Below are 288,358 nucleotides of genomic sequence, written 5' to 3'. Positions count from 1 at the left end.
ACAAAGGCTCCAACCCCGCTGTCTCGGTGGCCTCCCCACACCTCCAGCCAGTTTGTGGGTGTCCTTCCTGCATCGTGCAGCCAAAACCAGACACAGACCATCTGTTGAAACCATGACCATGTCCTCATTCTGTTTAGCTCCTCCCATGCACTTTAAACAAAATGTTTAACACGCAAAAGCATGTTATGTTGTTCCTTTTTCTCTGTTATCTTTGTTTCATGTGTATATAGAATCATAGAATCATTTAGGTTGGAAAGGACCTTTAAGATCATCAAGTCCAACCGTTAACCTAACACTGCCAAGTCCACCAGTAAACCAAGTCCCTAAGCACCACATCTACACATCTCTTAAATACCTCCAGGGATGTTTGTTAGTGTTTCCTCAAATCTTGTCCTTCTATAAGCACCAAAGAATTCATGTGGAACAATCAGTTAGGCAGAAGTCTTGCAGGACTTAATGGGAATTTCACAAACTTTAGTTCTGTAGTTTCATAAATCTGGAAACTTTAGGCAGATTCAGAGGTCTCTGAAGATTAATATGCATTTTTTTCTCTTTTGATTCTGTCTGCCATTTCCTAGATATTTCCCTCCTTCATCTTTTTGTTTAATTCACCTGGAGATTGTTCCTTTGAACATTTCCTTCCAAGCACTTGTTCTCTCTGTGTTTGCCTTGGAAGCAATTTACCTGTACTGTAAGTCTCATGCTTCACGCAAGGTCTTGAGGGTGATCAGGTGTGGTCTTGAGGGCAAAGGATGAATTGAAAAAAGAAAGGAAGATCATGAATGAGCCAGGGACTGAAGGATTTAGTCCTGTGGATATTAAAGTTATCTTCCTAAATGCTGGTCATTGCTGGAGAGGCTATAAAGATAATCTCTATTCATGAGGCAGGCTATGAAGAGCAGAATTTCATAAGTTGGAATACTTTGTGAGAAAACATTGAGAATAGAAGGATAGTTCTGTTTTCTATAAAATATGAAAGGACTTTCAACTTCTCCAGCAAAATGTCAACATAAATGAAATTGCTTTAATTTATCTGAGAGCACAATATTACTCTGTGGATACAATCCATAGGCTTCTCAGAGAAGCACTTGACCTAGCACAAAGGGAGTTTTCTATCCTGGAAAGAATATAAAAATGGAAAATGTGGTGTTTCCTGTCCAGCAGAGGAGATGGTGAAGTGAAATGAGATTCCTCAAAGAGTGAATGTGGGACTGAAATTTTTTTCCTTACCACAGAACAAAGGAATGGCCCAATCCTGCGAAAGATTGACTGTGAGGCATTCAGCATTCCTTATCAAGCCACAAAATAATCAGCAAAAAAATAATAGTAGTGGGGTCAAATGACTAAATGGTCAGATGACAAGGTTAAAACGGTGCTCATGAGAGCTATGGGCTCAGCAGATCACATGCATGGTGCAGACTTGTTGCCAAATCTTTACTTGCTGAACAAGGAAGGCAGATGGAACAAAACAAGTAAATAATTAAAAACTAACATCACAAACACATCTGATTTTGCTTTTCCTGTACTTCAGCATTCTGTTGCAACTACAGGTCTGCCAGCACTTGAAGAAGTGTGTGTCCACACAGCATCTGCAGTGCTTTATTTATAATGTTCATTAGATATTTACCCCAGGTAGATACCCCAAAAGAATGTACAATAAATGTTTCTGTTTGTGTCAAATTTTAGTAATCTTTCATGGCCTGTCCTCATTAAAATACACACACACATACATGCACATACAAACGTGCATGCATGCGTGTGCGAGATGGCAATTCCGTTTCCCAGTGGATGAATACCAGCTTCGTTTAAACAAATCTGGGCTGACAGATCATCTTCACCAATTGCAGAATCTTTCTAATATCATTTTCTGGTCTTAATGGCACAATATCCTCAATTTTAGTACCTGAAAAAATAAAAGAACACTGATCACAGCATAACGTGCTAACCGGTTTGCAAGTGCTATCTACACTTCAATGGATTTCCAAACACCTCTCTGTGTTTGGGGTTACAGACAATAGATATGACACAGCTCTTTTAAAAATATTTTTTCCTTATGACTAGGAAGTTTATATTTCTTGGGATTAGGAAATAAGGTAACCCCTCTCTCTTTTTGGTACTTATTTCCTACAGACAATGTCAAGTGTTACTAGTACAGAAGTGTTTCTATTACACAGCATACATGTGCCAGCTGAGCATAGTCTCCTAGTGCATGGCACTGTATTTGAGTAACAGTTCCTGCATTGCAAAGACCATAAGTAGTCAAAGGGTTGTGGACCACAGAAACTCTACAGAAACAGTATGCTGTATGTTTATCTATTTTTTCTGACTTATCTGTGAGAAAGCAAAAGGTTCAGCTCTCTGTGCCTGCATTAGCTCTCTGCTACCATGCCTATGCAATGAGGGAACAGCTTAGTAGTAAAAACAATTTTAAAAAATCAGTTTTTATGAGGTGTCATGAGGGCCTTTCCTCTGGAGCACTCATGCTTGTGCAAAAGGACTGTGAGACTTGCAACTCCTTCCGTTTGTTTATGTGATAAATGATGTGCATATTTATATATAAACATATTTCAGCAAAACAATGATGTAGGTTTGTGCTAGTGATTATTCTTTTCCATTTTCCAGTTGGTTTGGCTTATCATTCAATTTGACTCCACTTCCAAGTCCTTTGGCTATATCTTACTCTTCAACTAAGCAATTTTAACTTAGAAGACTTTTTACTTCAGTCAGTATTTGGAAGAAAAATTTTGCATTTGTCTTCATGGGGAAATCAGTATGTTCTTTTCCTGAAGTCAGCTAATCTACTGTAAATCCTAGAAAAAATAAGACAGTCCAAACCAACAGGTCAGAATAAAAGCCATGAAGATCTGTCAGACAGCTGATTAAGGGTGAGTACTATATATTGCCTTTCTTGCTAGTATCTAACTTCCAGTTAGAAAACTCAAATTAAGAACGTGCCTTTTTAAAAACAAAGGCAGTTGTCTGAACACAGGCTCGGAAGCAAAGAACATTTCCTTGCCATATAATGCAATGTAGGGCAGTAATTCCTCAGCTTTCACTGAACCGGGAAACAGAGTAACTTCTTCAGTACGGCATTGTGCCTGGCTAACATGGCTATTCTGCTTCTGAAACCAAAGGTAGCATTCCCACATGACCTTGAAGTTGTTATTACACATCTATTGTCTACAATTGTACTCTGAAAAAGGGGTTCATCTGCTTACAGCTTGCCTGTGTCAAAATTCCTCAGTCTGATTTGCAAGGATACTGTCGTGGTTTAGCCCCAGCCGGCAACTAAGCCCCACGCAGCCGCTCGCTCACTCCCCGCCTTGGTGGGATGGGGGAGAGAATTGGAAGAGCAAAAGTAAGAAAACTCGAGGGTTGAGATAAAGACAGTTTAATAGGGAAAGCAAAAGCCGTGCACGCAAGTGAAGCAAAGCAAGGAATTCATTCACTGCTTCCCATGGGCAGGCAGGTGTTCAGCCATCTCCAGGAAAGCAGGGCTCCATCATGCGTAACAGTTACTTGGGAAGACAAACGCCATCACTCCGAATGTCCCCCCTTCCTTCTTCTTCCCCAGCTTTATATACTGCGCATGACATCATATGGTATGGAATAGCCCTTTGGCCAGTTTGGATCAACTCTCCTGGCTGTGCCCCCTCCCAGCTTCTTCTGCACCTGGCAGAGCACGGGAAGCTGAAAAGTCCTTGACTAGTGCAGCAACAACTACAACATCTCTGTATTATCAACACTGTTTCCAGCACAAATCCAAAACATAGCCCCATACTAGCTACTATAAAGAAAATTAACTCTATCTCAGCCCAAACCAGGACAGATACCAAGTAGGAAAATCTTAACTTTTCCAAAGCTCTGTCTGAAGCTCCAGCTGGGAGTAGGGTTTAAGCACCTCCAAGTGTAATCATATTTGATCCTAAATCAGCAAAAACTCGGTAAAATTGTCCCCTCTGAGTGGTGATACAGATATTTGCTCTTACTTCTTTTGTTGTCCATGACAGTTCTGTGCTAAGAACAAATGAAATCTGTGCTTTAGAGGCGTATCGTGCAGATAATAAATCAGCAGAATGAGGGTTTCCTCTGCCTAAACATGGCAGAAAAATGGTGATTTTTATCACTGTGAATATTTTTATTTAAAAAATTAATTTCCATTTTGTGAATTTTGTGCTCTGTAGGTTACCACTTTCTAGTTACACCTTCTCACAATATAAGCAGATTGGTTTGATTTGCTGCAAGAAGATCCTCCATAGATCTTATCAGCATTTCTTACTGATAACAAATACACAGATATTTTCCTAAAAGTTTTATTTTTAACATAAGCAATAGGTCTAATGTAAGTCTGATTTGCAATTATAAGACAAAAGAGTCTTAGAGTCCCTCAAGTGGTGACTCATGAGAATTGCAGCAAAATATGAAACGTCGCTTGCAATTCAGAAAGGAGTACAAGTTTTTGCAAGAAACAAAATATTTTGAATGTAAGGACTGACCAGAAAACCAGGTGGTTTAAAATCATGGCTGTTGGCTATGGAATGTATTTTCTATTTATTTTAAATAGTGTCATAGTTGGACTTTTACAGTGTAAAATTATCCATTCCTCCTTCAGAGGCTGTATTCTGATCCCAGAAGTAAGGGTCTGGTTTTATTTATTAGTGGTAGCATATTATGCTTCAAAATTTTAAATGGAAGTACCTAAGTTTATCTGTACAACTAAGTTGTGTTTCAGAATAAATTGAAAAGGGGGTGCATGTTCATCTTCCTTTAAAAGTAACAACTAACTTGTGTGCATTTTCACACAAGGTTCACACTTATCACAAGTTAATTTTATAAGACTTTGTGGCGTTTCTCCCAGTGAATCATCTACTAACAGCAGAATTTTTTAAAATTGAACTGTGCCCAAAAGTTGTCCTTTTGCATTTTTACTGTTGCCTGATATCTCTTAAGGATAGTGCACTGTATTATTTTCCTACATAAAGGCTAGCAGGTGGGTCTTGGTGGGAAACTGGTCCAAGGGATGGTGCATTTTTGTTTTGCTGTGCTTTCAGTTTGTTGGTTTTGGCGTAGTACCATCATTTGCCATTACCTTCTTTATAGCTGAAAGCTGATGCCCTGCATGTGTGCTTCTGAGCAACTCCGGCTATGCACAAGTGAACAAAAGGCTGCCTGATGATGCTGAAACCATGCCTTTCTGTCACATGCCTTTTTACACCAGAGAGGGTTTCAGTTGAAGTTCTGGATATTTAAGGACTTGTGCAATTACCGTCTGGTAGATTTCTTCACCACAGCTGCTATTCATCCCCTCAAGTCTGTTCTTTCCCTCCTCCTTATTTTAGCATTAATCTTTCCCATAACCCCTCAAATAATTAGTACACAAAAATTAGACTGTGAAGAAATCAAAGTTGCTCTTCAAAGAGAGAATCAGAAACAAAGATTTATTCTGTATCCCTACAAATGCTTTTCCGTCATTTGTACATCACACATTGTGAAGCCTCCATGCATTAATTCAGTAACAGAATACAGTTGGATCAGAATTGATGCAACCATGTTGTTCATATTGCTCTCGTTCACTAAAAATTTTGTTTCTGGTCCCAGAAGAAAAAATTCCAGAAGTGACTAATATAGTTTGTCACCTGGGAAAAAATCACTCGCAATGTCAGCTATCTCCATGGTTCATTTTAAAATCTTAGGCATGCTAGGCACAGTATACCTTAGTGTTGTAATCTATCTATACAAGACAGAGATCAAAACTAAAAATGAGCTCTTCTGGCTGAAGCTGCTCAAAATTCCCCAAGTTCTTTGTGGAGGAGAGATTCAGGAAAAAAAGCTCCCCCTCCTCTCACTGCGTGCTGCATCCCTTGCCCCTGTCCTGGCTAAAGAATTGGCTCTTCCTTCCACACATGCGAAAGGCCACATTTCTCTCTGGGATGTGTGTCTGTGTGCTACTTGCACTGAATACAAACTGAGAACAGGACCTGGCTTTGTGGTCTGGCTCATACAGCATCTAATTGCAGCCAGGCCCCTGCTGTGGCCTCAGTGAGACTTAGCTGACAGCTCATGATCCACCTTAAATACATACATTGGAAATGATAAAAAGTAAGCCTAACCAAAACAAAACAATTAAGCCAAAACAAAACCAGATCTGTGTGTGCACGAGGAGAAATGCAAAGGGAGTTTTTCAAGTGGGCTTTACTGATCTGTGCAGTACTACAATGCATTCTTAAAGCCACTTTCATAATGGCTGCATTTACACAATGACATGAACCTTTCTGCTTTGCAACACTTTTTAATAGGAAAGTTCTGCTTTGCAGAGCTTTTGGGACTTAATGTGATTTTTAAACTGCTTTTTCTGCTTTGCGGTAGTTAATAACATGGATTCGAACATCACAAATGAAGGTTTTCAGCTATTAGCAAAAGAGTGTATTTTATGTAATATTTAAGAAAAATAAAGTGGATTTTAAGCAATTCTGTCCATGTCAACAAGCTTTCATAGGAAGTTCTCTATAATCAGAAAGACAGGAGGTCTCTTAAATTTGCAAAATTGAAAAGTCTTCTACAAAAAATATTTAATGTATGATCAGGATATTCAGTTCACATGGTTCTGTACAGTCTGCTGGCTGGAAGGAAAATCATGTCCAGCCCTTCACAGGATCGGAGTGGCTGATATTCCTGTTGGAACTGCACTGCATCTTTTTACCTCTGTAATCGTATTTGCCAGGTGTTTATTGTGGTGGTACTGAGGCGGCAGTCCTGCCTTTTGGACCATATGTGCCTTTGCAGTGGGAAAGCACTTGGACCGTAATGATAGCCCATGTTACAGTTTTACTGAGCCATGAGTAGGAATGCATTTATGCGATAGAGAGCAATTATTTCGGAGAGACAATCACTGTCTGCTGAAGGTCTTAGTAATGCATGGCTTAAAAAGATAATGCATCCTTATTGTCTAACCATATCTTCCTTACAATGTAAGCAGAAGCTGTTGATAGTATTATAACAAAACTTTGTGTTTTATCTCAGCCACACAATGAAATTTAAACACAGCTTCTTTGCAGCAATAACCTTACGTGGTCATAAAGATTTAAAAACTGATGGGTTGAATTTATTGTCTTCACAACTCTCTACGTAAAATGACTGCCTCAGAAAATGTACTTTCAGGTTCACTTTGCATTGCCTTTTTTTTGGGGGGGGTTGTGCTCTTTTTGTTCCAGAAACAAAAAATGTGGAAGGGTGTCCACCTCAGTTTTTGCTACTGATACTGCAGGAGAGGACTCTAGCATATTTTTCTCAGCAGCATGTTGAGAGTAGGGAGAGTGGAACAGCTTCAGAACAAAAGGAAGCCTCTGCTCTTAACTTTGAATTTTAAGGACAGTGTTATTTATTGCCAAAAATTTTGTCATAAACACCTTCTTATAAAGAAATATTTTGTCAGAGAATAAGACTTGAATAATTCAGGGCAAGGAAATGTCTTAGAGTTCTTAATAAATGTTAGAGGAGTTGACATTAGTGCCGATAATTTAGAATTTTAATCAGTGGGTCTGAGTTGTTGCACTGCGTATTTTGTTTGTTTCTTTCAGTTTCAAAAGGGGTTTTACAGATGAGCATAGAGCTATGAAGTATGGATGGGGGAGATTTAATCAGTGCACACGGGAATGTACTATACCACCAGCTTGCAATTATTAGACCATTTCCACTTTCTTAAGAAGATCTTACTCTCAATTATTTGCTAGCAAATAAATGAGTAAACTAATAATAATGCTGGGGTCTTAGTCTTGCTTCCGTAATAGATGGCTCAGAAGAGATCCTTTGTAATTCAGTCTCAATACCATATGTCTCTGTTGACATTAAAGTGCTTAGTTCCAAATGAGTTGGCTTCATTCAAGCATCTTAATTCAAGAGTGGATGATTAGATCTTAAGCTAAAAACCTATTAGGATGTAAGCACTTATGTTGCTGAAAGGTATTAAAGGAACAGCATAGTGTGGTTGCAGATAAATCCTCTATAACTAGTACTGATTGGTTAAACCTTGTTTGATCTTCAAACAACATTAAAAACTAGCTTAAATGTTCAAAGTTGAATGTCGCATAAGTAAAGCTCCAGGATACATTCTGTGAAAATAAATTTTGATGGCTTTTTGAGAGACGGGGAAGCTCAGATATGAGAACCTGACACTCTGTGAAAAGAAATAACATAAGATGCTTTAAAGAGCACACAGACATTTTATCTTTTACAACTGAAAAGTGTGTTTTTTACTTTAGTCAGTAAAGCATGGCAGGAATAATAAGCAACTCCAAAGAACTTTATTCAGTCACTCCTTGGCATGGTATCTAGCATTTTTAATAATCCTGCAAGCTGTGTATTTTATTTTATTTTTCATCTGCAGAGCAGTGCAAATCATGTAGTGAGCAAAAAAACCCCAATCCTTGTGTTAAGTGAAAAGAATTATTGTCTGATTCCTTACTGAATAAAACTCAAATACTGAAAGTTAAAAGTACTATCTGGGGGGACTGGTTTATGGCACAATTTAATTCTGTCTGTGACCCAGGCCACTGTAAATTTATTTTCAGAATGATGTCTTTTGCCTCCAGCCCTATAACAGAAATAGGAGAAGAAAATTAATATATAAGTGACCTTGGAATCTCACTTAAATACTATTTTATAAAATATTTAATACAAATAACAAAAATAATAACTGAATTTCAGAACCAGTCCTGTGATTTGCGGGATATAATTTGGTGAGGTTTTTGAATGCCTGGCTTTGGCCATGTTTCCAAAAAGGGTTGCAGGATGACATTTTCAAGAAGCAACTACTCCATAATGGTCTGAATAACTATGTGAGTGTTCACACTTTGCTAGTGGTCACATTCCCTGCAGTAATGCAGTATATGTTTAAAAAACTGAAGTGTGTGTTACTGCCATCTAAAATGAAATTAAACTCCTTCATGATGGATTACCTTTGCATATATATAACAATCTTTTAGGGAGTACAACTTAGGGTGAAATATTAAAAAAAAAAGTATGAAAAATCTGATTTAAAGTGCAATGACTTGCTTTGGGTTTGTCTTGATGGTGCTCACTTGCTGATGGTTCTGTGGCAGTTTACGTGATGCTGACTTGTTTCATTCCTTGCTACAAAAATGGCATGCAGAACTGTGGAGAAGATGGTGAACTCACCACTATTATACACACTGCTGTAATGGAGAAGGGGAAATAGGAGATATCTTTGCAGACTATAGTAAAAAGAAAGGAATTTAGGACATACCTACATGTGACAAAGGCATCAACTTAAAAAATACTTTTAGAGATCAACTTTGTTGGAGAGGCACAGTCTTCCTGGTGAATTAATAGTGTGCTTTCTTCTTCCCTTCTCTGAAGTTCCCATTTATTAAGCAGAAGTCAGTAAGGGACTCTGCTGTAGTTGAAAACAACACAACTTTCATATTTAAGTAAGGCAAAAAGTCAAAGACCTCTGTGCTGCTACAGGGCTTGGGAACCTGTTCTCTAGTCTTTTAACCCCATTTCTTTTAGGAAGTTGAGTTGCTGCAGGTGAGAGTAACCAGAAACAGCTGTCTCTGTCCCTGTCCTTGGCAATGCCATGGTACACAGACCACAACACTGCTGTCGACTTGCGGTTCTGGAGATAGAGTCCTGGACCTGTGTGCTGCTGGATCACCCAGCAATGAAATGCTGCGTAGGATCCAGCCTGGAAGCCAAACATGTTTTTCTCAAGTTAGCCACAGCATGCAGTGCAGAGTTGAGGCCTCAGCTTGTTTGCTTTGGCTGTAGGAGGAGACAAATACCTGATCCACCATATCAAAGTCAGGCATCTATGTTTTCGGGCTAATTTGAACAGCACACAGACATTTTGCAGCCTATGGCCATGGTGTTTATCCAACCATAAGGATTACACAGCTGTGTATCATGGACATATGACCTGAGACTCAGACAAGTTGATCATAGTCAGACCAAGAAAGATTTCACCCATCTACCCTAGCAATTTGCATCATTATTGATCTTTTCAACAAAAAAATAAGCTCTTTTTATCCTGTTTTCAGCACCCTTTTTTTAATGTATTTGCTAGGGTCTGGTACAGGACCTAGGCTAACATCGTGCTCCTCCGCTGTCTCACAACAAACCCTTGCACACATCCTACATCCATGTGTCCCATTTGGATACATAAGCATGAGTAAATGAACTTTATCAAAATCCACTGCAATGATGAAGTGAGGCAAATTGATACAACAATGTGAACATGCTTCCTTACAGACCACCTCATTTTGAGTAACCCTCTGAATATGTACTGGTTTAGAGGATGAAATAAGTACATGAAATAATTAGGCTAATGAGGAAAGAGAGAGTAATGGGGGAAGGGAAGACTAGAGAGTGAGTAGTAATGCATGAATTCACATTCCCTGAGACCTGGAAAAGGCAGAGGAATCAGGATGAGTATTCAGTGCTCCTTGACAGCAACAGGAGCTGATTTTCATCAACAAAATTGAACCTTAGGAATTAGCTTGTTTCATAACTTCAGAAGATGCATATTTTCTGTAGGTTTAAGACAAATGCCCCTATGGCAGTGTGCAGGAATGATAAAGAATTTGCAGTCTAAAGGATACATATTATCTAACCAAAGGGGAAGATCTGAAAAGTGGGGACATCCTCTCCCTGTTCTCACTGAAAAAAGCATCCCACTACATTCCAGTTTCGCGAGTGGGAATTCTGCTTGACTTAGGCTTTCATTTCTAACTAGTTATTTACTTATCTGAATTTGCCCTTGGTGACTCTTTGGTCTTCCCGCCTTAGCCAGCCTTCAGTTTTGGTGCTTCCTCTCTTTTGCTGTAACATTATCACTTTCGCTCTCACAGTGGCTTGTAGCAGAACCAGCAGCTACTATTTTCTGATGATGTGACTGGAGCTGCAGGCTGCCTTGGTGCTGCTCCCAGCTCTGCCTTGCCTTGCAGGCAGCACACACGCACACACAGTCAGTGCTACTTTCAGTCCAGGGTAGCTGGATTTCGTGGCACTACAAGCTAAAATCCAACTGAGGCTCTAAATTTAGGCTGGAAATCCCCCCATACCGATTGCAGGATAATTTACTGCAGTGCTATCCTGTGGCCCACTGTATCCTACCCCCCCTCACAAAAGGCACAAACAGATTTCCTCATGGCTCACTGTGAAAGAAATATAAAGCAGTTCTGCTTATAATAACAAAAAGATTTATGAGATGGATATACCCTCAAGTCTCAGGGGTTCCATGTGCTGATCCTCAGCACTGATGATGCTCTGAAAGTCCGGCAAGCTAAGATTTACAACTGCTTACAGCTGAAGCTGCGTAACCCTGTGGCTCCGTCTCTTCCACTTGTGGAAACATGGGGCAAATTGCTCCACCAGAAAAGTGTATGGAGGATAACTCACCCTCCTTTGATGGGGAGGGGGGAGATAAGAGCTATAATGATCAGCACATCTCAAAGCTTGTGAAGCTTGTCCCTGGAATAGCTCCTGGGATTTAAGAGCCAAAGGCATGACCTCCCAGACTGACAGGAGGGTATGAACTGTGTCAGTTCTGCTCTCGCAGGAGTACATCAAGGCTCATGTTTTATCTCCTTAATGCTTTTTTCAGTGCTTCTACAAAGCACTCACAATAAACATACACTGATCAAATATCTGCTTTATTAATGAATGTGTAGGTGAAAACTGCTATCAAGTCATGTTTGGTCTGACAACAGTTAATATGTTAAAAAGTTATCACACCCTGGCTCAGTTTTGTTAGTTTGACTGTCTTGCTCATTATTATCTCCTTGTAAGGAGTTTCAGTTATCCTTCAGTGTTTACAGGTCACTGAGCTGAAAGTGAGATGTGGTTTATCTCTTTGCAAAAGGGTGTTTTCTGCAGACTTGCCTACCGTGCAACAGTAAGAGCACAGAAAATGCTGCCATATAGAAAGCTGAAGCGAGCACCAAGAACAAGTTAAAATGCAGCATAGCGGCAAGGACTGGCAAATCCTGGCTTTTGAAAAGGTATTTCCTCTTTTTCTTCATTGGAAGAGAGAGCATGGTGCTGAACAACCCATGAAACTGCCTAACAGCCAACCTCCCAGTCATGTGGTTTGCAACTGTTTGGACACACACGGTGGTCTCCTCGCTTTAGGTGAAAGTGTATTGTTGTGTTACAGTAAAAAAAAATTATGAGGAACATTACGTATACAAAATCCTTCCCTTGGATACACCTCAGCTAATTCACTAACAGCAGAATGTTAAATGGGAAGTCATGCTTACATGCTGTTTATAGTTAAGAAGAACATGTGTTTGACAGTAACAGAACATCCTGAGACCTCTCCTATTCTTAGTCTATTTTTGGAGGCACAGGGAAATTTTTTGCTCCTCCCAGGACATTAGCTCTGCACCCTTGAGGAGAGCTTACAGATTCAGGAACTAAATTAGAGAGAGAACAGTTCTAGTTCATGCTCCACTTCAGGTAAGCCACAATGTTCATTTTGATTATCCAATTTGATTTTCATATTTTATTTGAATAGTATGCAAAAATTTTAAAGAGCAAGAATCATTTCAGGAAAAAAATCCCACCCATAAGCATCTTCAGCTGTAGGAATATAATCTGCATGAATACTCAGTGAGATGGAGAATTTTGCAGAAGGATAAAAATTGCAAAATAAAGGAACAACAGATGACACATTCATTTGTACCACAAACCAGCAGAATGAAATGCCATTTTTTGTTTGAGCTGCGTACCAGAAGCATCAGATAAAAGGGTAGGAAATTGCATTTACTATATAGACTTTGGAAGTTTGCTCTTTGAGAGTAGAGATGCATCTACTTTGAATGCTCACCTGAGTGCTCTGCTGGCTGAAACTTGTGCAAAGTGGAGTGAATGCCAGCTGACTACAATTTTCTCTTCATTAACACAGGAGTTGTGTTGCAAGACCTATTACACAACTGTGATTGGATATAGGTAATGCTGATGGTATGGGATTTTGTTACTTTGAAGATTTTAGCTGTGTCATTTTCTCCCTTTGTGCTATAAATCTCTGTATTTAAATATACATGGTTGCAGATGTGGCCATGCTAGCTTTGAGATTTTGCTGTTCCTCTAAGCAGATAGAGAGTTCTGGCAGAAGAATGCCTGAAGTGTTTCATTCACTCTAGGTCTCTGGCTACCAGAAAGAAACTTGAAAGCTTCAAGAAGGGAAAAGAACAACAGAAAATAAGAACAAAAGCCTTAGTACTGGGAGAAATTTGTTCATGAAGAAAAGTTACATGTTGTTGGCTAAGGGAAAATGCTAGACATTTGCATAGTCATTTGTGACTCATTATGGGAGTGCACAGAGCAAAAGAAAAGCATCATAGCATGGATGCATTTGAATTCAAAGAAAAATAGCAATCCCAAGGTGACTTTTCTGGACTAGGAATCTTTGTGTAGGAGATTACACAGAAAATAAGAGTGGCTGCCATACTAATAGAAATAATATTAACAGAAGAAGAGCAAAAACTACTTGCTGTTGGCAGAGCTGTCTAATGAATTGCTTAAGAGCCTTTCCAGGCCAGGCTTTACTTCTAATGGGCATTAACTGTGTTTTCCATCTATACACAGATTAAAGTGAAGTTCAGTGCAGAATCTGTCTGAGAAAGGTACCATAGCCAAATGGCAAACACATACCCAACAGAGAAAACCCTGATTTCCCTATAATCCTGTTATAGTGAAAGTTTAAGCTGCCTCAGTGTACTCTGTCTGTGTGCCAAAGGCTCAGTAAAATGACAGCCCTTTAAGCAGAAAGAGGAGTAGGTTCACCCTTTCATGGAGCTATGCATGACATTCCCTCACCCTCCCTGTACACCCTTCGATGGCTTTAATGTTCACTCTTTATTGGGAGGTGAAAGCTGGAGTCCTGCGAGAGCTGCCTCTGCAAGGCAGGAGGTGGGAGATTTGCAGAGTGACTCACTCTTGCGATACAAAGGGCTCTGCAAGGCTCATGCAGACAACCAGGAGGGGAATGTTCCTTGCAGATCAGAGAAGGGGAGCACCCCCTGCCTTTGGGAAGTCAGGTGGCTGTCAGTCCATACAGCTGGTATGCCCACATGGAGTGGTGATGACGCTGAACCAAAGGCAGTCAGCAATCATTTCAGCAGAGACTGTTCGAATGCCCTGCATGTATGTAGCAATAAAAAAGCTATGCCTTGCAATTGTAAAATACTGCCTAATCAGAACTGTCTATATACATCACACCAGGGCTTTAGACTGTGCAAATGATGGCACCAGTCCAAAGGAGCAGAGGAGGCCTCCAGATGCTGGCCTGAATGGTTTGCAATACTTAAACTTAACTTCATCTCTCCCTTTCTTTCCTGTCATTAAAAATACAGTCAGAGAGGATGGGAACTGTAAATATTGGGTAAGTCAACTCTGCAATGAAAACTAACAAGCGGATATACTATGGCATTCACCTTCCCCTACAAGGGTGTTGGGTGTTGCTGTCTAGACAATGTCAGAACTCCAGTTGTGCGTTATTTCTTCAAAGCAGCTTCTCTGATCTGGGTGATGATTGTGCCTCCTACGAATGCTAACTTTCATTGAATGTCCTTATTATTGCTGCATCAAAAACTCTTTAATCCTTTATATTTGTAATAGCAAAGAGCCTGAAGCCAGATTTTGTCAGCCTGTAATAAATTCTGTTTTATTTTTACTGAGAGAAACCATCCATGTGCATGTGTGTGGGGACTGGCTTTCTTGCCTGAAGACATCCATGAGCAAAACACCAAACACAGAAAATGCCAGTAGAATTCTGTTTCTAGTAGTAAAAAACAGTACTAAAAGAGACTTTTTCACTTGTACGTCCCAAAATGTTTGGCTATGACAAATGCGTACTGTACAAATGGCAATAACCATTTAAAAATGCTTATTCAAGATTGTGCTGCAAACTGGTGACAATTTAAACTAAATAGTTTAAAGAGAGCATAAAGCCAATTTTGGGCTTTGACCTAGCACCCAAGTCTCTCTGTCATGTGGTCAGAACAGACATTTGAACTGCATGGTTACTCTGACAGTCATGGAGAGTAAGATTGTCAAAATTAAATAGAGGTATTGTGTCTCTGATCTTCAAGATTAGAAGAAACACATCCTTTCTGGTAGGGGCAGGCGAGAAACAGACTGAGAAACCCACATATGTAATAGAAGTAGGCAGAGGAGAGACCTGATCAGGGTCTCCTATTTCCTGTGTGGATGTCTTGGGCTACTTGGCTATGGGTGTGGGGAGGGCACGCCTGTCTCAGGCTTTTCTATCAAGTGTTACCCTTGCACAGCTAATTCACTACAGAGACAAAAAGCATAAACTCCATGGCCTGATGCTGGGAGCACTCAGCTAAAACACAGGTGAGTAGCCTGGAGGCTAGTCCCATTAAATGCTTGCTTATGCTAACAGTAAATGGAGGAGTTCAGACTAGAGAAACTAGGAGAGATTCACCTTACATTAATTAATAATCTGCTAAGTAAAGAATCCCGTTGGCAAATGAGAGAGAGAGAAAGAGAGAGAGAGAGAGAGATGCTATTTGTATCTGCTTCAAGTCCTCCTTCTTCCAGACCTGCCCATGAACTTGTTGGCTATTTGAGGGAGGAGGGAGTGTCTTCTGATTATTTCTTTTCTTTTGATCAGAGACTCAGTCCTCAACAAGAGAAATGTTCTGTCCAAAACTGACATCTTAACAGAAAAAGTCATTGTTTTGAAAGATTATTATTTTTAGAAAAAAAAAACACAAACAACAAAAAAATTAATTAAAAAAAAAGGAACCTGCAAACATCTAGAATGTCTTCTCAGTTATGTGGGTGAAAATTTCATAGCTGTTTTCTGAGCCCAAGTAGAGGTAGCAAGGCTGGGCTCAGGGGCCGAGAACCACATGACTGTGCAAATACTGCACGAGGCATGCTCATGTGCACTAGCCTTCTTCTGGGGAAAAAAGAGAAACAGCAATAACATTTTACTAACAGAAATTATAAAAATATAAATAAATGCAAACAATGGCAAGATGCATAGAGACGGGGTGGAAAGTAGTACCAGTGTAGTACAACTAATGAAATGATCATTTGTTATCCTGTGGTTACTGCTTGTTAGGTCATCTCAAAGATTTGTGGACTGATTTTAAGCTCCAAAGGTTTATGGATGTGATTTATGACATTTATTTATTATAACCTGCATTTTATTCTCATGTGTATGTAGGTCTGAAATAAAAACAGTATATCAAGTGACTCCGACTTAGCAAAAAATGCATTAGATAACATTTTAAGCTCTGTACAATAAGATGGAACTAGAAGTGCTTTTTTGTTTCTCTGAGACCCAGATTTAAAACAATCACATAAAAAATTTTGAGGGGAATCTAGCAAACCTATTCTACTGCTGCAAAGAATAAGGCACCCCTATGACTTCTATGGGAGGTGACACTGTAGAGTAGAATAATACAGGTTACAGAGCTTGCAAGGACCCTGTCTCATCACAGCTGCAAATATTTTACTGATGATTTGTAAGACAAACCATATTTAAAATCTCCTTCATTTCCTGAGTATCATGCTATAAGGAACCTCAAGGAGTCCTGTAGTAATTTTAACTTAATCTCCTTACTTTGAAGGGGCCGTGGACAGAAACCTGTATCTAGATTTACTAGACTTCTGTCTTTAGGGGAAATCTGGATGTTCTGAGGAACTCAGACAAAACTGAAGTTGCTGTTGTTACTTCATGAGAGGTAACCAGTAATAACAAGGTCCAAAATAAAATAAAAAAGAAAAGGGTATTTAAGGTCCTAAGTGTGGAAATAAAGTAAATGTTCTAAGATCTCTACTTCCGCAGGTCTACAATAACAAGAAACTTCAGAGAAGTTGCTACTTAATCAGTTTTGTCCCAGGTCTGTTCCACCTGCCCATGTGTGCATGATGCTGAGCAATGCCATCTTCCAGATGCACTCATGCTCACATGCAGGTGACTAGGTGATGGTACTGTCCTGTTCACTGTTAAGAGCTTTTGAGCTGACTTCAGCCCTTATGCACCACCCTCCTTTCTGAACCACAGTTTTCCATGTTTTTCAATGAATGTATATATTAAAAAAAAAAGGAAATTTGAAGTAATGAAGAACACTTGATACACTGTCCTCATAGTGGCTGTTAAATACTGGTGTCCAGTTTCTTTGTCCTCTTTAATCAAGGTCTTTGGAGTACTGGGGAGTATCATAGGACTTACCACATCAAAACATTTGCCCAGAAGTGGCGATCACTGTCCAACACTTCAGAGATTTCTTTAGAGTTCAAAGGGCTTGGAGGCTGGTGAGGGGAAGAGAAAAAGGCTTTCCCATACTGTGAATTCTTACAGCTGACAACATACATGTGATGGCTTCACAGGTAACATTCAGACTGCAAGGCACAAGCTGTGCTACAGGGGATTGCTTTTTCCAGTCCTTTTTCCTTGCCAGAAGATTCAGCAGCTTATTCTGCTGACACCTGCTTGAGAGAACTGAAAGAGAGGGATGAGAACTGAAAGACAGGGATGGAGGGGGAAGACAGGGAGAGTCCTAGTACCTCCTTATTTTTTTATCATTGCTTATTTATGCAGTTAGGCTTAATTTCCGCTAAGTGTAATGGCTTTATGAGGCAGCAGCAAACCTGAGTTGAGGGATTAGTTTTATGTCAGATGTGTATCACTCCTGGTCCTGGCTTTCTTTCTTTTAAGCTTGTGACAGCAACGTGGTCCCTTAGCACAGGGCTAGGCTGTGCCTGGCAGGATTGGAGATCAGGGAAGCAGCAGCCTTCGTGCTGTCTGGAAGGGTACGCTGAGCCTTGAGCAAAATGCTACTCTGCTCACACCAAGCCATCGAGCGAGGCTGTAGGGTGAGGTACAGCAGTCCGAACCACCATTAGAGCACCCTTTTGCTTGACGTGCCCCCAGCAACCATCAGAAGGAGAGAGAGAGAGATACCTTCTCCCCTCCTGTAGCTCCAGTGGCAGGGAGGACCCCTCCTTGTGCTTGCAGGAGGAACCTCTGCATTTCCCTACGGCAGAGGCAGTGCGATTGCTGTGGTTTAACCCCAGCTGGCAACCCAGCCCCACACAGCTGCTCTCTCACTCTCCCCTGGTGGGATGGGGGAGAGAATTGGAAGAGTAAAAGTAAGAAAACTCATGGGTTAAGATAAAGACAGTTTAATAAAGCAAAAGCCGCGCATGAAAGCAAAGCAAAACAAGGAATTCATTCACTGCTTCCCGTGGGCAGGCAGGTGTTCAGCCATCTCCAGGAAAGCAGGGCTCCATCATGCGTAATGGTTACTTGGGAAGACAAATGCCATCACTCCAAACTTCCCCCCCTTCCTTCTTCCTCCCCCAGCTTTATATACTGAGCATGACGCCATATGGTATGGAATAGCCCCTTGGCCAGTTTGGATCAACTCTCCTGGCTGTGCCCCCTCCCAGCTTCTTCTGCACCTGGCAGAGCACGGGAAGCTGAAAAGTCCTTGACTAGTGCAGCAACAACTACAACATCTCTGTATTATCAACACTGTTTTCAGCACAAATCCAAAACATAGCCCCATACTAGCTACTATAAAGAAAATTAACTCTATCCCAGCCCAAACCAGCACAGCAATTCAGCACTGAGGCAGACCAGAGTCTCTTTAGTAAGTGCGCCCTTTAAAGTCCCAGCCTGATGTTTCTTTCACACAGTCTACTTATGGATTAGTCCCCACCATGCAGACCTTCATCCAGAGTAAATCCACATCTCAGCATGTCGAAGACATGCTTAAGACATTTTAATGGTCTGGTGTATGACAGCCTCGTCAGTCTCTTTGTATGTCTTCCTCCTTCTTCAGAGACTCAGTGTGACACTGTACCACTGCAGTGGTTGCTGTGACGTCCAAGGCTATCAGCCAGGCAAGGTTTGCAAAGCAGTTAAGTTTTTTAATTAAATAATGAATATAACTGTGGGGAGGGTGAGCATGAGGAAAACAGGCTGCATTTTCTGAGCAGGCCTTGAGTGTCCCAGAGCTTGCTGCATTATTCTCTTTCCCCATGATAATCTTTCTTTACATTGCACAGCTTGATTTCTGTTGGAGCTCTTATTTGAGAGAACTAATGATTTTTTGCTGTTGTGCCCATTTGAATATTGTTTACAGTCTTTTGTGTCTGAACACCTGACAAAGGGCAGGTGCTTCTCAGCAGCTCCTTCAGTATAACAGTAATTGATGGTCTTAGTTGATACAAGCTAAGTGCTCACTCCCCTCGGACTTCATCTGTAGCATTTGACCATCTCCTTCCACAGTAGATAATGCAAATTCTGGAAAAGTGAGAGTTTTTTTATGTTCTGTGCTTATTGCAGAGGTAAGGAAGAGGATGTCCATCAATACAAGCACTTACATTAGAATGAATCATACCTTGTTCAACTCAGCGAATGCAGTTTTCAATTAAGTAGATTTTGTTATTTTGCCTAAATCTGTCTCTACAGCACACTGCCAGAGTTTTCTGCCGTCATGACGTTGCCTTCCCCACCACTGATAAAATAGGAAAAAATGTTCTCTCTGAAAAGATTTGGGGGACAGAAGAAGGGTTATTATAAGTCTCCTGAGCCTGTTTTTAGGCAATCCTGATAAGCATGGATTATAAGAGAAAGGAAAAGTAAGTCTGGAAGCGATTTTGAGGAGACAGTAACATGTAATTGTAAGAATGTTTAGAACCAGCTGCTGCTAAAACTCAATGTAAACTGTAGGTGGCACCATTTGTGTAAAATTTTGTCGAGCACTGGGCGGGGGTGGGGGGGAAGCTGTGGCTTTTAATTCAGAGTGTTCCGACAGCTTGCCGTGATCGTATAGTGGTTAGTACTCTGCGTTGTGGCCGCAGCAACCTCGGTTCAAATCCGAGTCACGGCAGGGAAAGGTGTCTCTTTTGAAGAGATGTAACTGCAGACTGCATACCAAAAATAATCTGTTAGTGAGGTCTAAGGCTGAGATGAGAAAGCAATTAGAAGGTCTGTGACTTTTACAAGAGCGTTTTGCTAAAAGACTATGTGCCACGAGTATTAGTTCAGTAATCCTGTTGCCAAGTGTGATTTTTTTTTATTTAAATGTTTATGGATGTTGTGATAAACACAGTGGCATAGTGAGCATGTAATTTTTTACTCATTACAGCTACTTAAGTTCTGGACTGAGCCACGAAGGCTGTTTGTTTTGATCTTTGCTAGTTTTACACACTAATAAAGCAATAAGCCTGAATTGCCTGGCAATATGACAGTGGTAGATGTGGAAATCCTGCCCACCTAGGCATCAACTGCTGCTGACAGAAATTCTTTGCTGGTGACAGGCAAGAGGAACCATCACTTGTCAGTGATTTCAGTGATCCCCTTTGTTTTTGTGTGTAACTTCACTGTCCTGCCTCACTGAGTAAGATGTGCTCAGACTCTCAGAATGAAGACTTCTAAAATGACCATGTGGATTTCATAAATTAGTTATGGTAACTAATGGCAGTTTGTGTAATAAATGATAAATTAACAACAAAATTACATAGCTGGTAACACATATATTAATACAAGGTCATTATTACAGAGTTTATCAGATTATTTGGATGCCACTGAATAGAGTTTCTGGTAGTTGGTTCTTTAATTTGGTAAGGAGTTAATTCAAGAGCAAGTGCTGTTTTTCTCTCACTGTTGCATCTGATGGGACATCAGACCTCTGCATAGCGGATTACATCTTCACCAGGCTCGGATGGATTCAAGTTCCATGCAACAGGCCCAGCTCTTGCAGAGTGTGAATGACAGGTACCTTTCTCTGTGCAAAGCAGCAGGAACTTTCCTTGCCCTCCTACCCAGTGAGGAAGTGAAACAAAACTTTCTTCACACCGCTATGAGGAAAAATCAAAGCCCTGTACACCTGCAAACCTAGGAGGGCACCTCACCTCTGGAGGCTGTAGGCTTAGGTGCCCCAGTGTCGGTGTAGTAGGCTAGTGACCCCTGGCATCTTACCACCTCCCTCAGGTTCACAAAAGCTCTTTCTGCTGTGTTTTTTAAAATATCTTTGGGTATTCCTCTGACTGGCCTCAGACTTCCTGTCTAGGTATCACTAAGCCTTTTAGGAGCATATCAGAGCAATTAGCTCTTGACTTCTTGGTCTAGTTGATAATACAGCTGTGACTGATTTCCCAAAAGAAAGCAATTTAGAAACATGCACTAGCATAAAAGAGACCAGGATGATCTTTTATACTCTGTCCCTGCTGTAGTCTCTCAGAAACGTCATCTGTTGTGTTAGATTTATAAACTCCAGAAATACCAAATTAAGTCATCACAGGTGTATATATTCTTTAAAGCATCCTAGTGAATGAAGTCCTAGAACAGAAATCCAAAAATTGCAATGCCAGAAATTCTGCGCTACTCGTGCATCATCCTGAGGCTTCCGAAAGACGCAAGGCCAATCCCTGCTTGACCTCACCCTCCCTGGAACTGACTTCTCTATATCCAGTGTTCATCTGTAGCTAAAGTGTAGAAGCACTGTAGCACTTTATTGCTAGTTACAGTAATATTGACGATTTTGAAGAGTTTTGATAGGACACTGGACAAATTTAAAATGTCCTTTTTTTTAATGTTATGATGAGTTAGCCAGAAACAGTGGTCTATTCGCTTTAGTTTATTTAGGATACCGATATCTGTAGTGCTAGCTCAGTGCTAGCACTATAAACTGGGAGCGAGAATGGTGTAGGCAGGTAATCAGACCTTTCTTACCAATTCCCCCTGCAGTTATTTGTTCTCTTCACAAGAGAATCAAAATTAAAACCCAACTTCATTTTGGAATATAAACATACAAGTGTAGGTGGCTCCCAGCATTCCATTTCCTGAGAAAATATTTGTCAATTTTCCCATCTCGTTAGGGAAAAAGAAAACAAAAACTGTAGTACAAAACAGTTTCCAAGGATAACAGGATTGCAGACTAGGAAACACAGATATATAATCCTGGAACTGATTTTGAAGCTTGAATTGTACAAAAAATTGCCTGTACATTTCTGAAATATGTGGGTCTTCATTTCTAGCAGACATGTCCAGTTAACACTTTTCCAGTTGGAAAGCATGATCTAATAACAATATGTTCAAAGTATTAACAAGGATCCAGGTTTACATATTTCTGAAGCTCTGATTTTTTTTTGTCTAAAAATGCTTTGAAGGTCAGAGAGAAGAGCTCACTTTAGCAGCCTTCTCTGCCTTTACAGAGCAAGCTGATCTGGTGGGAAATGAAGAATAGTATTTTAAAAGTGAGACAGGAAAAGAGAGTGCATGCCTTTCTCTGCAGCTCTTCTGTGTCCTTTTGTGCCTGCCATTGTTCTCATGTATGGCACATTCTGCACAGAACATAAAACCTTTAAGACATAGAGGTGTCTATCTCTATATCCTCAACATGCCTAATTCGCATTTTGGCTCTGAACTAATAGGATGTACCCACAACAGTGCTTGGGAAGAGATTTATTTCTTGCTATTGTATTTTAATGTTAGCTTTTGATTAGGGTTAAAACTGCTAGAGTTTTTAAGCTATGGAGAAAGACACCTAGTTGTTAAGAAGGCAACACTGGACAGAAAGACATTAAAAAGTTTTGAAATATTAATGGAACCTGACATAGATTTCTTTGCTACTTCCTTCATTTCTCAGGAGTGCAGCAGAGATGGTTGTATCCTGTCTGATGTTCATATCAGGTGTTAAGCAGGATAGAAAGCAGTGGCTGTTTTGAATCTGCAGTCATCAAATCAAATTAATTCTGTTTTTCATTCTCTTTACAGGAGTGCAGCTCATATTAAAACTTTTATAGGTCCCCTCTGAAATCCTTTCAAAGGGTTCTGGTCAAGAAGACTCTTTGAAAGGAGATCTTCTGTGGTAAAGAGAACTCCTGAAAGCTTAAGTAGCTGGTTGTGCTTTAGCAAAGAATGCCAGGAATTCATTTCACAGGTGGGATGATTTTACCTCTGGAAATTCAGCTCTGAGTTTACGGGTATTATTGCAGGATGGGTAGTAATTGGGGAAAATTTGGCAGACGGGGAGATTCCTGAGCCTGATGTGTAAACATAACTGCATAAACCATGTCTGATGCTGCAGTTCTGTAGCTTTTCTCATAATCTGTCTTTGGTGTTTCTTAAAAGAAAGCACATCCTGCTTTCTAAATAAGACTGTGTGGCTTCTTATTTTTTAAGCTCCAGCAGTCACTCACAGCACTGGAGAGAGCTGCACTGGAACACATGTGAAGACTGTGGTCAATTTTTGAAGCTTTCGACTAGTACCACTTTGGGTTAAGCTTTGGCTCGGGTTTGAATCCTACAACTTTCTGCACTACATTTCAAACTACTGAGTAGGGCCTGGTTTCACTTCTTCATCAACAGTTCAGCACAAATCCCAAAACTACCAAACATCCAAAACTATCTAAATAATGTTTTCTGTTGCCTTTTTAAAAATTTATTTATCTCTGGTTTTATATCTCTTGAATTCTAAATTCCCAATTTTTCATTCTAAAAACTTTATAGATGTGTCCTCTTGATTTGGAATGTCACAGAAGCAAAATCAGCTCTTTGAGTTAGATTCCAACACATTTGATAAATATCTCTTTCACAAAGCTTTGTGAAAGTCATTCATGTGCTTAATGTTTTACAACTTTTTCCTGCACTCCTTTACGAAGAAATGTGGTATATGTTTTCTGTGCACCAAATAAAACTCAGAAGTCACTTTGTGATATTCCTTTTAAAGGAATATCTTCTTTGTCACAAAGAAGCCTCCATCCAAAGGGATCCCAAAACACAATGTCTTAAAAATGTTTGAGAAGAGGACATAATTTTCATATTGCTAAGTAGCAAAAATTTTCTCTTATAACATGGCCTGTAATGTTAACATCATCAGTGCCTCTGTGCTGCTAAACCAGCACCTACGTGCCTCTTGCACCCGAGAGTTGCGCATGTAGCCAACAACATAGTCACCGCACTATTTCTGTTAATTTCTTATGGATCCATGCATGCCCAGTTCAGATCTTGTGCTTCCAGACTCCTGGAAGCACATAAACTTATTAAATTAGGTTTTTTTCATTCGCTGATATGAGCAGCAAACCTCCTATTTTACTCTCCAGAATTGTATCACTAATTTGTTTGGTGGTGGCAGGTCTATCTAAACTCTTCAGGAAAATCTGGCATAGTAGGATGTGTTTATTCTGGGACCTGCACTGTTGCTATTATTCACCATGCAGCTGAAGGCGAGAGGGTGTAGTGACCTTTGTACTGGCACAGAGAAGAAAACTTCTTTATGATATAACCATGAAGGCATTTGTATTAAAACCACATGGGGTAAATTAATGTTTTAATGTTACACTTGAGAAGGAAAAGTCCGAACCAGTTAGCTAAAGCAACAGTAAGAAAGCTTGCATATTATGGAAAATTCTCTTCAGAAACAAAATTTGATTTTTTTTGGTGTAAGAACTGACCTTCACTGAAAAATAATTGGAAAAGAACTGTAGAAGGCCTAATATAAGAAACATGAAGTCTTCCAGAGAGACAAAAGTGTAAATTCCAGGAAGAGATTTAAGGTTGATCCACCAGCTATTGAACTGCTTTGTTTCACCATATTGTCCTTCCTGTTTCTTGTTTGCTGAGAGATGAGTTTAATGGAATTAAATATTCCCTGCTGATCTTCATAGTTACACAAGTCCCACTTTAAAAGCAATTCCTTTTCATCTTAATAGTTTCAAGATAGTCTTGCTTCCTTACTGAGCCCTGGACAGACACCTGGAGAAAGTTTGCCAAGAGTTGGGAAGCCTGTGTCTGGATGCCTGAATAGGGTTTGACCTCAGAAGGACATACATGGTCTTCAGCAAGGAAAACATTTGAGATTCCGGCCTCAACTGTTAGAAATATACAGCCATTTCCCATAAATGAATATTTGTTGCCTTCTCCTTTTTCATCCCCTTCTTTTTCTTTTGACTTGTGGTTGGGCTGTGAGCTTAGGTATGAAGAAATAATTTGGTCAAAACGAGTAGTTTTTACTTCAGTCAGCAAGATGTGTAACTATCTAATGATGAAATTAGAATTGGTCATATGATCTGAAGTTCGTGTATACATTTTTGAGCATCTTCTATTAATAACAAATTAGAAGTACAACTGTGTTGCTGCATGGTTCAATCAATATATAAAGTGCCTACCTGTAGGCACTTGGGAGTGTTTCTTGAAAATTTCTTTCCCTGTGCCTTTCAGCTAACTTCTTTACCTCACTATCCCCATGCTAGAAAATCACTGGTCCCTCACACCCCTGCCCCAGTAAACAGCAACACCCACCAGGCAGTGTAGGTGGGACGAGGGAACGGTGTTTAGATAAACAGAGAATCATGTCAGACCATTTTTGCACCTCTTTGCAGAATCTTCTCAGTCACATCACCCTCTCCCCACAAAAACGGCACTGCATTTCCAGCAGTGTCTTGAATAAAATTTCAGATCTAGAGATTATGTCTCCCATTTCCTGGTATTGATTACTGGCCTCATAAGTGCATTATTCTTGGAAAAACGATACTAAAAAGCCTCACAATAAAGAAATTAATTGCACATAATTTCATGCCTCTTTTGCTCCTCTTTCCTGAAAAATTCTTTTGGAGTTTTCTTTTCTAGTGAGGCATCCCTGGGGACAGATCATAGAAAGAAATCTCATCTTCAGTGGGAGAGAGAAAGGAGATGTGTTAAAAAACATACAGAGTGAAGTCAGTGAAAATGGTGTCCCAGACAACCTTAGTACAATATCTGTGGAACTGCTTGAAATCACGCAAAAGGAGACAAAAAACCTATGGTGCAAAGAATGTCAAACACCTTATCATGTAGCAGTGAGGTACATGAACTTTTTTGTGCAGCGACTGCTTCCTCTCATCTGTTTTTTCTGTGCTTCAGGCACTGAGCCCTGTTCAGCAGTTACTGTGGAGTGAGGGCTGGGGCGGGTGGGTGGCACGTCCCCCGTGGTGCGTCTCCAGCAGCAAGCCTCCAAAAGCGAGGGCTAAAAGGGTTCCCTCTCCCCTGTGCCGTGACTCGGATTTGAACCGAGGTTGCTGCGGCCACAACGCAGAGTACTAACCACTATACGATCACGGCAAGCTACAAAGGATGTGTCCAGTGTCTCATCTTTTCTGTCCCCTCTAGGAGAGCCGTGCAAGCATTGCCACCTAGCGCAGACCGGCTATAACATTCCACCTGCTGGCCTCCTCCCCGGGGTGACCACTGCTATTGCAGCACACTGGGCATCCCCCAACCCAAAACAGTGCTGCCGACAGAGAATTGCATGCAGAAGACAGACACAAATGTTATGGTGACAGAAAAATATTCCTGCGCCTTTTGGCAATTGCAGTCTGGTTTGGAAATCTTTCGTTGCCTTCTGTTTGGCCAACGTCTATCTTCAAACATACAATAATTTTGGACTGCAAATTTTCTTTCTGTTTTCAATGCTGTGCCTAGTGATGGAGGAAAATCCAGTGAAAGGACATTCGAAGTTACATAATTATTTTAAAAGCTGTTGAAAAGGAAGCATAAAAACACATGTTCCCCTCCTGCTGTAAGTCAGACTTGAACCAAGGTTGCCAGCACATAGTACTGGACTGTCACAGCACACTGGACTGTCACAGCAAGCTGGCACATTGTGACAGGATTTGAACAGATATGGCAGAAAAATAAGATCTCTAGGAAAATATCAAAAGTTGACAGCACTGAGGCATCAAAGAAGGATTTCTGTTGAGGCTTGAGAGTTAATGTTTCAAAACACAAGTGTTCATAGTAGAGTTATTCATATAATTGACTTTACTAAAGATCTCATATCCACCACTGAGTCTCACTTTTTAATTCTGTGTCTGACAGTGATAACAAGAAAAGATTGATAACAGCAAGTATCTTCAGAATTTTGTTAATTAGTTAAAAAAGTGGAAGGAGTTGGTGGGTACACCAGATGGTTGTGCTGCCATTCAAAGGGACCTCATCAGGCTGGAGAAATGGGCTGACAGGAACTCCATGAAGCTCAACAAGTGGAAATGCCAAACCCTGCACCTGGGGAGGAAGAACCCCATGCGCCAGCACACGCGGGGGGCTGACCAACAGGAAAGCAGCTTGTTAGGGAACGCCCTGGGAGTTCTGGTGGACACCAAGTTGACCATGAGCCAGCAACATGCCCTTGGGCAAAGAAGGCCAACAGCCTCCTTGGCTGTATCAGGCAGAGCATTGCCAGCAGGTCAAGGGAGGTGATCCTTTCTCTGTACTCAGCACTGGTGAGACACATCTGGGTGCTGTGTCCAGTCCTGGGCTCCCCAGTACAAGAGAGACATGGACATACTGGAGAGAGTCCACTGAAGGGCTACTAAGAAGATGAAGGGCTTGGAGCTTGGAGAGGGTGAGAGAGCTGGAACTTTTTAGGTTCAAGAAGAGCAGGCTTAGAGAGGATCTTATCAATGTGCATAAATACCTGATGGGAGGGTAAAGGAGATGGAGCCAGGCTCTCTTCTGTTGTATGCAGTGACAGGACAGAAGGTAATGGGTACAAACTGAAATAAAGGAAATGCCTTTCAAATCTAAGAAAAACTTATTTACTGTGAGGGTGGTTGAACACCAGACCAGGTTGCCTGGAGAGGTTGTGGAGTGTCCATCCTTGGAGATATTAAAACCTGATTGCAGATGGTCCTGGGTGACCAGCTGTGGCTGAGCCTGCCCGAGCTGTAGTGGGACTAGAGACTTCCAGAGGGGCTGACCAGCCTCAGTGATTCTGATTCTCAGGAAAGCAAAAAAAACCAAAAAAAACAATCCAGACCTGTCAACAAAAATAAAATGTCAGTGCTTGCAAATATATTTTTTTAAACATTTCTATAATGTATAGCTGTGCTTAACAGCACAGGCACTTGAGCAGAGGGAGTCCATGAGTGCCAAGAAATGGGATACTGAACACTTGATAACCTTCCCTGTAAACATCCGCAAAGCCTGTATGAGCCAGAGAAGTAAGGAATAGCTAGAGGTTGAGCATCTTAGTTGGTACAAAAACATTTAGGACAACTTTAAGTGTCTTCTCCTGTGTTTTCAGAATTGACAAAGGCCTTGTAACATGGATCTTGCCCAGTGCATGCACGTGTTATATTTTTGCTGGGAGTTAGATGTGCCAAGTCATGGGTATGAATGGTTAAATGTATAGATTAGCAAGACTGCCTGGACTTTTCTAGCTTCTCTTTTTGCCAAGGTGAATGAATATAGATTACATTGTTTCAGCCAAACTCCCTGTGATTATGAAAAAAGGAGTTAGCTAATTTTTCTTCTACTAAGCACAAAGAAATAAAAAGGTGTCAGTTTACCAGTCTATTCAGACTATGCTCTTTTTTCTTTCCTTTTTTCTTAATAACTCCACCCAATGTGGTTGGTTGTATGTGCTGGCATAATAATAGGACTATCCACAGTTGTGCTGCAAATTAATTCCATTTCTAGTTTATCTTGTCCCAGTATTTGCAGTGCCTTGGATTTGATCCAAAGGTCTAAATTATTTTAATACTGCACAAGGCCACATTTCTGCACCTAAACCCATATGTACAGCTTTTTTTTGCATTGATTTGTAAGATTCTATGTGCTAAATGACTTTTACATCTGTAATACGTATGGTCTCATGTTGATTGAATGCCTATCTGCTTCATATTTAAGGCCTACTAGCAGCCCAGTAATCTATTTCCCTGTCACTTCCATCCTCTGTACTTCTCTTTTGTTGAAACCAAACCAGATTATTGTCAGAGAACCCAATGCAAAGCTACTGATTGCATGATACCGTGTGTCATTCAAGCAAGAGTGATTTTTAAAACATTTTAAACTCAAAAGCATGTTTGCAACATTAGTGAGTATGCCTCTGCCTTTGATTCAGCTTGTGCATTTGTAACTGCTAAACCTGACTAGTTGGTGTTGGCACCAAGGGAAAAACTTGTTGCATTAGACTGTGTCAGCATGTCTGAATACAAAACATGAGCCTCTGGAGATTCTTTGATTTGATAGCATGTTAGTTATGTTTCTTTAATTGACTGTGGTTGCTAAAATTTAGCTAAGAGCTTGATTAATTTGGAAATTGGGAATCTTGGCATAGTGGTACTGAATACAAGTAGGTCTCCCTGAAATAATCCTGGCACGCTGTGTTTCCAGTATTTCCCCCATTTAAAAGTGATCCAAAAGGCAGTGGTGGGGCCTAACTTGGTAGCAGAAGCAGAAGAAATTTATCTATGCTCACAGATGGTAAGGTTGCCTTACATTAGACTAGACAATGGCAACATCAAGGAAAAGAGGGTTCCAGAATAAGACAAAACCCAGAGGCAAGTGGATTTGAACTAAAAACACGTCATCTTTTTTGTGTTCAAGGTGTTTGCTGTTTGGGGATAGCAAGACCTCTCAGGTGTATAAGCGTCCTAACTCACAGTCGTAGAGCAGACCTCTGCCCCAAGACATCTAAGAGGCCATTTGGAGTATAATTTTTGGTATTGCAGGAGATGTTAGTGCTAAAGTTCAGACTATGCTATTGCTTCCAGTAAAATCCTGTCACCCTGTCCTCTGTCTTCCCCTTGTGTTACTGCCTTTCTTTCCTTGTGTATCATGACTTAAATTTTTACTGGATTGACTTTCTGTTCCTGTGTAATTATATCAATATAAAGAAACCCATGGATACATGTGATGGGTTATTTCTCTCTTGAATGATGACATTAACTTCTAGCAAAACAGCCATAGAGTAAGAGGCTTTTTCCTGGGCTGTGTTAAGGATGCAGAAGAGCTAACTCAGCTGCTAAGCCCTGTGCACTTTTTTGAAAAAAGGAAGGGAACCTCCCTAGGGTGTATGCATTTCAAAGCAAACTCTTTGATAAACTAAGTTCCATTGCCATCATCCTGATGACATGGTACCATTAAATGAGCCTGAAAAGTCCTTGTGGTACAACTAAACACTTGCAACACAGTGTTATCTTTGCAACTGTGTAAAACATAGAAACTGAGGCTCTTACTATACTTATTTTTTTAGTTGTATGAGTTATTATGTGTGGACAGATTATATGAAGCTTCATTGCAGTCTGCAGAATGCTTAGGATATGTATGCAATGTAATATTAGACAGTAAAAATATTTGGTTTTGAAGTATATTAGTGTTTTTTTCAATAGAATTTAAAAAAAAAATCCTTTATCAAAACCTGAGGTTGATGATGGACATCTCACTATTTAAAAGCACTTTTAAAATTAATTTCTCATCTTATGTTAGTGCTGGCTTAATGTAAGAGCTAGTGAATGTTTTTTACTGATATATGAATTTTCATAGTGTCTAAACAATACACTGGATAATAAACCTGCCTTTAAGTAAATCTGGTCTAGGCACTTCACTTTGGTCTAGGCAGCATTGTCCCCTTTAGCGTCAATCAGCAACCATGAATCCCCCTCTTTCTATTGTGTGCATCCCAAGCTCCTGTGCTTCTTCAGTTCAAGATGTCATTAGTTTCCTGAAATCTTCATCGCAATGACTAGTTGTGCCACTTCCTCTAATACGTGAATAGTCATTAGCAGCATAGCATAATCCTTCTAGCAATATATTGCTACTCTCCTATGCCTGGCAAACACCAGAGGCACGTGGATCAGAAGCGGAACCTTTCTGCCAGGGAGTCTGCTTTGCTGCCCTGGTGGATATTTATGAGAAAGCCACAGGATATCCATGTTTGCCTACCATCGTCAGCTCATAGCACCTATGGCTGGAGTAACTGTTCACAAATATTGTTGCTACAGCTCAGCATTTATCTTCAGCTATCAGGCTGTGCTCATTGCTGTGGCAGGAAAAATGCTACCAATGCCACACACAGCAGGACAGAAATGTTTTTATAAGGGAACTCACAGAGATTCCTTTTTGTCTGTTTGAAGGCTCCTCCTTTTCCAGCTGCTGCCTGTAGGCCCTGACTTCCAGTGTGAAATCGTGCCACAACACAATTAACAAGAGACTAATAAAAGATGGTCCATAAACAATTCAGTTATGTGGACTGGTGTGCAAATCGATCAAATCTTTGTATAATTTTGCTAAAACTTGAAATGGTGCTTCACCTTCTGTAAAGGTGCTTTCAGGTTTCTTCTCTGAGCCCTTTTAGGGATATTGCCACTGCTGTTACCAATCTTTTTTTCAGAGAAAGGTGACCTTGGTACCATCAGAACTGCTTTTACTCAGAACATTCCTTGCTTAAGTCCATGTACATCATCTATACAGGACTACTCTTTCTCTTGTTTGGCTATCAAAAACTCTTTTCTCCTCTTCTGTCTTCAATGTTTCCTTCAGATTTTAAAATGCTTTATTGCTGGAAACACCCTCACAAGCATAGTCAATGGTATATTATAAATATATCACAAGATTGTTCTGTATAATGCTGACAACACAAACTTAAGCATTAGGCTAGTAAAATAATATTACTGTCAACAGCAGTGTACCAGTGGGCCCATGAGAGCTCAAATACATTTCCCTGTTGATATTGTCCCATTGGCAACTGGCAGGTGTTGACTACACACATGCTAGTGCTTGCCCTGCTTCTGTGAGATTTTTCGGATTGCAATGAGAAGATACTGTAATTTTTGTTTTCTTTTTTATGTACCATCTTATACCTCTGGGGATAGCTTTTGTCAGTTCAGTTGTGACCCTTACATTGGCTGCACTAAGCTCCCTAAGCACCAGCTCAACAACCTACACTATAAAGCCCACATAAATGCATTTTCTATTCTTGGTAACAACAAGTAGATTTTAAAACTTATTCTAATTTCAGTTAATTAATGTTAAAATAAGGGCCTTCAGATGATTGTAATCAGATTTTGTTGTGCTAATTACCTCTTGAATATGCTATTTGGGGTTAGGAAAGTGCTGCTCAGGTGATGACAAAATGAGAGCCACTGTTAGTAGAGCTCCTTTAAACTCTGGAGGTGGCAGAACTTTCTAGTGCTCTCGGTTCTAAAGTTAGGAAGACATTACACTCCATGATGAGGTCTTTTATTGTATCTACTGGATGCAAAACAAGCAAATAAACAAAAAACCCCACCCAAGCCCCACACGTATATTGTTTAAAAATTCCCCGATTATCTTATTTAATATGCCACATGCAGCTAAAATTGGTTAGGCTCCCATATTCATGTTGTTTTGTTACACTGCAAAATTGCAGAGTATAAAAATTATCTGGCTTAGATTTGCATGGTAATTAAGATTTACCTGGCAGGAGTTCATAAGGAACAGGCACAATAATGTAAAACCTCTGGCTTCCTCGAGAAATCTAATTTGTGACCCCTCACTCTGTGTTCAGCTGGTCTGAAAGATTTTTTTTTATGCTGAATAAATATTTTTAGAGAATACTTACTCTTAAAAAGCTCAAACAATTGGTTGGTTGATATCTGTGAAATAACAAAATGTTAAGCGACTACCATGTTAAAAATCAGTCCAGAAGCTGGATAATATCATAACCTAAACCTCAGAACTGAAATAAGGACATTGATCAACACCATCTGATCCCAGAGATTGACTCACACTATTAAAATCTATTCAGTGGCTATTAAATGATTGTTTAAACAGAGAATTTTTATTTAATAGTGATTTCACCAGTTATGCCTACATTTTGAATATTTGAAGGATTCGGATTATTCACTGATATGATCTGATTTGTTTCACTGAGAATCTGCCCCTAATAGGTACTTTTTTGGCAAAAAGTATTTACACTGGGACCAAAAGAAAAGTGATAAGGTTTTCTCTGTAAGCAAGGATGCTGTTTACTGAATCTTTCCTCACCATGTTCCTCAATATCTTTCCCTTTTTGATGTACATCAGAATCATATTAAACATGTGACGGGGGAGAGCTTTTATAAGGTTTGGGGCTGTAAAGTGATTGCAGTTTCATGTGCTGTTCTGTTTGTAATTGAACTAGGTTTACTGCTGCCACCTCTCATATGTTAATCACTGCTACATTCACCAGAGGTTATAGCCAGTTCACACGTACCAGCATAACCAGCCATGTGTTCACCCTCTAAGGGGTCTCTCAGGATGATAAATTTTCCCTAAACATCTTTCATGGTAGGAAAGACTGATTATCAGTGAGATACAAAAACTTCTGAGTTTGGAGGATGGTGACAGGGAACAGTAATATTAACCTAGGTCAGTTGTGCTAGAACATCATGGTTGATACCTCACCTGTCTGTAATATGAAAGGGATTGGGAAAATTGGCTGTAGGCTTGCATCAGCTGACCACAGGAGGCATGCCATTCAATCTGCATATAATTAGGTTTTCCACCTATAAAATGTCTCTCAAAGGCACTGTGAGAATTTCATTTGTTAATGTTGGCAAATCTTGGTTTCTCAGAAGAGATAGTACATGATACAGTCTATGATATCTAGATATTAATTAAATTATATAAATGATACATCAGTGTCATTTCAAAATCAGATATATTCCTAAGAATAATTTAAAAACTCCTTTTATGATGCATTAGTAGCAATTACAGCTATAGGATCCTGATATTTATGCATTCAAGTAATTACCAAACAAATTATTACATGAGCTGTCTTAAATTAATATAACCTGAAAAGGTTAAAGTAACCCTGAGGCAATTAATCTCTTCTTCTGCAATGACCAGTACCATGCAACATTTATCAAACATGACCTTATCTTCCCTCATTTTGCAGTTCACTATCGGTGTCCTCAGTCTACAGTGCATTCATTGCTATGGTATTTTGTGAGGAGAGCAAAGCACTGAAAGCCCAGAAATCTGACTTCTGTTCCCTGTTCTCTCCCAGTCCTCAGCAAGACATCTAACTATAACTCCTTATTTTTCATATCTGTAAAATCCAGAAAACAAAGTAAAATAATCATGGCTGGTAGAAAAATGCTTTGCAAATCATGGATGAAACACATGAAAGAAGGTCACCCAGAACAGGTAATTTTAACACCAGTATAATGCTGTCCTAAATGTGGCTCCAACTCAAATGCCTAACAGCAGTCTCAACAATGATAATTGGTTGGAAGTATCTAAAGCCTTCACAAGCATTAACCAATACAGTTTCATAGTTTTTCTGAGACGTTATTGCCCTATACAAATAATAAGTTGAAGCAGAAAGACGTAACTGCCATTCCTGTCATGACATAAATTTTTACAATTACTCAAATGACAGAATTCATCCTGATTTTAGACTTCACTTTGACTAAAAGTGTAGCACAATGACATTATTATTACTGTCAAACACAGAACATGGGGCTTTTTTTTAATTACTAGATTACACAAACGTGCTTGCACTTAGTTACGCTCCATGAAAACCATTCCAAATTATTTATCTGTTAAGAATTAATAACTTGTATCATGTAATTTTGACTTACATCTGGTTAGGCAATGTTTTTTTCCCCAAAATCTTAAACAACTTAATATTTAACTGAGCTTTTTGGCTGGGTAAAACAAGCTCCCTCTGCTGGATCTGCAGAAAAGAGTACGGATCTGCCTAGCTTTTGCACTAGGCATTAGAAAGCTATCTCTTCTTGTGAAAAGAAACTTGACTAGTAAAGAAAACTATGTTATGCCTCTTTCAACCCTGAGGAGCTTAATTCACTGCCTGCTATACCTCACATCTATCTTTCCCATGACAGGAGAAAAATTGCTCAGCACTCTCTTTCAAAAGCATGAGACCAGTTTAAAGATAATGAAATTTTATGTGAAACCATTAAGACACCAAGAGGGGCTGTGCAGAAGGGGAGAACAAACAGATAACTACTTTTTGGGGTGCTCTTTTCTTAATGAAAACTGAGATTATATCATCATAATTTTATAAGCATATTATTAATTATAATTATATGGTTATAATTATAATTATTATATAATCCTCAGTCTCCAACAGTTGCTTAAGGAAAAACACCAAACGTCATGAAAATCAGAATTAAATAATGACATACAACACTACAATTCATAAAATCTGCAACAAAGTCCTCATTTTTCAAAGTTTGGTATGAAAAAAAAATCAACTATGACAAAATGTGCTCTTCCTAAATCCTGTTTGGCCTTTTGATCATTGCCCTCCTTGGACTCAGCATATGCTAGCGGCTGTGTATGAACCAAGGAGCTTCTAAGATGCGTGACATGTTTCTGTTCCAAGCTGCAAAGTTTCATACATGTTTGTAACATTCTGTCCTTACCAGGAACTGTGACCAATTAAGCCTAGAAAGCTCTCTTGGACAGATCAGCTTGTCTCCAAAACAGAGAGAAAGCATGTTCCATATTAAATTGTATTATTTTGCACATCTAATTTAAGACCTTCTGGGAACTGGTTTTCATAAATCCCACTGCATCTCACTCCTCTTTCCCTGCCTCTTGTAGCAGTCTAATACCTGATTGTTACATACCTAGACCTTTTGGGGTTTTATTCATGTGACTTAAATTTTGACCTGTAATATGCATATGCTGAAGAAGGAACAAAACTGAAAGTGAAGAAGGAACAAAACTGTTTTTCCACATAACTGTGGGAACTCTTCGCTTTGTTACATGGTTATGGGAGGACTGTATGCTTCAGCATGGATACAGTTTAGATCTGCACGTTACTTTCCACTTCTTTGTATCTAAACGTACACTGCTAACTACCATAGAAAATGGCTATTCTTAAACAGGACGGGATTAATAGACTATGCTGCAATTTCCTATGGGAAAAAGCTGCTCAGAATCATGGAATCACATAATCACAGAATGGTTGAGGTTGGAAGGGACCTCTGGAGGTCATCTGGTCCAACCCCCCCTTCTCAAGCAGGGCCACTTAAACCAGGTTGCCCAGGACTGTGTCCAGACAGCTTTTTAATATCTCCAAGGATGGAGACTCCACCACCTCTCTGGGCAACCTGTGCCAGTGCTCGGTCACCCTCACAGTGAAAAGGTGTTTTCTGATGTTCAGAGGGAACCTCCTATGTTTCTGTTTGTGCTCATTGCCTCTTGTCCCATCACTGGGCACGGCTGGAAAGAGCCTGGCTGCATCTTCTTTACATCCTCCTTTCAGGTATTTATATACATTGATTAAGATCCCCACTGAGCCTTCTCCTGCATGGACAAGACTGGACTGGCCACTGCTTCCTTCTTCGTGCTCTATCTCTGCTCTGGTTAAGGGGAAACTATCCCTCGATGCGTTTGCTCATGCAAAGAAAGAGCACAGCTCATCTACAAACAGGACATGCCTTTTAATAGGTCAGAGCAGCAACACTGTAGACATGCTGAAGCCAGCTATTTCCACTGTGGTTTATTGGGAAATGTTTTCACTGACAGCATTAGATGGGGGAAGTCCTAGTAAAGACATTGCTATGTCTGCTGTTGGAGTCTTTTTGTGGTGTCCACCAGGCAACCTATCACCAGAAGTAGGTAAATCAGAGCTAGCTTTTTTAACTCTAAAGCAATTCTTACTGCCACCACTGAAAAGGCAAGAGTTAATGCAGGAGACCTCCCAGAACAGCTTGGAGTTAGCACCACTGCAGTAAAGGATGGTGAAGTGATAATCTGTTGGAAGTAGGCACTTCTTCTCCTGTGTAGTGAGATGCTTCCTTTATCAGATCTAGCATTAGCATGCTATGACCAGCCTTTCTTTCAACAGATTCAGAATTCTAACCCAAAAAGCAGACTCAAACAAAGGAATAACATTTTAGGGAAGTAAAGAAAGTAACGAATTTCAGCATATGCTTGGATTCAGTTCTTTAAGAGTCTGGAAGATAGAAAAGTTTGCTTTTTATTTACAATCAAAAGATTCATAATCAAAAAAATTTGCAAGCAAAAGATTGCTTTAAACACTTCTAGCCCCAGACTGATCCCTGCACAATGTCACAAGTATCCAACAACAGATTTCATACTGATCACCACTACCTTACAAGCCTGGCAGTCCAGAAAGTTTTCCACCTACTATATGGTTCATTTATACCATCCATATCTCACCAATCTGGCTATAAGAATACTGCAGGAGATTGCTCTGAAGGCCTCACTAAGCTGAGGTAAACAGTATCCACTGCTCTCCTCTTGTCTGTATGGGATGTTATAGAAGGCAATCCAGTTGGTCAGGTATGATTTGTCCTTGCTAAATCCATGCTCCCAATCACTTTATTCTCCTGCAGTCATCTGGACATGGCTTCCACGAGGATTCGCTTCATAATCTTACCATGGACTGAGGTGAGGCTGACCTGCCTGACATTCCCTAGATTCATCTTCTTGCCCTTTTTGAAAAAGGCTGCGCATCTTTTACCTTTTTCAAGTCATCAGGAACCTTTCTGAAACACGATGACACTTTGAGGATAGTACAGAGTATCTCACAAGGACATTGGCCAGCTCCTACAACATCCTGAGATGCATTCTGTCTGGTCCCATGGGCTTGTGTGTGTCCAACCTGCTTAAGTACTCCTTAACTCAATCCTCCTCTACCCTGGGTAATGCTTCATTCTGTAAGGCCTTGACAGTAGGCTTAGGGACCTAGGAGACCTGAAGACAAACATGACCAGTAAAAATCAAGGCAAAGAAGTCACTGAGTGTCTTAGCCTTTTCCATAGAAGACCTTATTGCTGCTCTTCACATCTCTTGATATTTTCAACTTGCTAAGTTTGGGCTTTCCTAACTTCATCCTTTTTTGCATCTCAAAAAGTTCTTAGAGCTTTGGCCTGTATCGCATAACTCTTAAAGAGACCTGTACATTATTTCTGGTACTACTTTTGGCTGACCCATTCTTCCTTTCATGCTGGTAACACACAAGGTGTAACAAACTGTTCAGTACACAGTTTCAGAGTCCCGGGCGACTGCTCAATGTCTCTCAATCCATCCTACATTACACCTCACATTAACTGCACTTGTCTGCTGAATCAGAACTTACATAATGAAAATTCATATTCCTGTACCTCGAAGAAACATAATTTGACAGAATTCAAAGAAACTCTGAAACAATAAACATGACTAATACTCCCTCAATTTTATCTTCTGTGGTACGCAGGTGAGCAAGAGCCATTCTACAATGCTGCTCCATCAGCAGCAACACCCACTCTTTTACAGTCCTACTGAAAAATTATTTCTAATTCACTGTTCCATCTGTAGGTGGCACTGCATGATACTATGCATGGTTTTTGCTTTTTCTATATTCAGATTTCTTCTTTTCTAGATAGTATGGATAGCCTCTAGCCTTTTCACAACTCATGCTTGTGACAGGCAGCTGAGGATGTTTGCCTGAGAATGTAATAAAACAACACATGAGCAGAGGATTTTTCAAAGTTATGCAAAGTTCTGTTTGAAACATACTAGCCCTTGTTAGGTGAATATATTTTGCTATCTTTTTCCATCAAAATCTTATGCAGAAAATTCAATGGGTCCCTTTCAGCAAGCAAATATGGGACACGGAGAAATAGATGTAGTATGCCAGCTAAGGCACACACAGCAGGAATCCAGAAGTCCCATAATTGCTTGAAATCCATCTCCTGCTCCAGTGTCGTACACAGAAACATGCACATTGTCTTCATTTTTGGAGCTTCACTTTGGATAGTGTCCTCTTTGAGATTTTTAATCCCTTTTAAATTCTGTTTCTGCTGTACATAAAGTAAAAGACTGAAAGTAGTTTTTCTACTGTCAGCTCAGAACAGAAGTGGTCTGTAACCAGTAGGTCTTCATGTCCTTACCCAGATGTTCGTGCTTGATCTTGATGTAAAGCTACCCCTTATGTATTTGTCAGTAAAGGGGAGGGGGTGTTTTTAACTTTTAATACGGGAGAAGTAAAATGTTTAGAAATCTGCTGTGCACGTTACTATCACTTTTCTATGTGCTCAGTCAAAAAAAACCATAGATGAGGAACATTTAGAGCAAGCTTTTCAATGAAGCCTATTTTCTCTCAACATACTGAATACCATAAATGCTGGATCTGGAAACTATTACAACATTTTTAGAAGCTGAAAAGTAATCATAATGAGATCTTGCAAACAATGAACTCTATTCTCCCTCTGACATACAGAAGGATTTACAGACATATTATTGTCTGTGCATTCAAAGAAAAATCCCTTGTGCATCAGCACAATAGGACACAAGTATCCACTGAGTTCTTCCACAATTACAGTGCTAGTTTCACCCATTTGTGTTTTTTTATTATTATTCTAACAGTAGATGGCAACATTTAGTTGAAACTTGGCAAACCTTTGTGAGCTTTACAGAGTCATTTCAGTTCTGATTTTACTCATGAGACTTAGAGACACAGAAAAATAACATATAGCAGCATATAATTAGAAACTGTAAATTAACTAAATTGTTTAATTATCTATATACATTAATATAGCAATTACCTTATTTTCTTCCAAATTCCAGCTTGCCCAGGATAATTTTTGACTGAAAGCAAGCTGTGCTCTGACAGTTTTTCTGGCGATTTGGAAAAATGTCAATGTCCTAAGGGTTAAGCTTTCCTTATACAAAATCGTAACTGGAGAAAAGCAGCAGGTTAATTTCTTAAAGGGTTATCAATAAAGCTTTTCCTGAACTGCACAGCTTGGATTCAGATCTGAACTGCTAGCATCTTGGGATGTTTGGATCAAGTTTTCCAGTGTAGGCATTTACAATTGTCCAACTTTTACCATATCTGTTTCCCCTGATAGGTGCTCAGTGAATATTCCCATTTAATGCTGAAGTTAATGAAAATTCTGCTGTTGACTTGATGGAAACAGGAACATCCCCTGTAACAGTAAAGGATAGAACTGCTCTCGGTTACTAAGATCACAGTAAAACTGAAATCTTTTAACACTTCAGAGCTTGTCTTGTAACAGATGTCCGCATGTCTCAGGTCCAGGCTCAGGCATAAGGTGAAGCAGTATGTCTCCACTCACCAAAGATGGGCAAGTATCCACATCCTGGGCTGTATTCTAGTCTTTGGATACAAACTGAAGGTACTTGTGTAATGTCTGGCCTTGGCAGAGGAGGCAAGGGTTTAGGAAAGGAAATGCCATCTGCTTGGAGCTCTCTAGATACACTAGTCAAAGTAAGGCTATGTATGTGTTTAATTAGAATAGGCAGCACTGCCTGAACTAAAGACTTGCCTCACAGATCTGTTCAAGCAAAATATTTTCTTCAAGTTTTAGTTCTTTTAAATATTAAATACAGAGCTTTGTGTAACATACATCTCTGTGTGTGTGATTCCTTCTCCGGATCAGCCTTGAAATCTTGGGCTTCAGCTTCCCAACAACAACAGCAAGAAAGACCATATAGTCCAGGAACATTCACCAAATTCTTCTGTTTAAATTACAGTGAAAGTAAAAAGCAGATCAGCAGGTATCTTAATGGGCATGGCTTTGCGAACCCCTCTGACCAAGGCACAATATTCTCCATGGATAGTGCATCAATCACTCAGAGAGACTAGGGCATTATTTCTGGCTTTTAGAAGCACAGCCTGGGCCTTGTGCTGTTGCGCAGACGAGTACAGAAGGCATGTCATTTGAGAGGGAGAGTGGGAGCTGAGTGAAGAGAGGGGGCCCTTGTATGGGGAAGAGAGAAGAAAAGAGAAAGGAAGAAGGCCCAGATGCTGGAAAGCAAGATGCCTTTTAGGCTGCCAAGGGTTTAACAAAAGCAATCATGAGGTTATCCAAGAGGGAGTGAGCTTCTTATCATAAATACACAGATGATTTCATGTGCATGCTCTGGATCTCACCACACTTCTATGTGTATCCTATTAACTGGTGTTTGGTCTCTGACTTTTTCTTGTAGAAGGATCTCTCCTGCAGAACTTCACCGGAGGCTGCACATTCCACAGGGCATTTATGTGGATGTGGAAGAGTTCAGCAAATGTCCTTTATATCTATAGCTACTGCACTTTTTTCTGATAATGGAATGAAAGATAGATAGAGTATTAAGAGATGGAGTACTCTGGCATTGTAAAATCTAGTAAATGTAGGGCAGCCTCTGTATTCTTCAAACACACTGAGATTAATTTATCTCTAAAGAGGTGTTTAATCAGAGGAACACAGAAGCATCTAGAGATAGAGGTAGACAGATTAGGATTAAGTAACTGAGGCTGCCCTCAGTGCTTCGAGTGGGACTGCAGAATTCCTCTGAATTCATCTCCCTGCAAGGCAATCCAGTGCAGCTGCTTGAAAAACCTCTGACTGTGGAGTGAGCGAGAATAGGAAGCTGCTAAAACTTCAGCTGGCTGCTAGGACCGGTTTTGAATCAAGAGCAGGAGAATGTCCCAGCTCAAAAGACATAGAAGTTTAAAAGCTGAAAAAACAAGACAAATCAGGAGATTCAGCGTCACTCATCTTATGAAACAAGTTGCATTACACTTACAAAATGCTATGCCAATGTAGATTTCTATTTACAAAATAAAGAAGTCCATAGGTGACTGAATGATCCTGGAAGGAATTAGTCAGGAAGGACAAGCACACATTTTCAGTAATGTCTCCTAAAACAACAATGCAGTAAAAGGCAGTAATTGCCTACTAGCAGTGTGTGCCATCTGATGAAGCTGGAGGACACAAACATAGCCAGCCCAAGAGGTTAAATGGGGTGGGGGGGTTGGAGCATATCTTTTCATATGCTGCAGCTTCAAAATAACATGGGTAAAAGAGGGCCTCTGATTTGGTGCTGTCTTTTCTGGAATGCATAGTGCAACTGGATCTAAATTTTGGGAGAGTGCCCAGTTTCAGATGTCTAAAGCCTCTGTTGAAAGCAGTGGAGACTATATACTGCCAAAGTTTTATGTACGCAACTGCAGATTGATTGCCTAATGGCAGTGGTGGGCTTTGATCATGAGTGTCTGGAGAGAGAAGCCTCAGTAGGCGCCCTTTTCCTCTTTTTTCCCCTTACTCTTCTAACTCCTAATTCTACTGTTTTTCTATGTTTTCCCCCTGTATTTACCACAAGCCTTTCACTGATACCTGAGATATAAAAGTTCCTCTCCACACATATTGCTTTTCTCTAACAGCTTGCTAGTTAAGGACTGTGCAAGAGGAGTTAACTAAAGAAGGTGCAAGGGTATGGCAAGTGCTCTAACACTTTGTCTATTTTGGGCTTTATGGGTGAGAGAAACAGATGAAGACAATTTCCTCTCATTCTCTGTTTCTTATTAGTAAATTGTGAAGAATTTTTAGGTACAGAACATCCAAGCAGGATCATAATCTGTATGCAGGGGAAAATTCTTTCCTTACAGTTTGGTCAATGTGTGAGTCAGAGTCACATAAAAGATGTAATAAACTGCTGCTTCTTGCAATTAGAGGTTTTGTTCTGATGGCAAATTAAAATTTAAGTCCAGTAGAATTAGGTGAGAAATCTTGCAGATTCCCAGCTAACGATATATTGTGATTTCACTTGGCAGCTAATAGGACTCAGAAAATTGCTTTTATTGGCCCCTGCTTTCCATTTTACTTACACTTCTGGAATTGTGCGAAATGACAGCAAACTGCCATGAATATATCCTTAGTCTATATTCATTGCTCACTTCCTTCCCTTAATGAAAAGAAGGGCAACGCATCAATTTTTATACCTTTTTACTGAAAAATAAGAGTAGCACTCTTAATGCTTACATACCTAACAGATGAGATGAAACGACAAAGAAATGCCTGACAGTACAGGCTCTGGTTTTTAGTGAAAAATCTTGCACAAAGAATTAAAACATTTTTTTAAATCATGCTTGCCCTAAAATCAGCCTGTTCATTTTTCTTTATAACTGCAGTTAGGAGGAATCATCTCAGAAGCTTCCAACTCTGCTATAAAGACAGATGTTTGAACGATCCCCTCCTGCTCAGTATCAGCTGTTCAGCAGAGCTCGCCTCAGAAATAAAGGACCAGCTACCTCCTAATTCTGGCTGCCTTTTCAGGAATGATACGGGGATTTTTTTAATAACAAAGGTACCTTCTTTGTTCTGGGGGTCAGCTAGAAAGCCTTTGGCAAGCGCAGATTCAGCTCACCATCAATAGAACTTGCCGTGGCTCCTTGCTTTTAAACTTTACTTACAGGCCAATTATACAACCAGTATAATTTTTATGAAGGTGTGGTGGAGCTCATCACCCTGAGTCCTCCATGAATTCTGCATCTCTCCCTTTCAGGCATGAGGGATTCACTTATTTGATGAGCAGCAGCAGATCAGGCCACTTGAGAAAGAATGTAGGTAGCCTCACAGTCTGTTCTGCTGTGGGTACAGAGTGAGGTAGTGAACCTGATTCAGTGTTCCAAGATAAACAGTCTTGAAGACATCGCCACATCGTTTTACTCATAAGTCAGTGTCCTTGGGTGTGGATGTGAAGAGGATCTAAAGAAATGAAATAGAGAACCCCCAAACCAGGCAAGGATATAGTGTCAGTATGCTCTTCAGGGTTGTCATGTGATTTTCTCTAAATGGGCTTCACAAGTAGTCCCCTGAACATAAAAACAAGCTACATTGCAGTTTTCTTTTCCTTTGGTCCCTAGGTTACTGTTGTAGGATAGGTTCTTTTCCTTCAGAATCTAAAAGCTTTCTGAGAAGTGAACCACAAAGCGAAAAACAAAAATTAAACTTGACTTTGCATATTGGGGCCTTGACTGGGGAAGGGGGCAGGAGAACGTTCCCCATAAATGAACTCCCAGTTTAAGAAAATCATAAAAGCCCCATAAAAGATTAAGTATAGAAAATAATGGCAGTCAAAAAATATGGTAACAAAACGCAGTAAATCATTCTTGGAGGGAACTCGTTTCATTTTCATGAATTAGGATGACCTCTGCATACTTCACCAAAGTTCTTATTTTACCACTCCTGAGCTCATAAAAGAGGGTATATTTCATCCCAGGGGTAATGTTAAGATACTGTGAGTTAAGCCCAGAAATATGTGCTGAACATCCCCCCATTACCAGACTGGGTGGAGCCTTGTGCATAGGACTAAGACTTGAGTAACCCTTTCAAAACCTTCCTCCTCTCATGGCCCTCCCTGCTGCTACACTCTGGTCTGAGGAATTTGTCCTGGTGAAGAAGTGACAGCCTACGTAGGGACTGGGCTTGCTGGCGTCTCTGGCAGAGATCTTAATTCACACTTGATATTGCCTGTTAGGTTATCAACAGTCATCAGTGGACTAGAGGCACCACTACTCATGCGTGGGTCACGAAGGGAAGGAAATTAACATAAAAACTGTAAGGCATACTCTGGCCGTAAGTAGCACTAGGAGGACTACTGTAACATGGGGTGGCCTCTAGCTCTGATAAATTACACCAAAATCTAATTTGGCTTCTCTAACAGCAGGCATCCTAAGAGCCACCTTTGCCCCACCCGTCATTTCTAAACACGCCATATGTGCTTCAGTTCCCAGAGGTGCGGGACAAATTCCCACACAGCTACTCTGTCTGGAAACGTTAGGGATGGACATATTCAAATGGCAAGGAAAAAAATGTCACCTCCCTCTCCTCTCCCCATCACCGTTAAAGCTGTGCTTGGACTCTACCGTGACTCTCCTCAACCTTCCTTTCAAGACAGAACAAATCTAGGTGCTTCATCCTTCCTTATTAGGTCTCATTTTCTCTTATTCTTGAAGATGTCTGTTAATTTTGTTCATATATACGTCAAACAAATACTTTGTTTAGACTTCAGTCTACATTTCTGCTATTCTGTAGTAAGTAGAGAACTGTATTTCATTTCACAACTATGGTGGGAGCTGATGCTGTCCATTTTGGTGGGTTGCACAGCTCTGCCAACCTCATCTGCCTAAAGCAAAGTGGAGATCAGGAGCTGCACCTCTGCCCCTCACGGAGGTAATGGCATCCCGGTGTTAGCTTCTCTGTTTCACAAAATGGCATGACACTGGCAACCTGGCTGCCTTTGAAGATTTGGTTGCATAGCTGAGGTAGATTGTAACAGCGGTCAATTGATGTTAGATTTGAGCTGGTTAAGAAGTTGCAGGGGGGAGGAGTAAAAAATCCTCCTCAAGGATATCTCTTCATGATGAGATGGCATTCAGGAGCACACCCCGCGAAGCTTAGACTGCAAGAAACTGACAGCTCTGTGGAAAAGCTGTGCATAAGCATCTCTGCAGGCGTCAAGCTCACTGGTAAACCTGCCAGGACGATTCCACAGAATGTTATTTTTCAGTTTGCTTGATGAAGAAGAAGCATGCAGTGATACCAGTAAACAGTTTTAAGCACACACCACGCCTCCGTAAATAAAGAACTAAGGTGAATTCTGGAGCTTTAATACAGACTTGTGTCCATAACCATTATTGTCAGGAGACCTGAAGTGGAACAAGATTTTAATTATTTCAAGCAGGGTCGGTAAACTTAGTAATTTTTACCTTTGCGTCCCTTCTGTAATGTGAGGCTAATGGTCCCTTCACCTCCAAGGGGTTTGTGTGCAAGCAGACGAAACCACGTGCGCAATGCCCTTGTGCTCTGTGATGAGGCGATGGATGCGCCCCGCGGAAGCACCTGGGCAGAGGATGGGTCTCTCGGGTCGGGGTCAGGCGAGCCGGTGTTTGAGGGACGGCAGAGGGAGATGCTGAGGGTGGGAGCGGGGCCAGCTGGTTGTCACCATTGACTCACGCGTGGAGCAGGCTGGAGGTGCAGACGGGTGCCCCGGGCCTCCCCCAGCGACGGAGAGGGCCTCCTCCCCCCAGAGGAAGGCTAGGGTGGGCACAGGAGGGTGACGTGGGGCTGCAGGGGCAGAACCGAGACATGCCCCCACGGTCCACACCCGGCCCCAGAGCCGCCCCCAGGCTCCCTTGGGGAGGTGCTGTGGCCTTGGGGGCGACGGGGGGAACCTGGGCCCCACACCCAGGCGGCTGCGCCCAGGGCGGCCAGAGAGGCGGGCAGGCAGGCAGGGCGGGCCCCACAGGCAGGAGGCCGAGCCCCGCAGCTGGGACGGCAGCCCCGCAGCTGGGGGGCCGACCCCGACCGCCCGGACCCCAGCCCCACACTGCGGGCGGGCGGTACCGCGGCCGCGGAGGCGCGCGGGCGGCGCTAGGGGGCGCGCGGGGGCCGCGCTGCGCTGCGCGGCCGCGCACGGGCCGCGCACGGGGCTCCGCCGTCTCCGCGCCGCCCGCGGCGGGCCCGGCGGTAACGCGGCGGCGGCGGCAGCCGCGGCCCGGGGCCGGCGCGGCGGCGGGGCCTTGCCGTGCGGGAGCTGCGCGGCCGCTTGCCCGCGTCCGGCGGCCGGAGGTGTCGCCGGTGGCCCCGGGGAAGCCGTGCCCTGCCGCAAGGGCGGGAGCGCTCCCCGGCTCTGCCCGGTGCCACGGGGAGGCCCTGACCAAATCAGGCGACTTTTCCTCCGAAGGGGGTGAAAGCCTCGGGCGTCCTAAAAATAATCCCGGCCGAGGCCGGGCCGGCGGCCACAGCGGTGCGCGGGGCGGGGGAAGGCAGCAGCCGGGCTTTGGGCTGGGGGCGAGGAGGGGTGCCCTGCGGACCCCCGGGGCAGCCGGCGCCCCCGCCGCGGCGGAGGGACCACCGCCGCCGCTCTTCCCCCGGCTCCGCCGGCGGGGTTTTTAAATCCGTCTGCGTTTAAGCGTAAATGAGTAAAAGCCACGAAAGGGCCGGTAAAGGACAGGGAAGGCTGCGCCGCTGCCCTGCGAGAGCCGCCGGCGCAGAGCGCCGACCCGCGCTCCCCGGGGTGCCCGGGGCCGGGCGGGACCCGCGGGCGGGCGGCGAAGGGCATCGCCCGGGCAGGTGCAGCGGCAGTGGGGCGGGTCGGCCGCGGTAGCCGCAGAAATGCCGCCGACCTAAGCCTGCGGGAGGTGGTCGGTAAGCTCTCGGGAAGGTCTCCCGGCGGAGGCTGTGCGTGCAGGGAGATGTACGCGGGGGCGCGCGGGGGGCGAGGGCGAGGAGGTGCGGGGAGGCCCGTCGCCGTGGCCAAACCCGGCCGGCTTCACCCTGGTAGTCCGGCCACAAACACCACGCAGAGCTGGAATGAAGCTTCCCGAGCGCACCCGAGGCGAACAAAAGAGGCACGTCCCCCCGCTCCCCACCAGCCCCCAAACTGTGTCTTGCGTCGTGTTTGTGGGCTTCTTACTTTATATTTAGTTCCTTTATGGAGGCTGGTGTCTCTGCATTGTGTGAGGCTGGGAACGCATTTGCGAGGAATGCTCTGCAGCAACGTTTTTACGGCCCTTTTTGAGCAGCGCTGCTTGGGGCTGCAGCCTGCGGTTCGTGCCAGTGCTCCTGCCGGGGCGGAGCAGGCGACAGGGAGCGGAGAGGTGGCGAGGCCGCAGGGCACCCGGACGTCTGCCTCTCGTTATCTGCTCGCATACAACCAAGGAGTCCGCTTGTTTTAAGCACACCGGTCCGTCTGGATTTTGTAACAGAGAGATAAATAGCGATACAAAGAGAAAGCGCCCAACTTGAGGAGCAATATCCGTATTGCACTCCGGTTTTGTAGGTTTTCCCTACCTGTCAAAGAGAGTTTATCGCTGTTCTTCAAGAACCGGGAAAAAGCAGCTGAGGTGCACTACGCACGCAGAGGAATTAGAGACTCTAATGTTTGAGTGGAGTCGATATAATCGTACAGAAAGGTTACTGCAGAGTAAGGATAGGTATTTAATTTATCGACGCGCACATACAGGAAAAAATAGCCTTTCTTTTATTTCTCTATGTAATTTCGGAGCGTTAGTGCTGAAATTGGGGTAAGTGGGAAACAATGTGCATAATTACAAGCAAAAAAAAAAAAAGACAATAACGATTGAAAACGACAGGGGGTTAGCAGCACACAAAACATCACGAAGACTGTAGGCTTGTTAGACGCAGAGAATGTTTATCTGGATGGCTGCTCACTCAGTTTCTTCATAACAAACACTATTTTTATAACAAAGCAGTTATTGCTCCTTGTCATAACAGTAGTCACTATATGAGCAGGATTTTGCCCCTTTCTCTCGTGCGTAATGATCGTGTTCTGTTGCTGAGAATGTAACGATTTGGAGCCGCAAAACTCAGGGTTTCATCTTGTCTAGATGCTCCCCTTACACACATTTCGACCTCTCTGTACAAAGAAGACTAGTTTGCACTTATTTTATTCATTTGATTTCGTTCAGTCGCTGGCCCCTGGCCACGGAGGGCATCCTACGTGAGGATGCTCTTGGCGGTAACAGAAAATCCTGTGACGACGATGGCAGTGATCAGGCACTTAATTCAATGCAGCGTTTTTGCTAATGTGCGCGGGTGTCCAGGCGCAAGTGGTATGAGAACTTTCCAAATCTACAGCTATGAAGTTTAAAACTCCTGTTATCGTTTCGACACCTCAGACCGTACCTATGCGTACGAATCAATGCGTGTGGCATTATCATCTCAAGGGCGCTAGTTTATAAAGTCTGAATTACTGTAATTCACTCCTTAGGAGGCATCACTCGACAGAGTGGATTTCTCCCTTTCCCTTCCCACCTACTTTGTCGTGGCCCTTCATAGCGCTATTTGCATTTATGTTGGACAGCTTCTAGCTAAAACACACAGCGACACGTTTTTAAAATGGACACAGTAGTAGTGTCAGCTGGAAGCTCTCGGACAACGCGGGGTGGGGGTGGGGGGGCAGATATTTAAACGCACTTTAAAGTACCCTGTTACCGAAACAGTAGCTGCAGAACTGCAGCTGGGAAGGGGGAGCAGGGCTATTTAAATTATATTTGAATTGGACCCGCATTTTTAGTGCAGTTTATGAAGTGCATGTGGAACTCTCAAAAACCGTTCAGCAAGCGCCGACAAAATGTATTTATCAAGGGGACAAGAAGGCATGGCAATATTTTGATCAGTTCTTATTGAGTTTGATAGCTGGGCACACTGTTAGGGTCATCGTAAGGGTAGCACCTGTGGTAGATTTACCAGTTTAATATTTCGGGTATTTCCCTGCAACATTTTAGAAACGTTTCTTTACTTAGGCAAATGCTCCTGTCTACTTTGTTGAGAGTGATTTGCCAAGCTAAGGGAGCCATTTCCTATAACAGGTAGTTTGACAAGGAAAACCGGCGGTCTTAAATATCAAAGAGTTGTCAAACCGCAATGAGATTCAAAGCAGGGAGTGTTGGAACATTTTGTTCCAGCGAACGAGCTAAAAATAACAGCCCCCGCCCGTGTTGGAAGGGGGTCGATGTGCCCGCTTGGAAGGGCCAGTAAGAAACAGAAATTAAATTATTAATGTAATCAAACAGAAAAATATGCCCGGAGAGTTGAAGGGTGAAAGGGTTTTGTTCTAAAGTGTCAGTGATTTAAACAAGCCCGAGTCCAGAGCCGGGGCTCTGAACGGGATTTGATGGGTTGTTGGGAGCCTTAATCTAATTTTATACCTTCCTCATGGCACATCAGAGTGCGTTTGAACAGGGTCATAATAATGCCAAACTGCACAGCCAAGCGTAATCCTGCTGTTCCAGCCGTTCTGCCACTGGAAGCCAAACCTGAAAGTCTCATTTTCAGCCCAGAAGCGAGCTCCTTCCGCAGCTTCGCATTTTTTACTTACCTGCAGGACAGGCTCTCTAAAGATGTCAGAAGCCGCTTTGACATCCATTTCGGAGATTAGAGGCTAAACGTGGTGCACGTCAACAAGGAAACGCTTAACAACATGACAGTTACACCATCCACGCTATTGGGACACTTGGTGCCGTGTTAGAGACTTTCACCATCCACGCTGCGGGAGCAGGGAGCTTCTTTACTCGCGGACCGCAGGGGGAAGCAAAAAAAAAAAAGCGAAACGGCAAAACCCCAAACGCCCACTTTTTAATCCCCCAACCACTTTTTCTGCAGGCAGGGAAAGCTTTCCCCTTCTCCAATAAACGCCTTTCCAGATAGCTACCACTTCCCTGTTGTCCTGCGCGGCGTGGGTTCGTGTTGGGGTTCGATTGCTCGAAGCAGAGCAGGGGCGTCGCGGGACAAACGCCCCACGGCCGCCCAGCCAAGCGCTGCCTGCCCCGCCGCCCCGCACAGCCCCGCCGCCCCGCACAGCCCCGCACAGCCCCGCACAGCCCCGCACAGCCCCCGCCGCGGAGAGCCGCGCTCCCCGGGCCGTCTGCCGGGCTCCCCGCGGCCCCCGGGCGCCGCAGCTCCCGCCGCAGCCGCCCAGCGTCCCCGCTCAGCGCCGCCGTTCCGCCGCCCCCGGGCCCTCCCCGGCCGGGCCCCGGGGCCGGCGCCGACCCCCGGCGCGGGCTCGGCCCCGGGCTGCCGCCAGCCGCTTCCCGGCTGGTCGCCGCTCCGGCAGCGGGCAGCGGCTGCCCAGCCGCCCCGGCGGGGGCGGGCGGGGAAGCCCCTGCCCCGATCGTCCGCGCTTCGTTGTCACCTGGTCCTACGGCAGGGGTTCGTGCGAACACCGCCTCGTCCCCCCCCGCCCCGGACGCGAACACAAGCTCTGCCCACCCTCGGCCCCTCCGAGCCCCCCCCCGGGACGGGGCGGCCGCCCCGACCTCCCCTTCCCCGCAGGCGAGAGGCTTTCCTCCCCCCACCCAGCGAGCCGGGGCCGGGGCCGCGGCCGGGGCCAGGGCCGGACCTTCCCCCGTTACCTCGCTCCCGTCCACCCGGAGCACGGGGGAGCCCCGCACCGCCGGCCGCCTGCCCCAGCCCCCTCCGGCTCCCGTCTGCGGGACTTCCAGCTCTGTTCCCCTGCTGTCCTCCCGCTCGTCTGCCCGCCTGCCTGCCTCCCTTTTATTTTCCCTGCCAGTGACTTAAGCCCAAGCCAAAGGAGGCACAAGGAAAAATACAGCCGTGGTCTCCAGGTCTATAAATACAGCTCAGAGCGAGCGCCCGAAAGTTTGGAAGGAGAGAAACGAAGAAGGCAGCGTACGGAGGCGAAAGCCAAGGACCGCTCCGCTGCTGCCGGCGCTCCGGCTCTGCTCGGGTTTCGTGGCGACCGACCGAGCCCGGTTGCTGGTTGTTTGGGTGGGCTGTTTTTGGGGGCAGGGCGGCGGTGGCAGGAGGTTCGGCGCACTCATCATTTCGGGCTTAAATACGTGAACTGTAGGGGAAAATACCGGCCGATCGGTCATCCAACTTAGCAGCTGCTATCGCGAGTGGAAACTTTCCGAAGGCGGCTGAAGCTGCTAGTGGAGGGTGGGTCTTTGTGTTTTGGTTTGGGGGGTTTTGGCAGCTGGTGAAACCTAAGGGGCTGAACATTTCCTTGTTCTCTCTGTGGTTTGTGTGACCATCGGCGAGGGAGAGAAAAACAAACAGTCGGCGCTTTAAAGGAGGGGCAGCGGCCCCCCTACCTGTTCTGTGTCATCGTCCTCGAAAGAGTATCTGTCCTTCGGGACACTGGCAAGCGGGGCTGCGGTCCGCCGTAAAAGTAACACAGGGGTGTCGGAGAGGAAATGGCCAACATATGTCTCCTGTATCCTAAGTATATATTCATGTTAACTGCTTCCTTCTTCATCCTACATAAGCAATTGGTATCAGACTGAAAGTACCGCTCTTGCTTAGGACCGAGCAATGCCCAGTTGTACTGTGCTCAGAATAACAACAACAGTCAAGGAAATGTGCGTACACCGGCTGAAACAGGGAGAAACCGACCCGTTTTTGGAGGTCGCCTCTTTGGGAGATGGGGGCTGCTGGCAGTTAGGAAACGGAGCTAGCAAGCGGAGAAAGGGGCTTCCAGTGCGCAGGCAGACTGTGAAGGCGCCGGAGGGGCAAGCCAAGCCGCTCTGCGGGCGGGGGTGCCGGGCGGAGGCGAGTGGAGGCCGCAGAGCGCAGCGCGGGGGAGGCGGCCGGGGCGGGCGGGGGCCGCGCCTGCCGCCGCGGCTGGAGGGCAGGGGGGCCCGCACCCCCGGGAGGGCGGCGTGGTCGGCGGCTGCGGCAAGCAGAAGTGGAGGGGGCTGAGGGAATACGGGCGGAGAGGCGGAAGGAGTTAATCAGAAGGAACAAACAGACGGCAGCTCAGCGCTGAAGCCGTGCAGGAGTTGCTGCCTGCTTTGCACGCCAAGCACTAGGCAGAGGCAGATACTCCCCCACTGGAGAGCTCTGCAGGCTGCAGGCTTCAGAGGAGCTGTTTTTGGGACCCTCCTACATCTCGCACAGCTGCAGGAGGCAGCTTTATCGTGCGCTGCTACAGCACGGGGGGCTGGAGGTTCCGGCTCGTCACCCTGCCCCAACGCCGCTGTCACCCAAGGAGGAAGGGTTGACTCGGCTTGCCAGGCTTCGAGGTTATTGTTTACTTAGGGGTGGTGAGAGTTGTCCACGGGGATTGTTTTTGGGTTGGAGAAAGGCTGAGGAGAGAGAAATCATGTATCTATCTATCTGCTTTACCTTGGAAAAGTCACCGGTGGTCAGCGCCTGATGAAATAACAGCACCGTGCCGTTTTCGGGGCAGCGGGGCTGCGGAGCCATCGCCAATAATGCCTCCCTGGGCTAGCTCTCACCACACTTGGCATTCCACATGTGTAACACTTGGAGCGGAGGCTTCCCCACACACGCACATGTGCTGCCACCAGGCCACCACAGCTTTATTGATGACAGATTTCTAGTAACTGCAGAGTTATTTCCAGGGGATGGATCGCATTGCCAGCCGTTGCAGCCCGTCAGCCTGCCCCGGGGGCGAGCAGGGAGCTGGTTGCAGCCGGGGAGCTGCACACAGATGGGGGTGAGACACCCCACGGGCGTGGGCATGGGGGCAGCGAGGTGCAGCTCATCCTGCACCCTCAGCCGGCATCCCCCCTCGCTGGGTCGCGGCTGCCAGCCCTCCAGGAGCAGCCTGCAGCCAGGGCTCGGTCTATTTAAAGCCTCCGCTGCTGCTGCTGCAGACTCCAGGCAGTGTGTGCCAATCCCCTCGGCTTGGCAACGTTATTTTTGGCCGCGGCTCCCTCCCACAGCATATGAAATACAATAAAATTAAAACAAACAGAGAAAAAAGAAAGAAAGAAAAAAAGATGCCGAGCGAGCGCTCCCGGCAGGGGAATGAGAGGAGCCCACGGGTGCCACGTGTCTGCCCCACCATGCTGTTCTGTGGTCGCCTCCCCTCCGGCCGTGGCACCTCCGCCTGCTTGCTGTGGGGTGGCAGGTGTGGGGCGAGAGGAGGCGGCATGGCAGTGCGGCCCCATGCTGGCTGCTGTGGGGCCTTCCCCACTGCAGCTGCTGGCCCTGGCCCCCCCGGGTTAAAAGAGGGTGGCCACCCCTCTGGTCCACACCATGGGGCAGCCACCTGCCCCAAGCCCCGGGGCGGCTGCTGGGGATGGACTTGGGACCACCCTGGTCTGGACTGCAATGTAGGTAGGATAGACCTCTCTGCACGGGCACCGCTGGCTCAGGGATGATGCTGGGTCCTGCTGGTGTGACCTGGCTTTAGTCTTCACCCTGCCTTCAGGGAGAGGTGTTAGGATGCACTGCAGCTTTGCTGATGCAGGTGGAGCCTGAATTCTGGTGTTGTCCATTCCACAACCACAGCTCGGCCTTAAAAATGGAGTAGTAATGAAAAAAGATCTTGAAATAAATCCTATTCCTGAATTGAGGCCACGCAAGTTGTAGGCAAAATGCATACCAGAAACAAAGAAGCCCATGCTTTCCCAGAAAACTTTATCTGTCAAAACTTCACAGAAAACACGAGAGGATGTGGTTTAGGGAGGGAAAGTAAATCCATTAGGGAAAAAGAAACTCCTTTCACTGGTGCAGAAGACAACACCACATAACTTTGTATGGGAAAGCACTGCTTGATTATGTTTTTTCCTCTAATCTACCAACCTATGTTTCCACCTCTATACAGAGAGCATGAATATATGCATTTATGTAAAATACATTCTTTACTGAAAAATGAGTAGTCTACTCACAGGCTGTAAGTTAATTTTGCCACCTTCTTTGGAGAGGCTCATGTATTACTTTCCTTCACACACTATAAAGTCCGATAGAGCTTTCCCCATGCCCTTTACACGCCTTCCTGCTGCTTCAGCTCCTCCTGCTTCCAACGTATTTTCCTTTCTTTGGCTCAGTGAGAAGCAGAAGGAAGACAGGGAGGGCTAATGATAGAGATGATGGGGTGGCTGCTGGGAGGATGATGAAGAAAGAGGTGGAACTTGCTTTGCTGTGGTTTCGCGTTAGCAATCAGTACCACTCTTGTGACAAAGCCTGCCTTTGCTCATCCTAGTCAGACAGAGCTGCTCTTGGCCTAGACTGACCTCCTGCTGCTGGCAGTCCATCTGGGTGGACTGGGAGGACATCTTCCTCTGACTTCTCTACTTCTTCTACTCAAGAACTGAGTGCTGTCCTGCTCCATCGCTTGCATTAATGCACACTGTACTGCAAAATGTATTACTTCATTAATCAGTTCAGCTGGTTAACAGAAAGATTAATAGTCTTACCTTATTAACTTGAGTGCATACGTCTCTATATTCAGAGTATTCAAAGAACTACGGGGTATGATTAAGCTACAGAGAAGTTCCATTATAACTTTGTTTTCCATATGTTCAAAGCGTTCTGAAAATGTCGCCTTTGGAACTCAAATTTCCTGTGTCTAGTAAAAACTATTAACGTGCCAGGAAGTCTTCCTCTGAACACAAAACCCAGCCTTTCAGAAAATTCACTATATGTTTAAAGTACGAAGCAAGACTTAGATTTTAGCTTAAACAGTTCCAAATAAAATTTTTTGCTCTGAACTTACATGTCCTTGAGAGCCAGGATTGCTTGTCCAGCTGCTGGTACGGGCAGGATATGGGTTTCTTTTTAAAATGGTCTCTCAGAGACTCACTGTATGGACCGGCTGCTGCTGAAGTCCAAAACCCTTGTGGCAGGTTTTGGTAGCTCCTCAGTGCCGTACTGCAGTTCCCTGGGCCCGTACTGTTCCACTCTTCTTCCTTCTCGTGGCTTACTTCTACACAACACAAATTACCTGTGGTCTCCTGTGGCTTATACACATGTAACTCTCCTGTCATGCAGCTCATTCTATTTTTACATGCTTGTCTCACCTTGGACATGCTGCTGAGGTTAACCAGCTCTTGCCAACACCCGGCTCGTCAAAGGGTTTGGTTACACCCTGATGTGATCATGGTTTACAGTTTAATTTTGGTAGGTGCACGGAAAATCAACACTGACAGTAAAGCACATTCAGAGATGGAGATGAGAAAGCCTGCTGTGATTTCAGGGTGTGCCATTATAAATCCAGTGAAGAACTGCAATTGCAGCAAAATATGGCAAAAACACACTTCGCTGTGCACCTGTACAGCTGTGACTATGGTGAGCTTGAAGGGTCCCTATGACTGCCTCAAATATCTACTTTTGACCTAAAGATTTTATTTTTTTAAAGGAAACTGTGACTTTTGGGTTAGCTACTCCAGCTTCTTGTTTCTCCAGACAGTGCTCCCTGTAACATTCACACCACTATAGCAGTGTAGAGCGATACTCCTAAAACATTGTCTCCACATCCAGACTGTAGATCACCCATGTTTGCATGTAGTAAAAATCTCCACCCAAGGCTGTGGAATTTGGCTTCCTTGTCCATTCACAAACTCACATCCTGGGAAAGAAGGAGAGAATAAATTTGACAGTCTCTGCAAAACTTTACCTTAGCCTCCTGTCAATGGCTGCTTAAATTCTCCCCGTCCCCTACTCAGGATGCTAGTATTTGCATTTAGCATTTGAAGTTTAAAATATCAACACTCAGTAGGCTTCTTGGCCAGAACAAACTTCCCGTAGCTCACCAGCCCTCTTGCTACCATGCTATGCTCTTCACTCAGCGGCTCATGCAGTGACAGGTGGAGTTTTTTACACCTGAGAAAGTTACTTGTCTTCTTACCAGTAATCTCTCCTTACTAACATCCTGGAATGACCCCTCAGTCCATTTTCCCTGACTTCTCTTTCCAGTCAGGTAAGAAACTAATCTGAGATCCCTCCCATAATGCACCCATGAGCTGGGAACCTGGTTGCTAGCAGATGACGTATGGGCCAAAATGCATGGATAAAGGGAGAACTCTGTGGTCTTGCCATGTAATAGAATATAAAGGCGCAATTCTTTTGTTTCTTTAGAGAACAAATTATATGCTCTTCATTTTTCCTGGAAGAACTTTCCTCCTTCTAGACTGGGTCAATAAGCAAAGCAGAATCAACAGAGTACAATAAAAGGGCTCATAGATGCATGAAGTACACATCAACTCTGGACAGAAGCTGGATGAACATTTAAGCCAGTCAAGTGAGGAAGAGCAATGACTACAAAAAACAAGCAAGCTATGGAAAAGGAGGAAGGTAAACAGACCTCTCTTTAGAAAAGCTGGGATACAGCGCTCTGATCAGGACTGGAAGAGCATGCAGCAAGGCAGAAGAGAGAAAGGAGCTAAGTGGCTGGTCATTACCATGGTTTCCAAGGCAAGGGTTCCCACTCCTGAAGCATAACCACCTCCAGTATTTTATCGGTGCCCTCTCCTGCATGCTGTCTTCTTGTGCAGCCAGTGCAGTCTCCAGAGAGTGTAAGATTTTCAGTTATTCCAGGACTGGAAGTACGCACTCCTCCCCATTCACTCTGTCCCCACACGGCACATTGGCATGTGGTCAAAGGGAAATAGTACCCTTCAGAAATCCTTCTCGACCATCAGTGTGACTGTACCATCAGCACTTACTGGCATAGCAAATCTGCATCTTTAAAAATTGTTATTATAAGCAGTTGGAGTGCCTGTAACAGTTATAAAAATGCTTAAATAACACATTATTCATAATATTTTTATTTTATTTTAATATTTTTTGAATTGTTTAATAAATTGATTAGACAATCTTCACAGGTATTCTCAGGCACGTGAATGTTCAAAAGAGAAGAAGTCAGAAGGACTCTAACATATTCAGTTTCCCAATTGTCAAAAAAGCAATGGAAAACATATCCATGGGTGCTGGAGGAGTGTCCCACTTTATTTCCATAGCACGACATTTTCCCTTGCACATTACAAGCAATGCAAGGGTGAGTGCAGACAGTGCTCTCCTTAAGTTCTTTCCCAGCTTACTGGGCCCTGCCCCACTGATGATGAGCACACTTTCTAACCACCCGTCTCAGGTCTACTGTGCCTTGAAAATTGGTGGCGAGCCTTGGAAGTCCTTTTCCTTGGAGATATTGTGCAGGATACTGCAGAAGGCAGGAGCAGAAATGACACTGCTCACACTTTTATCCAGAAGTGATTTGGTAAGGAGGGCTGCCTTTTCTTTAGTCTCCTGAGTTTACACTTTACCACTCTCCTCCAGCTGACAGTCTTCTGCTGGTTGCAGCAATACCAGCATGAAGAGGGCAAGAGGTGTTTCTTGAAATAACACACATGTCCTGCCAACACCCATGCTCTTGGGAGGGAGTAAGATCGCTGCTGTTCAAACTGGTAAATGTCATCCCTGGGACAGCATCATGCTGGTCATCTTTCTGTGCTGTGGGTGGCAGAAGCCTGTGTTGTCTTTCAGGCTGAGATAGCTAGGTTTTCTCTCTGATGGATAAAGTGCAGTATCCACAGTGTTAACACCGGCTGCAGAGCAGTTCGTGAAGCCCATTCTCTCAAACCTTAGCTATTATTTTAAGCACATTAGCAATAGGAACAAGATCATCAATCATGCGAAAAATCTTTGCTACCGTAAGATCTTCAGCTGTCTTGCTGACACCACAGTGACACAGACCTGTAGAAGTCTGGACAAAAAAGCCACCAGGTGGCAAAATCATCCGCTGTGGACAAAAACGTCTGCCCTCATGGGCGGATCCTGGAGATGGGGGACAGGAAAAGCATGTGGTCAAGCCTCATGCATATTTCGTTTTCACTCGTATTTCTTTTACATGCAGAAATGCTGAATGTCCCAAGACTACACGCCGAGAGGATAGCTTTCTTTTGCACAAGCTGTCATGCTGGTGTGCCTACAGAGAGCCTATAGCGACTGCGGCATGCAATAGGTGTCTGCCAGACTTGTCACATCAGCAACCCATCAGCAGAAATAAGCTCTCCTTCATTTTTTTTCCTGGAGATCCCAGTGTAAAAGCGAGATGTTCTCATGAAAATAACCTTTGCCGCCTTCCCTAATCTCTCCTGCATCCTGCTACAAGAACATTAAAACCACATTCATGAGTGGTTGATCCAGATCCAGGCTGAGGTAACAGGAAAGGACAGAAATGAAAGTGAGAAGCTGGGTTAGCAGGCTAAAAGCACTTTTCCACAGGAGCTTGGGAGGGACAGAGAAGTTCTTCCTCTGACCATTATGAAACATGCTCTCAAGCTCATAAGTGCTAACAGCCTTGGAAGACACGCTCAGAAATTCTATGCCAAACCTATCCTAGGACCAAATCTGATCACCTATGTAATTGCATTGTAATTGTAGTTAGTCTGTTACAGGAGTACGGGCCACGTGCAGCTTTTCAGGTGCGCATTCACATATGGGTTTGGTCAGCTCAGGTAAGCATGCTTGCGTCCAGAGCAAGAAATATTCTGCCAAGTCAGTGTGGATGCTATAGGTCACATCTCAGAAACAGTGGGGTATGCAAAGGTCAGTGGAAAGAGACCCCCTAACTGGAGCAGGAAGGAGACTTGGATCTGGTAGATTGGTTTGCAAAAAATAGGAAACCAAAATAATTGTCCTCTAAGGGCCTGCCCTGGCTCCATTTCACAATGTTCTGCAATTTCTAAACTCAAAAAAAAAAAAAACCTGCTACAAAAATACAGCTGCTACAAAGTCAGTTAATGTGCTGCTGGTCTCTTCACGTAGCTTGGCTGAAAATGCTGCAAGGCAAAAGTAACAACAAAGATGTGCACCCCTTCCCTTCCTGTTCACCTTAACGAGGTGTGAACTCAAAAGGCTCTGTATGCCATTTAAATGGTACCATTAAGCCTCAGCTTTTTTTTTCCTATTAAAAACAATGATGTTACAGTTCCTCAGCAACCCTATGTATCGAGAGAGGCAAGGGTCTGGGGGAAGAAATTCTACTTTGTCATATTATTAAGGATAGTTGAAAAACTGAAGGCAGTCTGTTGTATGGAATGTATAGGAAATTTTCTACCTTTTTAGTGCTTCACTCTGTAATCTCCTAATCTTCTTTTAATTTATTCTGGTGATGATGTGGTTGAGTGGGGATGTTGTGATAGTGCTTCCAACATATTTTAATCGAAGAGCAGGATTAAACAAATGAAAGTACATAGTATGAGACTATTAACTAGACAGAAATAGATGCTGTGCATCAGGGTTCTGCAGCTGCTTTCCCGGACAAGGAAAGGGAGACTTGCTGCTGACTTGTATATGCTGTATTTCCTCTCCTGTGTAGCTGTATTATCCAAAGTGAAAAAGCTGGTCTGCTGTAGTGGGTAACAACTTTGCTACTGCTTGCTGAGGCCTCAGGCTTTTAGAAATAATTTTACGAAATCTTGAATTCTCCCTTACTTAATATGCCAGAGCAGGGCTGGGAACGATGGCACTTGTCCCCGCTGCAGCGAGTGGGAACTCCAGGCTTTGCTTGGCAGTACAGGGAATTACTAACACCAGCCTCTGTAAGCCTGCTGACCAGCACTCGCCATCTCTTTGCCCAGCGCGTTTTACCCTAGACCGCAGAGTACTTGCCTGGGGGAAGCAGCAGAAGAAACCATTTCGCCGGTGCCAAGCTGAGAGTTATGACTCTGCCCAGTTGCTAGGAAACTATGCAGGAGGCTCGGCAGGGCTGGGAGCCCATGAAGAGCAGCACGGCAGAAGTATGAACTTTCAGAAAGCACGAGCAAGTGTCATGCACACGTGCAAAGCGTGGATTTTTCCATGGCGCGTCGCTCAGATGAACCTGAATGGGTTGTTGCAGGAATAGCAAGCGGCACCTTTTTAGCTAGAGTAAGCCCTTCCCTGAAAAATGTGAAGCTCCTACTTAAAAGCTGTTGGGGTGAGAGCAGTTTTTTACACGTGCAAAATGATGTATTTAGCCAAAGCTACCTGGTTTTCTCAGCCGTCCTGTTATGCATGAGGATGGCTGCAGCCTCTGCTTACCGCACTGTCGCTTAATGTGATCCTTGTTTACCCGGTTCATTCTGTGACTGCACTACTCACAGACTTTACCCTTGAGCCACTGATATGCCAGATCCTCTTTCACTCATTTTATTTTCTTGTCCTGTTGATTAGCAAGGAAGCCTTGAAAATACAGATATTTTAATAAAGCAAATTATATAAGCAGCTTTGATCTTTGAAAATTTGAAAAATTTGATCTTTCTTACAAATTCTGTTATAAAGATGTCAAATAATTCTTTGATTGTTACTTGTTTTAGTGGAAATTCTGCAAGTGAGTCCATGTCCCTTCAGATTGTTATCTACTCATATCCGGATAGGTAATTGCGTACATGACAATTATCCACGGAGGAAAACTATTTACAGTTTTTTCATGTTTCATCCATTATGAACATTAAAAAGTATCACGTATACAGATATATAACCTCAGAAGACCAAAAAAATCCAGAATCAAGAGAACTTAAGGTCAGGCTGTTACAAAATATACGAGCCTTTGATTATATTTATGGAAAAGAAAGCCATCAAGACATGCTAGTGCTATACAATTGAGAAATCAAAGGCAATGGAAATGATACATAACACAATTTTTTAACTTAAAAATATGTTCAAGGAAGTTGCCTATGACAACCAATCTAGGTTTAAACTAAACTAACTACTAAACTAACTAACTAAAATTGGGTAACACAATTTTTCTTTCTACAAGACTACAATATCCATTGCTTTCCCTGATGCCATTATTTCTCTCATTTGATAGAATATAAAAAGTTCCTGATTGTTTGCTAAATCACTTGCAGAGTTAGGCTTAGTAACTATACAGGCCCAACAAAAACAAATAAACAACAAAAAAGAAAGCTGCCGAGACTAATGGGCCTGTCTACTACAGCTTGAACCTTTGTCAGCATCACAACAGCAGCACCAAAATTAAACCTAAGGAGCAACAAAAACCCTGGAAATCTATCATGAAATATTGCCAAAGTTCTTGTAATAAACTCTGTTAAGTATTGATGACCAGCGCAAATCGTTAATTGTCTGTGACTTTCTGACTAAAAGGTTGAATTCTATTAACAAAGAAAAAAAAAATTTTAAAAATCAACACCCACAGGTTCCCTCTGGCACGGAGAAAGGTCTGCTCTCCACTCGACTGACTGGCTGTCATAAAGTTTTACAAAATCTGTGCCACATACAGCACGAACAGTCATTTCCCCCATTCACTGAACAAATTTGTAATTTAATTTTTCTAGGTTTGACTTCTTCGTAAAATAATCAGAAAAATAAAGCCAAAAAACCTCCACAGTGATGGTTCTTAAGTCTGAAAGCTTGTTTTTCTTATTTTTTTCCTATTTTGTGGCAATTCGTGCTTCATTTTAAGAGTAGAATGTATTTTTAGCAGCTTAGAATGTTTTTCTTGAATCAAACAAAAGAAAACTGACTTCCTGAGAGGCCCCCATGTTCCCAGCAGTGGTCTCCAAGCAATTATGAAGATTCTTTAGAGTTTGTACTCGGCAAACAATTTTTAACAGGAAGGAATGTATTTGTTATCTGACCGATTAAAACTCTTCACACACTTTCGCCTCACGCAGTTTTACTTGTTTCATTGTAAGTGCCTCAACTCTGTAGGAAGTTTTAGATGTGAAGTCCTTCCTCTGCGAGGTGCCTTGCTGCCGTCAGGTTTGGGCTAGAGAACAATTCCTCCGGAGCGAAGTTAATCCTGCAGGGAGGGAGTAGTTTGATGCTACGGTTTCTAAAAGGCACCTGAAGCCACGGAATCACATAACCTGCCTGCAGAAGCCTTTTATAAACACGTGTGAAGAAACGTACTCGTCCAGCGCGGCCTGCGAGGGCTACACGAAAATGTTTTGGAATTTATTTAACTTTCAAAAGGCGACTGCAAGCGGTTTCACGCTCCCGCTCTCCCAGCCTACGTTCATCGCCCCGCTCAGGGCACGGTGCTCGCCCCGGCCGGCAGGACTGCTCTTACACCCTTCGTGCTCCCGCGGGGGTCGGGGGACTCGGCAGGAAGGCCCGCAGCAAGAGGCCCACACGGAGCAAGCGGCGGGCCTACCCCCCCGCGCGTGCTCACCCGCGCCCGCGGCAGCCTCTCCCTCGCCGGCAACGCTCCGGAGGCGGCCTGCGGGTAACCCGCGACCCGCCGCCCGCTGCCGCCCCACGGGGCACCGCGCCCCGCCCCGCCCCGGCCCGGCCCGGCCCACCTCCGGGGCGACGCCGGCCGCGGCCGCCCGGCCCGCCGGCAGGCCACCGCCCGCGGCCCCGCCTCCCCGGGCCCGCCCTGCCCCGCCCCGCCCCGCCCGCCGGCCCCGGGGCGCCGCTGCCGGGCGCCCCGCCGCGGCCTGCCTGCCCCGCCCCGCGCCCCCCATTGGCTGTCGCCCCCCGACATGCAAATGAGCGCGGCGGCGGCCCCCCTGCGTGCGGCCGCCGCCAGGCGGAAGCGGCGAGCTGCGCTTCCCGCGCCGGGGGCCGGCCGCGGCGGCCGCCAGTCGCCGACAGGAGCCCGTCGCCGACAGGAGCCCGTCGCCGAGGCGGGAGGGAGGCCCGGCGCGCCGCCGGTCGCCCGCACCGCCCAGTGCCCGGGGGGAGGGGGGGAGTGTCTGCGGGGGAATGCGTGCAGCGACGCGCAGAGGCAGCCCAGCCGTAACATATACTTCTCTCTCTATATATATTACATGTATGTGTGTATATACACATAAAAGTGTAAAACAGTGTAAAAGATTTATCTTGGACCGCGTTCAAGTCAGCCGCCACCGAAACGTGCTCTCCAGCCTGCCGTCTGAAAAGAGGAAGGAAGACTGAGAAGGAGGAGGAGGGGGGGGCGGGGGGCTGCCCGCAGGCTGTGGCTTTACCGCCTTTTCCCTCGCTCCGGCCAAGAATTTTCATCCCGTTGGGTGTCAAGCTAAAAGCCGGCAGCAAAACCAAAATAAAACCAAAGCCAACAGCCAGTCTGAGCAAATAATACTGCTTCTCCCCCCTCCCCCCAAAAAAACCCAACCCAAAACAACAAAAACAAACAAAAACCAAACACCCCACCCGAAGCAAAAGGCAGAAGGCCACTTCTGGAAATAAAAAAATTAACAACAAAAGACCCCAACGCACCGAGTCCTTGAGAAAATAATAGATTTGTTTCCTGGAAAATGTGAAGCCAACAGCCCGGTGGTGTGTGTTACAGATTTCAAGATCTCATTTATTTAATGCAATACACTGCAATGGTACGTGGTGCTTATAATGATTTTTATATACTTTTTTTTTTTTTCAACTTACTTGACTCTTGTTTTGTAATTCCTCCAGGCTGAGATTGTGTCTCTGTGGTTTCAAAGTGGATATTATACCCTCTTCTTAAATGCTGATATCACTTCTGCTTTACAGGATGAGATACAAGTGGTGGATTGTTTATATTTTGCTTTTTTGGCAGCTTTTGTATATGGGTCACACTTTTATGCCAGGAATCCGTTGATGGGAGTTTGCGTCCAAAAGTGCTGAACTTGGCACATTTCCTGCTTCAACTTTCCCCCCCCTCCCCCTTCTTCTCTGGCAGGCAACTATCAGTTAAATGCTGGAAAGGATTAATGCAAATGCTACTTTATTTGTACCTCGCAGACAGTTCTTTTTCCCTCTTTCTTGTTGCGGTAGAGATTGCTTCTTTACTGACGTTTTGATATATTTTCTCTCTGGCTGTCTTGGTGGTTTTCGTAGTTGTTGGACTGCAGTGTTAATGTATAATGTTGAGGAAATGGCATTGCTGTTGTGTATGGTCTGCTCGATAAACTGTCTGGAGGCTTGAGCTGGTCTCTTTCACGCTATATTGCAGGATGCAGTGTTCGGGTGGCATTTCTGGCTTGTTTTTTAAAGTTACTTTAGAGGGTTTCTTTTTGTTCCTTTTTTTTTTTTGCCTTTTTTCACTGCCGTTTTGTTGTGGGACCTGTGTGTGTATTTTAATTCATTCCTTTCTCTTGCGTGTCTGTGTGTATGTGTGTGTGTGTGTCTGTCTGCTTTCCCTCTTGTCCTCTCTTCGCCTGTGTGTCTGGGCCACATTTTAATGCACAATATCCCATCCATTAAGTTGTGGTTGAATGCGGAGTGTGTGAGGACTTGGCAGCTCTCAGGTTGAAGGGGGCGGGGAAGCCAGTTTCGGCTCTGACACAAGATGCCGATGTGGCGTGATCTGAATTATTATTAGGGCTGCGAACATGGCCATCTTCTCCTCCCGCTGCTGGAAAGCGCTGCCATTGAACTTGAGACGGGACAGGCGAGATCTCCAACTTTTTTTTTTTTTTTAAAGTACAGTAGCTGGCCAAAACACACAAGATTAACTCGTAACGTTCTCTGAAGCGGTTTTGAGCTGCAACGCTTACCATTTTAACTTTGAATCACTAAAAAAAAGGCACTTTTATAATTCCTTATAAAGCAGACATTTAAATCCAGCTTCTAGACATCCCCCCCACCCCCCTCCCCCAATATTCTCAAAATCTGGCAAGTGATATAAACTGTCAGAAAAGATGTTGCCAAAATTTTATTTTATTGTTGCTGTTGTTGCTGCTGTTTATGTCCAGGTCATTTAAGATCAGCAAATGTGAATTTTTAAAGAATTTACTCTAGTGGGGTAGGAGGGTTTCATGCCTTTGTAAGGCTGAGAATGTGACCTGCAGCGAGGACAAAAACTGCACAGTTGTGTAACCCAAGACGTTGTGGTTTACAGCTTTACACTTGAGGTTTGATGTTTTCATTTGCTGGTTTGGGAGCTGTGGAAAGCTCAAGTATTATAGTCCCCATCAAACCATAATGTGGACAGGGCTCAAGCGCGCACACCCTTCAGATGTATGTGTGTCTCTGTATAGAGTCAATAGTGTATTTCTTTACTTTTGATTGTACATATGCACACTTTCTATCTGATCATACATATACACAGTTTATATACAGTATGTGTTTCTTCTGATCACTCAGAAACAAAAGTGCTAGTAAGTATTATGATACATATTATTTATAGGTGTGATACTACACTGACTTAGAAGTTTTACTGATTGCTGTTTGCATTTTAAGTCATAAATACCTTACAATTCGGCTGTATATGAAATGTATCGAGACCCAATAAACCAATGTATTCTCAGTTTGCTTATTTGGCTAGTTATGTTTGTTCCCTAAATGTTTTCTACCCAACTTGCTCTGCATATACATACGTTTATATATACATATATATATCTATATGTGCACACAATACTCCTGTACATAAGAAAACTGACCACGGCTCTGATTATGCCAAAGATGTGATACTTTACTTTGTAGTTCAATATGACGGTACAAGAAGTCTTGCAAGGCAGGAAGACTGGACATAGAGACAGAATTGCCATTAGATAACACTATGATAACATAATATGGTTTAGGTTATTTGTTACACGTGGTTGACATAAACTATACTGTATTTGTGCTGCTCAGTATTTATGTACGTACCTAAGTAACTGTATTTCTAACGGACATGTGCGTGAATGGCATTTTCTAACAAAGGGTGAAAAAGAAGATAACAGTATTGCTATTAAACTGGATACAGAAAACACTGTAAAGCTTGTATTTTGGATCACAGAGGCCTCTTAAGTAAAAGTTTTGGAGCTTATTCTCAGATATCAAATCTTTTAGATGAAATGCCGTGTGCCAGAATGAATTGTTTCTGATTTTCACAAAGAGACTACTGGAATTTTCATGAAAATTTGATTTCTTAGAAGTTCAGTATGTGTATGTTTAGATAGTTGGCCAAACTGCCCGCTTGTATCTTTGGAGAATCTTAGGCTGCGCACTTCAGCATTAGCAATACCTTTCTCTTTGATTTTTGATGCAAAATAATAGTCTTGCGCTCCAAAACCTGAAACAGTTGAACAGTTGTCTGGCCAAAGGGCATCAGCTGAAATTCTGCTTTAGGAAGGATATAGGTGGCCTAACTGGCCTGTTCACTTTTTAATGCTATTATCTCTGAAGTCCAAGGGCAGTGCCACTTTGCAGCATCTGGTAAAGTTTGTGAGCATTGTCTGTGAGGGAGAGAGGGGAAAAACAGGCTTTCAGTGCAAGTCTGGCATACCAGTATCTGCACCGCTGGCAGAAAACTGCTCTGGGGAGCTAGGGCAGGTGGTGGGGAGCGAGCCCATCTGCCCATGGTGTCAAAAAGCCTTTCTGTTTTTTTCCTGAGATGAGCTGACTCAGATCCTGCAGTGTGGGTGGTGGATGTCCCTCCATCCCGGTGGGTGGGAGGTGGGTGGGAGGCATGGGGGGGGCATGGGGGCAGCCCCTCTCTGGAGGATGCACGCTCTCAGGGAGGGTGATTCACACACAGCTTCAGTATTTGCCGCTTACTGGTGTGAAAGGTGCCTTTTCTTCTTGAACGTGGATTTTTGTTGCATGAAGTTTTCTAGCGCCTGGGTGCGTGTGCCCAGCTGTGCGTGTGTCCAGGCGCGTGTTATCAGTGCTCATGTCACACCCTGCCTGAGGGCAGGATCTCTCAGGCCATCCCGGCCCCATGGCGTGGAGAACAGCTCCTGATGTCTCTCACCAAGAAGGTCAGATGGTGACTTTTATTTTCTTAATTGCTCACATTGAAATGATAACTGAACTTCCAGATACAGTGTGGAGGTCGGCATAGCTCTGGCAGTGAGAACAAAAAGCAACTGTCCCCCAGCCTGGAGCTTCAAGGGTAGAGAACTTGCAGCAGTAGCAGGGTTTTTAAGTGTGCAGGGTGGGAGAGAAGGGTTTTTAGGGGGCTGGGGAGTTAATGCAAGCTAGGACTTGAAAGCAATTGAACCACTTTCCGACAAGGTCTCCCTGCGTGCCAGGGCCCAACCACTGCGGCTGCTGTCCTTGCTGCGTTAATACCATGTTTCTCCAGGCTAACCCAGTTCCCACATACCTATTGACGTACCTCTGCAAGGAAGTGGTAGAGAGTTGCTCTTTTTTATTATTTTAATGGAGTTCTTTCGCTGTTCTGGAAAGAATCTGTTGCTTCCTTTCCTGTGAAAGGAGCCGGGGCTGGTGGTGGGATGGGTGTGTGCGTGTGGGGGGTGTGGGGTGTGTAGGTGTATGCACACATGTATGTGTGGGGAGGGTTCTCCCAGAACAAAGCGTCCCTCCTGTACGGGTTCCCGCTGATATTATCCAGGAGGAGCAGAGCCGGAACAGGCCTCTTGGGTGCCTAGTTCAACCTGCTTTCACTGGTGCACTGGGAGCCTGTGGGTCAAACTAGAGGCAAACCCATGGCAACCTGCACCATGCCTGCCTTGCCTCCTAGGTCATGCAGTAGACAAAATGCTACTTGAGCCATGCTGGCCAGGCAGCTCCATTTCCCCCAGGGTGCCTTCACATGAGGGGCCTGCTCAATCCTGGCCAGCAGACTGGCTCTTGGGGAGGGTCTGGCTTTGCCGTGAACCCCAGCAGCGCTCTTCTGGGGGGTACCGGCACATGCTACAGGGCTGGCTGGGCTCAGCCCCCCTTGTGCGCTCTGGGTAGGGATGCAAACCCACCCTCAGCCAGCTCCTGTGGGGATGCAAACCCAGTCTCATGCTGACTCCACACCCCCTTGCAGTAGCAAGGGCTGCAGAAAGTGCCCAGCTGGGTGTCTGCCCCTACCTTGCTCTACTGGCTTTTTCCTGCTTGCCTCTCCTCGATCCCAGGACCTTGCCAGGCCGTTCTTGCTTTTAGTGCACAGGTCTCCAGCGCAAAGCAGTCCCTTGGCCAGGGCCTGGGAGGGAGTGGGGCCTTCTGGAAGCCCTGCCTGGAAAAGGGAAGGCTTCTCACATCTATGCAGCTCACAGGGGCAGCCCTGCGGATGTGGTGTTGGGGGCTTGCCCTGGTCCTCGAGGAGGGGTGCGAGGGAGAAGGGGGATGGAGGGGGGTTATTACGGTTTTAAATCAGGTCCGCAATAATGGCTTGTTGTGTAAGAGTTCAAGCGCTCAAAGAGGTGTGTTCAAGGACATCACTGCATTTGTGCCAAGGGGAATGTCTTTTATGGTAAATTAACTCCAGTTAAATTGAATATTTATTCAAAGGGAAACTCCAGTATTTAAAGCTGGCGTTATCAGCTTTTTGCAGTGTCTGGGTAAAGGAAAAGATGATAGGATTTGGGGGGTATTCTACACCAGATATGAAAATACATTTTGCTCGTTGTGGTTAACCCCGAGTTTGCCTCATCCCTTCTTGCCTATGCGTATGCTCTGAACTTGTCACTTACTAGTGTGGTCTATAGAAGGGAAAACCCGTGGCTGTTGCTTGAACCCTGCAAATCTGAGGGAACTGGGCAAGTGCGGCCAGAAATCGAGCTGTGGGGATGCGACGCAGATTCTGCAAGGGTTAACGCACTGGGCTCTTGCTGTTTCCTTTGACATTACCTGTCTCGTACCGGCTCTCTCCTTCCCTCGCCCATCCCCCTGCTTCTTTTGGGTTGTAAATTTATGGGAATTGCAGCTGGTAGACTTGGCAAGCTCCCCTCATTAAGAGCCCTCTTTGAAAACGGGCTGTGTTTGAGCATTTCCCTAATGAGGACAGGACGGGGTTAAAAAGTGACCATTTCATGGTTGACTTGAACCTGCCTGCTTTCCTTGATGTGTCGTTGTGAAATGCCTGACGCGAATAAACTCTCACTTCGGGCAAGGAGGAAGTCAGCGGTCCCTCCGGGACGCTGCCGGGGGCTGCGCACCGGCACCGGCAGGCAGCGCCGCTGCCTCTCCGGCGCTCCGTCCCGCAGCCGGCAGCGGCGGGGCTGGGGCTGGGGCTAGCGGGGGTCGCACACCGGCGGCCCCCCCCAGCTGTGCACTGCCTCGCAGCCCTCCTCCCGGCAGCAGACATAAGTTTCGCTCGCTACTTTCCCCCCGCCTTCTCCTGCTCCCCTGCTAAAAGCCGCTCTCCACCCGGGGGAACGAAACCAGACCCCGCGCCCTGCTGCTGCCCGGCAGCCGGGACCCCCCCGCCGCCGCCCGGCAGCAGCCAGCGAGCGCGGAGACCGCAGTTACCGGCGGTGCCGGGCAGGGCCCCCCCCGTCGGGGGGGCGGCGGAGGGGGCTGCCCGCCCCCGTGCCCCCCGCGGCGGGTCGGGGGCCGCCGAGGGGGGAGCGGGGGCGTCTGAGCCCCGCTGGCGCTGGCAAAATCGTACCCCGAAAGGAGGGGAAGGAAAAGAAACCTCCTGCAGATGGCAGCCCCCCCCCCGCCGTCTGCCCGCCTCCCCCCGCAACTTTCTCCCACCAGAAGAGAGGGAAAGCGAGGGATGTTTGCAAAACGTGCTGGTTCCTTCTGCGGCGTTGGGTGGTGATTAATAAAGAGGGAGGGCAGGGGAGGGGGGTCTGGTGGAGAAGGAATGTGTCTGCAGGAGGAGGAGGAGTGTGCGCGATGATTGTGTAATTAAACAATTACAGAAAAGAAACTTAAGCCTCATTTGGGGGAGCGCCGGAGCGGGGTCCGGCGGCAGTGCCCGCCGAATTTTCGGCTCCCAAGTTCTGCGGGGGGGAGGCGCACGGGCTCGGCGGGAGCAAGCCGGCTCGGAGGGCGAGGCTTCTCCCTGGCGTTTTCCGGAGACCGCTGTTCCTGTGGCGGGGCGGGGAGGGCCGTCTCTCGCCGCTGCCCGCAGAGCGAGGGCGGGCGAGCGGGCGGCGGCAGCGGGCAGAGGCCGCCGGCAGGGCCCGCAGGCCGCGCGCTGCCCGCCCGGGGCGCGCGCTCCCGCGGCGGCGCGCTCCCGCAGGGACGGTCGCTGCCCTGCGGAGTTTCGCCTGCCGTCAGTCTCCGCGATTTTCCTGCTCCGCTCCGGGCTGTAACCTTGAACTTTCGAGAGCGTGGTGACAGTGCCGTAATAACCCACCACCAACAACTTCTTAAAAAAAAAAAAAAAAAAAAGGGATTAAAAAAAAAGGCAAACAAAAAAATCCTCCCGCCCACCCCGCCCCCCCCCGAGTCCTTCCCCCCTCATCTGCAAAACAACCACCAGCAGCAGCAGCAGCAAAAGCAAGACTCCTGCGCCGCCGACTACAAGAGGGTTAAAAGTGTAGATTGGATTTCACCCCGGGAAATCTAGCACACGGAGTGAACTTGAATCTTTGGCTATTTAAGGAGGACTGGGGTTTGTTGTGAAGTTGTGGTGATCCAGGGCAGAGCCCCGTCCTGATTGATTTCATCTTCCTTGAGTCTCAGATGACTGTAAAATGAATAGATGAAATTATTCCTTTTTGAGGCTTTTCTTAGGGGCTCTCCGGGCAGCGTGTTCTCAAAGCGAAGTCATGATGTATTCTCCAATCTGTCTCACTCAGGTATAGACGCGTTTTATTTAATTTATTTGTTAATTAATTTATTTATTTTCACGTGGTGGTTTTTTTTTTTTTAAATTTTTATATGTATGTGAGTTGTTAATGAGTCATTGCTAGTAGTTGTAACGGGTTAAAGCGCAGTTGTAAGTGCTTGTCAGATCCAAACTCCTCTCGCAGGAGGGAATAGTAGAGAAGGAACTGTACCAGGCCATTGTTTTGGGGAGATCCATTCAAAGTGTCACCCCTAGACAAATACTATTAATTGTTGGTGCACAAGAAGTCAAAGGTTAACGAAATGGAAACGAGCATAATTACGCTCAAAAGCAGGTTTGAGAAGTATTGATTTGATCGGAATCAAACGACTTGCTCTCTTTTCAGCTCGCCAGTTTACGCGGAGTCTGATGAAAGGGTTTGCAAGGAAAAGCGCTGCTTTTGACCAAAAAAAAATGAGCGCTCGCCGGCGCGAAGTAATCCCGTCTCATGCTTAATGAATAATACGTCGCCTGCCAGCAACGGGGGCGATGCGAGCGGGCGACCAAGCCGCCCAGCACTTTCTCCTCGGGCTGTGCGGGGCCCTGCCGCTTCCCCCTGCCGCTTCCCCCTCCCGCGCCGCTCCGGCGCCCGCGCCTCCCGCGCCAGGGCGAAGACCCGGCCGCTTCCCGCAGCCCCGCTCGCAGCCCCTTTTCCAGCCTCGGCGGCGGCTGTCACCGGGGCGGCGGGAGGGAGCGGGGCGAAGCGGCGGCGGCCGGCGGAGCGGGGCGCGGAGCCGGGCGGGGGGCGGCGGCGGCGCGGAGCGGCGCGGGGGGCGGCCTGGGCGGGGGCCCCCGCCGCGGCAAAACGGAGCTTTTGAGACCCGAGGGGCTTCGGGAGCCGGCTTGGGAAGTTCCCCGGCTGCCCCCGGAGCGTCCTTGCCGGGCGCAGGGCGAGGGGAAGCGAGCGCCGGGGCACCCGCGCCCGTTGCGGAGAGTGCACGCCGTCTGTACAGGCAGGGTGTAGTTTTCAGAAGCTTTTGTGAAAGTCTGTCTTCGGAGGATGTGATGTAAACTGATGAAGCGATAACTGCTTGCTTCCACAGTGGTGCAACAAATAGCTCAAGAAGCAGAAAATGTGCGAAAGTAACGTCTCCTGCAGTACTGTTGTTAAGCGGCCAGCGATGCACTTACAGTTGCACGGCGAATAAATAAATATGATTTAAGTTATTCCACAATTAGAAAGCATTGTAATTCAAAAGGACTGAAGTATTCACAAATTGTGAATGAAGATGGAAACAATGATAAGGCTTATTCAGTGATTGGATACAGTCCTGTAGCTTTTTGGCTGACACATTTTTTATTGTTTATATTTTGTTTGGCATCTAAGTGTGATTGACTTAGATATGGATATTTTCAGCAAGTAAACGTGAGCTGCAGTGGAGCAAAGCTGGAAAAGAGTACTGTTGAGATATTTCTTCTTCAACAGAGAAATGAATGCATGTAGGAAGCGTTTTGTGTAACAGATACGCACATGCTTACAGGTACACACATAGAAATAATTACTTATGGTGGAATCTGCAATTAGTAAAAATTAATTCTGTGTGGGCTGTCCATCCTGTGAAATTATTGACAGGCAATAAGACCTCTGCACCAGAGTATAAACCTGAGAGTACAACTTAAGAAAGCGGTTTTTACATTGGAAACATGCAAATTTTCACTACCACCTCTATTAAGTGGGTAGTTCATTTTGCTGCTTCCAGCTCTAATGACTTTTTTTTTCCACATGCTGGCTTTTTGGACTCACAGATGTAATAGATTTCCTCATTCTTTACAAATCTGTACTAAAATACCGCACTCAGGTGTATACAAAAACACAACATTGTACTTCTACAGCCATAAATACAAGAAAGCAATTCCTGGCTTTCGTGCGTTGATAACTTCTCCATAATATTTTACAGTCACGCTGTATCATGTGCCATGCAGAGACAGTTCCCATTTAGTGATACCTACGTGGAACACAGTTTCAGCAAATTGATTTTAATTTGGAATCTTGCTCTACCTATTTGGAATGATAAAGACATTTTAAAAATAATATTTCCTCCCCAGAAATTAAAAATTAAGATTACACTGGCAATGAGAATTTATACTTTGTGTTATTTATTTATTTAAAGCAAGAGATTGATTAATCTTATTTTGAGTTATGACTGAGTTAAAGCAGTACTGCCAAAATTGTTCTCTCTATTGTGTTCTCTGTCTCTAGGGTTCTTGCGATGCACGTTGACTGTGGTAGTGTATACTCAGAAGAAAATATTTTAGTAAAAGTTCTAAACACAGAACACCTGTTTGGACCGAGCTCCTTGCGAAAGCAGTAGTTCAGTTTGTGCCGAGACAGCGCTGAAGCACCTCTTAGAAACAAGTCTAAAATCCAAAGTACAGCTTTAAGACAGACCTTGGCAATTTGAATGTTACCCATCACTCTCAATAAAAGTTTGGTGGGTGGAAAATAACTCCAAGGAAGAATAAAGACTTACCAAATGCAATTTAATTTTTTTGGGGTTCTTTCCTCTCCTTCCCATGTGCCTCTTTCCCCCTGTTTTGGAATGAGTGTGAACTGCATTTATCTCTCTTGCTGAGGCATGATAGGATGCAGTTACCGCATGCCTTTAAGTGCTTGGACTCTTGTGATATTTTTGCCGTGGTTTATTTTTATGTTATGGTGGTCCAGGAAACTCAGAATATGTTGTCATTTTCTTTTCCTCCTAGAATATGTTGTTTCATTAGGCACAGAGAAAATCCATGCAGGGAAACTGAGTACATGAAGTTTTCTGTATAAAATTTCTAGACTTCTGCCTGGTGTATTTATTGTATGGTCCTCAGTTCAAACTTGCATGTATTGATACAAAGTTTAAAAAAGTGGAGGATAGAAGGGCGCTGCATTTCCCCTTTACCTTTTCCAAAAAGAAAACCTGTCCTATCTATCATCATTAGATGACTGGTATTTTTTTCCTTTATTTACAAACTACAGAGATATTATACAGTAACTTCCATTTTAATTTAAATTGCCAGTGCATAATGGTTCACCTGAGCCATTTGATACGACATTTGGAAATCTTACCTCCATAAATCACTTTGTTGCAAGAGCAACTGTGGCACATGGGTAAGTGCCACATAAAAAAATATTTCAATATTGCCTGTATGAATATTAAGGGGGAAAAAAATCAAATTTTGTAGATGGCTTTTTAGGAGGTTTAGTGGAGAATGTGTGTGATTAATTGCAAATCTCCATTTAGGATCATTTTTATGGGCACTTCTTCTTGTCAAGTAATGTTTCATTTGAAAGGACTCCAGATGGACAATGAATCTCTCAAAGATATCTGATAATATTGCTTTAGAACAGGATGTTCTTTGCTGTTTTTCTCCTTCACACTCTTTCACATATATTTATATCGTTAGGATTTAATGATATTATGAAAGAAAAGCCTGAATACAGTTTTAAAAAGATTTATTTTTCTTTTCACTGTTTGAAAAAGAAACATTCAACCACTACAGATTGGAATGTAAAAAGTGGAATTTTTCTCTATAAAATTTTCATAGATGTAAAATGCTATAGGTTATTATTGGTAATACTATGTGCATTACCTAAAGGCATAGCCATTCCAAAATAGTTTGTGATGTTCTTCTTAAAAATGAAAAATAGATGTGCAGTATTCTAGTAGCATAGGATATTTCCACATTAATTTTATTGCCATTTTAAGTTATAAATGCTGAAGTCTGTTTAGATGTAGGGGAAATCATTGTATTGGGGCAAAAATTCATTTCTCCCAAAGCTCTTTGGCCCCCTGCCTTCACCCCACCTTTAGCCTCAGCTGTTAGAATTTTCAAAATCTGTAGTAAATCTGTTTTATTCAGTCTACAATGAATTGTAAGGATTTAACACTGCACAGTCTTTATGCTTAATTTCTTTTAAACTTTTATTTGAATACTTTGATTAGGATGACTTATGTAGAAGAAAAAATAAACTTTAGTAGTTATAATTGAGGGGAAGAAAAGCATGGCATCAGAAAGCGTATGAAGATAGGGAAGTCTTATCATGGGCTGTGGTTACTCAGAGCAGTATTGCCTTCCCACACAAAGAACAGATTGTGGTTTAACTCTTTCCATGGCCTAGTTTTATGTGCCAGTATAGTATCAGAATTGTTCAAATCTCTGCTGGAAACTACTAATCAGTTTAATTATTGCCTTTGTGACTCTTCGTCAAGCATCGTATTGTAATGCAATCGTTTATGTCCTGAATTATCTTCTTATATTGTCTCTCTCCTCTTTTTTCTTTCTTTTTTTTTTTTCATTTTCTTTTTTTCTGTGAAGGTCACATGGTGATAGGTAAACTGCTCGCAACTTTTCTGTTTTTTTCTGTTTGATTTGAGGTCGGTTAGGGAAGACAGGTAACTAGATCTAGTGGGGTTTTTTACCGTTCAGGAAATTTTGAAGTTTGTTTGGAATGTGAAGATTTAAATACTAAATTCTTGGCCTGAAGCTTCTACAATGGCAATCTGAACTCTGTATAATTGAGACCATTAGTTATACTTTCATCATTTCTACCTAATGGAGTTAATCAGCCTATTGATTAAACATAATTCATTCCCTGTCTAGCAGTGTAGCTAAAATATTAGTTTGTTAATTGTGTTCTTGAATATAATTGTATAAAAAAGGTTCAGTTTTAGTTTGATTGCACCATGTCACTCTGTATGATGAGCAATCTGCATGGTATTTAAAACTAAATATGCCTGCACACAGGAAAGAAAGATACCTCCCCTAAGGTCTCCCTTCCAAACCAAAATACAGTAATGTTTGATAAGCAGATCGTGCTGTTTTAAACAGCGGATTTGCTCACGGAAAAGAGGCATTAGTTTTTGGGAAAGGCCTATTTAGATACTAACATGGATGTGTAGGATGGTACTTTAAGCAGACAAAACGAATTAATTTAATTGCTATAGGATGTAGTTGTAGACGACAACTAAGCATTACCTCCTTAATGCAATCCATATCGCTGCTAGGCAGAAGATAAGAACTTGCAGGTGAAGCCAGATGACAGAAAGGGATATTTTGGAACTGTAAATAAATTGCATGGATTTCACAAAAGCAGCATTTGACCAGTGGTGCACTCGTAATGTCACTCTGCCACAGCATGCAGAAACACAAAGAATGCAAAGTTTGTGCCAAGTTGCCATTTTTCATTGTACACCTCAGATTGATTTTTAAGGGGTTTAGAATAATTGCCACACTCATGTGATCAGTTAACAAATTAACTGACTCTGTGGGGCTTCAAAACCCACAGTGGAGCTCCCGGAAGAACATAAATGTAATTTTTGTTCTCAACTTCATAAACTTTTATTTTACAGAGTTTGGGGGTGGTAGGAGGGAAGCCTGAAGAGCTGAAAGTACAGAAGCTTCTGTTCAGGATTTGTATACGACACGCTGTGTCTTTTGCCCTCTTTCCCTTACTGTATACTGGTTTCTCTAGTTACCACCACTGGAATGGTGCTGTTTCAGTGCTGGAATGTTGGACGTTTGATAAGAAAATGGATCAAGTTTAATGGCGCATGCTCTTTGTGCCACCAGCAGTCTCTTGCTGAGAGCATGCTCCAAAAGCGGGAACTGTGTGGCATTACACTGAGCATGTATATGCTTTGTGTTTCTGTGCCACAGAGAAGAGAAATGAACTGTGGCATTCGCCTCAGCCTTCTGAACGTTTCTGCTCAGATTTTTTAAAACCGTATAGTGTCCTCTTTGTGCAATGGTACTTTTCTTGATGTTAGCCGTTCACTCAGATATTTAAATGTTAGAAACAGAACATCTTGATAGCATCTCTTTTAAATGATGTTGTCTCTGCGGTGTTGCGGGATGAAGTGAGGGGAGGCATACAAAATAAAATCTTCACATGGTTCTTTCAAAGGGTGAAATATGGGGAAAATGCGATTCTCTGTGTACTTTTTGTCTGCTGCCTGACAGCGGTAGTAATTGCATAAAAGGTGTTATGCAGAAATTTGCGTAAATTTAAAGTCTTTATTCTCTTTGTCTTGGATTTCACTTTAAGATTTTCAGAAACCTTTCTTGATACTGCTTTGATTATGAGAACTTACTGACTTTGAGTTTTCTTCTTCTCTTCTTTTTTTTCCCTCCACTTCTTTCCACAGGATGAATTTCACCCGTTCATTGAGGCACTTCTTCCACATGTCCGTGCAATTGCCTATACTTGGTTCAACCTTCAGGCTCGAAAACGCAAGTACTTTAAAAAACATGAGAAACGAATGTCAAAGGATGAGGAAAGAGCAGTCAAGGATGAGCTGCTTAGCGAAAAGCCTGAAATTAAACAGAAGTGGGCATCCAGGCTCCTGGCCAAGCTTCGCAAAGATATTCGCCAAGAGTTCCGGGAGGATTTTGTGCTCACGGTGACTGGGAAGAAGCACCCATGCTGTGTATTGTCCAATCCTGACCAGAAGGGTAAGATTAGGAGAATCGACTGCCTGCGACAGGCTGACAAAGTCTGGCGTCTGGATCTAGTCATGGTGATCCTGTTCAAAGGCATCCCCTTGGAAAGTACGGATGGAGAGCGGCTCATGAAATCCCCACATTGCACAAATCCAGCACTTTGCGTCCAGCCACATCACATAACAGTATCAGTCAAGGAGCTTGATTTGTTTTTGGCATACTACGTGCAGGAGCAAGGTAGGAAGCAGATTGTCATGTTTCTATGTTAGTATGTCAAACTCTGATTCCAAGTAGCCCTGTTTCCCCTATGGGCTGGCTTCCAGTGAAACATTGTTCTGTGGTCTATAGACGTAATGTGGGTACATATCCATATGTAAATCAGCATGTATACGTATATACTTACATACACACACATTCCTACAGACCTATGTAAATGACATTTATGTTTGACATACGTGCCTTGTTCTCTTTCAAGAGAGAGTGGGACATACCAAGGTAGTACTTCAGTTCCGCTGAAGTTGCCTCTTTTTTTGTCAAAAAGCAGCAATATACTGTGTAGTTTTTCCAGTTGTGCCTTCAGAAAACATTCATCTTGTTTTTCAAGTGGTTTGTTTCCCCCCCCCCCCCCAGTTCCCCCAGTGCTGTTTAGTAACAGATGCAGGTATGTGCAATTGCACAATCACAATAAATTCTACAAATATCTGTTATTGTCTTTGTAGTTACAAATAAACAGGAATTCATGCTTAAACTGATGAACCTACTATAACTTTGAAGAGCAATTGTAGACTTTCTCAAATCTATAAAATAAAACATGAAAAAACTTTAGCACAGAATTACTGCTTTGTAAATACCATATGTAGTCAGAATTACAGAATACAGTACTTAATGTTTTATTCCTATTTTACATCACTAGCTCATCTTACCTACCTGAGCCTTAAAACAAAGATCCAGGTTGTAATATTTGGAGAGAATTTTCCATGAAGTGTATATTTTCCTAATCACACTCGTATACTTCATTTTATTTAGCAGATAATTGAAGTGTGGAAAATTGCAGGAACACTACGGAAAAGCTTCTTAAACTTAGTTTGACAGAATGAAAATAAAAACAGGGCTTCTGATAATCATGTATCAGGGAAAAAACTGCTGGTCATCCTGCATATTCAGATAACAATACTCATAGGCAGGTTTCCCGAAATTGTACATGGCTGTAAGTAGATAAAGGTTTTTTTTCTCCAATACTAAGCCTTCTGAAACGCTTTTTCTCCGTGAGGGGACATTTTGGTTCTTTCTGGTGATTATACCATCCTCTAGACATCTTTGTATTGCTGACTGATCAGCAGTAATAAAGCATTTTTTTTAGTCGCAGATCTCAACTAGGGAAAGTTTGACTGGCCGCAGATGGTGGACCATTTCACAACTTGGCCTGGTAGTAGGCAGAAATGGCCTGCAGAAGGGCAGATGGCAGGCTGTTATCTGATGCCCGATACATAACTGCGGGATTTAACTGAAAAACAAATGGAATGGATTTTGTTAGTAACAAAAAAGTAAAATTGCATGTCTTCATTTTGTGTGTACTTATTCTTTAAAAGAACAGATACACAACACAACCTTTTTGTTTTCGGTGAATTTATCTTTTAGCATTTACTCACGCAAGTGGAGCACTATGTTTATGTGAACATATAAATAGGGTTCATTTTTTTGTATTATTCATAATGAAAAAATATGGTTCATTGTTTTGTTTTGTTTTTTTCCCCTGCTTGTATTTTTTGTATTTTTCTCTCCACAGCAGTAGACAACACTTAGATATTTTGCAGCGACTTTAAGTAGCTGCAGAGTCTGGCAAATCTGATCCCCAATAACACAGGAGGAAAGATTTATTTGATAGCGTTAAACAAAATAGCTTAATTACAAATAATTTGTACCTTTAAACTCCTTTTGTGAAGAAAAATTAAAATTATATTTTGAATACATATACTGCAAGACAGACCTTACTGATTAATTCTAATGGATTTACCTGTCTCTAAAAGTCAAAACTACAAAGGGAGACAAAACAGTTTAAGTAGCTCTTGAGCCAAAGAAGCTGGGGTCAGAGTGATCTTACACATTGTCCACTTTTATGTTGTTGGAAGCCAGTAACTTGAAGTGGGAGAAGGAATTGCAGGGCACAGCTGATTTTATTGATTTAAATGGATTGAGAATGTGAATTTATGTAAAACACTTGTCTAATCAGAAATGAGTAAGATAAGCATGCTGTAGTATTATAACTTTCAAAGTTACACGATGCTACTTTGAGAATATACTGGAAGATGAAGCTGGCTAATTTCTACGTACCAAGTCACCCTTAGTAGACCCTTTTGTTTACTGTAAACTGCATATATTTTGTATCTGTCTTGCTGCTTCACAGTAAATCTTTCGTTAACATCTGTTGGCTCTCTTCTTGAAGAAGTCATATTAAGTTATCTTGTATTTTTCTTCTGTTTTGTCAAACTTTGATTCTCTGTCCTCATTGAAAGCAGGTTAATTGTGGCACTTTGTAGTGCACTTGATTAAGGGCACCAGGCTTTGCAAAAGATAAGCATGAAGTCAACCAAAATGCTGCATTATACACATGCTGTTTTGCTTTTTATTTCTCTTTTAGAATATATAAACCCGCCTAATAGTATCATGTAAAAACTAAGTGGAGACATAGAAACAATTAAATCCCTGAATGAAATATGAAGAAGGAAATTAGCACATAAAATGAATAAAGGGGCCAAGTAGTTTGGTTTTTTGTTGCTTTAAAAAAGAAGATTAGGGGAAAAAAGAGGAGGAAGGATAGTTCGAGTGCCAGTGATGGTTGCCAGTGGCACCAGGATTGGCATCAGACCTTCTTTGTTTAGCCTAGGATGCCTGTGATTTGTTGGTTGGCATCCGCATTGCAGTGCAGAGTAATGTTACAATATATTGACAATTTCCAGATCTAGAAGTGTCAATAATCCTTTCAGTTCTTAATAAAAAGAGCTTCTACTTCCATGCCTGCCCTGAAAGAAGGAATAAGGACCAACCTATGAAGTTGTGTCATTGACCAACTTCATCTGGTTCTACTTTTTGCTCATTTCCTTCAGAATTCAGCATCTTTTTTTTTTCCCCTATTCTCTTTCTACTATCCACTTGTGCTTTAGGAACTTAAAAAAAAAAAAAAAAGAAAAAGGGGCTTGACATAGGTTGCAATGCTGCTCCTTTGACTGAAATGGAGGAAGAAAATGGCAAGTACACACTGTGATCAATGTTTAACATAAAAATAATTCTTAATCATAACACGCTTCTACGGGGCTCTGCTTGTTGTGTGTATCGGGTCCACCCTGGCCCCCCCCTCCCCCCCCCCAGTTTTTAAAAAGCTCAAACCTTGAAAATGGCATGAACGTTGTTTCTATTGACAAAACTGCCCTTTTTTTTTTTTTTTTTTTCTTTTTCCTTTTCTGTCAGGCATCACGGAGTGTCTATCATTTGGTATGAAACGCATCTCAGTCCATAAAATCATTTGATGGTATTTGATTCAGTGCAGCGCTTATGCTGTGTTCCCGTTGCTACAAGAACCGCCATTTTGTTTGTCGAGTGCCAGGAGAGGGGAAAAAAAAGGCAGACAATGTGCTTGATGCCAATAATGGTTGCCAGTGGCACCGAGGTTGGCATCAGACCCTCTTTGTCTAGTTGCTGAATGCCTTTGATTCGTTGGTTGGCATCCGCATTGCAGTGGGCACATTGGAAAGTTTTTGACAATCAGTGAATGAAAGCTGCAGTACTTGTTTGCTGCAACAGAACCCAGATAATATAAATCCCTTTTTCTGATAGATGTTTTACTTACTCTTACAATGGCTAATTAAAAAAAAAATTAAAAATTGCATTGCTGTTTTCTCTGAAACATAAAATATCGAGAGCAATGTGCCTCATCTGCAGAACTGCTAATTCCTGCATCATCTCTGCTGTTTTTTGCAGCATAAATAAAATGCAAACTTGATGTTAGGTGTTTCAGCACATACTGAATGAAGCATAGTAGATGTTGAGAAATGCTGTGGGAGTTTAAAGGACTGAAGCAAGGGTACATGTAAATGGTAAACATTTGTAAGTGTTTTTAAAGCATGTGCCTCTCGGAGTACATTTCTCAGATCAGTCATGTTACTGTTTACGCTCTCTTTTGTCCTTGTGTAAGAGTGATATAATTGGGGGAGCCCGCATCCCCAGCTGCTAACTCTGAAGTTGAGGGAGGGGAGGATCTTTTAAACTATCCAAGAAGGAGGGCAGAAAATAGACGCAGACATCCTTAGTCCGATACTGCTCAGGCACTCTTGTTTTTTAACTTCTTAAACCATCAAGATGTTGCTGCAGTTCCAGCTGCATGACTTCGTGACCAGGAAGTCAGCAAAAAAGACTAAATAATTTCTGTTGGAAGTTTCCTAGATAGTTAGCATTAATATTGCTTTCCGGTTAACTGCTATTATCTCGTTAATTAATAAGAAGGATTAGCAGCCCTACCCAAAGGGCTGCACAGAAGGAAGCCTGGCCTACGCGAGTCCCTGAATCGCCAGACTGTGTCCTGTCTCTTGGGGCGGGGGGGCAGGAAAAAAAGAGAAAGGAGGAGGAAGGCGACGACGGGGAGCGGGAGGGCGCGGGCTGGCGTCTGCAGCCCGGGCAGGGAGAACGTTGAGTGCGGGACCCTCCTGCCGTGCCGGCCGGTGGGACGGTTGCGGGTCCCGGCAACGGGGCCGGCTGGCGCTGGCACTGCCACGTGCCTCCCGCCAGCAGCCCTGGGCGAGGGGCGCGGGCGTAGCCCGTTTCTGGAAGAGTGCTTTCTGCGGTTAACAAGCGCGTTTCCGATCCCCTCAGCTGGGGCGCAGAGTGCTGCATCTGCCTTGATTCGAAACTGTTTTTACCTTGGCTTAGCGCTGTCGAACTGGTGATCCTTAGCCAGAAGGGGATGTCACGTTTTCACTTAAGACAGTCCTGGCAACGTGTATGCACTCTCTGACTTTGACAAACCTGTCCTCTCTCCAGGAGGAATGGTAACTCTTTTTTTAAACGTGATATATCTGAATCGCAGGAGTGGGGTGAACTCTCGGTGTATCAATGGCTTGATCTTTTTATTAAGCTTTTTGAGTTTCGTGAATTTGTTTTCACAAGGAGCTCAAATTCTGAAATAGGTTTGCGTAGTCATTTTCATGTTTCACTTTAGTTTTCATTTAGTAAGTATAGAAAATTGATAATATAGCAATATTATGGTAATACTTTTCATATTTTAAAATGAGAAATGGAATTATTTTGGTTAGTTTGCTGTGACTACGAGAAATTGCACTTAAAATCACAATCAAAAGTATGTTTTATGCAGTATCCTTTCTGCATAAGTCATATAATGGTCATATGTCTAAGTGTCACACCACCCAGATGGGTTTGCGACAAGGGTTTGCATTTCTTGTGTGCACTGATGCTTCCATGTACAATTAATAAAAAAATAATGGGCTTAGAAGAATCAGTCAATCTGTTGAATTGCTGATTGTTCCTACTTCCATTAACTTTAATGATTTGCCTCCTTCTGAATACTTTACCTGGGAACATACAGTAGAACATTTTACCTCTTTTGCAGAAGGATATGTCAAGATACAAGGTGATTTGTTGGAGTTTACACAGCAAATTATTAGTTACACTGGGAACAACAGGAAATAGAGCTTATTATTGCCTGTACCTATAGGCGTCTAGGTGCTCTAGGAGCTTGTTACTTACACAGTGAAATGGCATGCTGATTCCTTGCACTAAATCTCAATTTTGAATGAGAAAGCCAGTGCAGAAGCAGAAGTATGAGTTTATGCTTTATCTGCTTTCATATGAGAAGAGCTTTTTGTAGTTTAAGTATGTGATAGGGAATAGTAAACCTTTTTAAAACTTTGAATTACTTTAAGCAATTCCAGTCTATTCAGGCATGTGGAAAATGTAATTTTAAAAAACTTTTTGTGTCAACTGAAAAAGACACTGTATTGATTTATTTTCTAGTTTTCTAATGTAAAATTTTGGATGACTACTTTGTCGAGTATCTCTATTGTGCTGAAAATTACAGGCAGGGAAGATATTTGTCATTAGGAGATGGAGGTTAATTTGGTGTATATATACGGCTGTAATAATGTTTTTCAATTGATGATTATAGATACTTTGTTTATGAAGATGTGGGATATTAAACCATTTAAAAAGGTCACCCATCAATTTTCATTTTTCAGAATGTGTATGTGTGAACTGACATTCGGACAGTAGATCCGAAGAATTCAAAATGTGTATTTTTTTCTTTTTAATTTTGGTTTCCCTTAGAACAGGGTTGCGGGTTGTATGAAAGGTTCATGAGAAAGGAAGGGGAATTTTCTATATTTAATTTTACTGTTGCAGTCAGCAGTGAAAGATATATACATTTTAGGAAGGAGCTTTTAGCTTGTTCTGTTTTTTCTTACCTGATACACCAAGGGGAGTAATTTTCACAGGGTTAAATGACATTAATTGTGTTTAAGACAAAAGAGGCTTATGGTTAAATAAATTCTGTGCAACTAGTTGAAAATTTAGAGGTCAGTGTTAATTTATGAATGGCATTTAGATAGACAGCAAGAAGCTATAAAGTATAGAAAAGAATAGAAAAGAAAACAGAAGATTCTTGCTTCACGGTAGTTTCAGAGAGAAGAACAATACTGGGAACAAAAGAAAATGCTTTTAAACTATAAATAAGGCCACTAATTCATAAAGGAAATACTTCAAATAACAGCAGAGATTTATGTTTTAAATTTCTTAATTTTCATGCTTATTGAATTCATTGTAACTGTGAAAACGTCATTAAAATAATTAAACACTACCACTGCAGGTTGGATTTTAAAGTTAATTGCACGAGATTGCTGTCAAGTCTGCTTCTTTTTCTAGCTTTCCCTTCTTCCCTGCTTTTCCTCCTTCTCCTCCTCCCTGCTGCTTGTATAGTAATGTAGACATCTCAAGGACTGGTGGCCCTCTGAAGCTCTGGTCCTTGGAGCAGCGTACCACAGTGCCAAGCACAGTAATTCAAGAGGCTTCCTAAAGCGTTACGTTCCAGTCTCAACAGCAAGGTGGTATGTTGCTTTGCTGTAATCACTCAGGTTAGGATCATCTCAAGATCAAGTTAAATGGCTAACTTAACTGAATAGGGTTGCTCCTTCCATTGTGGGGTTGAGAAGAAATCCCTTATCTGGAGACACTTTCCAGATGCTAAGTGAATGTGAAAAAGGAAGAAGGTCTGTGTGATCAGCAAGTTTGTTTGACAGATGTCGAACAAGATGTCATTTGTTATAGGGAGGTTTAATGATTTTGCTGTGTCTCTCCTTTTTTATTTTTATTTTTTTAAACTCTGGTGGAACTTCTAGAAGCTGTTGTGAAAAACCTGGCTCAGGGCAGTGAAGCCTGGGTTAGAAGAGGTTTGAAAGGCTCTGAAGCTAGTAAAGGGGAAGTAAATCTTAGATTATTAGCTTTGTCCAAGAGAAAACAGAGTTGATTTGGGTGTGTATATTGTACTGTCTGGGAGTAGTGAATTTTGTGTGAAGTTGGGAACATTCTTCTAGGACAGCTGTTAATCTTTTCCCCCCACCTTTTTATTTACTGAAAAGATTACTTTTTTACACTCTCCCGCCCCAAACTGTCCTTTCAGAGAGGTTCTTTCCTTTTCTGAAGTACATTGTGCTTTTTTTATTTTAAATATATTTCTTTAGCTGTTTCTTAGGAACCTCATTACTGGCGTGTGACTTTTGTTCTAGCTTTTTTTTCACAGTCGGTGGGAGATGGGCACTTTGGACTTGGCTTTTGTGGGGGATTCTGTCTGAGGATGGGCTGATAGTCTGAAGTGTGTTTATCAATAATAGCGTTTCGGATGTTTTTAGCCAGCCTGAGGACCAGAGCTTTTGCCTTCATGCCCCATGACTGCTGTGTGTTACATCCCCCTTGCCCCCATGCCCCTTCTAAAGTCAGAAAGGCGACTTAAAATTATAGGGACATCGGAGTAATTTTAACTTTAGTTTCCTCCTGACTACTTACCATGTTTGGGACCTTCTAAACTACTTTTTTCACTCTAAGAAATAGAATTGAAATAAGGGGAAGTTGCTGTGATACGGCACTGGGGAAAGCATGGTGCAAAAGCTTAGCTGAAGCCCATTCAACCATTAAGTGTTCTTTTCCCTCGGAGAAACCTTGCACTTTTTAACAATAACTACCTGGAAACTTTTATGTTTTCCAGTGTCCTTCCATAAAAGCACCTTCACTAAAGGTATCTCTATGGCTTTAAGTGGGCTTTTAATTATGTCCCCCATCCCCCGTCCCCCCCCCCCCCGAAAAAATACACATGGAAATTGAACAATACAGTTCCCCTTTTCTTCCTTAGAGACTGAACAGGAAAGCCAAATGCAAAAATGAACAGTTAGTGAACTCTATTTGAGAAACTCAGTGTGTCTGTCGAGAAATTAGGAAAAAAGATAAGTTTTCTTATACGGGTTTGATGCAAATGCTGTGCACAAGTAAGCATATTCTATATTATTTGCAGTTATTTGACAATTGAGAATTTTAAACATTTAGGTCTTGAACATATTGTTTATATATTTGTCTTCCCAATCTTCAAGTTATATTAACCTGAATTACTACACATATTTTCATAAAGGATGAATTTAAACAAGTGAAAGATAAGTATGAACTGTTTATCTTAAATCCAGCATTGTATTTTAACTTCTAGTCAGTTATCTTGCCATATCCTTCACAAGCTGTCTTCTGAGAAGATGTCATAGGATTTATACATTTTTCTTTAAAACAGAAACAAAGAAATGTGCACACATTAGAATCCAGTAATTACAAACTCCATGTCTTTAGAAATTAAATATAATTAAAATATTTACGGAATATGTATTTTTTGCTTGTGAATTATATTGGCCTAAAATGCCAAACAATTTTCAGCCTTTTTTGATGAAGCGATTAACAAGGAAGTGCTGGATTTGCTTAGAAGATTATTACGGAACTGCCTTGTGTCTGAGAAATAGCAAGTATATTTACTGCAGCATCAGTTTTCCATTGCATGATTAATGCCATTGAAAATGATGCCAGACGCCTTGAAAGGATGACTATGCTCCAGTGTCCCTGATTTAAAAGTGTGAAAACATCTCCTAGTCAAGATAACTTGTATTTTATTATTCTGACATCTGCAGTTTCTGGACGGATTACCTTAAATTTGTTATGCCATGTTAAAAGATGTGTTTTACGAGGCTGGCCTCAGCTCCTGGCCTTAGTGTCAAGAACCCTGCTACATGATGCAACATGTCTTGTTAGGTTTAATTGACCAAAGCCCGTTTGTTAAAAGAATTCACTTGTGCTGTAACTCATGCCCAGGCCAAGTTGCTACCTGAATCTCTTGACCTTGGCTTGTCTGGGTCATGAAATGGCCGCGAACTGCTTGACCTCTCCATTGTTCAGCAGCCGCTCCGCTTCCTCCGGTTCTTTGTGGTAATTGCTGACAAGAAGACCTTGGCCCTGAATTTACACCCCAGTGGGTTTCATGGTGTCCCCCCAGAGCGGCCGTGTCCTCCCTTGGATGTGCTCCTGATGTCACCAGCTTTTGTCTGCTGACAACGATGGGGACAAATTGACAGCCCTCCATAGTGGAGGAGGTGGAGGGAGGATTTCTAGGGGCTGGAGGGAAGCTCTGTCCTCTCAGGCTGCAGTGCCTTTCTCTTCTGTTAGGGTGCATGGGTTTGCTATGCTTTTCAAGGGCAAACACCATCAGTCTTAGTTGGTCCCATTTCACTGTGAGCATTGTTTGAGTGGGATATGCTGGGAAGGAGGTTCTGCTTTGAAAATGTTTTGTGATGAAAATGAAATGTGTATGCACACCACTTCTATTTTTAGGAAAAAAGAGTCATCAAAATAATTTATTGACATGAAGTGGAGGAGCATTTCATGTCAGTGTCATAAGTGGCTATTTGATTTCCTTAGTACCAAGACATCATTTTCTTAAAGACCCAGATTGTATTCAAGAGCAACTGTGGTCTCTAAAGCAAAGGACTTTACATGCTGTGCTTAATGCAGTATCTAAACTTATCAAAAGGGGAGAAAGAACAATCTTTGTCTTCTGCCTTTTTTTTTTTTTTTTTTTTTTTTTTTTTTGTGAAATGCTTTGTTTCCAGGGGAAAATACTTGTCCTTAAGAATCACTCTTGGTGAGGGGGGCAGTCATTGGCCCCATATCCCAACAGGCTGCCTACTGTTAATGTCCCTGACACTAATGCCAGCTTCTTGATGTAGGCTTTGTGCTTCCCGTAATTGCCTGCAATTTGACTGTTAGGACAGTTTAGTTTTTTGAGATGGGCATTACGTCTAATCATCTGCTGTATTGTGCCAAGGTTTTAAGAAGCAGTGCCTTTTGAAATCAGTGAGTGAGTCTGTTGAACAACTGATGGCATGATACAGCCTTGCCTGGGTTAAGAAAGCTCATATGCTAGTACCGGTACTATTATAAAACAAGTAAATTAGTAATCCAGTGGTCATCAGGTAATTGTTATGTTCTTAATTTAAGGCCTTAGCCTGAAAACTTTGCTCATGTGAGTAGATTTTGTCAATCAAATTGACTTCATTTAAAACATATTTTCTTCCACAGCACTATGCGCTGACTTTTGAAGCGTATGATCAGGTTTATATTTCCACAGTCCACCTGATTTCTCTGTCGACTCATTCATTCTTTTTTGAAAAAGAAAAAAAATATCAGGTTGTATGTGTACATACAGCATTCCTGTGCACTTGTAAATGACCAGCCCTTTTCCTTCAGTGTGAAACTCCACAATCTAGGTGTGATTTTTAATTGCGGTTGTATAGTTCCTCTGAAGGAAGAGGGTGGGAATGCTGACGCGAGGAGCTTGAATGCTATCACTGTGACGACAACGTAAAGTATGACTCAATGTTTAGATGCAAGGACTTCAAAATCCTTGCCCTGGTCCCCAGCCCTGCTGCGGCTCCCCGGGTGACTGCGGGCAGGTTACTTAGTCTCTCCGTGCCTCCGGCCCCAGGGAGAGCGAGCACCGCTCGCTTCAGCACCGCCACAGCGAGGGTTGCGAAATACTCAGATATGTACTGGCTGAAAAGTTATAACCCTTCCTGTATTTCACTGCAAGGAAAATCTGTGCGCCGGTGCCCAGCCCCCAAGTGGGCTCTGTGTTATAAAGAAATGTCTTACCCGGTTTTCTCATGCCCGGACGGAAGAAACTTGCCCAAGCAGGGAGGGCCCGCACAAAGCATTCCTCCGCCGCAAGCCCTGCGGTGGTACCGCTCCGTGGGAGAGGGTGTCGGGGAGAAACCGTGCAGCGGAGTCGGCCCGCCACAGGAGACTGGGCCTGTGCTGGGAGCGCTCCTCGGGTCGCCCGTGCTTCAGTCCGCAGGAGCTCTGGGCAGGGCTGCCTTGAGGGTGGGACCATGGTGCAGGGACTTCGGTGTGCTCATGGAGCTGTCTGAGTTGTCTTGCCCCGTGAGTGAAGGGAAAAAATACTTTAGACAGAAAGATAAAAGAAACAGTCATCGTGGGCAGTTATATGTGTGTTCATCCGGCTGGCCCAGCACAGAGAAGGCATCTGCAGTGCCTGCAGGGGTGGCCTTTGAGCTCACTCTGGTCCCCATCCCTCTCCCCACTCTGAGGCCAGGTTTTTCAGTCAAGAGGGCCCGTAGCTCAGACCAGGGCACACCAGCATGGAAGGAGGATGGATGGTCAGGAGTTTGGGCTGAGGTGTGAGAAACCCAAGCTAATGTAACAGTGTGCTTGTGTCTGGAGTATGCTGGTCATCCTGTTTCATCTCCCAGACTTGGGCAGGTCTGGTCTATGAGGCAGCTGAGGGGGAAGCCATTGGTTTGTAAGGGGTTAGTCCAGGGTCTTGTCTTGGAGGGCCTACCTTTCCCTGAAGCCCCCGCTGATTGTACTGAAACTGTCCTAATAGTATTGGACCCACTGTGCCATCTACTTTTACCCCTTAAGTTATTGCTTTCCTCATTCCTTCCTTTATGATGATATTTCAGGGTCGGTAATGAGCCAGCTACAACATCAACACCTACAAAATTACTGTGTCTACTTCTCAGAGTGGGAAGTAACATTAGCTTACGAAAATGAAAAGGAGTCTGTCCATGCACTTTCCCCAGGAGATACTGAAACAATGGAGTTTACAGCTAACCGAGGGTTAACATCAAAAGTTATTCTATTGTTTATCTTCCAGTTAAAGAATAACCAGCTTGTGCAGAAAGGAGAATTGGAAAATTGATTGGGCTGTCTGAATTCAGGCACATAATTTAAAGTAATCTATATCCAGTTGTGATTTTACCATATATGCATTCATAGGTGAGTTCACTGCCTGCAGTTCAGTCATCTATAAAGGCTTAGGCTGTAGGAGTTATGGACTTCTTTGGTTTTATTAAACCTGAGGGCATTTTTTTTTAAAAGCTATGTGTAATTACTTTAACTGGCTTAATTGTTGCCTTTTTTTTTCTTTAGTTAAGGAAACATATCACATTGTTACATAGAGCATAAGAATTGTTTCTGCATTTTAACTATAGTGAGGAGTGCTGGTATATTTTAAAACATGTGTCTAATCTTGCACTGTCATACACAAATGCAGTGTATGTATATAGTTCTCCCTGGCCTTTCACATATTTTTTTTCACTATATTGCTGCTATAAGTTGAATATTGTGGGACAAGAATGATAGTTGTCCTGTAATGATTTCTGTTCTATTTACAGCCTCCAAATAAAGGAAAAGCTGCTTATAGTAAAATGAGGATCACTGGTCTTTCAGTAATTAAATAGACTTGTTATACTGCATTAATCCTTTTTGGAACATTTGGAATGACTTCTTAGCACTCACAAACACAGCATTAGGGCCAGCAATTAATCCGTTGTTTGTCCTCCAACATTTGTGTGATGTAAAGCATGTGCGTTCAAAGACGTATTTCAGGTTTAGGTCTAGGATCATTGCAGAGTCAAATAATGATATTGATCATTCAGTAGTGTGAACCAAGACCTAGAATGAGGATGCAGCAATTGTTAGAAGGACTCACACACCACTAATTACATCCAACTGAAAGGACTTGTGGTGTAATGGTGTTCAATGCTGTCTAGTTTTGGGTGCTGCACATGAGAAAAAAATGTGTGAATTATTTGGAGGTAGCCAGAAACTTTCTAGATTTCTGATCAGCCTTCCTTGTAGATAGGACAAGAAGTAAAGGCTTAACATTTCATCAGGAAAGATTGTGTTCAAGAAATAAAACCAGTAACTTTCTAATGATGAAGGCAGTATAGACTGGGAGAGGAGAATGTGTTATTTCTATCAAGGACAGGTTTAAGAAGCATCTACCAAAATGACACACCTAAACTTGATCAAGTTGTCCAGCAGAGAGGTGGTTCAGGTGAACTCCTGAAGTCCTTTGTAACCTCAGGGTCCAATGATGTTGATGCAGTAGTCAAATTTGCAATGAGCTTTGACTTCACAAATAATGAGCAAATAAAATCACCCGAACTTTCTCTCAGACTTTTGCAGTTTTGTAATTGCTTTCCTGGACATAGCCTGGACATAGCCTGCTTAGTTTTCTTTGATCAGAAGGGCATACTAATTCTCTTGGTTCTGTGCTGGAGCCCTGTGCTGTTTTCCTGCATTGTTAGCAGTAATTAACTTGAAGCATGGTGCAGAGCATTAGCTTCTGAGCCTAGGTTAAATCAGCAGAAGAGTCTTATGTTCCTACGGTATGTAGTCTTAGAACACATTATCCTATTGCAGTAAGATAAAAATGTTTTTAAATATAGTCCAGCCAGTTTGACCTTGTCAGAATTCAAGCCATATTAATGGTAACTTGGGCTTGCTGACGCGTTTCACAGTAGGACGAGCATTAACACAGAACTCCCTATTCCATCTGGTGAGGAACCTACAGAGAAGGCTATACATAGACTTTTTCTTAAATTCCATATTGTGGTATAATGAGATATTCTGTCTTCCCTGTGCTCATGACACTTCTCTTGCCATTGATAGGCACCCTGTGTCTGAGACCAACAGATGCAGTTCGGAAGACACACTATAAAGCAACAATATTAGGTCATATAGATATGACTGCTGAATAGTAATAGTTATGGGTTCTATTTTGGGAAGCAGTGATTAAAGACAGTTTTATTGTAGCAAATGTATGTATGAAGTCCCCAGCTTTCATTGTAATGCCCTGGAAACAGGTGTCAAAATGCATAGAACAGAATTTAATGATTCATCTACACATTGCATATAAGTTACAGAAAAGCTTTAGAATTTTTAAATTTGATTCTGCTAAAGTTTGCCTACATGGTGTAACACAGTGATATGTAAAGATATCATGGTGAGGTCTGAGCAAGCTCACGTGGGTCCTGAAAGCAGCAAAACTGCATTCATATGGCATCTTCATGTGGTTTTATGTACACTGCTCCTGTGGGTTCCCCACAGGATGATGTGGACCTACTCTGGAAAAATATGCCCACTGGAGCAACCACAGCAGGCTCATTTGAACTTCTCTCAGTTATATGTGTATTTTATTTTCTAATAATAATATATGCATATGAGTCTGACTGTGTCCGTTGATGTGGTGTTTGATATGTAGTTTCCAGTTTGAGTGAATGGTGTTTGGCACACATCCTAGTTATTATGTATATTATTGACAAGGATGCCTTACTTCAGTTCTCAAGGCTGGTTTCTGTATCAATGGAAGCATATGACCTATTTGAAAGTGGCACATAGAATCACAGAATCATTTAGGTTGAAAAAGACCCTGAAGATCATTGAGTACAACTGTAAACCTAGCACTGCCAAGTCCACCACTAAACCATGTCCCTAAGTGCTATGTCTACACATCTTTTAAATACCTCCAGGGATGGTGACTCAACCACTTCCCTGGGCATCATCTTCCAATGCTTGACAACCCTTTCCGTGAAGACATTTTTCCTAATATCCAATCTAAACCTCCCCTGTTGCAACTTGAGGCTGTTCCCTTTCGTCCTATCACTTGTTACTTGGGAGGAGAGACCAACCCTCACCTCACTACAACCTCCTTTCAGGCAGTTGTAGAGAGCGATAAGGTCTCCCCTCAGCCTCCTTTTCTCCAGGCTAAACAACCCCAGTTCCCTCAGCCGCTCCTCATAAGACTTCTGCTCTAGACCCTTCACCAGCTTCGTTGCCCTTCTCTGGACACACTCCAGCCCCTCAATGTCTTTCTTGTAGTGAGGGGCCCAAAACTGAACATGGTATTTGAGGTGCGATCTCACCAGTGCCATGCTGGCATATTTCTCGTTGCCTGGGTGGCAGACACCTGGGCAGCAGAGTAAGTGCATTGCTGGACATCACAGGTGACGAGCAGATGTGACAGCATTTCCCAGCTTCCCAGAGTAAGTGTCTCTACAGAGGCCACTATCACTCCTTATCTTTTTTGGAGTCTGTCACCATTTGACTGCTTGGTGCCATGGGCTGCGTGTGCCTCCTTGCCAATGGAAACTGCAGCAGTAACCCAGCTCCCGCCAGAACCTGGGGAGATGCACGGAGTGGGTGAGGTGAGAGAAGACAACGCATGTGGGGCTAGGGAGGAGTGGGCAGGGAGTGCAGCAGAGAGTGCCCAAGGTTGGGTGTGAGGAGGGGGTGGTGGACCACGGCATCTCCATTGCCAATGGCACCAATTTTGAAACCCCTGCGCTAGACAGGTCTGTTGACTTGTGAATAGTAGTCTTTCTTCTTCTGTCTCCATGGTAACCCAAAGTTACTGTATACAAAATGTTTGCAGCTCCAGGTTTTGATGTTGGGAGAGGATAATATGCATATCCAATGTTGTGTTCCATTTAGGAAAAATAAAAAAATAAATAAAGGAGGAAAGAATCTTTATTTTTTCCCCTTTCCCCAGTTTTGTAAATACAAAGGGCATTCTTCTTGTATTTTGTACATTAATATGGATCAGGTCTGATCTCTTTGAACTTTGTTTGACTCAGGAGGGGTTGTTTTACAGTAGTGTAAAGTCCTAATGCTGAATTCCTGTTGCAAGGACTGTGTTCAGATTCGTACTGCTTCTGTAAAGGGTGCTCGGCCTGTTCAGGAGATATTCTGGTGTATTGGGTTCCCAGGCAACAAAACTAGAACATGTATGACTGAAGCACTGCAGACTCTCTAGACTGTATACCTAATCCTGCAAATCCCTATTTACATAAATCCCACTGATTTCAAAGGGTCTGCACATGAGAAAGCAGGTTTTACAGGATCAGGCCATTCTTCCTAGAGACCAACATCTGTTGCACCAACTGTGATAATCTCATGACTGTTAAAGAAAACTCTGAGGAAACATTTTATCTGGGCTAAAAGAAAGCAGCAAAAAAGTAACACTCCTGTCTGTTGCTATAAAGTGGATTATTACAAAAGGCAACTCTCTGTATATACTGTGTTGCTCCTCTGTTCCCTTCTTGCATATTTTTATTTACTTGAGAGAAAACCCTATATGTAGCTGTGTGGTGTTACTGCTGTTCTTCACCTGTGTTGTATAAAGTTTGTGTGCCAGACTACAGATATTGAGATATTTTTAGACACCGAAGGAGACCTCTGGCATACAGGTTAATGACTGTCAGTTTCTTGCTTTTGGAGTTCTTGGAAACTGAGAAAGAAATGCCTTCAGTAAAATTTTAAGGTATTTTGGGTCTTGCAGTTCAAGTCTATGCTAAATTTTGGCTCTGGCCAAATTAACTGAAGTAGTACATTCAAAGAGTTCACTTGGCATTCACTGTGGAACAGTGGATGGTCAATTGGTAAGACTGCAAGGAAGAAAGAAATCTGAGCTAAAGCAAGTGGTGGTCTTGTTGGGAAGAGTAGAATCCACTTCCTTTGCTCTCCTCTAAGAACAGCTAACACCTGCATAGCTGTGGTAGCACTTACTGCAGCTGGAGTTGAATATCTCTTGTGACTTCCACTTGGAGGTCTGGTGTGGAAGGGACAATAGGCTCCTGCTTTACCTTGGTTGGCTCCCAGTTCCCGAGGGCCTGGTTTCATGACACACAGGAGTGTGTGGAGTCATAGCGCTGGGCTCATTTGATGTGTAGTCTGGAGATTTCATGTGTATGTTTGCTGCATGGCTTGGGCTGTGCAGCTGAAGATAGAAACGAGATATTATTCACTGTCCCTTGCAGCACAGATGTTATAATAAAACAGCTGTAGAACATATAAGAGAAAGAACTTGGCAGCTCAGTTCGGCCTTTTGTGTGTGCGGGGAAGACCTCCCTGAAGTCCAAAAGCGATGCGAGTCTACATCAATGATGCAGTGCATGCACAACAGTTCTAGCATCTCCCCCATGTTTTGGATTCCCTGCACTTAAAATTTACAGGCAGTCTGCACATGACAAGGACAGTGGCCTGGGGTTTCCATGAGCCTTATAATGGGCAATAAGCTACTGCTACTCATGTCATCAAAGCAATGGAAAAAAACGGGCAAGGTGGCAAATATGCTGACAGTGCTAGCTTGCTGTCAGAAGCTGCAGTTGGTGGACAGAGGCATGCTATTCCTCTAGACTATAGTATATTCTTGACACTTTTCCTGATAACTTTGAATATTTCAGATGATTACCCTTTTACTAATTTCATAGTAAAATAATGTTCAAAGCCTAATAGACAAGGCTTGAGGGGTCTGTATTTGGACTGATATGCAAAAGCCAGAATATAAATGAAGCTTGTGTTCAGTTCAACTTGAGAATGTAACATGTTCAAAGATAGTGCTTTCATTCACAAGCTGTAACTTTACGGCATCTTTTCTTCTCAATATCTTTTCTGGTTATTATGAATTAAATTTCCTTAAATGTGCAAGATTCATAATTAAGCAGACTTTTCATTAGGGGAACAAATGCTTTCCTATCAGTTTTTTTGCTATGTCACCTGTGTCTCCACACTGTAGTTACCCCAATTCCTCCTGCCCTATCATAGGTCCAAATTTTCCCTTAAGTTTTAAGGTGTGAAGTAATTGGGAATTACACTTTTAATGATTTATAATGAGATTTTAACTGTTCCACTTTGCTGAGAAGTAATTGCTTTTGTGAAGTGGACAGTAACTTTTTAGTGTCTATTTTCTAGATTTTATATTGAGCTCTATGGAAGATCAGATCTATTCTAAATGTGCAACTTAAATCAACTATACTATGCTTAAAAAAGCAGAATGGAGAGGATTATCAAGTGAAATTGCAAAATGTAAACCTCCAGGGAACAGTTCTTGGGACTGAGGGCAAAACAATTTATACATTTATTTTCATAGACATTAATAGGAAACATTTGGGAAAAAAAGACATGCAAAATCTCTATAAAGTTTATTTCTATAGGAAAAAAAAATCAAGAGAACCCTTGTGCTAATTTTGTGTATTGAGATATTGTCATCTTCATTTGCTGGGAGCAATTAGTTAATTCAGTCAGCAGGGTTTTTTTTGGAACTGCACAGAAGAAGTATTCTCAAAATAGCAAATGTATAAGGTCAGTTTGCTCAAATTGTGCACGCTATTTCACCCGCCTCCCCTGCCTCAACCCCCAAGGAATACTGTCAGTTCTTTATGGTCTGAATTTATCTTTTGCTTGTGTTAGGTTAAATCCAAATAGTGTGACAAACATTTGTAGTGCTTTTAAATTTCACTGGACTTTTGTTGTTGTTGTTTTGGTTTGGGATTTTGTTTTTGATATCTTAGAACAATCCTTGCCAGGATTTGCAAATACAACATTACAGCAGATTGTGGCAGCATGGGAAGAAGGTGGAAATTATTCTAAACAAGAAGGAAACTAATTAGTTTGGAAGAATAGTTCATTGGTTTTTTTAGAAGACTGCTTGTAACAAGTGATTCCTTGTCACATTCTGCATAGTTTTCTATATTGCAATCTTGTATCTCAGGACAAGTAATGTTCTTCTTCATCAGAACTAAGGTTCCTTGTTAAGTCATTAAGATAACAGGATGTCCTGTCATTCTGCTGTGTTACAGGGCTCTTGCTGAAGGTGAACACCTTTGGAATCCGAAAACAGTTTCTCATTATTTCCTTCTTAAAATAACATGCTGTCTCCTGGCTACCTGAGTGAAGCAACAGTTACTTGTATAAACATGCTACTTTATCTTGCTGCTTCTAGAAATGCTTTTACACAGATTTGAAACTCAGTGTCTGAGAGGAGAAGGAATGCATGTTTTTGAGATTGGTGTCCTCCTGTGCCTCAGTTCAGCACCAAGCACGACAGGATCTTCATCCCTGTTGAGATCATGGTATATAGTGGTATTTCAAACACTTAGTGTGGAGTCTCTGTGCTAAAGCAATACTCGGCTTACTACAGCTGCATTCCAACCTGCAGGCTGTGATTCTCATCACTTTCTTATTGCTAAATAAGACAAATCATTAAACTGATAGGTCCGTTCATTTGTGATAATGTATTCTGAACATACATTCTAGAGGTCTTCCGGTATGAATAAGTGTCGTAGTTTAGCCCCAGCCAGCAACTAAGCACCACACAGCCGCTCGCTCACTCCCCCCTGGTGGGATGGGGGAGAGAATCAGAAGAGTAAAAGTGAGAAAACTCGAGGGTTGAGATAAAGACAGTTTAATAAGTAAAGCAAAAGCCGCGCACACAAGCAAAGCAAAGCAAGGAATTCATTCACTGCTTCCCATGGGCAGGCAGGTGTTCAGCCATCTCCAGGAAAGCAGGGCTCCATCACACTTAATGGTTCCTTGGGAAGACAAACTCCAAATGTCCCCCCCTTCCTTCTTCTTCCCCAGCTTTATATACTGCGCATGACATCATATGGTATGGAATAGCCCTTTGGTCAGTTTGGATCAACTCTCCTGGCTGTGTCCCCTCCCAGCTTCTTCTGCACCTGGCAGAGCATGGGAAGCTGAAAAGTCCTTGACTAGTGCAGCAACAACTACAACATCTCTGTATTATCAACACAGTTTTCAGCACAAATCCAAAACATAGCCCCATACCAGCCACTGTAAAGAAAATTAACTCTACCTCAGCTGAAACCAGGACAACAAGAAAGTACTTTTTCACAAGCATGAAGAGATAGGTATGTTCTACATCACATTCTTTACAACAACTATTGCCTTTGTGTATCTTACCTCTGGCCCTAAAATCTAAAGGCAGTGGAGAAATACTGCTCTCATGCTTGTAAATGCTTAGGCTTTTTCCTATGATAGTTGTCAAAATACCTGTCAATAGAGGAAACCCTGGAAAGCAGCTAAGGTTTTATTTTAGAAAAACAGATTTCTGTTAATTGTAGTGAACACTTAAGTTTCTTAATCTTTATAGTTGTACAAAAGCTTAATACGCCAAATCAGATAGCAGGAGACGTTGTAGATAAACACAGTTATGCTTTCAACTTTACTGAGACAGAAATGAAATAGGTTTTGATTAAATTTTACTTGTTTGAAAGAAAACAAACAAACTAAAGTATATATATAAACTTAAAGGATGAGTTCACCTTACTGGGTTGTGCTGGGAATGTCTGGTTCTCTTTGAGAGTTCAGTAGATGGTGGTTGTTCTTGTGATGCTGTCATTGCTATTGATGCAAATAGGATAATTTGTGAAAGTCTCTGACCTAAGAAATTCTAGGACCACAGCATATGTTGCTATGAATTCTCTTTAGATCAATTATTCATTTTAATTTTATTAGTAAATTCGTAGTGTTTTTAGAGTGGCAATACCTGTTTCTCCATTTTTGAATTTCAAAACTCTTCAAACACAGCTATGAGTTTTTATTTTTGACTGTCAATGTGCATAAATGCATAGGCTTCAGAAGCAAAAATATCTAAAAGAGTGTTTTTCAATCTGTAGTGTACAGATTACCCATTTAAGTAATCTGCTGTCTGTCCATGGAATCATATCAAACAGTGTGTTTAATAGCCTTTTAAATTAAATGTTTAATTACAAAAGTACATGGTGGCTTGTAAGAAATGGTGGATATTATTAGTGTAGTGTTCATTGATAAAAAGTGTTTGGGTAGCATGGGCAGTTCTTTTGCAGGCAGTTCAAACTCTCTGTAGAAGAAGTGAAAAAAAATTGCACAATTCAAGAGTATATTTCTATCAGAACACTTAAGAGGTTAGTCTTGGAAACCACAAAAGTATGACTCTGGCACAGCTTTAATCCAGATAACGGTATCAAAATAAAAGTGTCTTACAGACTTTATGAGTTGAAGACACTTTTTTTTGCTACACAAAGTAAATACTTGAACGTGCATGGCAGGTAGTGTTCTCACACATTTGTTGAGAAGTGAGAAATCTGAGGCATCTAAGCAAGTCCAGATTTTTAAGAAGGCTCTGCTTTATAATGTGAACACATTTGTTCATGTGAATGAAATGAACTTTTGGTCTGCAGCGAATTAGTGTAAGCCAGAAGTGACCTTGATGTGCTTTCTGGCATGATCTTTATTATTGCTGTGGTTGGCTTTCCTTTTTTTGTTTTTAGGGTTTTTTTGTCTCCTTTACCTATATTGTCAAAACACGGTTATTTGTAGTGTGTATGTTCACTAATAGCAGTTCATCTCTGCATGGTTTACAGACAGAGTTAGAAGCCAACAACTATAATTACATCCATGTTCCTAGCTTAGCAGCGAGCTAGGAAAGTGAAGTTAAAGTATGCCATTGATGCAGTACATCCAGTAAGAATTACAGGGTAAAATCATTGCTATACATTCTTTTGGTTTCGTGATAATTGTTACTTAAATTTGGTTTTGGGGGGTTTACCACCACTCTTTGTTGTGTTTATGTGACCACATAAAGAGCACTTAAGGTTCTGTGTTTTGTGACTTTCTTCTTGTTGTATTTATTTACCACTTCTTCCTTCTGACTCAGCAAAACTGTAAATTACAGATAATAACTTTCTACAGTAACCTGGCATTTGTGTGGTGTGGAACCAGTGCAGTTTTCACCACTAGTGGTGCAAGTATATAAGCAAGGTTACAGCACGTATGTCAAAATTCAACTGTGAAGTGTCATAGCCACTATTCTCTACCTGGCTTACTTGCTAACATTTGTTAAACATATTTAAATGAGACAGCTGCCTGTAAGGTTGAAATGAGTATAATTGAGACTAATATACAACAGGTTTTCTGTAACAATGGAAGTCTTAACATTTAGGGATTCAACTCAATTGCACAGATGCATTTACAGGTGTAATTATTTTTTGTTATTTGGCAGTTAAATTTGAATGTTCTTTGGGTATGTAGAATATAGTTTATTTGTTGTGGTTCATGTTTTTTTTCTTTCTCCTTGCCATAATCATGCAATTATTTAAGTATTATTTTGTTACTGAGGTGGGCTTGAATTCAACAGAAGAAATATTTAATTTCCTGAATATTCCCTCCACCTACGTGAAAATCTTTCGTAATCTGTATTATGAAAAAAGTTCAGCCAAATGTGGGAGAGTTGTGCAAACACACAAGAGACAGGTCTAAGTGTAGTGAAACTACGGAAAGGTCTAAGTGTATATGACAGGTAGCAAGAGGTCTGTAGAAAATATAAAGTTTCTTCAGTTAAGGTATTAAGCAACTTTCCTTAGGCCAAACAAAAAATCAATGGCAAGTTGAAAAGGAAACTCTGACATCCAGTGTCTGGCCCCTGTGCCCATTCAAATGCGCCATACTACTGCATTCTCAGCTATTGAAAGTTAGGGCTGGTTTCCTGCCTGCATTTATCAGTATGCTTCCCGTTGGTTCTCTGAGACTCCACCAGACTCCCTTTTGCATTAGTCTTATGTGGTACTATCTTATTGGCATCCAGTTTTAGAAGGCAAACCACAATTACATTTTTGAGGATGTTTCTGGGCACTGCTGTGAAGTGTGCTGTAGCTGGACAAAAGTAGTAGTTTTCACAACCTAATTCTTACACAAACAAGTCTGAGCTCACCTTCCAGCAAAGTGCTTTGTGCTAAAGTGGATTAGACAGCAGTTACATTAAGAAAATTGAAGCAAGATTAGGACATATTTATACAGCATTTTGTAAGAGGACCCAGCAAACTTTCTCTACGCTCTGAGCCAGCCAAGCACGTTGTAGCAACAACAAGGCACTAAGTTCTGGCCAGCTGGCTTATGGCACAGTCAAGGCTTGCATACGGCTGCCTACAAAATACCACGTAAATACACCCATACTTGTAATAGCAATGCGAACAGGGGAGTGGTCAACACTGACCTCTCAAATAGCTCCTTTCCAGCTCAAGTGACAGGCATGAGGCAGGCCATGTGTCAGGGGAGGGTGATGGTGTTGCTTTTCAGATGCAGCCTGTGTCTTCTAGCAGGCTCCCTTTGAAGTACCCAGCTGCCACTTAGCAATGTAGCCCACCCTTGTAACATGACCTAGCACAGCAGCATCTGGGGGGGTGGCTCCCGCTAATTATCTTCCCTCTTTGCAAGACGTGGCTCCCTGTTTGCAGTTTGCATGAAGGGATGAAGGGATGGACTTGCTCTAGACTACTTTGTTCTCTATGTTTCCTAGCTGAAGAGCTTCCTCATTTAATTCAATCTGTAGTCCCCCTGACTTTTTTGGGAGTTTGTAAAAAAGCAGAATAAACCTAAGTTCCCATTATTTTCAGAACACAGTATTTTATTTTTTATTGAGTTATGGATGCTTTTGATTTAAAAGGTCTTGGTTTCTACTGGCAATGACTGCAACATTACTTTTTTTTTGTTTCAAAACAGTCCTTGAAAACTTACATTTAGAGATACAGAGGAGAATTTACCAGGATTTAACCTTCAGTTTCCTTCTGTTCCTACCTCTGTACTCTCCAAACACTCAGTTTTCATTTGATGGAAAATTGTTTCAAAAATGCCTATTGTCATAATAAAATAAGAAGAATAATCTGAAATAGTTGAATTCCCCAGGAAATAACAGTGATTGTTCTCAATTTGTATTTGTCATAGAATTTAGTGTGGTCATTCTTTTTTAGGGACTGAAAGGAGACGCTCAGATTTAACATATGTACCTTGTTAGCAATGTTTTGACAAATAGCAGCAGCTGTATAAACTAATCTTTCTGTAGCTTTCACACATGGGACTCAATTAACAATGAGCCACGGTCAGTATCTAATCCTTTCTCTCTTTTTTTTAAAGTTTCCTGGTTTCTGTACATTTTTCCATGTGTAACTCAACTATTATTCTTACCTACAAACTGAGGAAAGTGACAGACTGTAAATGGATTGACCTTGTATGACGTTTTATATGTGATTTATAGAAGATGATGGCACTTGTGTTTATATTCCTGGTAAATTCAGATTAAAGTGAAGATTAAAGTCTGTTATTAGCAGAATGTTGTAATGATTGCAGAATCTAGAATAAAGCTTTGTTTGAAATTCCTGTGTTTCAAGCTCTGAAGTGTAGAGAATCAAGAAGTATTACCCTAGGTATGTCATTCAATCTCACAGTAGTAAGTTAGAGGAGGAAGAGCTCTGTGGGTGTTGGTTATAGTAAGCCTGTGAAACCATGGTATGTATTGTGCAAAAGTCTGTATTTACCTGTGGCACAGTCCAGACACAAAATTATTCCAAATAATTTTGCCTTTAACTAATTTCCAAATGGATCTGTGGCCAGAAATTGAAGTATTAGAGATTTCCACAGTGTGACTTCTGGAACTTTTGACATGTCTTAGAATAACAGCAAGTACAAATGCAAGCTCCGTTTTAAATGCACTTGCCATTTGAACCTTCCATCTGAAATTCCTGCACTAGAATTATTTAAAGAGGACATTCTGGAATTACACGGGGTTCGTGTCTTTGGCAAGTGAGCAGGAAGATGGCAAAAGGATATAAAGACAGAACCTAAACAGTATGTCATTAATTTTTTCTTTCACCTAGTAAAACTTCAGTAAAGCTTGAATTGCTAAATTCAGAGTAGGCTATTGTCACTACTTGCCAAATAGTACATGCTTCTGCATCTGTCTAATCCATATTTGAAAGCCACAAACAGAAGCACATAATTTGGCACAGCACCAGAAGCATGCCTCGGCACACTTCTGGAGATTCTTCCAAATGACTTACTGATTCAAAAATTCTATACTGTTTGCCTGTGCGCACGCGCTGTCTGGAGGAGTTTAGCATTAATTCTGTCAGAAAACTGTGTGCATTACATTTGAATTGGGGATATAATGATTATGTATCCCTACTAATTTACCAGGAGTTCTAGATGTATTACAAAGTTTTTTGTTTCTTTGTTTGGGTTTTTTTGGTTGTTTTTTTTTTTTTTATTTTTTATTTTGGTAGTGTATGTGCAAGGAATGGTGGTGTTTCCACTAACAGAAAATTCACAATGTACATGAAATGGGCTGGTGATGAAGAGTGCTTCTTAGTTGGAATTGCCTTTTTTTCAGATACTTTGTTTTCTCCTATTTCTTTACTCTCTTTCTGTTGAATTTTTAAAATGGGGGATTGACTAGTGCTTAGAGACCTCAAAAGTAGAGTACAAACTCCTCCATAAAATAAATTCCACAGTCAAGAAATCAGGTTTTTTCCTCCCATAGTAACCATTGTTCCTTCTGTTAATCCCCTTCAGCTCTGGCACATCTTTTATTTCACAGTGAAGTGTTTCAAATATTCAGATAAATTTAAGGATGCAACTCCATCAAACAGCTGAGATGACCTCATGGATAGCTGCTGCAAAACGGGGCCTTTCCCCGCTGGTCCCCTCCACCCAGCTTCCCACAGCAACCTTCTCTTGCCCTCGCGCTGGTGGTTGTTTTTCTCACTGCTTTGCTGATCTCTATTTCATGCTGGCAGGAAGTGTTTAGGGGATGAACTTAGTCTGGGAACTGATCTGGTTAAAATATTAAATTTAAAAAACAGATGTAATGTTCTAATAGTTGGAAATATAATGCAATGAACCGTAGCACAAAAGTAATCAGCCGTTTCATTTTTTGAAGGGGCTTGAGTTTGTCCTTTAGTTTTAAAAGAGTAATCGTGTTTCTTTCATGCTTCTTTGCCACTCTAGATGTAAATATACAGAATCCTAAGTAATTTATTCTGTAGCAGTTATTCCAGTATAAATTACTGTTGTGGGCACAAGTGTTTTAGAAATGAAAAAAGATGCTTTAGAAGAGGAGAAGATGCTTTTATTCCAAAACAAGCTTTCCAAAGGGGTATTATGTTATACCAGAATAGCTGTTCTGGTAAATTTGCTATGTTGGACAAACCTTTTTGTGAACAAATATATTTTTTGATTGTAAACTGTATGTACAAGAGAAGCGCGGTAGGTGCATTTGTACTCTGTGTTTCATACTTATGTCCATACTTCAGCAGAAGAATGACAGACATCATATAAAAACCAAGAGAGAAATCTGCATTTTCTTAAATTTCAAAACCTTAGATATGGAAATACTGTCACCTGAGAGTTTTCATTGGTTCTTTTTAGTTGATGAGCAGAGCATTTTTTTAATTGCAATTTTAATTGATGAGCATTTAAATGATGTGCTGAAAGATGAGAGCGGTGAAAGACAACTTATGCCATAAGCTGAGCTTCTGGCTTTTAGTCTGGACACTACTACTAGGACAGACAGGCAAGTATAGCATATTCTGTCACAACAGGAAAAGGACAAAGCCTGTTTTGTCTTTTCTCAGTGTGGTAGGTTGACCTTGGCTGGCTGCCAGATGCCCACCCAGCTGCTCTCTCACTCTGCCTCCTCAACAGGACGGGGGAGAAAATAAGGCAAGAAAGCTGGTGGGTCGAGGTAAAGACAGGGAGGTCACTTACAAATTACCCTCATAGGTAGAACCGACTGAATTTCGGGAGAATTAGTCTAATTTATTGCCTTTTAAAATAGAGTTGGATGGTGAGAAACAAAGAAAAAACTAAACCACTTTCCCCTGACCTCCCCCTTTCTTTCCAGCCTCAACTTCACTCCTTCATTCCTGACTCCTCTACCTCCCTCCAACCCTGGCCCTAGTGGTGCAGGGCGATGGGGAACTGGGGTTGCAGTCAGTCTGTAACAGCTCCTCTCTGCCTCTCCTTCCTCCTTTTCCCCTGCTCCAGCATGGATCTTCTCCACGGAGTACAATCCTTTAGGAAATATCCACCTGCTCCAGTGTGGATTCCTCCACAGGCTGCAGTGTGGACATGTGCTCTGGCATGGTCCTCTCCACAGGCTGCAGGGAAATATCTGCTCCACCATGGTCCTGGACCACCTCTGCCATATCCTTCTGTGAACTGGGTGTTCGCAGGGCTGTTTCTCACACTTTTTTTTCCTCATTCCTCACTGTTTTGCCCTTTCTTAAACACATTTTCCCAGAGGCACTACCATCTTGGCTGAAGGTCTCAGCTGTGCGCTGTGGTGGGTCTGTTGGAGCCAGCTGGAGCTGGCTGTGTCCAGCACGGGGCAGCCCCTAACTCTTCCAAAGAGGCCACCTCTGCAGCCCCCCGCTGCCAACACCTGGACACCTACACCCAGTACACTCAGCATTAGAGGATGTTCTTTACTGTTGGAAGAAGACTCCATTCACTGCATACGCCATGGGGCATTAAGCCTTCCCTTAATAGGTAATGAAGAAGGAAGTGAGACACTCCTATTCTTCCTTCATGCTTCCTTCAGACTTACTGCATTAAGCTAAGCATATATCAGATATGCAAAGCGTCTGATGTGTATTCGGCAAGGAATTTCTCAAAGACTTGGTATGGAACAGAAAGACCTTAACAATTACACTCACTGCTTTGAACATGGTTTTCAAACACAGCTCTACGTGTAAGGAGGATGAGGCATGTCAGCAGTTGCTTCAGCTGAGGTTTTGGGTGAGCTTAAATCATGGTGGTGTGAATGAAATCTGTGTTAGTGTAGGTAAACAGGTATTTGACATCTGTGTGGGAAACTGTGGTTTAGTATTAGAGGACCGATTTGTTAATTTCAAAACCTTTGACATAAAGCTTTGCATTTGCCTACTTTCATGTCGTGGTTGGAGGCTCCAAAACTAAATGCCACCATTCTTCAGGCCAGCACTCTCTTCCACTCCTTCCCCTCCCCCAAACAATAGAGAAATTGCAATTTTAGGACAGTAGTGTGATATATTTATTATCCTTCAAATGAGTTTAGGGTTTTCTCTCTGTATGGAAAGCAGTTTAAAGTAAGCTAAATAAGCACAGCTGCAAACTTAGCTACTCTCTTCTACACTCCACTAAAAACTTTGTACCAGCTCTTGGTGTGAACATTCTCAACTTGTGCTGAGTGCCTTTGTGCAGGGAAATTTATTGCATTGGCGGAGTTTAGTAATATGATGGCATTGCTAACTCTGGACAAAGCTGCAGTGATTGCCCAGTGTAGACAGACCATTAAATGAAATACGTCTTGGAAGCTACCATATTTTCCTGTGTAAATTATGTGGATGGGCTGCTGAAGAGAGAATTCAGCTATTTATATGTTGTCCATATTTGGGACTTTTTAAAAGAAGGCTAAAAACTGACTTATTTGCTCTAAAATTTCATTGACAATGCCAAGAATAAAATGTAGTCATTTTTTTTCCCTGAACATTTAATAGAAAAAAAATTCCTCACTAATGACTTTTGGAGGCTAACAATTAATCATCAGCAGAATTGGGATTAAAAATTTGTAGTAGTAGTACATGAAAAATAACATGAAAATGAATGTTATAATTAATGCTATTCTACAGTTATGGGATCACAAAAATGCATCCTATACAATGAACACAATTTTTATATGTATCCCTAACTTCAAACCAGGGAAATTAATTTCCTGAGGTAAATTTCCATTAAAATGATATAAAAGATTGGCTCTTGGCTTTCTTTTCTAGTTTAGTTTATTCAATAAGTTTTTTTAGGATTGATACAAAATGCAATACACGTGTGTTCGGATCTGTGTATAGATTTGTCAAATACTTCAAAGATCCATTTTCATTTTGCACACACCCATTCAGAGTGTAAACTGTGTGTCTTAGCTCCTGTCAGTCAATGGTCAGGAACTTGGGTTCTGTACAAACAATTCTCTGGGAATTTGGGTCAGGTTCTTCAGTTTCGTTAGTGAGCTCCTTGTTAATTCCTGCTTGAAGGGAGGTCAAAGGCAAAACTCCTTTGGACATCAGTAGGTGCCTCAGCTGCTCAGCTCTTAGACTAAAACTCTTAATACGTTTGCTTATCTCCCAGTGGTGGTAAGGCTTAATCATGTTTGTAACACACTTCGAAGCACTTGGATAAAAAGCAGTGAAGTGGTTATCAGCATAACATCTGCAATTCTCTGTGGTTATTGCATTGTGCTGTCTTGGAGACTGCTGTATTACCTTGTTTCTAAAATAGGAAATTACTGTGGTATTTCAGAGGTTGCGGTTTTGGAACTGTCAATAAATCCTGATAAGGAGTATATATAAGAGTCCAGAAGCTATGGACCGGGTTTTTAAGTGTTCTGTGTTCTGTTTTGGCTCGCTGATTGGTCACAAGTTTTTCAAATGTTACCCTTATAGTATTAATTTTTAAGCTGATGGAAAAAAAGATATTTTTCTTGAAGTCTATGAAATTAAAATGAAAAATTGGGCATTCCAGTAGACGAGCCAAAGAGAGGGAGTTGCGTTCTCATGTAAAATAAGGAAATCTTTAGTTTTGGGGGTTTCATTGTCAAAATGTAAGTCCAGTTTTGTACGTGTTGTTTTGTGTTCTCAGTTATGCCTAAAATCTTCTAAGTGAATTGTCAGCTGGGGGAAAACTGGGGAAAAAAGGCTTCTGTTGTGTCCAAAAATGCGTTTGCAGTTTTGAGTAAAGCACTGATGCGTCACTCTGGGAGAATGGAGTCCAGCCGCTTGATTGCACAGACAGAGAGGAAGAACGATCCCACAATGGGTGGTATAGTCTAACAGTAGGCAACTGTTGGCAGTAGTGCCACATTTGGCACTGACAGAGTTTTGGTTTGGCTTAATGACAGTGAGCTACATTGCTTTTTAAAATAATTTTGGCACCCAGCACCAGAAACATACACCCTGTTGGTATAATCTGTAATTGAGCATGATTCAGAACAGAAATAGAAAGTGTAGTTACAGGCAGGACAACACATTTGGACAGTCCTTATCTAGCAGTGGTGGAACGGCTGTTACAGTGTCTCCTTGTCTTTGGCACCAAAGGATGCTGTATCAAAAGGCAGAATATATGAAAACAGGAACAAAAAACCCCCAACAAACGCAAACCACAAAAACCAAACCCCCCAAACATGGAGTATTTTCCTTTTTATTCTGTGCCAGTGCTGGATGTCCCTCTCTCTGCTGTCCTGCAATTCAGAGGAGGGCTGTGGCAGGGTTGGCTTCTGCAGTGTTCCTTACAAGCACTGTTGTGGTTGGAGCACACACTAATTAATGATGTTGAGCATGGACAAGGATCAGTCTGAAAATGGTAAAAACTGCCCCCAAAAGACTAGGAGCCACCACTGTGATTAACCAGTTAAAGTCTGGAATACAAAGTTTTGTCAGAAGTGCCTGCTGAAGAATGTGGTCTCACTGGCATAAAAGAGAAGACTGAGGGTTTAGTCTGCTTTCTGGTGGACTGGTGTCTGTTTCGTAGAAAAGCATCGCTGAAACGGTTGATAATCTCAACAGAGAAACCCAAGAATGAATAGGCATGGTTAACTGAACAATTGTTTCCCTCTTTGATGTGGTTCCTTTAGAAAATCATTAAGGCACAAGGATAGATTAGCCAGAGGAAACTACTGCCCCTGTTTGTATGTGATTTGCTCTCTAGTTGGGGATTCGAGCCATTAGCAGGCCTGTTTTATGTGCTGCTTTTACCTGTGTTTTACACCCCTCCTCCCCCACAAAAACCTGACTAAACCGAGTACGTAATGCATTTGGTCCTTTTCTATTAAACCAAAACTGCCGTAGGAGCCCTGAGGTATTGGAACTGCTATCGACAAGTTTCATGATGAATGGCTGCAGGGAAGTAAATGTATGCAGTTCTGTCCCTGGTTCTTCACTTTCAAAGTGACTTACAGCACAGGGGCAAAAGCTGGATGGACAGATAAAGGAAAAGAAAGTTGCTCAGCGTTGTTCACACAAGTAATGTTACTTACAAAAGGCTGGAGAATGAAGTCTTTCCAGTCTAAACCATTTTGAATAGCCGAAGTGGCACTTTTAGAAATAATATATCCATATACAGGAGGAGGAGAGCATTTATAAAATTAGGAGGAATTCTGTGGACCACATTTGTCAACAAAAATTTAAAGAGGAAGAAGTAATCACAGGACTATTTTCTTGGTTGTAATTTTTTTTTTTCCTGGTTGCATGTTAATACTATTGCTGCTAACAATATCTGCAGCTATAACTGGTTTTGAGCAGGTTTGTGTTGCTCTGATTTTTTTTTTGTTTCCTGCTTTGTCGCACAAAATGTCACTCCTTGTCCATATAAGCACTTTCTTGATCAGACACCTTTGTGCCTTCAGATACGATCTGGAATTCATTGGCTTATCTCTTTAATGCCATTGGAGGTGAAAAAAAGGCTGTTTCCCTCTTGCTAATTATGGTGAAGTGCCACGTTATGTTGTATTGTAGTTAACAACTTCAGGGGCACCGAGAGCCTTTAGTTTTGCCTCTTGGGAGTGGGACTTTTCCTCTTTCGCTCAGTTACAGGAAACTTGAACGTTTGTATTTTCAAGACCACATACCATTGGGAAGGAAGCAGGGGTGGAGATGTGTGCAGAGATTAAGTGGATATGAGAAGCAGTGTGCTTTGCAAAGATCTAGGAACTGCAGAATTTTGAGAAAGACACACTCTCTCTGGCATGCCCTTTGGCATTTTCAAGAGTTCAGTGACAATGCTGCTAAATCTAGCAACCTGTCAGAACATTCCACGTAGAACTGTTTTTCATGTATGGTTGTCACAGACCACACTTTTGCATACCATTCCCTTCTTGCACTTCAGCATACATAACGTGCATGCAACATGTGTGTCTGTGTGTGTGCTTGTGTGTGGGTGCACAAGCTTTCATATACTCTAGCTGTGTTTTTCTGGAATACATTTTTATTATTCATCATGGTAAAGGAATTTCATAACTGTGGGAACTAGTTATTAAAAAATAACTTTAAAAATATTTTGACCAGTTAAGCATTAACTCTTCCCACTCGGATGTTGCATCTGCAAGTAGTAGTCTGGTTTTAAATTTGGACCCAGAAATTCTGTGCCTTTACTTACTTTAATTTCTGATGAGAGAATATTTTGGGAAAAATAGATAGAGTATTCAGATGAAATCCACGTTTACTAGGTATTTTGTAACTTGATGGTACCACTCAAACTTTTGTCATGCACACATTGTAAATTCAGTTAACAGTTGAGAACAAATTTTCCTTTCCTTTCCTTTCCTTTCCTTTCCTTTCCTTTCCTTTCCTTTCCTTTCCTTTCCTTTCCTTTCCTTTCCTTTCCTTTCCTTTCCTTTCCTTTCCTTTCCTTTCCTTTCCTTTCCTTTCCTTTCCTTTCCTTTCCTTTCCTTTCCTTTCCTTTCCTCTTTCCTTTCCTTTCCTCTTTCCTTTCCTTTCCTCTTTCCTTTCCTTTCCTTTCCTTTCCTTTCCTTTCCTTTCCTTTCCTTTCCTTTCCTTTCCTTTTCCTTTCCTTCCCTTCCCTTTCCTTTCCTTTCCTTTTCCTTTTCCTTTCCTTTCCTTTCCTTTCCTTTCCTTTCCTTTCCTTCTTTCCTTTCCTCTTTCCTTTCCTTTCCTCTTTCCTTTCCTTTCCTCTTTCCTTTCCTTTCCTCTTTCCTTTCCTTTCCTCTTTCCTTTCCCTTCCCCTTCTCCTTCCCTTTCCTTTTCCTTTCCTTTCCTTTCCTTTCCTTTCCTTTCCTTTCCTTTCCTTTCCTTTCCTTTCCTTTCCTTTCCTTTCCTTTCCTTTCCTTTCCTTTCCTTTCCTTTCCTTTCCTTTCCTTTCCTTTCCTTTCCCCCAAAACATATTAGCTCAAGGCCACATTCAGTGTGCTTCATAGCTACGCTTAAATGCTTCTACAGGGCAACATGTCCTACAGCAACATATACTTTGTGGGTTCTTACAGTAAGAACAGAAGCGGTACATTCCTGCAAATTGAATTATTCATGTTCATATCAGTTAATAAAAACTGTACTTGTATCTGTTTTCCTTTTTATCAAATAGTCCATTAAACTAAAATCAGTGAGAATCCTGAATGTACCATGCTCTTCCTTGCTTTATTTCTTCACAGTTTTCCTGGCACTTTTTTTGTGATGTGAAGGAGCAATGTGTGTATATGGATCAGATAGGGCAGGAGCAGGTTGCAGGGACGGCAGTGCGAACAGTTCTGTGGCAGGGAGTATGAGTGTAGCAGGGAGGAGCACACTCCGTTTTTCTGTCTACAGACCTAATCCTGCTGTGGAGGAAGCTATTGGCTTCAATATCAACACATCAAGTCCCCAGTGAAGAGGAATTCTCAAAAAGTGGACCTTTTGAGAAGACTGAACATGAGAGTCATCCTCTCAGGCTTATAAATCTGTGCAGAACACCCAGCCTGTGCGATTAATATATTTCCTGTTTCTACTTTGTTCTGGTTCTGCAGCACTGACACATTCAAGTGACAGTAATTTATTTTCTAGGATGAGTATCAGTATTCTTATTTGGCAAAAGCAAAGCTGGGACTACCTTTTTAATGTTTACTTCTGTTTTGTGCTTCTCAACTTTGGGCTAAATGAAAAAGTTGAATAAATCAACCAAAATCTTCTTTTGAATAGGAAAAATATATAATTGAAGTAAAAACAAATAAAAACAGGTAGGTAAAATGAGATTCCAACATGGTTTTCTCAATAATTAGCATACATATTACTTCAAAAATATGAAGAGGTTAGACAACCAGTATCATCTTGTCTGAAAGTTAATTCTACAGCATTTTTTCACCAGAAATAGTGCTGCAGGTCCTTTATTTGCAAAGGGTGGTGGTTGCTACTAACACAGTGAAAAATATGCACTAATGGGGGAAATGGTGTAGGTGAAGCTGACCTTCAAGTAATATCCCATCTATTTTTCAGGTTGTGTTTTGTGGCTTACTTAGAAAATGTTTTCTGTTCCTCTAACTGATAAAAAGAAGTACTGTGGTAGACATTTCTTGAAGGTGGACTCTTTGTAACAGAGAAGTTACTCAGCTATTCTGTGTGCTGATCTGGAAGAATTGCTGTTGACAAAGAATGAGTTGGGACTAATGCAAGACAAACACTTTTCCAACATTTATGTATTTAGTGCCTGACATTTTTTATTCATTGAACTTAAACACAATACATGAACGTATTAATGGTTTGTTTATAAAAAATTCTGAGAAATATTTAAAATGAATTAGCTATCAATTGCACTTTGCATTTAAGAACCACTTTTGAGAGTGAAGTACATGGTGAGGTGCAGGGCTGTGTCTTTTACAGTGAAAAATAGTTATCCTTTCCAGAAAAGTGCTACACAGTACAGAAAATGCATACCATGTCTATGAATGCCAGAGACCTTTAGAAGTGCAACAAGCGAATGCATGATTTAACCTTTTCAGTTGAATTTGTACTTGCGATTGAAAGAAAGAAATTGTCATCTACATGAATTGTGGCATAATGATCGAATAGCTTCGATAATCAGATTAGTAGACAACATCTGACTATGAAGTGTGGCAGTGCTTTATCCTTTACAGTCTGAACTTAGTGGAATCTGACTTGCAGATATTTTACATTTTTAAATTGTTATTCCTTTTGCTATTTGCTAGAGACTTAAAGTTTGTCTTAGATTTAAACTTTTTTTTCCACAGTATTTTCCCTACCTTGGTCCTTGTTAAGTGTGCTCCAGTCTGAAAATACATCTTAACTAAAGATATGTGTGTTATGTCTGGAGTAATTGAACTGGGAGGGGGAGGTGGTATGTGCACCTCTCCCACCAGGTTGTTATGGAATCTTATGGAAACAAGATTTCTCACAAAAGAACATTCTGATTTACAGTCCTGCTGTGAAGATCACTGTGTTAATGTATTTTTCTTCTCCTTTTCTTCACAAAGCCCATACAGAGGTGTAGAGATGTGTGCTGCAGGAAAATTTTATCCACTCCTAGCTTCTCTCCTTTAGTTTTTGCCTTTGGGAAGTTAATAATGCACATTTTTAATAACTTAAATGTGGAGGGTTAGATTTTTTTCTTCTGGACCTTTTTGCCATATATTTCCCTCCCCTAATGCGGAGTGTGTTTATTTCCACATGTGACAAGTCTGCAGTCGTGTGTTCTTTCTGAGTTATAATGACTCAGATGTCATAATTAATTTGATGAGCAGGTGGGGGTTATTAGCCTTGTGCTTCACTTGCTAATAGCTGCACAGCTTTTCTAAAGTACTCTTTCAACTAAGGAGGCATTTCTTCACATAGAATAAACAGTGCAGCACAAAAGCCTCAGTTAGATAACTATCCATGGGTTTGAAAAGCTGCCAAGCAGATGTTGTTATTGGAGCGGGCCCAGACGAGATTGGGCAAGGCAGATGCGAGATGGGGGAGGAGGTTACACACAACCCAGGCGCTTTCGCTGCAGTGGTGGAGAATGGGAGGCTGGGAGGTGTCTTCCCATAAACCAAATCTGTCCTTCACTGGCCTCATGATCATTCCTCAAGACCCACCCTTTAACTGTAAATAAACGAGGAGGAAGCCCCCCCCCCCCCCCCTTTGTCTTAATATCCATGTGGGAATGAAACCGAATGTTCATCCAGCAGTCAGTGACTTCTGGTTTGCATTAAAACGGCTGTGTGCAATTTTTGAAGGGCCTACAGAGACTTTGCTTCATACCTATCAACATATGTAATGAACATGACTGCACTGACATTTACCAGAACTCTTAGGTTCTGCTTTATTGCTACAAATTAGGTTGTGCAAATTTAAGACAAAATGCTGTTTTGTTTCCTGTCACCTCTCAATATAGTGTTTTTTTTTTCTGGTGAGATTTTTTTTCTTTATTAAAAAATTACAAATATCAAATATCAGTCCTTTTTTAATTTCTTTTTTTTGTTTTTTAATAAGAAAACACTTAGAAAATCCAGTGGATTTGTATGTGAGAGACAAGTAGATTGGACTGAAAATGGAGCTGATCTGTCTTTTACCCTCTCCGGATTTTTTTTTCCTCTGTGATCCTAGGCTTTTTAGAACACATCTCTCTGTCTCTCTCTCTCTTGAGATTAAATTGTATAATCCCATTTTTCTTTGACTTGATCTCAAGCCAGTGGTCTGGGCTTTTATTGCCAAGGGATAATTTTTGATAATGGGCTATTAAAACACTTGGAGCTTCCATCCTATCTTTCAAATCTGTATATGCATAGATAGTCTTTCTGCGGAGAAAGAAAATCCCTTGGTTGGCAGGAATCAATGGATTGTATGTATGTGTAGTATAAATGACTTAAAATAAATAGGTGCTTGTTAAACTAAATACGGCATAAAAATATCACAAGACCAAAGTGACTGTATTTCATAAAAGGTGAAGTTATGAGACTCTTGCCTCTATGTTTTATTTGTTACCTGCAACGATTGTCGATGCTTTTGCAGACCGATATGATACATGCAGACAAGGGGTTGTCCTACAGTCTCCTTAACCATGGAAATTTACTGGTACATGGCAAGATGTACAAGCCATTTGACCTTTCATTGCCATTTAAAATATAGTTAGTATTAGTTTTAAAAGGACAGAAGGCTTAAAGCACATCCATATATTCTATACAAATATGCACACTTAAGTATTTGGTATGTTTGACTTTTGAACTTCATTAGTCTTCTTCAGTAAGTATTGTAAGAGTCATAAAAGCTCAAAACAAGAGTTTATTTACCAGGATGTTTTTACTAGCTTAGATTTGATTTTTCAGTCTGAACACAGTAGGTTTACATGCTTCACAAGATAGCAAAGTGCTAATGACTTCCCAAATTCAAACATTCGTTTTTCATTTCATGAATGAAATGAAGCTCCTTGCTGCAGTGGTCTAAGAATTATTTTTCCTTAATCTTAACAACGTTGTTTTTCATTGTGCTCCTTCAACGAGTCCGTGGAAGCTTGCCGACCTGCTAGAAACCTTATCCCGACCTGCTACAAACCTTATCCAGCTAGGGTCTGGTATAATAAAATTTAAAAAAAGAGAACAGAATGGAGAAATGTTTCAAAATGCAAGTAATCAAATACTTCTAGGAGAGAACAGGAAGGCACAGCTTCTATACATCTTCATGTGGCAAACAGGCTGACCCAGAAACATTCATTTTGTCACTTTTCTTGTTGCTCCAGGAAGCTGAGGTTGTAAGACTCATCAATTCTTACCTTCAGGCATTAGTTACATCTTATCCCACTTGTTTTTCTCCCTTGATTGACAAGTATCAGATGTGAATGTTGAGATGTTGGTCCTTCAACGGTGTTTCAAAACAGTGCTACTTTCATATCTCATTCAGATGCATGCATAGGATTAATACATGCCTTCTGTCCAGGCCTGATAAAAAAAAACAACAAACAAACCCCATATATCTACCAATAGAAAAACATGGGGGCAAACCAAGCAAGTCACATTTGGTCTGTAAAAAAAAAATAAAAAAATTCTCAGATTGCTAGGACAAAAAGAAGGTCAGCCTGCAAAGGATATTTACTAAAAACTTTACTGCTAAGGGCCTTATGCAGTTTCATTCTGGCCTTTTTACCATCTTATCTGTTTTGAAGTTGGTGACAATTTTATTTGGAAAGGAACCAAATGAAAATTAAAAAAAGACATTATTTGGTTAGTTTATATTTAAGACTTTCTAAAACACTGAATGATTAGCTGTATATTTGCAGCATGGTTCCTTATTTTCCTGATGGTCTTTCAATTTCTCAGCTGCACAGTATGTCATAATCATGGAAAAAAAAGATTAAGTCAAAAGAGCTTTAAGGTACATTAAAATAATTTTAATAGTCCCTAGGGCACCAATCTGATGGCTCAGCACTGTTCTAAGGAAAAAACAAGAGAGGTTAAATTGACTATGAAATAAAAAGTTCCTTTGCATGTGAAAGTCCAACTCCTTTTCGTTATATTTATTCAAGATGTCTGTAACCATCCCTGTAATAGATTTGAACAATGCAAATAATAGCATATGAAGCTGATGATCGATGGAGACACTTCTCTGATGTTATCATCCTTTTGTCTTGTAAGAGTTTCTGACATATTTCATGCAAGACCTGAAACCTTCTTCACTGAAAAAATTGCAGGTGCAATGAGAGAGATGGAATATAATAGCGAAAAAAATCACTGACATTGAGCAGTCTGGACTGGTTCATATGTTTGTTCCTTTATTTCTTCTAACTTGTCCAAATATGAAGCTGTATGGAGCAAAGAATAATAATCACATGTAAGTGTGAGAAACAATGCGTGAGAAGCATGAGAAACAATGACTTTGAAAAGTCACAGATAATAGACAACAGAGAATAAGATGAATGTGGCAACAAGTGTGAATTGCTTACATGTAAATAGGAAAATCCTAAAGAAGAGGCTGGTGGCATTTTGGCTGTCTGGTCCAGAAGCAGTCACTGATACTAGGCTTTGTTCTAACATATATGCTTTAAGAAGAACAATTTTTAAATGCTTTGATGAACACTGCTTGGGGTAACAGTCTATCAGCTAGTTAAAGCCAACCTTGAATCAGAAGCATTTTGAAGGGAGCAAAATAGTTAACTGGATTTTCACTAACTCTTTTTTTTTTTCTGGCATTATTCTCCAGTTCATAATTCCATCTGGGACCAGAAATGCTGAAATACCGCAAGTCAGTCAATTTTTACACTATTTCTGCTCCAGTTGGAGAAGGAAAGTATTGGCTTAATCTCGTAAGATTCCTAGTCCAACATTTCCTGAAATATCTTCATATGAAGCAGGGGCCAGATCTACAACAAAAACTTCTGCCAGTTGAATAATGCTGGCTAGGGGCTGTGACTTTTTGCAGCAAAACCGTAGCCTATGCTCAGTTCAGCTGCAGAAGCATTTGTGTTGGAGTCATCCGTTGTTCCGTTGCAGTTCCCTAGGTTAGATTAGGCTTCAGATAAGATACTGCTCCTCCCTTACCTTACCTCAGTAAGTTCTGAAAATCAAGTACTTTCCTCTGTTCCATGTATTTTTTTTTAGCAAAGAAAAGTTGATGTGCAATCAACTGAATTAATTGCTGCAAGAGAATACGGAATATGATCATAACAGAAACACTGATAATTTGTGATATCCACAAAACAGCATAAAGTCATAAGAATCTGTGTATCAGTTTTATTTCAAAGGAGTGAACAGTTACCTTTTTCTCAGTGCCATTACCATTCTACAGGGAAAGCTTTGCGTTTTTGACCTGTACATTTACTAGCCCTGTAGCAGCTTTCAATTACTGTATTTCTCTATAATATCTCACAGGTATTGAGATTCTGATTTCTTTAACTTCTTGAAATATATGAGTTGGCAAATAGCTGATACCTAGATATTTCAAAATGCGTATGTGTTTTTGAAAACCCCACCCTCAATCCTTTCCCATAATGTTTTTCCAGCAGCCATCCTATGGTACGTAACATAACTAAAAGTGAAGCAGACTCCTGTGTTTGACTACACATGAAGTTGGAAGGAGTGCAAAGACTCCCTTTTATCCCATGCCAGGGTGGACCACTTCATAGAGTCCAGCCATCCAGAGATACAAATCTGGCCAGAATCCCAATGTACAAGTATTGAGTGGAGCTAGAATATCTGTGGTCTTCAGTCTTTCCAAGAGGCAGGGTCCCCTGAGACAGGCTACAGTACACAGTTCCCTCGAAGTCATACAAACCCCCCAATAGAGGCAGTACTTCAGTAGTTTAATAATTTGATTCTATGTATTTACGATATAGGACATCAATGCATAAATTCTTCATTTTATATTTGCTAAAGAAACAGCTGCTTTTTGTGTGTGTGTGTATTATTGGCTTGTGTGATTTAGCTAGTTTTTTATTGTACATTGTTCCCTTTACACCTATTTTATGTTGTGTTACTACCATGTATAGTTAGCTTCTTGCCAGTGTTCTCAAAAGCACATTTACAGAGGTGAATCACCTTACGGTGAGTAAAGTGTGCTGCCTCCTTCTGAAGACTTGATGGGCAATATGAGAACAATATTTCTGCATGGCCTTTTTAGTTGGCATGATACTGGGCAGAGTTTCTTGGAGGAGGGCATTTTCCTAGTCAGCACTGGAGGGAGTCGCAAAGGAGCTTCCCTTCTTAAGGGGCAGAGGACATTATGTGTGTCTCTATTGTAGGCCTTCTTAGAGTGCATCTAAGGTGAGAATCAAAGCCTCTATTCATCATGGAAATCTTAAAATCTGAATTCGTCTTTTCCATATTGCTGTGGAGAAGGTAGGCAGAGAGAGAGATATGCAACCTTAAGTCAGCTGAGCACCGTTCCAAACCCCAAACACTCCTTAAAAAACAGTGAGTATGAAGCGTCTCTTGGGATAAGAAGAGTGGCTTAGGCTTCTGCTTCAAGCAGCTGGACAGAAAATGAAACTGCTCAACTTCTTTTGGGCACGGAAGTTTGTCAGCCAGAATCGTTTCAAAGACAAATCCCTTAAGAGGCTAAATGCTGTCACTGTACCCTGTGAAGACCCATATTGGATATCAAGCTTGGCTACTATTCGTTGTCTCTTTGGCAGCGATCTGGAAAGATATTTTCAGCTGTTGTCCCAAATAAAGACTTTTGCTGTATTCATGTTACTACAATTCTAAAATGTCTGAATTAAAGGTGAAGTTGCTTTCTTTTTCTTTTTCTTAACAGGTTCATTCTTTCTTTTTATTCTAAGTGGAGATGGTAACACTGTTAAGAGTTGAGGTAGCCAGGATATTCCCATTACAAGTATGCTTCCCATTGCTTATAACTTGGTCAAGCTTTACTTCTTGGAGCTTTGACTTTTCCATGCAGAGTGTCACCTGGAGCTGAATTTTATTACAAAGGTTCAGCAAAACTGGACTAGACATTCCTAAAAATGAGATTAAACAAAAATATGTTGGATTGTAATAAATACATCTTACCGCTGTTTTGTTGACAAGCTGTGGCACCTCCATGCTTTTGAGCGAAGTCTTGAAATTTGGCATAGAGATCATTCTGCTGTCAGAGGATGCCTGTTGCTGTTCTTGTGAAAAAATGACTGAATGTGGACAAGTTACAAGCCTTTGCAAAGGCTCAATTTGCACATGTTAACTTACAGTCACATCAGACTTTGGCAAATTCCTTGGAAGGTGCCGTCTGCTTTGAGCACGTTCCAGTCCAGGAACAGCACTGGACTTTCTGCAGTTTTTGCTACCTGCTCATGAGGTCCTCTTTGGAGTTAAGAAGAGGAATACATTCCCTCTTGTTGTCTCAGTTCTTCCTCAAACAGGCAAGTGAGGAGAAAAGCTGTTGGATTTTAATATAGCGGGGACAAGGAGTTACTTCAGAGGAGCAGAAGAATGGTAATAAGCTAGGATAAAGAAGAATGGGTTACTGTAAACATTATGCTGTTAAAAGATATAATGTGATTATATTGGATTTGTTAATCGATATGATACAGCTTTAGAAGATGAGTGTCTTTTTCAGGATCATTTTAAGTGAGGGAAGAAGAAACCATTTTTGGCTTGCTGAAATGGCAGTAGTGAATGGAGGAAATGAACAAACCTCAGCTATTTCTCCTTGCCTCTCTTAGGCATTATTTCTTCTTCAAAATGAAAATGATAGTGAAGCCATGAAGCCACAGAGCTATGAAGTATTTTTTAGATCTGATACTGGTGTGGTCAGCAGCCATTAGTCATTAGACAATCAGAAGTTGCTGGTTCTTTTCTGTGGCAAGTGCCTTTCTATGGTAAAGGTATGAAGAAAGATAAGCTCCCTAGTAACACAAAATCAAACTCTAATTTCTTCAAAGTGTTTTGATTGCATCATAAAAGTTGAGTTAGTTTAGGTTATTGTCAGAAACCTGCTATGAATGGCAGTATTAATTGGTGTGCAGAGGTTGGTATGACAGTGTGCTGTAACTCTAAAAATTAGTCAGTCTGAGAAAGGAGAGTTCTATGTTTGGTCTGAGGAACACAGTGTAAAATATCTTTGTCTGGTTTCCACCCTATCAACTTGCAAACTTAGCCTGAGTTTTTATAGCTGCACGGGGCTTGTTCCTTCTCATCCGTTACCAGTAACAAATATTCTACAGGCCAAACTATGTCCTCAATTGCACTTTTGCCTTGAGTCAATCTGCACAGGTGTGCAGCTTTAATAAACAAATGTAGCTGTAACAGAAGGGCTAGAATCTATTTCTTATGCTCTCTTAACTGTATAAGCTCTTCAAAGCTAATCAAAGTAAAAGTCTCTTTTAGTTTCCAAAATGAGTAGGTTGGCCCTGGATAAGCATGCTGCTCGTGTTTTGATCCTAGCATTTTTTTTACTAATTTTCATAGTAGTCTTTTCAAAATTTTTGTAATTGTTTATTCCTTTGGCCCTTTTGAAAGTGAAGTCCCCACACCAAAGTCCATCACTGTCCAATTTATTTATTGAAACTTTTCGTAACAGACTAAGAAAAAATGTGTTCATTCAAATTACTGAATGTATGTATTTACATAAATTTATCTGACCACATTTTTGCAGTTATTTGTATTTCTTTGCCGTATCACTCAGACTCTTCTGTTTGGATTACACAGAAAAACCATTGTGGTCAATTCTGGTAGCTACAAAAGAAATTGCTTTCATAAACACTTTGCATGAAGAAGAATGGCAGATTTGGGCCTTTGACCTTTTTGCAGTTAATCACTATGTAACATATATGTATCTACAGTAGTTTATCCCCATAGATTTAGTATGTCCCCATAAATTTATCTTACATAGCTCATCACTGAGATCTTAATTATTGGTTGAACTACAGTCTAATTGACTAAACTGGCATTGTTAGTTTTAGTTAGTAATGATTTTTCTTAGGAGAGCTGTAGACTCTTGCTGCCTATGTTTTCTGCACTGAATTGAGGATGAAGCCACTGTGGTGTACATACCTACCTAGCAATCAATACCAAACTCAAACTTTTACACGAAAGATCATTATAATTTTAGTCACAGATATTTTTTTCTGTGTGTTTCTGAAAAGGTAAAAGCTTCTGCCCTGAATAAGATTGAAGTCTCTAGCAGTAATGCCCACTGGCTGTGTTATGGTGCACAAAATTACCTGGGTAAAAATTGTAATTGTTCACAGAAATCAGTAAGCTGAAGGAGTTGTCAAAGACTCCACCCCCCCCCCCCCTTTTTTTTTTTCTGGCATTAGAGCATTACTTCATGCACTGCATTTTTTGAAAGAAAAAGCAAAATGCATGAAAAAATTTTTAAGGACAGAGTTTTCTTGCTCAATTGGCACCTTGTGGAAGACTCCGGCTCACAAGGGGCTTGTGAGTAGTTTGGTGGTACCAACTAGAAGTGAGACCTGATCTATCACAGTTAGGTTTGCACATGGAAATTTCTAAAAAATCCACAGCAGTTGTGGAGCCTGCATGTTCAAATACCTTTGTAGGCTCCATACAATGAGCACATAAAGAAGGAGATACTTAACAAAAATAAGTAAGATTGTTCTTCTAAGTTTTCTTCTTCTTCTAACAATAAAAAAAATTTCTTTTTCGAAGAAGCTTGCCAGATGTTTAAGTAATACAATAAAATTCCTATATACAGTAGTCATGAAAGTACTTGGGAAAAAATTACATTTGAACCTCTACTGTGTAACAGTTTGAGACCCTTGACGTAGAAACATCTTTAATTGATGTTTAGTTTGAGATATCGACATTGACATTGTAGTATCTTGAAACTACAGTTCTTGAAAATGGGAGATAGCAGTTTTAAAAAGAGTGTTTCTTTTATACTTTCCTAGACAGTGATCAGTAGAAGGGTGTGAGGGTGAAATTACAGCTTCAGATGTGCTTTTTGTTATGCTTTGGGAAGTTCACTGCTGCCTGTGGCACATAATATGTGAGGGGCTTGTCTTTCCCTAACGCTTGGCTGTACGGGGTAGGTTGTGGACAACTGTCTTGATTTGTCTTGCACGGCAGCATGAGCCTGGTTGCACAGATTGCCCAGCCGAGTACACAAAGAGTGTGTGCTTGCACCGAACTGGCATTTACCCTTTGAGTATCTGAGGTTATTTTACACTGTGCTATTCTGAGCCCTGATCTTCCCCCAGCCCTGTCCTGCCCCCCATCCTCCACTCTCTCCTTGCCATCTTTGATCCTGGCAGCAAAAGTTCATTCCATAGCTCAGGTCAGACAGAAATGATGCATTGCATCACAGCTGCTTTTATGAAAGTGTTTATTTCATATCTGAAATGTTTTTATATACATTTGCTCTGCTATGACTTGCAGGAGGAGAAATCAAGCAGTTTTACTGGAGGCAAAACAGCCACCTGTGAAAACTAATTGCGTAGGTTGTGTTGTACTGGTATCTCTGGGAATGATCCATCAGGAAGAAAGTAAATATCTTTAATCTGCTAGGAGATCACCTGTATGCCAAAATGATCTCCTTTATCAACGTGGTGATTGAAATATCCCTTCAGATTTGCGGTGGTATGTGTATGGGGGGAAGGAAGGGAAAGAAGCATAACTCCTGTAGAGGCAGGTGCCTTATCCCAGCAAAGCGTACAGGCAAATGAAAAATGACAAACTTGAGAGGCTCTAACTAAATTGTCTCATTAAAGACTGTAATTTAATATGCTTGGTATCCAGTTACCTTCAAAGAATAATTTCAAGAGATGAGGCTGCTCTTCAACTTCGTCTTTTTTTCCTCAGTAAGATGAGGCTTGCAGTGTCAAGTTATGCCCCTCTCCTCACTCCTGCCACAAAGTTCTGCTCTCCATCAGCTCTCCAAACATCTCACAGTAGACTGAAAAAGAAAAACTGGTTAAAAAATGCAGAGCTCTAAGGCAGTTCAGCTGCCTTCCACCTCTGGGTGTGTATTGTTCATGCAGTCCCATGAAAGCCTGCCATGGAACTGTTAAAAAAATCATCGGGGCATTTCTTCAAGGCACGGACAGGAACAACTGCTTTGTCTCTGCTACGTGCTGTACTCCTCAGTGGCTGCTGAGGACTTGCTGCGCCTCGTCTCGGCGCTCCCCGGACTGCCAGGGCTTAGGGGCAGTGCCCAAGCGCCCTGTGCTCGGTTACCTGTCCCTGTGTCTCAGGGCGTGGTGGAGCTGGATTCTGTGTGAGCCTTGCGAGTGGCGCGAGGACCTGCACCTAGGATGCTGCTTAGCGGCTTACTGAAACACCAAAGGCCAGGGTGTTCAATGGACATGATTATTGCAGTCCTGTGGTCTGGCTGTCTCTTCATTGCAAGATTACATGACTTTTTCCCCCTGTTTTTTGACCTTCGGTTTCATTGTGCCTTAGAGACTGACCAGTCCAAGAAATGACCGTTTTTCTGCGGCAACATGGAAACTTGCTACTGACTCCAGTCCTGTGATTCGTGACCACTGTGTAGAGTTTTCAGACAGCCCTTCAACCCACAGCTTTTCCATCCCTATTGTTTACCTATTTTCGGAAAATTTGAAAGAGAGATTGTGGGGACCCTATGGAGAAAATGATAATTAACTGCTTTTCTGACCTGCTTGTATGAATAGGGTATTTGACTGATATTTCACTACAGCTTAATCCTTGCTGTATGGCAAGTGAAAGTAAAGCACCTTACAGCAAGTTATAAGTGTAAAAACAGTTTTCAGCTCTGTGTTTTGAACAAAATATAAAAACATGCTTCCCCCACCCCTTTCCTTAATCTTAACCTCAATTTAACAAAGTTAAGGTTGGAATTTTGGGGAAAAAATATCAGCTGATAAAGAAACAACTGAATCAAAGGGCTGGGCTTGTCCTGTGGCATGTATTGTGGTTTCTAGTATTCAAAAATTGAGAATAACAGAGTGTTTAGTAACAGCAGACAGCCTCTGTGTGCATATATTGAACACTTTCTGTTAGGAATGAATAACCAGAGGAACCAAGACTAGAGTGACCTTGAAATCTGGAATTGACTCTTAGTATTATACCACTAATTAAATTAATCTTATCTTTGGGATTGACAGCAGTGGATATAAGTAGCAAGAGGAAGATGTCAAAATGACAGATTGTATACAGTATTGAGAGATTTTGTAACATATGGGACCAGATGAAGTCATGGAACAAGTTATTAGTGGCAGTGAAGATCACATTTCATTAAAAATGTACATTTTTCAATAGATTAATATGACTGCCTTGTATAGTTATCAGGCTTATAGGAGGTAAACTGAGGCACAACAATTAGCTTACATGGAATTTGAGAGAATGCTGAAATCTTGAATGCCAGCTCCATGCTTTGCATCTGGGATATTCAGATTTCCAAAAGATTTGCCTGAAGTGTTTGGATTTCATTTATCAGTCATGAGTCATGGTTTTGCTTAGTTCGTATATAGTGTAGCTATTGTACTGTGCTTTTCCCAAGACTAAGTGACATTACTCTGAAAAACATCCGTCATCAGTTGGTCTCTGATACAGTGTGATATGGTATACCTTTTTAACAGGATTTAAAGAATATACACTACAAGCCTAGTTGCCACCAGGTGGAAGAGTACTGAACTTGAATGACAAAAAAGATGCCTGCCCCCCAAATCAAACAAACCATGTGTTGCTTTTGTTCTTTTGTCTTGCAAATTAAATGAGTGACAGTTTTTACCTCTCTTGGTTATTACTGGACTGCTACTTTTTTTAACTTCTGGAATTTGACAGATTATTTTCCTTTTACAGTCATAGGTGCTTTTTCAAGTTAATAGAAACGGTTGTCGTAGGTGCAACCTTATACCCTTTCCCTGTACACTAGGGAACAGACAGAAGGGCCACTTGTTGAAAGTCTCAAATGCTGGAGGGGAGGAGGATGTTGCTGATGCCAAAGAAATCTGAGAAACACACACCTGTTGTTATTTCAGAGTGCTGTGCTTCTGCTGATAATTGGATGAGGTTTAAAGTTATGTGTGATTTAACTCTAATTCATAATTCCACAAGAGAGTTACAAACTAGGGTGAACAAGGACAAGTCAAAAGCCGAGAAGTTACTGACTGTTAGATCGACTTTGGAAATTGGCAGTGGTCCTCCAAATGAAAAGGAGTCCCTACATTTTCGCAGGCAGACACTGGCACACATCTACAGGGGCAGGCATTTGAGCCAAAGGGGTTTGGGGCTGCATTTCAACCCCATCTGCTTTTATCACCCATCCATCCTGACATGCTTACTTTGTCAGCCAGAGATGTAGTTTTTTTCCCAACTCTGTGTCTGTGTTGTGAGAATTCCTGGCTTCCTAAACTATTCTGGGCAGCTGTGTTGGGCCTGAGGCTCTAGCTCAGTGTTTAAAGCCAATTTTTCTACTATACTCATGCTGGTTTGTGTCTTGCATCACTGCCTCTTTTGCATCTGACACTGAGATACTACCTAACAGTGGTCAAAGGCGGTAGAGTTTGGCTTTGTGAAAATTACTCTGGCACCTGAAGACTGACTGCTAAATCAACCATTTCTCTGTATGTTTCTTTTGTGATAAAAATATCTGCCCTGCCCTGCCCTGCAGCTTATGTGAAACAATGGACCTTCGCAACTGAAGGTGGAGGAGAATGGTAGCTCCATCACTTTTTCTTCTGGTATAAGGGTGCTGGAGATACTCTTCAGCCTCTCTTCCTTTCCTCATATTTTCCCTTCTTCTTACTGGTTATTCTCCATGAAGTTCAGAGCACTGTCCTTCTAAACATACACCTGTATCCTGCAGGAGAAGGGTTACCTGGTTTAGCTCCACACAGCCCGACAAAGGCAGAGTTCAGAACCTTAACTGCACCAGTGCAGCTGCCTTGTCAGGGGCATGTTACTGATGAACCTGCAAACTTTTACAGTGGAAAAGAAACCTAGTTCTTTTTTCATCATAACTGCATTTCACTTTGCAAATGCTTTGCATATCTACAGTATGATGTATGCTGTTGAGTATATCAGATAAAAGTGGATAGGTCTTTGTGTTTGGTTGGGTGCAATTTGTAGGGAGAGAAATCTTTTATGAAAAACATACTACTTGGACATCGGTTTCATTATTTCTTTTCAATTCCGAACTCCCTTAGATGTTAAGTGAGTATACATTCTCTTCTAACACATTTTAAGAGTTTCATTTCCGTTCCATACATGTAGCTGTAAATATCTTCCTGGTTTCTGTTCAGCAGTACCAGACCTGGTGATCTGGTGTCATCCCTTTCTTTAAAAGTACTTAGAAATGTACTTTCCAGAGTGGGATTTGGCCAGTGCAATTGCCGTAGCAGTTTTTGTGTAGTTATGGCAGGAGGCCTGAACACCCCTCCGCACTCCTCCGACCGCAGAAACACGCGCTGCAGAGGTGAGTTGTGCCTTCCTGTGTGTGTAACCCCTGGAAGTTAATGCATGCACAAGCCTTGCTGAGCTGATGCCATTTGTTTGCATACCATTTGCAGCAACCTGAATGACTGGTTATTCTGGTCAGGAGAAAACAGCACTGACATCATGTGATTCTGGCAAAGTGAGCCACACTGGATCCTGGCCTTTGAATACCCAAGGGGCTGGCAGCAGTCTCAGGGGTTGGCCGGCAGCCCCATTGAGCTTGCTAGTAATCAGTTGACTGCCGGGCTGGACAAGCTGCCCTACTTTCTCTGACAAGCTCTGTCTAAAAGAATGATGGGCAGCCTGCCACTAGTGCTCTTTAGTGGAGTTACTGAAGATTAACTGTTTAGCAACTCAGCACTGACAGTGCTTCCCTTTGAAGAATGGGTGTTGGAGAGGACATTGTTGAGTAGGGATGCTACTTCTTTGTCTCACTTGTTGCATATTTTAATCTGAAGAAGCAAGACTTTCTTTTTTTTCTCCCCCAATGCCCTTCTTGCCGAATTTCAGAGAAATGCCATTAGATTTGTTTTCCTTTGAAGTTTCTAAGGTTTGTTTTATTTTTTAATGAAATGCGACATTCTGCTAATTACTCAAACCCTAAGATCCTACATTGCAGAAATCCCTGGAGGAAAGACAGACAAAAGAAAAGTCAACTCTTTGAAAGACCCAGAACATTTAGTATTTATTTATTATGACAGATGTACTCATGTATATTTCTTCCAATAAAACTTTTGATGTGTCCTCTATGAAAGATAAAACAGGATGTTCAGGGTAGAGGGAGAGTTACATTTGTGAATAGTTTTAAAAAGCTAATTGTCATAAATATGAGACTGACTGTTGGCTATCTGAAGTGTTATAAATAAGTCATAATTATAAACAAGAGAGGTTATATTAATGAAAAGTCTGTTTATCGGGTGATGCTGTGAGTTGGTGGAAATACAGTTATTGTACTGTCCCACCAAAAGCAAGGAAGTGCTAGAATAAAGACTGTAGGATAGGTATTTTTTCAGCAGGTATTTTGTGTAATATTTTGCTTGATAATGAGATTGTTTCCAAGATACATTTTTCTTTGAGTCATTAATAATTTAAAATGTGCCACTGGCTTTTTTAGATAGACTTCTGAAAAAGGGAGTTTGCTGTGTTAATATCATGACTCAAACAAATTAATCCAAACTCTTATGAAGTCAGTGGAAGTCTTTATGGACATTTCCCTCTCTGAAAATTATGAGAAACATAAACGCTTATTATTATGGAATGTCTTTGTATTCCATCTGTTGCATGTGTAGACACAATGTCAAATCTGTATGTAGTGTAAGCTGGCATGCCTTTGCACTAGTTACAAGGCAAGTTAGCTAGTTCTTTGGGTTTGCTGCATTTGAAAATTATTGTCCTATCTGTTAAGAAAATGGCAGGCAGAGAAATGCAAAGATAAAATGACATTCTGAGGATACCTTTGGTTGCTAATAAATTATTTTGACACATGTATGTAAAAGGTTTCCATTTAAATATTTTGAAAAATACCATCTGCATATGTTCTACCATCATACCTTCTGCTATGAATGTAATACTTGGACTCCACTGATTTATAGGACAATAACCTGAACAGCTCAGCCAGTGAGTGGCAATTTGGAAATACGCTTCCTACTTTTAGACCACATACAATTTGTTTATTTTGATGTTGCTTTCAGAAGTCTTTCTCCTCATGTTTTTTAAAACTTGAGAGGAACCTTATTCTTAAGCCTCTGTTTTAGGTCGTAAGTTCAAATGGCTACCTGACAGACAATGGCTGATCAGTTGACTGACCAGTCATTGTAAATAACTTCCATCAACTATCTGCTAAGAGATGAGACCTTCTGAAACCCTGTGATAACTTGGACCCATTGCTATCAGGAGATGCCTTAGTTCTTTCACCTGGAAGTATATATTTTCATCCCACCCAGCATGCCAATGAGACACAATTTCCTTGTTCATGAGTGAAAATACAGCAAGAACACCAACAGCAGTCTTCTCTAGAGACACCTGTACTTGTTTCTTTGGCTTTTTACTTGTGACCTTTAATTGCTTTTCTATCCCAGAACACCTCTTCACTTTGAAGGGTCCAGGCATGACAGAAAATTGGTAGCAGCAGCATTTTTAATTAAAAGCAAGAATGTAAAACGGTTTAAATCCCATAAACATTGTAGTCAGTCTTTGTGAGTGTCATTCACTATGAATGAAAAAACAGACCATTCATATAGAGGTAAGATGTATATGTGCACTATTTTAAAGTGTTTTAATTTACTCCAGTCTTAATGATAGCACTGGTTGTCAAGATACTTCGAGTGGATATTAGTAGCCAGATTTTGAAAAGAAGGTTTGTTCTTTACTCAGATAGACTCTTTCCTGTGTGGTGTAGCTTTACGGGGAAGGAGAAACTAATGAAGAGTTATCATCCTCTAATTGATATGCTCCTATAGTGCATTCATGCATAATTCAAAAAAGAGAAATTGATTGCATATTGCAGCATAAGTGCTGATTTATGATTCCTATTTTAGTTGTACATTTCTAATTCTCAAGAGATAACTCAATTAAAGAAAAAGCCTACAAGTTAATTTCTTTGCCAATGTAATTTTGAAGAATTGTCATTTGAATTCTCTCAGAACCATTCTTTTGTGATTATGAGGTAGGTGCCTGTATATCATGGCAGAAACATGCCTTTTATGTCTGCATTTCTCAACCTCTGTTTTTAGACAAATTACAGTAGATCTTTGCAGGAAGGTTGCTTCAGCCATTTAACTGATTGTATCCTTTCCTTCCTTTTCTTTTAGACCATAAAGGCAGAAAAATGTAGTGTTTCAGTGGGCTATTGCTGAATGGGAGCATTCAGAAGAGGCAAAAAAGGCATTGAAACTTGGAAGTTATATTTAATTTTTCTTATGGAGAAATTAATTATATCAAATACATATGTTCATACCCATGATAATACTAAAAACCGCTACCGTGGATTGTAGGTGTGCAGATACTCTACATTTTGCAGGGAGGGGAGAGGTTACTAGACTAGTTTGTTGAGGAATCATCCGGAGTAGCTAATTTTATTAAAACTTCCCTGATTGCAGATATTTGCAGATATTGCAGATATTACCCAGTGATTTGCAAAGCATCAGTGCATTTGTGAACATGACAATTTATAAAGCTTTCAGTTGCTCTATTTCAGTACTTCAGTGTGAAAGAGTATTTCAGACATAATTTAAACATTTTCTTGAAAGTTTTCTTTCTTCATTTTTTATTGAACAATGAACTGTATAAAATAAATTCCCATGGAGTAAAAGTATGTTGTAAGGTCTTTGACTGATACAGAATAATTGCTTTGTTGATTGTATATCCATGCATGATAAAATATGCATAAGAAGAAATCTGGTACAGAAGTATAAATAATACTTATCTTTAAGCCAGCATCTGTCATCTGCTTCAGCAGACAGTGTTTTCTTTCATTCCTGCACAAAAAGAGCTGAGAGATTTATGGAGCAGCTTTGTTTGTGCTCTCTGATGCTTAATCAATTTTTATTAAATTCTAAATTAAAACTTGGCTTTCATCATAGTCTTTTTTTTTTCTCCCAGTAGACGTATCTGATGTATAGAACATGAGAAGGGCTCATGACAGCCACAAAGTTTATGCAAAGGTGGGAGGGCTTCAGTCCTGAACTCCTGAGCACTTTGATTTCAGTGCGGCTACTCTCAGTCATTTTTCAGAAGCTACATTGGTATTTCTGTGTTCAGACTGTGATGTTCATGAATACAACTAAACCAGAACAGCCTTGAAGGTATGAAAATCTTTAGACTCCCTTTTCAGTATAATTGTTATTGATCTTTGCAAGAAATGTCAAAGAATTTTACTCTTATTAAGTTGCAGATGGTATGTATGGTTCTGTTAATAAAACTGTATTTAAAGATGGCTTTTCAACTTCATGGCACTTTAAAACATTAGCTAATCCACATTATACACTGAGATATGTAAATAATTAGCATTATCTCCATTTTACAGATGAAGAAATTAAGGCAGAAGTGCTAAGTTACTTAGTCAGAGTCACATCTCTTGAAAGAGGCAGAATATAGACTACAGGAGTGCTTGAGTCCTCTGCTCAAATCACATCTCTTTCTAATTACAATAATAAATAATAGATACCACATACACAAATTTTATTTTCAAAGTTTAGATAACATGAAATAAATGAGTCATCTGAGATACAGAAACGTGTCTTAAAATTTGTTCCTGTGAGAGAAGATGATTAAAGTATTGGGGAGTCAGTTTGGATGATACGATTTTTTGCTCTGAGTCAGGTCAGTGTTCATCCTCATTTCATACAAGAATGGTTCCATGTGAACAATGCTAAGAGTCAAGCACAAATCAAGAGTAAGAAGATAGAATTAAAATTATTTGTGAATTTATTTCTTCCAAAGAAGAAATCCCTTAGACTGCTTTCAAATACATGGAGCCTGAGGTCAGAACGGACATTTGATCTGGTAGTTTGACCTCAGTGTAACCCAGTAGCAATTCTTTGTGACCTAGCAGCTTGCATTTGGTTAAGCCCATCTCCAGAAAGCTATCCAGCCTTGGTTGGAGAGGGGTATCCATTGCTTCCCTTGCTAATTTGTTCCAATGGTTTGTCATTCTTGCTGTTGCTAAATTGAGGTTGTTTAGCTTCACCATATAGTTCTTGTTATGCCATTCATGATTAAATTGACGAGCTCTTTAGGACCTGTTATTTTCTCCCTGTGATGGTACTTGCACACGCTAATCAAAACACTTTTTTCCCTTTTTTTTAAGAAGTCTCTTATTGTAGGACCTATTCTGTGACCTCCGAGTAATCTGTATGTCTCAATCCTTTGCTAAAATATGAAGACAGAATGGTGCTTCTGCTGCTTTCCTCTTTTCGTAGACCTAAAACTGGTTTTGTCCTAGATTGTGGTTGGGAGCTTGCATTGAGTTTTTCATCCTTAAAGCCTTTCAGAGTCACAGGTTTTGGGAATATAGTCCTTCATTCTTGTTTGTCTGTCTAACAAACTTGTGGGGGAAAAACTGAAGAGGAACCGTCTTCTCACTATCCTTAAAGGGATCTTGATAGTTAATAAAAGAAATTGCCACTTTGGTGTCTTTAAAGAAATTTAAAAAATAACAATGTGAAAAGAAATATTTTTGTTTAACATAACACCTCTGCTTTCAGATTGTTTGACTTGTGTCTTGTACACACAGTCTCTGGTACGCACCAGGCTGACTTTGAGATTGTTTGTTATCCTCACTTTACTGAGTAGTTAAACACTAGCTACAAGGTTTGCTGGAAAGTGAATCTCTCAGTCCGCAAAGGTGCTTGAAAAGACTCCTTCTAGTTTATGCATGTTCCTTTTAAGAAATACAGCAGTCAGTAAGTTCAAATCAGTCTGTCTGAATTCATCAATTTCCTTTCGTGGGCTGTTGTAGAGAATCTGGGAAAATAATTTTGGTGGTAACTCTGAGGAAAGTGGAATACAGCCTCCAGAGTTTTTATAGCTCGACTCCTAATCAAAGAGATGTCAGTTCTCTTTGTGTCCTTTTGCCTCCTTTATCCACTCAAAACGCTGCTTGTTATCTGTCCTGAACACATTACTTCTGTGTCCAGAGCAACACCAGCAGCAGCATGGAAAAAAAAGCGTGGGGCTGAGAAACTGGAAGAACTTAGAAAGGAAGACAAATAATGAAAAGTGTCACTGAAATTTTAAAATGAAAACAGGATGTGGACATGATGTTCAAGTTGTGCTTTCATGATACAGTGCAACTGTCTTTGTAGCTGCTCCGCTATATGCTGTACTGCTGTTTGCCAATGTTCCTTTTTTGCTGCAGGGAACACAATACAGATCTAGTAAGTTTGTGTCTGTTTCATGTGGAGTAAATTTAGAGTAGATGAACTGAGTCTTTGGAGCCATTGCCAAATGAGGTGGTGATGATGGCTAGAGAGGTTTGGAGTTGGAGAGTGCTTCTGACAGGACCACAGCACATACTGCATCATGCCTTTGACCATGGTGCTTTAGACACACTGCCAAGTGTTTGTAACAAGATAGTGCTGTTACTGAACTTTACTTTTAACTTTCTCGTTGCATAGAGTACATTTCCTTTTTTGTTTTATAAACTGTGCTCTCCATAGTTTTTGTACCTCTGTAAACAGTTCTGACTATTGATATGTTGGCAAAGTATGAGGTAGTTTCTTACACTTTTCTCCTTGTTATATACTGTTATACACTCCATACTCAGTTTTGGTAGTGTGGTCGGTTTGACTCCCTAAAATATGATAAAGACTTGGATGATAAATAGCATTTTATTGGTAGATGTTAGGAAAAAAAAGGGGCATTACTTGTATCTTTTAAATGAGCAAGAAGTCAATTATCAATATGATAGTCATAGTATATGTAAGGATGTACCTTAACAATAGTTAGATCAAGATTTTCCATGAAAACCAACAGTTTAATCTTGCTGCTTTATATATGGAGAAACTGAGTCTTCTTTTTCATAAAATGCAAAACCTGATAATTTTAAAATTTAGTGAATGTTATTGAAATCTAAAAAAGAATACTCATTTTAGTCCATGAATTATTCATACATATATAGGCTGAAACTTCACCTTTTCAAAAGGAGAACAATTACATTATTTTTACAATTGGCAATGGTCATATAAAATACTGAACTGTACTACACTATGGAGACTATGTTCTCAAGTGTCAAAACTATGGTAATACCTTTCAGTAATGTTAAAGATGGTATAATACATTTCAGCCCAACTCTTTTTTCCTCTTTTAGTCTGTTTTAATGCTGTTCTTTAATGGATCTTGTAACTGGGGCCTCCATTTGAACTAAAAAGTTGCCCTTGCCTGAATGAGGTAGCTGGCCTGTATCTGACAGTGGTATATAGTGATTGTGCAGGATCTTTGGTTTAACCCTGATGTCTTGCAGTCACCACAGGTACCTTTGAGAAGGTAAGATTATATTAACTAGGAATGTTTGTAACTGCAGAGGTTTGTCAGACTCCAGCTTGAGACACTTCTGAGACACTGAGCTTCTGAAATATTGAGTATCTTTGAACTTCAGCGTTAAACCTCTGCCTCTGTTCACGTCAGAGGCAGCTGCATATCTGTGGTGGATAAAATGATTTCTAGTGGTATAAAACAGTAACAAACGTTTCAATACCTTTTCTTTTAAGATTTTTTAAAATGCTGTGATGTTTGCCCAGTAGCATGCCATATCAGCATGCAATTGCAGAGCCCTTGTAATGTTAATCTGGTCATCCACATCATAAACAGTTTTGTAGGCTAGTCAGAAAAGCAGAGTCAAAGCTGTGCAAGCGGTTTTGGCAACCCTTCCACTGTTTCTTCATGCTTATGTTTTTATGTAAAAAGGTATCTGTTAACCCTGGAAAAATATGCTAACCGGTAAGTGAAAATGTACTTGTGGCTTGGCTACCTTAGTTACTATTGTGAATAACCTTCCTACGTTTGTGTTTGCAAGAGTGGTTTTCCAGTCAGGAGGGTTACTGAGTCACCTTCTCAGCCTGCACACCTTCTCTCTTTCTTTCTTCGCCACAACCATGGCTTTGGAGCGGCAGCTCCATGCTGGGCCATCATAGCAGTAGAAAAACCCGTCACCACGAGTGATTTCCTGCTGGTGAGTAAATGTTATTGCAGAGCTGGAGATTAGGAAATGAGAAGAAAAGTTAAGGACCAGGAGATCTCTCTTGAACAAAGCATTTATCTGAACAGCCTGGAGTGTTTATCTGCTGCTTTTCTGTTTTTTTTTTTTTTTTCTTCTGGTAAAAGAGTGAAGAATAGGTACCGAGTTCCAAAGCACTGACTCATGGGGCCACAATGAAGCACTAGGATACAGCCATTTCCTACCTTTGTTTGAAATCAAGCGAGTGGCCCTGGCGGATGCGGGCCCTCGGCTGCAGGGCTTGGTGGGAGGAAATGCTTTTCGTCTGCGTGGAGCACTGAGTGCTGCTCTGCAAGTACTTCGTGCATGGCATGCGGCAAGCGCTGCGTGAAAAAACGCTTTGCTGCATCTGGCTGTGCGCCGCAGCCACCCGGGGCTCCCGGGCGATTAACGTGCCCGTCAGGAAAAGTACTTGCCAGGTCGTTGGAAAAGTGTGGTGAGGGAGGTGATGAATTCTAAGAGCGCTGCCCGCTTGCACCATGTCTTTCTGAGGCCGTTTTACAGGTGTAAATAAAATATCACCAACACTTCTTTGAAGCGGAGAAATATCGTTACAGCAAGATGAAATTAAGCACAGAAAAAAAGTTTTTGTCTTGCCTGAAGTGATGCTACGGATTCTGTGGCTGAACTGAAAATAGATTATACGAGTTTGGGCACCTACTTTTCTGCTCTGACCACTTGACTCCACTTAAATTTGGGTGTCATAATCTCAGAAAAAAACAGCACATTTGCATGTAATGAGAGTAAATGCCTTAAAAAAACCCAACTCCTAGGGTAAGTAAAGCAATGAAGCACTAAAAGAAGCAACGGGAGTACTAAAAGAAAAACAGTGACAACTAGAAACTTATGTGGTCGTTGTGTATTTATCTTTATCCTTGAAATTCATTGCGACTCTTTCCAGTGTTTTTTTCTGGGTTCTTCTGTAAATGAGTCTTGTGACCTTTCATTTATCAACATGACACAATTTTTTAAATTTATTTTTTAAAAATCCCTTTAATCGGTGTGGTTTAGTGATTTCATTTACATCTCAGAGGCAAATTGTTTATTGGTGACTTACTGTTCTCTTCTTAAATAGTGCCTTATTGGCATCTGCAATCAGTGTTACTGAGCACAGTAAGAAAAAAAAAAAAAGGAAAAAAATGTAATCCTGGAAACTCTCCAAAGAGGGGTTAGGAAACAATGTACGGACAAATGCTCCTGCTTGGAACAAAATAGAAAATGGTCCCTGGTTCATGTGTTGGTCTGTGTGTTTTTAGTTTTTGTTAAGCCAAAATTAAACACAGTAGAGTTCACTGTTTGCTAATCACCATGTGTTTACTTTCCCTTCCAAAACTGAAGTTGCCAACCAATACATTTCCTACCCAGTGCTATGAATCTGTCCAAATAAACAGGGGAAGTAGTAAAACAATGACACTGTATGAAAATACATCCTCATTCATTAAACAGAGTCCAAAAAATTTTGTGGAATTTTGCAGTAACAGAGAAATGTGCATCATATGGGCTCTCCAGCATATGAAAAAATAATAACACAACATGAACGATGTTCTCGAGAAAAACACTTATCCTGTTGATCTACAGAGATGAACATTGATTATATTATGCATATATTATGCTCCCTCTGTAATCCCTGTGGACCGGCGCATTTTGGGTATTTCATGGTTTTATGTTAATTAGGAAGGTAAGCATCTTGCAGAGAACAAATAATCAATTCTAACTACCATCTCAATCATTAAAGGTTACCAATGTGTCCTTCAAAGAGAATTTTAAAAGGGCTTCTCTCACAGATCACAGAAGCAACAGCAGAAATGTTAGGTGCAAAATTAGGTAATATCTTTTGCTTATATGACCAACTAATGTTGGGAGAAATGCTCTTAATGTGTGACAGAAAAGAAGCTGTATCAAACAACTGTCCATGTCTTCCCACCTGCCAAAGTAAATTAATTTACAAAAGTTTTGGTCTGTGGCAGAACTTACGCTGATGTCAGCACATGGTTTGCAAATGAGTCAAAAGTAGCATTAAGCCTCAATGTTGGCTGTCGCTGAGCTGGAGGATGGGAGATGACTTTTTTCAACACCTCACGCTGTGTTACACACATCGGGTGGAAAATAAAGAGCTAAGCAAAATGCACGGAAGCAGACTGTAATATGAAGATTAACAGTCCTAGTTCCTCAAGAGCATGCTGGTTTTGATACATTTTAGATCTCATCGAAAGGAAGAGGCTTTCAGGAGTGCATCAGCCTTCGATGCTTGTGGTTTAGAGGAAAGTGGGTTTCTGTGTGCATCGTCTACACTGCTGTCTGTTGTGGTTCCCTGTCCAGAGGGTGGGATGGAACTACATACAGCCAGCAGTGAACCTCAGGGGAAAGTACACAGTGTGTGTAAAACTTCATGGGGACCCCTGCTTTTAAAGCTCCTTGTTCTTGAGATGCAGTCCTGAAATGGCAGGACATTCTGCCCTGGGGATGCTCCTTGATTGTCCTTGGCAGCAAGTCAAACAACTGCCTCTTTCTTCCAGCAATCCACGTGCTTGTTCTCTGTAGATGCGATTTTTTGAACCCCATCCATTTAAGTGATACATTTAAGTGTCCATGCTTAAATCTTAAGACTTGCCATGCAAGGTGATGGCCTGGGACTGTCTGATGGTGCATTGTAACAACTACAGCATTCCCACTCTGCGTCTGTGGGGTTTTTTTTTAAATGCCTATGGCAGCTGCAATTACCCCTTCCATTGATATTTCCTTTGCTTTTTAAATTTTATTTGGTAGTGTTTATGAACTTGAATGCTAAGAAAAATGTTCCTGTATACAGTTGGGAGTGCATCCTTTACAGTGAGGCATGGTGCACAACTGTCCTGTTAGTCTGCAGCCACGCAAGCTGAAACAAAACCAGCAAGAGATGTGAACTTCTTGCAGTCCTCTGACGGGGAGGCTCTGACTTTGAAGTTGCGCAATTACCCCTGGGAGACCTAGGAGTTAACCAGTTCACTGTTAATCATAAAGGACAGGGCCAGCAGAAATGCTTGCCTGAGCCATGCTTAGGGCCTCGTTACCTTCATCTAGCTGATACATTCCTCAGAAAGTGAATTCTGGGGGACTGAGGTTTCAAATTTGAATAATCAGTACACAAAATGCAACTTGCCAAATATTATTTTGATGGTTCGGATAATTTAGAAAATAAGATAAACATAGTACTGACAGCTGGAAAGCACTGGGCTTTGTCACATGGCCGAGGATCTTTCAGCTTTTGCAAGACAATTTTAAGCTATTCAAAAAAGTTAGGGTTTTTTTGTTCCCCCCCTCTCCCCCAGCAAGGAACATTTAAATCAGTTGAACAATTAGGACTGTGCCATTTCCACCTCTGCTGAAGGAGCTGTGTGGATAGGGGATGTCTGTGAGTGTGTAAGGGCAGCAACAGCATCAGGACAGTGTGTCTGTGATTTCTCTTGAAGATTTAACAAGGATTTAAAAATATTTATATTCAAACTTTAAATCACAATTTTCCATTACATGAAGTAAAAATCTGAGGTCAAGAAAAATGTGAACAAAATCTTGAAGACCTTTGCTAAAAACAACGCAGTTCCCCAGAGCTGCTCCTTAGCCAACCCGCTTCCTTTATACTTGAAAAATCTGTAGAAATGACAGTTGGGATCAAAATTGAATCATACTGGGCAGTGTGCAAAACCAGCACAGACATAATATCTGCCCTAAGGAGTTTACAGTCTACTTCAAGGCTTGATGCCAGGAGAGGGTGTAGCAAGCAGTGAGAACAAGGAAGAGGCAGTAGTTCTAGGAACTTGTGACTATCCTGTCTTGCTAGATAAACACTCTGCTGAGTGTCAGCAGCATTCAGTGAGGTTAAGATGCAAACAAAATCACTGGTGCATTTGGTAATCTTGGCTAGTCGTCTGTCTGTGACAGGCTTGGTGAATTTATGAGGTAGAGCTACTGTCAGCTTTATTTCTCAGATTTTATTATACTGGCTTGTGGGCAGGAGGATTTGGGCCTCAACTTACTAACTCCTTGTTGAATGGGCTGTTGATATGCCCACTCCTACGGAGGAGCAACACTGACATGCATCTTTAGAACATTTATTTCCGAAAGAAGATTGTTTTGTTTAAAGTTAGTAGTTCAAGGTTTTCTTTATCCCTTGCATTTCTGAGAAGCTGAGGAATACTTTCCTCCTATGAACATTTCAGTCGCTGGGAGTCAACGAAGAAGCATGCGTACAGTGTTATCTGAAACAGAGAAACCACTTTTGTGGGTACAGGATGCTGTGGTCTTTAGCTGCTTTCACTAACTCCCCTCTTCCTTGGCTCATTTGTCTGGTGAAGGAGGCAGACTCTGCTGGCAGATCATAAACAGATAGTCACCGTTTCAGGAAGGCATTCTCTCTACAGGGCATCCTTAAGTATGTTTTCAGAGCTCATACAAAGTGAATTCAACACCTGCGTAAATGTCCTGAGCAGGGAGGAATGGTGTGTAATCAGAGGAGTCCTCAAAAAGAGGCCATGATTTCTGTGTGGAAGTGTGTGAAATGGTAAGATAGAGTTGTGCTATGACCGCAGGAATTTTATCATATTGGACAGGACCAGCGGTCCGGGATCATGTACTTAGCACTTGGTGCAGCACCCAGGGTTTGATAGCAGCTGGTGGAATGTGCAAGAAACCCATTAATTGACAGTTACAGAATAACCTGCCCATAGGGGAAGTAGCTTTCTAAGCTCAGGCAATTAGTGGTTTTCTTTTGCCTTTTAGCTGGAGTTTGTATACTTTGTCTTCAGTGAGCAAGCAGTTTAGTTTGCTGAATAAGAGTTTTCACTTGGCTGTAGGAAACTTTGTAATTGTGTTGTACTGCTATTTTCAGAGCTTGCACTTTGCTGGTCTGTCTGCCACTCATAGGTACAGTTTAAATGGAAAAGGCAAGCTGAGAAAGTTCAAAGCAGAAAGGCAAGATGTATTATAGTGAGACATCAACAGTAAAATCTGTATGATTTACCCTTTTTTTGGGCTGCTTTTTAAATCTTTAGGCAAAAATGTGCTCCTTGTTATTGATGCAGTGATGTATGTGTGTTACAAAGTAACACATCATGTTTTATTAAAGGATGTTATGCTTTTTATATTGTAAATTTTAGAGATGTAAAAGATACATTATGTACAAGTTCTAATCCTTGGGCTTGTGATACTAATCAATAAATGAGACTAACACATTCAATACCTAACTCTCTTCTCATCAGATGTCTCACTAAAATGCACATCTCGCATATGCCTACTTCCACAAATGTATTCTGGTTTGGCAAAGGGAGTGTTGCGTCACATGATGTCACTCCTTCGGGAAAAGACACAGCAGTGCTAAATGTCTCATGAATGCAAATATTTTCCTGAAATTTAGACTAAATATTCAACTTTTAATTTTTTTCTTAGACTCTCAGATTGTTTACACTATGTTGTATGATGTGCCCCAAGTTTTTACTGTTTGAACACTTCAAATCTCTGTTGACAACCATTTCAATCCCACAGCTGCAGTCCAGTTCCTGGGCCTAAAACTTTCACATTGATTGTAATTTACATTAAAATTTATAGCTACATCACTGTTACTGTAAAACATTTTTCAAGACCAAGAAGAAAATACATTTCTGGTTATCCACAGAATTAAAAAGCTGGTACTTGTTGGGTGTTTTGGGGGGGACAATGGCGAATGCAGAGTTAAACAAGTGACCAGTTTATGTTGAACTGAACATTCAGTGTTTCTGGATCCTTAATCCCTAAACAGATGGTTTACCACAGTCTCATTGTAGTCCAGAAGTACCTCTTGTATGAGAAAATGCAGTCATGCAGAAACAGTACAAACACTATTGACTTGCCTACTGCTTGTTGCTGCTCCTTCTTTTCTCTTTCTTCCTCCTTTTTTTTCCTTTTTTTTTTTTTTAACCAGGATGTAATGTTAGTTTAACTTTTATGCCCATAATGCCTTTTGCCCTTTACCTAGGATTTCTGTTTTACTTCTAAATTAAATTAATATGATGGATATGATGGACCTGAAAGTCCTTCATTATGAACTGCTTATGAACTCATTTTCAAATAGGACTGTTTTGTTATTATCAGAGGAGACTTCTTTTGCTTCACATAGCTTTTCACATCATGGCATTTCAAATTCCTTAAGTCCTGTAATACTATATTTTGTGAACGAGAGAGAAGAAAATAGAGAGATTTTAGTTCCTGCTTTTGTTAACCCATTCTTGATTTGGGCAGAAAAAGAAAGGGGTTTTGTTACTCAGTGTTGAAGATCTGCCAGCCTGTAAAGTATTCCTTTTTATATGAGGGAGATTAAGTTGGCATTTTATGCAAGTTCTCTAGTATGCACCTTCGTGTCTTGTCATAAGGCATATAATTACTGCATTTCACCATCAGCAATCATTCTTAAGGTAAAACCTACTATAAACCTCTCATTAGTAAAAATAAGACAATGAAAGTAGGATGTACACCTTCAAAAAGAGAACCAACTGTTAAGGGAGTTAATCTTTTCATTGCACAATAGATAAAGAATAAATAATTTTTACTTAGGGCTTTTCTTTTACATGCAATCAAAATAGTTTGTGATAACAGATCTGGTGCCAAGCATTTCATAAACACAGGGTTTTATTCAGATAGGGTTGATCTTCCTTCTGTGCTGCATTCAAATAAGGTAGTTTCTTTTTAAGTGTATAAGGCTGGGTCACACCCTCCTTGCAGCCTTGCTGCACAACAGTGGGGCAGATTTTGATGCTGCTTGTGTTACAGAGGGTGGAGGGCCATCACGGGGAGCTCTGCACGACCTATTTCCAATCTCAGCCAGGATAAAGCCTGTTTTCTGGATAAGGAAAAGAGTGTGGCCAAACAACATTTTCTCTAAAAAGCTTTGGCCTGAAGGCATGCCCTGAAGGCATGACCTAGGGCATGAGGCTGACCCTGGCCCTGAGAGTGGGTGTTGGCAAGTGTGAGATTATTTTGTGCCAGGCAGAGACCTAATGTGTCTTCCAGTCTTGCCTCCTATGTAAAAACAATACTCTCTTCCTATCCAGCTCCATCAAGCCAAAAGATGAAGAGCTAACAAACCAGTTTTTTTTCTTGTTTTCAAAGCTTTGCTGAGTTAGCAGGGAAGCCTGCAAAATTTTCAGTGTGCCATCTTCCAGAGTGAGTTTCACTGAAAATGAAAATACACCTAAGATATCCTCCATGTCATGTCAACATTTTAGGTGGCATTTTCTTGTGGGAAGCCTACTGTGGGATCATTGGCACCTGTGTTTGGTACCAGCGTTTAGTGGGCTGCTATACCCAGTTCATGAACTTGCAGCTTTAAAAGGGAGAGCAGGGAGGAAGGTAAAGAAGGAAGGAAGGGAAGGGAAGATGGAGGGAAGGAGAAAGAAGTTGTCGGTCCAGTACGCTGAAAGAAAGATGTGAGGACTGAGCTGTGTTCATGACTAGTGCACCACCACATATAATAAAGTCTGTGTCATCCAAATTCTGCTTAAGGGGTCATTGCATGAGATTTATCTCCAGGAAGTATTTTATTTCACCACTGGAATTCACTCAAAATTTGTGTTCAGTGCATGTAAAGTGGAGGAAGGTCAGCTAAGTCTCTTGTGGGTATGCTGGGTTGTGGTAGTGGTAGTGTCAGCAGGAGGAAAAAAGTGACGAGTAGAGTAAAAATAGGTTCAGGTGAGATTTTCAAAACTGGTTATTGATCTCAACAGTAAAACTATGGGAATGCAGCCAGGTTAGCACAGAATGCTTTTCAGAGCCTTGCTGTTGTACCAGAAGATGGGCAGGCATCATCAAAAGCACTATTTCAGATATGTCTGAATATTCAGCAAATAGGTTTTCTGAATAAGAAGACCCAGCGTTGCACAGCTGCTTTGCAGGGTTTACATACATGGCTTACAATAGAAGCACACAACCAAGCAAGTTTCAGGTAATTTTTCAAAACTTTTTAGTGCCAGAGACAGCTTGTTACATATAAAACCACTGCATTTCAAAATCAAAATTAGCAGAAAGAGAACATTCTGTTGTTGGAGTAGGGTACTAAAAGTTAGCCGTGCTGAATTCCTCCCCCGCCTCCCCCAAAAGCAGTGGAAAAATCTATTAAACAAGGTTTTTTTCATGTTGCTACCAATAGGATTGAACCATGGCAAAACTAATTTCTAAGAAACCTGCAATTGTATAATATCAATTATAATAATGATGAAAAATTCTAAATAAATTAGTTCTTCCAGAAGCTATCCGCTAGAAGTTACAGTGAGAGCCAAACCACAAGTTCTTTTTTGCCTCTTTGAAAGACTTAGATGTCAGATGCAATGCTTTTCAAAACAAGGATGTGCTTGAGGGGAAAAAGAAGAAAAGTAATCTTGTTAACCAAAATAAATAGAATTCAAGATTACTTTTGGAGCTTTCCCTTTCCTACTGAGAAAAAATAATAGGAGGGGAAATGTGCTTAAACTAAAATTCAGTTTAGATTTAAAATACACTTGCCATTGCAGGGTCCACTTCCAGTTGCAGAATGGGAATCTCCTCTGAAGTTGCTTAATTTTATTCTTCCAAGGGTAGCATGAAGGACTTGCTAGTTCTACAAGGATTCTTAGAGAAAAGAGTGCATATAAAGTTAGTTCCTTCAGATGTGTGTAGTACACACACATCCTAGAGTCATGAAACACTTTACAGAGAGAAATATCAAATAAAACCAACAACATTCCACTACTGACTTTTCTCCAGGCTTTTTGAGCCTAACTACTGTAACCAGTACCAAGTGCAAATATCACTTTAGCATAATGGGCCACCTTTGTTCTCAGGTCCAATTAGACTAGAGCTTGTACAGAAATCACGTAGTCAAATTGCATGGTCACCAGTTAAGTGGCTCACTGCTTTTCCTGGAGGTTTAAATCCCCAACTGTTACATAAATCAGCATCAACTTGCCTGCTAAATGTGGGCACTTATAGTTGGGATTCATACAAAATCTGGGAAGCAGTTATTTCTTACACCATATTTATGAATAATGACAAGACGCTGCCAGCTGGTGTGTGTAAAGTTGTCTAGACCAATCTAAGAGCAGTATGTTTTTGCATCTTTTCTTATGGCAGCTTTGAGGGCCAAGGAGGCAGACTGGATAATTTTCCAGTGACTGCTAAATGACCTCAAGCTCTAATAGAAGTAATGCCTGCAAACTCTGCAGCTTTGGCTGCTGTGACAGAAATATAAAAAAAAAAAAAAAAAGTTGGAAGGGTATCAGCACTTATGCTTTAGGACAAATGCTGTCTGAGAGAAAAAGGAAGTTTTCTACCTAAGTCTAATATTTCATAATTTTGCAAAGTGGAAGTTTTGAGCCGTCATCAGAAGTACATAGTGCTGATCACTCTTTGAAACATGATCACAAGTTAACATTTGGAGGTGCGACCTAGTGGGGTAGGCAGTTGTATCTGCAGTGTGTTCTGCAGTGTTCCCAAGTGAAAGACTGCATGTAGGCATTTACTAAGTTCATTTTTCTTTTTAAACCACATTTACTGACATCTTTTGACATGCATTTCTTTTGTATCTTGTGTACACACTGAATTGTAGATGCCTACACTGTTGTATGACATAACTTGTTTTTTTTTCCCCTGTACTTTTTTGTTAGAAGAGAGCTGTCCTGCAATAAACATCTAACACTCAAACTGTTTGTAGTAAGGGTGAAAACTCTAACCAAACATACTGGATTCTGAAAGGGGCAATATGTGGGGATTTAGAAAAGAAAGGGAAAAAAATGGGGCGGGGGTGAGGAGATGAAGAAGAATGTGTTAGGAAAGGGAAAATTTTCCACAAGAGAAAGGAGTACGAGAAGGGCAGAGGAACCATAAAGGAAAGTTAGTTTTATTGGAAGAAACCCAGTTTTTACCATGAGGAATGTATGTTTTCACTTGGCATAGACAACAACTCCATCTCTAGAAGGGAAGACACCAGCTTACACCAGGATCACCACAAATTACTTATGACTCTTTAATTTTTCTTAATAAAAATGACCTGTAGATTTGTTGGGAATATAATTTTCTTTATGCATGGCAACTACTCAATTCATGCTGAAAAAGTAATTTATAGCTTAGCTTTGTAAGCAGAAATGTTTGATAATGGTTATAAATATAACTCATAAATCTGTAAATATCATACAGCAAGTTCTCCTGAGTGATCCCTAGAACAGTCCTAAATACTATTATTTTTAAAAAATAGTGTACTTGGGTAAAAGCACTAAAGGTAGCATGGGCACAGTTCTTGCTAGTAGTTTGCCACTTTGAGAACTTACCTCTCTCTCTTTTCATTTTTTATATTACAGTGTGTTCACGTCTAACAAGTGCAATCATTTAAAGAAAATTGAGTTCAGCCATGTGTAATAAAAAGAAATAATTCCATTGATCTGATAAAGTCTCAAAAGAGAGGTAAATTTGAAAATGTCTGTTACAGTTTCTATCTATTGCTGCATTGTGCCACTGTGTTGTAGAAAAGGGAGATCAGTGCGTGAGTTTGTTTACCATTTTGTTTTACACCTGGATACAATGAGATGCTATGGAGAAGATTGTGACTCTCAGAAGGCATCACAAACTGTGACTCATTAGACATTCCTGAAGCATGGTGAAATGGAAAAGTCAATGGAGTACTGTAATATCTGGGTATAAGTTATGCAAGGACCGTTGAGAGTATAGTGTTGAGGGATTAACATTATGCGGCAGAAATTCCATTTAATTAACTAGGTGATGGCATTCCTACTGTAGTGGTATCTGTAGAGAAATGAATCCCAAATCAGCATGCATGTTTAGAGCTATAAATCCAAGGGCAAGGCTTACTCAGTAAAGAGGAGAACTTCTATTTATTTTTGGAAATGAATGAACCTATATGTGACACTGCAGAAATAGCCCCATATTGGTTATTGATTTGCAGTGAATACCTGCCCACATCTCCAGGAGATGCACTCACCCATGTTTTGGGGAAGGAGAGTTATTTAATCTCCTGCCAAGACTCTGCGTTTCTGGTTGAACCACGAGTAGGTGTTAGGTGATTCTGTCACTGAATAGATGGAGGGAGCAGATTCCCTCCTGTGCTGGCTGCCAGCTGCTCTGTATCCCTGCCATGCCTCCTCCTCAGGCCTGCTTAACCTCTGGCTTTTCATTGGGACCCTCAGCTTCATGGCCTTTTTTCCCTTGTGGAAACTCCAGCTTTCTTGGCTGGTCACCAGAGTGGATGGGTCTCACTACATCTTCCTCCTGTGCCAATCAACAAAATGTCATTTGCAGTTTTTGTGCTCTCTTCTCCCAGGAACATGAAAGAGAACACCAAGTCCCTCCAAAATGAGAGAGGGGTGGGAGGGAGGTAGCTTCCAGCCATCTCTGCTCTCCTTCTCCTTCACCACCCACTGCAGCCGAGAAGAGGCACAGAAGAATTTGGGAGTCAGAGAAAGGATTGCTTAATTCAGCTGATCGGAGAAGGATGGGTTTGCACAGGTGTTCACGTACATATTTTGGTTTGGTGTGGTTATTACTGGAGATGGTGCAAAGCCCTGGTCAAGTTTGCAGGGCTGGCAGTCTAGGAAAAGTGTAACCCTGCCCCATTTTGCTTCTCAGCTGAGCTGCAGTCCTTTAATGGCAATCATGCAACCATCCTGTGGTTTTAGAGAGCCTCATAACACAAGCTGCTCTTTGGGAATGTCAGGCCTGTTCCAGTGTTGGTAAATGGTGCACTAGGCTGTCAGCTGGTGTCGAAGACTCTGGTTGCTCTTCTGACTGACATCTGTCATGTCCTGGGCATTTGGTGTTATCTTGGACATGCCAGGAATGGCTATCAAACCTGGAAGTGACTAAGTAGATTAAATTTTAGCAAAATACTCATGTCTGTGGTTTGTGCCCAGGCCACACCTCAAGAAGTCTCATCTGTAAAAGAGATTATATTCAACTAGTGCAGACTGTTCTCAAGTAATCTGAGAATTTCTCTTCATGGAGCTGATCTAAGAGTGGTAAAACAAGAGCTGACATAATCTTTCCATAATATAAAAAGCATTACAGAAACAAAATAGAAATGCATTTTTCCTTTGTTAGGGAAACAAGTCTATACTATTTAATACAGGATCTTTTCCTACTACTGTTTTGAATAGGCTGGTTGTTGTTATCCATGTTAAGACAAGAGCACTTGACCCACTAACTTGTGCAACTATTCCAGCATTCCAAACTTCTGACAGCAATCACTAAATAAATAATAATAATTAAAAGAAACCCCCAAAAACTTTTTGAGAAAGCTCTCCTCCTTTATTTTCAGCACAGATGAAGAGCCTTCGCTCTTTTTTGCCTAACACTGAAAAAGAAACTCAGGCAAAACAAAGCCGAATAGCAAAAAGCCCAAACTGGACTGATGTAAACCCCAAGGGACTGATCCTTAGTGAGAATGATCACTTGGAACAGTGTCATGCTGGGAGAGATGACTGTTCATATGTGTCCCTTATGTTATTAGGAAGTAGAGATTACTCAGGACGCACAACCTGTGTGTTCCATTTTGGAAAACAAATTGCTTATCTGGAGCATGCAAAAGCTGCCTAGGGTCATTTTTTGAGGTCTCTAGCCTCCATTATAGGTTTCTATGGCTGTGAATTGTGGGGCTGGGTATCCTAATGGAATATAGTATTTTTGGGAAGATGGTCCTATGGTATCAGATAATGTTTTCCAGAAGTTATGTGGGGGGGATTTTCAAAAACACCTTTCACAGGCAATCTCCTACTCCCACTCAAGGTGAATGCTGGCAGGAAAAATTAGTGTTTCAGTTGAGAATCAAAAGCAATTTGACTGTTCTTTCCTAAGAGTCCGAAGACTTGAAACAATTCAACTTAGATACCTGTATCATGTGCAGCTTAAATTCTCAATGCAGTTTCTGTCATATGTGGTATTTTTCTTACAATCGCAGGGTTGACAGATCTGTTGTTACGATTTGCAGATTGTTTTCTGTAAGAAAATTAATTTTTTGGAAAGCTCAGATGGAATATCTTACTTCCTGCTTAAATTATTCCATTGGGCTTCAATATGACTACTCACAAGTTAGATGTGTATTCAACAGTATGGATTTATTAGGTTAGGCTTATAAACTGTGGCGTCTGTGAGTCGTATGCGGCTAAAAAGGCATATCTCAGAGATGGCTGACATTCAGTTGTGTGTGAAACGCAATTCTTGGGCCAAACTTTGCACTTGGCTACATAAATCTGCATTAGCTCTAATGAAGTCTGTAGAATTATTCCTAGTTTACCTTGGAGTCATTAAGAGATGCCATTCACTGCATAGATTTAAGTACACATTTATGGTTCTAAACATTTTTGGGGCCACAGGATTTATTAGGTGTTTTAACATCACTATGTTTTCTCTTATTTTCGATTCCCAGCCAATGGAAAATCTTTAGATAACCAGGTTGCTTGATGTACTTTGGATCAGAAAGGCGTGATCCCGACTAAACATGTTTCATATCATGTAAACGAATTGGGTACATTTCCAGGTACCTAAATGAGTTTTTGAAAACTATCCTATGTATTGAACTTGAAAGTGTTAGGCTGTCTTTGATACGGAAGTATGTCATTGCTGTTTATGGATGAAATGGTTGGTGCCCAGTGGCAGCTAGATCAATAGCAATTTGACATAGTTGTGTCATTTATTTTGTAAGCTGCTTCTGTAGTGAGTGCTGTTGGGTTTCACCCTTGGCCTCAACAACCCGTCTGTTTCGCTACTTGGCGTCCTCTGAAGACACTGCTAATTTTAACACATTTTGTGGTTTTGTAATGTGGCAAATTCCCACTAGGTGCTAGACAAACAACTTCTGCATTTGTGATTTAAGCCACACTTGAGCTGGGGCTGTCAGAGGTAAAAGATTAAGACATCATTCCAGCTGATTAGTTGGTTGTCCCTCCCAAATCCTTCAGGGATGTTTGCACATGGGAAATTTTATGTAACTTTTAAGTTTTGAATTTGAAATTGTCATCAAAATACCCAAACCTGTTATTACAGCATCAGTGAACAGTCTGTGGCATTTTAATTGTTTTGCTAAGGAGTGCACAGATTTTTGTTCCACAAGTTGTTTTCCTTTTACTGTTCCTTAAAAAAACCTCTTTAATATGCCATTTTTTGAGAATATGTTTTTAATCTTAAAGTACATGTTGATGCTTAATGATAAGGCAAGAGGAAAGACTGGCCACACCTTAAGGAAAATGGTCTAACCCTACAGTCTACTCACTCCCTCACTTGGAAAATCTTGGATGGCTCTCAGAACATTCAACACCATTCAAATTTGCCTTTTCCGCTAAAAAGGATGCAAAATACTAAATCCCTTCTCCAAAACGGAATGTTTGTAATGTCATGAAAAGGGAGAACAGATGGTATCATAAAGCTTAAGGGGAAAGTATAGCACTTTAATTCAAATTGTTTGACAGAGCTAAAGACAGCCACTTAGTTACCAATTGCTTAAGTTATTTATGCTCCTTTGTGTAAAAGAATAAAACAAGAAAATTAGAATGTTTTGTACATTTCAGAGAGAAAAGGGTAAGATAAGGCAAAATGGTACTTCATTTGCTTATATTATTTGTTAATAGTAATAACCAAAATGTGATTGATCTTATTAAGCAGTCTTATAGAATCATTAGAATAACTGAAAACTGACTGAATAATTTTGGGTTTCACAGGGGGCAATTTTACCCTGATACAATGTGACAGCCTACTAGGAAAATACACAGAGCTTCACAAATTGGAATCTTTTGCCATTTTCCCTCCACTTTTAACTGAATTAGTTTTGCAGTGCGTCAGGATTTAGATTGTGATTCAGTGCATTAACTTATCCCCATACTGCTTTGATTGAGCAGCAAAGGATCCATTATCAATGCCATATCCAAAGTGACGTTTCCATACAGGCTGCCTGCTGTTTCATTCATAACCACAAAGCAGCCTGAAATGACTTTACTTCTTTTTACAACTTGCAAGGAGTTAATGGACTGTGCTGGCCCCCTGCCAAAACCTTTAAGAAACTTTATTAATGTGTTATGAGGCTGGGACACCATAGTGTGGGATTTTATTGGTTATTCATTTTAATGAATAAAAATATGTATGCATAATTAAAACCATGTTTTCAAGCAATTGCCTTCTAGTAAATGTTAAGTCTTTGACAATGATATTCTTAATGTTCACTAATCACATTTTTGTCTTTTTCTTTTCATAATGTAAAACTTTGCACTGCAAGAATATTAAATTTGTATCGTGAATGTTCCCTTCAGCAAAGGCCCCACCTTTAGCCCAAAGAATACTATTTTCTGATGCAGAAAAAGAAGCATTGAAAGCTTCTGGTTGGACTTGACTGTGTCCCTACAAATGAGCCATTGCAGAAGATGATGAGAAAGGCTGTGAAGACTATATTGCTGTGGAGATGTAGGCAGCCTATACACAGTACATAACATATGAAGAGCTAATGTAATGTAACTAGCTTCAAAATTAATGCCAGAAGTCAGCTGCTGGTAGGCCAGTTGTCTGATGGGATTTCAGTGTTATTTTGCAAACATTTCATCTCAACAGGCAATGGAATTAGTTTCTGTTACACATTTTAAAAATTCAGAATTCACTGAGACAACGAAGTAGATAAGACTAGGTAGAAACTCAACAGTTTTTAATGTCTGGGAACAAGAACAGAGAAGGTTCATTGCATAAATCTTATGAACTATTTTTTAAAAGAAGGTAGTTTCCTTACCTTTCCTTCCATTATTCAAAAATAAAAATGATCTCTTAGAGTCATTGTTCACTGAGAAACATTCCAATTTGCAGCCCTGGATGCTTTTTTCTAAAACTGGTAATTACTATCAGAGAAAAAAAATAATCATAGCTTTAATGAAGATAACAATAGGAAATAGAGAAAGAAATGTGGAAGTGAAATTCAGTAGGTGATGGAATGAAGAGTTAGTAGCAAAGCAGAAAGTTTAAATAAAAATGCCTCAGTCCATTTAAATAGTTTACTATATTAGCACATGTTGACAACCATTAAGTTTGCATAAAAATTTCCATTCTGCTTTCAGGTTTGGACTTGAAATTGTCAAAGCTTGCTCCCTTAGAAAGCAGTTGTGCTTTGCACGTAATTTGAGCAAGAAAGATGACAATGGTTTGCATGTATAAGGAGACTTATAAAGTAAATTATTTCTTGGTTTAAAATAAAAAGATCTTGTGACTTTCATTTACACTATTTTCCTGGGAAAAATACCTGGAGATAGAAAAACTCGTATTTGCTGGGGAAATGACCCTTACTGAAGAGTGCTGCAGTGATTACTTTAGGTTTGGTGGTGGTGTGCACAGTATTTTCCTAGGAATAGTGCTTCAGAATCCCAGGTGTAGTTCAGCCTAGATCCCTCCTCTCTTTAACCTCTGATGGTCTGCACAAGAACTGAAGAACTGCCTAGTGTCGATAGGCCTGACACAGCTAAAGATGGCCATGAGCATCTGTAATTAGTGAACAAAGCTCCCAAGGAGATGCTTCATTCAGTAGATCATCTCCAATTGAAGATTTGGTCTCAGGAATACATTTTCCAAATAAAATGGAGGCACCCTTATGCTAATAGAGACTCTGTTTGCAAAATAAAGATTTTTTTTTTTTTCTTTTTACACATACATATGTGCACAGGTGCTGTATGGGTATCAATACAGCCTGAATTTAGCCTCTTTCTAAGTTTATATAAAACCTTCAATGCATGAATATTTAAGACATTAGCCTCATTTGATACAGAATATGAACAAAGGATTACAAGAAGTTACACTGCATATGGCCCAGAGAGCTAAGGAAAAATCGTATTGCCAACACTGATTGTGACATCCTGACTTCGAGCATCTATCTATGCAACTTTGTTATTTTCATACAGCTTTTGTATACGTTAGGCAACATACATTAGAGATCTCTAGATGTGCAGAATAAACAAATAATAAGTTGATGCAAGAAGCAGAATGAGCATGTGATAACTTTTGCCTCCTCATTTTTCAGAATCAAGTACACATTTCAGTGTTCTCTTCCAACAGATTTTTATGGAATTTAGACCTAGTCATTAGCTAAAGAATGTGAGGAAAGAAGAGGTCTTACTCACAACACTTCTGTAAAGCTGAAACATCTGTAGTGATGCTCCTGATAGAAGAAATCCTTTGATTTTTCCTGTCTTGAAAATTCTCAGCAAAAGGAAGAGAAGATAGGAGTAACTGTAAAAAAAAAAAAAAAAAAAAAAATTGTACCTTCATTGTTCATTCCTTTGAATATTTCAGAAACCCAAGTGCCAGTGCCACTCTAAATGTGAACCAGTTGGTAGGCACCTTTCTAAATACACAAGTCGAAGTGCTGAGATACAAGGATGTTTCCTGCAGCGTGAATATCATGGCATTTTTTAACATGGTAAATAGAATTTCACAGTCATTTGAAACCTGGAAGAGTTACAATTTGTTCACTTTGTTTTTAGCAAACCTGTTGGCAGTAGCATGCACAACCCCGGGGACTGGGGATGGGATCTCATTTTCTTACTGCTTACAGCACAAAATTGCTGAGTTACATGCAAATATGTTACTAGTCTTTATCCCAGGTTGCTGGCCTGATACCAGGCTGGTCAGATAAAGTGAGACATGGGTATTTGAGCTTTAGAAGGCTGTTCTTATACATCTATTTTTTGCCTTTAATATATGAACAGAAAAGTATTATTGAGAGCTTTTAATGTTTCTTTCAATCCAGCTAGGTAAAATGGGAAAGTTTTGGGATTCCCAGTAAACTAAGTATTTGGTGCTTCCATAGGGGAAAATGGCCTGTATTTGTTTAGTATTGTAACTGAAAGTGCCATGTTAACCCAGAGAGGAGGAGAAATGGGGAACAGGTAGATATTTTAAAATACACAAGTGCATTTGAAAGGAAGAGGAGTGGCAAGATATTAACAGAATGAAGTTTCATTTGTAGAGGCTGTAACCAGCAGGTAAGATAGAGAAAATGACATAAGTTTGTGAGGATAATGTTTTACATACAGGAGATTAACCATCGCAGATTCTTTGGAAAATAGAGGTGACAAAGATGTCCCTGTGCATATCTGACTGATAAAATATTTTGAACATAATCCCTTGCTAGCTTTGTTTTGTCTTTTATTATTTTTTTGGTATAGAGCAGTTTAAAGGTGCACTTATTAAACATTAATAGAAGAGAAACCAATTGAAATTGCATGCTGATGCAGTCCCCATGCTCTTTGGAACCTTAACCCTAGCTCACTGGTACTTTACAAGGACATCAGCATTACATAGCTGTTTGACTTTGACCCTGATTACTAATTAAACAGAGGGTGAATGTCACTTAATTCAGAAGCCTGTTGAGTGGACAGAACTATCACAGTGAATGTCCTTTGTATTTACAGGGACAAAGATTTGCTCGATAGAGTAGAAAGGGTTAGAAATGAAATAGAAGTTATATAAATAATTGACTGGGCTTGATCTGAAGTCTTCTGATGCAGAAATGTGGCCATAGACAATAAGCAGTTCATGGATCATTTGAGTAGTGTTTTCATAAAAAGCTCCTGTTCAGGTGTTATTATATAATGCTAGTTGATAGGCAGGCTTAGGACAGTAAATAGACAGGGACAGCACCCACAAGACAAGCTTTGTATTCACTTAGTGTCTATAAGGTTGTGATTCTTCTACTAATGGACTGTTTTCTTCTGGTGTGGACACTTCCGATTTTCTTTTTTAATTCCAAGTGATGATAAAATGCCTGTAGAGTTATATTTTTTAAAGGAAATTGAGTGGAAGCATCATGATACATTCAAGTGTCACCTGTCATTACCCAAACCACCAGGTCTACCTGGGACTCTCGAGAAACTCTTCAGTGAGCAGTAAGAAAGCAGTGGTCTCAGCAAAGGCTCGAAATGCCTCTGCTTCAGTCATGGTCAGTTATGATTACAGCACAGTAAGCAGGCCCAAGGAATTCCTCCGTTTATATTTGGTTTGACAATGGACACAGTGAATGAATACTCTCCTGTCTTTATTATTCAGAATAGCTAAGGTTTCCTAGTTCTGGCCAAGGGTGGGATAGCTTGGTGAGGATGTCCCTCTCAAATCAAATACAGAGAGGCTGGCACAGCAGAGGCTTGAGATGTGTGGAAGGGTTTTGTACATTTTGCTGGTTGCTTGGCAAAGAGAGAGATTTTCCTTAAAAGTGAGCAAATGCAATCAGTGCAAAGGAGGTATTGGGCGTCTGGGACTTTGCTGGTGCCTTGCAACCGAGTGCAGAATAGCTGTGCTTTGCAAAGGTCCCAGTGTGTGTGCTCCTGGCACAGGGGAAGCATATGACAATTTATGCATCATTTAAAACAATAAAATTAAACTTTCCTTCAGGAAACCCCTCCTCCCCCCTTTTTTCCAGTTACGGGATACTTGGAGCAGTCTGTATGCCTTCCCACCCACTGCCGTGCACGGTGTTCTGGTGAGCCTGGTGTGACCAACTTGTGGTGCCAGCTCCTGCGCTTGTCTGGAAACCCAGCTCCTTGCCTCATTTAAAAGAATCAGATGGTTTTAAAAGCAGCTTTGGCTTTTGCCCTTCACACAGGACAACACTAGGTCGACGACATTTCAGGATAACTGTTTGGCAGCCATTTTAGATACTGCCTGCACTGAGAGCTCTCTGGCTGCCAAAAATTGCAGACACTCTGTGCCAAAACACTCTTGGCAGTAGAGATAAACTTTGCAGAGATACACAGTCCAGAAATATCTTATAATTACAAAGCACAGGGGGCAGAATGTTTTTACAATACAGCTGTGCTAATGTAAACATTTAATTTGGCAGCCTTCTCCACCCACTTTTCAATTAACCGGGTTTATGCAGATACTTCAGGTCTGCAATAAACTTTATTACTACTCTTAGAGTACAGTTTATGAAACACAGATTTGAAGTATTTTGGGGGCTTTCTATCCATTTAGCAAGGCACATTGAAAATGTTAGGCTGTCATAAAGGGAAGTGTCAATTCCCTTTTTAAAATGCCTTAGCTCTGGCTTCACTGAAAGCCTTTGCTTTAAAAGTATATATTAATTGGGGCCTGTCTCCTTTGGTTTCTCCCAAAGCAAATAACAGGATATTAATAGAAAGAAATGAAATCACTTGAAGACCTACAAAAGGACATTTCTGCTGGTGATCATTAGAAAGGACAAATGTTCCTGGCGTTGCAGAATGGTGCTACAGAGAACAGCTCTGAACAGCAGTTCTTACAAATATAATTGCAATAATTGTGTGATAGCTGCATTAATTGTTCTTATAGAGTAAAAGAAAAATAATTTCCAATCACAAGCATTATTCAGCCTTAGATGGCAAAAGCAGCCAAAGATCCTTTCCTGCAAACTTCAAAATGCTGGAGGTTACAGTATTTTATAATGAGACGAGTTAATTGACTTCATGAAACTGGTTAATGTTTTATAATATAAGAATACATTTTAGATAATATCTCTCTACTCACTATCAAATACACTGAAGTAACTCTAATTCCTTTTGCATTTGAGGGAATGAAAAGCTTCAGTGTGTCATTGAAAGGCCGAAATGCCGAGTCCTTCCTTGCAGTCGGGAGCTCCCCAATCCTGTGAGGGATCGCACTGTGTCAGAGGGACTGTCCCCGGTATGGAGGGCTCCGTATTCAGGGTCTAGGCAAAACAGAGTTAGCACAGTCACAGAATTGGATTAGCATGTTCTCTAGGGATGACAGACTTCAGAATTCAAAGGATCAGTTCAGTTTGGACAAGATGAGGCATAGGAAAGATTAAATTTTTTTTGAAAGTATGTTGAGACTTCTTTAGCCATAAAACTTGGAATAGCATCCAAGAAACTGCTAACTTGTCTGCTTTAATTTTGGCATTTCTATCTCCAGGCCAAGCCACTTGTTGTTGTTGATAATTATGCAATAGCAGCAGCAGCAGAAGAAAGGTTGTTGCTTGTCTCACAGCAGTCTAGATGATGGTCTCTGCCCCACAGCGCGTTCAGCTTTGATTTGCACGTATGTGGGGCCAGGAGGTGGTGGCGTGAGGCAGGCTAATGACTGGTAAAGTGTCTTCACGTGCTTCTTCAGCTGATGTGCAGAAACTTGTTGGGGTCTGGGTGAAGGATTTTGACTTTAAATTTCAAATGAGGGAAGGAAAGATATGGAAGTAGATACAAGTGACAATGCTTGTGAGCATCGCTGAAGGCATAGTTTACCAGGAGGTTTTTAAATGGGCGTATTATGGCCCAAAAGCCAGTGACCGAAATTAACTCCTTCAGTTTTTAATGAATTCCAGAAAGTTTGATTCTAAATGTGAGTGAAAGGCCATCAGAAAAACAAGAGCTTCTTCCAATTGATTCGCCCATTCCTAATTTTCATTGAAGTGAATTAACCTTAAATGCTGTTTTTTAAAAAGTATATTTATTTTTTATAGCAGACATCAAATGAATGTGATTAGGTTAGTAAGTACTAAAGCATAACAACCGAGATATATTAAAAAGCTAATTGAAGAAAGTCAGCAAAATCATATGTTCAAGCACTAGCATCATAAGCTAGGGTCTAGTTGTAAGGATAATTCTGTCTCTGTAACCTGTTGGGTTATAAAGATTGGCAGTGAGGGAGGGAATATAGTTTATGGATGGGATCCCACACAATTGATTTTTGCAGGAATTCAGAATAACTTCTTGTCCCTCATGATCACAAGACATTTTCTTAGACTCCTATTGTAGGAAGTGATATTTACTTTTAATTGATTGCCTCCTTACTCTTTCTACCAGTCAATCAATAAATCAATCTTGCTGATAAATTGGAATTATCTAGATGTTTTTCTTAAGTGCTGCTCCCTTAATTAGGTGCACAGTTATTCAGCATTGTTTCTGTGATTGGAGTGTAAGTACAGCAGAGAACAGAGTGCTTTTAGGAGTAAAATGCAACTTTTTAATAGACTTTGGCCGTTTCATGAGGAGTAAAAATTCAGTTTGGTGGCGAAGAACCTCATGAGCGAGATCCTTATTCTCTCCTTTATTTGGCCACAGAAGTCTGTGAGAATGCTGATCATGGTCCGTAGGCAGAATCAACATCTTAAAAAATGATGCTTTGTAATTAATTGGTTTTCCTTAAAATAAAATGGGTTGTCAAGATAGTAAAAGCCTGGCCACAGGAATGAAAGGTCTGAAAGGCAGAAGTGAGAAATGCATTCTACACCTATAAGGAGATTATCAGTCACCTTCAACAACGCTAATTTAATGGATAATTTGGTAAATAAAGGTCTGTATAAATTGTAAGGGCCCCCTCCCTTCCCAAGGTTTTACAGGAGCACGGGTGATATTTGGAAAGGAAATAGCCCTTGTGTTTTGTCTATCAATAAGCTTCCTAAACAGCTGGTTTGGGACAAGGCTGTTTTGTACCATTCTGGGAGAGCAGAGTCCCTGTGAAGCTGCTCAGGGTGTCCTACGCGTAAGCCAGTCTCCAGGTCCACCAGGCCTGGAGGGAGCCAGGCCTTCCTGGGGAGTGGAGCAACATGTACCGTGCTCTGCCATGTCCCCTTCGAAAGTCGTGGTCCGCTGTAAGTGCAAGGAGCCTTGACTAACTGATGGAGGAAACATCTATATTGTTCCTCCATCTGCATGTGCTGGCAGTGCCGATGTCCTGGGGGTTTCCACCTGTACCTTTGCGGCCATGAGCACCACTGCTGCACTGCTCCAGGTAGCAGCCTGCAGCAATCTGCAGAGCACAGTGCTGGAAGTGACCTACCCGATCCTGCACCCGTCATAGGAACCATGCCCACAGCAAAGCTTGAAGCAGCATCGCTCCATTCAGGCGTTTGGGAGGATTCAGAGGTGGCTGACAGCCGCCTTTACCCAAAGCCCTTCTCCCATCCCACATCACAGGTTTGCAGCTGGATGTTTACCTAATGTTGGGGCAAACATTGGAAGTCAAGTAGTCCTGCTCAACCAATGTGGCAAGAATTAAAAAAATATTTTCAAAGAGGTAAATGCAGTTTGGTGCAATTGGCCATCACGGCGTATCCTGGGGGTGCTTGAAAGCTTGGATGCCCAGGAGTGGGGGTTGGGAGCAGAAATGAGTGTGTGTGGTGGGGATCCCCTGCTCTGGCATTATCTTAGAGGATTTTTTAGAAAGATGCTGAAAGCTTATATGCATGTAGTAGCAGCAAGCTTTTAACCTGCTAGCCCTTAGATGGTAGTAACAACGCTATGTCAGTTCTTCAGGAAACACATAAACAAGGACAAACTAAGTATTCCCCTGTACAGCAGAAGACAGTTTAAATAGATTAGGCTCTGGCATAGCACTTAAGTTTATCAGGCATTTAGTGTTTAGGATGTACAATACAGCCGTATGTGACTTGCCAACTATCTGGGCTTCCCCCACTGTTTCTGGTTTGGCAACGACGTGGTTTTTCACCCTGTTGCAATGCTGACTGCCAAGGAGACATGGCCAGCTTTCTGCTTCCTGTCTTCCTCTTTGTCCTGGCTTGGCCTGCACTCTGCCTGCCAAGTCACAGATGCCAAAAGCTTATACAAAAAGGTCAAACAACTAAGGCTTGAAATCACCTATGCCAACATTTGTATTTTCTTTCTCTTCTTCTGTATTTTGCTAAATGGCAAGTGCACAGCACAGCTGAGACAGGAATACAGACAAATTTTTGACAATAGAGTGTATGGATTACAGTTTTGCAAACAGTGAACAGTGAACATTTTAAGAGCAATTCTGAGTAAAGCCCAGTGAAGTGTGAAGTGCTAAGATATATAATAAACTTTTGGGTTTTGTGGATTTATCCCTCTCCCCTCCCCCACCCAGTTTGTTTTTGCTTACTCCTGCACTTTTACTGTATTTGGGAGTCAAGTTTCTTTGGAGTTTAGTACTACACTTCTTTGCAGTTGGATCTGCAGCTACATTAATATCTGTGACCATGTTGTAACTACTAAGAAAATTAAGCTTAAAGTAATAATTATAACTAGGAAGTTCTAACAATGAGTATATAGCTGTTCAGAACCTAAACTTCACCAACATAAACCTGAAAACTCCTGAACTGAACAGTTTTGTGCATTTTTTTCCCCAGACAAAATTTGTTCACCTGATATTGGTTCAGCTTCTCTCCACCTTGTGAAGCTGAAGCAGGAAGATCTATCTACCACTTCTATTTCTGTAATGTTTCTTATCATGACTGCAATATTCACCTAGTGCTTTAGTCTCCTGGTTTTTGACTAAACACTAAGGCTGATAATAGTAGCCATAAATGCAGCATGACTGTTGGCCATGAGTTGTAAAATTGCATTATTGTAGGGGAAGCCTTCTGTTCAGATGATTCATCAAAGCCCAGGTTGCAAAGCACAGCTTCGTATTTCAGTCTTCAAAAGAGACAATTCACTTTATTCATCATCTGCTCAGCCTCTCCCCTACCTCGCACACCTTTAAAGAGAGGGTGTTTCTTTAAAGTAACAGCAACAAGCAAGAGAAAAAAAGAGAAAGATCCTTTCAGCAACAGGCCCCTTCATGATAAGCAGCATTTGATTGTCTGTCTCTTATTCAGTTGAGCAAGAACCCTGTACAGTTCTTAGTGGTTTTAGTTTGTTTAACTACAAGTATTTTCCTGGAGACTGAGAAGGTTGCAGAGTTGAGGAATATTCCCAGGCATATGGTGGTGGCAGGAGCAAGGTAGAGAGAGATTGCAAAGGGAAGGTAGGGAAAAGAATTTGTTGTTCGTTGTTTTGTTCATTCATACAGGTGGTTGCAAGTTATCTTATAGTAAATCTTTAACAATTTCATATACAGTATTATTCCTAAAGGTAATTATAGACCTAGACCTTGGGTAAAAGGGCTGCCAATGCCATTAATGGAATAACAGTGTGCTTCCTAGAGTCAAACATTGCTTGTGGACAACCACTTCTAATTCCACAACACAAAGCCACATATTCTGAATTCATTGCATACCAGGGAGTAATTTACTCACATGTATGTCCTCTGCTCTTATTAATGCAACAGAAGAATCCTCTGTAAGTGCAGATGGCAATTGTTACTATTACTTGTCTGTTCTGAAGGTGGATTGTCTGTCTCTGTCCTTCCAGCTGTGCTTTGCTGGGTTGTGATTTACACACTGCTAACTATATATGCCCCCTAAGCAGAGAGCATTAGTAATGGTCAAGGAGTTGAGTAGTCATACAGCTTTGTTTCTTTGTTGGTGAATGTTTTGAATGTTCTTCAGTGCCAGGGTGGGAATAGTAATTTTCTCAGGTACCTGAAAGTGAAACAGCACTGCAGAGTTTTTACAGAGCTTGATTTTGTAGAGTATTTCAGGAAGCTTTCTCCTGGGAATGACTGAAATCAGCAAGATGATCTTGATTGCTGCTGTTTATTTTGTGACCTTAAAATTGACAAATCTGCCCTGCAGAAGGAAGGGCTGTGAGTACGCTTATGTGTGAACAAGAACAAAATTCAGTTTTAAATATTGTACCTTGTAGGCCATCAACCTTGAATTTGTTGTTAGCAGGGTCTGAACATAGGTAGTCACCTGATCCAAGGGTCTTGAGGCTGTACAGGTTGTTAAAATCAGTCTGCAATTCTTGTAAGAAGGAGATGGTCTTTCCTAAGAGGCACAAACTTCATTTTTACAGATTTCAAGACAGTAAGGAGTTTGTTGTTTGGGCTTTCTTTATCTTTTATCTTGGCTTTCTAATGATTTAAAGCATTCCAGTCGTGGTCATGAGCCTTCAAACGGTGTTGAGAGAACGTATTTCAGCAGTCTGCGAGAACACTTGAATGAAGTATGAAAACATAGGAAAAAGTATTTTTTAACACATAGTCCAGATATGTCAGTTTGCTGTGGTTCTCCCCTACTAATCTCATGGAAAGATATGGTCCAGAGGATTTGCCTTGTTCTGCCCTATAATCACTGCACTTCTTTTTAATGCCTCATTGCTAATAAATGTTATTTCCTAACAGATGATTTTTATTATGCATGTTTAGCCTAGTCTTTTTTTTTTTAAATGCTGCACCATAGTGATTACATTTTTTGCATCTGCTGATTATTAAAATGGATTTATGCTAATAAATTTAGGAAGGCGGCTATCATTTTGGTGCTGACATACACCTTTGCTCAGAGATCCTCATGTGATTGCCTGTAATCTACATAAACTTAATGTTAGTCTGTGGTGTATAGTTTGAAATGGTATAGGTGAGAGCTGTGTGAAGATACCCAAACTTGCTGTGGCTGACCTAACTTGCGTATGGGAAACAGTGTAGGCTTGCAAGCTTGACGGTCTTCCTAGATGCACGTTTTCTGGGCTGTCTCCTATATACATACACATACTGTCTAAGAAACTGTGGTAACCTGTAGACTAAACTTTGTATAAAGCTTTAATTTTATTCTTATTGTCATGGCAATCTGTCTTCATGTGCTGTTTCCATCTCCTGGATACTTACACCATGCTGTTATCAATAGCTATGCATATGGAAGTGATTTGATTGTTCATTTGATTAAAATAGAAGAAAGGGGCCATACAGTAATGCTCGTGTTTCCTGGTGGGACACAGGGCTTTTAACTTATAGCAGACAAACTGACTTGATATGGAGCGTGTTTTAACTTTGTTACATGAACTTAATTTTGAACAATTGTGTATATAGGAAGGCTAATGCCAGAAACACTTTGGAAAAATTGGCCCAAAAACCTGCTGGCATATTCTTGGTTTCCGGTGGTGGCTTTGCTGCTGGTGGAGCTCTCTGTTGCCAGCCCTGATGTTGCCTCACTGCTGCGGGTGGGTCACACACCCCTGTTCTGCTCCCATGTGTGGAAGTGCATTGGTGCCAGTGAACAGAATACCATCATGTGAAAAGCGTACATTGCTACGGGACAGCTGCAGGTTGGAGAGGGTTTGGGAAATGCTTGGGGCAGGCTGACGAGCAGGCTTCTTAACTTTGCTGCATCCTGGGATCAGTGCCTTTTTTTTTGGTGTTGGTTTTCTTGGTTTGTTTTCTGCAAGTGTGAGGTGTGACTAGTGGGCCCTTTGCAACGCTTGCCTGTCAGTCACACCCACTGGGTGGAGAAACACAGCCCTAGGCCAAGGTGAATTTCATGAGAGAACTGGATTTTCTCATGTTCTTGCTGTTACTGTTATCATACCGCTGTCCTGAAAAGGGTCTGTTGTTGCTCCTGTTTCACTTTTAAGTAGACATTAAAGGGATACTGTTTGTTATTCAGATGTACAGCATCTCCTGGAAAACTGCTTGAAAACATAAAAGCATTTTGGGGCTTTGGAGATGTGCTTGCTATAACTGTTCATAAGGGTAAAGATTATTGTTTAATTAGCCAATTGGTCTCATTTGCATGTCAAAGCAAATTTTAGCAACAGTGTGGAAACCTAAACTACTGAAAGATAGGCTGGTCTGAATGAAGTCTAGTCTTGGCATTGCGAGCTTTTCCAAATTCACGTTAAGTTGCTCAAGCAGCATAGACAGATTGACTTTACACTGCTCTGAAGTGTTGGCAGCAACCAGAATGAAAGGAGGCTGGACTAGAAAGGGAGCTGTAAGGATGTTTTTTCAGAAGTGCACAAGGTGTGTCTGTATTTGTGGAGGGCAGGGAGGGACAGGCAGAAGGGAGGAAGGTAAGGCAAAATCTGAGAGGTTTGCAGATTTCCATTAAAGTATTGTCATCTGCTTGAAATCAGTTATGAAGGGGTCCGCTGTAATTACAGTGTGTACATCCAGACTCTTGTGCAGTGCACTGTGTCTCATCTAACCCCTTCAGGTCAAGTGAGTTTAACCCATTTGTCCAGGAAAAATACAGCGCAGAGCTGTCAGAGTGCTGGAACACACATAAGAAGATGTTGAACTGGATGTTGAACCTACTATGTGAATGCACAAGGGGGAAAATGATTACTATTGTTCCTGGAAGAAGGACAGTGCAAGTAATAAGTTGCTATTTCTTGCTATACAGTTTTTAGAAAAATCTGAAGTATTTCTGTAAGGAATGCTGTTGTGAAGGTGCTGTTGTTCACATTTATTCCTGTTCTTTCAGTAATGCCCAAGAGAGTTAACAGGTTTAAGCCCCAGACATTGGTCTATAAGTAAGATGACCCTGAAGCTATATGCATTTATAATTTCAGCACACACACACAGAGATACATGAATACACAAACTTACTAAAATGGAAAGGACTGTTTGAATTAAATGTTATCTTATATCCTTAGCCAGCAGAAAGTTATTTTTTAAGCAAAAAGGGCCTTTAATAAGAATGTAATTCCTGGAGTTATAGTAGACATGTTGAATGTCTAAGGTAATTCCTGCAGTTATAGTAGACGTATTGAATGTCTAAGGTTACTCATTCTGGCTTCATGTCTTGGAGCTGTTGGGTGGTGCAACCCCTTTTGCTCTCTGCCACAAACTGAAACTTGAGTTTCTGTTGTATTTTCAGTAATCTTGTACAAGGTTTTTTAAGTCCAAAGACTTTTTTTATAGCTGCAGACCAAATCAGACTTGATAGATTTCTCAAGATCCTGCTGTGGTGGAACAGTGGTAAGAAAATAAGCCTTAGAAACTCTGGATAGTTAAATAATGTTCAAGGCAGTGGCAAGTTACCAGGTGCAGTATGAATTTTGAGTTAGTTTGTTTTAGGGTGGTTTTTGTTTTTTTGGTTTTTTTTGTTTTTTTTTTACTTAAATAACACTCAGTTTTTACTCATGCAAACCAAAAAAAAGTAGTAAGCAATAAAAATAAAAACCTTGGAATTTGAATCTGTACAGCTGGTTTTTTAGATAAAAAGCAGTATGCTTTTTCCAAGTATATAATACCCTTAGGTACTGCAAGATCCTAAGCTTTAGTGTGCCAGCTTTAGTAAATAAATTGAAATACAAAGAGCAAAAGCAGCCTCTGCTGTATACTGAACCAGCAAGCGTATTTAAAAATCTTGATTGCAGAAATGCAGTTGGTATTGTACCTATGTCAGGGAATTTCACCTATGTAGATGGTGCTAATACGTTATAAATTAGCAGAAGTGAGGGATATGCTGACGTGTAATATACAGTGAAACTTAGAGAATTACAAAAAAGATGTTCCCATGTGACATTAGCCACAAAATGACAATTACGTTGAGAAGGCACAAATGAACATGATCAGATAGGATTTAATATTTTTTCTATAGCTTTTGACCAATATGACTGCAACGTCAGTGCTACTGCTAATAGGAGTCTGTGGGAAAAATGTTCTTTAAAATTGCTTTGTTTAAAATTTGAAAGACAAGGTTTAAACCAGGATACTTTTTTTTTCTTTCTTGGTTACATGCTTTAAAAAAAAATTCCTTGTGTTTTTTGCAGAACATCCCTGCCCAAACCCAAAACTGAGTTACTCATATGTTTCTGTCAGTTAGTCAGTTCTACATTTTAAGTTCTCCTGTGGCACATCATATGATTAGGTACTTCTAATTTTTATCTACTGTAAAAGGTCAAAATAGACAGAAAATCAATGCATTGATCAGAATTTTTTTTGGATCACTGTTGCTTCAGTACTCTGTACATTATCTCTTCTTGTTATTTATTTATTACCAACTTGCATATGCTGGAAAATAAGCATGGTGGCTGTGAGCACACATGCAATTCCAGTCAAGTTTATGAACCACTGGTATGAAAAGGTAGGGTGATTTTTCTCAGCCAGTTCTTGTACATTACCTACTTAGTGCCCACTGAGAGATTTAATATTTCTTTTGTCACTGTTAGTTTGTTTTAATAGTATGTGTGTGGAAATATGGACAGGCAAAGTGGTGCATGTTTTGTCTATGAATCTTTATGTTATAGCAGATGGAATTAAATCCAGTTTCTAAAGAATATGGTAACATAACCCACAAATTATGTGTACATGCTGCCATTTAGAATAATAGAATTGTTTAGGTTGCAAAAGACCTTTAAGATAATCAAGTCCAACCATTAACCTAGCACTGCCAAGTCCACCACTAAACCATGTCCCTAAGCACCACATCTACACATCTTTTAAATACCTCCAGGGATGGTGACTCAACCACTTCCCTGGGCAGCCTGTTCCAATGCTTGACAACCCTTTCCGTGAAGACATTTTTCCTAATATCCAGTCTAAGCCTTCCCTGGTGCAACTTGAGGCCATTTAATCTTGTCCTATCACTTGTTACCTGGAAGAAGAGACCGACCCCCACCTCACTACAACCTCCTTTCAGGCAGTTGTAGAGAGCGATAAGGTCTCCCCTCAGCCTCCTTTCCTCCAGGCTAAACAACCCCAGTTCCCTCAGCCGCTCCTCATCAGACTTGTTCTCCAGACCCTTCACCAGCTTCGTTGCCCTTCTCTGGACACGCTCCAGCCCCTCAATGTCTCTCTTGCAGTGAGGGTCCCAAAACTGAACACAGTATTTGAGGTGCAGCCTCACCAGTGCCAAGTACAGGGGGACGATCACTTCCCTGGTCCTGCTGGCCACACCATTCCTGATACAAGCCAGGATGCTATTGGACTTCTTGGCCACCTGGGCACACTGCTGGCTCATGTTCAGCTGGCTGTCGACCAACACACCCAGGTCCTTTTCCACCGGACAGCTTTCCAGCTACTCTTCCCCAAGCCTGTAGCGTTGCATGCGGTTGTTGTGACTCAAGTGCAGGACCGTGCACTTGGCCTTGTTGAACCTCATACAATTGGCCTCGGCCCATCGATCCAGCCTGTCCAGATCCCTCTGTAGAGCCTTCCTACCCTGAAGCAGATCAACACTCCCGCACAACTTGCGTCGTCTGCAAACTGACTGAGGGTGCACTCGATCCCCTCGTCCAGATCATTGATAGAGATATTAAATAGAACTGGCCCCAATACTGAGCCCTGGGGAACACCCCTTGTGACCAGCCACCAGCTGGATTCAGCTCCATTCACCACCGCTCTTTGGGCCTGGCCATCCAGGCAGTTTTTTACCCAGCAAAGCATGTGCCTGTCCAAGCCATGAGCAGCCAGTTTCTCCAGGAGAATGCTGTGGGAAACGGTGTCAAAGGCTTCACTAAAGTCTAGGTAGACAACATCCACAGCCTTTCCCTCATCCCCTAAATGGGTCACCTTGTCATAGGAGGAGATGAAGTTAGTCAAGCAGGACCTGCCACCTTTCATAAACCCATGCTGACTGGGCCTGATTACCTGGTTGTCCTGTGCATGCCATGCAATGGCACTCAAGGTGATCTACTCCATAACCTTCTTGGCACAGAGGTCAGGCTGACAGGCCTGTAGTTCCCCGGATCCTCCTTCCAGCCCTTCTTGTAGATGGGCGTCATATTTGCTAACCTCCAGTCAACTGGGACCTCCCCGGTTAGCCAGGACTGCTCATAAAGGATTGCAGGTGGCTTGGTGAGCACTTCTGCCAGCTCCCTCAGTACCCTTGGGTGGATCCCATCCAGCCCCATAGACTTGTGTGTGTCTAAGTGGTGTAGCAGGTCACTAACCATTTCCCCTTGGATTATGGGTGCTTCATTTTGCTCCCCGTCCCTGTCTGCCAGCTCAGGGGGCTGGGTACCTGGAGAACAACTGGTCTTACTGTTAAAGACTGAGGCAAAGAAGGCGTTAAGTACTTCAGCCTTTTCCTCATCCTTTGTCACTATTTTTCCCCCCCGTATCCAATAAAGGATAGAGATTCTCCTTAGCCCTCCTTTTGTTGTTAAAGTATTTATAGAAACATTTTTTATTGTCTTTTATGGCAGTAGCCAGATTAAGTTCTATCTGGGCTTTGGCCCTTCTAATTTTCTCCCTGCATAGCCTCATGACATCTTTGTAGTCCTCCTGAGTTGTCTGTCCTTTTTTCCAGAGGTCATAAAGTCTCCTTTTTTTCCTGAGTTCCAGCCAAAGCTCTCTGTTCAGCCAGGCCGGTCTTCTTCCCCACCAGCTCATCTTTTGGCACATGGGGAAGGCCTGCTCCTGTGCCTTTAAGATTTCCTTCTTGAAGAATGTCTGGACTCCTTTGCCCTTCAGGACTGCTTCCCAAGGGACTCTGTCACCAGTCTCCTAAATAGGCCAAAGTCTGCCCTCCAAGATAGCAGTTCTGCTGATACCCCTCCTTACTTCTCCAGGAATCAAAAACTCTATCATTTTGTGATCGCTATGCCCAAGACAGCCTCCAACCATCACATCACCCACAAGTCCTTCTCTGTTCGTGAACAAGAGGTCCAGCGGGGCACCTTCCCTAGTTGGCTCACTCACCAGCTGTGTCAGGAAGTTATCTGCCACACACTCCAGGAACCTCCTAGACTGTTTCCTCTCTGCTGCATTGTATTTCCAGCAGACATCTGGTAACTTGAAGTCCCTCACAAGAACAAGGGCTAGCGATCGTGAGACTTCTCCCTGCTGCTTATAAAAGCTTTTGTCTGCCTCTTCATCCTGGTTGGGTGGTCTGTAACAGACTCCCACCATGATATCTGCCTTGTTGGCTTTTCCCCTGATTCTTACCCATAAACACTCAACCCTATCATCACCGTCATTAAGGTCTAGACAACCAAAACACTCCCCAATGTACAGGGCTACCCCACTGCCTCTCCTTCCTTGACTATCCCTTCTGAAGAATTTATAGTCATCCCTTGCAGGACTCCAGTTGTGCGAGTTATCCCACCATGTTTCCATGATGGCAACTATATCATAGTTTTCCAGATGCACAATGACTTCCAACTCCTCCTGCTTGTTGCCCGTGCTGTGTGCATAGGTGTAGATGCCCTTGAGCTGGGCTATTGATCTTGTCACCTTTTTGGGGAGAGAAACCCTAATTCCTACATGACCATTCTCAGGTGCTTCCGTGGTTTCTAACACATCCATAACCCTTGCGTCTTTGCTGCTGCATGGATCTCCATCCCCTACCTCCACTGAGACGGCAGACCAAAGGAGCTTGCTAGCACATTGTCCCTCAAACGTTGGCATGCTGCCCTCAGGCTTATCTCTAGCGAGCCTAGTTTTATCCCTTTCCCCTTCAAATCAAATTTAAAGCTCTTTCAATGAGTCCTGCTAACTCCTGTGCAAAGATCCTTTTCCCCCTTTGAGACAGGTGTATCCCATCTGTCGCCAGCAGGCCTGGTGTCGTGTAGACCAACCCATGATCAGAAAACACAAAATTCTGCCAGTGACACCAGGCTTGGAGCCAGGTATTGATCTGCTGGCTCTTCCTGTTTCTTCCCTCATCATTCCCTGGAACTGGAAGGACAGAGGAGAACACTACATTTGAGACATTGCTCTCATAAACATGATCTATGATAAAAAATATGTTACTTAAGGATACACAGCACTATGGCATTCTTTATGCTCCATCTCTGTTAGATGTAAATTAATATCCCACTGTTTAAAAATTGCACATAGTATCAACTGGCAATCTTAAGATAAGAAATACTCAACAGTGTATAGGCAGCAGTTGAAAAAAAACCAAACCAAACCAACCAACCCACCAAAACCAAACCGTCACTCTTTTGGGGTCTTTTCTCAGTGTATTCCATGTTCTTTATGCTAAAGGTCATGTTTTACCACCAGTCATAAAGTTGAAATTAATTGAAATGAAAACATAGTTGTGGTAGCATTGTGGATCATAGATCAAAATTAGGAGATCCTTCTGTAAATGTTATAGTGTTTAGAAGCACTACAATGATGCCCAGGTAGTCAACTCATTAAGACTTTTCCCTCCTATTTCAGAGAAAACATTAATTTTGTTTTGGGCTCCTAAACACAGTTATACTTACTGGCAAAGGTATTACCTCATGCTGTTCTTAGCTGGCTTGAAGAAATACTAAACACTGCAGCGCTCTAGTCTAATTTTGGAGTTTCCATGACATGTAAAACCCCAGCATTTTAGTTTAATTGCTGTTTATTTCCCCCAATTAGCATATAGTGTGGTAGCATACTTAGCATTTTAGGAGATCTCTCTCTACAGAATAATAGAAAGGCCTCGTGAACCTCTGCTAATATTTGTAAACTACTTTGTGGGTTCTTTGTCAGGTGATGTTTTAGTCTCACGAAGTAGCATATGATTGTAACTTTCTGAAAGGCTGAAGAGTCTGGCTTTTATTACTGTATGTTTTAGTGGAGGATGCAATGCACTTCGAAGAAAAAATAAAGTCCCATCCTACATTATTTGTTGAACTATGCATTCTTTTGTACTTTTAAACTGGTAACTTACCATTAAGTGCCTCATCCAAAGCTCACTGGGGCAACTTTCCATTGATTTTAACAACCTTTGGCTGAGAACCATATCGAACAAAACTGATATTTTTCGTAGTCATGTCATCATTATCCTGTGCCTAAAAATATTGCCTTATGTAATGGAAATGTGTATTTTATCTCCCTGAACTCTTTTTGCTTTACTGCCCTAAAATGCAACAGAAAATAAAATCGTGACTGCATGGGAGTCAGTGGTAAAATCCACGTTGACTTCCATGAAACCAGGATCTGCGCAGAATTTCTTAGTAATAAATGTTGCCTGAAGTTGAGGGTCAACCTTTGTCTTTCACAACATAAGGAAGTGGCCCGTTTATTAATTGGCTGAAGGTATATGCAAGCAAATTCCTATTCTTTACATGCAAATATGAGCTTTTTCATTAGTATAGTCTATCATATAATTTCTTTCTTCTCTAAACACCCAAATAAGTCTTTCACTGTGTTCTATCTTTTGCTTTTCATTCTCTGAAGAATCCGTAATAAAAGCCCTTTATGATACATACCGTAATGTAAAAGGTTTCTTGGTTTCCAAGAAAAACTTCTGAATGTTTCTGACTATAGCTAGTATCCACAGTATCTTCCAGATGGATAAAATTAAGCATTCATATCTCATCCTTTCCTACTGAATCCAGCAAGTTTTGGAAAGAAACTTCATTCTTTCACATTCATCCACATGTGGCAAGATACCTATGTAAATCTCTTCTTAACGTACATGTCAAAAAAGAGCTCAGCTAGTATTATGAAATATGGGAAACACTTGTTTCAGGCCATGAAAAAATATAACCCTTTTCTTAACTTAAAAATATGAGTGTGTGTGTGCGTCTGTGTGCATACATATATATATATATATATATATAAATAAAAAATATCTATATATTCCATGCACAACTTGTAACACAGCTGGGGAGATTGTTCAGTTTTCAAAATGAGCAACATATGGTCTTTATAAATTGTATAAGAAATATTTTGAATAAATAAGTGTTGTGATTTATTTAACATAAACAAATAAGGGAATTTAAATTAAAAAGATAAATCTGTGCATGGGACATAAAGCTGAAAAGCTGACTATGCTTATTGCTGTTTTGGTTCTGGTAAGTGCTTCTAGGTCCTTGAATTCCTTTCAACTATATGAAAACTGGATTTACTCCCAGAGCTCCACTTCTTAACTAGGGCAGTTTAAAAACGAAACAAGGGCTGAGTCAGTTAATTAATTTAAATGAGATTACAAATCAGAAACACATTACGTAATGTTGATTTAATTACCATTTTTTATTTACCTAATTAAAACACTCTGAAGAAAAGTTAGCAGTCTCAACAATGGTCGGTTGGGTGACTTGGCAGCAGCAGATCTGAGCTGCTGATAAAAGGGGAGGTGAAGCGGGGAGCCCGCCATGACCTGCGTGGCCCTGACGCCCCAAACCATCACGTGCTGCCTCGCTGTCAGCCGGCGTGGCAAGCACCAGGGTGGTGGGGTTGCCCTGACTAGCCGGAGCGTGGTGATGCCTCCCCAGCTGCGGACCCTGCTGCGGGGGCCGGGAAGCGTGTCCCATGGGAATGGATGGCCTCTTGGCCGAAAGGCGCGGGGTTTCTCCCAGTCGTGCCAGCTGCAGGCGAGCTTGTCTGTTGTGAGAGGGCACGGGGGCTTGCGGTGAAAGGGGACGACTGATGACTGAGTAGCTCTTGCCATGTCCCCACTCCGAAGCAAACAGGTTCAAACTGAAATGAAAACGGAGCCCAGCTTCTGCCTGCCGGGCCGGCTGTCTCCCAGCGGAAGCCCCTCCATGCCTGAGCCCTGGAGGCTTTTGTGAAATGGCAGGCCTGCTTGGGCTAAAACCTGGGTGCTTGCCTGAGCCAACGGGCAGCACGGATAGATACCTTAGCTTCCTGGGGCCGGCAGTCAGCTCTGTTCCTCGCTGCCTTTTTCAGGTAGGTGAAGGTTAGGTGGCAGCACCCTTTCACAAAAGCACGTAGGTCACTGTTACGGTGCCTCATGGCTCCTGGTGTGGCATGTGGGTGCTGATGAAGCCTGCCCTTGCAGGATCAACACCTCCAGCCTTCAGAGTAGCTCCTGCCACTGCTCTGGTCTCCCAAGAGGTGCCTCCCATGCCTCCTGGGTGCAAATTAACGAAGGGAGCAAGAACCAGTGGGGATTACTTGCCGAAAGGGAGTTTGCACTGAGGAATGGAGGCTTTCTTGAGGTGTGAATACACCTCATATCAATAGCAACCAGGACAGCTATTTCTGTGTCAGCTTAAGAGCCTTTCCACATAGATTTCTTTGGTTCACTTAGATTTGTGGAAACCAGGTCTGCAAATGGATCAAAGCTAATGATATGTCTTCAGAAGACTGGAGGATGCCACAGAGCCTCTGCAAGGTGAGCAACAAACAATTCTTCCCTGAAGGGCCAGCAGGGTTTGCCAGTGCAGTGTTGTCTGGGAGCTGATGCCACTGCCCCATGACTTGCACCTAAATGTGTAGCTTCAGTTCTCTACACTGCTCATTTACCACCAGCTGTGTAAAATTTTTAAAAGAAGTCACTGCTTCTGTGTTGTGGAGGGTTTCAGTCTGGGTGTCATGAACGCATATTGCTAACGTGCTGTTGCTGTTATGCTGTTAGGAAAAGATGCGAGGCTTCGTCCTGCAAACATGTCTTTCTCACGGTGAAGCCCTACTTGTTTTTTGAGGTGCTGCTTCCTCCTTGTGTGAATTGTGGTTAATACCATATATCTTCAGGGATATAGAATCATAGAATCATTTAGGTTAGAAGAGACCTTTAAGATCATCAAGTCCAACTGTAAACCTAACGCTGCCAAGTCCACCACTAAACCATATCCCTAAGCACCATGTCTACACTTCCTTTAAATACCTCCAGGGATGATCGCTCAACCACTTCCCTGAGCAGCCTGTTCCAATGCTTGACAACCCTTTCCGTGAAGACATTTTTCCTAATATCCAGTCTAAACCTCCCCTGGTGCAACTTGAGGCCATTTCGTCTTGTCCTATGGCTTGTTACTTGGGAGAAGAGATTGACACCCACCTCACTACAACCTCCTTTCAGGTAGCTGTAGAGAGCGGTAAGGTCTCCCCTCAGCCTCCTTTTCTCCAGGCGAAACAACCCCAGTTCCCTCAGCCGCTCCTCACAGGACTTGTTCTCTAGCAAAGAAAGTGATAGGGGTGAGCAATTTATCATATGAAATCAGTCAGCCAAAATTTTCAGGGGAAATATTTCCATTAAATGTAGTGGTCTATGAAAATGTGAAAAATAAATTCCCCCTCAACTTAACAAACTTATGAAAACAAGGGTGACACACAAATTCCATTTCCATGTTTATAGCATCATTTCAGCAGATACTTAATACAATAAAACACTTTCAGCTTCTTTATACCATAAACAAACTGTTGTATCACTAGAATTGGTGTGACTAATGCTTATAAAATTGCACAATAATTCAGCATCATCAGATATAGAAATGTTATACAATGAAAGACATTGCTTTTGCAAAATGAAATCATTGGAAGTGTTTGGGAAGTTTATCAATCCAATCAGTTGCTTTATCGAGGTAAAATAATGTAGGTAGTTGGTTACTGTGTAGTAAAAATAGGAAAATAATAATTAATGGTAATGATTTAAAGTACACAGATGAAATTATTTATTTGCTTTATGGATTTTTGCTGATCATGTTATTTGCTTTGGAGGGGAGGGAGTTATCTTGCTTTTTTGTTGCCATGAATGCTTTCCTACTATGATGATGAAAGATGAAAGTCTTTGAAAGATGAAGAGTTGATTTGGAAAGTCTTTTCCCCATGGGACAGCCTAGCAGTGGAGCTGGGGCCCAGGGAGGTTGGGCCGCCTCCATCCTTGGGGGTTTTCATGCCCTGAGTTTGTAAAGCCCTGAGCAGCCGAGTTTGATCCCACAGCTGAACCTTCCCTGGGCAAGGGCTGGAGACTTTGCCAGGTCCCCCCCAGACTGGGGTGTCCTGTAATCCTGTGATTTTCAGGGGTACAACTATTTGCCTCAAGTTTGTGATGTCAGGTGGCAATGTAATCCTGAAGGATGACAGCCTGGGAGGTAGTTGTGCTTCTTGTTCATGGTAGTGACTCTGTCAGTTGTCAAGTCAGATGCCGTATAGGTATGTGAAGGCTTGAACAGCATCAAACTGATGCTTACATGGTGCCACATCTCTCTGGTCCTTTATCCTCCCCATGCCCAAATAATGGACTATCAAAGAACAAGGGTGTATTTACAAGCTGGTGAATGATTAAATTAGTGTCTGTCAGCTGAGACTGAGTGCAAAGGCTGTCTCCTAGCCTGTGGCAAATGAAAAGTGAAATGTGTTCATTGGAACCACTGAGGAAGTCTATTTGATTAGTATGACACCTGTGGAGAATCTGCTTATTTCTAAAACATGGCTCAAGAAGTATTTTTGTACTTTCCTTTTTATTTGTCTTCAAGGCTTTCAATGTTATGGTAATGCAGAGAGCCTTAAAAGCAAAATTCCTTGTACAGTATGAGGCATGAGGGAGCATAACTTACTTTTTAAAGACAGTAACCTCTCTTAGTAGCTGAAAAATGAAAGTTTAGACTACTGAGGTGAACAATACTAAAAATCCCTCAGGAAGCTGGTGAACAGCAGTGTGACTTTCTTGGCTTTGCTGGGGTGCATGTCCTTCCTGCTGCTGCTTGTTGAAGACAAGGTGGTGCAAAGTGAGAGAGCATCTTGTCCCTCACTGGGTGGCAAACCATCAGCTTTTTTTTTTTCCTCTGCCTTATGAAGCCAAGAGTGATGTATCATGACAGCACCTTTCTCCTAGTGTACGGCAGGGGAAATGAATGTTTTTTTCTCACCAGCAGTAGGCCCCAACAGTCAGTTTTACTTAGCCCTGGCCCAGTGAGAGTTGCCCACACTCACAGTTACTCATTGTGATTGACCCCTAGAGATGAAAACATGGGAAACAATTCAGTATAAAATATACCAGCTTCTTGACTCATCCTTTCATACTGTCTTCTAAAAGAAAGAGTAATTTGAGATAAAGAGTTTGAATGTCCTGGTGGTAGGCATGCTGAATCATCATAAATTATAGATAGAGTGTATCAGGGTTACATGAGTATCTGCCAGATAAGACTAAAGGCTGAATTGAACCATTCTTGTATAAACTGTTCATCCATGGGGCAACAACTCATCAAGGCATCAGCCGCTGACTGTTGGAGCAGTCAGCACCAAGAAGAGCAGAGCAGAAGATATGCTCACCATAGTTGTGAGGTGCCTATGAAAGCCATTCTGTGGAAATGGTGAACTTTTGCTCTGTAGCAAATAAGGATAAATACTTCTGAGATCTGTGGAAGAATTTTTTTCAAGAAAAGCACATTGACAGTAAAATTTGAGAAGGAGGTTTTTAAAACAAACAGACAAACAAAAAACCCAAAGAAAAAGAATAAACTAAGGGAACTTACAGTTGGGGGCTACCTAAATGGCAATGTTGAAAATTTCAGTTTCAACACATTTACATGATGGAGTTTTATTTGCTACTAGTTGTATTGCTTTGCTTACAAATTCTGTCTTAGGAAGTATTTTTTTTTTAAATGTGCACAGAATTGTTTGGTGGGAAAATTGAATGCAAAGCCAGCTAGACAGACTATGAGTCTGGTTTATGTCTTTCTCCATCACACTGGAAGAGAAGCCTGCAGTTTTTAAACCCAGGGCTCATGTTGTTAATTAATGATCTTGTGCAGATGAGGACAAAGTAGGGTTTAAAGTGTCTTAGCATGTCTTTTGCTTCCTTAGTTTCTGTGGCTTTCCAAAAATGCATCTTATTCCCTCTTTTAGAAAAGCATTGCTCCAATGTCTCTTTTCATTCAATGTTCTGCTTATAAATTAAGTTATTCATATAATTTATTCCTATAATGATCATGGTTATCTTGTACTTTGCAAGGCTATTTGCATCCAATCAAATCAGGAGAGTACTTTATAATTACTGACACTGGTAAGAGAATTGGATCGTCACAGGCTATCTCAGGTCTGTGTCTTTCATCCTGAGAATGAGATGCTTCTGTGTGCTTTAAGTGCACAATCACATAGGTTGATACTCTCATACAGAATACAATTCTTTGCTTTCTCAACTGCTTTAAGTGAAGGGTTAGATAAGTTGCTTCTCGTATTCGGCTTACAATAATTCTTTTCTTTCTCAAGATCATTGAGACCCCTCTGGTGAATATGTTAGTAGCATCTACTGCTCAAAACACTGTGTGAATCTGTAAAAATCGTGATTGATAAGTAGTTAACATAAAACAAAGCTAAATCTGACTGGCAAATTATAATAACTAGCCAACTGCTTATCCCTGTAACTGGAAAATTCTTTGCTGAGTTTATCTGATTATAAAATGAAAAAGAATTGTTTAAACTACCATCAGTCTTTAAAACCTGGATCCAGAAAGTGCCCATGTTGACAATGAGAAAGTAGGAGTAAAGGCAAATTACTGTGCAACAGCTAAAAAATACTCTTCACTTCGTGCATCTTCTTAGTGAATTTTAACAGGAGAAAACTTCAAAGGCTATTTTCTGGTAGGCCTCATTAATCCAGTTTCAAATCTCTGTGTTCCCCAAGCTACACTGTCCAAGCTTTATTGGGTGCATCTGCTACCGAATTGACACTTCATTTAGCCACACATCTGCAGTAGTTTTACACTCGGACCATTGCTGTGTAAAATTAATCCTCTCTGATAATCTTAATTTAAATAATAATATGTATGGCTTGCAGAAGTAGAGAATACCTATTAGAAGAATATTAAAGTTCACCCCATTGCAACACAGGAAGAAGTACGTTTCTCCATATAAAGGTCCATATGCAGAGAAGCATCATATTTTTAGCATTTCTTGCAGCTGATTGAGTTTTCAAATTCATGTGATTTGATTTTTTAAAGGAATGTGCTGTATCTTATCATGAAAAGAAACAGGCATACTGAATGGCTACATATTGTGCTGTACATTGGTACTTCTAAGAGTACCCAAGTGCCCAAACCATGGGATGTGCAGAATCTGACCGAGAGGCCTGCCCTTTGTTCTTCCTATGCAGGGCTGAAGAAGACAGAGAAAGTATCATGTGAAATTCTCTATCCAATGTGTGTTTTATTGTGTGCAAGACTGATTTCATTCAGTATTGGAAAGTTGAGCTGTGTTTTTAATACCATCGGAACTGAGCTTCACATGTGCCTTGGTCTTCCAGTACTCTGGTAGATCCCCAGATGCTTGCCTTCTGTGACAACCGTCATTCAGATGAATTCAGTAAAACTTGAACTGTGAAATGGATTTCCATCTCAGATAATATCTTCTGTAGAATTGTTAGAAACTGTTCTGTAGAAACCTTTTAAAGCTCGCGTTAACTTAAACTGCTTGAGACGTGTGTGTCAAGCCATGTTTGCTAAGCTACTTAACAGATGGTAACAGATTTCAGTGAACTTCTTGTAGCAGATGGAGAGAATCTTTCATTCTAGGTTGAGGGTTACATTGGCTTTAAGAAGAAGTGATGGGGATTGAAGGACAAGTATTTGTTGATATGCACTTTTCTCCTTTTCTATCTTTTTTTCTTTAATTTGGACACCGTAAGCACCAATGCATTCTACAACTCTGACTTCCCTCTGGGGTCCATTTTGCAGTAGCAATTTCTGTAGTGCTATGATGCAATCTTTTGGTGGTCCTGTGCTACTAACAAGCACTGCAACATTTACAAAAATTGATATATTTTATTCAGACTGTGAAACTGTGCCATTTTAGATGCCTATATACAGAACAAGTAGTTGTGCTTCATTTAATTTCTTATTCTCTTTGCATACAAGAGTGTCTGTCATGTTGTACTTTGTTAATAACAATTTTTTGCAGTGGAGCAGGGCTTTGTTATGTTATTGGTGTGGGAATACAGAAAAAAGATACTTTTAAAAGCAACTGCTTTTATGAATAAGGGTATAATTTATTATTTGGTGTGTTAACATCAAATTGCATTCTCCTCTTGATTCATTAGGTACATGTATCATGAAAAGAACACTCTTTGAAGTCTACAGGGTTTGGGTTTTGTTGGTTTTTACGTTACATCATCTTCATTTCACACCAGCAATTCTCACAGACTAGGAACACAAAGCCTATATTGTATTAAAATGAACAGTCATATCTTCAGTGCAGTCCTGAGTCTGTGGAAGCAGCGTAGACCTTCGTGCTTTAAGGAAAGGGTAGAGAAACAGGACTCATCACTGCAAGCACCATTAGTTGCCTGATCCAGTACATCTTTCTGGTCATTGCCTGAGAAGAAACTACCTCTGCTTTGCTGATTATGCAATATTATATTTGGGGGATGGAGGGAAAGGAAATGAAAAGGTACCCTTGTAGATGTGTTTACAACTTGAGTATTTACCTGAATGACTCTCTTGTCCTTATTCAGTGACCTATGAGTTCCTCTTATTAGGATCATTGCATCTTTCACAATGTTTCTGTTTCTGCATAAAACGGGTTACATATAGTGTGTTTGTTCAATAATGCCTGCATGTAGAAAGTCAGGGAAATGACCTTTAAAGAACAAAGTTAAGTATTAGTTTAATATTGAAGGAGGGTATTAAAAGGTTGTGAGATACTTTGAAAACAAATTAGTAAAACATTTCTTTCATTTCTTTATAGATTCTGGACAACCAGGAAGTCCAAGCCACAATGATCCTGCCAAGAATCCACCAGGTAAATATAAGTTCCAGACCATGTGCATCTAACATTGTTTGAGAACAAAGATACTACTGTTAATAGTTAAAGAGAGCATAATTGGTCAGCAACCTATTTTGCACTGATAAGTACATATAATCAGGACAAGCTGTGATTATTTTAGTTCTTTTAAATTGGCAATGCATCAATTGTACTTTCATCAACAATCATTTAATCTAAGGAATTTTTTGTTCAGTTCATGGGTTTTAGAATTTCATAAGTGGGGATGGGCAGAGGAGTAAGGAAGCAAGATCCTAAATAACTTTACTTTTATAAAAGCCGTCAAATGGTACAATTTTTCTTTTATCTCAGACAAAACACAATTGACCTACCTCTAAAGTCTGTGACCTGAGCTATCAACTTCTTTACTTTTATTTTATACGTGCATTATAAAATGCAAATATGTTCACTTTTTATATTTTTCATATCAGCTCAGAGCAGTTTTTGAACATGTTAATGGGTCATGCTAGTGACATTTGGAATTTTTTTGAGAGAGATGACAGTATAAACAGTCCTTTCAAGGATTCTCTAAAAATAAAAATTCAAGAAAAAATCAAAGCCAGACTTTGCTGTTCCACACTGTTTAGACCAAAGGTTCTTTGTATTTTCCTGGAATAATCTTTCTAATCAATTGGGCTGTGCTAGTAAATCTTGTAAATCTTTGTTGTTTTATGAATTTTATTGGGGTAAGACAAGTGTGACAGACATACTATCACTTCTTAATGAGCAAGGAGCAACTCCTGCCACCACTGTCATGCTGTATCTTCTAATTTCAGCTCTCAGGAGAAGTGTCTATCTGAAATAAGCTGCAACTAACTCAGTTTGCTCTTTTTCTAAATGCAAAATGGATCACACTCTAACGAAGAAGTAATTGTGTGATGCTGGGCTGTTACATATACATGAATATTTTCTGGATCTGTCCAAATGTCAGGGAAAACAGCCTGCATTGTGGCTGTACAGTTTTGTACTATGCATACAATCAAAGTATTCCACATGTGGCGGAATATGTCATGTGTGTTGCATGTGAATATCCAGAAGTGGGAAAACCATTGTAGATCATTATACAGAAATCCATATTCCTGTAATATAAAGCCCAGAAACATATACTGGAATACTGCAGATATTTGAGAGATATGAAGGCAGAACAAGTCAAATAACGTGGTAAGCTCTTTTTGAAGTGATTTTTTAATGTTTGCAAGGGATGATGCAGGCTTGAAATCACTTTTGGCTGGAGACTTCAATGCTGTTTCTCTCCAAACTGTGTGGGACGTTATGAGTAGGCTTTTATTTCTCTATTAAATACATGACATAAATTATGTAGGATAGTGGTTTAAAAACCCAAACCAGCAAATTTACACCTAAAAAGAGCCTGAAAAATTTCCTCACAGATAATCACAGTTTTGTAAAACTTGGCACATTTAGCTGTAGAGCATTTATTTTTGTTTTAGAATATCTCTGTTTGTGAGTGCAAGAAAAGCCAAATGCATTACCCCTCGTCATTTTGAAGGATCCTTTGTAGCCTCTGGGTTTGGGAAGCTGAAGGCAGGGCCTGGAAACTCACCTTCAACATGTTTTGAAAATCTGTTTTTAAAGTACCCTTTAGCATTTGGAGAAGGAAGGTAGAAGTACGTATTTCACTAGTGAGGATCACATCCTCAAGTGAGTCCAGTCTCACCAACCCTCAGTCTCAAACCCAGGCTACTCCAGCAAGCAGTAATCTTGCTGCCAGCAACAGAGCCCTGGGGAGGGCAGCAGATGACCTATATAGGCTTTCTTTCGGCAGCCTTGTGGGGCAAGACCAGGTACCCCAATGTTTGACAAGCTCCAGTGTCCCAGAAGGTAGAGGGAGATAGAGGGCAGAGAAATATGTTGCTGGCTTCATCATGAAACTTTCTGCTTGAGATTTGAGTATAACACTTTCTCATGCTTTGGAGTCACTGCTGGCAGTACTATTCCTTATCTGCTGCCAAGTGGGGACAGAAAACAAAAGCTGTGCCTTGCTTCCCTTGAAACCCTTCATTTAAGCAGAGATAGAGGGATAATTGAATGTCATCTGTCTGTTTGAGTATACATGAACTTATAGCATCGTTCAGCTTCCCTGTGTGATACTGTCTTGGGGTTAAACTAGCAGGGAGAAAACATTGAGGTTTGTGGGACTGCAGAATACAGGACTTCTGGGGCTGTGCAGGAGAATGAGAGGGAGTTGCACTCCGTTCAGCTTGTCTGGGAAAAGGACTGCTGTCCTGTTCTTTCTTATTAAACTTCACATGAGTCTTATTATTAGAACCAGGCAGTCACTTCTGTCAGAGCCCCAGAGGATATCCACTCTGAGGTTTGTTTTCAGTCCCAGGCCAGGAGCACGTGGACTGGCAGTGCCAGGAGGGTTTGTTCTTCTATCATGTTTTGGTCTGATGCCTGTATGTCAAGGAGCCAGGGCGTTGGCAAGGGGTAGGTGCTGTTAGCTTTTGGATGCCACTACCTTCACAAAGACATTGCCAAGGAAGAAGAGGTTTGAAACTGAGTGGTAGTTGGCGAGGCTGCTGGTGTTAAAAGTGGGTTTTTCTAGGTTTGGCTAGACTGTTGCATTCTTTAGGGTGTCTGGTAATTTGCTGTCTTAACCATGGAGGGAGGGTAATGTCCCTTGCCAAACAAAAGAACATTAAGAGCACTTGCTGGAAATCTTTACAATATGTTCCTAAAAATACACTGAATACTTTGATAGCATAATACAGTATTAAGATGGTGTAGCTTGTGGTGAAAGTGGTATGTAGGTTTTGTAGCAAGATCCAGGGATATCCTCCTTTAAGTTTTATTTTTCAATAACTTTAGTCTGGTATATTTCTAAAGAATGAAACTTGCTTTTCTGAGAGCTGGGTCATAAAGGTCACTTCTCTGCAGGGGTTGTTAAGTAGGTTCCAGGCAGATAGATGAGCTGAACTGAACTGAACTGAGAAAGGAGAAGAGTTTGAACACTGCTGTTGTCCACATCAGTCATTAAGTTCCTGGAATCTAAAAGTTTATGTTATGCTAGCACGGTGCTAACTATTAAAAGTTTACATGGTTTCAAAGAGAGAATGGACATGTTCATGGATCCACTGAGGGTGGCTAAACAGATGGAGGCACACCTGGATCAATAAGTTTTAAAACTGGAAATACATGGAGCCTTGGACACTCTTAGTCAAAAAAAAACCCAAAACCAAACCAAATACTTTAGGCCTGCCCTGTTTCTTACTGTTCTGCTGGGCATCTGCTCAGGGCTACTGCAGAAGGCAGGCTGCTGAAGGAGACCTAGTGTGGCAGTTTCAGTGTAATGCTGTATTATTTGCTCCCTGCAAGTCCCATAGGTCTTTTATATAGCTTAAGAAAATCTAAAAAATGAGCCTTCCTTAACATGTGTGTCTCAAAATACCTGCAAAGGTGTGGGAGGATATGTATTTGAAGACAGAGGGAGTGATCTTTCAGTAAGTTCATCCGTTAGGCATAAGAAAATTATGAGGGTGAGTAAAAAGAGAGAAGGATCTAGAACTACTAGTAAGCTAATGATATTGACACCAGCCATAACAATTTGGTCTCCACTGATACAATCCTTACTAGCCACTTCTTCTAGTAGAGGATTTTTTGGGTTTTGTTCTGCTTTATTTTTCTTTCCCTTACTTACTGCCACAATTGTTGGATGTTAATAAGGTTACTTGCTACCTGCCATTGGTGTGAGGTTGCTGCTTGGCAGGCTTGGTTTATTTATACACCAGCGTTAACACTGCTGTGTCCAGTTGTTACCACATTGCCCAAATCTTTGAACGTAGCCTTTTTATTAAGCTGCTAAAATAAGAGTAAGAAATAACAATACTAACAGAGTAAAATGTTATCTTGATACGACAATAAGATAGGATAGACAGTTGAATAAAATTTGAGGAATGAAGAGAACTGGAAACCTGAGGCAGCAGATACCAATTCCTACTGGTACTTCATGTCCTTCATCTTTTGTCTTCTGGATGGAGCTGGGAGGAGAATAGTTCCTTTTTGTATAGGTCCCTTCAAGATTTCAGAGCTATTCTTGTCCTGCATCGGGGAATACAAAAGATAACTTTTCAGAAGGTGCAAAGGAAACCTAACCATCCTGACATAGACGGTTTTGAACATCATTGGTGAGGGAAGACAAGTGTGTTCAGATTTTTGCTTTTACCCAAGCAGTTGAGTTCAGATGTTATTAGAGGTATGTTTCCTAGCAAGTGGAACCTGCTAGGTTTTTTTTCCTGATAGAATTTACTCCACTTTAGCTAGTCCAAGGAATATTTTCATATAAATTTTGCAGACTCTATAATGTCAGTCAGGGCTGAATGAGGAATGCAGATGACTCAGGTTTGAGCCTGTGTGCTGATGAATATTACATTATTTATATGGAGTGACACACTTTTAGACAGAGAGATTGAGAAACTGTCTCTCCGCCTTTCATTCCCCCCCACTGTTTCCCTTCTTTCCTCCACAGTAACCCGTGTTGTCAGGGAATTCATCTAGTCATAAGATCCTTAATCTGAATGAGGCATAGGTATGTGAATCCCCAGCCCTAGCCTCACCGTTCTGCAATTGGTTTTCCCCTTTTATTTTCACCAGTAATTTTATTCTGGGAACCATTTCCAAAGAAGACCTGAGTGAAATCACCATCTATTAATTTTTTTTTCTCTAATTAAAGAAGGTGTTGCCAAAAAGCTTGCAACCAGCCTCACCTATCTCTCAATATGCAAATCTCTCTTGCAGCTGTAGAGCCCCAAAGGCTTTTTTGCGCTTTCATATGGGCTAGCAGCCATAGGGAGAACATTCTTTCTGGATCAAGCCCTAAGAAATGAGTAATAAATTTGCCTATATATGACTGTTTTAGATAGAAGTATTTCGGTTTTAAGTTTTAGAATGTATAGTTTCAGAAATAAATCTGAAGAGTAACGTGGTCTCAATGTTTGCTCTTTCGGAATGCAATAAGCAAATTTCTTTGAATTTTGAATGACTCAGAACACAGATGGTTTCATTATTTTACTGTATTGCAATTTACCCTCTTGTGGATGGGGAATTAGCCCCCTAATTAATAGGAATAGAAAAGATATTCCCTGGCCTTGTCATTGTAAGCAGCTTTTCTTGTGGAAGCAATGATGCCATAGTAGCAGTTTGGGGATTCAGGCAGAATTGTATTTAAAGAAACATATATTCACCTCGCTTTTTCAGCATGGGAGTGGATATTCTGAAATACTTGCTGTTTCCCATACGCCTGCAGCCATGCCATCTCAGATAGTGATCTTCAAATAAAACAGGGTTGGGTTTGGTCAGGGCTTGATTTTCTCTGGAGTTCTCCCTTTCCCAAATGCTCTATGAATTAGTAATGTCAGTGATTCAGAGGTGGTACTGTTCTTCATCACCCTCTCAGCCCTCAGCCAGGTGGAGCATTCTGGGGGCAGTGTGCAGCTGTGCTATCTTGACAATCAGAAACCTGCACAGATTGTACAGCCCCTTTTTCCAAGACGAAGACTTTTTGGCCTTGCATTCTGGTTTGAAATTTGGTGTGGGTAATTACTACTGTCTACTGGCTTAGGATTACTTCTGAAGTTTTGTTTGCATCGGCTATCCTTCTAAATGAATCTACTATATAAATAAATGATGCTGTGATCACTTCTGATGCTGTTGTGTTCAATGGTGAGCGCAATGGTTTTTAATTCAAAGCATGCACAGAGCAAGAATTTCCTAAAAACTCTTATGTTACCAGTTAGAATTCCAGAAACCTTGTTTGGCACCAGAAAATTCCTTTTTGGTACTTGGTAGTCCTATAGGTCTTAAGAAGCAGCTCCCCCAACCTCTTTGTAAGTCTTGGCTGTAGTCTGTATATAACCTGAGACCCTCTGGAGTGGAAGGCAGTATGCATTTGTGTTAGTTACCCCCTCTGTTTCTTGCTAGGTTTCGCGGCAACTCACTTCTTGGATTCCAGTACATGGATTCCAGAGTCCCTTAAACCAGGTGTTTACTTCTTCAAACTGCTGCAGCATTGAAGCATATTATAGTTCTGGTTATGAACTTGAGAGTATTGAAAATCCCATTTGTTTTTGAAAATGGCACAGACAGCTTCTTAGTTCCTTATTGTGTTAGAAAGTTCAGTGGAGTCAGGGGATCTTTTTGCAACATGTTTTTTTCCTGGCCCAGTTACAACATCATTGCAACTTTCAGGAAAAAAACCAAAACAGACTGTGGTTGTTCAACAAGGCCAGAGACAATTGTGCGATAACCAAAATAGCCTCATTCTCTGGACAGACCTTAGTTCAAATGACATCATCACTGAAATTTTCTGTGTCACTCCTTGGCTCATGTTATTCACCCTTAACTGCCTTTAAGAAATTCTGGTTCAGTGGGAACCTGTTTCTGGTACTCTTTTTAAGATACTGGCTTCAAAATGCATGCAATAAGAAAACAAACTGCAAGTCTGTTGACGGTATGTTAACTTACTATGAACAGTGTGAGACTAATTTTTCACTACCAGTTCTGACTGTGAATAGTAGCTGTATGCCACTAGGATTCCTGTTGAAATTAAAGAGCTTCCTGTAGAAGTTAGATATTGCAGAGAGCAGCAAGAGCTGATCCTAAAAAGTCAGTTTTCAAAGACTCAAACAAAAGAAGCTATACAATGAAATGATTTAATCTTTAATTGTAGCCATTTCAACAGTCAAACAAACCTGTAGCAGCATCCGGAGCATTACATTGCATAACTTAAAGTCAAGCCACAGCTCACTGCTGGTATTTTGTACACCAGGCTGAAGCTTCCAGCCTTTCTTCTCACAGTAGCTCCTGATGTTGAACATGTCTCACTGCTAGTAAGTGATCTACTTGTGTATAATTCCTCTTTTTAAAGATCCAGAAATAAAAGTACAGTAATACAAATTGTTTCCTGCACTGATTGGATCCTTACTCCTGTTTTATAAGTTGCTCAAAATCAAGGCTGTATCAGTGAAAAAACAAGATATTTAACGATACCAGGAAGCAATTTTATGTTTTGGCACTAGTCAATATGCAGCAGAACGTAAACAGGCGTTCTATTCATAAAAGTACAATTAAATCAGAAGACATAAAAAAGGCTGGTTAAAGATTTGTAAAGCCAGACGTCACTGGTAAGCTTTTAAGTAATGTGAGAACAAGCCCTTTACAGTACATGTTAGTGCAAACTGAAAATATTTTTCAGCAGGTTTAAACAACTTTTTTTTTCCATTTTAAGTCTAAGCATGGCTAAAAGCTATACTTGTAACTCAGCTCTTGAAGGCATAGCACAGGAATAGAGTTGAAGATGTATAAGGACTAGGACAGAATAACTTCTGCAGCAGTTGGAGGCATTACTGAAGGTTTCTCCTGTTACTGACTGTATGAGGGGAGCTTGATCAGAACTGCTGCTCAGCTTAACCTGTTTATCTTTCATCCTTGATGGCACTGGTCTGGTCATTGTAGTATTGTTTGGAAAATGTATTTTTCAGAAATGAGTTGTCTGTAAAAAAGGTAAGGAGAGAAGACAGATTTTATACTCACCCTGTACAAAAACTGAAAGGAAATAAAGAAAAAAAGTCCACTGTTATGTTATGTTTTCGAAGTTACTGACTGCTTATACAGAATTGCACTATGGTGGTTTTGGCAGAAATGTTCTTTTTGTAGAACTCAGATTTTTAAGAATAATGACGATTAGTGAAATGCATTTCAGGGAGTGTCATCTCTAAGGCAAGATGAGTTTTAGTAAATGACAATACTCAGTGCTTATATTAGGTTTGAACAATGAAGACAGCGAGTGTTATCATGACCATCAAAAGATACAGTAAATCCTCTGTGAGGAATACAACAATAGACTGTTATCAAGTATGCTAGTTTCTGTACTGAACAGATCAGAAACACACACCAAGAATGCTAATTTAAGGCTCTTTAACATGTTAATGCAAGCATTGCATTAGGGAACGCTTAATCAAAAAACCAGTAAGACCTATACTGTTCGGAGTACCACCACATATTTTTTCTTGCATGCAGTGTAATAATGTGAATATGAATGTTAACTCTTATTCAGTGGGGAGATCAGCTTCCAAGGTAAAAGGCAGTGTCTCACACCATAAAGTCAAAATGTCCTATCCTGTTGTCCTGCTGCATATGGTGTTGCTGTTTATCCTTTATTGCATGTAGAGTGCATGTTTCTGCAACAAATTATAGCAGTTTAGTGGCACAGAACATTTTCCTATTGCACAGCTAGGAGCCAAGAACAGTTCTGTAACATACCCACCATGGATTGTCTTCCTATCTAGTTAAAACTGTTGAAGTCCACTGGTGCTGGAACTGAACATACTGTGTTTATTTTTCTGCACTCTGAGGCATCACTGGAAACCACTGTCCCTGTTAGAACATAAGGCTCAGGATAAAGTTGCTCAGTGCCTGTGACTTAGACTGTTTATTGTTGTGTCAAATTTTTAGTGATATTTTGTCACATTACATAGAGAAAAAAATCAAGCTGATTTTTAAGTTGATTGAGATTGACAATAGCTGCAGTTTGCCTCTCTTTCATAATGCCAGGGAAAGCATTTGCATATATCTGTGGGTGTCATTATTTTTGGACCCTCCAAGGCAGGCTGAAACCTGGGTGAAAGACAGTGATCCATCAGTCAACAATGCATCCTTCTGTGAGGGGGTGATACATAGTGGTACCACTCAGTGGCAGAATTTTTTGCCTGCTCCTATTTCACTATCACAAGGAGAGAAACACACTATATTGCTCTTTATGTTATAGGGGTATTCTCAGTATTGCCAGTAAGAAAAACTAAGAATTCATTACAGAAGGCTGAAGAGTAAACACGTGTGTCTGTGTGTCTATGTGTGTGCGCATACACATATATACATCTGTGTTCTTACATATAAAATCCTACATGGGCATTGTCTTTTTTTAATATGAGCCTTGGGGCTTGTTCTCACTGTAGTGATAGCTTGACTAATCTACACTAGGGTAAACCACCTCTCAAGTTAGCCTAACTCAAATGAGAGAAGTAGTGCTTCAAAGTAGTGGTATTTGGATATGCAGCAAAGTTCAGTCTTGTCTCATTACCAGCTCCAGAGCTGGCTGCATGTTTGTATGCTGGATTTAAGCCACACTTTACTTGCAGGCCAACTAAAATCAAGAAACCAAATTTTTCTTTGGAAATCTCCCTTCCATGTGCTACTTCAGACTATTCCTGCTTGAGGAAATAGGCAGAGAAGGGAAAGATTGCCATTGTCAGAGGAATTATTAGCGTTCATCCAGCTTGCCCATTCTTAGGTTAAGAAATGAAAACTGAGGAAGAAAGGAAAAAAAAACATTAACTCTTTGCAATTTTTTATGGTATGGGTATGCCAAGTTCTGTCAAATAAAGAAGTAAATATTTGAGAAGCCATGTCATGTTTTCATCCACACAAAAAACATGGAGAAAGGGTGCAAGAGCATGCAGAAGATGAAAGAGAAAGGCTCTTATTTCTTAGAAACTGGAGATGAATAAGGTTGCAGAGAGGCCTGCAACATCCAGATGAAGGACAATAAGAGAGGAAAAAGTAATGGATATGGGGAGAACCTGTTGAAAATGAGAGGGAGAGGAATGTGAAGGGAAGTGAAGAAAAAAGAAATGGAGACCTGCAGAGGTACTAGTGGAAATAAAGACATGCAGGGATATTGTATGAAGTGGCATGCAGGGATATCGTATGAAGTGATGTTGAATAGAAGATGAGAAGATAATGGCATTGGCATAACATCATTCAGGATGATCCCACAGGCCTATGGTGCTCTGCACGCCCACTGCACTTGCTCCTGGGATGGTTTTTCAGCTGGGGAAGACTGACATTTGCTTATAGGTGTAACAGCATAACAGAGATGTCAGGAAAAGTGCTCAGTTGGATGCGTTCACATTATTTCAGCTTGAGTTGTCAGGTGCATTGTTTATACCTGCACTGGTAAATAATATCAGAGGTGCTAGGTGAGGCAGCTCTGTGGGCCTAGTAAGACTGCTAGTAAGCAGTGAAAACTGCTCTTTTTGCCACTGCCCTCCTTGTTTGACCCTGAAAAGTAAGTAGGGATTTCTCCAGATGTACCAAGAACAGATCTCTCAGGTGAAGTGTACTGCTTTTACAGTCACTTTTCTGATTATAGTGGCAGTGTTTTCTTAAATTACTTGAAGATGATAGCAGTAATTGCCAAAAGAAACCTAAAGAGAATAGTACTGAACCATTGTTTTCTGAATCAGTAAATATTCCAGTAGGTGCATTTTTTATTTGTTTGTTTGTTTTGTTAGTAAGGACATTTAGAGTGCTTTTACTCATTCAAACATTTGGAACAGAAAATTGACAGTGTATTTCCAAAAGAAAAAAGCTGTGTTAATTCAGAAAAGAGACTAGAGAAACCACAGGAAGAAATTCTTAGTGCACCTTCTCACATGAAAGCAAATAAAAAAGTAATACTGTTGGAGCAGCAATGTGCACCAAGTGTAGACCTAAATGTTTCTGTTGGTAAATGATTGGCATTCCTACCTGTAAAGGCTGTGATGTAACGTAATCTCAAATTCCGTCAAGTCAGCTTATGCAGTGATTGTTGATATGAGACTTCCACAGAAACCTGGGTTTCTCATCTCCCTTTTTATAAGGTTATCTAGTTACACTACTGAGATAAGTCTTGATTATCAGGTGTTGTTTCACTGTAGTACTCCAAGTTGTGCCTGAATTTCATGGCAGGGAAAGTATATCATATACATTTATCTTAGAATAAGTAAACATAAGCCAAAACAATAATATATGGTTTCTTAAACATAGGTTTCTAGATATATAATTTAGCATGGATATAAAAAAGCACACTGAACAACTCAGCTGTTTCGCCCAGTTCCTGCTTTTACTGGAAATAAGAGTAAAACCCTAATCTACCTCAGAGGTGATGTTTGGTAATGGAGGTGGTAGTGTAAAGTCACTATCAGCAGGGTAAGAGTTAAGTAAAAATCTATTTAGCAGAAATGTATGTGAGGACAGGACTGCCCTATGGTGAAATTGCTTAGTCCAGCTGATACAGTTCTTAGTTGAATACTAAAATTTGATTTAAAAATTGAAGATACTAATAAAAGCAACTAGTTTTTAGACATTTTCTGGATGGTTAGCTGTGAACTCAGTGTATTGCTTGTTAGTTTTCATACACATTTTAAAATATTGCTTTCTCACAAGTCCTCAAGATTTTTTGCACCTTTGCCTGAATTTCTGCTCTCATTAGATCCTGTGATCAGCTTTCAGTGTACTTTGGTCTGTGTATTATAGTTCTGGCACTCTATTGATACTGTTAGCTGGTGTATAAATTTATCTATTTGTTGTTATTTATTATATTATCAGTTATTTATTAGTCATCTCATTATATTGATTATGGTATTGTGATCTTTTTCAGTGTACCTTGAGGACAGTTTTGTAAAATCCGGAGTGTTCAATGTGTCAGAACTTGTGAGGGTGTCCAGAAGTAAGTTACCATTTGCATTTAATAATTTCCAAAGCCTGCTATAATGAAGTGAAGGTTTTTTTCTTGAAGTTTTTTTTGCGCTCCAAGATGTAAGATGCATAGGAAATGCCTATAAGCACGCACAATTTTGATATCTTTGACCACAGTATTACAGTTCATCTTGCATGTGTTTGTAATAAAACAAACAGAAGTCTTCTTTTGTCTCTTCGGTATTTAAAAATTGAATCAATGTGTTATGTGTCCCTCTGCACAGCTTAACGGACTGATATGTCAATAAAATTACCATATGTAATGAAACCTTCTATTTGTTAGACTTGCAGATTTTTAAGGTTGTCCTACACATCCTTGGATTTTGCTAAACCATCTGATTATTCTTTTAGTTTGTTTTTGAATTTGTAGCTCTTAAAAGAAAAATCACAGCATAGATATAAAGGATGACTAACTTAATGTATTATAAACTTGTGTTTCTTTTACTTGTAGCACTGGCTATAATTGAATTTCTAATTACATTGGCTTGTTTTGGCATCAGAAATGTTATGCACATGAACATGCAAAGAAAAAAAATGACATAAAATATAAATATAAAAGGACAGGTGAAGCTTTTATTGCACAAAGAAAAACCAAAATGAACATAAATAATAAGAAGATGTGTTTTGTTGACATCTAAGAATTTGCTATAATATTATGGTATAATACCAGTGCATTATATGTTCATTTGTATGTCCAGTGCAACATATGTTCATTTGGCATTGCTTTATCAATGCTTCTTTTCTCCCTTTAATATCAACACTATTAAAGTATTTATCTTAAGAATTCATTAGGAAGTGAACAAAAATACTTGAAAGTTATAGTTAGAAGTGTCCGCAGTGATGACACCAAAATTATAACAACTGAATGGTCCAGGAAAATCTCTGTTCTGATGAGGTGAGGACAAAACCAGTGAGGCACAAGTTTCCAAAACTGTCTGTCCAAATTTTGCACAGGAGTTAATTCATGCCAGGTCAGGATGCCTGACGAATTTAATTAACTTAGTGAGGCTTAAGATGCATGTGTCATTTCATTTGCTGTGGTCAGAAATTAATATTCAACAATTAAAATTATGTTAAGTCCTTCAGCAAAATACTGAGCATTGCCATCCTGCAGTGTTAAGACATATTATTTTTTCTGCTTGCTGGAGATATGTTTTTGCTGTTTTAGGAGGCTGATGATGTGTGAAATACAGCTTTCTTTTAGTTGTTAGGTGGTTAAATACATTTTAAAGTACCAGGCCATTCAAATTAAAAAATAATCAATATTGTAGTAATGTTATGAAATCATACCTTCTGCAGCTGTTATACACGATACACTTCTAATAATAAGCTTTAAAGCATGTGGTTTCTGTGGGATTTCTTACCATGCATTTGTTTAACCTCAAGCCGCAACAGAGTTGTACTTTAACTGTCAGGAAAAATACAAACCTTCAGATACATTACACAACATGCAATTATTCTTTTAAGTGCCAAAGGTAGTTAAAATGCACAATGCAGAGACAGTGAACAAAGGTAAATACACCACAATATGTAACACATAATTTATTCTTGAAATGCCAAGATGTATGGTACACAGACTCTGTAAGGAGGTGAAGATAACGCTGAGTGTGTGTGTTTGTGTGTAGGTGTACATATGCAAAGCATTATCTGTGGCACTGGGTGAAAGAAAAAGGAGGCAGCAAAACATGCTGTCAGCACAGAACACTATTATTAATACAAAAGAAATAACTTTAAGGGAAAAAGAGTTTGTGTGTCCCCAAGTTTGTTCTTTCCAGTTATTTCAGTTCTTTAATAAATAATGTTAGCTGTCCCTACAAACCCTGCCTCATTAATTATAAAAGTCCTTCTACAGAAGGCTTGACTTTTGCCAAGGTTTGTGTTACCTTTCTCATATTGATGATTCCGGGTTATCTGTTATACAACAAATATATTATGTCTGCATAACTGCTAAGGGATTTCTAGGGACTGGGGAAGATAATTAACTTTTTTAGATATATAAACATTGATAGAACTTCTCTGAACTTGGTTTCTGCAAGAGGCAGAAAATTAGATACGTGTGGTAACATCTTGATGTTTCTCCCAGTGTTAAAAATGAAGGGCTGGCTAAAAAGATAGAAGATTATCTTTGACTCATTATGATGATGTGTTTTTCAGCACCCATAACCCAGGGAACTGGAGTGAACTTCCCCATTGGAGAGCTTCCGAGCCAGCCATATTACCATGATATGAATTCGGGTGTAAATCTACAGAGGTCCTTGTCCTCTCCACCAAGCAGGTAAAAACTTGAAATAAGTGCTAATGTGAAACCAGTTTTAATAGTGCAGGACAAGCAATTCACAAATACTGTGAACAGCCAACGATTTTATGAATTTCCTCTGATTTTGCGAGGTAGGCTACTTACGTATGTTACCATAATCTATGTACAGATATAAAGGTTACAAATCTTGTAATTTGAAGTGGTGTCATTATTGCCTGTCATTGCTGTTGATATCAAAGTCAATAATAACATTTGTCAGGGTTTGAAGTGCTCATTAAATCATCTGCCAGGAGAACAGCTATGCATCCGGAAACTACTACTGAGTTGCAGGAAGGTCTGGCAGCTGGGAACCTGCTGGCAGGGCTTGATGCCACAGGATGGTTGGAGGTCTTGGACCTCTGTCTTGAACGATATGTTGGGACAGATACTGTTTCCTGTGGAAAAGACGTTAGGACAGGTATATAAAGACAAGGTGTCTTTATGCATAGCATCACTCCAGCTCATGAAAATGTGTTTGCTGCCTCACGTTTACAAGGGGCCTTTCTCAGCACAGTGGGAACAAGGAGGAGCATGTGAAGTAGTCACAGGCTCTCTGATTTTTCTCAAGGGTCTCCATGTGCCTGCTACAGGCAGTTTGATCTGTAGCAGGCACTTCTTCCTTGCTTCAACATGCTCTTTTCTCCCAACTCTGAGAAAGACCCCGTTCCCTCTCTCAGGAGCAGCTGGTGGGCCCAGAGAGGTGGAGAACCTGCTGTGCCCTCCTGCTGACTCCCAGATAATGTTACACCCCTGGGGCCCCTTGGTTTTCTGAAACTGTCCGATGTACCACAAAATCACAAGCACTCTAGGACCTCTCATTGCCCCACGTTTCTGCACCCCAGTGAGTCAGGAAGTGTCTGCACAATGGGACAGGATTTAACAGGACTGTCAGGGGGCTGGGGTGCTCTTTCACCAGCACCTGGTACTTCTGAGTTATTTTGCTCATATTCCCCTATTTCATTCCATTGTATTTTCAGCTTGAAAGTTCACCTAGTACATATTAGAAATTGATAGATTAATTCTCACAGTGTTGTCTAAACAGTAATAATAATAATCATAATCATCATAATACCACCACCATTAAAATCTTCATTCTGGTTTTCTTTGGCAGTCAGCATAACAGCTTCAGTATATATTGTTATGAAGAAACTTGACTTCCCTCCACTGTATTGAAGTGCTGCCTCATTTTATATAGTGTGACTTGAAATATGGGCCTTTTGTTGTTTTTAATTAAACTAGTCTAAAATGAAAAGTCTTTGTTTCAGGTTAGACCTCTTTGAAAAGCTTAGGATTTTGACCTGGTGAAATACAGTAAACTAAATTTTTTCCTTATTAACACATTCAGAAAAGTTCCTGTTTTACCTTGACTTTATTAGTAATACTTTTCCAGTGCTTTGTTTTGCTTTCATGGTTTCTGTGTAGTGTTTAACACTCTCATGACACAACCTTTCTTTAGTGGGTTACAGCAACTGGTTTCTTGGTTGTTCAGCCAAATGCTGGTAGACTTTCATATGTTACCCATTCATACCATCTCTGAAATATTAAATCATGTGAAAAATGCAAGCACATACCTGCATTACATATTATTAAATAACATTGTCTATGTAAGTTAATGTAAGCTCTAATATCCACTTTTTTGTGCTTTGTATGCCTGAATTACTTTCTATGGAAACATTTGTTGAAATACAAACAGTTTATATACCACTACTAGCTGCATATCATATTCACTGCCAAATCTCACATTACTTCAACAGCAAAAGACCCAAAACTATCTCCATAGATGAAAATATGGAGCCAAGTCCGACAGGAGACTTTTATCCTTCTCCAAATTCACCAGCTGCTGGGAGTCGGACATGGCATGAAAGAGATCAAGGTGAGTAACACGGGACCATTTTACCTCAAAGTATATTCAAATATACAATAAATCTCTGCATCTGCCTTTCCATTACTGCAATAAAATGATGGCTTTTTAGAAGAATAATTATTTTTCTGCCTGGTATTTGTATTTGCTGGTTTTGTAAATGTATTTAAAACCAACAGTCAACAGGATATGGTATAAGCAACCACATAATAATTTTTACATCTGGTGACTGCCTTATCTATTGTTTGAAAAGATGTGTGACAAGTGACTTACTTGATGTTGTGTATGCTCTGATCATCCCAGCAGGATTTTGAGTACAATGGTTTCAAGTAAAAACCAAAACATCTCCGTACTATGGTTGAGTCAACACTACTTTACTTAGTTTTTGTTTTCCATGATAGACTCCTGTATGTGCGTTTAGTCCATACTATGTGACTCAGAATAGGTCCAATAGGCTCTTTTCTGAAGAGCCCACACATAGCTCTGTGGGACTATATTCATATACTAAAGGGTGTTGGTAAGTGGTGTTGTGTTTTCACTTATCAGAAGCAAGGAACATGTTTGCATATATAAACCTAGATGCCAGTGTAGTCTTTTCCCTCACCTTTGTGATGTGAAAACATGTTTAAATTCAAATGTATTTGAACAGTGTTGGTTAATGGATGCTGTGGCTGAGGTGCTGCAGCTATTGGGAGAGTCCGTGAAATGTACAGCACAGTATGTAAAAGTGAAATAGAGAAAAAAACATGCCGTTGCTTCCTTTGCTGATCTTCCAATGTTTGCCTTCCTTTTCCCCGTCCACTGCTCATCATTGCTCTCAGTTCTTCAGTAACCAACCGACCGTTTGGTCTTACCTCATTTTTATATTGTTTTAGGCTTCTTTTCTTTTCTTTCCTTTCTTTTTTTTTTTTTTTTTTGGCCTGCTAAGTTTTCTCTTTCATCTCTGTGTGCAAGGTAGCATGTGATTGGTATTTAATTTAGCTGCCTTTTATTTTCACATTTTCGTTATAGTTGGTTTCCTTTTAATCTGCTTCTGCCTACCCTCTGATCTGTGTTCTCATCATTAGGCTGTTCCTCTCACACAGTGTTTACTAGACTTTTTCTTCGTCGTTTCTTTTGTACTTTTTGTTTCTCATGGAGCCTCTGACATTTTCTTATTTCTAGCTGTTTGCAGCATTCACTGTTGAATTAAAAAAAAAAAATCTTGCCTGTGGCTTTGCATAACCAAAGAACAGCAAAATAGCAGTTCTGCCAGCCAGAATCTTCCCCTTTGTGCAAAGTATTTTCCTCTGTGACTGTTACCTGTTTTGCCATGACACTTTCTTATGATTTTCCATAAAAGACAGGATTGTACCTCAATTAATTTTTGTGCTTTTTAAATAAATTATTTTTGGGGTTGTGGGAAAAACAGCCCATCGTTCCTCTCTGAAGTGGTCTCCACATTTCCCTGCTTGTGAATTGAAGTCCTTTTGTGCTACTGAGTGAGCTGTAGGGGCTTCTGAGAAATGCAGTGCCACATGGACAGCTGAGCCTGAGTCCTGCTGACAGAGCCTTTCACAGATGATCTCCATAGTTCTCAACTATCTCGATTGCTTTTTAGCTCTTGAATCATTCTGCTTGCAAAGAACTATGCTCTGTGAACACTGCATTTGTCAGTTTTACCAGCCTTCTTCATGTCACATTTATCAGTAGTGAACAATGCTATTGTTCAGATTGCTTGAGTAGATTTACAATGAACCTTTAGTTAATTTCTGTGCCATTGGGTAGCTAGACTTCAGGACTGAAACAGCCTTTAACTCTCTCTATATGTTTCATAAACCAGAGAACTCCAAAAGATGAGAAAGACAAAATAAAAGAGATAGACTTCAATCAGTGTATTTTATTTTTGCTTCCTGGAGTTTATATTCCTCCCTGAATATTCTGTTCTCCAGGACTGCTGGGCCTAGTGAAATTTTACCAGATCCCTGGCAGAGAGGTCATCTTTGAGACACTATGAGGGACTTTGTTTTTTCTGTCCTGAAGATGTTCTTCCATTCATTCAGAGGGACAGATATACCACTGTCCAGTCTGAAAATCATTATACTGGGGGAAGTATAAGCCTTTTGACCCTAGCCATTTATGTTTGGCTCCAGTCACTTTCTGAGGTTATCCTGCTGCTGTGGAAACACTGTAAGGTAGTGACCTTACTGGGAAGGGGTATGTGGCAGCTCCCGACATATTTGTTCTGCTGCTAGTTTGTTAGATGCTTGATATCATCTTCATACTAGCACGTACCTGTGTAAAGCTCCTTTTGGACACAGAGGGCTTACCAGGATATGATATTTGTGAAAACCTATCTTCTGTTTCCTTATGCCTGCAAGCACAAAGATAATAGAAATAAAAGTTTGGAGGTGGTGTCTGCTCCAGAGAGCTTCCTGGTACTACTTCCCCCTCTCCCATGGAGATCTGCATGTCATATGAGGTTAGGCATAAATGAAAAAAAAGGAGAAGCCATTTGGGATCACATTAGTGTTCATTCAGTGTCACCGGGGGATGCTCATGTAGTCCCAACAGGCACTGCTTTTCCAGGCAGTCTTCAAAGGTCATCAGCACCAGAAATGTTAATCATTCCATAGTACCCACAAATGAGAATATGCAGAGGTATCATGTTTATAGGTAAGTAGCTTCTCTTTCACTCTGATGCAATTTTAACTTTTCTAAGAGAAACAAAATCAGAAATAGGGTTGATATTAAGATATAGCATTATTGATCTCAGTTTCAAAGTCTCTACCTTTTGACCTGAAATAGATCTAGTTTCTTCATCTGCATACCTAAGTGTAATGTATTTTCATACAAATAGAAATGACATAGATTTGAAAGATTCTTTTATCATGAAGGCTTTTCATATCTTTATTTAGCTGAATTTGTAAAGTAGCAGAAGTGCGATGACAGTGGTAGTTTGGAACTGGAGGCAGTCACAATAAAAGAATGATAGCTGAAACAGGTTGGAATAAAGTAGTTAGGATTTTCATAGGTGTCTAAGGGGTTTCTAACCATTTTGATAGAATGGGACAAAGATTAATGGGTAGCACAGAAATATACTGAGATTAAAAATGCGACAGATAAAAATTTGCAGTGGGGTGGAACAGGTTAGATCAACCTTTTATTGCTGTGAAAAACAACCATGTAGTTTAGTAGGTAAGTAGATATCAGGAGAGGATTGATTCTGTATGAGTGATTCTGTTGTAATCCTCATAGTTTCTACAGGTTCTCTACTGTGCAAGCATGCATCGTGAGGGGTAGGAAAAGGACTACAGGAGTACTTTTTGTTTAGCCAGGATTTGTGAAACTAAAAAAAAAAGAAATATAGCCCAGCTGCAATAAAATCTTCCTCATACCACACTCTACTTTCAGTTGTAAAACTCTAGACTTTGTCCTTTTGCTGTTATCAGTCTTCTTCCTGTCGTACTACTTCCAAAAATGTTTTGGTAAGATTTCCAGATATTGTATTTTATAGTCTATTTTAGGGGAGTTGGCTGTTTGAAGATGTAATTCTGGGCAGAAATAAGTAAGCATATCTGAAAAATGGGAACTTTAGATAGCATAAGGTTGGTCAAAGCCAATCCACAAAGGATTGTGAGCAGTGGCTTCATTATCCAATGCTCTAGTATGGTTATGCATGTTATTGTTCTGATATAAAAATATAAAAAACTCTAACCAAAATTAGTATTAAAAATAAATTTTTATTTGTATTTATTGAAGTCAGATTATAAATCCTTATGGAAGAAAAGAAAAGCTTGTGAAGCCATGATACTGTCCTGGAGGTTTACTTCACTGGCTTGCAAAAGTTTGTGACTATTTTAAAAATGTATGTAACCACAAAAGTATGTGTAACAATTTCAAAAACAGATTTAAAAAAAATATTACTGTGGATTTACAATGTTGTTTTTGAGTCTACATACATTCAATTATTGTGGGAAGATTCTGTAGTTTGTGCCATTATTTTTGCTATTTTAAAATACTTAAAATACAACTCTATTTGCATGATTTTTTGAAGCAGGTGTGAGGTCTTCCTCACAAATAGGCAGAGCAAATAGGCAGGTTTATAACTGCAAAGATTTCTCCTAAACCCTCTCTCTACCATTAGCCTTCCAAGTAACTAAGTATCCTCCAAAAATCCCAGAGCCTAAGAGAGTGAAAAATCGTCTCTGAGAACAGTGCATTACTTAGAAATAGAGCCCTAAGATGACAATTAGGAGTTCAATTTCTGTGTCTGCTGTCAGATCAAACAAAAGTTATTTGTTCTCTCTTGTACCTTGGTTTTTCCAATTGAATGTCTTATTAACTTCAATAATGTCTGCATCATGTCTTACTTACATTTCTACCAGTTGGAAATATATCTAGATCTAAAAAGTAGTTTGCTGTAAATCTCTTGCGGTCTTGCTTTTTCCAGGTTGCTGTTACTGAATTCTTTACATGTTTCTATATTAAACAAAATTTTGAGTTCCTGCAGTAGTGTAGTAATACTTCATGAAATAGATGGAAGTTGCTGCATGAGTAAATTTTCTGGGTGTTTTAGAAATTCTGAGGAGGATAAAATTTTGTATAGTAAAAAAAAAAATCGCCCTCCCCATTTGGAAGAGGAATTTATTAAAAATATAACAAAATTAGGGACTAGTGCAGTGGATAAAAAATACTTTGGATCCAATAGGCTAAGAACTGTTGGTGAACATCTTGATTTATTAACTGGTAAGTAAATCAGATAATTTTTCCTTAACTCATATGGAAACAGGAATATCAGAAGAACAGAGCACAGTGTATGCACCTATGGCTTCCCTTCTAAAAGCTAGCTTGACAAAGTGCGTTAACATAATTGCAGGCAATTTCAGTATTTGTCCTTGAGATCTGTTTTACTGTTATAGTGTTACAACACTGTGTATGTTGTAAATAAATAAAACGGGTTATCACCAATGCACGCTGCTCGTGATAAAAGTGGAGAGATTCATGTCGATTTCTGTAGTAGTCAGGTGTCTGGAAATACTGAATGTCAATATACAATGAAGTGAATTTTAATTTTACAGTTTCTTCATCATGTTCACTCTCTTACACCTCACCCACCTCTACCAACAGTCAAGAGTCAAGATGCCAGCATACCATTAAAACTGAAACAGCTGGACCGCCTTCACCCGTTGATTGGCCAGCAGCTGTTGGACCCTCCACTTCTCAGGTCCCAAGCCCCTTTGTTGGATACCCCTCTTCTGGACACTTGTCCCCCTTTGCTTTCTCCCCACCCACTGGACACTCCTTCCCCATTGGGGTCCTTCCCGATGGCTCTTTCCTTCTTGGGCCTTCTTCTCATGGACCGTCAGAGATGGACGTTCTCATTTCCGAAGTGAGGGAACTAAAAGAGGAAGTAGTTAATGTGGTCCAGGAATTGAGAACAGTAACAGATCACCTTGGCTTTTTGGTGGCCTGTCTTGGACAGAGTTCAGGATTTTTTCCAGCTCCTGGTCCTCCTTCTGAAGGTTAATGCTTTAGAAACTCATAGTCTCCATCTAACAGATGAATTCATCTTGCAAAGGTTTACCTTGATGAATATCTGTTAAATGCATTTCTGTGTTTTTGACTCAGTCTGAGTTCTCAAAATCCTTGTATGTCAAAGCATGTTTTAAAGCAATTTATGTCTTGTTAGTAACTTCTGTTACATCTGCCTTTGTATTTTTTAATATTTCAAAATACTCTTTAATCAATGTATACATACACATACACATACCTTTCATATATATATATACCCATGCACACCTTATGGTTCTATCTGAATTTTCTGTGTTTTTAACTAGTATAATGTGTGCACAGTAGTCAAATGCTGCCACTTGGTAAGTTTTCATAACTTCACATTCGTAAAGTGAGAGGTACTTTTCACCAAGAGTAACTTTTCAAAGCATATTTCCAGAGAAGATTCTTAGCCATGGCTTCTCTTAGCCTGTTGGCTGCTATGATGCTGGAAGTGGCATCGTGGTAACAAACAATAGCATTAGCTCACCTGGGAGGCTGCAAGTTGGATTATCCTCCTTCCTGGTTGCAGAACAAGACGTTGGTAGTGTTCAATGAACGGGCATTATGTCTACTTGTTAAAAATCAGTAGTTCTGCCATGATCGTTAAAACAAATTTAAAATCAATAGGGAATTGGTTTACTTTTGGTTTCCATAGTGTCAATTTTACAAGAGAAACGGTTGTTATGTAAAATAAGTTAAACATTACTTTCAGAAAGATGAAACGTGCTTTCTTATCCTTAGAGCTTGAAAGGCACTAGGTATAGAAAAACAGGTGAAGGAGCTTTCAGGTGCTTATTTAATTAAAAAGGCAGAGAAAGAAAAAAAACCATGAACAGGACAGCAAAAATGTTATCTTAAAATGAGTGAAGTTTGTACATCAAGAAGATTTACATCCTTCATTATTGGGTGAGAATTATGCTAAGTTTACACTCTCTCAAAAAATAAAGCAACAGATATTATATCTGTTTTTCTGTGTTTAGAATAGCCTTAGATCAATTTACAACTTGTTCATAAGTATCTTCAAATATTCAGAGTAGCAGAAGAGGAAGTTACTACTCCGGGCCGAGGAAGGACCTGACTTTTCCTTCGGCCCATGTACACTTCAGTTTCTGAATGAATGAAGAGTAATAAAATGTTTAGAAATACAGACAGAAAGACAAATACAGTAGGAGATGCAATAGGAAGCATACAAAAAGGTTTGCTTTTTTGCGTTCCTGGAAATGGCTGTTATTTACTCAATAAAGTCACTGTAAAAAATCTCATTATAGGTTCTTTGTCTTTTATTTTGACTAATATATTGTGGCAAGGCCTATTACTTAATGTTTTCCATGTGTGATTAGTGAGTTGAATACACTCAGGGCTAGCCTATGAATCTCCCCCATATACATCAGTGGAAGATGTAAGTGCAAAAGGATATTTTTCTCGTACGCATAGCACTTATTCTGTGATGAACGTTATATTATGGCACCATCCTGTTACCTTGATGGTGACTCTAGATGTCCTTTGATTGAAATTAGTGAAAAAATGCATGTCTTAATGCAAGATTTTGCCCAGGAGCTATTAAGTGTAGTTGTCCTATCCCAATGTTGCTGAATAAAAGATTTCATTAGTATTTTTGAAACTGATTGGCTCCTATTAGAAACTGTAGGTTAAGTATTATTTTGTATGATCTAACCTATGTGGTGCAGAATATCTTCAGTTACCAAAATAAAAGGTATTTAGTACCTCATGAATCACAGGTCTGCACTGACATTTTTTTTCTAGTTATGGTACATCCATGAGATGGAAGAAATTAATTTGGCCCTCATATTGTAACTTCTTTTAGGCACCTCTCCTTTTTGTCTTCATTGATAGATTCTTTGTTTCTGTGCTGTATACATAGATACATTTGAAAATGTTCTTAATATCTCTTTTTTACTGCTTTCATGCAAACTGTATGAAACTTGAACAAAGCAGTATATTTCAGTGTGAGTTAATGATTTTATCTCAATTCAAAACCATTCCCCAGGTGGATCTACAATTAAATTAATATAGCACACCTATTAAACCATTCTAAACTGTTACCAGTATAGACTATAATAGTAACAAAAAGGAGATGCCATAACCTAAATGCTTCTAAATCAGCAACTTCCCTTACATTGTTTTATCTCAAATGCCTCTTTAATATTATTACATTAGAAATTGGGAATACTTTTCTGACTTTTGCAGTTAAGGTTACAATATTGATTTCATTTTCTAGCCAAGTTCCTTGGATTCTCAGCATTAATGAGATGTTATAGCTGTGCATTTTTCCTTGGAGTTTGGATGACTTTCTGTAGGATAATTTAATAAATGACTAAAATGTACTCTAAAGTCTTTATAATTTGTTTGGCTTTTTAATTAGATTTTCTCACAGTCTCCCATAATGCTCTTCTATCACAGCTATCTACTGGAATCACATCTCTTAACAATGATTCATAGATGATGAAATGGTCCAGTCCGTTTCTGAAGTGTCAAGTTAAATACGAAGTAGTTGAGTACCTAAAATACACTGTAACTGCTTAAGGGTTATTTGTGTCAGTCCAGAGTACTTGGAGCCTCATGTGGGTTTGTTAGTGACAGTACATATATTTGTTACGGTGCACTCTTTGTGGCAGCAACACTGTATTTTTGGTCTCATGCTTTTTATCTCTATTTCCAAAGTCAACCTCATTGCTTGCAGTGCCTGCTCCATGTTTAACAGGTAGCCACCCCAGTGAGCTCTGAGTTACTCCTAAGTACTTCCCATACAACATCTGATGGGCTGTGCTGGTACAGAGGTGGTTGGATAAACTGAGTCTGAAGTTGCGGGAAGAAGTGAGGCAGGAGAGGCTGCAGAGGTGAAGTCTGGCACTCTGCTGCCGGCCCCCGTGGGTCACTGCGGAGCTGGTGGAGACATCCTCACCTCCCTCCAACAGCAACACTCCAGCTCTCCATGATCTCCGTGGTGGCACCTGTGTCCTGGGGGTCTCACAGCTGGACAATGCTTCTGGTATGAGGCATGTGGGGTGAGGAAGGTTGGTCAGCTTTATGCCAGCAGATCAATGCATGGAAAAAAAAGGTATTGTTTTCCTCACAGGAAACAGTGCAGGTATGATAACATAGTCATGCTGATTATGAACCTTTCCTGGGAGGTTTACTGTTACTTTCTGATGAGGAGTGGCAAGGTGGGTTTGAAGGATGAGAATGAAGAATTGCTGCCCACTGAACTTGCAGGATAGTGTGCCATAGTTTCAGCCTAATCTTAGTGGGAATAGATGTAAATTTAAATAAGAATAATCTCTTCAGTATGGCAGTTAATTACTTACATGTCATATGACACTGTCAAACAACTGTTATGGAATTAGGTCTGTATGTCCTGTCCTACTGTTAAACATTTTTTGAAATTATTTTGGGATGTGGATGTTTTTGATGTGTACATATTCAATATTAATGCTCTAATCTGACCATCATATCTTTTCTCTTCTTCTCCTTTTTTATAAACTGCCTTTTGTTAAAACTGAAAAATTAAAACCAAAAAGTTAGTTTTAGTAAATGTGTATGCAGCTTTCTCAATTACCCTAACTGAAATAACCATGCACTAGAATTACACTTTTCAAAAGCTAATGTATATAATTTTAACAGGAACTGTACTGAGTTGTTTTGCTTTCTGTCCATAAAAAGTAGGATAATCAGTAATGCAATGAAGAAATTCGGTTGTCCAACTTTATACAGTTAGTCACACACACCAACAAAAACCGTCCTACAACTTGTTTGTATACTTGTCTGGGTTTTCCGTACCCCCCATGCTGGGAGATATAAGGACAGGAAGATACAACCCTTATATCTTTTGTCCAAACCCCTTTCTGTTGAGGAAAAGAAAACCATCAGCGTTAACACATCCCACAGAATGTAACTGTTGGCAATAGAGTACATTATTCTGCAAGTTTGCATGTGGGTAAGGATGAGAAGAATGACATGTTTACTCCATCTAAAGGGTTTCTGACTCTCATGTTTCAGTTATCTGAAAGTTCTTGCATCACTTTCTTCTCTTATGTATATTAATACTTACTGAACAATGCAAAATAAAATAGTGTAATTTATTAGAAAATATTAATAGAAATGAACAAGGAAATAATTCAGTTACTATTGTAAGAAATTTACTCTTATTTTGCTGTAGGTTTTCTGAATTGCAATATTGTTGTAGTGTTTTGCTTGCCAGCTTGCAGTACTGAAAATGGCATTGGAAGAAATTCTAGTCTAGTTCCTCTTCTTTGTTTTTGCACTACAAGTCACAAAAGATAATACATTGAAAGGGTTTCTCTGTTGTGAAATGGCAAAACAGCACAACAGAGTGTTTGGTTAGCCTTGGGCATGGTTTCTGATAGGAAAACCAGTGTCACAGTCTGATAGACTGGATTGTGCAATATCGGAGGTGTGCCTGTGAAAATAACATTGGCGCTAAGTAGGCTGATTTGAAGAAGGGGGGTTACTGAATCTTTGTACACTGAAATATTCTACTCTGGTATAAAATTTTCGTATGTAAAATGCTTTTCTACACTTGGTGTAGAAGCAAAAATAAAACTGAGATCAGGTTTTAAACATGAAGAGAGCAGGTCTCTTCAAACCTTAACACTGGCTGATCCTCAAGTTCAGAACACTCGCAGCTGCTAAGCAACGTGCATATATATCTTCATGTAAGACCTCACTGTTTCTCTCAAAAGCAAGTACAAAGGCCTTCACACTGAGAATTGCTATACGTGTCTCAGAAAGTCACGGAACAGAACTGATCATGATTTGTTTGTTTGTTTGTTTGGTTTGTTTTGTTGGTTTTCCACTCAGGAAAACATTGATTATCAGAACTGAATTTTTAATGGAAATAAATAAATTTTTAGGAGGGCTTCTCTCTCGTCCAAGATAAAACTTACAGTGAGGGGGAATGAAACACCAACAAGCCAATGATTAGGGCACAGATTTGGATAACGGGAAAGCTAGATGCAAAGCCTGATCTCTGCCTGATACTGAACAGGAATTCTAGCAAGTCTTTCTCTGTTCTAGGCATCAAGTATCTATCTGAGACACCAAGCTGTTCAAGCACATCTGTCTTTCTCTCCTATTTATTCACAAAAATATGTCACCATTCCTTTTTTGTGAAGAAGATTAATGAATTAAAACGTTTTGATTTTCAGCATTCTTGGTTTCCATCCAGCCCCAGTGCCAAGTCTTTAGAACAGATAAAAAAAGCCTTTTTCTTACAAATGAGAGGTGGTTGCGCTTTAGAGTCACTCAGTTGTCAGTAGTCAGTGTTAAGTACCTTATTAAGACCTACAGTTGAGAAATACAGAATGCGTACAGCATTAAAGGAAATCAGACTGAGCACATCTGAAAATTTGTGATGCTGGCTCTGCCTGTGCAGAGTGGCTCTGCTCGTTCTTCACATGCACAGGTGTAAACCAAAACTGATTCTAGTGAGCGCAGTGGGATTTGTCATGATTCATCATCATCATACGGCTATTCCGATGTGAATTTAAAATTTTACTTAATTTTTTACACAAGCGTACCTACCAGGTGTGCTGGTGGCAGTGGGGAGTGAGGCCCAGCTGGATGTGATGTATGTAGTGTATCCTGCCACCAGAAATTATCCCAGGTGCTGCCTCTGGGAAAAAGAGCAGTTCATTTAAAACTGTAGCATGAAATGATGCCTCTTCTAGCTTGCCAGTGGTGCTATGGACTCCATAGCTTTCCTGCTTTCACTATAGTTATATATACAGCAAGTTGAATGTTGTGTTATCTTGCTTTCTCTGGAGGTGATGCTACACTAATGAGTTGTAAATGAATCTTTACAGATTGTTGTCTGCAGGAGTGTACCTTGTAAAGAAAGACTTGTGAAACTAAGCAGTAGAAAATATATTAATATGAAGAGTTAAAGAATAAACTGGATTAAAAGACATTTAATATTTGTTTATGATTTCTTCTTACTCTGCTCATGAGCATGTCTCATGAGCAAGAAGGAGAAGCTGCCGTGTTGTGGTGGTGAGCAAGAAAGCAGATCAGGTGTCCAGAAACAGGGAGGTAGATGTTTGAACTTGCCCTGGATCACTGCTCGATTCCAGCTGAGTTCTCCTAACAGGTGGCTTGCTGAGTGGTGTGCGAAGGTGACATTTGTCCAGGGAACTGCCTGGATGACAAGCTGCTTCAGACTGAGGAAGAGGGTCTTTGCTTTGATGAGGAAATTGCCAAAACTCATGTCTCATTAGCGTTTCCTAAGGTTCCTTGGAAGTGAACAACAGTTTAATTAAAGGCTGACGTAAACACGTTTCTGCACACTTTCCCTGCAGCATTTTATCACATTAGAATGAATCAAAATTGTTGCCTTGGGCTGTCTTGAGCAGCTATACATCTGGAGCACCATTTGTGCAAGCTGCTGATGAACAGGCTACATACACTATGCTTCACAGCAGCTCTTCTGCCTTCCTATGTAGACAGACTTACCTTGTTGGGAGATGAGATGATCCAACTTTTATTTGCATAAGCCCTTTTTTCTTTGATGTGATGCTTTAAAATGTATAACATGCCACCCATTTGGGTGCATACATACTGTATCTCCACAGTAATATGAGACTACAGGCAAGAATGATTTGGAACAGCAGTGAGAATTAAAAAAAAACAAAACAAAAAGCCCATTTTTCACATTTGAAGAAAATTCTCGGCAGGACAGGACACAGTGTCTGATTAATGTTGACCTTCTGATAACTTTGTCCAAGTGCTTTTGGCATCTTTCTGCTTTTCATCTGTACTTAGCATTTTTTCCAAAAGTCTAAAAATATATCACACTTGAAACTGTTTTATTTCCATTATCAAAGTAATAAGCATTGGAATCTCATTCCTGAAACTTTGACACAGACGTAAGAGCAAGTGGCCTGTTTTTGTGACCTGTTTGTCATTCATTATGTAATTATCAGTATGTAACTAAGCTCTATGTAGCTACTAGACTATATCTCATGATGTGGAAAAAATAAGGCATGTTTTAAAATGAGAAAAATGTGTGTTTTCTATTATGTAGAAGCTACTAGTAAAATCATATGAAGTCTCACTGTCACTTTAACTCATTCTTTATTTAAAGGCACTGTTTCTTACAAGCAAAACTAAAGACAGTGAAAAACTGTTTGCGTTTTTATTGTTTTTTCCACTTTTTGTTTTTGTAACTGGTAACTCTCCAAAGAAATGTAACTTGTGTGTTTCCCTATTAAAGCTCTTAGCCTCCTCTCTTGGTCAAGGAGGAGACGGCTGCAGCCTTTCTTCCTAACCTATACAAACAGTTATTGTTCTGTCTCCCCTGTCGGCTGCATCTGTTATTCAGCAGAGGCAGGAGCATGAATGCTCCGTTATGATGGCCAGGCACACACGGGGAGAGCCGCAGGGGCTGCAGGGGGGAAGGGGCTATCTGAATTACTTCTCAATGCGAAGTGCATTGTTTTAACAAAGAAGCTGCTGCCTGTGCTTCGGCCGTTATTCTTCGCAGTCGCCTATGCTATATATAATGAGACTTCTTCTGAAAGTACTTCATGGTGATGTGCTGTGCAGTGTACGTTAAAGTTGTTGTTTTGTTGGGTAATGCGTATTTTTATGGCAGTGCTGAATGTTCTATTCCTGACTACCAGTCACGTTCACCTTGATGAGGAAACAGTCTTCTGTATGAGAAGTTCATTGCGTTTGCTTTGTAATTTATGCTGTCTGTTTTCTATGTACTAACTACAATTCTTACTTCCGTCAAGTAGGAGCAGGAGTAAATTACACATTTCTAAAGCAAATACTAGGGTTATCATAGCCACCAATCTCCTTTTCAGTAGACTCTTTTCAAATTAGTGATGCCACTGGGGGGTTAATGGATACTCTAATTACATTGCACTTCATATAGCATATTTCTTTTGAGCAACTAAAATATTTTGGTTTTGAAAAACACAACAACTTTTGCTTGTTTAATGAAGTAACAGTCACCAACCGAATTAAATCTCTGTTGCATTCCAGAAATCAGAGCTGCTGACGCATGCAGACCTTCAGGAGCTAGGCAGCTCTTTCTTTCATGAGTTCTTTTGTTGAATATGAGCTTTACATAAGGAAAAGATTTTCCATTTCCAGCCCATGGTTTGTTTTTTTGTTAGGGCGACTTAAGTGCAGTACTTTTAATCTGAAATAAAATTAAACTGTTTGTACATTCTTGCTTTTGTGATAGCCTATATGTGGTAGAGTCAACAAGATATTTGGTCACTGATAAGTTCTGTGAAAACTACTGATGACCACAGCGTTGTAGTGGGAAGCTGTGTCTACAAGGTATTAGGCACGCTTATCTTTTTTCTCAGACTGTAACATTGCCGCGTTTCTGCAGAGACAGAGATTGTGCATGCACAGAACCACAGTACAAAGACAGTAGCTGGTTAATTTTGTCCTGGGTTTTTATAAAACCCTGCATCTGTTGTGGAGGTGTGAGAATTTTCTTGCTCTGATGGAACTAGGGCCTTATATGAAGAAGCTAGGGATGTAATTTGAGCAGAAAATAAAACAATGAAATATTTGAAAATCATTCCAGAATTAATGTGCCTTCTTATCATGGTTAGCCTATGCAAAACTCATTTTAAATAAATTCAGTCTTGCAATTTTAAAAATTATTTCTTAGCTTAGCAGAATGTATTCAACAAAACTGTAACCATTTGGCAACTTTGTCTTTGCTACCTGCTGATAGATTCAAAGAAACAAAGTATTCCTCTGTTTTCTTCCTCATCAACAATTTATTTACCAAATTTTTATAAGACAGCTAGAGGTGCCTCTGTCAGCACTCAGGGTTTTTGATAACAACATAAAATTGCAACAGATCAGTATAATAAAAAGCATACAGTAACCTTTGTCATATCTGTTAAAACTGAATGAGTTCTGCATTGCTCTGTTGTAAAGTAATTCCTTGCTCTTGCTGAATGTTTCTCTGAATAAAATCCTTTCTCAGCAGCCTTCTTGAAGAGATGAACCTTGCAGGGTATCTGGGAAATCAGCAGACTTAGTAGTCAGGACCGAAGGGGAGCAGGGGAATTGAGGAGGATGGTGGAGGGGCACCGGCAGAGTCTGCTGTGGGGTCTGGTGCCAGTGCCTGTGCAGGGCTTGACGGCGGGATGGGGCAGAGCAGACAAGCGGTCTCTCAGTTTGATGGGTCCTACTCTAAGTATGGCTTTCAGGGTGAAAACCTCTACTCTTAAACTCCAGCCAGTTCAGAAAGCACTGGTCCAATTTGGTCTCAGTAAGGTGCTCACATTTTGCAGGCCTGTCTTTGACTTCCAAGATCATTGTATGTCCCCCAGAATAGCACAATACAGTGTGCCAATATTAAAAGTGCCAAAATCACTTTAAGGGCTAACGTGGTCCATGTAGGAAAGTCAGCTGCAGCGTGGCTGCAGTCCAGTAAAGTACTTAAGAAATGACCTTTGCTTTAAGCATAAGTTAGTCCCATTGATTTGAAATGGAACCCACTTATGATATTGATGTGTGTCCTATAAAAATACTATAATTAACTTTGAAATAATTTGGTGCAAAGTCCAACAAATGTTGTTGAATTAATTTAAACTTTCAGAAAGAACCCAGTATTTTTGCTATATGCAATATCAGTAACCCTGCATGGTAGAAATCATACATTTGCCCCTACTAGTGTGTTATCTTCACACAGTGAGCTCTAAAGAGATGTTTTTGTTGACAGGGAAACTGGGAGGAAGAGGTGGGAAGGCCCTACTTGAGACATGGAAAACAGGAGATAGAGAAGTTAAAGTATCCTTTATTTTTAGGGAGGTTACATTGTTTCAGTATGGTTTTGGGAAGGGTAAGGGATGGGTTTTGAAATAACAAAATAATAAATACCATAAACTGGCATGTGTATGGCAGTTACCCTACACACCTGAGTGTAGGTGTTCTGTTAAAAAATGCAATAAAGATTATGTGGCTGTTGAAGGAGCAGATTGTTTGGTGATGTTCTGGGGAGCTGAGAAGTGTCTAGGGAGGTTCTGAAGACATGCATTTTTTCACTGTTTGGCTTGTCTGGTATGAAAGGAATGTAGTTTCTGTTTTGCAGGACAAAGACCAGTTAGGGGATTATTATTCATTCTCAAGTTTGAAAGCAATAGTTTAAAATTAGTTTATTGGTCATAGGGGAATTGGGTCACCAAACAATATTTATGCAAGAACAGTAAAAATAAATACCTTCAGTCTACAAAATGATGTGTCCTGAGAGCTAGCTTCTAAGCTAATGTTACTGTTCCATTGTTTTTCTGTTGCAGATATGTCTTCTCCTACAATGAAGAAACCTGAAAAGCCTTTGTTTAGTCCTACTTCTCCCCAGGATTCTTCACCAAGACTGAGCACTTTTCCCCAGCATCACCACCCAGGAATCCCAGGAGTTGCACATAGTGGTGAGGGTTATGGAGGAGGAAGAAATACCTCCCTATTCATTTGGTCTGTTCTCCTTTCCTACAATCAGATTGTGGTGCATTTTTGCACACTTTCTTAGAGACCTAATCCCATTTACAATACTGATGAGAGTAGAAATGGAAGAGGTTGGGGTATCCTTGCAGGAATGCTCATTAAACTCAGTTCAGGTAGTCTGACTGCTGCAAGTCACTGGAGAGGATTTAGGATTAACCAGTGAATAAAATAAGCTGTAAACTGCATGAAGAAACTGACAGAGGAAAAATCCTCCCCATCTTTCCTCCTTCCACCTACATCCTTTTTTATTACTGTTGCTATGACTATGTTGTATTTAAATACCAGATTAGGTAGGATTTAATACACAAGAGAAGTCATAACATGTTCACTATATGACACAATGAAATAAGTACCTGTGCTTCTTTTGAATGCTCTGTCTAAAGAGTCCTGATAAATAGTTTTCAGCATCTGTTTTCTGAAATCCATAGTAAATCCATAGTAAAACTTCACTTAAAGTGTGAAGGAGGCACTTGAAATGTGATGGAATGCATGTTGCCTTGAGGGTTTATCAGGAATGACAGGGTAATTCCAGCATTACAGTCTGTTTAATTTTAGAGGTGAGAGTGACCCTAATTCTTCAGATGAGAACACGGCCCTCGAAAGTCTCCCCTCAGCAGCTCATCATGTCTCCTTATAAACTGCATATAAAGGGATTAATTTCTTGAGCAGAGCTGAGTGACTAGAAGAGTAAAACATATTTGAGGACTCTCTTCTTTTCTTCAACATGCAGCTCTGCTTTGCAAAGATTCTGTTTTGTGATTTCTCCGTGATTTTAAGTTCCTCCCTTTCAGTTAATGTATAAGGACTATTTTTCCCTTAACAACCACTTATTTTGTATTATGAAAGTGAGCCTGGGCTCATTCTGGTCTCTGTAAGATTTCCACTATCGACAAATACTCAAGCACATCAGAGGTGATGCGTGAAATGGAAGGGATAAATTTCTGCCTGCTTGTGTTTGTTTTGCACAGTTCCCACATGTCGAAGCAGTAACTAATGTTTTATGATTAAACTGAACTGGTGGAGCTGTTGATTAAAATGAGCCTGTCACAAAAGAAACTTCCATAATTATTTTTGGCCCTATACTTATGTGTAGAACTTCATATTTGCTTTAATGTGTAATTTTTAGATATATGTATTTGAGTGACAGTCATAAACTAATTTGTAGATGAGCTATTTACTTGCTAGGAAACCTGATTTTTATCTGTATAGCCTGTTCTATTATGTCAGTGAGCAATGGTTTTGAGATTTGCAAGGTTTTGATTACCAAGTACAGTAATTTTCGAACATTCCTACTGTTGTTTTTTCTTGGGCAAACTATGACTTGGTGCCAGCTCAAAAATAGCAAGTCACTTAAAAACTAAGCTGAAAAAACCCAAAGATATGAGAGGTGGTCCAGAAGAGCAGTGTTGGTGGTCTTGTGCTGTTACAGTATAGAACTGTGAGCAGTTTATAAAGTTTATATATCTTGCTTATATATATAAGTATATATATAATATATCTTGCAGTTTATATATCTTGCTTATACAGACCTGATTTTGTACCCTCCCACTCATCAAAATGAAAACACCATTGTCTTTCCTCCATTTCCATTGAACTCAGTACCTCCTTTTTAATATGTTGCCAAGTAGGTGTCCTCTAGATGCGTAGTAAGGGTGGAAAGCAGGTTGTTGTGCGGTGTAATAGAACACTGTCCACTTCCAGTAGGACAACTGGGCAGCAGCAGGACATGCTATACATTCTTTTCACTGTGAAAACGTTGCTGGTTGTTTAGACATTACATATAGTCTATAGATAGAGAAGTGTGTGTTTGTAGGGGCTGGGAAGAAAGAATGCGAAGAAAAATATGTATGGGGTAGATACTCTTTCGTTTGTCAGAGGTATATTTATTGGATGGGTTGGTTTCCCAGGCCCTGAAGTTGAATGTTCATTAGCATTTTCACAAAGTCAGCTAATATTCATGGCATTATTGATGAGTAGATATTACCCTGTCCCCACATGAGGTAGGTAGAGTGCAATGCAGTGAGGAATCACCAACTCTTTCTTAGGACTTGGTGACTTTGCTCTCCTCTGTTGGAGTGCTGTGGATAAAAGTGTAGGTTTTATTTATTGAGTAAAATATTTGTTTTGTTTATTTGGGCTCCAGATGGGAAAACTGTCTAATTGAAATGTCTATTATGCTGGAGAATGATTACTGTTTAAATAAAAAATGAAAGAATATGATGGCATAACCCACAAAACCAAAACAAGATACAGTATTTATGAATTTGAAACAGTAGCACTTTCCATTTGGGATGATGTGAGGGGAGGACATGTAAGTTTTTCTGTAAAGATGCCATGAAGCAGGAGTGCAGTGTACTGATTTATAACTGACTTTTTATTTTTCTTGCTGTAACACAGAGGTGAAGAATTTTAGAAGAAACAAGATGCGAAGTAATTTTAATTTTATTTTATCTTCTCCAGTCATCTCAACTAGAACTCCACCTCCACCTTCACCATTGCCATTTCCAGCACAAGCTATTCTCCCTCCTGCCCCGTCTAGCTACTTCTCTCATCCAACGATCAGATATCCTCCCCACCTGAATCCTCAGGATACTCTGAAGAATTATGTACCTTCTTACGACCCGTCCAGCCCGCAGACGAGCCAGGTACTGTAAAACAATGCGAACCCTCCAAAAGAAATCCTATGAGGAATGTGTGTCTTCCAGGGCGTCTAGACTGGTATCTCACTAGTTCTGGTCTCAGAGCAAGCTGGGAGCTGGCATATAGCTATCCAGCAACTTTTCCTGTTCAGCATGGTTGACTAAAGGGCACAGGTTAGTCATATCCACTCGCTGTTCCTCTGTCAAGCGTAAGAAAAATACTTGTACTGAACAAGCCGGCAGCGCTAACAGGGCAGGTGCTAGTCCTGCACCCCTCCTGCATGCTGGGCACCTCTGTGGCTGCGCAGGGCCGCTGGAGACAAAGCTCCTGCTCCAGGACGGAGCACGGAGTGCACTGGTATGTACATGCACACGCATGCATACACACAGACATACGGGTATATTTATAGACTGACAATGAAAATCAACTCTGGCAAGGTAATGCTTGCCCTGTTTCCTAGGCATCTGACATTTCTTTGCACAGATGCAAAGACATTACTGTAGTGAGCACAGCAGAGACCCACAACATTGTTTTTACTTCCTTTTGTAGAGAACATGCAGTAACAGATGAATTGCTGGCTGCTACACCGATTCAGACTTGTGTCTGATATGGGAAATTAACATGGTTTTCGTTAGTGAAGTAATTTGTGAAGGACTGTGTGCAAAACTGCTTTCCGTGATAGTATCAGCACGTAGCGTTAGCATGTGATCTGCACTATAGGATAAACTGCAGTTGAGGCTTGGTCTGTCAATACTTGGAATGTTTCCAGTGTCAGTGTAATGTAATCTTTGCTGCTCAGGCTGTTATTTATTTTTGATGCCTTGTCTGAAAGGCTCCTGTGGAGCCCTGTAGCTTGTGCTTTAGTCTGTTTTTTGGAAGAGCCTTGGGAAAGTAAACTGAAGAAACAATGGTCAGGTTTTCCTACTCTTAAGAGTTAGGTTCCTTTGGAAGGACTGTCTTATCAGGGATGAAGGAGTTGCTGTGACAGCATTTTGTTGGGCTTTGTTTTATTTTGTTTTTCACCAATAATGACAGGCCTTTCAGTATGCGTTTCAGGCACAAAAGCAATAGAACATGATATTGAATCAAACTTTCTATGTTGAGTAACAGATATGGCCCCTCTGGGCTGTTCAGAATGTCATTGTGGCTATTGTCCCCATGGGCTAACGCTCTGGTCCAGCTGCATGACTTTCTATGTATTTAAAAAAAAAAAAGTGGGTCCATAAAATCAAAATGTACTTTGAAGAGAGAAATTCCAACTATGTGATTTTTGTTGGTTAAAGTATTAATGCAAATTAAACCAAAAAGTGAAAATGGAGTATGTCGGCTTTAGAATACAAATTGCTATCTGTGCATGGATTAAAACTCTTTCAGTCCTGTATAGCATTTTTGCTGAGACTCAGCTGGGAATGTTGCATGCAGGACCTGATTTTAATTTGTGTAAAATTTCCATGAATAACAAAGTCTAATTAAGACATCCATTAAAAGTCCTTAACGTTAATTCAGTGCGGAAAATCTTAAGAGTTCTGTTGGATTTTTTTTTTCTTAAACTGATGTCTTAATTAGGCACTATTAAGGGAAAAATTATGCAAATTAAAATCAGGCCCTTACTGTTATGCATTTCTTTAATTATTCAGTGCTTGTTTTACTTACATTTTGATTTCTTATATATATTAAAAGAGCAGATTAAGTGATAATCTCTCTGGATTGTTCAGTGTTCTGCTTTGGATCATTGCTGAAAAAATACAACATCTAAATGAAGTATCTGACTTTCTTTCAGACAGTTGACAAATGTGTTGTCTTGTGATTTTAACATTGGGGAGTATATTCATTGAGCAGGAGAAGCACTTTCAACTCTTTGCCCAACAAGAGTCTTACTCTCTTCCCTTATCTGCGGTTGAAAGATTAATCTTTAGACCTTAAAAGATAAAATTTTACTCCGCTGATTTTTTTCAGAGTAGTAGCAAACTGAAAACACTTCCTATTCTCATGTTGTGGCACCATAGGGAATAAAAGGCCAAAGTGACCTTGATTTACTACTTTTGTCACCTTTCATAACATTTATATTAGGGTAATGTTTTTCATTTCATTTAATATTTGATTTAGTTCCTGAGAAGAGGGGATGGGGTTAAACAACACCAACTATGGGATTCCAGGCATCTGCATCAGCTGTTCTCCACAATTTATTATCATTAATCACTATTATTAGTGGAATCTCTTTTAAATTTAATTCTTTAAAGTTCACCTCTGAGATGTGCTGTACATTAGAGGAGTTGCATTCCCAGTCAAAATATCTCTAAATAGAACAGTTAAAGGATGCCTGTACAAAAAGTAAAACAGCAAGAATAATTTTTTGCTTAGGAAAGAAGAAGCAGCCGTCTGTGAAGTTTCAGTGACAAAAGGGAATTGTTCTGATACAATGGCATGCTTTGAGCCAAACCAGTTTTTCTTTTCTAAATAAAACATGGATTTTTATTCAAACAAATTTAATTATTATAAAATGCAAAACTGCATCTGTAGGAATACCACATCAAATTTAATTAGACTTTCCCACCTCAAAACATACTCATTTGGATTTCAAAAGGAGAACTATGATGATGGTTTTAATTTCAGCCTTAGAAATAGAAAGGATGGATACCCTGACAGCATTTACCTAAAATGAACTGTTCCTCCCCAACATCTTTCAGTAATACGCTAATTTAGATTGTTACGACAAGCAACTGAGATGCCTTGTACTCCCCACAGCAATTTTGAGATTAATTACATTACTGCTGCACTGATTATAGTGAGACAGTCATGCTATTCAATGGAATACTTTAAGTAAAATTAGTTTAAAGATATAGAGCTCCCATAGGTTTCCATGGTGGGAAGCAGTGGGCAATTTTTTTGACATAATGTTACATACTCCAAATGATGAACAGTCAGGAAGTTTAAACAGGCCCTTTGGCTGCAGTGAAAGATGATTCAACAATGGATGATCCTAAACAAAAGAGAGCTGTGGCTGTTGGTTTCATGCATATCTACATTTTATCCCCTGTTCAATCTGGAGAATAAATAAACAAATGTACTGAACAGAAGTGGACCTTGTTAGATACAGAGCTGGACTTGCCTCCAACTAGTAGTCTGAAAAGTTCCCAAGGTTTTGAGAACTGCTGTACTTTCCACTAATTAAGTAATTCTGCTGAGCCCTTTTTATTATACTTATTTCAATGCTTTTCTTCTTAGCTAGGCACGCATGTTAGTTGGTGAGTATGTATCTGTATTATGATGGGGTGCTGGTCTCTCCACAGTTAAATTGATACTGGTTACTCACTGTAAGTTTCAGCAAAAACTAATCAATTGGTATATGTCTAATCCACCTGTGTATTGAGGTTTTCAAAGCTACCACAAATTTTGAACATGTATTTCCTTTTTGAATGATTCCAGATGGGTGAATCTTTTAATCTTGGAAAATATTAGCTCCTCTGTGTGTATGTATACATGTGCACGCACACACAAAAATCTGCATACACTTGAAATACATTAATAATTGAGAGGGTATGAATCAATACACAGTATCAAAATCAGACTTCCAATGAGCCTGAACAAATCATCAAGCACAACAACACTTGCATGGTTGAAGTCAAACCCAAAAGCTCCAAGTTTAATGCCCCGTCGTGTTAAATGGAATAATTTCCTGATTAAAGCATGGTGAATCACAGAAGGAGGGTCAGCAAGTGTGATGAAGGAAACAATGGCAAAACAAACAGTTAAGGTGAATCCTGCTGACGAACATCCTGGCGTCAGTGAGAAATTTTTTTTCTGACTGAACCAAGTGAACTGAAGTAGACAATCTTGCAAGCTCTTTGAGTTTGGATTATGCAGGGCAGTTTACAGGTAACCTTAAATAAAATTTTGTGACATTTTTGATGAAATATGCAGTTTTCAGTGGCATGGTAAAACTGCCTCCAATTTGGGGGAGTTAGATATTGGACCCTTTCCTCTTACAGTAAATGGCTTACACTTGTTATATACTACAGTCCAAGTGAACTGCTGTCCACATATTGACTAAAATTCCTGGGGCTGTTAAAACATGCTTTGTTGCAGTGTGGGCTAGTTTGCAGCTTTGTCTTTTCAATGGTTTTAGCTTTGTCTGAAGACAGAAATATCTGAACAGCTTGAGAAGAACTGCTTCTGGAAGCTGGTGAGGCCACTTATTTTCCTCTCATAATTGATTGGGGTATTCAATTTTTTTGTTCAATGAAAGATAGGCACACTCTTCAGGAATGCCAGGCAGATGCTTTTTCATTCTTCAATACAATAACTGAGGTCATTTAGCAATGAGGAGGGAATCTTGTGAGGCTCTTGTGGGCCTTGTGGGCTGGTCAAAGGGTTTCCTGATGGTTCCTGGGGGAATACTAGCAGAAGCAGCCAACGCAAGCGATATACATGCATGTGGTTTCTTTGGTACAGGTAGGATCTTTATTTGTTTACATTTAATAATTTTCAGCTTCTTGGGCATGTCTTTCCTTGTAATTTTTACAGAATTATTGAAGATTAAATATGGCAATGCGCTGATTTTAATTGTAATTGGGAGGCAGAGAGAGAGAGTACTAGCTTAACTGTATCTACTGACAAGGAATTTAAAGATTTAATTGCAGTTGTAAATTATTACTTTGTATTTAGTTTGCTCATTTTTAGATTATTAAATGCACAGTTATAAGTCTCCAGAGTTCATGAAATACCATTCAACCCAAAGATACCTTTTGAACATTTATCTACAAAGAGATTTGCAGATAAGTGTTCCCACAAGCCCATGCTTGTGTAACATGGACTTACCCTGTTGTTAAGGTAAATGTACAAGGAAAGCTGGATATTTCCTTGTGCCCTACCTGTTGACAAATAATTCAGATTTTGTGAGCTCACAAGTAAAATTGTGATTCAAGATGGGGGACTCTTTGCCTAGAATGTCTTATGATATCTCTGTCTGAACACTGGTTGCTGAAGCTCTGCAGTTGCTCTCAGTTTCAGCAGCATTACATCAAGAAGAAAATGCTTTCTCAAATGGATGAGACTCAGAGCTTTATAGATCAAAGTCAACACCTTGATTTCTCTCAGAAGTAGTACAGAAGTGATGTTGTCAGCCAAGAACTGGCAACAACATGTTTTTTCTAAAGCCAATTCCTCAAGCAGACAGGTAGCTGCGTGTCACACCACCTGAAGCTTTTGTGTGGCATCTCCCAGTGAGGTCTGTGTAAGATGTGCTGTAGCAATGAGTTACTCAGGTTACAGGGTATGGAAACTAGTGAGATTCATCCTATGAAAAGTGGTAAGGGGTGCTATAAAGAGGCAAAGTACATTTCTGATGCTACTATAGTGTCCAGTAGCAGAAAGGAAATCTGTATAGCCTTGCTTCTGGTTAAACTTGCTTCTTGTATCCCATAAATGCTTTATGGAACCCACCAGCTTCAGCCTGAGGAGGAACTGCCCTAGAGTACCTTCTACAGTCTCACTGTCAGTGGTATAATAATACCATTCCCTTATGCTTAGCAGAGTCTCAAAGGCACTGTGTTATTTTACTCAGATAGGTAATAACTTGAGGATATGTCTTCCACACATTTGCTGAAACTGCCTCCTGAGCTATCTCCAGTGGGAGACTAACATGGCCATTGGATGTTTACAGGCGATGTAGCATGAGGGTGCCTTAGGCAAAAGCTCTGCTGAGGTTGAAGGTTGGGTTTGCATCGTATAAACAAAAAAAAAAAAAAAAAGAGGGGAGGAGTTAGGAAAATGGAAGATACTTCTTCCAGTTCCTTTTACTTATAGATTTTCTGAAACATCCATCTCCCTTTGTGGATATCACAGAGCACAGTGGCATGGACTCAAAGACAACTTATCAGCTATGATCTCCAGGTTCATAGGTGTGGCTAGTAGACAACTGTTAAAACAAGATATTTGGTATGTGAGCAGGGGACCAAAATGTGCAGAACTGGAACTTCTGCAGCTTCATCAACAAAATTAATTCAATCAGTCATCTCAAAACTACACTGCCATATGGTTTTGCATTGATATTCTTCACTATAGTATCTGAACTTTGCTATTACAAGGGACTGGAACTGTTGAGAAGAAATGGGAGACAGTATTCTCAAACACGCTGAAACCAGTTTGACTAAACTGCACTCATTGGTTGATCACCTGGCTATAATAGGGTAACCTTCTTGGGAAACACAGAGTTTCTATTGAAAAACCTGTGTTTTGAGATGCAGATATCTTGTTCTCCAAGTATAGTGGTTAGCTGGAATAACATATTTTTTATTAAGCCCTGAAACTTCTTTCTGAAATACCTCACACAGTATCACATGTAGCTGTACCTAGGACATGCACAAGATTAAGATGATTTTTGGCCTTTGTTGATTATTTCGTTGAAGGTGCTTTGTATTTAAGATTCCAAGGAAAATTGGAATTATTTTATTTGGAATTTGGAATTATAATTACAATTGTTTTGTAAAAAAAGATACTGTGCAAATTTAAACATAAAATATATTTTATCATTTAAGCAAATTAATAGTTTATGTGACTTGTTTAATATGTATGTCAGATTTCTGTTATGTTCGGATATCTCATCTGTAGATGTTAGTGTTGCCATTTCACTATGGCATCAGAAATATTTTCTTTAACTCTGGAAGTAGTGAGCTATATGACAAAACACTGTCCTAAAATGTAACTGAAGACCTAAGGTGTAAATATGCTGATATTTGGGCAAATATGTGAACAGAAGTCTGAGAGGAGGTTGATTAATTACTGATTATAAATAAGTTAGTAAAATCGCAGCAGGGATAACAGGTATAGTGAATCCTGATTTTAAGAAAGGCTGTATTCATACCTGTTACAAGTTTCTGTTCAGACTTCAGACCTAAGGATTAACTGGAAGTGTGTGTAGTGCACACAATCAGATATTAACAGTCTGACAATCTGAGTTAAGTTATGTTACAGCTATGACAGTGAATACAACTCATCTGTGGCTTTGGGCACATGAATGGATTAATCTGTGGCAATTCAAGATGATGCGAATTAAAAAGCTGGAAAATGTAACACATATCTGAAAATCAAATTAGCCTCCAATCCAACAATAGAAAAATGTATACCTGCATAAACTGGGGCTAAATTTGCCAGACCGTCATTGTGTGTGCTTCTTTCCCTCTCCCATTTTCAAATGCACAGTTTGTTTATCTAAAACAGCTGCCTCCATGCAATTTGCTTGAGATTTATGCCTCAGGCATCGTCTCTCTGTTTGTGAATCCGTCACACAGACATATTGATGCCCTAGTTGATGGTAACAGTTGATTTTTCACCTGTAATGCATTTGTCTGTAAGAATCTCTTCAGGGAAAACTGGAACTAGAACCTAGAACTTGTTTTAAATAAGGACAAAATGAATGTGTATTAAATGAGGTGCTATAAATACTTGCACTTGTAATTCAAGTGGATACTGTCCAAATAGATACGTAGTTTCCATGCTAAAATCTCTTTTGACATAACTGCAAAAGTTAAAAGGAGAACAGGTCACAGAAGCTATTTCTAGCAGCCAGTTTTCAATAAGATTATGAATTGACAACTTCAGAGGGCTATTTCTGACCAGAGGGTTTCCCTCTTTGCACTGAAAACTTAAAGCAGGACAGAGGACTTGCAACATCTGAGAGAGCCAGTGTTCTTGAGCTTGTACCACTATCAACTACTGTGGTCTGGAATCTAGACCTTTATTTCAAAAGCTTTTAGTTTTGTGTTTGCAAAAATAACTAAAGAAGTGTGAATTGAGCATAAACAATGCAGCAATGTCAGCATCAGTCTGAAGACAAGCCTAAGCCATAACTCTGAGAAAACTACATGATCTGTTTATTTAGGACTACTTTATGATCTTAAGCTGCAAACTAGAGATAATAACTTAAATATCAGTTTTGTTAACTGCTTCACTTTTGTTCACTGCATGCAAGAAAGACAAGTATGGACATTTCAAGAAGGTTTCTTATGAGTGACATTCATGTAACATAATTTGGGAGAGTACAAGACTGCTTTTCATAAACTCGTTTTCAAATGTAGCATAGCTAGGAAAAACACTGAAGTTTTAAGAAAATTTCATATGTGCCATTTCCCATGACAAGCTGTGTGAAAGGGAGGACCTTAGTTCACATCAGAAAGACAGCTAGGATTGTTGAAGAAGAATTACATATGTAAAAGTTCCGGTAGGTATGTGCTTACCTACAACTGAGGTTATTTAAAAATTTAAATACAGAAAGCTTTCAGTATGGGGAGAGAAGTTAGGTTCTTAGGCATGGTACACCTCTGTCTTATGTGTACTTATCCCTTCTTGTGTTATCTTGTTTGCTGAGCAATAACACCTGAACAGTTATTGCAATATACGGTATTTGACATTACTGCAAAATTTTAAAACAAATGTTATGTTACAAATGTGAAAACAGAGGTAAAGTACTTGAAAAAGGAAAAGAATAGAAGTTAGAGATTACAAAAATAAAAGCAGAATAAATCATAAAGTGCAGTCAGAAGATACTTGGGGAAATGTGACAATATGCAATAAAATTGTTAAGAGGCAGGTAACCAGGTTATAATTGCATTTGAAATCTAATGTGCAGTCAGAGTCTGAAATGTTAGAACCATAAGAATTAGACTTACTGAAGTAACGAGTTTTCCCTTTTCTTACTTTGGAGGTTTTATTTTTCTGTTTAGAGGTTGCAGACCTCAGTTTCATTGTATTGTGTCTGCACTCAGTTTTACATGTAGGACAGATATGGGACAATGCCTACCATTTAAGAAGACATTAAATAAAAGAAAAGAAATAGAAATGTAGACACTTGGTGGGGGGTCACAAATCACATCCACTAAAATCACTAGCAAATTCCCCATGGATTTCAAGAAGGACAGGATTTCACTCTCAATTTGGATGAAGTGTGCTGATGTACTGCACTGCTGTTACGTATTGCACAGGGAAAAACATGGTTTACATGAGAATGGGGTATAAGTATATTCTTTGTCTTATAAGTCAGCAAGGAAAGGGTTTGCTCATTTGGACCATATGCACAAGGACTAAGCTGGAGTCCATGTGAGCCATTGCATTCCTGTTGACTGGGATCACTAGGGAACAGTAGAAGGTGATACATTGCTGTAAATCGTCCTGGTCTCCAGCTGTGTCCTTCTAATTCATTCGAGTCTGGCTTTGGAGACAGAGCTGCTTTTGGAAGCTGAAGACACTAGCTGTTTTAATCCATAAACTCCCTGGAATCTTCTTTCTTAGTTTTTAATAAAAGTTGGTCATTTTGGTAAGGGATTCTCAGTTGTTTTTTTGATATGTTAGCATACCACATGAGCTAAGGCTCCTAAGATAGCCCTGTGGTCACAGGTCAGTGACTCCACCTCAGAGCTACCAGGCACAACTGAGAGATGGTAGTCCCTCCGGCAGGCTGTGTGGGCAGCTGGGCTGCCAGGCAGGAGAAGGGGCTTGCCTCTGCAGCGGGCTCCCCAGAAACATACTGAAAATCCAGTCCAACATAGCAAGCAGGTCTTACTGACAAGAATTTAGGTGTTTTAGAGAAAAGTTTATCATAAGGCCCGCCTATATTTCTGACAGTTTTCCCCACAAATGCTTCAGACTGTATCACGGCTCCCTTACCTACGACAGAGCCTGTTTTATTGCATCATCGAGATGTGTCGAGTTGAACTCTGTACAACTCGCAATCAGTGAGTCAGGATACTTGCCTCTAAGCTTTGGAGTGTCTTGGGTCATTTGTATGGGGAATTTATTTTAGGTAACTCTTAGAGATTTTCTGAATTTATGTTAGTCAAAGTTTTAATTTTGTTCTAAGGTGGGTGGAGTCCAATTTCTGGTCTCCAAGACATCTGGTTTTAGAGGCTGGCAGACCTTTAAAATAGAGCCCACAAAATAAAATTCCCTAAACCACTACTAAGATAGATCTCAAAGGAAGTGGACTTCTTGACACATACTTAATATATGACTGTTTGCTGTAATATAAAGATGTAATTTGTATTCTTGAGGAAAGACCTCTGTAATTACTGAGTGAGTTCCCCACTTATGACTCATTGGTCATGTAAGCATGCAAGCAGATGCTCAGTAAACTTTTAGGCCACATTAGTTTCTAGAAATTGTCTTGTATATATTCTGCCACATCTCATTTTCATTTCAAGTACACATAATAAGGGAGATCTATCTAACTGTTAAGTTTCACCCAGTGAATAAAACTTTATGTAGCATGCCAGCTATTTGGGGAAATTGTGTTATTTGTGAAAGTATTGTAATTCCTCTGAATCTGTGCTGCTTTCTTATTTTGAAGCTACTTTGACAGCTGACACTTATTCCTGTTACTAAACTCCTAGTAGTGACTTCTCAGCTTATGTAACTAAGAACATGAATGAAGAAGTGGTAAATACCACCCAATTTCTATATTTGCAAGATCTTGAGATTCCATGGCTCTTTTGTCCCCACCCCCACTCCAACACCCCCCCAAACATACAGTTATGTTTAGGGGGTGACTTTTTTTAATTTAGAAGTGTAGTTTGTTGGCCACTTCTCATTAGTGTACATATTTACTGTTATTTTTCATTGTAAGGCTTGTGATCTTAGAGAGGGAAATAGTCTGCTAACTGCTCGATGTTCCTATGAATACAAGATTGGTCTCCATTTGCACTTATATTTTCTAGGGTTTTCTTCTGGCTTAGTTTTAGGTGTCCTAAAGAACAAAACTGTCCCTTGGGGGCATTTGCCAAGTCTAGTAGATCATACTGCCAGGAAGTTTCTCCTGCTATTAATTTTAAATTTCCTCCTTCTTGATTTTATTCCATTACCCTGAGTTTATACTTCCTGTACTTTCCAAATAATTCCTTCCTCTTCTGTGTGTTTATACTCTGCACATACTTGCAGTAATTGTCTCAGCCCAGTTATTATTTCATTATCATAGTCATGCTTACCTCTTTTAACCTTTCCTTGTATCAGTTGAATCAGGTCCTTTATTGGTCCATTTCTTTACTCTGTTATCTCAAATTTGACGAGATCCTTCTGATAATTAGATTCCCAGTATTTTTTACTTTGTATGGCTGTATTTTTAAATACCTATGATTCACAGAACACACAGTCAGTTTAAGACAAAAGTTATCAGCCACTGTTGAAAAAACTATTTACTACTTGCTAATTTTTACTCCAAGTTGTTTACCATTGGAGTATTTACAGTCATGCACAATGTCTAAGGCATGTTTAAGCATTGGATAAACGTATACATTTACCAGTGAACGTTGCCAAATTCAGATGTGCCTGTATGCAGAAAGTATTACCTTGATGACCTGTACCATAAGGTCATACGTAGACTGCCTCTTGTATCTATGAAAGAAGTGTCTTAATTTATTATGCTTTTGACTTGCAAAGTTCCCATTATTAAACACTTCTGATTTTTTGGTAGGCGGCTTTTGGCCAGATATTATGACGTATGCATTATAGTGCATTGTATCCTAACACCCCCCTCCCCCAAACGTGAATTATTAGTTCGCCTTCCAGTATGCGTAATCTCTGTGAACAATTGTGATCAAGTCTTGGTTTTGCTCCAAGCCAGAGTGGTATGGCATGTGAAAACAAAGGTTCTGCATCATTCATTTGCTCTTAATACTTAGTACATTAGGGCCTATGCCTGGTCAGTTTAATCCTGCTATTGTGGCATTTACTGTGGTTCATAGCCACTGTGTGAACAGCAAATATATTTTGAAACAATCTGATGCATGCTGCATCCAGAAAGAAAGCAAGCTTACCAAAAAGTACTGCAACTTAAGCAGGTACTACCTATCTGAGGAGGGATCTGCCTGCTGAAAATACCACATAGAAATTCATAGCTTTGTTAGAACAGCACATACCAACACACAGGTATTACGGTGATGGGCATTCTGGAAAACCCTAAGATAGGTGGGTAGGTTGCTTAAACGCAATGTGTATGTTTCACAAGGCATTCTTTTGGTTTTGTTTTGTAGCCTAACAGCAGTGGTCAAGTAGTAGGGAAAGTGCCTGGCCATTTTACTCCAGTTTTGGCACCCTCTCCCCATCACAGTGCGGTGCGACCTGTGACCCTGACCATGACAGATACTAAACCCATCACTACATCCACTGAAGGTGAGACATCTTCACCTACAGCAACCAGTAAGTATTTCTTTAGGAAACAAAAAATGTCCATCGAAGATTCGATATGATTTCAAATTGAGGCCAGAAAAAGGCGCCTTTTCCTACTATTTGACCAAGTGGATGCTCATCATTTTACATGGAGAGCAAATGTGATCTGATTGCAAAGCTTTTCCTCCCCAAATTTCAACCAATGCATCATGTTACATGAACCAAAGTTTGTGACATGGCAACCAAAATGAAAGGGAAAAGCCTGCATATTTGACCACTATTCAAGAAAATGAAAACGTGGTTGTTCATCTAAGGTGGACATTGTTAAGACATTGAGAAGCACACCCAGACAGCAAGGTTTTACAATGACCCGCAGATGGAATTCCAAACAGAGATTGGATAATTTGCTCCTCAATGAGCTTTCCTACAGAAATCAAGCCTTGTTACAACGCATACTGAATCCGAGCTATGACAGTTGCATGTTGATATAGGTTGTGTCGTTTTTAGCAAAAACAACTGATGTGGCAAAAGAAAATTTTAATTCCTTGTCATTGCTGCAATGGATGGTAGAGCCACTATTCCTTTTTAAAAAAAAAACCCAAACCCTAACTTTAACGTTTCGAGTTCTCTATTACTCTATAGGACCGTATTATTTATCCTATTGTCTTCAATGGAATTGCAGTTTTGGAAATAAGAGCAAAGGTGTTACCATGTATAGGGTAATTTCTTCTCTTCCAAATACTCATCTTATGCTCAGTGATGCAGAATGTTTCTTTTTAACTACTTTCTGTGTTTCTGTTGTCTTGGAACTTTTATTTGGACTTGAGATGGCCAGTGTTACAAGTATTTACCAGAGTGGTGAATATTTTTAGGAGACACTTCCAAACGTACACTTTGGAAGAAAACTTACCAGTCTTTAAAAATATTGATCTCTTTAAGGTCTGTTACATTCAAATGACTTGCTTTAGACCTGTTTAGTATTTGAACTGTGAATCCAGTCCCTAACTTTTGGTCTGTCGTTAATGGAGACCATAAACTGTATGTTTCTTAGGTGTTATACTACTTTAAATATTTTCATTAGAATGTGAAGCAGAGATGAGACTCAAATGCATAGGAGTGGCCAAGATGTAAAGGAGGAAAACTGGTTATGCCTTTATTATAAAAAGATAGTAGTAACTTTTGGACAAACTATTGTTTAAGTATAAACAAATAATTATATGCATAGATTTATGGAAGTCTTTTAGCTGTTCTTTTAGTATAGCAGAAGTTTTGTTAAAAAGTGGTGGAGTATATCTGTATCCTTCCTGGTGGTTTGTGGTACAGTTCTTGAACCTTTTAAGAAGAGTTAGTTTTAGAAGCAAACAAGAAGCTCTTGGTCTAAACTTTTGGTCCAGAATAGAAAACTGAGTTCATGTATAGTTTCAAGTATTCATGGTTTCATCCTGCTTCCTGTTTGACGTGGTCGTGCCTGGCCTAAATAGCTGTCTCAGATGAGGTCAGGGTTGCTAATAGAAATGGCAAAAAGAACAAATACAATGTTAGAACTACACTGGGATTTTTTCTGGTAATCTGACCATATTACTCATCATTACAGGAAAGCAAACCTAATCTGTTTGTAGTCCTACTGCTAGGGGAAAAATTTGGACTATATTTTTGAATTAAGTTGGCACCCAGTTTCTCATGCAATTCATTGGAACTTGAGTACCTGGTTCCCTGTGAACCTTAGAACATCTTGGTTTAGATATTTGAAAAAAGGCCTCCTCATGCTTCCACAGCAGTGTGCAAGTAATTTCTTGCCTAAAGACCCAATGTCTGTCACTACAGCAAGTAAATAATAATAAAAAACCCCCTATGTACAGATTTGATTTGAATGTGCCAGTTCTGCATATGAGATAGCATATAAATGCTACATGTTCAGAGTGTTATGATTATCAGAGCAGTGCAGTAGTCTATCTGCTTGGTAAAGCCTTTTGAAACTGGATTGGTAACTGTGAGAGCAAAAAACTGAAGGAACATAGCTTGTTGATGAAGAAAATAGCAAAAAATGAGGGATCATGTCCTGCTGATATATAAATTATATATGAATACATATAAGCTGTATTATCAGTCATAATAGACCTGCAACACAGAGTGCTAATGTTAACTTAATGGGAAAATGAAGACTAAATATATTTTAAGGCATGGGTTTACTTTTATTTGCAATAACTGATTGATTTGTTCAAAATATATATAGAAAGATATATATGAAAAACATATACTTGGCCAACAAATTATCATTATTATTCAGTCTGATGACAATAAAACGGCAAATGATTAGCACTGCTTTTCATTCTGAAGTGCAATAGCAGAATTGTTTTGAATGAGAAAGAACAGCAGGCTTTGATAATATTTGGGGAACCCTGTGGCCTCCACCATAATTTCCTTCTAATAACTGATTAATTTTTATGACAGTCTTTCAGTAAAGCCTGTTTACTGTATAAAGCCTTTTTTAAAAAAAATCTAATGGATTTAATTTGCTTCTATTTGCTGTGTGACTTTAATACTAACAGGCCAATTCAGTAAGTACTCCCATCTAGCTCCTCAATGGCATCCTTGTGTATGTCTGTTCCATTTTAGTAATTTTGCTTTCTCTGCCAGCAAGTTTCCAGGTTGTGATGCTGCAAGTTGCAGTGTGGAAATCTCCACACTGGGAATTGGAGTAAGACCACCTACCTCATTTCATAAGTGCCACCAAAAGCCATGAGAGGGTAATGGCTTTTAGGGATTACTGACAGAGACCAGACAGGAATGTGACCTACAGGTGAAGGATGCATATGCTGTAACTAATCCCAGCATCACCTACCATTCCCTTTCCCCTCAGAAATGGATTACTTTAATCTTCTGTAGCAGACAGCAAGAGACTTTCTTAAACTGTCCCCCTGGGAAAATGTTGTTTCCTGATGCTTAGGGGAGTTGAATATTTAATATTATATTGCACAGTAAAAATTAGCTCCCTTGTCATGAAAATATTAAGCAGATTACATCCTGTTTCCAAAGGCCTGTAAAGATTCATTTCATGCCACATAAGTAAACTGAACTTTTGATTCCAATTTTTGTTGTTCTTTTATAGTTTTGTGATGGGCCTTCACAGCAGTAAAAATAATACGTGTGCACTAATATTTTCTCTAAACATTGTAATCTCAGTCATTTCCCTGGTGCCTTAGATTGGTGTAATGGAAATGAGAATCAGGCTTGTGAATCCTTCAAATACATACCTTATTTAATCAGTAAAAAAAAAAAAAAATATATTAATCAGAGGAACTTTTATTCAACAAGAGACATCATTATGATTTACACATGCAGCTTCCATTGAAGTTTATAGGAATTTACACGTGTCTTTCCAAATTTGGTCCAATTTTTATTTTGCATTCTATTAAAGTTTAAATAAAGGAGAAACACAGACACATCCTATATATTGCAAAATCATAACTCTGGATCTCTCATATTTGTACTGTACCTGCACAGGGTAATAGTTATGATAGGTTGGTATTTTTATCAATCTGTTTTGTTCTTCCTTAATCAGCCTACACAGCCTCAGGCACATCCCAAGCCAATCGATATGTGGGACTAAGCCCAAGAGACCCATCCTTCCTACACCAGCAACAGGTGGGCAAGTTTCACATAGGTGTAATGATATAGAGAAGCTTTTGCGATATTACCTTCCTACGTGCTGCCACTGTTATCTTGGATTAGACTGGGATCCTAAGGGTTTCAGTATTTGTCATCTGAAGGTGAAGTTTATTCAAAACAAAACCGAACCCTTTAAGAAACATCAGTTTAGCATATGCTTTATTTCTTAGATTTGTGCCATCTTAAGGAACTTCTAATGATATTTCTTTCAATAATGTTATTTTTCAAGAGCTCATACATGTAATATTTAATAGGATTTTAGGAAAGAGAATGAGGTATATAAGGAAAATAGTCATTTCAAAATCAGTTTAAAAAATAAGCAAAATTTCCAAAGCAAAAAATCCAATTTATTATTTTCAGCCTATTTTGTTTTTTTGTCCCCAGATGTTTCAGCTTACATTTCTTCATTTTAGTTCTGGAAGATGAGTTATAAAACCAAATTCTCCATGCAACATATCATCATTTCTAGTTTAATAGGTTTAAAGTGGTCTGCTGATTTCAAACGTGATAAAGTCACGTTTTTGTTCTAGTTTCTTACATCATTTATGTTTCAAGTAGCATTTTAAATTTCACATCTCATTAATGCTGTAAATTTAATGCAAATGAAGTGTTTACCCAAACTGTGAAAATATACAGCTGAGATTAATGATGGCTTACAAACAAATTAGCTGCAGTCAGTAGCAAGGCCATGCATATACAGAAATGCTACATTGCTAGTAGCAACAATAAATTCAGACCCTTTAGAACTTTAACATATTTTATGATGTGTGTTTGTGTTGCTCCTATATCTTAACAGTAGAGGACTTTGAAATTAACAGCCTGTAAAATGTTATAAGGAAAAAAGCTGAATGTGGCAGTAAGAAAAGGGCTATTACATAGTCCTTGGTATTTATTGTACTGTATTTTTTTTCTCAGGCTTGGGTTCCTGTCAACAGTTGGTACACATGCCTGTTTCATTTTTCAGTAAAACCTACCTGTACTGTGTTTACTGAGATATAGCTGAAGTGTGCTTCATCTGGAACTCCCTATCCCTACCCAGTCCCAGGGCAAGGTGGCAGTATGTCCGTTTTAAAGGTCACCACATGCAGAGTTCAGAGAAAATCATAAAGATGATTGTTTATTCAAGATAGTTGATGCTTTGCCAACTTTTTTTTAACCAGTGAGACCTAACTGGAAACATCTGTACACTTTTATGAAAATACCAAATGACAATTAGTGGTTTTGCCAACCATTCATTTTTCAGTAAATTTTCTGGTGTATTGCCTTTTTTTTAACCTCTCAAAGATTGTTGTATTATGAAATGTGTTATAATTACTATAACATGGTTCTTTTAAAAAGATATGCAGTATATGTCGATTGTATTTTAAAACACACACATCTCTTTTTAAACACAGTGCATGTAATTTCTGGATTTCTTTTCATGTGAAGTTTTACATAGTATCTGTTGAAAAGTCTCTGACATCCAGTTAATTTGGGGATGTGCAATAATTTTTTTTTTCCACTACAAGTTTTTAGACACATTTTTTTCTGAAAATTTGTTACTGCTTAAGCCCACTCTACCTTCTTCCAAGTTCATTGAAAGAGTTACAGACTTCTTGTCACATGCCAGAAGGTAGTAGCAGCATGCTTAATTTTCTCTTTGCTGAGTTTATGACATGTAAATCATATACTGCTTTTTTCGTGTATCTTCTATATATTTTTGGCTTTGTGTAGATGGAAATAAATTTGGAGATTTCAGCAGTGTCACAGGAACATAAAAGTAAGAGGGATCTCAAGGGTCATCACAGTCTTTGGTGTTTACATGCACTGTGTCTTATACTCCCTTTCATGGTAAAACATGTGGCCAGATGGCTTAGGGGGAAGTGGAAAATAAATTAGGTCTCACATACACTTCATAAACAGAAAAATTCTTCAATGCCACTGTGTGAAACCGGTGTTGTCCCTTCTAAAGTATATTGCTTCACAGTCTCATTATATTAATTCAAGAGCATCAATTGGTGACCAGTGAGCCATATAGTAAATTTGAAAATTGTGTCGTGGTTTAATCTTTTCTGTGAATTCTCTATTCTTTTCTAACTTATGCAATAGATATATGTGTATGCTTGCCTGAATGTGTTTGGGGGCGGGGGCGTGTGTGCATGCTTGCACATAGAAATATGTACAAAAATAGGGAATAGTATATACTGCTGAAACCATTTGAAAGCACAGAATACTTTAAAAACAAAGATTTTTCAGATGGATAAATATGAATATATAAGTGCATATATGTAAGTTGCTACTGAATTAGTTACCTTCACTGACTTAAATATTAAAGGCATCCCTGAGATGGCAGTGCCATGTATGTTTATTACCCAGAAAGTGAGGTAGAGCACTGAGATTGTCTAAACTTTAATAGAGCAAAGGTTATCCTTTCGTAAGGCAGAAATGAGATTGATTTACTATGTCCTTTCATTACTTTACAACAATTTAAAAGAGACCACTCTTCTTGTGGCAGATTTTAAATACATTTAGTTTAAAGTAGCCCATGATGAATGAAAAGAAAAATCAAGGGGTACGTGAAATAAAGGCAATCAATCATTTTGTATTAGTGGAGAGAAATTCTAAATTAGGAAGCCAATGGTTTTAGTTCCAGAGAAGTCTTTTAAATGATCACCATACCCTGTAATGCACATTGACCCTTCAAGAATAAATATTGTCACCGGTACATTTTTTACTTCATTGGAGGAGTCTTTATGAAGATTTATTCTCTCTGGTTATGAGGAATATTGGCATGTACTGCTGAGTACTTTTTGTTGTTGTTAAAAAGAACCATTATGTAGCCTGTTTAAATTACAGTAACCACAATAAATTTAAAAGTTGCACATGTATTCTGCAACATGCACTTACATGGAGTCTTTTGACAAAGTGATAGTTTGCTAGAACTTCCAGTAAACAATTTATAGCACAACCTACCTGGAATACTCACGTTTAGACAGGAAGCACTGAATACAACTTTCAAAGACAGTGCATAATAGCACCAATGGGAGCAGTTTATTTGCTTTTACTGATCTGGATACTGTGAAAAATATGCTGTTACATGCATTACTTAGCATGCTATGTTGATAGTTAGGAAGAGAAGTTTCTAATGAGGAATTATAACTATGCAGTCCACTTTCTGCTGCAGTTGCTGGTGGGTCTTCCTGTTACCTACCTTGAAATGCCAGGTGTTTCTATGCTGTGACATGAATAGTTACAAAACATATCTCTTGCTTCAGTGGCATCTAGAGAGTCACATGTATCTTATTTTTTTGTAAAAAAGTCATGTCAGCCCCCCCAGCTGTCTGTTACATATTGTTAATGACCACTTGGTTTGCTTTTCTTGATGCAGCATCAGCTTCTGAAAGTTGTTAAGTATTGATAACGTAACTGCAGATAACCTGATAACCTGATCAGATAATGTAACTGATAACCTGAATGAGAGAGTTTTTCTTAATTTTACTCTTGGTGGTTGGTGGAATTATTTTATGAAAAATCTAGTACTTGGTGCTCATCATCTGTGCTGAGAAGCATTTTAAATGAATTGCGCATAGAAGAAAAGTTGGATAATCTTCACGATTATATGGGAGCACCCTTCTTCCCCCTTATTTCTCTGATTTGCATCTACAGAAGATTTGTGTTTTCCAAGCCTAGACTAGAGGAAAAAGCAACAAATTGAGGAAACTCAGTCAAATTCAATCTTCTACAAGTGGACACTGTCCCTTGCCAGCTTCTAGTTGTGTCTCCATTCTTTTGGCTAAATAATTTTAATGGAGAAATCATTAGTTCAGGAACAAAGTCTTAATGATCAGAATTCTCATGGTTATGTGATGGCATTTCTGTACCCTCCTTGTGTTACTGTTCTCAACTTCATGAATTTATTATGTTCTTGAAATGATAGACACTTAGAGACAGGTTGATGTTGTTTCTGGCTACAAAGCTAGAATATTGCCAGAAATACTAGTCATGCACTTTACCAGTGTAAACAATATAAAAAGATAAATGGATGGATGGATGGATGGATGGATGGATAGATGGACATTTGTATTTATTGCAAATACAGATTATTCACAAATAATAAGATTTCTGTTGGAATGAATGAAGTAACTGACAGGTTTTCTTTCTTGGCCATTTATTTAATTTTAATGCACTTTGGAACCTTGTATGGGTGATTCTATTTTTAATTAGAAAATACAAATAAATGAGATAGCTATTGAGGTCTGTGAAGACAATGACCTCTAGAACTTTCCTGTCTGTTACAGTAAAATGTGCTAACTAATGCTGGCCCAGTTACTGAGGAGCTAGTGAACTCTTCTAGTCTTTGCACTGATTAATACAGTGGCATGGTTTTCACTAGAGCTTGGACTTTCTGTGTGTGGTGTGCTGTATGCATGATTTTCACATAGTTTTGACATTTATGAGTGAGACATTTGCCATGTACCTGGTAATAAGAAACACCTCATGTCTCTAAAATGCATTAACTTTTTATTTCCTACATTTGACTGCCCTGCCTCTAAGTTGTTCTTACCAGATGCATCCTTTAGTTACTGAATCACACAGTTCAAAATGAAGTTCTCTTCATACTATTCATCATGGAAATTGTAAACTTAAATGTGCACTGACCACAGAGTATCTGTTTGCAAAATGTTTTGGGTGGATGTTGCTTTTGCTTTCAGCAGAAGGCTGAAAGAAGAACACAAGTGGACTCAAACAGAACCTCTCAGTAACGCCAGGAAACAGGTTGTCAACACTTAAGCTGTTCTTATTGTGTCCCTTATCGTAATTGACAGTTTGACGTAAAACTGGGTCACATGACCACCAGGGAGGTATGTAAATGGATAAGAGGTCACCTTTCACATATGCTTGCTGGAAAGGAAACACATTTAAAGGAAGTTTCAGTCAAAACAATGGCGATATGCAAATGTTAAGTTTTATGGGCTTTTCTCAACTAACAGAAGCTATAGCACAGTCTCCTATTACACTTTTTGAAATACCTATCTACTTTCACTAGCAATCACAGAAGCTTGAAATGAATGTTGGTCTTAGACTCTTTAAATAGGAGAATACCAAATCTGCTTAAATATTAACCCGTAAAAATTATTCAGACTATGATTAAAGATTGAGCTGTTGACTACGGGTTTTTAATGTATGTAGGATGTGCATACTTCAAACTGCAGGATGGTTGTGCTTGGAAGGTGCCCAGTTTAAACTGAAAAAGGCAGCTACAGTGAAATCCAGCTCTTGGGTAGAACTTCACATCAGTACGTCTCACAGCGCTGGAAAGAACCAAAATCACCTTCCTGGCATTTTACAGAGGGCAGAACAGGAGCAGGGAGGTGGATGACTTTCAGGCAGGTGGAAGAGTTAGGAGAAGCACTTGGTCTACTGCTCTTCTTCTGCCTGGGCCTGTGGCCCCTTCCCATGGCACAGCTGAGGTGGGTGAGGGAGTTGCCCTGCCTCCCTGGGGAAGCACTTGCAGTGGGATTTGTGCTCTCTGCTACTTCATGAGTGTAGCCGTGAGGACGTATTGCAGGGATGAGAGACCGCTGCAGCTCAATGTGTCAGGAAATGGCTGGGCTGCCTGTGAGGTTTCCCCATCTGCTGCAAGGCTGGGCATCCTTTTCCTCTTCAGAATACAGACCCATGTTCTTTTTCTGTGTGGTTAGGTGAGAAATAATTAAAAAAATCATTGATAATGTTTCATGGATGGAAGGTGTTACTGAAGTGGGGTTCATGTGGCTTGCCTTGCTGAAAACGACAAAGCCATCGGACTGAAGAGCAGGCCTGTCCAACAGGCTTCTAGGAAAGACTTTTCACCATGTCACATGCCAAATCAGGTCATGTATTTTGCATTCATAGCATATTTTTGAGAAAGTTAGTAAAGTTTTTTAGCATTTAGTAAATGTCTCATGAGGACTATTTCTTAAGTCCCTGTACTGAGCAATTTGAGTTTTCTCAAGTAGCCCTCAAGTAGTTTCCTGCCTCTCCCTTTCACATGTCCTGCAGAGAAACTCTTTTAGGTGGCTTACTGTGGGTGAGAGTGAATGTGTCTTCTTGTCTCCAGCTAACACCGTGACATGATTTTAGAGGTCACTTAAGTTACTCTGAGGACTATAACTAGCCAGAAAGCTTTCAGCACAACTCCAGACAACATACAGCACTGAAAATACTGTACTAAATTGCCCTACATCCTTCCAAAGCTTGGTACTCGTGTCAGGTCTGTGCCCCCAGGCTTTCCCTACTGGGCTGTCTGGACATCCTCCAAGGGCAGTGTTCCCACTGCTGCTGTGAACAGACGTCTTCTTCTATCAAATGAAGCCAGGTCTTGTAGAGCTCTTTTAAGCTTCTCCAGCCTTTTTACCTGGAAAGCACTCAACACACATGAGGGATGCAGATGCAGACTTTGAAAGTGATATTTCTACACACTTTTGAAAGTATATTTCTAAATCTTAGGCATCCTGATCTCTAAGCAGGAGTGATCTGGGAGAGGAAATTTTATGTGAGGCAGAAAAAGACCATTTTCCCGGCAGGTTAGTTTTTAAAGACAACACGGCAGCTATGTGAACCTGCTGAGTAGTGTGGAGCAATAGTTTTTAACATTGGGACGGTGGTTTTCAGCACAGCTGATGCAGTCCTGGGCTTATCACAGAACCCATTGTCATAGAGACCTGCTGTTGTTCCAGGTGTCAGTACCGCAAGGATGGCACAGTTGGTGCAGTGAATAGCGCTACAGTTTACACTAACTATAAGTCTGGTGTAGCATGAATCTTCATATACATGTATGTGTATGTGTCTACAGCATATATATAAAATGCACATGTTCTATTATTACCATTACAGTATTTAGATATATATGTATTGAGGTATGTATGACTGTGTATAATATGAAGTATGTCATTACTAACATTTATGAAATATGCTTGAAAAGCTCTTTTTGGAGCTTTCTTAATGATAAATGTAACACATTAACTGTACATGTGGAAAGTTTTCATACAGGCTGTGGGAAGAATATAATGATTTAGTGCAGAAGCTGATTTACTAAAATGTAATGTATCAATCCCTTACTGTTTTCCCCAAATGGCAAATGCAATCAGGTTCTATAGCAAGCTAAGTGCTTGCCAGATTTTTGAGCTAGACCTAAGTGCATAAAATCATTTGGTGACACTAAGTTTGTGATTTTAGTATTTTTTATGGTTCTAATCAGGCAAAGGGCTTTTATTCGTAGATTTTATATTTTGTGAAAGAAGAAAAGAGGGGGGGTTTAACCTTTCAGTCTTGTGTTTCAGCTGGAAGTGAGTTTTTATAGCTAAGTTATAAAGCTTTAAGATATGCATCTGTAATGAAGATGATGACATTCTTAAGGATTATAGCAGAAATACATACACTGTACATTGAGTAACTGAGCTGACATATTTTACTATGTCTTCAATATTAAAATCGGGTTTACAATACTGTTTTATATACTGACTAAACCAAATATTTACTTACTCCTTTCTTTAAACATATTTAACGTATTATTCACAGTTACCTCTAGCAAACTTTTTGACTGCATGTTTCCTTTTCTGGTTAATTTCATGTGGTTTAGTCATGCTTTTAATGGCCTTTAGAAGGTCCCTTGGAGTTCTTTAGATAACAAACAAGAAACAATGCCTATGAAAACATCAGAGACTAACATTTCCATTTCTCAGACCTTAACAGCAGGAAGCTTGTGAGTCTAACAGCCAGACACGGTCAGGTTTGCAATATTGTCTTGTCCTCAGCATTTGTATTTTTCAGGAAAAGACTGCAATTAATTGTGCTCCTGTGAAACTAGTTTATTGTAGTTTGCTTGCTGTAGCCTGTGCTATCTAAAGACTGTGAATACGGATAGAGAAAACTAAAATGCATTGAATGCAGTTAAACTCAGCAACAACATTATCTTCAATTCAGAGTGCTGTATCATATATAATGGTACAGCTATTTATGTACAGCATGACTATACAGAGGTTAAAATGTATGTTTTCTTCACAAGCCAGATAAGTTCACTTTCTTAGACTTAAAAATAAGCAGTATATCTTTTCAATAAATCTGCTAACGCTGTAGGGCAGCTGTTAAATAAACAGAGCTATAGAGGGTTGCTTGAACAATCCGTGAAGGCAGAACTGATTATTTGAGGATCTGGGAAGAATTTGTTTCAGCTAACATTTAGTACATTCCTCACTATATTAAAATGCAATAAAGTATTTTAAATGCTATTATTCTGAGCCTAAAGAAAGATTAGATTATTTTATCACCTCTTGCTAAGTAATACCACTTTCAGTAACACTAGATTAATAAACTTCAATTACAAAATACCTTTACCCTTCTTAAATAGCAAGATAAGGACATAGTTTGTTTAATTTGGGCAAGTTTTCTATAAATTGCATGTCTTCTATGTTTCACGAAATGCATGCTACAAGGTATTGATTACATTTGACCTTTACTTAATACACATTATACAGAGCATTGCTTAGAGAAAACAGCATTTTTATTTCCTTTCTTAAAGTATCTCGCTATTGAATATTAACATTTCCTTTTATTCCAGCTCAGTTCGTAATCTAATAATGGCTAATTGTTATGTGCTAAACACTAGTTACTCTTTTATGCTTTATTAATAGAGGAGCGTATTAAAGTAGCATTATCTTAAGCAAATCTATAGGCATTTATTTCTCAGAATAAGTTATTTTTCTTTGTTTTATTTTTTAAAGTTACTTCTTGGGAAAGTAAGGCTTTTGCCATGTACAGTACTAGTTTGCATGTATTCATTTAAATACTAAAAACTGTAGTACTGCTCGATCCATATCTGACTGCTAGGTTTCAATTGACAGCTGAGAATTTGTGACTGGACCATGAATCAAAACGGCAGGCATTTATACCCCAGTGCCAGTGAGGATACATTGGGAATTACTTGGCAAAGGTAACATTTTAATTATTTCCACCCCTAACACCACCTCTAAAAAAGTTGCATTGAGCTACAGTATCTGTTTTAGCAGGACTCCAGAGGAATATGTGGCAGCGTTTGATCAAAACATGTGTGTAACATTTCTCCCGTACACATTCAGGTTATCTTTAGTGTAAGCTGAATTTAGAAACTACCTTAATTAAGCACCTGGAATGACAATGCTGTGCTGTCAAATGCGAAGGGTTTGTAAATTTAAGGGAATACTGATCTTAGGCTGTAAAAATGAAAATGTCGCTTGCAGAATTAAAGGTCATATTTTGGGGGGCTTAGTGGTTAACATAAAGAAAATAGTGCTGTTAGAGGTATAGATAAGTATAATAATAAATGTCTGAGGTGGTGGTGGTTTTGGACAATGAATAACCGTACCATTCGTAGAGACTTTTCTGACTAATTGGCTGGTGTAGATTCAGGTCACTAACATGTACATAAAGGTAAGATATAAACCATCTTATTTCTCAACTAAATAATAGAATAATTAGGAATGTTTTACACAGAAGAGAGTTTCTTTTTGTAGGAAAAAAAAGCAAACACAATAAAACCCGTTAACCCTTGGTACATTAACAAATTACTCATTATTATCTCTTGGTATATAATGAATTATGGTAACAGTAGAGGTGTGTGTGTCTGAATAGGTGTGTAAACAAATCAGCACAATTGTGATACACCAGTTTTTTCACCTCTTTCATGTGCAGGATCATCTGAAATGCTCAACATTTAATGGGGGTTGTATATGTAAAGCCTGCAGGTTGGGAGCCTGTCAGACAAAATATTAGCTACTCACTCTCAAAATAATTTTAAATACTTCTTGGACATTTGTGTGCACATGAAAGTATACGTACTTCTGAATAGTTTGTGTAAGTATGTGTGTGACTGTGGATATGTATTATGTACAAAATGCCTTTTGATGCACTGTATTGTACTATGGATTGCTAGAAGGTTTGGGGTTTTTGAGTGTCAACTCGGAAGGGTAATTATGGAATTTGAAAATTGGTGCCGCTTACAAATCTGAAGTTTAAATGCCTTGAATATTTTTTCTTTACTTTTCCTTTTTGCAATTTTTCTGAAATAATATTTAAAATCTGCAAGGATTGTGGTTGAAAAGCAAGGTGGTGTCATTTCTTGCCTTATAGATGAAATGGCACAATGGAAGATTAGCTAATGGATTCACCTCATCTCCTCAAGGGCTGTGATTCACATTATTAATCCCCATCATGCAGTAATTGCCACAGTTTTCAATGTACTGCCAAGAGCAAATCCAAACTTAGCTACTATAGCACAGACGGAGTGATTTATTCTCCCACTACAAAGGGTGTTGCTTTTTCAGGGCATTGACAGGCATTAGCAAATTATATCACAACTGCCTATCTAGGAATATCCTTGAATGGTTTTAATCAGTCATGACTCGAGCCCCCTTTAAAGCAATGTCAGTTTATACTGACTGAAGCACTGTCCCAGTGTTTGCTGAATTCTGTTTTTCAGTACCCGTCACACAAGACCCTTGGGCATAAATTATGAAACGCAAGGAAAGGGAGGAAAAAGATTTCTAGGTGATGACCAAGGAAACTTCGGTGATGAATACAAGCACGCTCCATGATCCACTCACCTTTACAGACAAAACTGCTTTGCAGGTCGCTCCCAGAGTGCTGCCTGCCGCTTTGACCCTACCAACGTACAAAAGTGTTGCCAGATGAGCTTGGGCACAAATTCTGCCACGGGCATCTCTTTACAGGCCTAGGCTATGCTTACTTGGCCTTGAATTTAGCACAGCTTTGGAGGACAAAGAAACAAACTGCTAGTTCTCCCTAGGTAGATGGCTTTTAGGGTTTGGGCTTTGGAATACAACATTCTTCAAATCCCATGTAGGTGAGGATCTAAGAAGAGAAATGATACCTGCACAGACTAAGGAGCAGTGAGCCCTTCTAACACTAAAAGAAAAAAAATATTGCAAAAGGAATTGTTGCTCATTGGCAAAGAAATATATTCTAGTCCAGACAGTCAAATTTCCCCCACAAAATGGTTTGATAAATGTTTGACTGTGTGATTTCCTCAAATCTGCAGTGCTCATTTTGATGGCACTTGATCTGACCTTTTACAGCAGGCCTTCATGGTTATTTTAAGTATACTGATTTTTCAGAAATATTGTTGACCTCAAGAAGGTAAAAAAGTTGGCAATGTTGGCTGACCTGTCTCTACAGAAATCAGGTAGCAGAGGTGGCCGAGCTGAAAGCTTTGTCATGGAGCATTGTTGGTGAACCACACCTTGGAAACTTGGGGAGAGTGAATGATAAAACCTCTGGTTTTTCTGTGTGTTTTGTCTTATTAGTAGCTGCCTGTCATACCTGATATGATGCACAGATTTCAAAATATGATGCACAGATTTCAAAATATGATACACAGATTTTAAAATACATTTTCTGGGGTTTTTTTTCCTTATAAAATTATGTGACTGTTGGCATTTAAAGTCCCAGGTATAAGATAGTGGTGGTCCATATGCAAAAGACTGAACTTTGCAAAAAAAAAGAGAGTATGAATACAAGACCAAAAAAGCCCCCAAACCACAAAACTTAAAGTCATTGATGCTCCATTTTCTTCAAAACCAGAAGACTTGCAAGGAATAGTGATAATAAAAACTAGATTAATACTTTGCTTAGGTGAATGAAACAGTCTAGTATCTTTAATGGAAATACTTATATAAAACATCCTGTGAGCATTGTAAAAAAAGGGAAAAAACCCAGTTATTTGGTAAGGTATTTGGAAGTAGTAATTTTAATTTGCTCCTGATACCCTAACGATCTACAATTTTTTTTGTTGTTGTTGCTTACTTACAGCATTGATGGTATATATTTTATTGTACCTGCTGAACTTTGAACAATATTTAAGCACATCAATAGAATTAAGTTCTCAAGTACTTTTAAGATCATTTGGGTCAATTTTTTGCTGTACCTATGAAGAAGATACTCAGAATCCACTAAAAAAAAAAAAACCAAACCCCTTATTTTTTCATAACCACAGTTCCGTGATAATAACCATTTTCCTATGGACAGAAGGTGAGGGGAAGCTGTGAAAATCTGAAATCGGTAAGCCTCAATTAGGAAAATACAGTCTCAGTCCCTACGTGAGAGCAAGAGCATATGCAACAAGTAAACTTAAGACATGAGTGAGAGTGTGAAAAAGTGAGTGTGTGTGTGTAAGTCTGAAAACAAGAGCTTGAGCCTGAATCCCAGCCACTCATTACACCATTGATACTAATTCCAGTGGGACCACTCATAAAAGCTGGCATGATGGGTCTCTTTTAGAGCATGTTGAGTATTTGCAAGTCTTTCACAGACTCTAGCAAATTTTCATTGCCAAAGTGTACATTTTAGCTCAGCTATTGGAAAATATATTTTTATTCCCAAATATTGTTATTTATATATTTTTTTAACAATCTTTCTGTGTTAGTTTTACGGGTTAACTGTTACTGTAACATTCCATTTACACTACCCAGGCAAATGCACTAGGTTAGCATTTCCTGCTTTCGGTCTGTTATCTTGACACATAAGCATAGTACAACAGCTGGTTTGTTCCTGGAGATGCTGATGGGAGCTCTGTTCTCAGAGTGCTGAATTTCCTTCTCAGCTCTAGCTGTAAGGGTGTTCAGCCTTCCAAGCATTATTTTTTCCCCCCAGCACCACTCCGGGTTTATGATAATAATGCTGATAAGGCAATCAAGTGGGATAATCTCTGTTTTGTGAAAGAAATAGGAGGGGACTTGAGAATGGGTGCAGACTGCTTTTGTAGCACAGTACGTTGCGTGTGTTTGGTATCGTGCAAACACATAGCTAAAGTAACAGCAGCATTGCTGTGGCAAGCACGTTTTGGCAAACACAGACACCTGTTAGAGCAATGGTTCATACCCTCTGCCCGCTGCGCCTGCCCCCCCCCCCCCCCCCCCCTTCAATGTTTTGGAATAGAAGTATCAATTCATTAGAATTTAAGAACAAAAATGCTGAAGTGTCCTGTAAAAGTAAAAAGTATTCATAGAAAGAAAAACTAATGATTTCTGGTCTTTATCAATTTAAATTGCTAACTCTCATAGTTTCGCCCAACTCTGTAATGCAGAAAGATGTGCAGAACATTATGTTTCCTCTCCATCTAGGCAAACATGTTCAGAACACTTCCGAAGAAATTAATTGTATTCAAGCCAGACTTGCATGCTGCCATCCCACAGGAAATGGGTCAGCAATCCATTAAGATGCCATTAGATAATCTAATTTGGAACTTAATCTCTAAATTAACCATGCTCCATACTTGAAGCATACTTGAGAGAAAGAAAAAAAGTTTATGTTTGAATCGATAGGGGAGCCGAAGCGTGAAGAAGGCTGTTTGTTTTTTCTGTAGCTGTGGTCACGTCTCAAGCCGTCTGGTAACCAGGAGAAACCAGACATGATGTAATTCCAGATTGAACTTGAACTTCAGGGACTTAGAATGGGGGAACAATGGACCATAGGAATCAATAATGTCCATTTTCCACATGATTATGTTTGGAGCTTTAAGTTAACCTTTATGGGAGAAGCAGCAAGAACTGCAGTGTGACCAAAATGAATGAGATGATCCAGAAGCAAGATGTTAAAGTAAAGAAAACAACTTCAGTAATATTTTCTGAGCAGCACTGCAGATTCCAGCAGGATTAGAAAAGTTCCCGCTCTGCAGTGAACTGGTTGCCTGTTCTGAGCACTCTTTGTTCACTTAGGTAGGACAAACTTAATCTTATGTTTCCTGTCAGATGATTTTTGGCAGCACGGCTAGGGAAGGAGGAGCATATTATAGAGAATTCCCAAGTGTAAACTGTATCTTTAACCCCTTGGTTACTCCAGTTTTCTACTTCTTGATCATCTTACCTTAATTGTTTCTTTTGAAGCAGTAAAAATACACTGTTGGGTTTTGGTTGGGTTTTTTTTTGTGCAGTTAGGATTATCTGCATTATTATTTACTCATGCTAATTTGATAAATAAGCTTTTAGTCATACTTCTTTAAAGTGCTAAGGTAAAAAAATCTAACAGATTAAAATTTGAAATGGTAATATTTGGGGAAAAAAGCGGTGTAGATGTGGAAAGTGGAGAGTCAGTTTTTCACAGGCGACCCATTGGTCTCTGAAAAGCTGAGCCCACGTTCTCCGTGGTTTGGCTCTATGGGAGGCAGCCCTCCACTCGGTCATAGCCCCCTCTGTGCACGTGAATGTTTGCAAACCTCCTTTGGCCCTCTCCCTGCACCAAACACTCATGCATCCATGGTCCAGAGCACAGCATGGACATGCACCATTTCTCTGGGCCCTTCCTCTGCTGTGGATTTTCTTTGTTAGTGGTGGGCTCTGTGGCCTCTTCCTGATCTTTCCTTACCTTTTTTTGTTAACACTATCACAAAAAGGGGTCTGCAGGGAATAGAGTAAGTATCCTTACAGCAGAATTTCCTTTTCCTTCCTCTGGGCATAAATCAATAGGTCTTTACCTCCTCCATCTGCTAGATAGGTGGTATGTGCCCACGAAACTATAAAAGTCATCCTAAATTAAACTGAGATATATTTAATATATCTCTTGAAATAAATGCTCACCTTGGAGGTGAAATTTGGCAGCTGTTTAACTACAGATACCAGTTTAGAATGGTAACAGAAGTACCGCATTAAATAGATGCCAGAGGGGTGGTTATACTTTTGGCAGAAATGCACAAGTGGGAATTTAGCCAGGGCACTGAGGTTAGCACAATTGTGTTTCCAAAGCTCATACGATCTTAACAATTAGAAATGGTAAAGTTCCCTGTACTTGTGTGGGCGAGCACTTGCCTAGTACAGAGGTAGATGAACCTTGCTTGGTGACTTGCTAGTGCCACTTCTCTCAACACCAAAGGCATTTCTATCTTTTCTGTCCGAAGACTGACCTGGCATGATCTGATCTACCTTGTCTAAGCTAGTGTGTTCATGCACAGGGTAGTAAAGCTGCAAGGAGGAAATACTGTTTTAGGTGTACTTCCCAAATGGTGAAATACTCTTACAGACTTCTGAAACTGTAATAGAAAGAAGGTAGTAACTGGTGGAAAATAAGAATCTTAAAACCCTTCAGATTTAGTCAGGTCTGATTGGATTTATTTTTTATTGCATTTAGTTAATTGTTTAACATTATTATACTCTTTATGTTATTATAACCTCCAAAGCGGACTTTATATACATCTAATGTTAGTACTGCTTGTGGTCCATGCCAGTAATATTTTAATCAGAGGTTCTTGAAACAGCAATTATTATCTTTAAGAGGAAATCATGGCAGAAATCTTGATTGAATTAACATGTGAAAACTGTAATGGAAACTGTAATGGAGAAGGTTAACCCTGTAGGATGCTTGCAGAATTTTCCTTTGCTATTTTATTACATTTGAACAGATAAATACATTATACTTGCCATTGATAGAAAGGGAACTGATGACTGTATAACACACCTGATAGTCTAGTTATGGTGAGAGGAAACTGTTTCTGGCAGTGAAATTACTTAGAGGTATAATGCTTCAGGAAAGTAGTCCTGTAAACCATACTGTCTTTCACAAAGGCTACTAGTCTGAATCTCACAGCAATATCTGATGGTGCTTCTCATGTAATTTCCTTCAAAACTTAGCCTAGAGCAGTTTTTTGGAGGTCTCACTTCACATTCCAAGGGACAGGCATTTATATTGTAACCTCTGTAAGCGCAAGGCTCATAGATTTCCTCAGGAGCAGTGAGCTGGAGGGTGGGGTAGACCTGCTTTATTCCACTCACACATACAAAGCTTTCTTACCTGAAAGAGAAGCTGTGTGGACAGAGGGACATCTCATTAACTTCTGCAAGGACAACCATCTTGCCTGTGTCCTGGGCAATGGAAAAATTTTGTCTTCCCCCGTGTTGAGTCACTTAGTGAACAGAGACAGAGCATTGCTTCTGCTTTCGTGAAACCGAGGGTTGGAAATTTACCTGGGACTTACGCAAACAGCTGGGTATTGTGGTGAAGGGAAAAGTGTTTTCCCCTTTCCTCCTGTTGCCAGCTGTGTGGGCCCCCAGGCAGAGTTTGCTTTGCAGTGCTTCTGCTAGGTGTAACTGGTGCTTCTGCTAGGATGCGCTGCAGGGAGAGCGTAGATGGTTTCCATGGCAGAAGCTAAACTCTGCGATGCTCAGAGAGGCCCCTTCAGAGCAGGTTTGAGAAAGCTGACAGAGGACCTTGCTCTTCTGGGCTGTCAGTCTGGCTTGGCTGCATGCAGGAGCACTGGGGAGCTACAAAGCAGGGCCTGGCTCATATGATAGTTGAAAGTTCAATTAAATTTACTGTAAATGTTATGGGGTATGTGGGAATGTTGTATAGACAGCCGTATATATGCAGCTTAGCAGAGCCTAAATTATTTTTTTGGTTATTCTTTGTGTCACAGCTGTTCTCAGAGCTTTGTGCTGTGATTAGCGCTATTCACCTCAGTAAGTTTCATTCAGGTTTCCTCTTTTGTCTGCAGTAAACACTTGGCAGTGGTATCAGGACTGGGGTAGCCCAAGATAGAGTTACATCAAACTGCAGTATGATAAGGTTAATTTCTAAAATACAACCGGAGCTCGTCAAGCCTTGAAGATCATGGCTTAGGAAGTGCTGGCAAACAGAGGGGATAGCCTGTCCTTCCTGGCTGCCAGCAGGGCCGCCCACTGCCCGGCGGGCGTGTGTAGGTCAGGGACTTCAGCCCACCTTCAGAGGTGTGGGAGCGGTGGCTTTTCCAGCCACGCACGCGGACGGCGTGTCGCTGTCCTGGCCCCGCAGGTCCTCCCTTGCTGGTACCGCCGGCCCTGGCGGGCAGCAGGACGCTCTGCGCAAGCAGCGCGAGAGGCTTCGAAACTCCTGTGGGATCTGCGCGGTGTTAACGTGGGAGATTTATTACTCCCTGAGGATTCATAAGCAGCATTGACAAATTCGTTGCAATCCACATTTTTGTTATGGTCGTAATATAAGGTGGGAGACTTGGAAGGTTTAATAAACACCTGTATTAAATTTGTAGGTCATATGGCAACAACAATCCTATTAGTCACTTGCTACAACTTATTTTTATTGAGCATGTTCCACAAAATCAAGATCTCTGTCTCCTGTATGAAGTAGTAGATAAGAAAGCTGCTACAAACAGTAGTTTGTTCTTTATCAGCATTGACTGCTTTCCTTCACCCGCCATAGTCATTAGAAGGTTGTCAATTTTCAAACAAAGAAAAAATTCACATAGACATGTATCCAGCCACTGAAGTACACTGTAATTCTTCAGAAAGATAACCTGGAAGCTGTGTATTTAGCTTTTGCAACAGAAATTGTTTAAACACCATGTTGACCTCACACAAAATTTACATTCTTTTAGTTAGTGTTCTATTTTGTTTAAAGTTACTAAACACTAAATCCCATGTAATAGGACAGCAAAGAACTGTGCACTGTAAAACATGTATTCAGACTGATCCTGAGCAAACAAACCTGCTTGGTTTTTTTATTTTTATTTGTTTTTACAAATGGCTGTGCTTGGAAACGATTTGCATTGTGTCTGTTATTTCAGAATTTACTTCTTAACATCACTGAAATCCAAAGAGGAAGGAACAAAAAATGCATTTTAAAACAAATTATGAAGGAAGATAAAGAATAAGTTGAAACAATTAAGCCTCTTAAATGAGGTTCTGGTATTGAATTTTTTTTTCTGAAACATAATCTTTTCATCAGATCATATTGGACAAATCTTTCATGCATAACTGGGTTTAAGTCTTTGTGAATATGTCAAGATTTGCAGTGTAACTGTGATTTTTGAATTTCAAAAGGGGTTATTTCTCCAACAACAGAATTTATTTTATTTGTAATAGTCAATAGAATTAAAAAAAAGGAAAGAAAAATCTTTAATTAAACATATTAGCTGATCTTAGATTTTGAAAATATAGCAAGATTTTTTAAATTTCTGAAGAGGTTAAAATTTCCCAGATTTTCAGGTGACTTTCAAGAATATACACAATGGGAAAAAAACCCCTATTAAATAATATTTGTACTTCAGGCATTTAAAATACATCAGGATATTCATATTTCTTGTATTTCCTTGAGGAAAAAAATTAGTCCTGCTCCCTTCAGAATTTGACCATCATTGAGACAACAGGTCAGCAATTTTTTCCACTTTTTTTGTGTGTAAAACAGAGCACCTGAAATTAATTGTTAGGAATCAAAATAGTAAATTAACAGGTTTAGAGAGGTAAAGAGTATCAAACAGGAGTAAATGACAGAAGCTGTTTGTATTATTTTTAATATAAAAGACCTGAGGAACATGGATTTCAGACCTGTATTTCACAAAATAAGTTGACCTCTTTTTTAAATGTTCATACAGCAGCAATGGAAAGGATCACATAAATCTGCCAAGTGAAATGTAGTTATTTCGTACACATTTAAAATAGAGAAAAAGGGTCTGTTTTCCTTTTTACACCCGATGCCACAGAAGTGCATCTGCTCATCCAGGGAGAGAGCAGTGTGGAGGGGTGACCAAAGACAGGGAAGGAAGAAAGCTTCCAGCATCCATCCTCCAGAAGACATGTATCAGAGGTTTTAGTCTTCAGCTGTGTTATCACGAAGCTTATCAGTCTAATCCCAGTGTGTATTCCCAAGTAAGCTGTTGTGTTTGTGGAAACACCTAGTGTGGAGAAAAACTTGATACAATGAAATGTGGAAGAAGCATGTGTTTGCACACTGTATGTCCAGTTCTGGTGTTAGTTGTTTGGCAATGATTGCTGACATAATGATGCTGTTTTTCTTCTGAATAAATTCGATGACACTTTCTCTAAAGTCCGTTATTTCTGGGTTGCCAGAATTACATCTAAGGAAAAGGCTGCTCAGGGTCTGCTCTGGGTACTGAATAGAGGCAGCTGGGGTCTTTCTTTGAGTGTCTGTCTTGCAAATACTGTTGGATACAGTACCTACTACTAGTTGGTGCCTGGTAAACACCTGAGTGCCATTGGGACTTAAGCTCCTCAGTGACAGAGTGCTTTTGAAATGATGAGTTAAGTTCCAAAGTAATTGGATTGCTTTTGAAAATATTTTCTCTCTCAGATGTTTGTTGAAAAATTTATGGTACTCGCTGCTGTCCTTGACTCACAGCTGCCCTTGGCTGCAAGTGTTTACATGATTGAGCCCTGTGTTATCCAGTGTTCCTTAGGCACGGATACCTCTTGGGAAAAATCTGTAAAGAAAGCAGGTTTTTTGAATATCAAAGGCCCTCTGTTCTCATGGGGACCCACGCACCTCAGAGGCACATCTTGGGAGTGACACGAGATAAACTGTGGGGTTGTAAGAGCGTAGGGAATTGCACAGGAAGCTTAACCACTGAACCTTTATATTGTGTTCTTGAAAAGAGGAAAGCTGTACACTGTACTGTATTTCAGTAGCTCTTAAATAACATCCATGGTGCCATATAGTGTCACTTGTATGGTTTAGTTTTGTCTGCTCTATATATTTGCGTCTGAAATTTTTGGGGGCTTTCATAAACAAACAGGCCACTTAGTGTAAGACAGCAGCAATACTACTTGCAACTGAGATCAATGCAATTCTTTTTCTTTCAAATAAGTAATACTTTCACAAAGAAAACTGCGAAGTAGAATCTCAAGTAATATTCACAAATTTGTTTTCTTATTTTCTCTTAAGTAGTGCTATTAATAATGAATATTGGCTTAATGCTGTTTCAAATTAATTGTGTTCTAGTTTTTGCAACATGTTTAATTTATGTTTTGTTTTTTCTCTCTCTTTCTCTCTTTCCTTATCTCTTTCCCCTTTTCAACAGTCCTGGTACCTGGGCTAGCTTGGTTCCTTTTCAAGTATCAAGTAGGACACCGATCCTGCCAACAAATGTCCCAAATTATGGTTTGAACATAATTGGAGAGCCTTTCCTTCAAGCAGAAACAAGCAACTGAGGGAAAAAATTTAAAAAAAAAACAAACAAAAGCAAAATTAAAAAAAGGAAAAAAGAAAGGAAGACAGGACGAAAAAAGAAACTGAAGAAAGAAGAAAAAATAGACCAGCAATTGCAGCTCTTACAATCACTAATTCCCTTATGGTTGAAACTGAAATGACGTACAAAGGGTCGATGATATTTCACTGATGGGTAGAATGCAGCCCCTGCTAAATAGCCTTTGTTATATGAAGTCCGCTGGGAAATAGATGTTCTGTCTCTGACAATATATTTTAACTGACTTTCTAGATGCCTTAATATTTGCATGATAAGCTAGTTTTATTGGTTTAGTATTCTTGTTGTTTACGCATGGGATCACTATTCCTGGTTATCTCACAAAACAAAGGCTAGGCAGCAGCAACAGAGCTGCAGGAGGACAAGGGCCGTGAGCCAGCCATTTTCTCAACACTCTGATTTCTAAATGTTTTTAAAATAAGCTCTGTAGCCTTTAGTTATCAGTATGGATTTATTAAACTTTGGCCCTTAATTCAGCCTTTTCTAGTGTGTTATGCAGTTTGAAGTTTTCAATCAGTATGAACACACAGGCTCTATGGAAGAAATGCCTCTATGTAGGTAAAAGTGTTATCTCCTCATGCAACAGTAAAAACGAAAAGGAAAAAAGTGAACGTTTTCCCCACTAAAGAAACACTTACAGAGGCAAGTGCAATTTAAATCATATCTAAGGGGTCATCACTATAAGTCCTTCAGCCCTTGGACTCTAAATTGAGGGGATTAAAAATAGAAATAAAAATTACTTTGAACAAACTTATTTTTCCCCTCAGTTTTTGAGGGCATTAAAAGGCATTAAATCAAGACAAATCATGTCTTTGAGAAAAAGAAATCAATGGAAACACAGCACTTATGTTGGTTTAGCTGCTGCCTCCACAGAGGGGTAGGATTTATTTATTTAAAGTTACTGCTTGCATCAAGAACCCATAGGGTTTACATGTTTCTGTAAAATCTGCATCATAGAGACAAAGAGATAGGCAAATCCATGTCACAAGGGCAAAGCTTACCGTTTACAAACTGGTAATACCAGGATGGGGATATGTTATATTTAAATAATGCACTCAATGTAAGTCTAATTACAGGGTGCTGAAAACTTGCATGGTGCTTTCAGAAGTTAGCCTTGTTCCACAATTTTCACATATAGACAGTAATATAATGTGCATGGGCGGACATTTTGCCTCTATGTCTCTTTAAAAAAAACAATTAGAATACTCTTTCCAGTTATCCTAATTTGCACGAAGATATAATGTCCACATTACGTGCCTTGCCTTGAAATCTAAAAAATGGAAAAAAACAAAAAAAGAAAAAAAACACAAAAAAATTGACATCACTACACTTGTTTTGCTGCATTTATTATCATTTTAAATCTTTACCATTTTTATGACAAAATATTTTGTACTCCAGATGGGAAAAAAGTGTGACATCATGGATTTTTTAGACAGTTATACCTTTATCTCACATTTATAAAGCATATCATGGCTGTGTATAGTTGCCGCTTAAAAATTGTAATCGACCAGCAATATTTTCAGTATTTTGGTGTTTTTTCTATTAACCTTTCATGTTTTTCATCTTCCAATTAATATTGGGGGGAGGGGATACAAATTTATACGAATTATGCAATACCAAGTTTTGCCTATGTAGGTAGTGCTTTTAGCTGTATTGGTTATTATAGGTAAGTACACAGATTTAAAAGAAAAAAAAAAAAAGAATAATGTATGCTTTTTTTGTTTGTTTTAATTGACCAAAGTGGGTACTGCTATTTTTGCAGTGTGATGAGGTCCTTTTCTGTACTGAGAGGTGGACAGGGGATTTTTTTTTATACATACATATATATATATTCTGGGGTTGGGGGGGAGGATTTTTAACACTTTACAGTGTAGCTGTGAAGCAGTGCACCCTTAGCCAGGCAAGGGCTGCAAAGCGACTGTTCTGCCTACTGTGACAAACCTTCAAATCGGTTCCCTCTTTTTAACTTCCCACCTGGGGTGCAAGCTGAAATCATTTCTGGATTTAAAAAATAAATAATGAATTCTGTTGGAGGCAGACTTGACTTGAGGAAATTGTTTTACTTTAAAGTTTTTTTTCTTGAGAAAGAGAAAGAGAGACAGACAGACAGACAGAGAAGGAGGTCAAGACCCACAGTGAGATGAAGCCTTTTCCATTCTGGCAAAGATACTGCATCCTAAAGTGTTCACGTTAGAAAATGTTTTTAGCTCAGAATGACAAAGATGCTTGCTTTGTCTAGGAAATGCATGTACAGGGCCAAAATCTTTGCGGGCATAATTCCACTGACTCCAGTTGACTCCGGAGTTGCTTCTGCAGAGAATTTGCCTCCCTTAGTCTGCTTGACTGGTAAATATTCCTTTTTTTTTTTCTCTGCGTCAAATCATTCTTTTTCTTTTTTCCAAGTTTGTTAACTCCCAGCATCTGAATTACCATTTTCCGCCTGCTCAGGCTGTGTCAGAGGTTTGCAGTGTCTTCTCATACAGCAGGTCAGACGGAGGGCTCTGGGCTGTTGTGGGGAAGGAGTTTCGTAATGCATGGAATTAGACTATGATGTAAATAAAAGTGTATTTCCAGTAAAATCACATTTTGCAGATCAGTAGTGCACCTGTTGCTGGAGACCTTTTATGCACCAGGCATCTTTGTGATGTATGGCTCAACACAGGGTGAATTTTCCTTAAAAGCACATCCTTTCATTAGGGTGCAAGCAGAGGAGATTATAGACTTGTGGATGTGGGATACCATGGTGGGAAAATTCACCCCTTTGTGGTTGTCTCTGCATTTTGGAGGTTTTTCTACCCTGGAGCAGCCCAAGAGGTGCTGCTCCAGCAACAGCCGCCCCACTGGGCGCTGGGCAGTGGCACACCACAGTCAGTCCCTTCTGGCTCCGGCCAGCGTGCGGCGGCTAACGGGTTGTGCTGGTGGCACATCCCCACATCTCCAGCAGGAGATAGGTGTGCAGGCAGGGCTTGAACAGCTACAGAGACAGGCGCTGTAGAAAAGCAAATCCTTGAGATTTATCTATAGCTAAACTGAAAAGAGGAAAACCTCATGTGAAAAGATAAGACACCAAAAGGAAATGAAAATCAACTTTATGTTGTTCTTTTTTTGGGCCCTGTAGTAAGTGAATTGGTTCACTAAGCACATGGCCATTGAGATTACCGAAATGTGCTAGACCCACCTAGAGTGCACCTCAGGCTGTGGCCTGGTAGAACAAAGTATGTACTGTCCTTTCCGCACGCCACTGATACTGAGCCATCGGGGAGCAGAGGGGTGTGCTGGGGGGCTGTCCTTGAGTGCTGTTAGCAAGGTGACCCCCTTAAGCTTTTCATAGCACACGAGGATGAAACCGAAACAAGTTCAGGCTTCAGCGTGCAATAGTCAAAATGATGATTGGCCTTGTAGGAAGATGGATGCCCTTTAAAGAGCTTTTTTGTTATCTCTGACCTCTTGTATGATGAAATTGAGCTTACAGATGCAATATTTTAAAAAGCAAACTCCTTCCTTCCATGTGAATGAATTGGGTTGTTAAGCAACTGTGGTTTTTTTCCACCTGCCTCTCTAATAGAAAAGCCTTTTTTGAAGAAAATGAACTTTTTGTTTATCGTAGGTTTGGTTTTGGGTTGTTTTTTTTTTTTTTTTAAGCTCAGCAGTCAAAAGATTAAGATAAGATTGAGAACTCAAATCCAGTCTCTGGCCTCCTCCTTCACCAGGAAGTGTATTCTGACTAAATCGAGCCACCCCGTTCTATGTGCACTGTTCTGCCTTTATTAAGTTGCTTTGCAGCCCTGGCCTCATGGCTGTGCCACTGAAGTGTGTTTCCCCTGGAGTGACATGAACGTTTGAGGCTTGACTAAGGAAAAAAAAAAAGGCAGTGAAGGAGACTGTACATAAAGACATGGCAAAAATATTAATTATAGCAATATAGTTGTGGGGTGATGTTCAGGTGGGCAGCTCCATTGAAAATATGTGAATGAATTTGTGAAGCTGCAAGTAGCGAGAAGAAAGGAGGATCTTCTGAATGAACCGCCTACCTTGTAGACAGTAATTTGTACACTGTATAGTTTTGTTAAGAATTTTTTTTTAATTAAAATACCCTTGTTTGTAAAGCTAACTTTTTAACAATTATAATGGAAATGCATGTCATTTCCATTTTTAAAGTAAACAAGAATATTCCTTGTTTGGAAACTGGACTTGGGTTAAAACTCTCCAGTTTCTTAATTTATGTATTAAAAAAAAAATCTGTCCATGTTAGGAGTTATTTCGCAGATTCCTGTGCTTGAAAAGCATAGGTTACTAATCCTTTAAAAATGTAAATGGAGAAAAGTTATATTTTATGAAGGTTATTTTGTTGTATTTAGTATTGGAAAAGTTGGTTTTCAGAGCATTTCAAAATGTTGGAAGCACCACTGTCTTTTTATTAGTATATATGGCCTTTAGCAAAAGTTTTTGTGATTGTTACATGATGGTATTTAAGATTAGGTTCACAGAGCAATTCAGGATAGGCAGAGAACTAAAACAGTACTTATGTCTCACATAGCTGTGTCCTCAGGGAGCAGAATTTTGGATTTGCAACTTGTAGCTTCATAAGGACTTAATGAAAGAGATTGCACAAGGACATACTCAGCTGTGACACCAGAGTGTGTTCTGTACCTAAATCTAAATTATATTTACTGTGTGAGATTATGAAGGCTGCAGAAAGTTATCCCATACTCAGTGTACAGTATTCACTTTTAATGAAACAACTCTCGAATGTTGCTGGCAGTAAGGCCCCAAGCATGACATCCAATATAGTTTACATGATCCTGTCAAGGTCTTTTGTTAACATTAACCAGCTGCATGCTCCTGGACTTTTTTATTGGGTTTCTATAGAAAACTTAAAAAGAAGAAAGACAGAGTAAAATCATATGCAGGCTAATCAAGTTAAACAAGAAAAGCTCAAAAGTTGAATGTTCTACTCCATGCTGAAGGAGCTGAAAACTGCCTCCTTCTTATTTGCACTTTCTGCTAGTTCCCCAGTTTTTTCTAATTCCTCAAAATTGTGTGGGTGTGGTGGAGCACTGCAGTTGGAGGATAACACGGACCACTGATTTTGCCCTTTAACCCTGCACAATGACCTTTGCATCAGCCAAACTTATTGCCATGACAACTCTTTGTACTGTTTCCATGCCACAGCTCTGTTGGTCACATTAATAGTAAAGGGGACAAGTTGGAGACGGTCAATTTTTACATTTTTTGTTGCAATTTTTTCTTCAATGGTTGTAAGTAGTTGGTTTTTTTTTTATGATAAAAGGGTTCACTAGTTATTACTCTTTAGAAATATCTGTGTGTTGCAATTCAAATGTATGTTGAATTTGTGAAAAGGGCTTCAGTGCCACTAGCATAATGATATCCTAGAATAAGCCTTCGATACTTTTATTGCATGATACGGTAACAGTAAAGCAAAAGGTGGCCTAAATAAATGGAGAGCAGTGTGAGCTAGTGACACTAAAGCCAGTCTTTGTATTACTGTATTTTTGACAGAATGGTTTTGAAAACTGTGCTACAGGGACTGATGTGGCAAATGTATCTCTATATGCAGAAGGAAGTTTTTTAAGAAGTATGGCTTATTATGCATTCTTCATTGAGGGCATTGAAGTTGCATGGACTGATAAAAGTTGATGCAAAATGAGAAAGAAACAAAAACCAGCAAAATGTTTACCAAAAAACTCAAACAAATGAGCAGTGCCTGTTCAATTTCACAGTCTCTGTTGAGTTCAGTTGTAAATATGTTTCAGATAACATTTTCTTCAAAAAAAAAAAATCTCTACAGCATTGTAGAATGTGAGGGGTTCCTCAATCCCAGGCATAGGCTTCTCAAGAGCTGCATTAGATTATGTCTTCATCAAGCTGTTAATTTGTGCTTATATCATATAGAACTTTTAGTAAGCTGGGAAGAGGCACCCCATCTCAATGATATTTCTCTGAGAACAACTTTTGTAGGGCTGTGTGTTTCTTTAGATACATTTAGTACAACTGTAGGTGACAAGTAGTCAGTTATTGCTTGCTAGCTACACACCAGGGTTGATCCATTTTAAAACTTTTGGCATTTTTCCCCATACTGTAGGCCATAAATCCTGAAGGTTACATTTTAATTAAAAAGGAGGTGTGTGCACAGTCTTTGTGTAATGAACCTTCACTAGTAGGATGCATTACAGTACAGCTACTTAATTTTGGAATTAGGGCCCTCTGGCATCAGACCTGTTTTTAGCCTGAGTGTTAACAAAGGTTTTTATTGTGCCTGGTTGGAGGATAATAATGTTCTTTTTGGTACTTTTTTTTAGGTTACAAATGAACTCAACTGCCACAAGTTTTAAACTGGTGTAAATCAAGCTTGACTTAATGTGATTGTTACTGTTATATCCAGCCTATACTGCTAGCAGCTGCTCATACTGCAGTCAATTACTGGAAGCGGATATATTTCCTATGCAAAAACTGTTTAAACAATAAAAATGAGCTATGCTACAGACCCTGGTCTTATGTTTTCTTTTCTATCTCTAAGAGTCATAATTAGTCATATCTTAGAAACTAACCTTAAACCTTGTACTCTGATAGCATGGCACAACTTACGGAGTTCTGTGTATACTTGGCTTAGATTTAACATATTTGTTTGCATGAATTTAGGCTTAGCGGTTACGCTGAAAAAGGAGGAGAACAGAAACAAAATGAGGTATAATCAGATAATCAGCTCAATTTAAAAGTTTGTTATTTAGTTTTCATCATCATGTTTTACCAGCCCTAGTAATTATACAGGTGACCTGAACTGCTTCTCCTGTGGTGTAAGATTGAGCATGATAGCGGAAAGGCAGGAGACTTCTGTTTTCTTTCAGTGTTATTGACCTGTGAGAGACAGTAAACCTTTGATTTCTTAACAGCCTTCATGATAACATTTTCATTAAGTAAAGAGAGCAAGATCCAATGTTCCCAAAATTCTTCCTGACTTCAGAAAGCTTTGTTTTGGGTCAAGGTCTTTGACCTTTACAAAAGAAGAATTCTTTTTCATAAGTGTGAATTACCTGTATATATGGGATGCTTCATTCAGCTCATGTTCTTGGAAACACATTGTTTTCTTCTTATACCATTAGGAATCAATAAACCAGTAGCAACAGTCAGCAAGTAGCATGAATATGGTCAAGAGATGACTGACTGGATTGCAGTGTAAAGACTTAAACTGGATTATACAAAAATCCTCAAATTTTGCCCCACAGTGAAGCCAGGCAACTCTCCATCTACTTAGATAAAAATATTCTGCAGGTTCTAGAGCATAATCTTTATCCAGTTTCAACCATTAGTGTGAAAAACGCAAAATGGTTTGTTATTTTCCCCCACTGGTTTGTTTACACAAAGACCATTTGTTTATTAAATGGATTAATTTTTCTGTGAAAGGCCCTTTGTTGTATGTTTGTCTCTCCAAAACAAATTGTCAGACACTGAAAAGTTAGGAAATTCTGTCAATTTGTCCTGCTAGAGTTTCCTTGAATGTTGTCATTTGGACATGATTTGAAAAGTATATTAAGGACTTCAGGTTCGATGTCTAAAAATCCAAAACAGATAACCTGCCTGCATAACCCAGAGATGCTTAAATTCAGTCCTGCCTCCCTTTTCTGATAAAGAAATTCCCTAATTCTCCAGCCACTCTGCAGCCCCCTGCAAAGTAGCCTGCTGCTGTATACAACCCACCGGAATCCTGCAGCAAGCTTCCTACATGCCTTTGATCCTCCACTCCATGCATGCCAGCTGCACAGTGGCACTGATGCCAATAGTTCAGGACAAAGAATGGCATCTGCCTGCATTTATTCACACTGCCAGTGCCAGAGCCAGGGCTGCAATGTCATGCTCAAGATACGCAATGTAGTGCCCAAGAACACCAAGGTATGAGGAGCAGGAAGGAGAGCATGCGAAGAAGACCATGACTTGCAACTTCATGGTGAGGGCATGCTGCGGGGGGAAGCTGTTCTGCTTTCCCAATTGCTAGGTTTTTGAGACTCAATGGACAAACAATCCATGGACTGGTGTTTAATGTCTTTTTTTTAACTCCAGTGTTATTTTAATGTGTTTTCTCATGAGCTTAAAAATTATAATTGAAAAAGAACAGAAATCTTGCCACCAGATCCAAACACATGCACAAGCAGCAAGGTAGAAATGTGCAGTGCCACCTCACAATTTTTTGCCACTTAAGTCATTAGATCAAGTTGTTATCTTTGCTGTGTGTGGGTTTCTTTTTGAGTCTTATTTTTCTTTCTATTCTGGTTACTGACCTAAATTTGTATATTATGGCTCTTGCTCAATCAACTTCTGGCTGATTGGGCAAAGCTGCAAACAAACATAGTCTCGGCTTCTTGCTGTGAGCCTGGGCCCACGGGCATCTGTTTCCTTGGGGATGAAGGCACTGAGTCCTAGGGGACCCTTGAGAGTGTTTAGCTGCCGGAATCCGAGTCACATCCATGAGTGTCTGTGAACAGAAGAAGGTTATTGAATGCTCAGGACTGAACCAAATTTTGTCTGTACTTCGCTGGAGGAAAAAAAGGCTCATCACTGCTATCCAGGTAACTCTTCTGCCCCTTCTCACATCTCCACTTAAAAGAGCAGCAGCCTTAAGTCTTTCTGGTAAGGTAACTACAGGATTGTTTCATAGATAGGGTAAGTATGTCAGCCTCAGGAACGGCAGAACCATATCTACTGAGACTTAACAACGGAGAGCAGTCTAAGGCACACTGTTGGCATTGTTGGTCAAAATTTGACAGATGCAAGCAGGATCTAGCAAAGGGAACTGCATTAGAAGAGCTATCTTACTGCTGCCTGACAAATGTATCTTTAGAGCATCCACTGATGGTTTCTTTAAGGTCCTTATTGGCATGAGATCAGCCACTATTACCAAGGCCATTACCCACAAATGTTGATTGACAGCTGCTGAGAGCTGTAAAGATCTGTCCAAAACTACAAAGTGTCTTGAACTCAATTTACCTTTTGTAGCATTCATCATTACATAGTACTCTGGTCCACTTTTCTTACTCTGTCTAGAGTATCAGGATGTTCGCCAGACAAAGAATGGAGTGAACAAAGTTACAGGATATTACTTGTAAAATACGAAGCTTTAAAAAATATGGGAGGTTGTGACAACACCACCAGTCCTTCATATCAAGCTTGATTTGCAGTTGGCCTCTGCACATGCTGTTATGTGGTCCCTAAACAGAAGCTGCTGCTTAAAACAGGGAGGGGGGGAAACCTGCTCCTCTAGGAGGTTGATCTGATGCCACTGGAGTCGACAGAAATCCCTCAGCTGATTTTTAATGAGGATTGGATCAGGCCTTGCTGATCCAAACACTTTTCAGCCTTGCTGGCAAGACACCTTAATTTAGGTGAATGTGGATTTCCAGGTCTTAACTTGTGAGTTGGTTTTTTTTTTCCCCTAAAGCGGGCGCCTTAGGGTGAAAGGAAGTGTTCAAAGCAGTACATAACTGTTTCTGCTTGCTAAGCTGATGCTCACTACTAAAACAATGGTCTCCATTGACTATATTTAGCAACACTGTAGGCTGCCAAAACCAGCATACATTGCTGTGGGTAGACAAGCAAGGAAGTCTGATACACAACAGGACTGGGGCAGGGATAAAAGATATATCTCCCCATAACTGACAAGTCAAGCACTGCAGCACTGTGAAGCTGGAACCATATCAATTGTAAGCAGCTGTCTATTCAATTTTCAAAAACTCTCTGATCAGATAATTACTGATGTTTCAAGAAACAAACGGTGCCCCCAGTTAGACTGCTGAAATGCCTCTGAATGCAATGAGGTCACCCAAGGGTAAGTGGGGGCTTTAGTACTTAAACACTTTTCAGACATAATTCTGGTTGTAAAACACTTCGCTCACAAATTATTTGAGATTGAAATATTTCCCTCAGTGTATTTTTCTGCTGCAGTATATTGATTAATGTCACAGTTACTTACAGTGGATTTGTTTCACAGCCCAGAAAACTTGGACTGGTGAAAACCCTCAGAAGTTTAGTACATTTTTCTGTTTCATGGAGACAAGAATACAAAGATAAGATTTTTTTTTTTTTTTAGGTAGCTTGATCTCCTTCTGTCCCCATCCCCCCTTTTAAAATAATGTGATGTGAGAATTCACTTTGCATGTAACACCTGAAATGCCTAATGTATGCTAGTTTGTTTTGGTTTTGAACAGGAGGACACACACCACAATTGCTATAAAATACACTTAGTAATAAGAAAATAAACTAAATGTAACATGATGCCTCCCCAAGTAATCAAGTCAAGTTTTTTAAAGGTTTTCTGGAGAGTAATGAGCATGACAGAGCTCAGCCTCAGAGTGAGCATCAGCACAGTGAGGAACTTCCTATTAATTTCCTGTGAACTGTTCAGAACTGTCTGTGAAGTTGTATACCTTAGTTGGTCTACACCATGTAAACACAGATGTGAATACAAACTTCCAGGTTGCCTGTGGCTAAAGTTACAGTGACTGAGATATAGCATGTAAGTTGCCCTGGAGCCTTCTTGGTATACCAACCAATTATGCACTTAGCAGGTTGCACATTGGTATTAAATGGCATTATTGGGATTAAAAATGGGTTAAGATTATTAGTGAATCAACTATATCACCATGCTGATCACCATGCACCATAAACACACTGATCATTTCTCAGAGTGCTAAATTTACATTCATAATGTGGTTTAGCACATAGTAGCCTGCCTGTAAGTGAACTGACTTTTACGTATTTATGTTCTATAGTGACATGAGCATTGCTTTTCTAAGCCAGCCAGTGAAACCAGTTTTTATTGTGAAATAAAAACCAAGTATCTGTGATTACACGATTCCATCAGCTTCCCTACTGAGCCTATGCAAGTACTTCTGAAGATTTTTTTACTAACTTTGTATAATATTCAGGCTCTCCTGCAGCTCCTTGTTTCATGCACCAGTTTATCTTTGCGCTGAGTTCTCTGGTGTATTATTCAAACCTTCAGGTTTGTAGCAAGGATTTTTTTTTTTACCCACTTTCTCCTCACACTGTTGCTGCTTATCTTGATGTTCAGCTCTTTCTCCCTTACAGCCATTTATAAAGATACTGTTTTCTTGCATCCATGAAGAAAAAGATCTTCCACTGTTTTCTCCTTCTAAAGATTTATTAAAATTTTACAGTGCTTCTCTGGCCAGTTAGTGGCTTTCATTTATAGATTCTTCTGCCTCAGAGAAATTTTCTTTAAAAAACAAACAAAACCTCTCAAATGGTTCCCTGTATTGTCAGAATAATTTGTGAACACCCAGACAAGGGAAAAAAGAAATGGGTTTGAAAAAACACAAAGCCAAGCAAAGGTAGACTGAGAAATTTCCAAAAGTAGAGGAATGCTCAAAAATTTCTGGATTTTAGGGTCATCTGTAAAATGTGAATGGACCGAGTATGTTTTTCCATAAGTCTGGCTTCTGGAGCAGACCTTCATGTTAACACAATGTCCTTGACCAGCATTTGAGTCCTAGCTGTGCCTTGCATGCTGTGGTGAGCCAAGACAGTGCTCCAGACTTCAGAGCTTGCACAAGTTCGAAATATTAATATGTGGACCCAGGATGAGTTAAGGCACTTTAGAGGATGGGGAAGTGAGTTAAGCTGGTCATGCAAAAGTAGCTGCCATCAGATGGTCGCCTGTTAGACAGTCTTTACTTAGTGCCTTCTGGGCATGTTATGCTAGCATCACATAAGGCTGAATGTCCCATTATGGCTACCAAGGTCGCTCTGCTCAGGAGCAGTCAGCAGCAAGAGCCATAGGGCTCTGGCAAGCCCAGACTGGTGTATCATTAGGAAGCTTTGACAGCACCTGCTGTCATGTGTTCCTCTAGGCTAGCGGCTTTCAATCTGTGGTCGTAAGAAACCCTGGGGTCCTTGGAATACTTCTGTAGGGGCTGTGAAAGGCAATTAAGGAAAGAAAACTTACTGTCAACAGGCTCCATTTTACTATACAGTGCCCGTTAGAAAAAATTTCAGGTCTGCAAACTGGAAAAAGTTATTTCCATGCACTCAGTGTTTTCTTAAAATAAAGAGTGGAATAGGGAAGATAAAGTGAGTGGTACAATGATGGCCTTCTAGTAACTAGTTTTCCTGTCACACCGTTAGGTTTTGAAGCAGATGTGGGAGACCTCTTCCAAGCATTTTGTAGATTTATAACACTTCTGTTCAGACCCGTGAGGTTTCATGCAAGGAATGATGTGAGGAACAGAAAGCCCTGCTATCTTATAAAAACATAAGTTAATTCCCTTTGCAATTTGATAGTTGTGTGGAGGGTCCCAGGAGGACGATATCAGGGTAAGACAGGAAAATAAAGAGTCTTGCCCTATGCTCAGGGAGGAAATTTCCAAGGCTGGGCACAGCATCCCCCTGTGAGACATCAAAACTCTGTGTTCCCAGGGTGCTGGGGACTGGAGAGACAGACAGCTGACATATCCAGACTCACAGCTGGCTTCATAAACAACTCCTGCTGCCAGCCCTTGTCCTGGCCTTCCCATGGGCTCACAAGCCTCTTCTCCAGCATGCTCAGTGCACCCCCTCCCCTTTCCTGCCTTTACCCTTCTTCTTCATTTACTCAGACTCCTTACTTACCATTCCCCACAATCTCAGCTGGATATTAATCACAGTGGCAGTTCCCATAATGCTTCCCTTGTGCCATGTGTCCTCCTTGTCCCTCCTGAGGATGAGAGGTGGTGGAGTAGCATGCCTCTGCCCCAGGGAGGGAGGTGGCATGCAGTGGGTGAGCAGGAGCTCTAGGAGGAGGCAGAGCAGGAGCTCTAGGAGGGTCCCTTCCTGTCTCAGGGAGCAGCAGAGGGAAAAGAGTGTCAGAGCCCCACAGGAGCACCAAGGGCACCTGCAGAGATGACAGGCGTGCCTTCCCTCCCCTCTCCTTCACCTCCAACAGCACCCCTTCTTCAGAGGAGCGGCTATGCCAGGGTGCCACAGTGTCAGGAGCCCCTCTCCAGCCTGACTTGAGCTTGGCTGACCTGCTGCCTCAGGAGAAGGTGAGACCTGCTGGGCTCAGTTGTCTCAGAATTACATCTTCAGATGAAGGTTGCTCTGCCTTGGTTGCACTTAACTCCTGTTTTGAACACTGATTGCTAAAATAAATAAAAGCTCAGGGTCTGCGGTACCTGTATCTGTGGCTGCTGGGGCCTGGGGTGTTTTGTCCTGGAGAAACAGTCAAGGTGATTGTAAACTTGTAGGCAGAAATGATTTCACTTCTATGTGTTTGCTCCAGGGGTGTGATGAGAGGGAGAAAGACTTTGCAAAGATGGTTGACAAATGCTGGTAAACAAAAAAACTTCCTGAGGGGCCTTGTTAAGCATGGCTGGAGCAATGGGTCCAGTGTCTGCAGATCCTGCTTGGCAGTATCCAGTGAGGGGAAAATTACTGCAGGGTAAGCATAGTATAAGGCGAAATTATGCTCTGAATGAACTTGTCTAGCAGTTACAGTGAAACTGTGGATTGGGAATAAGCTATAAAAATGAAGGAAGGACTGGTATGGAAAGGGAATGTTTCCAGTTAATTGCACCTTGAAGCAGCTTCAGGATAGATTTGCTCCCTGTTCCCTCGGATGGGCAGTGCCTCAGGGGCTCAGTGCTTCAGTGGCTGCCATGGGTGGACAAGCTCCCCGGCTGAGAGAGCAGAGAGATGGGATCTGGGGTCAGGAGCCTGCCCCAGGATGGGCTTGTGCTCTGTGCCTGGCACAAAGTTCATCAGTGGCTGCTGCTGTGTGCAGAACTGAGGTAGGTCCCAGCTGCTGTACCACAAAATGTGCAGGGGCTTAAAGACAGAAATATTAAAAAGAGTCCATAAGGAAGAGCTCAATCTCTACTCTCACCCTCCACCCCTGTTTAATGACTGCAAACTTAAATGCTCTGCCCTTGGTCTTGTGCGCCACTCTTCAGGCACACTGATGACACCTATACAGTGTAGAGAAATTTGGGCAGAACAAAAAATCTGCTTTAAAAAAAAATAATCTGGCCACTTCCTGAGGGCCATGAGTCAGCCCACAATCATTATCAATAACGCTCAGTGAAGCACAGAGCATGGTGCAGCTGCTGGAGGTTATAAAGTTCACTCAGACTCAACAATTGTTAATGTGGTTTCATAAACAAAAATACCCCTTGAAGCCAGTATAATTTCAGGGCTTTGCTTAGAGAAAAACACAGTGAACTTTCCATTTGATTTGCAGGTAAAACTTCCGTCTTCCAAATTATCTGATGTTTGCTGCCTGTTTTCATATTGATGTAGGATGCAAAGACTGGGAAGATCTTTTTGGCTTGCCTTCCCTTCATCCCCTTTTTGTGTGGGTACGTGGTGTAGACCTGAAAGTACAGAAACAGATAGTTTGGTAGCAAGCAGAAAATTTTAGATGAATTTGACACCAAATCACACCAGCCTGAGCTGCCTCAAGGACTCATGTGTCTTTGGGGCTCCTTGGGAAAAGCAGAGCACCTGTAAGCAGTCAGCACACACCTCGCTGTCAGCCACTTGTTCCCCATCTTCCTCTATGCTAGTCCTCTGGGGAGTCTTCAGTCAATGGGGCATGAAAAACTGGAAGCTATGGGCAACTGTGCACTCTGTGTATTTATTTTGGTGACAAGTGACATGAGATTTTTAAAAGGATTTTATATATGTCACCAAGGGCTTAACTGGGAGTACTCTCAGCATGGTCTGTTAAATGATGATTCCCAACAATCATTTTCAAAATGAAGGCCTGTAGAGACTGAAAGCTGGAATAGTTAGACTTGAACCTTCCGGTATCTTGTTTTCTATGTGGTCAAATAGGATAACAGCACTTCTTTGTATGGTCTACTTATTTAGCTTATGGGAAATTAAGCAGGTGACTGCAGAACCTCCAGTGTTCACTGAGGTTTCTGGTGTTCTCATTAAGATAAGCAAGAAACTATTACTACAAACTCAATCCACATTTTTGGAAGAAGCAGATTTTGGAGCCTTCTAACACAGGTTGTTTTCACTCAGCCTGAAGTGGATGATCAGTGCTCTCTCTCTACATGGGAGTCACTTGACTATATTAAGAGTTTTGCTGGAACTCAAATCCTTCAACCTAGAGTGTTCTAGCTTGAATGAAGGAATCAAAACCACTTCATCTACAGGCAAAGCTTCCTTGCAAGACAGAACCCTTGCAAAGAATCAAAACATTCACTGGTTTGCATTGGCTCCTAGTACTGGTCTGCTTGGTTGTTACCGAAATATGTAGAATCATCTAACTTCCCACAACTTGCCTTTGATTAAGCAGAAGGTCTGGCCTGGGTTTGAAATAAATATAGGGATATGTTTTCCAGTGATGTCATCACCTTAGCAGTTGTAGGAAGAAAAGAAATATAGAGGACTCCTGCTTCAAAACCAGAGGCTATAGACTTTGCATTGCTAAAAATATAGCATTAGGTTGGATTTTACTGCTGCAGCTGCCTCTCTGGAGAGGAACTTGGGAAAGTGCAAAGTTGCTCCAGTGAAGACTTATTTAACTGATGTATTTGACAAGTTTGATACTTTGGAAAAAGATAAAAATTCCCCTGAAAAGTACTTTACTCCATATATGGGTTCTGTACCTAGGGGTAGAGGTTAGAGCTGCCTGATCCAATACAAACAGTGCACTGCCTCCACAGTAGGACACTGGAAACATTGAAATCCACACCCAGGACTAATTGGAGAATAGAGAAAAGTTCCCAAAATTGAGTGTTTACTTACAATTTGTTGACATTATATTGATTTACTGTTTTCACCTTTTGTATTAAATTCTTTCTTTCTCTTCAGCTATTTCAGTGATGTTGATATACTAATAGGCAGAAGTATTCTTCAGCTGGAGGAAGTGAAGTGATTGAATTATCAAATTACCTGATTGTTGATGTTCCTTCACACATTTTTGCATGATCATCATAATTCTGTTACCATTTTGACCATATGTTCAGAACCCAGGTGAAAGCCTTTGTTCATTTGGCATAATTCTGTGCTGGTATATAACACCATGAAAAATGTTCTCTGAAGTATGGCTTCATTGAAAGTGATCAGAATAAAAAAGCTGAAGAGATGTACATCTGTATGGCAAGGCAGCTCACAAGCAAATGTGAACCAACTTTAAACTAAAACAAGTGTCCCACAGAACGGTGTCGCACATTGCAGCTGAACAGCTTTTCCAAGAGCGCAGCAGACGTGACCTGAACAAGTCTGCAGGGCAAACAGTATAAGGTGAAGATATGGACTGCTGTCAATGGAGTGGATTATGGCCTGATTTGCCATTTGCAGAGATCAAGGAAGGCAGGGGGAGCACACTCATGTTGGTCTTGCCTGATGCTTCTCCATTGTTTTGCTGTCAAAAACTGCACCTTTTCCACTTAAGTGAAACCTTCCTCCTGTCTTGTTGCACCAGCCCTTCCATTTCGTAGTATTTTGTTTCTTTTTAATTTCTTGGAAACTGATACCTTAGGGCTGTTCCTTTGTTTATTCATTCAGTTGTTTGTCATCATGATTGATCCAGTTTATTGCTTGACTGAACATTTATTTTCTGTAAATGTTTATCAACATCTAAGGGCTTCAGAGAAAAACAAAATGTGGTACCAAGTCATGGGATTTCTACCTGAATATGTCTGAAGCTTGAAATGTTCCTAAGACAGATGAGACAGAGTTAGGTTGTTGTGCTGTCCTTCGTACTCTCCACCATCTGTTGACTGTATTTGACTGCTGGGATCAGAAACTATCCTTTTTAATCTTTTTTTTTCCCCTTCACTTAGGCACATGTGCTGTACCTGACCCAGTGAATTCCAGATCTCCAGGTAGGACCTCTAGGCACTACTTTAATATTTGTGGAAATATTAATAATAATAGGAAAGACTGGTCTCAAAGTTTTGAGGGAGATGACTCATACACAAAAGACACAAAGATTACATTTCTTTTAGCACAAAGTTTCATTTGTAACATCTTGAAGACCAGAATAAAATGCAGGCTCATTTACCCAGCGTGGCTCATGTTTATCACCCAACAGCTCCAGGATAATGAGAGGTTTCCTACATGGTCAAGCCATACACTTAGTTTTTGAGAATGCTGTTCGTTTTCTTTTTTTTTTTTTTTTTTTAATCTTCTGAGGAAGAAGAGGAGAGATCTATTTAGCAAATACAAAGTTGGTATGAAGTCAGACTAAATTGTTTTGAAGTCCCAAGTCATTTGGGACTTACCTTTTTTCATGGGTAATGGGTAATGAACAATGAACGCCTTAGCTGTAGTAAAAGGCCTATGTTTTTGGACTTAACTGGCAAATTTTACCAGGGCATATAAGATATGAATTAGGTGTTTAATGATCTTATGATCTTCTATAATTTTAGGTGCTGTAGGAAGTACATATCTGGGAAATAGTTTTCAAAACCATAAGCTCAACATGACTTGTAGAAATTAAAATGAGGTTGCCTCTTAATCCTGTTTATACTGTTGTGCTTCCTCTACTTATCTACTTTCCATTTATGTGAGCAGGAGAAGATTTTGATCTCTTTTGGAAGGTTTGTTGTAGAAGAAGATTCTCAGATGACTAGGAAATTTGAGTTGGGGTAAGTGCTATCTCTAAGTTACTGAATCAACCGTCTTTCTTAAAGGATTAATAAGCAGCTCTGAAGGATTTGATAAAAACTATAAATAACACAAAAGAAATTCACAACTGCTAAGTGGGAGTTGGTGCCTAGGTCAATAGGACAGAATAGAAAACCCGAGCATCTTCTGAAAATAATTAAGAAATGGCTTTAGTCACTATTGAACAAGTGGCTGCCATTCTTCAGTCTGTTCAGCATCTATGTCAGTAATTGTGAAGGGATTTGTATGGTGCACATGAGTCCAGAATTTGTTACATCATAATTACGTGCAGATGATGTTCTTAGAGCCAAGTGCTACCCCATCTCTTGCTATTAACATGTCTAACATGAGTTGCAACTTCTGTTGCTGTAACAACTTAAATCTCCTCATTTGGTGTATGTTTTGTTACCTTAAACACTTACAAGATATTTATCTTCTGATTAGGTTTGTGCTGACTGGACTAGCCTTTTTTTCCTGGAGATCAACTAACTTATCCAGCACAAAACAGTAAGAAATTTAATTCTAGTCTGAAAACCATTTTCACAGTGACCTTGCAAGACTTCTTTTTTCTGACTTGAGCACTTCCATGAATAATTGTAGGATTTCGATCCTCTCAAATGGAAATAAAATAATCTGGCACGTCTTCTTTTCTCTGACAAATTTGAATTGCTATGTTTCAAAAAAAAAAAAAGGAAAGACAGAAAAAAAAAGGAAAGCATAGAGAATGTTTACATAGTCTTCTGATTTCTTGAGGCAGTTGAAACATTTATTAAATAGCTATGAAACCCAGACTGCCCGCAAAGAAAGAGACAACTTTGCATAAAATCTCATCTCACTTTAGTGGGGAAGTGGAGCTGTCTGCTAAAAAATGGACAAAAAGGGAGAGATGTAACACGACAAAAATGATAGCAGGAAATGAAGGATATTAAGGAAAGTAACACGGTTGGCAGGGCTCAGAATAAGAAGGAGCCAGAATACGCTAGGAACAAAGAAACCCTTGCAGTGAAACAGGGCCATTACCAAATGGAGATAGAAGAAGTTTCATAATGATGCTGAAAAGACATAATGGTTCCAGGGAAGTGCTCCATTAAAGGTGTTCCTATTTGGAAAGAAGCAGAATAAAGTCCCTGATGTCATCAGGATGCTGACATGCTTATCATTCCTTTACTGAGGAAGAAGAGCACTAACTATTTGCAAAAGCCAGTAACTAAATAACACACAGGGCCAGAAAGGAGTTTTAAAGAGAGTCGAAAGCTATTTATATCTGCAAATATATTTACTTAATAAATATTGAGCACTAAGGAAGTTCCAAACGCCTGAAAAAGTGTTATGTTTGAATGGGTAGTTTGGTAGGTTGAAAAATAACTATTTCATAAAGACTAATGAGAACTGAAAAAACTGGAAAAAACCCAGCCAAATTAATGTTATAAAGGAGGCTGAAACTAACAGCAAAAGGTTCTGGTAAACAAAATCAGAACAAACAAACCAAGGGGCTGGACTACAGCACATATTCAGTACAAGAAGTACTGAACATTATGGCAGTGATGGCTTTCCAAAAGTTTTAATACATGTAAAGAGCAAACTAGTCAGCTTGAGCCCTGAAGCAACATCGGATAAAGAGGGTGAGTAAGCCCTTTTACCTGACCTACGAGCAGTAGTGCTGTGGCTTTGACATGTATCTGCAATGATAGTGAAAACAACACTGTTGTCCTGTAATAGTTCAAAGGTGAACTTCTAAAGTAAAAAAAAATCTTGGAGGAAGAAAGATTTGATACACTTGGAATTCAGGATAAAGCATTGTTGTGGGAAATTTAGAGAGGTCGGCCTGTTTTCTTTATCAAATATACATGATAAAAAATATTAGGAAAATGTCTATAAGCTGAAGCTGGGCAATTGAAATGGAAAAAAAAGATTTTTTTTTAAACATTAATGTTACTAATAAGCAACCAAAGAGATGGGAGATTCTTCATCTCTTGTCTTTAAGTAAAATATGAATATTTTCTTGAAGCTGTTCTTCAGTCAGATGCAAAAACTATATTCATATCAAAATAGGAATACCTGGAAGAAATTAACTAAGTGTCATAATTGGTGTTCAAACCAGACTGATGCCATACTGTGTTACTTAATGCCTTTGGCTGATGTCTGTTTGTGAACAAGTAATGCTTGAATTCCTTCTGCTATTGTCTTTCCGTGTTACTGCTGAGGACTGACTGACTGATAAGAAAGTGCAAAGGAATAGGTAAACATGGTAATGGTCGAAGTGATAGATGCAGGAATTTTTTGGAGGTTTAGTTTCTAGACCGTTTAATTCTATGTAGAAATAAAATGTTCTCGGCTCTGAAACTAAATGGATTGATGGATATCAAACTCTACCTTTCACTTTGAAAATGAACTGTGCACTTTATCCAGGTTTAGTTTTAAACTGTTGATTTCTGTTTGAGAGACTCCCACAGTTTTTATCTTAAACTTTGATTTACTTTTAAAAGTTTGATTGTTTCAGTAACCTACTGAAAGAGCAAAGAAATATTTCCTGAATTCTATCTGGGCCTAATTTTCTCAAAAAATAATGTATTTTTTTCATTCCCCATCAGACTATTCGCACTTTAGGTGAAGCTTGTGTAGGTGAACTCTTTGTGTGTGTGTGCTGGAGACTAACTATGGTTCCTTACAGAGCTTATCAACTCCTTTAGAGGAACCAGATCTGACTGTTCAAAATCACTCCTTGCTGACCTGAAGGTTGTGTCATTGTTTGCTTTCAACTTTCTTGAAACCAGAATTTCTCCTTTTGTGTCTGTGGTGGGTTGACCTCGGCTGGCTGCCAGACCCCTACCCAGCTGCTCTCTCATTCCCTGTTCTCAAAAGGACAGGGGGGAGAAAATATTAAAAAGCTGGTGGATCGAGATAAAGACAGGGAGGTCACTTAAAAATTATCCTCACAAGCAAAGCATACTTGGCCTGCGGAAAATTTATTTGATTTATTGCCAATTAAAAATAGAGTTGGATGAGAAACAAAGACAAAAACCAAAACACCTTCCCTCCACCTCTCCCTTTTTCCAAGATTCAACTTCAGTCTTTCATTCCCAAATCCTCTACCTCACCCCTTTCCCAAGCAGCACAGGGGGATGGGGAATAGCAGGTTACGGTCTGTTCATAACAGCTCCTCTCTGCTGCTTCTTCCTCCTCATGCTCTTCCCGTGCTCCAGAGTGGTGTCCCTCCCACAGGCTGCAGTCCTTCAGGAAATAACCACCTGATCCAGCATGGGGTCCTCCATGGGCAGCAGTATGGATATCTGCTCTGGTGTGGTCCTCTCCATGGGCTGCAGGGAAATACCTGCTCCAGTGTGGTCTCCTCCAGGGGTTGCAGGGGAATCTCTGCTCCAGCTCTTCCTCCACCTCCTTCTTCCCTGACCTTGGTGTTTGCAGGGCTGTTTCTCAGATGTTTTTCCTCATTCCTCACTGCCTGTGCAGTGCTTTTTGCTCATTCTTAAATACATTTTCCCCAAGGTGTCACCAGCTTGGCTGATGGGTTCAGCGGTGTCCTGTGATGGGTCTGTTGGAGCCATCTATGTCTGGCACGGGGCAGCCCCAAACTCTTCCACAGAGGCTACCTCTGCAGCCACCCCCTACCAACACCTTGACACCTACACCCAGTACAGTATCCTTGCCATTTTCCCCCTATCTGATCTACTTTTAGGATTAGAGGCTGGGTAGCTGTACTTTGCACTGCTGCAAGAAAATGGAAAAGTTTTAGTAGCCGCTGTTGCTATTACTTTGTGGAACAGCTTATGCCAAATTCCTTCTGCTATTGGCAACCTTGTTGTTTTTGCTGAAAAGTGATTTCTTTGAATGAAGTCATGGAGGAAGTGATGAGCTTCTCAATGGCAGTGCTGGGAAGGGGCATAAATTTTGGGAGGATTACTTCAGTACAGAAAAATATTTGTACTTACTGGGTTTGTGTAATATTTTTACCTGGGACTCTCACAAGGTCCCACTTGCTTGGGAGATTCGCAAGAATGTCCTTTCCTTTGAGGTACAAATACTACAAGAATGATGGTTATTTTATAGTATTCTAGGTTTTTTTTCCAGCTGAAACCTGGAAAGACTGTGCAGAAAGGGGAAAAATGCTGGTAAGTGAGTTCTAACTGAACTGCAACATTGCCACATACTTCATATGTTTAGATTACCTCATTTAACTTAGCCCAGACCTTGATTCAACTCCTGGGGTATTGGCTAACACAAGAACAATGTCCACATTTGTAATCAGGAGCCCCTTCTCATCAGGAGTCTGAAACAGAGCGTGATGGAGCTGGCTGAAGCAGGGGGCTGAGAGCCAGCCTGCGGCTGTGGGATTCTTTCCATAAGGAATTTGAAATAACTCCTCTCCTGTAAACTTCCATAGCAAGATGCATGACAATTTCCTTTGAAAAGGCTCTAGCTCAGTAACAGCGAGAGAAAATGGCCCAGCAGTTCCTTGAAGTGGAACAGCAGACACAGGCAGACAATAGTGTAGCTGTGCAAGTAAGCTACTTTGAGGGAAGAGGCAGTAGTAAGTCTTGTGACTGATTTATGACAGGGAAATGAAGACTATGCAGCGGCATGTAAAGCCTATGCACCAGCTTAACCAATCAGTTGCTCCACACTTTCTAGTCTGCATGAAACAGACGGGCTCTTTTTTATTTCTAGTGATACAGAAATAAATGAACTTTTTTCCCTTTTAAGCTCTGGCCGACAGCACAAATTCTAATGGCTGCACATGTTTTGCCACGGCAGAGAACATGAGTAACTGCACTTCTTCTCTCTGTGTGCAGTGAGTTGAAGGCTGACCCAACCTGCCAGAGGCTGTCACTACATATTCACACTGTTCCCAGGGATTAGGAAAAAAAAGTGGGACCCTCTGTTCAACATAAGCTGTGCAGAGACTAGCTAAGATTAATGCTTGTTCAAAATTATTTTGACCGTTTCAGGCTACACTTATTAGCCATAAGAGAGGGTTTGTACATGGTCACAAGGAGGTGGAGAGAACATACAAAACAAACTCGTAAGACTGTGCAGTACAAGAATATGATGAAGTATGATGCAGTGACTTTGTCTGTCCAAAGACCAGGCATTTCTCCTGTCCCACAACAATAATTTTGGAGTGAAGGGAAGCACAGAGGTGTGCTGCAGTCCTATTCCAGGAGTTCCTGCAGGAGGCACAGCTGGTGGAAAAACGATCCAAACACACCTCGTTGATTCTCAGCCATTCTTTTGGTATGGCTGAATGTTTGACTTCTGGTGGAGTACTGTCAGCTATTTCAGGATCTGGGACTCCAAAATCAGGCTGTAGATCACTCTGTTAGAACTTTCCTCAGATAGCATCCCCAACATGCCTGCTCATTGTGTTAATTCTCATGTCATGAGACACTCAGGTCTTGTGGTACTGCATGCTTGAAAAGAAGAAGGAAAAAAAAGAATGATTTTGTGGATGCATATTGTTTTGAAGAATACCAAACCACTTTTTTCCTATCAGGAATGCACAAAATGTTTCTTGGATGGGATTTAGGAAGTTCTGCCCTTGTGACTGAGATACAGTCTCAGGACTGCATTTTAGAACAACTAAAATCCTTTGCTGCTTCTTGCTGGGCCTTATAGGATTGAGCTATTCTATGTTGCAATTCAGTGACACGTTGGGTTTCAAACACAATACTTTGAGAGCTCTCACAGCAGAAGTAAATTCAGATTCAGACTGGGAGCAGGCTAAAGAAACCTGACATCAGAGAGAGGTAAAGTAAGAACAACACTTTTGCTGGTCTTGGTTTAAGAACACCTTTAGAGCACTGACAGCATTATTATGGGATTAATGTCTTTCCAAAAAGCCAATTTAGCAAGTCCCTACAATGAACAGTGCAAATGCAACATGTAAGATAGCAGCGTGTATATTTTTCTGTCTCCTTTTACTGAAAATATTCCAGAAGTGTCCTGAAGGCTTGTAAAATACCGTTACCTATGAAAACAGAAAAGATTTGAACACTCAAGAAGAAGACTTGCTGTTTTATTAATTGGATTAAACTAAAACATTGTGTTTGCTCAAACTGTTTGAATGGCTCTTGTTCAGTCACAGTTCTGATTTGTGTATTATTAATTCAGGAATCAAAATGCTTTTTGTTCGTGTCAGATAAAACTTGCCATAGCACATGTGGCATAAACAGATGCATTAAACCACAGGAACACATAGCAGCCAACAAATAAGAGCACACACTACACATTTACAGAAACATTTCTGTTTTAATAAACGACATACATTGTGCCTTTGTGAACAATGACATGGGAAAAAAATTATGAATGGCTCTGTGAGATAAAATTACTGTTATACAGTGGTCATTATCGTTGTAACATTTATCAAATCTGAGCAGCCAGCAAAACATCTGGCTTTAACAAACACGTCAGCTGCAGGAGTTTGGGTCTTCCTTTGCCCTAGATACATTTCATCCTCTTTGTCAATGCCTATTGTCAGAGATTTCATGAAGTTAAATAAACTGCACTCGATTCTACTAATACATGGAAAAATCAAGGAATTTGCTTTGTGGGTTTTGTTTGTTTATTTGTTTGTTTTCTTCCCTACACATTCAGTTTGGGTTTAAGTAGAAATAGCTTGGGTCATCATGTTTGTATCTACAGAAAATGTAATGAGGGCAAGCGAACGATGTTTGAGTTCCTTTTTGTTTTTAAGTAGGTTTTTATGAGCTTCTCTCAACAGTGCACTTTCCTCATGCTGCAAAAGAGATATCATGCAGCTGATACGCTGCCTGTCTCATCTGAATGATCTCATCTGAGACTGAAATGAGTTCTACAGCTGAGATGAGTTTGCAGGGCCTCTTGGGGTAACCTCTAAAGCTGACATCCTCATCACTAGTCCAACCGACATGGCTTGGCACAGCTGGCAATGTAAGCTCAGTAAATGACAGAAACTGAGTGAAGATGGAGATTGAATTTACACCTCATATATCCCGTAAAGGGCAATTTCTCAAGGGAAATGTTTGGGTGAACAAGTGGAACAGCATTTGGCAATGGTCCATGTGCTCACCTGTATATGCACCCTGCATTCAGCAGCTTCCCCAGGGTCGTGGGTGGGTGTGGAAGATTCGTTTTCACAGAGATATGGGAACTAGTTAAGGTAGTAGGTCCTTCCCTGCTCCCTTCTCCAAAACATACCTCTTTAACTTCTCAAAGGCAGGCTGGTTTTGCTCAAATGCAGCAGTTTACATGGAAACCATTAAAACAGAGGTGACAACAAAGAAACTAGGAAGAGGAATAGATCTGCTTACCAAAAGCACCCATCACAAAATTGTCCAGCAAGCAGAAATGCCCGGTGATCACTCTGAGGGAAGGGAAGAAGTGCAAGGGAAGAAGTTCTCTGCAAAGGCCAACTAAACTTTGCAATTGCAATTGTGTAGTACCATTTGTAAGTTATTTCCTTCTGAACCTAATGACCTAACCCAAGGAATTGCTGTGATATATTATTAAAGAAAAATCTTTTTGCTCTTTCTCTTGTGCTGTTTTAATCTGTGGAGTTCACAGGCAATAAGGATCACCTATTCTCTTTGTGGCGCATCTTTCCCTTTGGGGGATGGCTACTAACTAGTTTCAGTTCACATAAAAATAGTTAGTGCATAAAGTAACTCCTTTTGTGGCCCATGAACACTCTGTCTTTCTTAAAGGGATGGTTAGAGTGTAAGCTGCATGGTTTGCCCTGGGGTATAGAGGAAACATCACATCTTCAAGAGAAGTGGTTAACTTCCAAAGCTGAAAGACAAACTGTTTCTACAAGAAAGCAGCTCCTGCCATCCAAAATGCGATGAGGCAGTAAGTCACTGATGTCATGATACAAAATGGATCTTTCTCTGGTTAAAGAAAGGCTGGAAAAGTTAACTTTTTCTGTTAGTTTTAGAAAGCTAACTTTGTGTTTTGTGACAGGAGTCCTATGGAGTACCAGGAAACTTTTCACTATGTAGGATTTAGCTAAGATGACCTTTAATAATGATAAACTGTGGTTTATTTGGGATTTGGGAGGGGTTTATTAAAGTGCCCTTTAGACTCCTAATAATAACTTGTTCTCCCTACCCTAGCTGAACATGAATGCTGGGTTAATGTCAGCATTCACTGAGTATTTTGGATGCTATTTTGGTAGTTCATGAGATAGGAAATGCAGCTGACCATCCACATAATATTTGTAATGCGTGCTCAAAGTGAATGGAGAAAAAAGGGAAGTATTACCACCACTAAGGGAGACTGGCAGTTAATTTTAGGACTAAGTTGTGGTGGCAGCAGGTACAAAGCACTCTAGCTCCTGCTTCTTCTCCTGAGTAACATCTGATCGTGCAGCCTTTAAATCACACTATTTTCCTCCTGTATGTGTTAAATTCTAAGGTAGCTACATGCAAGACAGGACGCTGAAATGTAATCTGGGTTACTGTGCCACAGCCCCAAATTTGGGCCGGCCAAGATGGCAGTGGTTTTAAACACAGGTATTTGAATACATGGCCCCCTCCTTTCAATGGATCGTTTTATTCCTGCCTGCCATTTCACAAAATGCTCTAATCTAGATTCTGCCTACTGTGCTATGAAAAATGCCTTTTACTTTTGCCAGTCTTACCTGTCCCTTGCTGCAATAATTCAGCATTTCCTGACAGTCCGAGTGATTGCTTGCTGGCACTGCTGATTTTGTGTTAGCTTTATTAGAGGTGAACTAGAAGTGCTGGAAGGATAGCATTATCAGAAAGATGCTCGTCTTCATCTCCCCTTCCATTCCCCAGTATCCTGCCACTTTCCACCTTAAACTAGCTGGCAGATTTATACTGAGATTCCCCCAATCTGGCCATCAGTTTCGTTACTGCAGCCCTCTCCTTGGTGAAAAAGGCTGAGCTGTGCTGTGCTGCTGTTACGGCTGCAGAATGACCTGGAGATCTGAAGCAAAAACCAGATGTCTCAATAAATTTTTGTCAAAATGTAATTATCTTGGGAACAGGGAAATAAATGAGGGGAGAGGCAGAACCAGATGCATGACGTTAAAATATGCAATCATAATTATAAGGAAATTTTGAATAACTAAGTGAAGGAGCCAATGACTGTAGTAGAGAAAAGCCCTCCTTGACTGCTTGTGATTTTGACTTCAAATGAATCCCTGAAACTCAGTTTCTGATAATGGTGCTCAAAGGAGAAACAGTGGGGGTTGCACAAAAAATATCATCCTGAGTGCTTTTTCACAAATAAATCTTGGCAAATATGACAGGCTATCTTTCCTCCAGGAATATGGCCAAGTCGCTTCTTCCTTTTCAGTGAATAAAACATGATGAACTGTTGATTTCATCAGTAACCATAAAGACTTTGTGTTTTCACTGCGTAGAAGGTTGGATGTGTACAACATGCATACAACATGCTAATGCTTAACAACATGTTAAGCATACAACATGCTTAAGGTGGGGGGGTGCTTTATGAATAAATTCTGATTGTGTTTCCATTGTATAAAAATAGAGTGGATTACTGTTTGCATTGTCAGCTGAATAGAAGAGAGTTTCTTCTGCGTGTTTAAATAGCAAGACCAAATGAAATACAGGGTCCAGATCAGGTTTCTAAATCTGACTGGGTGCTTGGAGGTGCTCCATCCAACACCTCGCAGAGGACAGGGCATAAGTATTCCAAAACTGCAAGGTGAGTTTTGTTTTTTTGGGTTTTTTATTTTTTTCTTTAATGGAAGTGGAGTTTTCATTTTTAGGTAAAGCAGTCATTTATAACTTTCATAATGTAAAGAAACAGTTCCTTTGGAGTTAGGCTGAAGCCTCTAGCCTTTATTATAGGATACTTGCCATGCCCACTTTCCATGGCAGGTATCTTACACTGCTACTGGTGGTCCTTGTGGTGAAAATTACTCTGTACCAAGCAGTGCCTGGCCCTAGACAGCAATATTCTACAGAAAGTCAAGTTCAGAAGTTTGTATTTGCTGGCTGCTCTTTGAAGAAAAATTCCTCAAATCAGATCCTCAGATCGGTGCTGTTCAGTGCTGTGGTGACATTTGCAGTGCTGTTTCTGAAGGTGTGTGGTGAGTAATTGGGAGAGATCATCCCTCTAAAACAGTAGGTTAAGTAAGAAAGTAGGGGAAACTCATCTACTCATCCAGCATAGGGCTACAAGGTCCTACAGTACATATTTTTTAGCGGTGGTTTAACATTAGGCAATTTGTTTAAGTTTCAAACGGAGATTTTGTTTTTTTAAATCAGATGACCATTCTACAGCTGCATTTTAAGAAAATGTTGTGGAGAGTCAGACCAGTTTGTTAAACTGCCTTTTAGGTGAATATGAAAGAAGCCATTCCTAGCCGCTGTGAGCAATATTGCAGAAATTCCAGACTGGTTAGAGGGCTTCCTAGTGCAGAGAGCGCTCAGGTTCTCCTCATCCTGTGCAAAAACCATTGCCATTCCCTGAAGCACTGCATACTGCAGCTTCGTACGTCCACAGATCCCCTTACCAGAAATGCTGGCACCTGAAGGACTATGTGCAGCCAGGCTGCCTTCCACATGTCTTTCTTCCCAAGGGACTTGCTGGAACTTTTACAATTAGAAAAAGTTTAGTGAATTAAACCTCTACTGAGGCAAGTTTTAGCTCACTGCAGAGGCTATTCCTTCTTTATTTCCCCTTCTTTGTCTCATATTCATATCTGTCTTGTGAGTGTGAAGGATTCCACTGTTGTTTATCTTCACATGGAAATAGCAGTTTATGGGAAGTGTTCCCATAGCTTGGAAAGCAGCTGGCTGGGATCCATTCTGTGAAGACGAGTAAAGATTATTCAGGAAATAATAAAACCTGACTCCTGTAGCTGACACCTTGTTTAAACATTTTAGGGTTTGGATGCACTCATGGTCAGTTTATGGCATCAAAAAGAGAAAATGTGCAAGCTGGTTTCCTTGAAAAGGTAGCCTGGTTCCTCCCAGATGCCCTGTTTTTGTTGTGCACTCAGACACAAAGTCAAAGGTTTTGTTCTGTCCACAACATAAAGAAGTGTCTGGGACCCATTATTTAATGTCACTGGTGGAAGTGATGTTTCTGGTTTTGTTTAATAAGTATGACAATTGAATTATAGAAGATAACATCTCAGCTCAGAAATCTTACTAGCCTGTCAGTTTTTCCCTTTTATATGGCCCATTTTATAATTAATAATGAATAATGTTCTCCCTCCCACCTCCCCCAAAATGAGGTCTACTTTAGTCATCAAGGCTGCTCTTTTAAAGGCAAGGAAGACTAACACTTTGACTGACTCTTCTCTAGTAATAAGCATCCCTTTCTCTTCTCCCTCATTGATATATTTTCAGGTATTTCTAAATAGACATTATGTAGGAAAGAAGCAGGGAGGAATTAAAACTAAATGTGAATACTTAATCAAAATTCAGTGTTCACAGTTGCAATGTATTCTGTTGTAGTAAGTCTCCTGAATTTTATTTTGTTTTCCTATTAATAGTAAGAGCCCCAAAAGGCTTGCTTGAGTGGACACTGTTCAAAGATAACTTAGGAAGATACGTTTTTGCTCTGCTCTATTTCAGACTGAAGCTGAGGATACAACTCAAAGGTTAAGGTCAAGTTCATAATTTATTCAATAGAACAAGCCCAACACTTTCAAAGATACCTTACAGATTCAGATATTCAATTTACTGAATTTCAGTGGTAGTGGATGCCTATTTTTAGCCTTATATGTAGGCTTATAAAAGTCTTTTGAAGATTTAAACATGAACATAAAATTTCCTCAGGTGCAAGAAATCACCTGCGATCTAAAACACAGGAGAAAAGAACAAGGATCAAAATGAGATCTTTAATATTGCTAGTTAGAGCTGCCTCACTCTAGAGGTGCCCAGGTTTTTCCAGTTCAATAATTCTATTTTTCCTGTGAATATTTAATATAACCAAAATAATTCTAAAATGCAAAGTGAAGTTCTAACACTAACATGCTCTAGGTTGACTTATGTAACCTCAATGCTGATACTAAGACAGACATATTGACATAATACAGATTTAGACACATATTTAAGTAGACATAAACCCATTGCTACCATGTTTTTATTCCTATCCTGTACTAATGTGTGGTATGGAAATATGCTATCATACATTACTATTGTCCCTTCCTTTTGCTGTTCATTTACAGGTCAGCTCTTAAAAACTGTTTGCACAAATCATGCTGAGGTCAATAACAGATGAGGTAATATATCTTCTGAAACTCCCAGCCCAGCAAAGGTCTCCTTCAGAAGACATGTAATGTCTTGACACCACCAGGACTAGAACCAGTTACACCCCATTTTGGACTGCCCACCCCATTCACTCAAGACATGGGAAAACAAAGTTTGATACATTCCTGTACAGTCCAGTTGTGAAGAGTACAGGCAGGCTGTAGCCTGACTCACTGAAGTGTGTTGGTGTTGTCTACCAAGAGAGAGAAAATCTAATTTTGTAGCTAAACACATTCCTGGAGAATGGTTTGCTGGTTTCACTAGGTGTAGTGGGGATTTATTTAGCTTGCCTTTTTTTTTTTTTTTCCCAGTGGGGAAAACAATATATGCAGCATTTGAAATTTTAACAAAGCTTCATTTACATTAATACTAACAAGATATTTTGAAATGTTTGCTTTATGAGCTTCTTTCTCGATTTTTGCATCTGATAGGCCTTGTTAGAACAAAATATAAAAGCCCCCAGGAGTACATGATTCACTTACTATAACAGTTTTCATCCTTGACTTTGTACACTTATCTTTTCCTTTCCATCAATACATGATTTACCAGTGATTTGTTTCAAAGCCCATCAAGACAACTGTGAAGTTGGGCCTTCATTTGGTATGCAGTCTGCACAACAGTGGTGGTCTAACTGTACTTATTGTTAGCAAAACTACTAAAAAGCATTATTGTGTCACATAAAAATAAATAAATAAATAGTTTCATTCTGTGTAATGAGGATTAGAAAGAGGTCCTAACCATGGTACAGGCTGGCATAACACAAGGAATCTTTACTGCTGTTCAAAATGTAATTGTCTCTCACAGCCTGGCTTGTCATTTCCTTAGTCTGTAGACTCTGATGGTGCTCTGCTTCATCTCTTGAACCATTTTATGCCCTCTTGTTGATCTGCTGATGTCTGCCAATACACAGTCAGTTCTGCATTTGATCTCCATTCTTAACAGCAACTTGAGGGAGTGCTTGCAGAAATAAGGGGCCATTAGGGACACCAAGGCAGCAAGTCTAGTACTGAGGATACTGCCTTCTTTCATCACTGGCCAACACCAGAAAAGCTCTACCAGTCTTGGTGGGGTTCGGTTCTTGCAGTTTCATACATAGAGTTTGCATATATGAATGACAGAGTGTGACTCCTTCTCAAAATTGTTTGTGTAATGCACTAATTCATTAATATCCAGACATGAAAGCAAACATATAGCTGAAGCATTTGGAAGAACATGGTCTCCTTAACTGTTGAAAAGGTGGTAAAAAAAAGCTCTTTTGTGTGTGTTCAAATTGTTTTGCAAACTACAGGATTAAATATGTTGATTTTCATGGTGTTTTGGGCCAGACTATCAGGTTTAAATACTGCATGCAATACCTCTGTCTATTTGGCTATACCTTTTTATTGTATTGCGGCTATGATATTCATTAATAATAATAATAATAAGGTTAAATTAAAAAAATTAATTTAAATATAGATTTAAATATAGATTCACAAATTGTTAACAGGAATGTTGGGAGCTTGGTTGTAAAGCATAGACACATCTATGGGCTGTACCTTTTTTTTAACCTTATCTTAGTTCTCGGAGAATACAATATAGTTTATAAACATGCACATATGTATTTATACAATAAGAAATGCTTTGTAGGAAATCCTGAGATCCACAAGGGCTAAGCATGACCTGCTTGACCTGATAAGTAATAAATAAGTAAGTCTCCTCCAGGTATGGATCAAGACTGCAAAGTTCTGCAGTGTTTTTCAAGACTGAAAAGTGAAAAATTGAAATTCAGAGATACAGGAAAAGAAGGTTAAAATAGAAACCACTATATGACCTTTGTAGCATGTTATTGTAGCATGCCTGAGTAGGCATATGCATTTACATAAACAGGATGTTAATCATTTAGACTGTGAGTTGAAGGAGCAGCAAGGTCAAAAATTAGGAAAGACTTCTCATTTCTTGATGTTTTAAATAACTTGCTGCCCACTCAGAGAACTGTCTTTATAAAGAGCAGAGAAAATGTATTTTCGCTAATGCATTGTATCAGCTACTTTGCAGAGTCCTCTGTTGATATTCAGATGATGAGTGAAACTATCAAACATGCAAACAACAAGGAAGAACATCTCTGTTCCATGTCATTGTACTGACCATTTTGGAAATGTGCAATGTGGTATTGCCTGTCAAATGTTATATGCTTAGCTTTAGAAAACTTCAGAGAGAGAGAGGTTAATAGGCAAAATGTCTACCTACATTTTCAGCATTTTAAGATCAGAAGGCTCTTGATTGTTTGTCCTTGATTTTAAGTTTGATAATCAAGTAGTGGTTGGATTTAAGCATAAATGCTGTATTTTTTCAGCATGAACAACCTGTCTGACTAAGGCAAAGCAGTGACCGAGTTATAATATTTCACAGTCTCATTTTAAATAAAATAAACCATTGCAAAAACACTGCATAAATTAAACAAAAGTGGCATCCAGTTTAAGCAAAATAATGTAAGTGTAATTTTCTTTGCAGTCTCAAATGTTAATAAGATTAGAGTTTAAATAAAAGAAAATATTTAGAACTTCACACTTCATTCTTCAAAAACTCAGTAAACACCAAATTTCAGTGTAACTTGCTCTGGATTTTTTGCAGCAGCTTTCTTTTTTTCCTCATGCGTTTCTGCTTCTTCCAATCCAACCCCCATACCACATGCTCTGCAATTCCTCCTGTTTCCATTTCATCCTTCTAAGAACTGCTCAGTCTAAGTACATTGAGAACACTATGACACGTCCCAAAAACATAAAGTTAACCCATAAGTGTCCCATGACACACTGCATAAACTCAGAGAAACAGTTCTTGTATAACCTTGTCAATCAATACATACTTCCTAGCAGCTGCCACTGCCCTGAAATTATGATAGAGGATACCTTCTGGAGTCGACCAATGACACACTGCAGTGAAGGGGTTAATTACCATCATTTTTGTACTCTACTTAATGCCATTTTTCTCATCAGCGCTCTCTCTCCCTTATGCATGCACTTCATTTCATAAATAACTGACAAGATAAAAAACTTTGGATTAAATCTTCTTATCAAAACCACCAGAGTCTGCACTGTATGTGCTCCGGTATCTAAAACCCCTTGTCTTCCAAGGCAATGAAATAGTTAAGATTTTTAACAGATGAAAAATAGATTCCCATACTTCTTTGCTATTTCATTGCTATAAGGGTTAGCTGTAATCATGCTCTTTAATTTATTTTTCGTTTTAATTCTGTTGAATAAACATTGCAGGTTTACAGTTCCATGCCTTATTTTATATGTATATGTATATATGCATGTATTATTCAGAACCTAAAACCATATGGAGAATTCTGCTTTCCTGGCTCTTTTTCTTTTTCTTTTTTTTTTGTATCAGGAAGTAGTAAAATGTTTTGAGATGCTATTAAGTCTTTAAGTTACAAAATCTAGATACCACCTTAAAAATGTTCCATACTGTATGTTGCATAGCCTAGGGTGCTGACTAGCTGCCAAATATCTATCAGAGAGTGATTTATGATATATGATATGTTCCTCAGCCCAAGTGGAGACTGTTTAGTTGAAACATGAGAAAGGAGAGGCCTTGTGCTCTCAAAACCATGATGACAAGTTTCTGTTTGGCTTTCTGAGGGAACATACAGTACAAAACGTGCCATATTTTACAACACCAAAACTTATGTAAGGAACAAAACGAAATTCACTTAACCCCTTGTTTCATTAGTTTTTCCTTTTTTTTTCTTTTCTTTTTATTTTTTGGTGAAGTCTGCTTCTTACTGTAAAAAAACCCCTTTTTGTTTTGCTGTTTGCAGGGTCTGTGAAATAGAATTGCAACAGCTTGATTTTGAAAGTTAAAATATTTTCAATACCTAATAGCTGTCTGAATATATTTTTAAAATGAGATTTCAGACCCACAACTTAAATTTTGCTTGTACTTTCCTTTCAACTCTAACTAAAGCCTGTGTTATGATTTCTGATGCTTTCTGTTCTGAAAAGAATTCTTCCCTGCAGCTGTGAAGAAGTAGCTCTCCCATGCGGTTTTTGCGATCCACACTCTAACATGCCTGGGTAGAACAATATGGTCAGTGACCTCTAGGGTCTTGAACAAGAAAATTCCTCAAGGTCTTGTGACAGTATTCATGGAGAGTTACAGCCAGGGATAAAAAAAAAAAAGCTGCCTGTTTAATCTAGCTGATATATCTGTTTTAGATAGACATTCAGTCACCACAGTACCTAAGTGCTAAAATACAGCATGGAGCAGAAACAAATGCAAACGCTCATTACCTAAAGTAGGCTGGATTTGTTTCTTCATATCATTATACTGTCTTTCTTTGCATGTTCTCTCTCTGCATTTGTTATTTTCCAGGTTTTGCTGTGCGAGAATGGCTGGTATGAAAGGCTGTCTTTACATAGGGCAGTGAAAATGATCAGCCTAGAGCATGTTCTGATCTCAAGTAAAGCCTTTCACAGCTGCACGGTAAGTATGTGTCATCTTCAGCATTTTGTGTCTATGGTATGTCGAAAGCCTGAGCCCAGACAGAAGATGCAGCAAGTAGATATTATGAAAACTCATAACCTCTGTTTACAAAACCTTGCAGCTGCTCACTATCTGAAAAAACCCTTTAAATGTAAAGAGTCTAAGTGCAGAAGGAAACATATTTTTACTGTCTTTCTATAAATGAACAATTATGGCAAAGGCCATAACTAGTCTGGTGCATCTAAGAGTGCTTCCCAGGTCTGCTATGACATTGTTCCAACTCCATAGTCAAGTGAAGACCCAGAGCCAGCGTAGCACTATTCTGTGTCTGGATTTCTGTTGGAAGGTATGGGTCCAGTAGAGCCAGGGAGTACTTTGGCCATGTCCCCAGCCCTGGAAGCTGGGAGCACAGGACTGTGGCATGTGTAATGGCACCCATCCTCCACTCAGTCCAGCTACAGCCAGGAAGACAAAGTAATATATCCTATGGCATAACAGGAAACTGGTAGCAGAAAAACAAACTTACTTTACGTCTTCTGAGTCCTTGTAAGGTCCTTAAACACAGGACCTTATTTCTAGAAGATTCATTGAGGACATAGATAATCTCCACATATGTGATTAGCACAGTTATTTGCAGAAGCTGCAAATCATAATGTGGACTTGAGAGGTCACTTTGGCTTCAGTCCATTGAGGCTGTCGGGATGAAAGATCAGGCTTTTATGTTGGAGGTGCAAAGAGCAAAGGTTGTAGGAATGAATGCGCACCGGTCTCAGATCATTAAGACAGAGAAGAGACTGCCGAGGGGGCTGGCTAAATAAACTGTGACACAGGTATGTTTCTGTTTACATAGGTTATTTTTCTTGCTCATTTAGAATTAAATCTCTGGGAAGTCTATTTGACTAGTCAGTCAATAACAGAAAAAACCCAATCAACACTGCCTATTGAGGTTGACTATCCTTTCAGTTCCTGGGTCAATATACTATTGACAGATGTCTACAGGCTCAGTTATTGGTGTGTTCCATGTATGTGCAAGTCAACAACTCAGGAAAGCCCCACTCTGAAGGCTTCTCAAAAGCACTGCTTTTTCTTGTGTTACCCACAAATTCAGGCATAGCAAGCTGTTGTGGGGTAATGCAGCTGATTGTTTTGAGAAAAGATGCAAGCTGGAAACCTAAGAACTATGTAGGTGCCTAGAAGGTAAGCAATCGTTAGTTTGGGAATGGAGACACTCCACCACTCAGAGCTGTGCATCTATGTGACACTGCATACGTCTCCCAAAATGGATATTTTGTGTGACACTTCCTTACCTTAAACTGAATCTTGAGGTATTCTGAAATATATCTTCAGAAACCTGTGGCTTTTTAAAGTCCTGTCCCAAATGTTAACTTAGTTGTTGTCACATACTTCATTTTCATGCCATCTGAGAAAAAAAAAGTACGCTGAGTCTGAGCACACTCACTGCAATACCTGTGATATGTAAGGAGGCATAGAATATTTCCAGAAACTTCCCAACACTTAAGAATGGATTGACAGAGGGAGGCATAAGCCAGTGAAGAGACTCATTCTCTATGCTGTGATCAGTGTGAACCTTTAGTTATGTTCTGAATTAATCCTCCTTCCTGGGTGGCTTTATAGTTAATACAGAGTAATAATACTACACAAACCACTGCTTAAGCTGTTGCCCGGATCTCATCTGTCTTGGGGTCCTTCCTTTCTTTTGTCCAACAGGCACAACTACCACCATTTTGTGTAAAGTGACCCAGCCTCTTCTGCCACAGGGATCCAAATATGCCCCAGCTGGTTTTTATCTGGAAGATACAAGAGCAGGTTAACAGCAGTGTATGAAGTGGCGCATAGAAAATGCATAATGAGCTCCTGAGATTCATGGCAGGCCATTCTGATTGCCTTCCCACTATATCTCACAGTGTTACATCAATATTTGATGTCCTGAAATAATGGTGCTTTGTAATCAGAGTAGAAGTGTGCCTACGGAATGTTAACTAGTGACTATTTTAGATGACTTTTTGCAAAAAATGACAAAATAGTCTTCAGGCTCTCAGCCTGGGGAATGCTGGTATTATCTGTTACTTTACTGACAATACTGAAAAGATCTAGTTGTGTTTAAGAGAACATTGTAAGTTGTCTGATACCTGCTCTGCAGATCTGTTAGAATATGAAAACTGTTGAAGGTTATGGGTTCACCAGCAACTTTTCCTCACTTGGGAATAATCTGTTGCTGTTTCAGATTACAAACAACCCTATTAATGTTAAAATAATTGTTCAAGACATTTTCTTATGCTTGGATATTCAGTATAAGTGCTGAGACTTGCAACTTGGCTAGTGGCTGCAGCAAACAAACATCCTGTCAAAGTGCTTGGTACTCTGTGTTCTTGCATGATTGGCAGGAAGCAATGTGTTTGGGAAAGGGAAGATGGACATTACAAAAACTATAAACTTGTTTTCTCAAAACAATACCATGATACAAAACCAAAGGAGCCTTTTATTGAAATATTTGCTGTTAGATTAGTGCGTTGCACGGGTAAGTGGGAGGAGGGATGGGGAGAGGGTGTGATTGCTTAATACATAACTGGGGCTTAATATAACTGACGCATTATACACATATTTGTTTTCTGGTAGGCTGTGCATCAGCCACACTTTAGTATGCATGGAACTGAAACTACCCATCTGTATGTGCCCAGCCCATTGGGGTTCATTTCTAGAACACTGTATTTGCATTAGTTGCTAGGTTAGCTTGATCTGACTAGATCTGTCTTCACTATCACTGGGCAATGCAGATATGCTTCTGCTTATTTGGTCTGTTACAGCTCAAACCACAAGTCAGACCAGGTGTTTTTGTCCCACTAGTGCCATCCTAGCATTGTGCTTTAACCTCTGTGAGGTGTTGTATGCAAGTCCAGCTGGCCAAAGCTGCAGTGTGGGTGCGCTGAACAAGCGTGTTTCCCAGCTGCCTGGGCAATGTCTCTTCCCCAGTCACTCTCTGAAACTCTTAGTGCTGTGCTGAGTCCTGGAAGCTCCTAAGATGGAGGAGAGAGAAGGAGCTCTTTATGTGACTGCAGTCCTCCAACCTGAAAGCCTTCTGGCTGTCTTTGATGCCTTCCACCTGAAAAGCAGTCTGAATCAATTTATGAATTTGATACATCTATACAGGCAACCAGATAACTAATTTAGCTATCTATTCAGCAGCCAAGCAGGCAAGACATGTCAGGAGGGGACTGCTGAATCAGATTGTATTTGAAGGACAGTCAAAACTCGGAAGTGGAATTTGCTTTTTTTCTTATCTCTTCCCAGTAGGCATATCTAGCAATATACCTGCTTGTCTGTGAGACCCAAAAGCATCTTCTGAAACCACTGAGATAAATTGCAACTAGATCTTAAAAAAAGAGGATGCAAAACATGCAAATGATGACCAAGAGTGTAGTGGTGAAGGTGTGAATCAGCTATCTTGTCTCTGAAGGAGCTCTGCACAGGACATGGGAAAATCTGCAGAATGTGGTTTTCTGTTCTGTTTCATCCTGAATTCATTGACTGTCAGTGGAATAAAAGAAATAGGAATGTTATGACTTCTAGATCTGGTTGCTATAAACATATAGATTAAGAAATGGAAAGAAGCTTCCAATAACTTTGGGATGAGAAATAAGATACCAGTAAATTTTTTGTTATTTGTGCAATTATGAAAGAGTTTCTGCTACTGTGAAAGGCTCTTGAACTAAAAGATGTTTATAATGTCAGCCTTGTGTTGGTCTGCAATACCATCTGGCACATCTGCAGCAGCAATTTTTTAGTATCAACGGTGGTTGCAGCAAGGAGCATAATCAATTTTGGCAGCAAATTCAAGTAACAATGAGAAAGTTGAGTGTCTGTTCATGGGTCAGAAATAAGAACATTTGTGTTGCTTTACAGTGATAGACCCAATGCAAAGCACAACTTGTGCTGGTGTAGATTGGGGGTTTCTCAGGAGTTACATGGTTTTCACCTACTGAGGATCTGACCAGCCATACAAGAGCTATTATGCTGCAAAAATGACATAGATAAGTTGAAAGGTATAGAAGAAAATGCTGAGGAGGGCCAACAGTTTGAGCTTTATGGAAATTGCTGGAACACATCACCCCCTTGGACATTAGTATATTGCCGTAGCATGGTACAACTTGGAAAGAATTGTCTGATGTGTGCTGTGTCTACAGTCCCTTTCTTTCCTGTGCAGATGAGATGCCTACACGTCCATGGATCACTGTAGACATTTATTCCCTTAACTGTAGGCAGATGTGGTAGGTGTCCTAGGTGGCTTACAGGGGATGAGGAGAATCCAGTTGAACTTCAGTGTGGCTATTTCTCCTCTATAAGTAATGTCTTAATCTATTAATAATGGATATGCAGCATGAGGCAAAGAATCCAGCCAGCCCTAACCAAACTGAGCCCTACAGCTGCATTAGTGCAAGACCTTAGTCATGACAAGGATGATAAAGATCCCACAGGAGGAAAGGATGGTGTCATTTTTATTCTGAAAAGTTGACATGGTAGTCCTTCCACTAGCATTGTTACTCCTTTTCACTGCAAGTGCTAGTGGATGTTTGGACAAGGATGACATATTGTAGACACACGAGTAAGACTACCTCAATTTGTCTGCATGCTCTGCAGCCCACCGCAAAGGTGTGGGCAGGTATGGCACACCGTTGAGCATGGCAACATGCTGCTCTCTGAGTCCACACAGGTAAGGTCGCAGTAGCTTGGGAGATGCCTGCCAAGCTTGCTATCTAGAGGAGTAACTGGCACTAGTGCAGCTGTAGGACTCAATTTGGTTAAGGTTGGCTGAAGCTTCTTTACATCATGCTGCATATCCTTAGACTTAGTTTTTGCTCCAGATTCAAGCTTATGAATGTTTGTAATTAGTTTATTGCAAATAACTGGTCTTTGAATTTACAGCCATTTTGGTTCATTTTGATCAAATGCAGGTTTTCTACAAGTCTTCTCCAGCCTTAATTTAAAATCTTGTCTATAGTCAAGAGATTGTCCTCCTGGTGAACTGATTAGCTGGCATATATGCTGAGTGAAAACAAAAAAGTGAAAGAAAACCAACAGCAAATGGTATTTTAAATTGGAACAAATAACAATGGGAGAAACTGTATGTAGTTGTTGTCGGTCATAGTGAAGAGATTTCTCCGTGAGTGGCATTTAATTTAATGATTTCACAAATGGGTGGGGGCAACCCCATCAATTTTCGGTGAGTTGACAGGCTCATTACCTTTATAATAGCCAGGACTTGATCCTGCAAACCTTACTCACCAGAGTGAAAAACAGTTTGAGGCCATGCCATTGTTATGTATAAAATAAAGAAGAAATAAAGATCAAAATAAACATTTTTTTTCTCCTTTTTTTCAACTTTACCATGAGCAGAGTATTTCTGGAGCTGATGAAGGGATGCTCTTTCCTATCTGCTCTGAGACACGAATTAGTCTTCTGTTTTTTCTGATGTATGCCTGAGGTTAAAAGTATAATATCGGTAACAATAATAATAACAATAACAATAACGCACAAATCACTGGGTAAACCGATTATTAGTTATTCAGCATGGCATGACAAAGCAATAATGTGAAGGTGACATAATCAAACACACACTGCAACAACAGAACTAGAACACTCCAATATCTTGCAATGGTGTCTTTTTGCTAGACTCCACTTCTCCATTTAGTGCTTAAATGCAGGGACAAAGTAAAATTCAAAAGATCATCAGAACACCTGCGCATCAAGAGTCTTGCTGAATGCCCTTCTAGTGCCCTGCTTGCATAAGAACTGGCAGCTGAGCAGCATGTGGTGATTGTAGGTCTGTAAGTCAGTGATCCTGAGGAAACAACGTCACTTTCACTGCTCTTTTTCTGTCCTGGACTGAAAAGTAAAGTTTGGTGAGGTACAGAAAAAACAAATCAAAAATTATTATACTTTCTTTTGATCCTACGAGCATTTTTAAAGTGTTATCATCTGAAAGGTGACCAAAACTGTAAAACAGTTTGTGCTTAACTGAGAACAGCCATCTCCAAGGATTAAAGTTGTCCTGTGCCAGCTGTGGTATGCAACATTGAGAAGGAAGATAATGGGAAAGAAAGAGAGGGGAAAGGAAGAGATGGAAAGGGGAACAAAGATGTGACACAGGCATAGAGAAGGACAGTGGAATTTGGTCAGGACAGGCAGACTAGTAATCTTGGTAAAAATTAAATGGGAAATAGCCAGAGTTTTACATTTCATACTCAAGATGAGAGGTGAAAATCATTATTTAATTCTGGGAATCAACATATGATGTAATGAGGCATACTGCAGGGTGTGCACTGCCCTATAAAGTGCTTTCTTGTGTAGGATCAATACAGTAAAGATGCATGTTAACTGAGGCTGCATTGTGTTAGCATTATTTTAGGGCAAGTCCCTTCTTTACAAATTGATAAAAAGGCTGATTTACTTGTAGAGTTTAATTCTACCCAGATTAGTGATCACTTCATCACTTGAAATGCTAGAGCAGGGGGGGAATTAGAAGGGAGGGAACCAGTTTCCTATTTGTCTTTAAAATAAAAGGCATTGGACACCTGGCACCCTATAAATACTGTGACACTGTATGACGGCAAACATGGGCACAATGCAGTGCTTATTCTCAGTTGGAATCCATCTGTACGCTACAGTAGTAAGACAAAAGAGGATTGTTAGCACTTAAAGGCACCTTGACGCAGTCATACCACTTGACTGTTTTATTAATTGCCCCATCTGTTAAGTGAGAACTTTCTGACATAGGTTGGTACGCGCCCTTAAACCCCTTGGTCTGCTTCCTATTGGTTCCACATGTGTTTGTATTTGTTCTCAGTATGCAGAGATTCCAGAGAGAAAATGAACCGCTGCAGATCGATTGCAGTATCAGTCATGCAGAAGACATGGTAAAACATGCCACTTCAGTCTGGTTTGCTGTTAACCCTTTGAACACAGAAAAGTAGGGGGGAAAGAGAAAGAGAAACCACTTAGCTGCCAAAGATACTGCTGGGAGAAATAGGATTGGTATCATGACTTCTGAATTACTCATCTCGTTAGGGGCTCTCTCCCTTCTAATAATTCTTCACAAATTACATTTCCACTCCTGCCTGTCTTAGAGCTATGTACTTTAATATAGCCAAGCCAGACAGCATTAGGATGATGTGGAAGATTAAACTGCTGTGCTGAGTATTCCTGCCCATTCTGCACCACCTGGGTAATTCTCTGACAAAATTACAGTGACAATAGCAGTGACTGAGGCCTAGAGTGACAAAAGCCAGAGCGTTTAAAGATAAGGTCGTGATTCACACCAGCAGGAATAAAACAAAGGCATAGTGTTGTTAAGTGTTTGCAGAAGGTGTAGGCCCACTTCCCTGAATGTTTGGTTGGCATTTATGGTATTGCTTAGAACTATATTCTAAAACACGTTTTTAAAAGGCATTAAGGGAGAACTTGTAATTTGAAGATGTGGACAGTAATTCAAGGCATTTCAGTTTATTGAGAAAGTGGGATTAAAATCAAAAGGCCACTTCATCTGAACTCACAGGTAGAAAAGCAGTGTTCTTATTAGTTGAAAAGGATTGACAGTGTCGTACTTGGCCAGGGCTCTAAAAATTTGGTGAAAAATTTCTGAACTTTGAAGGTGACTTTTGTGAATTGTACATATGTATTAATATGTTTATGCTTGAGGGAGGCAAGCAGGACCTGTTTTCTCCAAAACCCAAGGCAGCATAAAAATCTTCTCCTGTTATTGTGTTAACTGCAAAGCCTGCTAAAGGCTACATTAAATACAAATGTGCACATAATCCAGTTATTATTCATAGAATCACAGAATCATTTAGGTTGGAAAAGACTTTAAGATCATCAAGTCCAACCATTAACCTAGCACTGCCAAGTCCACCACTAAACCATGTCCCTAAGTGCCATGTCTATACATCTTTTAAATACCTCCAGGGATGGTGACTCAACCACTTCCCTGGGCAGCATCTTCCAATGCTTGACAACCCTTTCAGTGAAGACATTTTTCCTAATATCCAGTCTAAACCTCCCCTGGCACAACTTGAGCCCATTTCCTCTCCTATCACTTGCTGCATGGGAGAAGAGACCGACCCCCACCTCGCTACAGCCTCCTTTCAGGCAGTTGTAGAGAGTGATAAGGTCTCCCCTCAGCCTCCTTTTCTCCAGGCTAAACA

At 40.4% G+C, this 288,358-nt stretch overlaps 1 protein-coding gene and 2 non-coding genes across 8 annotated transcripts; 2 read left to right on the top strand and 1 right to left on the bottom strand.

Annotated features, from left to right (window-relative positions):
- Window positions 1-19,826: 19,826 nt before the first annotated feature.
- On the top strand, window positions 19,827-19,898 carry TRNAH-GUG (transfer RNA histidin (anticodon GUG)). Its single transcript has one exon. It is a non-coding gene; the product is annotated as a tRNA-His (tRNA).
- Window positions 19,899-26,038: 6,140 nt separating this feature from the next.
- TRNAH-GUG (transfer RNA histidin (anticodon GUG)) lies at window positions 26,039-26,110 on the bottom strand. The gene has a single exon. It is a non-coding gene; the product is annotated as a tRNA-His (tRNA).
- A 43,700-nt stretch (window positions 26,111-69,810) lies between these two features.
- Window positions 69,811-252,290, top strand: NFIB (nuclear factor I B). 6 transcript variants are annotated; one of them, XM_072859930.1, is made up of 12 exons: window positions 69,811-70,115; window positions 76,279-76,810; window positions 175,531-175,584; window positions 187,040-187,108; window positions 189,292-189,412; window positions 191,188-191,306; window positions 207,140-207,271; window positions 209,805-209,989; window positions 222,002-222,140; window positions 225,700-225,782; window positions 234,668-234,756; window positions 245,614-252,290. In XM_072859930.1, exons 1-12 carry the CDS (start codon window positions 70,086-70,088, stop codon window positions 245,741-245,743), a joined length of 1,683 nt encoding a protein of 560 aa, XP_072716031.1. In that variant the 5' UTR covers window positions 69,811-70,085; the 3' UTR covers window positions 245,744-252,290. The 6 variants fall into 6 exon arrangements, with proteins under 6 accessions (XP_072716031.1, XP_072716030.1, XP_072716035.1 ...); XM_072859929.1 differs by having other exon boundaries at window positions 222,002-222,167; XM_072859934.1 differs by lacking the exon at window positions 234,668-234,756 and having other exon boundaries at window positions 245,614-245,736.
- Window positions 252,291-288,358: the final 36,068 nt, after the last annotated feature.

The sequence above is a fragment of the Ciconia boyciana genome, chromosome 4 (assembly GCF_034638445.1).
Source record: "Ciconia boyciana chromosome 4, ASM3463844v1, whole genome shotgun sequence".
NCBI classification, from domain to species: Eukaryota; Metazoa; Chordata; class Aves; order Ciconiiformes; family Ciconiidae; genus Ciconia; species Ciconia boyciana.
The sequence above is the reverse complement of the archived record's forward strand: the minus strand, read 5'-3'. Positions and strand labels throughout refer to the sequence as shown.

Bases quoted from the DNA above. Each gene is read 5' to 3' on its own strand.
- NFIB (XM_072859929.1), top strand. From the start codon at position 70,086: ATGATGTATTCTCCAATCTGTCTCACTCAG. The intron at 76,811-175,530 runs GTAGGAAGCAGA...ATTTCTTTATAG, and splicing joins ATACTACGTGCAGGAGCAAG to ATTCTGGACAACCAGGAAGT. The intron at 187,109-189,291 runs GTAAGTTACCAT...TGTGTTTTTCAG, and splicing joins ACTTGTGAGGGTGTCCAGAA to CACCCATAACCCAGGGAACT.